General features: G+C 41.6%; 5 protein-coding genes across 13 annotated transcripts; 2 read left to right on the top strand and 3 right to left on the bottom strand.

Annotated features, from left to right (window-relative positions):
* The first annotated feature begins 17799 nt into the window (after positions 1-17799).
* On the top strand, positions 17800-36745 carry TRAT1 (T cell receptor associated transmembrane adaptor 1). Of its 2 annotated transcripts, XR_012664539.1 has the most exons (7): positions 17800-17956; positions 26039-26152; positions 27827-27863; positions 29230-29288; positions 31328-31386; positions 32753-33158; positions 34965-36745. XR_012664539.1 is itself a non-coding variant. In XM_048835713.2 (6 exons), exons 2-6 carry the CDS (start codon positions 26041-26043, stop codon positions 33002-33004), a joined length of 519 nt encoding a protein of 172 aa, XP_048691670.1. In that variant the 5' UTR covers positions 17800-17956; positions 26039-26040; the 3' UTR covers positions 33005-36745. The 2 variants fall into 2 exon arrangements, 1 of the variants encoding a protein (XP_048691670.1); XM_048835713.2 differs by having other exon boundaries at positions 32753-36745.
* An 8940-nt stretch (positions 36746-45685) lies between these two features.
* On the bottom strand, positions 45686-86507 carry HJURP (Holliday junction recognition protein). 8 transcript variants are annotated; one of them, XM_048870629.2, is made up of 13 exons: positions 85802-86215; positions 85176-85242; positions 83666-83730; positions 82379-82406; positions 72761-72816; positions 69649-69706; positions 66645-66706; positions 63126-63236; positions 61785-61866; positions 58668-60166; positions 58073-58136; positions 49286-49373; positions 46272-46407 (listed from the first exon to the last, which is right to left on the bottom strand). In XM_048870629.2, exons 1-12 carry the CDS (start codon positions 85928-85930, stop codon positions 49291-49293), a joined length of 2304 nt encoding a protein of 767 aa, XP_048726586.2. In that variant the 5' UTR covers positions 85931-86215; the 3' UTR covers positions 46272-46407; positions 49286-49290. The 8 variants fall into 8 exon arrangements, with proteins under 8 accessions (XP_048726596.2, XP_048726564.2, XP_048726574.2 ...); XM_048870639.2 differs by lacking the exons at positions 49286-49373; positions 85802-86215 and adding an exon at positions 86412-86507 and having other exon boundaries at positions 45686-46407; XM_048870607.2 differs by lacking the exon at positions 49286-49373 and having other exon boundaries at positions 45686-46407.
* A 25602-nt stretch (positions 86508-112109) lies between these two features.
* Positions 112110-154591, bottom strand: GUCA1C (guanylate cyclase activator 1C). The gene is made up of 4 exons (XM_048835700.2): positions 154388-154591; positions 123998-124147; positions 120677-120764; positions 112110-115416 (listed from the first exon to the last, which is right to left on the bottom strand). Exons 1-4 carry the CDS (start codon positions 154589-154591, stop codon positions 115286-115288), a joined length of 573 nt encoding a protein of 190 aa, XP_048691657.1. The 3' UTR covers positions 112110-115285.
* Positions 154592-157570: 2979 nt separating this feature from the next.
* On the bottom strand, positions 157571-253967 carry MORC1 (MORC family CW-type zinc finger 1). The gene is made up of 28 exons (XM_048839400.2): positions 253897-253967; positions 250586-250639; positions 245232-245266; positions 242619-242687; positions 239278-239368; positions 238081-238189; positions 234887-235046; positions 233841-233946; positions 230803-230928; positions 220024-220103; positions 218623-218696; positions 217325-217398; positions 213937-214080; positions 213155-213309; positions 208509-208637; positions 205815-205920; positions 204151-204289; positions 197170-197238; positions 196566-196796; positions 194254-194340; positions 182273-182345; positions 181794-181905; positions 179343-179486; positions 174474-174564; positions 169335-169385; positions 161421-161606; positions 159802-159867; positions 157571-158091 (listed from the first exon to the last, which is right to left on the bottom strand). Exons 1-28 carry the CDS (start codon positions 253965-253967, stop codon positions 157921-157923), a joined length of 3003 nt encoding a protein of 1000 aa, XP_048695357.2. The 3' UTR covers positions 157571-157920.
* Positions 253968-265321: 11354 nt separating this feature from the next.
* C1H3orf85 (chromosome 1 C3orf85 homolog) lies at positions 265322-280230 on the top strand. The gene is made up of 4 exons (XM_048870594.1): positions 265322-265430; positions 274736-274872; positions 275960-276045; positions 279032-280230. Exons 1-4 carry the CDS (start codon positions 265361-265363, stop codon positions 279072-279074), a joined length of 336 nt encoding a protein of 111 aa, XP_048726551.1. The 5' UTR covers positions 265322-265360; the 3' UTR covers positions 279075-280230.
* The last annotated feature ends 1696 nt before the right edge of the window (positions 280231-281926 follow it).

Here is a 281926-nt window from a genome sequence, read left to right as displayed (position 1 = left end):
ACAGTAAGATATTTAGGCCCCAATCCTAATATTTATGAGCATTGTTGACTTTACAAGTAATCCCACTGAACTCAGGGCTCATTCTGAACCAGGTCTGTGATTATGGAACCCTCTACCACTGGAGAGCAGCCTGAAATCATGGGACAACTCCTGTGTTTAAAATTAAACATATGCATAAGTTTGGAGGATCAAGGCCCTAGTTTCTAAACCTCAACTCTGGAGATAAACAGTTTGCTGTCTTGCAAAGTCATGAAGCTGGTGGGCTTCCCATTCCTCTTTCCCCCTCCCCCAATTTTAATATGCCCATCACTGCAGTAGAAAGGTACCAAATGCAATGAATTAGCAAGAAAGAGTTATCACGGGCAAATGATGAACCATCTTTCTTCCTTCTTGGCTACTTGTTAATCATTAAGAGATGTCTTGTACTGTGCTGTCAAGGAAGCGAGACACAAACTCAGCCGGATTTCCGGTGCTAGGGAGCTTCACAGCCACAGCTCTTCTACTCCAGAAGCCCCGTCTCTGACTCTCAAGATTTTTCACTGGGCTCCATCAACTCTCCCGTTCTTGTTGCTCGGAGTATTTGCAGGGTGGTGCGGAAGAACAGCTGTTCCCTGACACATACAGGGTCTCTACCAATGAGGCTTTTGAAGACAGACACCACACCAGCACTACATATAGGCTGTCCAAACATAATTTTTTTTTGGTTTGCCATACAAACTACACTTTGCCTTTCCTGAGCACGTGACCTAGTATGGGAGAGTTTTCTCTCACTGTGTCCTCTGGACTTGACTTTCTTTTTGGCTAAAACGAGTAAACAAGCATTATCGCTTTGTCACTGGATCAAAAGCAGCCACCGCCAAGCACCTGCAAACGAGAGGAAATAAATTGCCTGTAGAAAATGATAGTAATGTCTCAATCTTGTATCTGAAATGTCATCTTTAAACACGCAAGGGAGCATTGTTCTCAACTGGTATTTTCTTGCAAAGCTAAGAATTCTTGCAGGTTTTGTTTACATTTGGGACAGGCTGAGGTGAGGCAGAACACAGTAGTCAGGAAACAGATAAAGATCCATTCATTTCAAAGTCATCTTTTCAAATCTGTTATGTTTCTCCATATGCAGAGGGCAAGCATTCTGTCTGGAAGACTTAATTCAGACAAAGTATTTGTTTGCCTTTTGTGTATGGAGAAACAGAACAGATTTATAAAGATTAAAAATGTGTGATTTGAAAATATTTCTTGTAACCATCAGCACTAAATTGAAGGACAAAAATGATGGTCCCTCTATTCAGGAGAGTTCACAGAGACTTAAAGGTGCGATATACAGAGTCCTAAAGTACATAGCATCATCCCAAATGTATAGTGCCTGAAGTTCAGCAATTGCTGTGAAATGAATCTTAGTCCAGTTTCCAATGACTTAAATGTGCGCTTCACAAACATACCACTACCATTGGCATTCTTGTTACCTGTTGTAGAGAGTGAAAGGACTGAAAGAATGCAAATAATGAAATACTCATCCACTCCTTAGGGGTGCTGTATTATTTTTGATTGAATATATGAGCCTAGTGTCTCAAAAATGTTAACATGACCCTATCACTGTCCAACATTAAACAGTTTTAAACAAGTTTTGGGTTTGGTATACAGAAACCTCAGGTTGCTTAGTACCATGGCAAACATGATTAAAAATCTTGTTGACCTTTTATTAAAAATAAAAGAGAAGGAGAAACAGTTAAGCATTTGAAATTTAAAGTATTAAGTAAAGCTTTCATTTTAACATTCCTTTTTCCCTTTAGCTGTAAGGAGTCTTTATAAGGGTGAAAAAGCTCTTATTTGACAAGCTTTTAGATAGTATTAAAAGTAATAACTATCCTCTCTTTGAGGAAAAGAAAAAAATGTTAGTTGAGAGGAGCTGGAGCTGCTATTGTTAAAGACAAAAGGGAAGAGAAAAGAAGAGCAAAGACAAAAATACAGCTTCTGTCTTTGCTGCTGAGTTATACGCTAGAAAAGACACAGGTACAGCACACGGTCTTATCAGCCACTCTGAGACCTAGAAAACTTGTACCAGCATCAGGCTAATTAGGACATTGCTTTTTGGTCACAGGCTAAAGCAGTGTTGCAAAATATGCAGCCTAGGGCAGCTAAGCCAGAGTCTTCTTAGACAGAAGGCAAAAGGAGAGGATAGAAGAGAGAAGAAATAAGGTGGGGAAGAAAAAGGATACACAGGGGAAAAGGAGATGAAAGTCTCACATCCAAGGTGGGTTTGAAATTTAGCCAGAGCTGGTGGAGATGGTGATGTCATCTGGGTCCCCATCTTTGGCCTGGTTTGGACATCTTTCAGGCTCAGGACAGTGAAGTACAGTGGTATCATTATGGAAATGGTAAGGATGGCAGCCATGATGATGATGCTAATTTCTTCCTGTTCTTTCACCTTTCAGTCAGCCAGCATCTGTGTCTACCAATTTTCTTCCCAAAGTCTGTTGTTTTTTTTAATTGAGGACCCCAACAGGGAAGTGATAAGTGGACTAGCTCATCCCCTCATCATTTTGTCCATCAAATAGGATGAATTTCCAATACCAAATTTGATCCATTGATTTCCAGTCCCATACTTGTCCTATTTTCTGGGCATGATCTTAACACAGTCTTTGACGCCTTTTTGTTTAGGCAATTCAGTCTGTCTCTCTTTTGCACCTTTTCTCATCATGAGTTATTGTTATAAGTTAGTGACTTAACTTTTATCCAGTCTCTCAGAGTTAGACTAACCGTTGGGGTAAGTCTAGTAGGCCTCAAGTACAGGGGATCCCTCTGTGTCAACTTGAGGTATACTCAAAACTTCAATTTCATCTTGAAATCAAATATGGTCTTGTTTAAGACTGTTCTTCTGTTGGTGGCCTCAGGTCTGTTTATCACTACACTACGTGGTGCTGGTGCACAGAGGAAGAGAGAGAGGGAGCTTTGTGGTCAGACTTCTTGCTTTGTGCTGCAGTAAAATAGGAAGCAGGTGAAGCAATGTTCATTCATAACACTGCAACATTAACAGACATGAAAGACTACAGCCTAGATTGTGTTCTAGGAGTGGGAAATTCACCCCCAAAGGATTCAGAGTAACAGCCGTGTTAGTCTGTATTTGCAAAAAGAAAAGGAGGACTTGTGGCACCTTAGAGACTAACCAATTTATTTGAGCATGAGCTTTCATGAGCTACAGCTCACTTCATCGGATGCATACCGTGGAAACTGCAGCAGACTTTATATACACACAGAGATCATGAAACAATACCTCCTCCCACCCCACTGTCCTGCTGGTAATAGCTTATCTAAAGTGATCATCAAGTTGGGCCATTTCCAGCACAAATCCAGGTTTTCTCACCCTCCGCGCCCCCCCCCCCCCCCCCCCCACAAACTCACTCTCCTGCTGGTAATAGCCCATCCAAAGTGACAACTCTCTACACAATGTGCATGATAATCAAGGTGGGCCATGTCCAGCACAAATCCAGGCTCTCACCCCCCTCCCCTTTTCCCGGGGACACACACACACACAAACTCACTCTCCTGCTGGTAATAGCTCATCCAAACTGACCACTCTCCAAGTTTAAATCCAAGTTTAACCAGAACGTCTGGGGGGGGGGTAGGAAAAAACAAGGGGAAATAGGCTACCTTGCATAATGACTTAGCCACTCCCAGTCTCTATTTAAGCCTAAATTAACAGTATCCAATTTGCAAATGAATTCCAATTCAGCAGTTTCTCACTGGAGTCTGGATTTGAAGTTTTTTTGTTTTAAGATAGCCACCTTCATGTCTGTGATTGCGTGACCAGAGAGATTGAAGTGTTCTCCGACTGGTTTATGAATGTTGTAATTCTTGACATCTGATTTGTGTCCATTTATTCTTTTACATAGAGACTGTCCAGTTTGACCAATGTACATGGCCGAGGGGCATTGCTGGCACATGATGGCATATATCACATTGGTAGATGTGCAGGTGAACGAGCCTCTGATAGTGTGGCTGATGTTATTAGGCCCTGTGATGGTGTCCCCTGAATAGATATGTGGGCACAGTGGGCAACGGGCTTTGTTGCAAGGATAAGTTCCTGGGTTAGTGGTTCTGTTGCGTGGTATGTGGTTGTTGGTGAGTATTTGCTTCAGGTTGCGGGGCTGTCTGTGGGCAAGGACTGGCCTGTCTCCCAAGATTTGTGAGAGTGTTGGGTCATCCTTTAGGATAGGTTGTAGATCCTTAATAATGCGTTGGAGGGGTTTTAGTTGGGGGCTGAAGGTTGTATTTTGAAATCATGGTATAATTCAACAACTTCCATCCCACCATCAACCTCAGCCTGGTCCAGTCCACACAAGAGATCCACTTCCTGGACACTACAGTGCTAATAAACAATGGTCACATAAACACCACCCTATATCGGAAACCTACTGACTGCTATTCCTACCTACATGCCTCCAGCTTTCACCCTGACCACACCACACGATCCATCGTCTACAGCCAAGCTCTGCGATACAACCGCATTTGCTCCAACCCCTCAGACAGAGACAAACACCTACAAGATCTCCATCAAGCTTTCTTACAACTACAATACCCACCTGCGGAAGTGAAGAAACAGATTGATAGAGCCAGAAGAGTTCCCAGAAGTTACCTACTACAGGACAGGCCCAACAAAGAAAATAACAGAACGCCACTAGCCGTCACCTTCAGCCCCCAACTAAAGCCCGTTGCCAACTGTGCCCACATATCTATTCAGGGGACACCATCACAGGGCCTAATAACATCAGCCACACTATCAGAGGCTCGTTCACCTGCACATCTACCAATGTGATATATGCCATCATGTGCCAGCAATGCTCCTCTGCCATTTACATTGGTCAAACTGGACAGTCTCTACGTAAAAGAATAAATGGACACAAATCAGATGTCAAGAATTACAACATTCATAAACCAGTCGGAGAACACTTCAATCTCTCTGGTCACGCAATCACAGACATGAAGGTCGCTATCTTAAAACAAAAAAACTTCAAATCCAGACTCCAGCGAGAAACTGCTGAATTGGAATTCATTTTCAAATTGGATACTGTTAATTTAGGCTTAAATAGAGACTGGGAGTGGCTAAGTCATTATGCAAGGTAGCCTATTTCCACTTGTTTCTTCCTACCCCCCCCCCCCCAGACGTTCTGGTTAAACTTGGATTTAAACTTGAAGAGTGGTCAGTTTGGATGAGCTATTGCCAGCAGGAGAGTGAGTTTGTGTGTGTGTGTGTCCCCGGGAAAAGGGGAGGGGGTGAGAAAGCCTGGATTTGTGCTGGAAATGGCCCACCTTGATTACCATGCACATTGTAGGGAGAGTAGTCACTTTGGATGAGCTATTACCAGCAGGAGAGTGAATTTGTGTGTGTGTTTTTTGGAGGGGGGTGAGGGGGTGAGAGAACCTGGATTTGTGCAGGAAATGGTCCACCTTGATTATTATGCACATTGTGTAGAGAGTTGTCACTTTGGATGGGCTATTACCAGCAGGAGAGTGAGTTTGTGTGGGGGGGGGCGGAGGGTGAGAACCTGGATTTGTGCTGGAAATGGCCCAACTTGATGATCACTTTAGATAAGCTATTACCAGCAGGACAGTGGGGTGGGAGGAGGTATTGTTTCATGATCTCTGTGTGTATATAAAGTCTGCTGCAGTTTCCACGGTATGCATCCGATGAAGTGAGCTGTAGCTCATGAAAGCTCATGCTCAAATAAATTGGTTAGTCTCTAAGGTGCCACAAGTACTCCTTTTCTTTTCACCCCCAAAGGAGAGAGCCAGCATAAGGCTATGAATTAATTTAGGCTGGAAATTAGAAGGTATCTACCAGGAGTGAGGTTCTGGAAGAAGCCTTCTAATAGGGCAAACAACGTAACTAATTTTAAGATATCACTTGATGGGGGGAGAGATAGCTCAGTGATTTGAGCATTGGCCTGCTAAACCCAGGGTTGAGAGCTCAATCCTTGAGGGGGCCATTTAGGGACCTGGGGCAAAAATTGAGGATTGGTCCTGCTTTGAGCAGGGGGTTGGACTAGATGACCTCCTGAGGTCCCTTCCAACCCTGATATTCTGTGATAAATTTACAAATGGGATTGCCTGCAGACTGGACTTGATGACCCAGAAGGTCCCTTCCAGTCCTACGTTCCTGTGTATAAATTATACAGGCTTAAGTGATGCATAGGACTTGTGCTGTGCCTCTGCACAGGGGGCATTTCACCCAATCAGCAGGTTTTTGGATCAGCGTGGGTTAAAAGCAATGGAATGGTACAACATCCATTTAAACATGGAAAATTTCTTAGAACATGGTTAATATACTCTCCCTTTAAAGAAGCCCAGGGAAATAAATTCTGAATGAATCGGTGGACATTGGAGGGCCTAGTCTGGCACTGGGAGAAGAGCCCCAGTGGTGGAAAAATCAGTCAGGGGCTCAAGCTGCAATATTGGAAAGTGACCATGAAGTCCTCTATGTGGGGAGGGATTGACCCTAAGGTGATATTGGACAATCTATGGTTTGGCGTAAGCTAGAATGCTAAGCATACATATAGAAATAATGAAAGTTATTGAAGATGTAAAAGCAAATAGAAGAATCTAAATATATGTATTAAAATAGACTTGGCTGTAGGGCTTAAGCATTAAGTGTGAAGGGCTTAGAGTAAGGCCTGGTAAAAGTTGGCAGTTCGTAGCATGTTGGCTAGCATGAGTATTATGTGCTTGACCAAAAGTTATGAAGTGATACGTACTTGACCTAAGGTTATAACTTTTACCAATACATAACTTGTGATAGTTCAGTAATGCATTATGTGATAAATAGGTAAATCACAAAACAATTAAATCAAATATGGTCCTGGACATGTGTGGGTGGAATAGGAAAAGGTGCATAAAAGGTGTGGTTATCCATCCTATTGTTGGGACACTCGGGGATGACCTGGGACATCCAGATAGGAAGCCTAGCCCAGCCCCATCTTTGTTTCTAATGGTCTCCATCACGTAAGTATGAACAATGCAGGAAACCACTTTACTGTACCTATTTTAATTGTATAGGTATTTCAATTATATTTGTCTGTGTGATGTTTCCCTGGTGTTATCTGAACCAGTGATCTGCTAGGCCACTCCAATCCTCAACTCTGGGGGCCAGCCTTACCCTGCTGTGCTGTGAGAACCCCCACTCCTGGGCTGTTCACACACAGCCTCTCGCATGTAAGCTGCTTGGATTGTGCAACTGAATGACGCTAGCCAATATCTCCAGTCCCAGACACAGCTACAGAGAACAAAAGTGGACAGTTGCCATCCCAAAAGAGTGTCACAACAAAAGTGATGTGGCATTTATTAATGCTAGCAGCACTAGATTGGCACGGCCTTGATCATGGAGACATTCTTCCCAAGATAAATTTGGTACGCGCACACAAACTTTGAGCTTTTGTTATTACAGAGCGTCCCAGTCTGTATCTCAGGGGAAAACCCTGCACCCCCATGTTATCCTTATAATATGATTACATTGTTATAGTAATGTTATAGGTTGTAACCTCATGTATATAGTTATGAGGCTGAAAATGTGTCCTCATGGCTTAAAACAAGCCCAGGCAAAACTCTCTCCAGGAACAGAGGGGCAGTTTACCCATCATCAGGGCATGTATGGGACAAACTCAGCCCAGCCTCACAGGAACAAAGGATTGGTTGGACTCTTGAGTGAATCACCCCCCTTCCCTTGGTCAGTTGGAACTATGATGAGGTAATATTTACCTGACCCTGGGGGGGGGGAGGCAAAGCCAAGAGGGAAGAAAGAACATGATAAAAGGGAGAGACCTTTGCCATGCTCTTCCTCTCTCTTCCACCCCCATCTACAGACACCACCACCAAGTGACTGAAGCACTGATGAAAGGGGAGAGCCTGGCTGAAGGGCAACCAGCCAGCCTGTAGTGAGAAGCATCTAAGTTTTGTAAGGGCACTGAAAGTGTTAAGAGCAGCTTAGAATGCATTTTGCTTTTGTTTCATTTGACCAAATCCAACTTCTTGTGCTTAGATTTTAAGTGATTATAAGTCAGTCTTTTGTAGTTAATAAATTTTGTTTATTGTACCTGAAGCAGTGCGTTTTTGGTTTGAAGTGTGTCAGACTCCCCTTGGAATATCAAGCCTGATCCATATCAATTTCTTTGTTAAATTGATGAACTCATAAGCTTGCAGCATCCAGCGGACATAACTGGACACTGCAAGATGGTCATTGGCATCACAGTTAGCACCCACTGAAATGAACAGGACAATACATACTTCAGAGCTATTGTGTCAGGCTCTCTGAAAACCCAGGGAAACATTACGGCATCTGTGATACTCAGGGTCATAGACATACTTCCTAAAGTGACCCAACTGCTAGAGGCTAACTGAAAAAAAAAAAAGGAAAAGGAAGGAAAATGAAGGAGAACAACAGGGTATATATCTGTACCCCTGGAAGTGGATAAATGGAAAATGCTGCAGTAGGCCCATCTCCTCCATATTTGTGCACGTAGCTTTAGCCCTGTGAACAGATCAACTGATGACAGTTGGACTACTCGTATTCAAATGAAGCATGCGCTAAAGAGTTTGCATGATCAGGGCCTCAATTAGTAGTAAACCAGATTCCAAGTAGGTTGCTAGTGGGCACTGTGCTTCTGACTGTGTGCTCTTTCAGATGAAATATAAAGAAGATTCGGGGCACTTTTGGAACAGTAATTAAAGATCCCATACCACCTCCTTTAGAAGAATAGGGAAATTAACTCCAGCATCCTGGCCAAATTCCAAGTTGCCTAATTACATTCTGCTTGGTAGAATTCTCCCTGTATTTTTCATTAGGCAGCATTCTTCCATTCCTGCCTTAAACAGTGTGTAGAGTTACTGCTGAATGGGTGCTATGTTTTACATCAAAACTGGCTGCAATTCAATCTTGAATGAAATGATCCTGGTGAATAATAATATGTATCATTTATTGAGTTTAATTTGGAAAACATTTGAGAGGTTTCAAACATGCAAAACAGGATTTCCATGTAAGTCCTTTATAACAAATCTTCAAATCAGACTTTAATCCCAAAATCTAATCCACACTGGCATGCAGGAATGAGTTTTACCCACGCTGACAGAAGATGGCATATTAAAATAGTGCCTGTCTTGTCAACTCACTATTTTAACACATGAATCTTGCATCCAAGTATACATACTTGACAGACATAAGCACCACAGAAAATGTTATTAAACATAGAATCTGTTGTGCTACAAATCTGTCAGATGGTTCTTCTCTCTTGCCCTAAATAAGAGATTAGGAAACTTCTTTAAAGGAAGATCTTTAGAGGAAAGAAAAAAAAGCAAAGAAAAGGAGGTGGCATCCTTTCCTAGATACGATCATTTATAACTGCAGAGAGAAAGGGATTCCTGGGCTTGTAGTTACAAATGAAATATTGCACAGTTGTGTATACATTTATCAGCCCCATCACCAGGTATATACAGGGAATTGGCCAAAAGTCCCTCTCACCCTCATTTTTGGGCCAAATTCAGTTCATTTACAGCTATTTAATCCTCATTAAATTCTGATGCAGTGTAGTACCTGACTCCAAGAAGGTTTCACTCATGTAATGAAGGGCAGAACCTGGGCTTCTGGGTCTACCAGTATTAACAATGCAGAATTACATGGTGAAAAAAGTTATCAGTTGCATAGTCTCAAGAATGATGACCCAACTTTGCTCTGTTGGGTCCTTGACTATGAACTAAACCTCAAAGACTTTGATTCTTTATTTTCTTATAAATGATTAATGTCTGGCTACGTTTTCTACAGCGAGTATCTTGAGAAAGGGAGCTGGTGACGCCTGCCAGAACATCCGTAAAAGTCACAGAACAGACATTTAAAAAGGAAGAACAAAAGGGCTTGCAAAAAAGGGAAAAAACCCACAAACCAACATGGTCAGCCTTGACCACATAGCTTTTTACAAAGGCTGTAACACCTGTGTTGTTTGAGTACTGAGCACTAACCTTCTGAGGATTATTACACAACAGTTTTATAATCTCTCCATTTATTTTTTAAAACTACAGGTGTCAAACAGTTTCCACACAGGTTCTTCCCTACTCTTACAGTAACATTTCATGGTTTACTAAATGGTTTATGTATGAAAAAGTCACTTGGGCTAGGGTGAACATGAATGCATTTTCCATCATAGTTTCACCTGGAAGCAAAGCTGAGTGTTTTAAACTGTACCTTGAAGTCAGCAAACGACTCCATACAGACTCCAGTAGTGGGACCATTGCATGTTACACTCACTTGCTTTTAATTTAAATCGTAACCACTATGGGGCAGGGCCCATCCTTCATGTTGTGTCTATCGAAAGTAGCCTCATGGGTCCAGTCTTCTAAATCTACTGTAACATTATTAATACTAATATTCTGCTTTGTCACTGGAGAAAGTGAATTAACATCAGAGCAAACATTTCACTTAGGGCTCTCACTGTCTAGCCTGCATTAAGGAACTGGCAGCTTCTGACTGCCGGCTAAAGAGCTTCCCTTTGAATTCGTTATTTTGAAATGTGCCTTTCCGGTTACTTTTCAAGCCTCATGGTTGGCTTCTTCAGGAACCTTCCTAAAACAGTGTGAAGGATGACTCATCGGGAAAGACGGATATTCCATTTCTCTCAGCAGTGCCTGTCTATTTAGTATTATTAGATGCTCGGCCTGCCTTGTATTGACAGCCATACAGCAGTGTGCCATACTACAGTTCGGCAATGTGTACAGACTCAGGCATTTTAAGTTGTCAGTCAAATCAGGCTCTGAATTGAAGTCTCCCAGCAGCTGCCAGCTAATGTCAACAGCTGTGTCTTATTTTTTAAATGCCATTATATAGATTTGCTTATTTTTATGAAAAGACAAGAAATCCACAACTGAACCCCTCTGACCAATATTAAAAACACAACAAATCACTGAAAGTGGCCCAGTGCAGATCACACATCATCTACTAATGATACGGCCTTGACTCTGATGGCCTTGAGTTTTTTTGAAGCCCTAAATTCACTTACAATGGTGGGGAAAAGAAAGTCACAAGAGACTTAAAGTATTTCCTTGTCATATTTGCCTTTTCATAGAATCATAGAAATGTAGGGCTGGAAGGGACCTTGAGAGGTCATCTATTTCAGCCCCCTGTGCTCAGCCAGGACCAAGTAAATCTAGACCTACCCTGACAGTTGCTCATCTAATTGGTTTTTGAAAGCCTCCAATGATGAGGATTCCAGAGCCTCCTTCAGAAGCTTTATTCCAATGCTTGGCTGCTCTTATAATTGGAAAGTTTTTCCTGATATTTAATCTAAATCCCACTTGCTGCAGATTAAGCCCATTACTTCTTGTCCTACCTTCAGTGGACATGGAGAACAATTGATCACTGTCCTCTTTATAAGACAGGATTTTAGCATACAACAGGAATGACAGGTTTCAGAGTAACAGCCGTGTTAGTCGGTATTCGCAAAAAGAAAAGGAGTACTTGTGGCACCTTAGAGACTAACCAATTTATTTGAGCATGAGCTTTCATGAGCTACAGCTGTACAGCATAAAGCTTATGCTCAAATAAATTGGTTAGTCTCTAAGGTGCCACAAGTACTCCTTTTCTTTTTAGGAATGACAGTGGTATTCTTTAGACCCAAGTACGCCAATAACCTCCAAATACAAATTTGGAAAATAGGGCTTTAGGAAGTAGAAGGTAAGGAGAGTTTGTCTGAGATAGGAAACATTACAAAAGGCATTAAAAAATTGGATATCACAGATAGGGGTCTCACTAATTTACACAAGTCTTCTGGACTAGCAACAGAGCTCTTCCCCACTGCACGTGTAGGCACACACTGACTGTTGTATTACAAAGAAGTTGGTGCACATTTTTCTTAACCCACATATTCTGTTGAAAAGGAAACAGCACAAGAACAATGCTCAAGCGGTATAGTGGAGAATGTGGCGAGACATCACTATTTTTACCTATCAGATATTTCTTTAAATAGCCAGCCACAAAACATGGCTGAGCTGAAAAACAGCTTGGTTATCCAGCCTATTAGCTACTGCAATACAGTACACCACTTCTTTTACTTTCTAAGGCACTGGTAGCACTCAAAGATCTAAGCAGGAAACAAAGTTACACAAGCTGACAACATAATAATGACAATAATACTTTGAGATCTATTGAAAAGCACTATGTAAATGCAAAGGGAATTAGAACGAAGGGTTTATACAATACCACCACCACGTGTATACATGAGTCTCAGACACTCAATGGGTAAAAATTTTCTAAAGTCCCATTTTCAAAAAAGTGACAGCTGCTCGGCAGCTTATATCTCACTGATAGTCAACGGGCTCCTAATTGTATTCAGTGTTGTAGCCGTGTTGATTCCAGTATATTAAAGACACAAGGGGGCTGAGATAATATCTTTTATTGGATCAACTTCTATTGGTGGGAGAGACAAGCTTCCAAGCTCTTCTTCAGGCCTCTGTGTAGCTTGAAAGCTTGTCTCTCTCACCTCCCCCACCTTGTCTCGCTAACGGGCTCCTCAGTCACTTTTAAAAATGGGACTGATGCACAGTTTGAAAGTATTACCCATAGTGTTAGGAATTCACCTCACACTTTGGTGCAAATCAGAGAATAGAAGTTCACAGAGCTGGGAGGGGGTAAAGTCAGCAAGAGAGAGGAGAACCAGGCTCCTTGAGTTCTGTGGGGCAACTCATGTTAGTAGAGGCTGCAGCAGGATCAGACTTGTACTTACAAAGGGGAAAACTAAGCAACGTGTTTTTTAACTAAAAGTTAACAGTGTCAAGGGAGATTATAACTATCAAAAATCTACTCCTAAGTAGAATATATAAAAACATTCCTCCAATGGAAAAGTCCCTCTTTGCCAGTGGCTCTTTTGATAGCCACTGTAGAGGGGGATGACTTCTCTCTCTTCCCCTCCCCCCGTAGCAGCTCTCCCGAGCCTGAACTAAAGCTCACTGAAGTTAATGAAAAGACTGCTAGTGATTTTAATGGGTTCTGGACAATGGGCTCTGCCTATTCCACTTGGGTCCAAAACCCACTCAACTTTCTCATGCAAGTAATCCCAAAATATTGCAAGAGTAAGGTGGGTTCTCTCTCTCTCTCAATGGAAATTTTGACACCGATTGCCACAAAGATAAGAGGTTTTTCTGCAGGTTCAGTTTAGTGTCAGAGTCCTTGAGAATAAGGTTGTGCAGATATCGGAAAAAAGCCGTGGTTTCCCCACAGGAAATCTGTGATACAGGTTGTAATAAAAGCCATCATCTGCTCAAGCGAGTGGGCTAAAAATAGCAGCATGGCTGTGGCAGCGATCAGGCTAGTCGCCCAGCTACATACACGGGGGTCAGGCAGGATTGCACTCAGGTGGCTAGACCCAGCTGCAGCCAGTGGCCATGAGAGCACCAGTTGCAGCTGAAGCAACGCTAGTGCGGGTCTGTCCATGCGCACTGCCAGCTGCTGTGAAGCCATACCCTTTCAAGTCAATCTGTTCTGGAGCACTGGGGAAAGACAACTATAGCTGAAATACACCCACATTTTTGAGGGGGCCTGTGCATGGCACTGCAGAAGTGGAATCCACGCTGGCCGCAGTTCGGCACTGAATGCACAGAGACGACTCAACACATCTGAGCCCCAAGTCCTGCTTATGGGCCTGTTTCTGATTACATGGTGGTGTAAGCCAGGAGTAATGCTACTGACATTACACTGGAGTAAAATGGCTGTAAAAAACAAAAACAGAATCAAGCCTTTGGAGGGGGACTTAAGTGGTGCAGACCTAGCACATTTCTGACCACGTGCGCTGGGGAAGCGCCTTCTCAGCTGCTGTGTGCCCTAAGACAGAAGCTCTCAACCTTTCCAGATGACTGTACCCCTTTCAGGAGTCTGATGTCTTGTGTACCCCAAGTTTCCCCTCACTTCAAAACTACTTGCTTACAAAATCAGACAAAAATACAGGCGTAAAAATAAAGCACATTACTGAGCAATTGCTTTGTCTCATTTTTACCATATAAATTATAAAAAAATAGGAATATTGTACTTACATTTCAGTGTATAGTATCTAGAGCAGTATGAACAAGTCATTGTATGAAATTGTAGTTTGTATTGACTTTGCTAGTGCTCTTTATGTAGCCTGTTGTAAAACTAGGCAAATATCTAGATGAATGGACGTACCCCTGGAAGACCTTTGTGTACCTCAGGGGTACGCATACCCCTGGTTGAGAACCACTGCCCTAAGATGCACACTGTAAGCAGAATTACTATCTGCACATTGTAGTAGCACTGAAACTATTCAGGACTTTCACTGTACACAAAATCACTCTCTGTTTACCAGTGCATTCCATTGTCAGCCATGATGCCACTTATTATGTGGAGGGCTATTTTTCAGTGGTTGTGATTCAGGGAATCATTATCCTTTAGGAAGCTGGATCATACACAAAGTAGACATGAAGGGCCAAACTCTGCTGTCAGTTATGCTACTAATTTCTGTAGGAGTTATGTGGGCATAAACACACTTGATGATTTAGCCCAGTTCCAGAAAGTTATATTACCAATGCTTATTGAGGCTGATAAAATGACTCTCAGTCTTAAACCTCTACAGCAATATGTGCAAATTGCGAATTTGCAAATATGGAATACAATTTATGAAGCTATGTTACCCTATTACTTGAAAGAGATGGTTCTCTCCACTCTAATCAAGTATACCCGAGCCTTGTATCAGCTGTCTAGACTGTCATTCCTTTGATTTATGTATGTGGTTTTTTTAGTTGATTTGTTTTACACCAATTTTTGAAAACCAATTTTTTTTTTTTTAAAGAAACTGCTGAGGCTTCGCATCCAGTGTTTGCACTATAAAACAGACCATGTAAAGCAACAACATTTTAGCAGGGAAACTATTCAAGGGAGTGACAAATCTCACTTGTTTGACAGCATTAGAAATTAGTTCCCATTAGAAGAGGGAAAATAGCAGCGTGGTGGGGGCAAGCATTTAGACATTTTTTACAAATCCTGAAATTCCTTTTAATTTGAACCTGTTTTTGTCTGAGATGTCCAGTGAAACCGTGCAGGTTTGGATTAGAACGACGCAAAGCAAGTAAGGTAAGGATGGGCTTTTTGACAAAAAGTTTTGCTCGAAGATAGTCATCTTTTCAGGCAGCTTGGTGCCCCAGCCAACAACTCATTCCTGCAAGGTGTGAAATACACTGCTCAGAATCAGAAATATACCGAGACACACATAACTGGATCTTATTCAATGGCCACTGCCTCAATTTCCCACTCCTTTCACTACAACTGGTGCTTTGTAATTATTCTCCCCTTATGGGGTCTGGTTTAACAGTACAGCTGAAACCTAGAAATCCATAGCCTTATTCTCCAGGCTCTCCAATTCATTATGTCTGGGCTCCACATTTTATTTTCCTCCTGCCCCTCACTGCCAGTAGCTCCAGCCAGGCCTTTCCCCCCAGCTGACAGATATTTCATTCTGAATCTCTTAACCCCCAGGCAGAGGGCCTGAGGAACAAGTAGAGTGTCTCTAGGTATGTCTATGCTGCTATTAGACACCCACAGCCAGCCTGTGCCTGCTGACCTGAGCTTAGAGGCTGTTAACTGCATTGTAGGCATTTGTGCTCGGGTTGTAGCTCAACCTCTGGGACCCTCCCACCTTGCAGGGTCCTAGAGCCCAATTGTCTACACCACAATTGAAGAGACCCTTAGCCCTAGGACCCTAAATCAGCTGGCATGGGCCATCTGCAGGTTTATAACTGCAGTGTAGACATCCCCTCTGTATAGAGCAGCTCACAAAGCCCTCCTGTACCTTTGAACTTCTCCCCAAACTCAGCAGTCTCACTGAACTTAAGCCCTTTATACCTCCCAGCAGCCCTACTGCATCATGTGACCCCTGGAATCAATCCTTCACTTGGTGAGTGGGCTAAGCCTGCAAAGGTGGAGCTGAGTCCCAACCCCTTTAAAAGGTCAACTCCTCCTAACACAACATGATTAATGTTAAGCATGTGAATAGCTCCGCGGAAGTCAATAGGACTGCTTCCCTGCGGGATGTGTCGAAGTGCTTTGGTGAATCTGGGCAAGGGTATGCAGCATGTAGGGGGACTGAGCCCCATTTTGTCTTTTCACGTTCAGCAAAGTTTGATATAATGGCTATTTTTGGATAAAAATTCACATCACACATTTCAAATCTCAAATATAATAGCTTGGTAAAGGTCAAAGCTACCTTTCACTCAGAAATGGAGCCTTTTTCATACGAACATTTATCAAAGGAGCCTAATTTCATGTGTGTAATGAAGTACAAAAAACATTTACTGTTTTCAGTATTTTTACCCTTAATTGTTCCTAATTTAGGAAACCTAGAGGTCTATCAACCTTGGATAATCACAGGTTCCATTTGGCTTTGAGGCAAAACAGCTGAATAGTCTTATGTTATCAGAACTAGGTTGTTTACTCATTCATCCCTAGGTAAGATACGGGTGTCGTAAATGCATTTTCTAAATATTGATCTAAGAAATTAATATATAAAAATTATCCTTAAGGAATAGTTTGAGTAGGAGAGGCATGGAAAAGAGCAGGATATTTTCCTCCTACAGTATATTTTCCACTGGGACTGGAATCAGCATGATTCCATAAAAAAATTCCATAAAAAATTCCACATAAAAATATAATGCATACATGAAATTATAACTCTTCTAGCCTGCAGAGACCAGCAGGGTCATTTTACTTAGGTTTATTCTCAGAAAAAAAGAAGATCTAGTCAAAATGATTTTTTTTTTAATGCAAAAACAAAGAGTATACTTAGGTTTAACCTAAAATAAGGCATTTTAGTCTGAGGAAAACAAAAATAAAAGGCTTGTCTCCATGAGCGCGCACGTCTCCTTGACAGCAAGCTATAGCTGCTCTAAGAACAAAATAGCTTCAGTATCTGACCACCAGACAGATTCCACAAAAATGTAAAGATACAGCACACTATGACCTGGCCTCTGCTCCAGGTCTTGTGCTTGTTATACTTGTAAATCTGCATATTGCAAGAACCTAGATAATAGATTTTAAGCTGTGATGGGGGTCATACTATGGTCTTCTAGTTTGACCTCCTGCATAACACAGACCATAGAATGTCACTTAGTGATTTCTACAACAAGCCTGTAAACTCTGGTTGAGCTAGAGTATCTTTTAAAAAGACATCTAAACTTGATTTAAAGCCTTCAAGTGACAAAGAACCCACCACAATCCTAAATAAGACTTTCCAGTGGTTAATTTCCCTGACTTAAAATGGTTGTACCTTATTTGCTGTGTGGAACCACGGGCAGGCCTGAATTCAACACTACTCTGGTATCATTCATACACATCCAGTTTCCCCACAAAACGGAACAGAGTTTGAATCTGGCTTCCAAAGGATATAGATCCATTTTATTAAGATGTCACTCCACAGCATACATGACTGTGCTGCAATCATACTATTGAGGTGATTGAATACACTTGGGCAGCGGCCTGGTTTGTCACTCAAGCATACAAACCGCACCATTGAATTTAATGGAATTATTCATGTAAGTACTGCTTAATATGAGCAGATTGCAGAATCCAGCTCATCACATGAGAATTTTAAGTCTCACAGTCTCATGCTGTGTATGTGGCAGGACAGATAGATAATACCAAATACAAATGATCACACATGTATGTTTTCACTTCTTTTTGAGGAAAACAATGCAGGAGATCACCAATTTGATATGAGGTAAAAGCGGCCTCCACCACATTTCCTGTTCATAAGTGAACAAGGAACAGATGTTAAGACTTAAGATCGAATAGAAATCTTCAGGTACATACTCAAATTGCAACGCCAGAGCAGAACAGCACATCGACGTCTGCCAACGTTTTAAAACCAAGTTTTGTTTGAGATAAAGGGGGAGGATTTTCTACAAAACAACCATATATGAACAGGTATGTCTTTTCTTCCTAATCTCTTGTTTCTGGGTGTATTGTACAGAAAAAGTGTTTAAATAGATTACATATCTCCTGAGTACGTTGCTTAGAGACTCAAAGGCTGAATATTAATAATAAATAATAATGAGTCATCATCATAAATCTTAGTTAATCTCCAGCGGAGTGGGCCAAAGTGCACGAAGATTTGTTAAAGAAGAAACATGAGCATCATTTTTAGGCTTAAAATTTTTGCCTGCACAGGGGGAATCTGATTTTACTGTGCGCTTTTTCCCTTCTCAAGTATGAAGTTTATATCTTAAAACGCAATTAGCCACGCTCTAATTAACTGCAGGTTAAGGACTCCTTTCCAGGGAATCAATCCTGTCTTTAAAGTTCACAGCTGAGGAAGCTTTATTAATGTTAATTTAACATTCAGTCACTTAATGGATTTTTGGATAAGGGTCATTACTACAGAACATTATCTTACTGTTTAATTGGAAAGAATATTTTCTTTCCATAGACTGTCAGAATTTAGTCTGCACGGAGAAAAAGAAGGGCCAATGGAAGCGACAAAATCCACTGCCTTTTTTCCTTCAAATCACCCCTTAAAATCTGGATCACATTGGTAGTGCCCAAAAGTAATTCAGTACATTTCCCTCTGTGATACAAGGTGTTGGAACTGGATTCGCCACATCCTCTAAGTGGACAGATGTCCGTTTCCATGAGAAATCAGGATTAACTGGGAGGTGGTGAACTGACCGCTTTGGGGGCAATCATTTATTGTCCTCTGAATAGCTATAGCTTGGGCTGCTGCAATGACAAGCTCCCCCACATTGCTTCTGTACCTGACTTAAAGAAGCCTTCGTAGCAGTCTCAGCTGAAAGAACTGAACAGAGAATGAACTATCTGATCCCGCTTAGTGATGGCTTCTCGAAGTCAGGTACAGGAGCAACGTGGGGGAGCTTGGCACTGCAGCAGCCCAAGCTATTCAGAGGACAAATAAATGATTGATTGCCCCCAAAAGCAGTCAGTTCACCACCTTTCACCAGCACCCAATTAATTTGGTAAGAGAAGCCTTGCTGTCTCCCCTCCCCGCACGGTTCAGATTATATCAGAGCTGACGAGCAGGAGTTCAGACAATAGATTTTTGATTGCAATTCTACCAGAGTCCTCTGCAAACAGGACAAGATATTTACAAGATGTCTGAAGAGGGGAATTAGAAAAGGGTAAAAAGCAATTGCATTGCCAGGAAAATATTTTAAAAGAATCTTAAACATTTTATTAGCACTACACTAATTTTATTTTTACGCTACAAACATTTTATTAGCACTACTATTAATGTACAAAGCAATGTACAATATTCTAAAACCAAGGGCAGACTCTGCCCTGAAGATCAGCAGCCCCCTCCCCCTCCAAAAAAGGGCACAGGCATTCCAGTTGTTGAAATTTACAAGCTAAAGGGACCAGAGGAAGGTATGTGTTTCATTTAGTCTCACCTCTCAATTTGACCCTTTGTTTGCAAACCAGTAATCCCTTGACTGGGGGAAAACAATAGAGTAGCACAAGAAGTGGCATAAATTCAGAAGCAACCCAAATGCAAAATGTTTTTAATGTACAACCATGTAATGTATTAAATATATCCCCCAACAAGGTACAAAAACTGAAACTAGAATTCCTGGTGCTCATGAGTTGTTTTATGAAGCTCTTTGGGCCGAATTGTGACCCTCTTCCACACAGAGAGGAGCATGTTGCTCGAAAAGCAGCCAGGTTGACTTTGATAAGATTTGTACCTGGAGCAAGCTGCTCTTGAGAGCAAGTAAATTATTGGAATCTAGCCCTTTATGTTTCTTTGTCAGAGTCTGAAAATGATCCTAGAAGCCCTTGATGAAATTGCAGATTTATTATAGTCAAGCTACAGTTATTATTCCTACAGATCTTCTTTGTTCTGAAGCATTATTTAAAAAAAACAAACTCAATTGTTTCAATTTTTATCTTGTTTTTTAAAAGAGGGTCAGTTTGATCACACTTATTTACATATAAATGGAGAATGCAACCAAATGTGCTGATAAAGATCTTTAAAAACAATCTCTCTCGCCTACACAAAATGTATTGTTTTTGCAATATAACAGCAGATTATGTGGATGAGAATTAAAATTAGAGAAATTAATCCATAGAGCAATCCAAATGATGATGAGAGAGTGAATATTCTGACTTTTCTTTCCATTTTTCTCACTTTTTTTGGTCCCCCTCAGTTTTATTTTTTGGACATCTTTTGCACAGCAGGTCAGTTTTTGCAGGTTACACCTGCTAGCACATAGAGAGAGAGAGCGCACTTCAATTATCTGCAGGGACATTCTTTTCTGTGCAGAGCTATTGGGTTTCCCCACCACTGCCGCAAAAGTTGTAGATATTGAAATAATTCATTTAGCATAGTAAATATGGGTAGGAGTCTATTGCAAGCATGCAGGTGATAAAGGAACAGATGGAGAAGAGAAGGGGAACATATCTATAAAGCTAGGAATATGGAAATACAAGATTTTGCTCATTTTCTGTTTAGATAGTGAAATTAGCTTGAAATTTACATTTAAAAGGGTCGGCCACACGGAGAGGCATTCTTAGGGCTTTATGGATATTTTAAGACTCATTGTTCATGAAATATAAGAAAAATGTTGGCTGACAAGCAGATCAAATATGTGTTCACTTATATAAGAACGATTAAAGATTCAGAACAGAAATGGGATGTGTGTGTATTTATATTTCCAACTTAAATAAAAGCCAATAAAAGAATGTTTGAATGAGGGCTTTGGAAAATAATTTTAAGATTTAAATGTAAAGTGACCTTCTGAGGAGAAAGCTCAATTGGGTGTGTGCCTCCTCGCAGCCCTTTTAAATATTTCTTAATGAAGTTAAAAAAAACAAAAACAAAAAAACCCCATGCACTTGTATAGTTGTGGGGTTTGTTTTTAATTGTCTGGTTGTCTTTTTACATTAGAAATTCAGATCTTGCATCTCCTGGTTTTGCTAGGAGATACTAAGACGTAGGAGGCTTGTGACATCTTAAAATACCAAGGAAGTTAAACCTGATTATCTGAGAAGTAAGTTTTATCTAGACTGAAATATTGGTTAGTTATTAATGCCAAATTAAATCAAATGCCCCCAAAACTGCTGGGAGAACTGCTCATTTTAGAGGTTCAGTAACCCCTGCCTCTTCAGTTAGGGGCTGAGAGCTCTCAGTTCACACCTCAGACTGCTATTCCTGCTCCAGCAAAATCAGGGAGGATTAAAATTCACAATATTCCTTAAGTAAAAGGACAAACTGGATTTTTGTTTTAAATTTCAGGCCTTCTCTACTTCAGAAAGGGGCACCATCTCAGCTGTTTTATTATTATTATTATTATTAATTTGCAAACCACCTTAAAAACTCACTTTTTGGGAGACTCTCTCTTCTACAAAACTTTCTAATCCAGTGAAGGCAGAAGTGACATTTTTATGCTACTAGTTTCCATTACAGCTCCTTATACTTTCCTCCCTCTCAGGCCACATCATTTCCTTCTCTCCCCCATGCCTGGCAATAAAATGAAAAGCAAAAGAGGTTGGGGAGGGGAGAAGGGTAATAAATATCTTCAGAAGGAGTGAGAAAGCAACACAAGGAACGACGGTTTTGGGATTAAGGTCCTGGACTGTGACTCAGGCGATCAGAGTTCAATTCCTGGCTCTTCCAAAAGACTTCTTATGTGACCCTGGGCAAGTTTGGGGGAGATTTCCAGGAAATGCAAAGGGCTTTGGATCTCCTGAAAATCTCCCCTAAGAGGAGATCCCTTTGTTCCTCATTTCCTCCTAGGGAAGAAAGGGGAGTAATGCATACAGACTTTATATCTCTATGAAATATAAGTTCTTAAAGCCAGTTACAAGCATTCATGATCCTCAAACAGCAGGCACTTCTAAACATACAAGGTGTTACTGGTGCTCAGACAGCATAGCGAAGGAGAGCCTAGAAATACCTTAGGCAGGCAGAACTGGTCTCAGAAAGCAGAGGCTTGAAGGAGGTCTCAGACCCATTGCAAAATAATGGGAGAAGTCTCACAGGTGGCAACAGCTGTGATTGGACTGCAGCAGCGTGTCTTCTGGGAGAAGGAGAAAAAAATTAGGGCTTCTTGAAACCAGCACGACACTTGCCAAGAAAATATATTTTTCTTAATATTTAAGAAAATGCACGAAGAAGGTTTCATGACCCATGTGAGAGAATGCTAGCATTAGAGAGAGAGATTGATTGAATCATACGAAGCAATGTAGTTATAGTGCTCAAAATATTCCACACATTATTGAACCCGGGGAACTACAGCCTCACCTCAGTCCCTGAAAAAAAAATCATGGAGCAGGTCCTCAAGGAATCCATTTTGGAAGCACTTGGAGGTGATCAGGAACAGTCAACATGGATTCACCAAGGGCAAGTCATGCCTGACCAACCCGATTGTCTTCTATGAGAGATAACTGGCTCTGTGGATATGGGGAAAGCAGTGGATGTGATATATCTTGACTTTAGCAAAGCTTTTGATATGGTCTCCCACAGTATTTTTGCCAGCAAGTTAAAAAAGTATGGATTGGATGAATGGACTATAAAGTGAATAGAAAGCTGGCTAGATCGTCGGGCTCAATGGGTAGTGAGCAACAGCTTGATGTCTAGTTGGCAGCCAGTATCAAGCGGAGGGGTAGGTCCTGGGGCTGGTTTTGTTCAACATCTTCGTTAAGGATCTGGATGATGGGATGGATTTCACTCTCAGCAAGTGTCATCCGCGAACCAAGTGTGTGGAGAAGTAGATAAGCTGGAGGGTAGGGATAGGGTCCAGAGTGACCTAGACAATTTGGAGGATTGAGCCAAAAGAAATCTGATGAGGTTAAACAAGGACAAGTGCAGAGTCCTACACTTAGGATAGAAGGATTCCATGCACCACTACAGACTGGGGACCAACTGGCTAGGCAGCAGCTCTGCAAGAAAGGACCCGGGGATTACAGTGGATGAGGAGCTGGACAAGAGAGTCAGCAGTGTGCCCTTGTTACCAAGGAGGCTAATGGCATATTGGGCTGCATTAGTAGGAGCATTGCCAGCAGATTGAGGGAAGTGATTGTTCCCCTCTATTCGGCACTGGTGAGGCCACACCTGGAGTATTGCGTCCAGTTTTGGGCCTCCCACTACAGAAAGTGTGGACAAATTGGAGAGAGTCCAGCGGAGGGCAATGAAAATGATCAGGGGCTGGGGCACATGACTTACGAGGAGAGGCTACGGGAACTGGACTTGTTTAGTCTGCAGAAGAGTAGAGTGAGGGGGGATTTGATAGCATCCTTCAACTACCTGAAGGGGGGTTCCAAAGAGGATGGAGCTAGGCTGTTCTCAGTGGTGGCAGATGACAGAACAAGGAGCAATGGTCTCAAGTTGCAGTGGGGGAGGTCTAGGTTGGATATTAAGAAACACTATTTCACTAGGAGGGTGGTGAAGCACTGGAATGAGTTACCTAGGGAGGTGAGGGAATCTCCATCCTTAAGAGGTTTTTAAGGATTGTGATTTAGTTGGGGATTGGTCCTGCTTTGAGCAGGGGGTTTGACTAGATGACCTCCCAAGGACTCTTCCAACCCTAATCTTCTATGATTCTATGACTAAGTAACCCCACTTAGCCCCTGTTGCTGGCAGATCTCTGTACCTGTGAAGCCCCATTGACTTCCCTGGGACTCAGGAAAGACACAGAGGTCCCGGTATGCCATTCTCTTTGCAGTACCAGGGCCTTAACCCTTAAATGAGAGAACTACTTGCAGCCTGGGTATCAAGTTGATTACAAGTCAGATGGCTGTCAGTGAAGAAGCAGCCATGTCAGCTAGTGGTTTCAGCAAAGAGCTGGGAAGCAGGGAGTTCTAAGAGAGGCTATGCCATAAACTCACTGTGCCACTGTATTCTGACAAGTTGTTGGACCTCCTTGTTGCGTCCGGGCAAATCACCCTAAAAACCAGAGGCAAGAACCGAGCTGCAGTGACTGAGGTCAACAGGACACAATGAGAAACACATTGTTGGTGATCTACAGATAAAATCATCATACTACTATACAAACGAATACCAAGGGGGTGAAGCTGAAAAGGCTATTAAAAAAAGGGCAAGGGAATGGAAATTTGATGACTTAGTTAAAAATGCTTCAAAAAGTGGCTGTGGGTGGATAGTGTGTACCAACCAACAACATTCTTTCAGAGAGAAAATTATGGTTAAAGCAATTCTACAAAGAAGAGGGATTTGTGGGGGAAGGAATCAGAGACCTGTGCAATTCGTGATGGGAGCAATTTTACTACAAAGTCCCATCTCCTGGCTCTTCTAGTGCATTTCTAGCTCCGGCTGCTGAGCAGTTGTCCTGTACAGACACAGGGCAATAATTGTGAGCCTTACATTGCTCCCGCTGAAATCAATGGAAGCTTTGTCATTGGCCTCAATGGTAGCAAAATTGAATTCGAAGAGCATGATCCAATGCCCTTACAAGTCATTTGGGATTTTTCCATTGACTTTAATGACCAATGGATTGGACCTTATGAAAAGGACATTTTACACAGAAGCAACTGCTGCTTGGACTTTTTTTTTGAAAAAGCAGCTCTTGCAGTATGTACCTCATTAGGGAATAAAAAGTGCTGCAACCAGGGGGAGCAATGCTCCAGGTGAGCAGCAGCTAATGAACTGAGCAGCAGCTAACAAGCAGCAACTAATGAGCTGAGCTGTGTCTTCTCAACAGGAGTGAAAGCCCTGGCCCTTCCTGCAAGGAAAACAATTTTCCCCCTTTAGACCATATATATATATATATATATATAGGCAAAGGAGGTTCAAGGACGTCACATGAAAATGACGATCAGCAGGCCTGATCTGACTCTTAACATTCACTCCAATTGCCACCCCCCTCCCCAGCGGCCCCTATTCCAGCTCAGTCCTTTCCTGCAGATTACTGGAGTTCAAGTGCTTTAACACCCCCCCCCCCCCCACGGGATCCATTTCAAGTGCTCTGATACTGCCATGATGGGAGACACAAGAACCTACAGAGAAGCAGATGTAGATTCAGGTTGTCTCTACTCATACAGTTGAGTATCTCTCTCTGGGAATAGTTCCCCCATTACTTGGCAGATAAGAGTAATCAGACGCATGACACTCTGCCCAGTTTTTGGCTACGTCAGAGCAGGAGGTTGCAAACACACTATGGTCTACTCACCCAGGCTTGATGGTGGAGAATTTGGATGAGCTAAGTTAGCATCACAAGAGGAACCACTGTGAAAAATGAGGAAGGCATTTAGTGAGGTGGGTTCCTGCCTTGGGCAACAAGGAGAGAATGACATGGGATAGAGGGACCCCAAGCTGCCCCCAAATCCCCCCACTATATGCACAATTAACACTGGCTGACTATTACTTTAGGGTTCCTCTGAAGCTATTGCTCTTGCTAAGATCTGCCTCTGAAACCCTTTGGAGGTCCATGGACTCCCAGCTGCTTATATTCTTACAGCGCTGGGTCCTCAATTTCTCTCCCCTATCTTGTTGCTGGGGCAGAAAGACTTCCCTCCAGTAGCCCAGCTGGTCAGGAGGAGAAAATGGGAGGTTTTGGTAGGGGAAGAGGGAGAAACAGGGTCAACAGATTTTTCACAGAAAAGGAGACGTGGAAAAGGAGCAGAAAATATGAAGATGCAAGAATAGACCAACCTTTGAGGTTCCTTTGGAAAAAAGTCCTAATATACAGCCAAATAATGAAGTCCTTAGTCTTTAAGGAGGCAAACTCTCACTGAAGCCAATAGTTTTGCCTGAATAGAGAATAAGGTCTTGCCTACCACGGGCGTTATTTTAGAACACCTATTTCTAATTAACTCCGTGCGTGAATGCTCATATTCTAGAATTAGTTTAAACTAGTTTGGAATAAGGCACTCAATCTGGAATAAAGTACAGTGTGAATTGAATGCAGATTAACTATTCCTCATTAACTCCATGTGTGGACACACTTATTGTAGAATTATTTTCATATAAAAGCTTGTCTACAACTTCAGAATTTGGCTCACCAACCGATGTAATATGCAGGGATTTGCTTTCTGTTACAGAAATGGAGTTTGCATGCCACTTTTCAATCTGGGGACTTCTAGCCTTTATGACTATGGCTCTGATTGTTTCGCTGGTCATAAATATTTCATACTGCATAGCAAACAAGCAAAAAGGTAAGAAATGACGTGCGTGCATGCGCATGCAAAAGATTGTGTTTGAGTATTTGAGAGAGACTACAAACAAATTCATCACCACCGGGAATTTTCTGGCAAGCAGACCGAATGTTTTATAATGAACTTTTTCCTAAAAATTTATTCTAATACTAATGCATTTTTAACTTGCAAGGCATGGATACCTGATGTCACATGGTATGTCAACTAAAAACAAAAGCTTTCAAAACATCAGTATGACTCAATTTAAAAAAAAAAAATCTAAAAACAATCCCCCAACCTACTCTCCCCAAATGAGCCAGCCAGACATGAGCAAGGGACAGAATTTAATTCAGATAATGTTTTCAACATTTTTCATGTAGACAATTTCCCTCATCTGTAAGTTTTAGCTACCTGAATTTCAGACACAACAGCACTTTAAGTACACATTAATACAAGCTATGAATCTAGGTGGCAATATTTTCTCCCCCCTGAATTTAGGAATGCTTATTTGAATTTCAGATTTCATCCAAATTCTATTTTTTCCCTGGCCTCCTGACTCCCTGATTAACCTGCCCACCCTATCAATCAGGCTGACCTGGAGCATTGGCCTCTCCCCATTGTTCCTGGGGACTGTCAGTCTCAGGGTTCTGATTTCCCAACAACCTTTCCCCTTTCTTTTGGTACTGGGAGCTAGCCAAACGAAAACCACCACTGAGTTTTAGTAAGGGTTGGCCCCTTACACATATATAAATTCTGCTGCCAGTGCTTCTGGGCTGATAAAAATCAAGCAAAGAGTCAGGGGGTAGACTGAAATAGATGGATAGATACCCACCCACCTCAGAGAGATTTGAGCTCCTTGGGGCAGAGTATTAGATACTAGTAAATAATAAGGTGCACAAGTTTACCTGCATGTTTGTCTGAAAAGGTGCCCTGTAATGGTTTATGAATGTAGGTCTCCTATGCAATCAGAATCATATACTTCCTCACACCATCCTCTCAAGTGAATTTGTAAAGGGATGAAGTTGTGAACCTGAATATGGGTTCCAGTAATCACTAACTCAGGGGTCCCTACCTCAGGCTACAACCAGCTGCTAACTGGGAAGGGAAATTGTTTTGGTACCTGCTGAGAAGCCTTCTATTTGAACAGTAATAGCTCCGAGCCAGGCCATCAAGTTAATTGGGGGAACTGGCTGATGGTGTCTTACATGTACACTGATGAATTCTGACCTTTTACTGCAGTGACACTCTGGCTTTCTGTGTCTGAGTCAAGATGAGCTCTCTTGTGATTGGGGCTGAGCTACTGTGATGAGTTTTATTCTTGTTAAATACAATATTTGTTAATTGGTAAAGACATGTCTGTTGCAGTGTCGCTCCCACCCAGAGAAGGAAGCAGCAGGGCCAGAGCGAGGCAGAGGTTCTCATTTTTAAAAAGTGTTTTGACACTTCTGATGTCATCTTCCTTACGGGCCATTTAATGACTGCCGTTTCAATTCCTGATGGAGCCAGTGAAGGGATGGCTGCATTGGAGTGAGCCCCCCACCAGCCTCATGTCCCGTCTCTTAAAACAGACAGGAATTAGCCTTTGGTTTTTAAAATATTTTTGCCAGACAGTTTCTTGTATTGTACTGCTCAACAATTACACAATTCATATTTTCCTTTCTGCTTAAACTACTTGTGTTTTAAAATATTTTCCAGGTTACACGTACAGAGACTATCAAGAATATAGTCCAAGGTATGTTGAAGATTTTAACCTTTTAAAATCAGACATAATACTCAAATTAAGTTACAATGGCTGGATTTGAAGGAATGGGCCAGAGGACATATGAAAGGTCTTGTTTGATCTACATGGAAACATTTTTACAGTTAAAAGGGGTACTTAAGGAATGAAGGGAAGAATGCAACTTGTAATGGGACATACTACACTCACTTCATTAAGCAGGTGGAGGGAGTTCATTTAGTAATAGGAGAAGCATGATAGAGTTAATCAGTTTAGGATAGCAAGCTAAATGGGTATTTATTATTGCTTGGCCTCAGAGAGAATGAAAATGGGCCCTCCAAACTCACTGCTAACTGCTCAGATTAATTACTGCTCCATAATCTCTCAGTATTTGTATTTATATTTTACAGAATAGGGTTTTTTTCTTTTAAAAAAACTGGCTCTGGATGATCCAACTCATGTTTTTCAGAAAACAGACATTTACAAAGCTCTTCTCCACCCCAAAACAAACACAAAAAACCTTAATACAAAAATGCTGTACCCCAACAATACCCTACCATTGATTTGTCTGAAGTTAGCATGCAGACAGCCATAACTCCTCAAACAATGAAAAATACCCTTTGAAAAACTATATACCACTGACCAGGCAAAGAATAAGCTGCACAGCTAGGAATGTGTCAAACAAAACATCTTTCAACATGCAGAAGCCTGCATGCACAATTTCCATGTTTTGGGCACACACCATTTTAAAACATTTAGCCTTTAAGTTATACCATTCATTGAGGATAGGATGCTCTTGAGCACCAAGACCAGGAGGATTCTGGATGTTCTATAATGCCAGCTGGGGATTGCACTTGCCAGTGATTTCTTTTTCCTTCTTCAGATCTGCTTTTCTCCTCTACACTATCACCATCTTCAGTTTGTAGAGCTTTGAAGGTCAGAAAATATTTGGGCTAAGTGTGGTTTTTACAAAACTGATTACAAGCATATTAAATTCTTCAAGTGGACCACAAGGATGATCTTACGATTAAGATCCTGGACTTGGACTCAAAACATCTGGGTTCAACTCCTGGCTGTTCCACAGACTCCTTGCCCCAGTTCCCCAGCTGTAAAACAATACTTGCTGTCTCCCACTCTTCACCAGTCTTGTCTATTGGGACTGTAATCTCTTCTAAGGCTCATACTGATTTTTGTTGTTAATTATCTATACGTAGGTCTATATGAAAAGTGCTCAGCGCAATGGGCTCCTAACCTTGATTAGGGGCCTCTGGGCACCCCTGTTATTTACATAAAAAAGGATCAGGTTTGATCTGTGCAGCAGAAGATATTTCAATGCACAATTACAGAGTGAATTACAATTATTTCTGATTCCCCATTATAGCGATGATGATTATACTGAAGAATGCCCAGTTTATGGCAACCTCAATCAGGAGATTTTAGGTAAGATATCTTATCCTAAGAACTTATTAAAATGAGCATACAATAATAGACACAGAATGCTTAACATCCTTTATGAAAGGTCTCCTAAAACATGAATTTCTGAAGCACTATCTGTTGATAAAATGGATAAGCACTTGTTCCAGTTACAGGGGAAAGAAGCAGCGAACCTCCAGTTGCTCATTTTAAAACCAAAATGTGTTAATTCCCATAATATTAACCTAGATCTTGGGATAGTGCTGTGACAGTGGATTGACTAGCACAAACTGAGTTTGATTTTTTACTCTCCAGACATTAAGATATGTGAATGAAGAGGGCTTTTTAAAAGTTCTCAAAAGCACATAAGGGCTAATCTACATGCAGAATTGCACCAATTTAACTAAAGGCGCAATGTTAAACCAGTACAAAAGGCTGCGTGGTCACTTATTTCAGGTTCAACTAGGCTTATTTTGGTTTGCCTTAGAGAGATTAGCAACAGGTTTAAACTAAACTCAAAAGATGACAGTGTTCACAAGGGAGTTTGCACCAGTCTAACTAGAACCAGTGCAAATTTGTGTTCACACCCTCCCCCTCAAAACGCCTCTATGAGGGAAGGAGATGTCCATTTTACCAGGGCATAAAATGGAGGCATGAAGAGAAAAGGTAACTTGGCCCAAGTTTGTTGTACCAATAAAATAAAAACCAGCAGGATCTTATTAAAGGGGAAAAAGGCAAAATGCCACATTTATTGTGAATACAGAAAGAATCATAGTAAGCAGTTATAGCTATAACATTCCATTCAATTTCATATTTATTCACACATTCATTCATACACACAGGTTCTGCAAGGTTGTTATCATGGTTACCAGCCTTAGAGTTGCTCATGCCAAGCCACTGGCCAGGTGGCCTGGACATGAGGAGGGAGCAGGACCTTGTCAGACGCTCATCTGATGCTCCTGGAAGTTGGTTTGCAGAATCAGACCCCAAAGTTCTCACTTTCTAGAGTCCATTTTTATAGGAATTTCTTCCTGTGCCAGTCTATGGGAATTGCTTCATCATGCTGTTGCTGAATCAATCAGCAGACAGCACATTCCTGACGGCTCCGTGCTGCCAGATGTTATCTTGTTCTTTGGTTCTCCCATTCTTGAGGCTGTTGGGTGGATTCCAGTCTGCCATCTGGGGGTCCTCTGGTTATTTCCACTTGACGCCTTCTTCAGCCGATGGACACTGGATTCTTAGGCTGGCACCTCCCTGATCATTCAGTTATTATCCACACACATCCTCCATCTCTATTTTAATCACAATTGTTAACAAAGTGAGATGAATACAGGAAAAGGGTGGAGAGTCTCTGGGTGCTGTTTCTGTTGTTACAGAGTATTGCTTTGAGTCTCTCTGTGTGAGTAGTTGTTGTTACAAAGAATTGCTTTGAGAACAGACTCTGTCATAGAATGTACTAACACAATTAGCAGCTTGCAAGTTTCACACAGAGGGAGAGAAATGGTACCAAAATCCAAGAGACCTCTTAATTAGTAATACCCTGGAATTTAAACTATGGGGAATCAAACTCATTTGTGATTTTAATACAGAAGTTCTTTAGTATGATCCAACAAGTTCATAGAAAGTTAGTGGCAAAGCAAGGAATAGAACCTTATCATTTTGCCCTGCCCCGCCATTACTCTAACCCTGACTCCGGGTATTTCTCTTACCCATATACTGTCCCTTCTCAGCTATATTTAGCTTGTAAGACCTGTCAAATCACATGGCGACTGACACTATCAAGTCTGTCAATGTTTTAAGTTGCCCCATAATTGTAAGACTTTTGCTGGACAACCTAATACACTGTCCAATAATATGATACTGTGAAAATAAAAAGCTAGGAAATCCCTGGGTAGAGTTTATTTCCTAGCAGCTTGGAGAGTGAGGGAGGGAATATAGTTTAGAACCTGAACTTCCACTAATGTAGGTATGGAGAATTGAGTTCTATAACAGGGTGTCTGTTCACTCTTTAATCACAGGCAGAATCTTCTAACCACTATTAAATATTTTCATTTCTAATAATCTAGATGAATGTTGCTATGAACAAATGAAGGCCCAGCCTCGGAGACGCGCTAATGAAGTAAAGGTATCCTTATTTATATTCTTGCTCTTAGCCTTCTGCATTAAGGAAGGCACTTTGCCTCAAAGCTCCTCACATGTATCCAATGGCAGAATATACCCCAAGAATTCAGTCTTCTTCTTACAAAAATGGACATACCAATTCAGCAGAGCACTTAAGCATGTATGTAGGTGTTTTGCTCCATCAGGGCCTTAATTGAGGAAGTCTGAGGATTGCAAGCAGCTAAGTACCAGCCAGATGTGTCAATTGTGTCAAACTTGTCAATTCAGCCATTAGTCAGATGAAAGATTACATGTTGAAGGCATTTTACTATTTTGATTACCAATGTTTTATAATGTGTTCAGCCCTGTAGTATTGGTATACTACAATAAAAACTAGAAAACCAGAATTTTTGGTTAAGTGGAAGAGATATTATCCACTATTGTAAATTAAGCAATGGCCTGAAATTAAAAATGTTGCTATCAATTGCTAATGAGAAGTTGCAAGCTGAAAAACCTAGTAATCATGAATTCATTAGGGATATAGTTCTATATTTGATTATCTCCAACATGCCCAGTACAAGGTAAGTACCCAAAAAACGTAAGGCCCAGAGTCAATACCACACCCTGTGGCCAAGACCATATATCCTCCCTACCCCCCGGGGCAAAACCAGTGTAGGTTTTCACACACCCTGCAAAAAACCTGGCATCTGAGTTAACTCTTTACTAAATACCAGGATAGGAGAAGAAGAAATGGGGTTGGGAAACCATCTAGTGATGCCTCTGAGCCCAAAAATTTGGGGTTGCCTTATACCAGTAGCTCCCAAAGTGGGGTTCCCACACCCCTCAGTTATGCAGGGGTCTGTCCCTTGAGCGTTCTGCCACTTTTGCCGCACGGAGAACAGGGCTGGCTCTAGGTTTTTTGCCACCCCAAACAAAACATTTGCTGCCCCAAGCTCCAAGAGTGCAACTGCCCAAGCAAAAAAAAAAAAGGGGGGTCCGGAATGCTGCCCCTGGAATTGTGCCGCCCCACGCACGTGCTTGCTTTGCTGGTGCCTAGAGCTGGTCCTGACGGAGAACAAAATGGCATCCTCTGCACAGCAGGACCTTGCGTATGCTGTGAGTGAGGTCAAATTGGCAGATATGTTCCAATAGTACCAGAAATGAAAGGAGTCCAGGACATAGAGTCAGATGCCAAAGGGGTCCTTGACAGAAAGGACCCCTTGAGAACCAGACTTATACAGTACATCCCTCACCCTTCAAAACCGAAATGTCTCACAAGAACACTATGCTGAAGGTTCCAGACTGGTGGGTTGTCTTAAGAAGCTGAAAGTCTTAAAAGGTGTAGTGATTAAGGAAAGGATTAAACTGAACAAAAATGATTTTCCTCTCAGGTGGAGGTTGAAACTCAGATGTGCTATGCCTCCCTCGATCACAGCATCAAGGAAAAAAACAGGAAGCCTAGGAAAAAGAAAGCTCCTCCATTAGAAGTGAATGAAGAAGAGATGCCATCTAAAAACAGCACCCTGGCTTCCCAAACTAGCATTTATCTCAACAGTGACCAGCTGGCAGCTGAAAATAAACCAACAGAGGAAGCCATTCATGACGACCCTATCAGGCTGTTTGGCTTGATTCATGCAACATAGGACAAAACATCTACAGAGGACCCCTGACTCAACTGACAGATCACACAAGATGAAGTAGATCTTTCACTTGTTTATGTTGTGGGAAAAAGACTGAACAAATAGTATCCTGAATTTGGAAGAATAGCTTGGTAAATGAAACCAATGGTATAAATGGGTAAGTGATTCATTCAAATTGTCTGCTGGGCATAACTGCCAACTAATTTAGGTCAGCAGGTAGCAGGATTTTAGACACAGAATGCTAATTTTTAAAGCAACCCAAAGAGCTGGCCACCTTCATAGTTATCTATTTTGTAAAGCAGTTACAGGAGCCAAGGACCTCTCAGAATTTGGCCCCAAATTAGCAATTATCCTGTATGCTTTATAGCAGGACTTACTTCTTCATTTCAGTTGCCCATGGATCCCACCTCAAGGGATCTAAAAATGGGCCACATGATCCTCTGTAGAAAGCTAGCATATTTTGCCTGTTATTCTATGTTGTTTCAAGAGTAGTTTGGGAAATCAAAGGCACTTTAAGACTGGCATATTTAATAGTTAAAACTTGTCCCGCTATTCAATATTTAATACTGTCCTACTGTGACCTGCAGTAATATTTAAGGTTAATTAGAAAATAATATAACCGCTTCAGTTCATTTAATTAGTGCTTTGTATACCCAGCAAACGTAATGCTATTCGAATATACTCTTAGCTTTCTATGGCGAACAGTACCAGAATCTCAAATCTCTACTTCTGTACCAGTAACATTTTCTCGGTCTAGTCAACAATCTGTAAAAGAAAGTGGCAAATGATCTGTGAAAATAAGGTTCCTGAGGAGGACAAAATGATTTCTACTGGGTTTCACATTGTCACTTTAAAAACTATTTTAGGAAGATAGGAAAAGTCTTTTTACTCCCCAAACAATTCAGTAACTGTATGCATAGGTCATACTTAAAAATGTACAGCACAATTTTATCTTGAAAGCTCTTTGGGGGGCAAAGACTAATTTTATGTATGGCACATTTTGGGTGCTACGTGAATAGGAATAGTAGCAAACACCAACACACCACTGCTATAATGCTGCCGCATCTGGGTGCCAGGGCAAAGGGGTAGATTTTTCCCATATGAAAAGCATAAAGAAAAACAGAAAGAACTTGATTGCTCAAGGTCCTATTTAAAAGCAACACACAAATTGACGTGCTCTCCTAGAAACTATTTCATTCTAAGTGAGATGTAGACAACTAATGTTGCAGAGGCAGAAATAATGCTAGTAGGAAATCAACAGAAAATACATGAGGCATTATAAAAAAACAATTCCCCAGACTAATACCTCCCTGCCCCCTAAACCTGAAGCTAAACACAAGGACATCAGAACAAGAAATGCTATCTTAATCTGGTTGCCCTAATTACCATAGTTGAGTGAGACTGAAACAAAGTAAAAAGACTTAGCTGCATATCAACAAGCTCTTGGCTCCATGAGCCAAAAAAGTTTTGAACAGCATCTCTGTTAATGGTGAGATGTAAAATAAGTATTTCAACTAAGCTGACACACCAAACAGATCTAGTACCAAGCCCCTTCAAGGTGATTAAAAATAAGGCTTATCTAACTAATTAGGCAAGCAAACAGCCCCCAGGACAAGCATTCATGTTGTCACATGTTTGTGTTATACAGAGAATCAAAATAAGGAATATAGTATTCTCAGTTAATACAATTTATGAAGACTTTTATCTAAATAAAGATTGGCTAAGGTCCATTACTTCCTATATGTCTCTCACTTTTTCAAAGGGCACTCCTACCCCACAGTACCCACTTGCTGGCTAGATAGCTCTGCTGAGGCCTGCCTTAGTTTCCCTTTAACTCAGTCTCCCTTAAAAAGTCCACACAGGCCAGATATTCAGAACATTCCCCCCTCCTGGGGTCCAGTTTATTAAGACCTGCAGAAAGTCTTTCAAAAGAAAACTCAGACTTACAATCTCTTCATCCCAGTTTCCTCTAGGACCAGTCCCTCCTCCCTGAGGCTCTGTCTTCCCTACAGACTTCCAGTACTGTTCACCTCCAGTTCCAAACTAAGCACAGCCAGCCTTCCTGGAGGCCTGAGGTATAGCCTTTTCCATTACTACCTTCCTCCTCCTGATTCACAGCCCAGCCAGGGCCTTCTTATGCCTTACAGCACCTGTGAGTAACTGCTAACAACCTGCAGCTGTCTAGCCCTTTGTAAGGCCCAGGTGCCTTCTCTGAAGCACAACTAGGCAGCAGGTAATCAGTCCAGGTGCACTGGACCTCACACTCCCTCTCAAAGGGGCCAGTGACATTGTAATACACTGTTTGTACTCTGTATCTTTGGCTTCCCTGCCTCACACTGAAAATCCCACATCTCTGATAATCAAGGTTCAGAGAACTTTACCAAAGCCCCAATTCCACAAAGCACTTATGCTTAAGGCCCATTCAAGTCAGTGGGATTTAAGCACTTGCTTCACTTAAGGGCATGTACTTAAAGTCATTTACTGAGTTGGTGCCCAAGTCAGTACACTTGGTTCCCTCTGTGGCATTGTCAGTCTTCACTGATTTCAGTCAAGCTATGACAATTTACACCAACATAGGGCGTACAATATTCCTTATACTTGTCCCTTGGTGGTTTGTTGGGAGAAGTGAAGATGGAAGTTATCAGCAGTTCTCTCCCACACTCAGCTTTCCCTCCCTGGCTGATCACTGCAATGGTTAAGAACATAAGAATGGCCACACTGGGTCAGACCAAAGGTTCATCCAAACCAGTATCCTGTCTACCGATGGTGGCCAATGCCAGGTGCCCCAGAGGGAGTGAACCTAACAGGTAAGGATCAAGTGATCTCTCTCCTGCCATCCATCTCCACCCTCTGACAAACAGAGGCTAGGGACACCATTCCTTACCCATCCTGGCTAATAGCCATTAATGGACATAACCTCCATGAATTTATCCAGTTCTCTTTTAAACCCTGTTATAGTCCTAGACTTCACAGACAAGGAGTTCCACAGGTTGACTGTGTGCTGAGTGAAGAACTTCCTTTTATCTGTTTTAAACGTGCTACCCATTAATTTCATTTGGTGGCCCCTAGTTCTTATATTATGGGAACAAGTAAATAACTTTTCCCTATTCACTTTCTCCACATCACTCATAATTTTATACACCTCTCTCATATCCCCCCTTAGACTCCTCTTTTCCAAGCTGAAAAGTCCTAGCCTCTTTAATCTCTCCTCATATGGGACCCATTCCAAACCCCTAATCATTTTAGTGGCCCATTTTAGTTACATTATCTACCGCTGTCACCACAGCCTCCATTTTAGGATAAATAACCATAATGTTCATGTCAGTTATATATTGAGACACTTCTACTGTTGCTCTGTGAGATAGAGGTTTTTTCCTCCCCAGACTGCAGATATCTATATAATGAAGCAATTCTCTGGCTCTTTGGTCTCAGGTTCACTTTTTAACCTGGACTAAGCCTGTTGCATTGAGGCACTACATCCCTGAAAGCCATAACCTGTCCCAGCAATAGCCTTTATTTATTTATTTATTTTTTTGCCATAATGGCTTTTAGGGGGTTGCTAAATGTCTCTTAAAAACAAGTTGTCTGACAGCGAACATTCTTCCCTGCTCTTTAGGCAACATATCACCTAGTGGACCTGATGTAATTTTTGGTGTTATTGATTAAATGTTATATAAGTACAATGACATAAAGTGAATTTATTAGGATGACGTTAAGAATAAACATCTGCATTATTTAAATATTTTACTATGTTAATGACAATTTTTTTTAAAATGATACAGTACAGTCTGAAACCACCTTCATCATATCAAAAGCATTTTTGATATTTATTCACTACTTTACATTAGAATAAAGTCAAAAGAAAAAGAAACAAAGAGGAAAAAGAACAAAGCCATAGTGAACAGGGGAAAGATGACAAAGGGCTTGGCTACCCTTGCAAGTCAGAGCGCATTAAAGCAGCATCGGGCACCCCAGCTCACCACCCGTCCACACTGGCAAGGCACATAGAACGCTCTGACTTCACGGCTAGAGCACAGCTGGTACTCCACCTCGGCAAGAAGACTAACGCTTGTTGCGTAGTGGCTGAAACGCCCGAGCATCAGCGTGAATGAGGTGTTGCATTACTGCGCTCCGATCAGCCTCCGGAAACGTCCCATAATCCCCTTGAGTCAAGTGGCCACTCTTCTCTTTGTTTTGAACTTGCCCAGGAATGCGGATATGCCCTTTGAAAGCTCTGTTTCTTACAGCTGCTCCAAGACAAAGCAAGCTGTTACTGTGGAATGCTGTGTGAGAGAGAGGGGCGGGGGGGGGGGGGGGAAGAGGGGGTCTGTTGCTGTCTGAACTTACAAGACAACATGCTGACATGCTCTCAGCCCCTCCAAAACCCACTCTCTCCCCCCACATACACACAACACACTTCCTGTCACACTCCATCCCACCCCTGCATTTGAAAAGCACGTTGCAGTCAATTGCATGCTGGGATAGCTGCCCATAATGCACCGCTCCTAATACTGCTGCAAGTGCTGCAAACGTGGCCACGCCAGTGTGCTTAAAATTGTCAGTATGGACAGACTGCGGCGCTTTCCCTACTGCTGGTTTAACTCAAAGCGCTCTACAGCTGCAAGTGTAGCCAGACCCTCAGACAAGACCTGGTAGACCAGACAGAAAAGGTAACATGTAGAACCAAGATGATGTCATACACATCACATCAGTCTATACGTTTTTCAACAGTGTCAGCTGGCACATCAATTGAGTTCCCTGGATACATCACCATTTCTTAGGGTATGTCTACACTACGAAATAAGGTCGAATTTATAGAAGTCGGTTTTTTAGAAATCGGTTTTATATATTCGAGTGTGTGTGTCCCCACAGAAAACGCTCTAAGTGCATTAAGTGCATTAACTCGGCGGAGTGCTTCCACAGTACCGAGGCAAGCGTCAGAGCGTTGCACTGTGGGTAGCTATCCCACAGTTCTCGCAGTCTCTGCTGCCCATTGGAATTCTGGGTTGAGATCCCAATGCCTGATGGGGCTAAAACATTGTCGCGGGTGGTTCTGGGTACATATCGTCAGGCCCCCGTTCCCTCGCTCCCTCCGTGAAAGCAAGGGCAGACAATCGTTTCACGCCTTTTTTCCTGAGTTACCTGTGCAGACGCCATACCACGGCAAGCATGGAGCCCGCTCAGCTCACTGTCACCGTATGTCTCCTGGGTGCTGGCAGACGCGGTACTGCATTGCTACACAGCAGCAGCAACCCATTGCCTTGTGGCAGCAGACAGTGCAATAGGACTGGTAGCCGTCATCGTCATGTCCGAGGTGCTCCTGGTCGCCTGTGTGAGGTCGATCTGGAGCGCCTGGACAGACATGGGCTCAGGGACTAAATTTGGAGTGACTTGATCAAGTCATTCTCTTTAGTCCTGCAGTCAGTCCTATTGAACCGTCTTATGGTGAACAGGCAGGCGATACGGATTGCTAGCAGTCGTACTGTACCATCTTCTGCCGGGCAGGTAAGAGATGAGGATGGCTAGCAGTCGTATTGCACCATCTTCTGCCGAGCAGCCATGAGATGTGGATGGCTTGCAGTCCTTCTGCACCGTCTGCTGCCAGCCAAAGATGTAAAAGATAGATGGAGTGGATCAAAACAAGAAATAGACCAGATTTGTTTTGTACTCATTTGCTTCCCCCGCTCCCCTGTCTAGGGGACTCATTCCTCTAGGTCACACTGCAGTCACTCACAGAGAAGGTGCAGCGAGGTAAATCTAGCCATGTATCAATCAGAGGCCAGACTAACCTCCTTGTTCCAATAAGAACAATAACTTAGGTGCACCATTTCTTATTGGAACCCTCCGTGAAGTCCTGCCTGAAATACTCCTTGATGTAAAGCCACCCCCTTTGTTGATTTTAGCTCCCTGAAGCCAACCCTGTAAGCCCTGTCGTCAGTCGCTCCTCCCTCCATCAGAGCAACGGCAGACAATCGTTCCGCGCCTTTTTTCTGTGCGGACGCCATACCAAGGCAAGCATGGAGGCCGCTCAGCTCACTTTGGCAATTAGGAGCACATTAAACACCACATGCATTATCCAGCAGTATATGCAGCACCAGAACCTGGCAGAGCGATACCGGGCGAGGAGGCGACATCAGCGCGGTCACATGAGTGATCAAGACCTGGACACAGATTTCTCTGAAAGCATGGGCCCTGCCAATGCATGCATCATGGTGCTAATGGGGCAGGTTCATGCTGTGGAACGCCGATTCTGGGCTCGGGAAACAAGCACAGACTGGTGGGACTGCATAGTGTTGCAGGTCTGGGACGATTCCCAGTGACTGCGAAACTTTTGCATGCGTAAGGGCACTTTCATGGAACTTTGTGACTTGCTTTCCCCTGCCCTGAAGCGCATGAATACCAAGATGAGAGCAGCCCTCACAGTTGAGAAGCAAGTGGCGATAGCCCTGTGGAATCTTGCAACGCCAGACAGCTACCAGTCAGTTGGGAATCAATTTGGAGTGGGCAAATCTGTTGGGGCTGCTGTGATACACGTAGCCCACGCAATCAAAGATCTGCTGATATCAAGGGTAGTGACCCTGGGAAATGTGCAGGTCATAGTGGATGGCTTTGCTGCAATGGGATTCCCTAACTGTGGTGGGGCCATAGACGGAACCCATATCCCTATCTTGGCACTGGAGCACCAAGCTGGCGAGTATGTAAACTGCAAGGAGTACTTTTCAATAGTGCTGCAAGCTCTGGTGGATCACAAGGGACGTTTCACCAACATCAACATGGGATGGCCGGGAAAGGTACATGATGCTCGCATCTTCAGGAACTCTGGTCTGTTTCAAAAGCTGCAGGAAGGGACTTTATTGCCAGACCAGAATATAACTGTTGGGGACGTTGAAATGCCTATATGTATCCTTGGGGACCTAGCCTACCCCTTAATGCCCTGGCTCATGAAGCCGTACACAGGCAGCCTGGACATTAGTCAGGAGCTGTTCAACTACAGGCTGAGCAAGTGCAGAATGGTGGTAGAATGTGCATTTGGATGTTTAAAGGCGCGCTGGCGCAGTTTACTGACTCTCTTAGACCTCAGTGAAACCAATATTCCCACTGTTATTACTGCTTGCTGTGTGCTCCACAATATCTGTGAGAGTAAGGGGGAGACGTTTATGGCGGGGTGGGAGGTTGAGGCAAATTGCTTGGCTGCTGGTTACGCACAGCAAGACACCAGGGTGGTTAGAAGAGCACAGGAGAAACGGTACGCATCAGAGAAGCTTTGAAAACCAGTTTCATGACTGGCCAGGCTACGGTGTGAAAGTTCTGTTTGTTTCTCCTTGATGAAACACTTCCCTGTAAGCTAACCACCTGCCCCTCCTCCCTTCAATCACCGCTTGCAGAGGCAATAAAGTCATTGTTGCTTCCCATTCATGCATTCTTTATTCATTCATCACACAAATAGGGGGATGACTACCAAGGTAGCCCAGGAGGGGTGGTGGAGGAGGGAAGGAAAATGCCACACAGCACTTTAAAAGTTTACAACTTTAAAATTTATTGAATGACAGCCTTCTTTTTTTTGGGCAATCCTCTGTGGTGGAGTGGCTGGTTGGCTGGTGCCCCCCCCCCCCCCACGTTCTTGGGCGTCTGGGTGTGGAGGCTATGGAAATTGGGGAGGAGGGCGGTTGGTTACACAGGGGCTGTAGTGGCAGTCTGTGCTCCAGCTGCCTTTGCTGCAGCTCAACCATACACTGGAGCATACTGGTTTGGTCCTCCAGCAGCCTCAGCATTGAATCCTGCCTCCTCTCATCACGCTGCCGCCACATTTGAGCTTCAGCCCTGTCTTCAGCCCACCACTTACTCTCTTCAGCCTGCCACCTCTCCTCCCGGTCATTTTGTGCTTTCCTGCACTCTGACATTATTTGCCTCCATGCATTCGTCTGTGCTCTGTCAGTGCGGGAGGACAGCATGAGCTCGGAGAACGTTTCATCTTGAGTGCGTTTTTTTTTTTCTTTCTAATCTTCACTAGCCTCTGGGAAGGAGAAGATCCTGTGATCATTGAAACACATGCAGCTGGTGGAGAAAAAAAAAGGGACAGCGGTATTTAAAAAGACACATTTTATAAAACAGTGGCTACCCTCTTTCAGGGTAAACCTTGCTGTTAACATTACATACATAGCACATGTGCTTTCGTTACAAGGTCGCATTTTGCCTCCCCCCACCGCGTGGCTACCCCCTCAACCCTTCCCGTGGCTAACAGCGGGGAACATTTCTGTTCAGCCGCAGGCAAACAGCTCAGAAGGAACGGGCTCCTCTGACTGTCCCCTGAAGAAAAGCACCCTATTTCAACCAGGAGACCATGAATGATACATCACTCTCCTGAGGATAACACAGAGAGATAAAGAACGGATGTTGTTTGAACGCCAGCAAACATACACTGCAATGCTTTGTTGTACAATGATTCCCAAGTACATGTTACTGGCCTGGAGTGGTAAAGTGTCCTACCATGAAGGATGCAATAAGGCTGCCCTCCCCAGAAACCTTTTGCAAAGGCTTTGGGAGTACATCCAGGAGAGCCGCGAATGCCAGGGCAAAGTAATCCTTTCACATGCTTGCTTTTAAACCATGTATAGTATTTTAAAAGGTACACTCACCGGAGGTCCCTTCTGCGCCTGCCGGGTCCAGGAGGCAGCCTTGGGTGGGTTCGGGGGGTACTGGCTCCAGGTCCAGGGTGAGAAACAGTTCCTGGCTGTCGGGAAAACCGGTTTCTCCGCTTGCTTGCTGTGAGCTATTTACAACCTCCTCCTCTTCTTCGTCCCCAAAACCTGCTTCCGTGTTGCCTCCATCTCCATTGAAGGAGTCAAACAATACGGCTGGGGTAGTGGTGGCTGAACCCCCTAAAATGGCATGCAGCTCATCATAGAAGCAGCATGTTTGGGGCTCTGACCCGGAGCGGCCGTTCGCCCCTCTGGTTTTCTGGTAGGCTTGCCTCAGCTCCTTAAGTTTCACGCAACACTGCTACGGATCCCTGTTATGGTCTCTGTCCTTCATGCCCTGGGAGATTTTGACAAAGGTTTTGGCATTTCGAAAACTGGAACGGAGTTCTGATAGCACGGATTCCTCTCCCCATACAGCGATCAAATCCCATACCTCCCGTTCGGTCCATGCTGGAGCTCTTTTGCGATTCTGGGACTCCATTATGGTCACCTCTGCTGATGAGCTCTGCATGGTCACCTGCAGCTTGCCACGCTGGCCAAACAGGAAATGAGATTCAAAAGTTCGCGGTTCTTTTCCTGTCTACCTGGCCAGTGCATCTGAGTTGAGAGTGCTGTCCACAGCGGTCACAATGGAGCACTCTGGGATAGCTCCCGGAGGCCAATACCATCGAATTGTGTCCACAGTACCCCAAATTCGAGCCAGCAAGGCCGATTTAAGCGCTAATCCACTTGTCAGGGGTGGAGTATGGAAATCTATTTTAAGAGACCTTTAAATCGAAGTAAAGGGCTTCATCGTGTGGATGGGTGCAGGTTTACATCGATTTAACGCTGCTAAATTCGACCTAAAGTCCTAGTGTAGACCAGGGCTTAGATAGTGGATAGAACTAAATATTGAAAAATAAATGACAACAAAAATTGTGGAATTCTTTCTTATGCGCTACTCTCAGCATTTCTCAATCGAGAACTGTTAGCATCTCTCACTTACAGAAATTAATATCAGATACAGGATCAAACTCAAATGCCTCTTGAGGTTTTTCCTGGACCACTTCTCTAGAATTCTTCTAGTCTGTTGGGACAAGTAGATTGGAATTGTGTACTTAATCTCAATCTCTAAATAATTTCTATTATATCTTAACTGAGTAAGAATTGTACAATACTTCTAGGCAGGAATGAACCTCACCTTCTATCACCAGTATTGGGAATATTACCCCTAGAACAGCCAAGGCCTGTCCAAGGAACATATTCAAATATACTTTAAAGATGTTCTGGAACAGTTAAAACAAAAGAAGATAAATTATGCATGCAATATTTGAAGGATGGAGAAGATTTGGGAGATCATTGAGTGGGGAAGAATTTTATTTCAAAAGATCCATTGGAAATGGCATTTCCAGAGCACATCACCTACTATTCATGTGTGTTTGAAACGGGAAGAAACAGAAGCCAACAAAAACAATATATAAGAAAGAATTGTTTGTGTTTATTGTTACAAGGCAGACATCATCCCAAGGAAGAATCCAGTGTTCAGAAAGTCAAAAAAACCACGCAGTGAAAGGAATCTTATAACTGATTTACGTTCCTTTGCTACACCCACCAGGATAGGTGATATGGCACAAACAAAAAGAGCGCTTGAGGTTGTGATGAAGGACTTCTAAAACTATGTGCACGAGAGCCTTTTCTACTACTAAGATTAGTGACAACCTAGCAATGCTTTCTGTAATATTCAGGAGAGGTTTTGCCAACCTTTCACTCGATTATTTTCCCAATAAAGTTATCTTTTAAGTCAATTTGAATTGGGCATCTGAACTATTAGGTGGGGATAGTTGTTGCCCTTAGACAAGAGTTTTCTGGTTTCTCAAAGAAAAAGGAGAAGTCTCTCATCTTACCCTGAGATTGAAAGCTCTTTTGGTTTAGGACCATCTTTTTGTACTGGGGCTCCTAAGAACTACAGTAATACATACATGCAACCAACCAACCAACCAGATGACTGCCTCGGTACAAAGTCACATACATAGGGATCACTGGTTTCCCTTCCTAAGGAGTGTAACAGGGGCCAGTTAGGGTCATTGTGGACACAGAATGCATGTGCCCTAATGGGCATCGTAAAATGATTCCTCTAACTTTTAGGAAGCAGCATCAAACCTCCCAGGACTTGTTAGGCAATGGAAGCATGCTCCTGTGACCTGAAAGAAGTCTGTAATAAAGCGGCTCTGTGCTTGCAGCAGTTATACTAGCAGTTACATTAGAACAATCTCCTTGTCAAGAAAGAACAGGAGGTGGGGCCATGAAAAACAAAACAAACAGAACCCACAGCACAATGATCACCTGAAATGTTTGCAGATTACCCAGGAATGGGAGTTAGGCCAGAACGTGAACCAGCTGAAGTGATGCGCTCTGTAAATCTGGTAGAGCATTTGCCCTTGAAGTACCAAACATGCAGTAGGCAGACAAATTTGTCATATACACTCCTGTAACAAGGGTTGAACAGCTGGAAAATATATTCTATCTTCCCCAAGAATAACAGCCTGAATACATTCTGGTGCTTCTGATAGGTTATTGCATATACACTGGCCTAACTGGCATGTTGGTTTTTTTGTGCTTTAGAGTATGTGATCCCTTATTACATTACATTATCATGATGAAATTATCATTGGTAAGACTGGGAACGATGAAATTGCTACACCAAGTTTATATTTAGTAGTGCTGTCGATTAATCACAGTTAACTCACACGATTAACTCAAAAAAGTTAATCGCGATTAAAAAAATTAATAATGATTAATTGCAGTTTAATCGCACTGTTAAACAATAGAATGCCAATTGAAATTTATTACATTTTTTGGAATGTTTTCTATATTTTCAAATCTATTGATTTCAATTATGACACAGAATACAAAGTGTACACTGCTCACTTGATTTTTATTACAAATATGTGCACTGTAAAAATCATAAAAGAAATTTTTCAGTTCACCTCAGACAAGTCCTGTAGTGCAATCTCTTTATTATGAAAACACAACTTATAAAGGTAAATTTTGATTACATAACTGCATTCAAAAACAAAACAATGCAAAACTTCAGAGCCTACAAGTCCACTCAGCCCTATTTCTTGTTCAGCCAATTGCTGAGACAAACAAGTTTGTTTACATTTATGGGAGATAATGCTGCCTACTTCTTATTTACAATGTCACCTGAAAGTGAGAACAGCCATTCGCATGGCACTTTTGTAGCTGGCATTGGAAGGTATTTACATGCCAGATACGCTAACCATTCGTATGCCCCTTCATGCTTCGGCCACCGTTCCAGAGGACATGATTCCATGCTGATGACGCTCATTAAAAAAATAATGTGCTAATTAAATTTGTGAATGAACTCCTCAGGGGGAGAATTGTATGTCTCCTGCTGTGTGTTACCCGCATTCTGCCATATATTTTGTTATAGCAGTCTCGGATGATGACCCAGCACATGTTGTTCATTTTAAGAACACTTTCACTGCAGATTTCACAAGACATAAAGAAGGTACCAATGTGAGATTTCTAAAGATAGCTAGAGCATTCGACCCAAGGTTTAAGAATCTGAAGTGCCTTCCAAAATCTGAGAGGGACGAGGTGTGCAGCATGCTTTCAGAAGTCTTAAAAGAGCAACACTCCATTGCAGAAACGACAGAGCTGAACCACCAAAAAAGAAAAATTAACCTTTTGCTGGTGGCATCTGACTCAGATGATGAAAATGAACATGTGTCAGTCTGCTCTGCTTTAGATTGTTATTGAGCAGTGTACACTTTGTATACTGTGTTGTAATTGAAATCAACATATTTAAAAATGTAGAAAACATCCAAAAATATTTAAATAAATGGTATTCTATTATTAACAGTGCAATTGATTTTTTCAATGAAGTGATTAATCGTGATTAAGTTTTTTAATCGCTTGACAGCCCAAAAATTAGTAAAACATTTATCATCTATTAAATTTTATAAAAAACTGCCAAATCCAATAATGTATAAAAAATTTATTAAGCAATTAAGATTTATGATGAAGTACATTGAAAATTAAACATTAAAACCTCAAATCTGATATTACAGCCACATTACAAAGTCATAATACATTATACTGCATTTGAACCTTCCAGACCAGTGTTTCTAGGAGCCTAATAACGTGCATATATAAAGCAGGGGTGGACAGGAGAGGCTAGGAATTCTGGTCGAATACAAAGCCAAGGTAAATTATTATTAGCATATTAAAATCCATGTCTATAAGGAAACAGAAAAAAATGCAAATCACAAGCATCTATTACGACGAACACTACTAAATATAAAAGTTAAACAAATAACTCAGACCAAAGAAGGAATCTTGATTCCCTCCAGTGGACTTCTGGGGCCAAATGAATGACTCCTCATTAAGGAAAGGTGCCCTGCCCACCTTGGCTGAAGGCAAAGCTGGTCTCCAAGGAATTATTTTGGATGAGAGGGAAAGTACATAGCAGGACTAACTATATACTAGAGCACTATTCCTCAGCTCCCTCCCTATCAATAAATGCAATTTTCAGATTGCAATGGTTAATTAAAATGTCTTTGATGTCTTTACAAATTTATAAAATAATATTTTCTCTGTAGCCTTCCAGAAATGCTCCTTGCGTATCTTTAGCGATGAAGTCTTCCCAAAAGAACGCCTGAGCTTTTCTCTCTCCCATTATTGTAGCTGAGTTTTCTGGATACCCTGGAAAAGGATTTTAGATCATAAGTTACTGGTAATTAAAAGGTTTCAGAGCAACAGCCGTGTTAGTCTGTATTCACAAAAAGAAAAGGAGTACTTGTGGCACCTTAGAGACTAACCAATTTATTTGAGCATGAGCTTTCGTGAGCTACAGCTCACTTCATCGGATGCATACCGTGGAAACTGCAGCAGACTTTATATATACACAGAGAATATGAAACAATACCTCCTCCCACCCCACTGTCCTGCTGGTAATAGCTTATCTAAAGTGATCATCAGGTGGGCCATTTCCAGCACAAATCCAGGTTTTCTCACCCTCCACCCCCCCACACAAATTCACTCTCCTGCTGGTGATAGCCCATTGTCACTTTGGATGGGCTATCACCAGCAGGAGAGTGAATTTGTGTGGGGGGGTGGAGGGTGAGAAAACCTGGATTTGTGCTGGAAATGGCCCACCTGATGATCACTTTAGATAAGCTATTACCAGCAGGACAGTGGGGTGGGAGGAGGTATTGTTTCATATTCTCTGTGTATATATAAAGTCTGCTGCAGTTTCCACGGTATGCATCCGATGAAGTGAGCTGTAGCTCACGAAAGCTCATGCTCAAATAAATTGGTTAGTCTCTAAGGTGCCACAAGTACTCCTTTTCTTTTTGGTAATTAAAAAGCATCCATGCTAGCTGAATCTCCAACAGAACAGAACAGAACAGAAGTTGAATGCCAAAGCAGAGAATCTAGTCACCTTAAAATATTAATGGCAAAATGCAATAGGCCTAATACAGGAATTCCCACATCCACCCAACTGTCGAAAATCCTTTATTTTTTCATTATATTAATGCCTAAATAATATGAATAAATTAAATGAAATCTATTTTAACCTAATCTACTGCATGTGTACAAACATAAATGTAAAGTTTTGCTCCACTGAAGCAAATACATCTATACAGAATTCATCTACTGCTCTACTTTTCATTTTCCCCCTCAGGAACTGAAGGATTGGCAGCTTGTTATTTAGATTTGTTGTAAACTAATCTGCTCTGTGATCACACCCTCAAGTGGTCCATCCCAATACAGTGTGAGGCAACAATTCATAACAGATCTATAATAAATCTGTTTTTGACCTTTCCTTCTCTGAAATTCATCTTTTATAATTAGCTTCTTGCTAGAAGTTGCCAAATCCAAAGTCGTTACAGACACAAGAGGACTTAGCTGGTTCTTTCCCAGCTGTTCATTAGAACATACAGCAGCTTCACTATCTACTCGACTAAGATTTCTGAAGACTTCAAAACCACTCAGCACAAGTTCCATTTTCAGGATGTTTACTGCAGTCATCTCTTGGACCTCTAAAGCTATCATAGTGCTAGACTGAGCAAACTCTCCAGCTGAGTCTTAATTCAGGTTACACAAATGCATAATCACTGATTTGCAATTAAGGAACACATTTTCTATTCCAGATAAGTTAGCAATCGAACACTCACTAATGCTTTTCACATGAAGCCTGTTACCTGTATGCACGAAGAAAAAAAAGTTTCTGGCTGGAAACAACTTGCCCATATCATAGGGAGAGGTTTCCATTTATAGCAGAGGGAAGAAAAAAGCATGAATTAAGAAACTGAGTAAAGATGTAATAAAAAATATTTACAGGAGCAAGCTCAAGCAAAGCTCACAGAAAGTTCACCTACCCATTAGCTTGCTCAAGATCATCCACTAAATCAACTATTTTTTAATCTCATATAGAAATGAAAGGCCTTAACCAGAGAGAGATTCCATACTTTAATTAAAAAAGAAAATGAAAAGAGCAAACAACTTAAGCAGGAGTGGAGATGAAACTGCAGAAACACACACACACATGACCAGCCTACTACATTTTCTGTACACATCATGTGTTAGAGAAATTGTTTTTGAAATTATACTACTGTATAATTTTTTTGAAAAATTATACTACTGTATTGTTTTCAGAGTAGCAGCCGTGTTAGTCTGTATCCGCAAAAAGAAAAGGAGTACTTGTGGCACCTTAGAGACGAACAAATTTATTGTATTATCTATTCTGTTGCCTATAAAGCTGGATTAGTTATGAGTCTACAAGAACAAGACTCTGAGGGAGCTGAAGTTTCAGAAATCTGGTAGCTTAATATTTTCTTTCTAAACAAAAATCACAAATTAAAAATATTTGTCCACTGGAAAGCTGGAAGTCTCCCATTTCCAATGGTAGATAACATCATACCTGTTTCTAGCCTTAGTGCGCCACAAGATATCCAAACCTGAACCTGTCAATGTACTAAAGTTATTAATCCTGGGTCTCAGAAAAGTAATTTTTTTGGGAGGGAGGATAGGATTTAGGGAAGGACACGTGATGAGAAGAGAAGCAAATTTTGTGGTATGTTTAAAAATACTTGTGGATGTCAAGTCAATCTGTAGATTGTAACGTTAGTGCTCTTTCTATATATGGATAAGGCAGAAGAGATGGTCTGTTATGTTTCATACTTTATTACATATTCTATACATGTGCACATATATTTAAATAATGTATTCCTCTATCATGTATACAGACTAACTACAGCCTTTAAAAACTTAATGTAAAAAAGTCCCATGATATGATATATTACAAAAAGTCTGCGACACATGGATCCTAAAAATATAGGTTTTTACGAAGAGTAATGTAGTGTTATCAATTCAGTGATTAACTGCAGTCATTTTTTGTTGAAAGTCCATAACCTATATGAAGGCCCCCACAGTCCCCCAAATCACCACATGAAGAAAATTAAAAATAAGGAGTACAGCACATTTGTAAACCTTTTCTTAAAAAAAAAAAAAAAAAGGAAAAAGGAAAAAAAACAACTTATTTTGCTGCTATTTTTGTAACTACTGAAAAGTCACTTGCCTTTGTTAATATTTTTGTGCACTTCTGGATGAGCCATTATTTTGCAATGTCCTAGGGATACTTGCATAGATATTTGCAATCCTGGATTCTGGTGATAAAATTAATGGGGTCATAAGGTTAAGTACCACAGTGAGCACTCTATCCAGTACTGTATGTTAAAATATTGGACTATTCTGACCTTAGGAGCAAGCTCAGAGCAGCAGTTCTAAGTATTAAAAGAAAGCAACAACTTACTTCCATCTGTGAAGTATAATGAACGTTCTTTACGTGAAAGCCTCTGGCCAAATTTAATTTCAAATACAATTTGTACTTTATAACAGTGAACTTACTTAAGTGTATAACTAATTTCCTTTGAAGACCTTATAATTTATCAGCATTAGAAAAGGATGGAAATATCTTGCAATTAGATTTAGGATCACAGAAAGGCATTGTAGGGAGCTGTGAATATCAGTTAAGAGAAATAATACAGAGGGATATAAGAGGTTAACAACTCAGAGCAAACAATAAAATGAGACTCATCTTGGAAAAATGAGACCTAAAAGAAATAGCGAACATGAAAAAAGCCTTATTTCTGAAGAATCTGTATCTACTATACTTACCAGAAACAGAGATTATTAAAACTGTAAGGCATTAACAAAAAAGTGTATTTTTTCCAGTCTGTTAACTATTGCATTTGAGATTGTTTTATGTAGTCTGTCACCATTTCCCCTGCATATTGAGTTAGTTCTTCCCTTGCTGAAAAGATCCTAGTGTAACAGAAAAACTAACTTTTAAAAATGAAGTTAAATTTGACAGTGTCCATTCATATATCTGGGGAAAATAATTCAGAACACAAATGTTCAGTGAGAGTGAGAAACTTATCAAACAGAAACACTGAAACTGATGACAGTAGATAAATTAGATACACGTTTGCAATGCTACCTTGTAGGAAAAAAAGCTAGTGCAATTTCCTTACATAGAAACATCACATCAGAGTAGAAAGTTAACAGTCCCTCTTCCATATCGCTTGTATGTCATCAGACGTGGAATACTGCACTCGATTCTGGGTCTCATTAATTAGAGCACTGTGCAAATGCAAAATTTGGATTCGCATCTATCTGCGATCTGTAAAAATGGTCCACGTATATGGATATTAAGCGGATATCTGCAGATTTGAAGGGCTCTACTCATTACTAGACCTATACTAACTGGACAGAACTTAAGGAACAGCAACAAGAAACGACTGGGGGGCGACTGTGATTGATTTATAAAGAATGATTAAGACAGTTCAATACTTATAGTTTGGCAGTGACTCTTTAATTAGGTATGGACTGGAACATAGTAGTGAGCGACTAAATATTTAAATAGTATAAACATACCACAGATACAGGGGAGTATCTATAACAAAGACAGTATATAATAAAAATGTCAACATTTTGGTTGAATATCAGAGGGAAACAACCTTCCTGACAACAAAAGCTATTTAGATTGAAGAATCCTGACCCACAGAGGTGGTGGAAGCTCCATCACCTGGGAGATGCAAGGACTAACTATGCTAAACAACAGAAGTGCATAACAGGAAATAAAACTCTGCAGTGGCATGGAGATAGGCTAGATAAGTTTACAGAAAGTAGAGATGAAACTTTCCTGTGAGGTTATCTGATACTGTCACTTTTAACAAGCAGATCAGGGTGACAACTTTAAAGAAAAGAAAGTCAAGTCTGTTTACATATTATTTTCCACTTTTCCTCTTATATGATTGAAATTATTCATCCCTATATATCAAGTGCATCATTTTTTGGGAACCCCAGAATGGATCCTCCTTGGAGAGGATATTTATGTAAACACGTAGTTCAGAAATCACAGAAGGTAGATCTGAGTAACCAAAAAGTTATCTCTAGGAGATTCCAGGGATGTAAGGCAAGGATGACAAGAGAGAAGTGATAGCAGAGGTAAATGACACGTCCTTTGAGACCAGAGGCTGGATCTCCGTCAAGCTTTTTGCCAAAGGGTAAGCTCTGGAAAAAGATGTATTCCCCAAAAGTGTGAAATTTTATTATTCTAATTATGTTGATCATACCAATCTAGGTGAGCAGTTGTACAGATTTAGCTTACTCTAAACCTAGGAGAGCTTTGCTGGTATCAGTGTACCTAGTGGCAAAGCATGCCTAGTACAGATTCAGTTTATACTGGCAAAACTGAGCTTTTGCCAATATAGTTAATACATTATGGATAACCTGAAAAATTTTGCTTGACTAAATTTGAGCAAGAAAGACTGACCAGAAAATTCTTTCCCCTTACAATGGCTTCTTTAAAAGTCTTAAGGGCTTTCCCCAACCCCTGCTGATGTTTATAAAGGTCTTCATCAAAGGAGAAGGCCAGCACCCCCATTAAATGTGTTTGGGTCTGCCCATTTCCCACCTGTCTCTTGCTTTTGTTTACACTACTGACAGCGTGCCAGCTTCAGCAGCACTGAAGCAAGACCTCCCAACCTCTGAACTCTAGAGAAGTCCCAAAGAGTAAAAAAATCCCTCTCCTAGCTCCCACTGCTCCCTTCTCTATACTATAGTTTGGGAAAGGAAGAACAACTTTCCTGTCTGCACCCCCAGCCACATACAAAATGGTCTGCGAAGGGAAGGAGGAGGTCCCCCTGGCTATCCCTTTTTGCCTCTTGCCTACACAGGGCTCCCAGGGAACAGGTATACTCTCCTGGCACCAAACTTAGAAACAGCAGAAGCTCTTCTCTTGTGTTTCTGGTAAAAAGTAAATGCCCCCTTACAGGCACTAAGGAGAGGCATACATGTTCCCCACAAGAGCAATGCAAAAGTGATGACATGCTAATGACAACTCACCAATAACAGAACCAAGAAAGTGAATAAACACAGTGCTGTCAAAATGCACAAAGTAAAAAAAGCTGAGGAAACAGAAAAAAAAAATCTTGAATCACTTTCAGCTTCTCTTATGTACTTCTTGCCACAAGTGGATGTATAACACCTCCAAAGAGTAATGAGATTTTTCAAGTTTACTGTGTCCCCATAAGCTTCAGCATGGAGATTTTATGGCCAATTTAGATGGACCTGAAAATAATGTATTAAATTGGAAACACTGACAACTTTAACTATGAGAACTCCTGAGCAGGTGCTGCTGTATCTGAAGTAGCTTATTTTAAATATCAAGCTTCAGATTTACAATTCTCTGTAACTCTTTATGATGGTAACTACAAAGATTAGGAATTTTATAGGCCCTGGGAGTTTGTGCCTATCTAATCTCAAACCAGTTTAATTTTTCAAATTCAGAACTTGAGCAAATCCTCTTGCTGACTTAGTGGCAGCACTTGAATTTAGCTTAAGTCCTCCCAAGGAAGATCTACACTTACAATGCACCGATGCAACTGCACCGCTTAAGGAAAGATGCTCCTATGCTGTTGGGAGAGCTTCTCTCATCCCCATTATAAATACACCTCTGTGAGAGACAGTGTCTATGTCAATAGGACAGGCTCTCTGCTGACATAGCGCTGTCTACACTGAAGGTTAGGTTGATATAACTACGTCGTCCAGGACTGTGGATTTTTACATCCCTGAGAGATATAGTTATACCAATATAAGTCTGTACTGTAGACCTGACCTAGGACATATTTGTAATCTTGTTACTGTGTAACCACAAGTTTTGTAGAGCTGGAAGCAGGAACTCCCCAAGAGTGGTGGTAAAAACTTTTAGTTCTTGAAAACATGATTAACTAATCAGCAACTTCTCTACTACACATTAACGGATATTAGCTATGTATGGTATTAGCAATACAGCAGAGAAGGGGAGCAGGAAAAAAGACGGTTACTCACCTTTGTAATTGTTGTTCTTCGAGAGGTGTTGCTCATTCGTTCCAATTAGGTGTGTGCGCGCCGTGTGCACGGCCAGAGAATTTTTACCCTAGCACCTCCTGGCGGGTCAGCCGTGGAGCCCCCTAGAGTGGCGCCTTCACAGTGCTAGATATATACCCCAGCCGATCCAACGCCCCCTCAGCTCCTTCTTGCCGGCTACTCCGATGGAGGGGAAGGAGGGCGGGTTTGGAATAGATATGGGCAACACATCTCGAAGAACAACGGTTAAAAAAAATGAGTAACTGTCTTCTTTTCGAGTGCTTGCTCATATTGATTCCAATTAGGTGACTCCCAAGCCTTACCTAGGCGGTGGGGTCGGAGTGAAGTACTGTGGATTGTAGGACTGCTCTACCAAACGTCGCATCGTCTCTGGCTTTTCAGACGATGACATAGTGAGTGGTAAAAGTATATACCGAAGACCATGTAACAGCTCTGCAGATCTCCTGGATTGGGACCTGGGCCAGGAAAGTTGCCGCTGAGGCCTGAGCCCTTGTAGAGTGAGCGGTGAGTGGCAGGGTCAAAACACCAGCCAGATCGTAGCAAGCACGGACACAGGAAGTGATCCAAGAGGAGATCCGCTGGGAGGAGACCGGGAGGCCCTTCATCCATTCCACCACTGCGACGAAGAGCTGGGTCGTTTTCCTGAACGGCTTTGTACACTCAGTGTAGAAGGCCAGGGCCCTACGAACATCTAGGGGATGTAGCCGTTGTTCCTGAAGAGAAGCGTGCGTTTTGGGTAAAAAACTGGGAGGAAAAATGTCCTTGTTGATATGAAAGGTGGATACCACCTTGGGAAGAAAGGCCAGGTGAGATCATAGCTGCACCTTGTGGAAGATCGTGTATGGTGGTTCTGAGGTAAGAGCCCTGAGCTCAGATACACGCCTTACTGATGTGATAGCGACGAGGAAAGCCGTTTTCCAAGAGAGGTACAGGAGGGAACAGGTGGCCAACGGCTCGAACCGGGTCCCAATTGAGCCTGGAGAAGACCAGATTCAGGTCCTGGGGACTGGCTGTCATACCTGTGAGTAGAGACGGTCCAGGCCCTCAAGGCACATACTGACCGTGGAATTGGCAAAGACAGATCGGCCATTCGCTCCCGGGTGGAAAGCTGAAATGGCCGCCAGGTGGACACTAATGGATGATATCGCCAGGCCCTGCTGTTTCAGGCTCAGGAGACAGTCCAAAATGAGAGGCATGGACGCCTGGGGAGGGGAGGAGGGGGGTGTGCTGTGGTGAGTGCACCAGCATGAGAATCGTTTCCATTTAGCCATATATGAGGCCCGAGTGGAAGGTTTCCTGCTACCCATCCTGCTGTACTAAATGAGAGCAGAGTAGCTCAGAGTGGCTCAGCCATGCAGCATCCATGCCGTGAGGTGGAGGGATTGTTAGTTGGGGTGACAGAGGCAGCCGTGATCCTGAGTGATCAGGTCCGGAAAAAAAGACAGCAGAACTGAGGCGTCCACCGAAATCTCCAACAGTGTGGTGTACCAATGCTGCCTGGGCCACGCCCGGGCAACCAGAATCAGTCATGATCTGTCCCTGCACACCTTGAGCAAGACCTTGTGTACAAGGGGAAACAGCGGGAAGGCGTAAAACAACCTGCTAGTCTACAGGAGTAGGAAGGCATCTGTGAGAGAGCCCGGGGAGCGGCCGTGAAGGGAGCAAAATGCCAGGCATTTCTGGTTGCTGCATGAGGCAAACAGGTCAGCCTGGGGAAACCCCCACTTTAGGAAGATGGAGTGGATGACACTGGGGTGGAGTGACCAGTCGTGGGATTGGAAGGACCTGCTGAGGTGGTCCGCCAACATGTTCTGGACCCCTGGGAGAAACGACGCCATCAGGTGAATGGAGTGGGCTATGCAGAATTTCCACAGTCGAATGGCCCCTTGACAGAGGGGGAAGAAATGAGGCTCCCCCGCCCAACTTGTTGATGTAGAATATGGCCATGGTGTTGTCTGTGACGAACGCCATGCAACAACCATGCAACTGCTCCCAAAAGGCTTGGCACGCAAGACACACCGCCATCAGCTCCCGTACGTTGATATGAAGAGAGAGATCGGACGGGGCCCATAGACCTTGCGTCTGGAGGTCCCCGAGGCGGGCGCCCCATCCCAGGACTGACGCGTCCGTGATGAGGGACAAGGAAGGCTGAGTGTCGAAGGGGCCTCCTCCGCCGACTGCCCTTGGGTCTAGCCACCACTGGAAGGAGGCCAGGACCCCCTCCGGAATGGTGACCACCAGGTTCAGGCTGTCTCGACCTGGGCGGTAGACTGATGCCATCCAGACTTGAAGAGGGCATCGAGGTTGGGAAGATCTGAAGGCTCCTGATGAGGCCTGACAAGGCTTGGAAGCGAGCATCTGGAAGGAGGGCTCAAGCCCGCATGGAGTCGAGGACCGCCCCGATAAATTCTATCCTCTGGGTCAGTTCTAGTGTTGACTTCGCCACGTTAAGCAGAAGGCCTAACTGTTGCAACGTGTCTGTGACGAATTGAAGGTGAGCCTGCACCTGCTCTTTGCTGTGCCCTTGGATGAGCCTCTGCGGACAAAATGTCAACCACAGGGTCCTCCACCTCAACCACCTCCTGTGCTTGCAGGTTAATGTTCCGCGCCACCCTGTGCAAGAGTTCCTGGTGGGCGCGGAGGTCTATCGGGGAAGGATGGGGGGGCTGACTCCATTATAGCAGTCCTCGCCACAGCCTCATCGGGTGAAGATGAGGAGGATGCCACAGAAGGGACAGGATCATCCAGAGCCTCTTGCTGAGCTGTGCCCCACTGCTCCGGACCCGCAAACTCAGTGTTCAGGCCGGGAGCTGGAGTACGAGGAACTGGTGCCTGTAAGGGCAATGCCACCGTCTCCATGCCTCTAGGAGCAGGACAGCTGGCAGAGGCCTCAGGCACTCGCGGCTCAGACAGGGCCGAGTGAGAGCCTCAGAGGGAGCACCCTGGGCCTGGTGGTACACCCAAGGTGTCCAAAAGGGCTACTGGGTGGACCCTTGAGTGGGGCCCTGTTCTTGCGCCTGCCACTGATCTGCCCGAGCCCAGGCGGCTGTGATCCAAGTGGTGGCAGTCTGAGAAGCGTGACCCTGCCTCAGACCCTGATGAGTGAGAGGTGGAACACAATGGTCATGGTGGTGCCGAGTGGGTCTGTGCTGAATCATGTTGACGAGACGAAACTGATCTCCAGCTTCGCTGTACCAATCGGTGCCGAGATGGAGAAGAACGGTGCCACGACACTGGGGAGCGGCGTCTGGACCTAGATCAGTATCAGGACCTGGACCGGCGCCTGGATCTGGACCTGGGTCTCGACGATGATGACAGCCATCAGGAACGGTATCTACTCCTGTGTCGAGACCGGTGCCAGGAGTCGGAGCAGTGCAGCGAGTACAACCAACGCCGCGATGGAGAGTGGTGCCGGGACTGCGAACAGCGCTGGGAGCAGGAACGGCGCCAAGAGTGGAAACAGTACTGAGGCTCAACCGATGGTGCTGGCAGGTGAATAAGAGTCTGTTTGCCCCTAGATGGTGTCATGCGGACAGGTGGCGGTGCCTTGGCCAGTTGAAGGGATGTTGACACAGTCAAGGCAATCAGATCCGTTGCCGCCACAAAGGTATCTGGTGTAGATGGCAACTGGACCTCAACCATGCTGCGAGTCGGGGAGTCCAGTCACACTGGACTCAACTGCTTCGTTTTCGGTGCCGGAGTCAACAGTGCCGAGGCCGTCACTTGTGTCCCTGGGCGCTCTGCTGTGGAACGAGGTTCTGGCCAGGCGAGTGAGAGCAGTGCTGGACTAAAGACGTTGGTTGCGGTGCCGGGGAACTTCGGTGCTGTGGCTCTCTATCAGCGTCTGACTGCGGTACCGTTCCTGTAACTAAAGCCGGGGCGCTGCGTACTGAAGTGCTCGGCACCGGGTCATGTCACGCTGCTGGAGGCTGAGTACTAAGAGCCTCCTCCATAAGGAGCTGTCTCAAACGAAAGTCCCGCTCCTTCTTAGTCCGGGGACGAAAGCTCTTGCAAATCCTGCACCTCTCCGCCTGATGAGATTCCCTCAGGCACTTCAGACAAGAGTCGTGGGAGTCGCCCGTTGGCATGGGCTTGGAGCAGGATCTGCAGGGCTTAAAGCCCGGAGCTTTGGGCATGAGCCCAATCAAGTACGGGAAGGAGGGGAAAACCCCTTCTCCCCCACTAATACAAACTACTATACTATAACTAGAACTACAAATGAATGCATCCAATGAAGTGAGCTGTAGCTCACGAAAGCTTATGCTCAAATAAATTTGTTAGTCTCTAAGGTGCCACAAGTACTCCTTTTCCTTTTGCGAATGCAGACTAACACGGCTGCTACTCTGAAACCTAGAACTACAGCTGTTAAACAATACTATAACAACAAACTATGAACAAACTGTAGGGTGAATGCTAGGGAGAGTGGAGAGTAGCAAAGCCAAGCTCCACAGTTCCAACGACCGTCACGGGCGGTAAGAAGGAACTGAGGGGGCACTGGGTTGCCAGGGGTATATATCCAGCGCCATGAAGGCGCCACTCCAGGGGGTTCCACAGCCGACCCACCGGGTGTTACTAGGGTAAAAATTCTCCGATGGCTGTGCATGCGGCGTGCGCACATCTAATTGGAATTGATATGAGCAAGCACTTGAAGAAACACCAGTATTTATTAAATGAAACTTTAAGAAGAAAATTCAGATCTTATCCAAAGAAAAAAAGTAAAACACTCCAAAAACTCTCAAGCTGTGGTCCAGGAAGCCCTTCTTGGTGATCTCTGGAAAGACACATTTTGAGACATAGCCAAGGACTGTTGGGAGAAAATGGGTGTCACTTAGGAAGAGGTCTGCAGAATTTAAGAGTTGGAGATCTACTGGCTTCCCCTTAAGAGAAGCCCTCCTAATTGATAAACTAATTCAAAATGCTTTTTGAAACTTACCTTGCACAAAAATACTTGGACTAACCGGAAAAGTGTGATTTGAAGACGTATGAAACCCAGAATCCTGAAAATGAAGCACTGAGAAATTAAATCAATCAAAGTAAACACAAGTGTGTTACAGTTAACAGCCTGGGTCAGATCAAGGAAATGGGAATCCTGCACTAAGGGTCTGATTTAAAACCCACTGAAGTTAATAGGACTCTAATGGTTCCAGGCCATTAGCTTGTCCGGCTCAATTTCCCTGCCTGCCTCTCTCACACAGGGCTGTGAAGATGATTTAACAATGCTCATAGTTTGAGATTTTATTCCTTTTAAACTCAATTGCAATGAACTAAGATTAAACTAATAATTTTGTTGAATATTTTTAGGGGCCATATTCCCTAAAATGGGGAAATGGGATTAGGGGGCCCATGAGCTTAACAACACTTTAAGCATTTCAACCATACTGGTCAAAAAACTGAAGCAGAAATTTTAGATTGACTTAGTCCAAGAGAAGCTTTAAGTCAATCTTTTTCAAAATGACTGTAGTAAAAGTTACAATTTTTTAGCCTTCTGCACATTATCAACCAAAATAGTAGAGTAAAAGTCTCCTTACAAAGTTTTCAGATGACTGACTTTGACAATTAGGGCCATCAAATATGCCAGGAACAATCCCATCCATCACACTTGAGAAATCCAGGCCAGTTGTCTGAGGATTAATATTTTTTCGATGAGGAGACTGATTACTGGCTCTAGGAAAAAAATCTTCAGGTATATTTTTCAGTCTCTTTACAGGTGAAGACAAAAGATCTTCACTGTGGAAATCTGCTACTCTTTTAATTCTGGTAACTGCAGGTAACGTTCGTATGGGTGAGTTAATTAAAGCATTTACAGTTTCTGACATCTGTATGCCTTCATATTTCCGTAAGTTCGAAGCTCTGAGAAACGTGGGCAGTTTTGGAAACCCTTCGGAACACAATCTCTGATAAACCTCGTCAAATGCACTATCATATTTTTTATGAGACTTTACAGAATTACAGAAGTAGGACTTGATTAGTCTCTCTTTTTCTTTAGGGTTTGAAGGAGGCTTTCTAATCTTAAGAGGTTTCTGAAGTTCTTTGGGGCACAGCTTCTGGTAAAGTTTTTCAAATTCTTCTTCACATTTCTGGCGAGTCTTGACTGGACTTTGATTCACAGGAAGTGAGGAAAAAGAATGACTGCGCTGCAGTGAAACACCTCCCCTGAAAGTTTTTATTTCAGGATTTCTGATTAATGCATTTGATGTTCTTACTAGAGAATAGCTGTTAAGTGGTGGAAAGGTATTAGCATCACCATTCAAGTTGCAAGTGGACAAGTGGAACCCTGATGTACCATCGAAAGCTATATTGTCAATTTTGCCATTCTTGCTCTCTTTCACGAGACAAGGAGATGTTGTGCAAGTTACAGAAGAGCATCCCAGAGAAAGTACTTCAGGCAGCTTCCCATTTGGGCTGCCTTTTGAGTCATGTAATGTCATGGTGTTCTGAGATGGACCCTCAGTTAAAAATGTTTCTTCTGTTCTAGCAGTAACATTTGGAAAAACAGAATCTGAGATGTTTTGGTCTATTCTTTGAATGTATGAATTATCTTCTAAATTTTGAGGCCAATCTATTTCCATTTCAGTCGTATTAACATGTGGGTAAGATACCACACCAGATTCACCATTAGTCACACACTGTGTCGGACATTTGCCATCCTGAAAAAGCTGGTTACTTTCATTTAAATTATTTCGAACAGGCAATTTATGATCATTACTATTTGTGTTAGGCAGCATAGGCTTCAATTTAGATGTCCTGAACCTTCTTATTCTTTCTATGGTGACATTAAGCTTTGATTTTCTAGGAGGCCATCCTCTGTATTTGTAGTGTCTGATTATGGAATCAGCTGCTTTTTTCTGAGAGTGTTTGTTCATCAACTTGCTAAGTGTCTCCACCATTCCTGGATACAAATCTGCAAGTGTGACGTTGTTCCAGGAACATTCTTCATTTGCAGACTGGTACTCTTCCATGAAGCTATCATAGCCCGTTTCATTTTTTTCCAGAAAAGGTATATGTCTGGGTACAGTTATCTTATCTGCTGAAAGAAGAAAACACAGAAACACATAGTATGAGAGACCTGGATGCAGGAGGTGCATTTCTAGATGCTGCTCTCCTTCTAAAACCATTAGCTTGGTTGTGTATTAGGCCAAATAAAGTTATATACAACAGTGATTAGAACCTTTCAAAAATGTATTATTACATAGCATAAATCTAATTTTAAATATTAGAAGGTGTACAAATATTCTTGCAGTGTTGATCTTCATATGCTGTTAATAAAGCCTTGTAAAATTCTAGATTGTTTTCTTTTTTCATGAGTGAAATCTCTAGCGTTTTTCATCACGATTCCCATCAGGTTACAGGATTGTTGCTGGACAAATATGTTTTAGTAAATTTTCATCAAAGTTTGTACAAGGCTATATTAACAGACTGCAGAAAATGGATACCAAGTATCTTGGAGTACAAACTATTTTAAAGTTCTTCCGAGGCATAAGTGGGAGTTGTCCTAAAAGGACTTCTTGCAACAAGAGTATGTACAACACTCAGTGGTGAATGCATTTTAGTGCAAAATACTTTCACTGCCAAGACAAAGAGAGCCTCTCCTCTTATCAAATCTGCAATAATGACTGGGAAGCAAATGAGAATTTCTTAGCAAGCAAAGACAAAAGTGTCATAAAATTCACTATGTTCATTTGACGATTGTAATGTTGTCTTAAAGTTATAATGAGTAACTTACTAAGTTACAAAGTGCTCTAAAGTATTTACTGTAAAAGTAACAAAGATTCATAAATGGCAGCACTTCACTCCTAAGTCATTGTGAAACAGGAAGAGACTACTGATTTTGGGGTAAATCATCATCTGCATATAAGCAAATGTGTAAATTAACAAGGTTCAATTGAATAATGAAACATAGCGCATAGCCTTATGTAGAGTTTTGGTCAAAGTAATACAATGATTCTCCCTAAAAGCCAAGTTTTTACCCAAGACTTTTATTGTCCCACCTTTAGTAACTGAAGCCCATTAAGTCCAAAAATGTAGAAGGATCAAGAGGACTTTCTGTAATCCCAGGGTACTATGTACTGAAAGGAAATGTTTTCAAAAGGCACAAAAGGCAATTAGGTGCCCACTAACCGCTATGTCTTAAATGCTAGGGACCAGTATGCTTGGTTGGGTATCTGATAGCAACTGTTAGGATGTGAAAACAACATGGAAGAAGTAAACCCTTCTGCAAAAGGGCCCCAGACTTCAACGCAAGTTTTTCCCTACCTAAAGACTGCAAAAATCAGGCCCATTATCTTCACGCTGCTCCTGCACAAGCAGTTACTTGCAAATACAAGACTCCCATGAGACTGTGTTGTGCTACCAGCTAAACAAAGCACGCACAAAAACATGTAATAACTTGACCATGTTTAAATTCTTTATTACGGTGGGTTTTTAAATGTATCTTTTTCTCTGACTATTTTAGAAGAGCTGAGTTCATTTATAAGAGATAACCCCTTTTCAAAAAATGTTTAAAATATGCCTCTGGTAAAACATTAACAATGGGCCTATATACATCCTCAAGAATTCAAACTGTTGTATCTTTATGTTCAGGTGACCACACTTTTCTGCATTTTCAACAAATATGTTAAATAACTACAGTTCAGTGTCATACTCACCAACTGGAGATTTAGTCATACCCATCAAGTCTTGCCATGGAGATGTTACGTGGAGACGCTTTGATTTTTCTTCAGGTGCAACCTGAAAAACCCACAGAACTTATTTAGTAATTTATGTTTATATTACAGCAACAATCATGCCCCATTCAGGATTGTGGTCCCATTGTGCTAGGCACTGTACAAAAGACATGAACCATACCCTGAAGAGCTCAGTAAAACAGGGAGGAAAAAGTTCTATTTAAGATTTGCTTTTGCTTCAGTTACAGTTGCAGTATGATTTATTTGACAAAGCAACAGATAAGAACTTGAGAAAAAGGATATTTGGCAAAATATTCAAAATCTTACATGACATTTATAATTTCTAAATTAAGCATAAAGTTTGCATTTTTTTCCTAAATATTTAAATTTACTTCCATTTATAAAACAAGGAACACATATCTGAACACTTTAGGCACCTCTGACAAATACAATAAATTAAAAAAACAGCAGCCCCATTACATAAAACATTACTACATAACCATACAGCTCCCCACTTCCTCCAATTTCTTATTTTCCGTGAACATCAAGCCCAAAAATAATAGACTTTCTGAAGAAGCAAATAACATTTGTAAGTAATGACAGGAAAATAATGTATAATGGGAAAGAGAGTTAAATGATGTTTGTTCAGTTTCTTTGAATCATCCCACAATGTTTCAAAGCTATCAGAGCAATACTTTCCATAATGGGCAAAAGCCAGCACTCCCTGCCCCACCAGAAAAAGCAATAAAAATTCAAGTGAGAGGCAGCAAAGGAAAGTATTTTGGTGGTCTTCGTGATGTAATTCTAATAAAAAGCCCACTATAATTGCATATTGGTGACTGTAACCTATGTTGAAAGAAAAAGAAATCAGGGATACTGAAGACAATATTTGAGAGTTTGAAGGAATGTTACACAAATGAGCTAGTTCAGTGATGAATGTACCTGGCATATACTGAGACTGTGCCTTTGTTCAGCAGCCAAAAATAGGGCTTAATAAACCGAGATAGCCAATTCTAGGGACATATCACTGGTCTCCAACCCAATAAGAAAGAAACAAATTGGAATATGACGACACTGACAAACTCATACTGGTATACGGACTCACAAGTTTGCTTTAAACTGACGAACTGTATATTGATTCAAATTTTTATAAGTGAATAAGATGTTCCATCTTCAAGAAACTCAGCCTATTTTTCACAAAGAAGTTCTCACAGATTTGGATTGCCCCTAGCCAAGGCACACCAAGCAATAGTTTGGCTAGCAGTTTAAAGATTCCAGTTTTAAGTAGTGAATTAATTCTACCAAACCAAGCAGATGCATTACCATAATCCATTTAGGGATGTTTCTTTCATCATCTTGTACTATCACATCCACACGAACTCTGACTTTCTCTCTCATTTCCAGCTCAGAAGGGTTTAGAAGTCGAATGTCCTCCTTTTATTCACAGAAACAAAAACATGTCAAATGCAACATCCAAACAAAAAATGTTTACACAGTAACAAGTTAGTAATAGAAAACTTCACAAAACATATTCAAATCATAGGGATTTCAAACTTGAAAAAACAACAACAGAACAATATAAATATTGACCAATAAAGACAAGACCAATCAGGTCACTGCATTTCAAGTAAATGCTGTTTATATTGGAAGTCAGAGAGAGTAGTATAAAATGTTCAGTAACTGTAATCTAACTTTTCAATTATATATATTCTCTGGTTTAAGAAAAAATATGAAATAGTGTTTACATTAGATGCATGTATAAATAGCAATATGAAACAAGAAATTCACAGTCACCTCCTAAGTCCTTTGGAACCACGTGTACTTGTGAGATGTGAATAGCCTAACTAGAAGCCAATACCACTCCAACTACTTTCCATCTGAAGTATTCCAGCAGACTTTCTTCACCTTTAATTTATTTATTTTAAATAGGAAAAGTTTGATAATGATTTATGGAAAGATACTGTCTTCTCATAGCTATACATCACTGACAAGTTGGGTGATCCTAGGCAAGTCAACCTCTGTGCCTCAGAGTGCCCATCTGTAAAAAAGGTTAATAATACTTCAAAATATTCTGAGACAAAATTTTGTAAAGTACTGAGATCCTTGGATGCAAATAACAAAAATGCTAAATATTGTATACTAATAAATGAGATACAAATTATAATCCATACTCCTACATAAAAGGGAGATTTGTCTCCATTCTTAACCTCTACTTAACTCTAGATTCTCTGGCCTTCTCAGTGTTAATACGGGCCTTTACCAAAAACATAGGAATTGCCATACTGGATCAGACATGAGATCCACCTAGTCCAGTTTCCTGTCTTTGACAGTTACCAACACTAGATGTATCACAGGAAAGTGTCAGAACCCCACAGTTGGCATGCAGAGCAAAGTAGAGCAATCTGGACCCCTGCATTAAGTCTTAGAATCACTGAACTGGAAGGGACCTCGAGAGGTCATCTAGTTCAGTCCCCTGCACTCAAGGCAGGACTATCTGTGACAGGCATTTGTCCAACCTGCTCTTAAAAATCCCCAGTGATGGAGATTCCACAACCTCCCTAGGCAATTTATCCAGTGCTTAACCACTCTGACAGTGGAAGTTTTTCCTAACATCCAACCTAAACTGCCCTTGCTGCAATTTAAGCCCGTTGCTTCTTGTCCTATCCTCAGAGGTTAAGGACAATAATTTTCTCCCTCCTCCTTGTAACAACCTTTTATGTACTTGTAAAAACAGTTATGTCCCCTCTCTGTCTTCTCCTCTGCAGACTAAACAAACCCAGTTTTTTCAATCTTCTCTCATAGGTCATGTTTTCTAGACCTTTAATCATTTTTGTCGCTCTTCTCTGGATTTTCTCCAGTTTGTCCACATCTTTCCTGAAATGTGGCACCCAGAACTGGACACAATACTCCAGTTGAGGTCTGATCACCACAGAGTAGAGCGGAAGAATTACTTCTCATGTCTTGCTTACAATACTCCTGCTGATACATCCCAGAATGATGTTTGATTTTTTTGCAACAGCGTTACACTGTTGATTCATATTTAACCTGTGATCCACTATGACCCCCAGATACCTTTCCACAGTACTCCTTCCTAGGCAGTCATTTCCCATTTTGTATGTGCGCAACTGATTGTTCCTTCCTAAGTGGAGTATTTCGCATTTATCCTTCTTGAATTTCATCCTATTTACTTCAGATCATTTTGAATTTAAATCCTATCCTCCAAAGCACTTGCAACCCCTCTCAGCATGGTGTCATCCACAAACTTTATCAGTGTATTCTCTATGCCATTATCTAAATCATTGATGAAGATATTGAACAGAACCAGACCCAGAACTGATCCCTGAAGGACGCCACTCGTTATGTCCTTCCAGCATGACTGTGAACCACTGATAGCTACTCTCTTATAGTAGCTCCATCTGGGTTTTATTTCCCTAGTTTGTTTATGAGAAGGTCATGCAAGACAGAAACAAAAGCCTTACTAAGGTCAAGATATACCACATCTACCGCTTCCCCCACGTCCACAAGGCTTGTTACCCTGTCAAAGAAAGCTATCAGGTTGGTTTGACACAATTTGTTCTTGACAAACCCATGCTGACAGTTATTTATCTTCTAGGTGTTTGCAAATTGATTGCTTAATTATTTGCTCCATTATCTTTCCAGGTACAGAAGTTAAGCTGACTGGTCTGTAATTCCCTGGGTTGTCCTTATTTCCCTTTTTATAGATGGGCACTATATTTGCCTCTTTCCAGTCTTCTGGAATGTCTCCTGTCTGGAATGTCTTATTGTGGTTTCTAACAGTTAAAGATTGGCTTATGCATTGAGGCATATATTTTAACGTGCCTTCAAACTCTGATTTTTAAAACAACTCCAGATTGCATATGGATATCAAAACTCTCTTTTTGATTTTGCTAAATTCTTGGCCTCAACCCTGTGAGGCAAGGTGTTTCAGTCTAATTACACATTGTATTGATTTTGAATTTGCCACCAAATATCACGAAATGGCCCTTTGTTCTTTTGTTAAGAGACAAGGAAAACTAATTCATGATCTATTGCTTCTTTACAATTCATTATTTTATATATTTTTATCACACCCACCTCCTCTTATTTAACTCCTTTCTAACATGAACAATCCCCATCTGTTTAATCTCAGATGAGGACACACCATTTATTTATACTCTCCATCACACTCCCTATGTATCTTAACATCATTTGCAATTTTGACTGCTCTGTGCATTGACCTGAGGTCTTCACTGAGCTGTCTAAAACTCCTGTCCCTTTCCTGAGTCAACATTAACTTCAGAAACCTGTAAAATGTTTTCAATAGTTCAATTTTTTCCCCAATCCAATGTATGTTACTTTATATTTATCAACATTGAACTTAATTTGCCATCATATTGCTTGTTTAGGGGTCTCTGAAATTCTTCGCTGTCTTCTCTGGGTCTAGAAACTCCAAACAGCTTATATGAAATGGCTTTGTTTGTGTCAGTCCAGATCACAAATGCACTGAAAGCGTTTAATAATATTAATCAATAACCTTGTATTGTAAGCAATCTCAGGTCTGAACAAGGATGGAAAATGAATCTCCCTCCCACATCTACAGTTGGTCACTCGCACCAAAGAAGCATATAGGCAACGTAATGGAGAAAAGGAGAAGAAAGTTGTATTAGTATAGTGCTTGCTGTTGGCCACGCTGTAATTGACCTGTGGATGAACAGGAATTAAGTTTGTGGCTGTCAGTCCAGAACTTGTCACCTACACAAAATCCCCATGAAAATATTTTAAATTAAAAAAATCCAACCCCTTAAAGCATATGCAAAAGGTATAAAGCAGAACTGTTTTTACCTTCAGGTTAACATTTTCAAATTTTCTTCTAATCGAAACCAAATCAGCTTCGCTTTCGGTATCTACAATTTGAAGTTAAACACTAAGTAAATTCCAATTCATCCAAAACCAATGCAATATATTTGTATTTCTGGGAATGATTTTAAACTGACACTGTGAAGACCAAACTCGCCAAAAAATTACATCTTGAAAAAAATACATTTTTACAAAATCCTTAAAAATATAGTACAGGAACATATTTCTTAACTTCAATCTCATTGAAAGTCAGTGGAACTTGGGATCCGAAGCGCCTAAGTCACTTTTGAAAAATGGCATAACCAGAGCTCTTTGAGATGGACTATGTATATTCACACTCATGGAATGCGCTGGACAGTGTAACTCAAATGGTTGAAATGTCTCACAGGAGTGACTGTTAGAGAGCTCACATGCCCCTCCACCCCACCGTCCATTCCCAAGTGTTCCAAGGGCAAGGCTATTAAAGGGAGCATGGTGCCCTCTGCAACCTTAATTCCTTCCACGGTTTTCTCAGTCAGCATTTCATTAGGACTCTGAAGAGGACAGGAAGGTTGGCAAGGAGTGTGAATATGCAGAGTCCATCTCAAACAACTCTGGTCAGAGGTAAGTAAACTCTGTTTTTCTTCCTTCAAATGTCCTCTGCATATTCCCACTCATGGGCACTCAATACCCTATTCAGTGTTCAGAGAACACCAAACGAGTCTTCTAACCTTGCTTTCTCAGGTGGAGAGTTATAAGAAGCGTAAGAGTTTTTTTCCCCCACTTCCCTTATAGGCAATGTATCTTGCAGATCTGGTAAATGATCTGACTGTGAACTTGTGTGATGCACTTCATCTAAAACCATGACAGAAGGAGCTGAAAGTACTGGTGACAAGGTTATCACCAGTTGCGGAACCAAAGGCTATCACCAGTTGCAGAACCAAAGTCTCTATGAAGTTCACTAAGAACAAAACTTTCCTTAAATCACAAACTTAGCCAAGACTAACACCAACTATAAAGCAGGAAACCACACTAAGCTAAAGCACTATAATAATCTAAGTGAAGGATCTAGATTAATGGAGGTTTACATCTATCTGATCCTGCAGTTGGAAGGAACTGAGTCTGCAGAGGGTGCCATGCCCCCTTTTAAAGCCTTGCTCTCAGACCATTAGAGAACGCAGACAAGTAGGAGGCGGCATGCATGCTTTAACAGATATAGGAAGTTGCAATAAGAAGTTGCCACCATCTGGGCTACAGCAGCCATAACATCCCAGGAGTACAAATATGCTGAGGAGATAGATAGAGACATTTAAAAAGCTAATGCGACTGTCCTTTTAATTGTCAGAAATGTCACATCTTGAAATGGTTGTTTTCCATTGATAGATAAATGCAGAGGGGCATTTTAAGAGATATACTATGACATTCTTATGGACAGGGCCCTACCAAATTCACAGACATGAAAAAAAGCATCGTGGACCGTGAATTCTGGTCTTATGTGTGCTTTTACCCTATACTATATAGATTTCACAGGGGAGTTCACGTTTCTCAAATTGGGGGTCCTGACTCAAAAGGTTGTGCAGCGGGGATCGCAAGGTTATTTTACAAGGGAAGGGTGGCGCGGTTTTGCCACCTTTACTTCTGTGCTGCTGTCAGAGCTGGGTGGCTGGAGAGCGGCAGCTGGTGGCCAGGCGCCCAGTTCTGAAGGTGGTGCCCCGCCAGCAGCAGCAGCACAGAAGTAAGGATGGTAATACCATACCAAGCCACCCTTACTTCTGCGCTGCTGCCTTCAGAGCTGGGTGGCCCGAGAGTAGCAGCTGCTGACTGAGGGCCCAGCTCTGTAGGCCGTAGCAGCTGTGCAGCTCTGAAGGCAGCACCACCACCAGCAGCAATGCAGAAATAAGGGTAGCAGTACCACAACTCTCCCTACAATAACCTTGCAACCCCCTCACCACACACAACTACTTTTTGGGTCAGGACCCTAAAATTACAACACTGTGAAATTTCAGATTTGAATAACTGAAATAATTAAATGTATGATTTTTAAAAACCTCTGACCATGAAACTGAAAATAAAAGGACCATGAATTTGGTCGGACCCTACTTATGGAGAAGTTTCATTTTCAATAATTATACCAAAGAGATTATGTACCAATTAATTAGACTGCTCAACTGTGATATGAGTTATAAGTAGAACATTACCAACCATTACCCTACTCAAAAGCACAAGTCTTGCTCTTACAGATAGAAAAAGTCTCATCTGAAATACACATGTTGTGTGATGTCATTCAGAACACAGCTATTTGAAGACAACAGTATTAATACAAGTGTCATGACCAACTAATAAGTCAGTCAGGAACACAAAACATTTTCAAAAGTTTGAAATGGAGACTGACAATCATTGCAGGAGTCCTGGTCTCTCTTGCAGACACATCATGATGGCTCAGTTCAATGACTCACTTGCATGTCCATTAAAATTACTCCCCATGCCTTTCTGGTACAAACCTCTTAGGCACTATGGTGATACACACAAACCAACCAAACCAAAAAATAATAATAAACCACTCATTTCTATTTTGCAGTATGAGTTTTCATTCTCTCTCCCCCTTTTGATTTATGAAATGGCAGACAGATGCAAAGGAACCTATTTCATACTTAGAGAGACAAGGTGGGGGAGGTAATATCTTTTATTGGACCAACTTCTGTTGGTGAGAGAGACAGAGAGAGAGAGAGACAGACAAGCTTTTGAGTTTACACAGACTCTTCTTGGATGCCATACCAGTCACTTCTGTGCTGGGGTCTAATCAAGGACACGAATGTTGCACTGGTCAACAATATGGTCTCATACAGTCCCTACTCAATACTTCAGCTACAACATATTAGGAGTGTAAAAAGCAGACACAGATTAACCCACCATTTTAATTATTTTGGAAAAATCACAACGAGCAGGACTTTCATGCATTTTAAATTAATAAATACTAATGGCAAGATTAATAACTTTTTTGAAATCTTACCTGTGTCAGCAACTTGAATCTCTTCATAGGAGTCTATAAAGGATTTCCTAGCAGGTTCCTTGAAATAAAAATACACATGAACAAAGTCACAGGAACTAGTAGCAGTTTAGCTCTAATAATCTGGACTACTCGAATTCCCTTCGCCATTAGTTCCACTGTCACTGCTGAAAGCCCAATTCTCTTGTGAAAATGACTATGTCAAAAAGGCATCTAAAACAAAACTGCTCCTAAAACCTATTCTTGACTCTCAGCTGAATACTCAATTTTTTACCACTTTTTCCTCCATTTATTCCCAGAGAACCAACATAAAAGTGAGAGGAAACTAGTGTGTACTCGGTTACACATTATAATATAACAGCTCAACAATGATATAGTGATGGGGCTCAGATAGATTGGTTTAACAGCTAAAAGAATTTTAATTATTATTAATGTATCTTTACTGTCGGTAATCTATGAGCCAAAAAGAATCCAGTTTGCACTTCAGAATCCATGTTGAGTTTGTAGACCTGGCAATTAGGGGAAAAAAGCATACTTATAAACTGAGTACATTTCATCTGGTGTCATGCAGAGCCACTAAATCTTCAACACCACAATGCTATTCTTGGAGTAGAATCAAGAGCAGAACCACCTAGTTTCAAAGTAGTACCACACTTGAGTTACTTAACTGCTATATGAAGGCTGCCTTGCAAAATGGTCATGGAACTTTACCAGCTGAGAAAAAAGTTTACTCTCTCATCCTCTATTATGAGATGGATACTGAAAAGAACAGAGATCTTATTTGCCTGTCAATTACAGTTGCTTGCCACAGGAGAACAGAAATTTGCAAGAGCGATTGACTTACTTTACTGTCGATACCATTACATTATAGAGAGAGTCAAATGAAGTTCTCTACTTCATCAAAAAAAGAGACTGGTTATTTGCAACTGGTTTTCTTAAAACTATATTAATATTCCCCAGAATATGGGGGTTTGATCCTGCACCCAAAGAAATAACTGGAGTCAACAGGGAAAAAAAAAAGTCACAATGTATGCAGATTAGGCTCTTAACAGTTTACTTAAAAGGTTTCAGTAGAGAAAATTTCAGAGTCAATATTTTTAGGAACTTTTTACATTCCAATGCAAAAGATACTCATACAGACAAATAGCTTTTTTTACATGTTTTCAATTGACATCTTACCAGAGTTCTTGAAGAACCTCGTTGCAAAACAAATCTAAACAGTATTTTTCTATCTAATCCAAAAATGCACTTTGGACTGAAGACAACAGCAAAATGCAGACAGACAAAAAACTTTCATGAACTTGAGACAGATAACTAGAAAAACAATGTCATTACTTAAAGGGGGCAACAAACCCAAGAAGCCTGCCATACTGAATTTCAGGTACTGTTTCACATTTGATCCTGAGAAGGAGCAAGTCCCAAAAGCAGCTAACCCTTAAAGAGCCTGTAGAGTTTACAATTGACACATTAAACATCAGTAAGGTTAAAAAAACCAAAACCAAACCTATCTTCAATTGAAAAACAAAACAAAACCCCATCTGGTAGGTGTTAAAGCCCACAAGAAATAGCTCTTTCACTTCAGATTAATTTAAAACAGAGGCTGGGATTCAGCGAATGTTCATATATTCACAGCACAGGAGGGAGGAGATAATCACACGAGGGGCAAAGAGTTATAGAAGACATAATACAAAAGACTATTTCTATATGGCCTTCATATAAACAACATGCATTCCTTGATAAAAAGTGAAATAAAAAATACAACTATGTGTGCAATACAAGAGGAAAGAATATTGTAGTACACTTTAAAAACAGTAAGAACATGCTTAAAAACCTCCCCCGCAACTTTAGAACAATGGTGACTAATACCAGGGTCCAAATATAATTTTCCAATATTGTTGAGAGCTATAACCAGAGAAAAAAAAACAATAATTGCTCTATGGACCATACTGCTCACTGGCTTTCCAGCTTCACCCAACCCATAAAAGCCTCTAGACCCAGATGACTTAAGCTTAGCAGGATTCATTTTAAATCAGCAGTCATTAGTGTAAACTGATGCCACCTGACACACAGAAATGGATGAACAACATATCCATCCATTGCAGTTAGCAAATGAAGTCTCCCCCACACCTTATGTGCACAGGGTCCAGTATCCCAGCCTTGCAGGAAGGTCTCTGTTACAGTCCCACTCACTCATTCACCAGTTGGGAGTGTGGGGGCCATTCCTGGGGAGAAGCTGTTCAGCAGCAGGTTGGCCTCCTTTCAGCCAGGAGCTAGCTCTCCTTCTTGTGGTCTTGGGGATCTCTGTGCAATCCCCACCAAGACCACAGCCTTCCCTGCAACTTGTGCCTGTAGTGTCATTGGCCCTGCAGCTGTGCAGGGAGCCTCCTGCAATCTTTCTGTTAAGCTGTGAAAATGTACTAAAAAACTTGAGGTCCAATTACATCAGGGTTAGACAACTAAGCAGTACAGTTTAGTTGAACTTCTGTATGATCTGGGGTGCACCAAATCCAAGGGCATATTAGATCCAGGTTTGACATGGTCTGAACTCTGTTGCACCAAGTAATACAATTAGAAACCATTGTGCCTCAGTGCACATAAAATGAGGCCTCAAACTCATCTTGTAGATGGGGGATACAGCTGATAAGGTTATGGTGAGGTACAAAACCCATAACAACTGCAGGCCACCTCCAGTTGCTCCATTGCTTTAAAGATAGAAAATGTAAATTAGATGATCTCAGTAACTATGAGAATAAATTTTGTTTCAAACCATGCACATACTAACAGTAAGAGCTCTTCTAAAAGGATGCAACTGGCCATAAAGGAGGCATGTGCATTCAACAGCTGGGGAACTATATGGGCAATTCTTGAAGGAGATGCACTGCTGCAATACCGTAGTAAACAAGGAAGAAAAATTCCTCATTTTTTCAAAAAGATTGTATCTGTATTAGACAGCATGGTAATTTAATTCAATAATTCACACACTTATTTTAAATTAGGCTATCATAAAAATCATACAGAATCCTGCATGAAGAAAAACATAGTAATTATATTTACAGAGTCATACATTCATATCTAACACATTCACATTTGCCAGAAAACCTTATGGTGTCCATACCTGATGTACTTTTAAATCTTCATCTTCAAAATCAGAGATCCATTGCTTTCGTGATTCTTAATTAGAAAGTTTGAAAAAAGAAATCTATGTTAGAATGCGACATATTGCAAACAAGTGCTACATTTGCATCCAAAAACTGATTTAACTAATTTCTCATTTAGACATAAATATTTATGATTAAAGTATTTTCTAAATAAGTAAACTCCGGAAAGGTTTAACAAATTCAGAACACAGACAAAGAAATGAAAGAAAGGAAGAAAGACACAGTCAGATTTTCACCCAACATAAATTGGCATAGTATCACAGAAGTCAATGAAGCTATGTTCATTAGATCAGCTACAGATCTCACCCAATGCTTTTAGACAGATACTCAAAAGCCTCTCTAGTAGACAACCACAAACTATTTGTAAAACACCGCTAATCTCTAGGGATCCAATATTACAATACTTAAGCAACTGTCTAACTTTCTTTATGTGGGTAAGTTCTACTAACCTCATTGGGACTACACGTAAGTCACGTTATACACACACACACACTTAAGTGTTTGCAGGATCAGAGCCTATTTCTCTACAGTACAGGTAATATTCACCTTTAAAATATACAAGTTGCCCAAAACCAATTATTAACATTCTCAAATGTTATGGGGGAGAGATTTTCAGGGGAACAAGTATAGTTGGGTGCCAAACTTCCTTTTGTACCTCTAGAAGTCATCCCTCTACTTCTGGACTTTTGCATATTCCCTTCTAGCTATGAAGCTTTTCCATAAGCATTGGTTCCTGGATATTTTTACTCAACTTTTTAAAGTTGTACACATGAAAAAAAAATCAGGCTGTAGATACTGGAAATTACATTCAAAGCACAAGACTTTCTCTTTTAAACAAAAAGATTTACAAGGTTTACACTACAGTCATTAATTTACTCTTTTAGGTAGATAAATATTTATACTACTTATAACTAATAATTACTGATTACGAGTTGCAAATACTATTAAAACCATTTATAATGTTCTAATGAGATACAGCACGCCTTCTTCTGTGTTCTTTGCGTGATTATTTACATAGTGCCTAAAAATGTGCTAGAAAACAAGGAAGGAGACGATTTAGAGCTAATTTTTTTTACCAATATATAAGGAAAAATAGAGTATCATAAATATACATTTGTCTAGTTTCAAGTACCCTTTTTATTTTGCCTGCTCCAGATACCGGCCTCAAACACAGCACTGCATTAAATGAACACTATTTACACAAAATAATTCTGCTGGTGTTCCCAGATCCAAGCCTTCCTGCACTACTTCACCAATACCATCTTGCAACTGTCAGATGTGCCATGACTGAACCAGGGAGCGACACCTCCATGTGCACACATCAGTTTGAGCTGCTATACCAGGGGTGGGCAAACTTTTTGGTCCGAGGGCCACATCGGGGTGTGAAACTGTATGGAGGACCAGGTAGGGAAGGCTGTGCCCCCCAAATAGCCTGGCCCCCACCCCCTATTCACCCTGTCCCACTTCCTGTCCCCTGACTGCCCCCTTCTGGGACCCCCCACCCCAAACCGCCCCCCGCCAGGATCCCAACCCCCTATCCAACCCCTCCTGCTCCCTGTACCCTCACTGCCCCGACCTATCCACACCCCCACCCCCCGACAGGCCCCCCGGGACTCCCACACCCTATCCAACCCCCCCGTTCCCTGACAACTCCAGAACATCTGCCTCTGGGACACCCCGCCCCTAACCACCCCCTGCTCCCTGTCTGCCCCCCGGGACCTGCTACCCAACCCACCCGCCGCCGCCATGCACTGCCACCACCGCCCCCTTACATGCCGCTCAGAGCGGCAGGAGCTTGCAGCCCCACTGCTGGCGAGGCTGTGGGGGAGGGAGAACAGCAGGGGAGGGACTGGGGCTAGCCTCCCTGGCCAGGAGCTCAGGGGCCAGGCAGGACGGTCCCGCGGGCCAGATGTGGCTCGTGGGCCGTAGTTTGCCCACCTCTGTGCTATACCTTTCCCGCTTGCTCCCTGAAGTGACACCAGAAAGTGGATATTCCTCTGCCTACATTTCCTGGTACTGTCTTTGAGAGTCACGAGAGAAGAGAAAGAGGGGAGGCAGTTTTCTGTGTATTTTGAAGGGATATCAGGGAGGTTTGGGTTTTTTCCACCTGCTACTTCAGGAGCTGCTTTATGTGCTTCATATCTTTCTGGTATATTTTGGGCAGCCCATCTTAGAACAGTTTCTTCCATTACAAATTGTGCTTCCCCTCCTTGGCTTAAGGGGGATCTTGTCTCCATCCCTATATTTTAAATTTTTTTTTTCCCCACAAGAAGCAAGACAAATGTAAAGACCATAACAGCATCTGTTGTTATAAAAAGAGTCTAAAACATGTTCCATGCTTTTTTCTCCTTTAAGAATCCAGTGAAAGAGTCTACTTTGTGCTTCAGTCCCCACCATCTTCTCCCTTAGCTTATTAGTACACCAGAAGCACTCAGCCTGACTGATTAAAAAAAACAATCAAATTTCCTTAAAACCGGTGATTATATCGGATGCCAACTTTATTTAATTTGTATTTACAGCTGCGAATACTCTTGAAGGGTAATTTGATTCTTGATGCTAAACTAGATACTGTCCTTAATAAAATGTCTCAGATGGAAAACTGATTTGAAGTAGTTGAGAAGAAACCTGAAAATATGAAGAAAAAGCCTTTGGCTCTGGAAACAGAACTAAATAGGTATCTTAAACAAGGATAACTCCTTGTTATATTGGAAAACAGGATCTAGTTTCTCAATAGTAGTACAGCTTCTAATATCCATACATGGGACATGCTTTTGATGTGCACCAGAGGCAGGGGAAAAAGAGTAATTAACTCAGTCTGATATTACATTATTAGCAAGAATTTGATTCTCCTCTCTAGAATGAAGGATACCTAATAAAAGTTCTGTACCTAAATCTTCCTAATCTGCTGGTACTAAAACTGTAGTGCTTATGTCTTCTCATGACAGAGCGCATGTGATGCAATTGGTCTGCAAAACATGGAAACATTATGTATAATAAAAATATATGTATAACCAAATAGTCTAAAGCTACCCATCCATGTCTGACGTGGAAAAAAAAAAGTTCCTGCTGAAGGCAAAATTTGTTGTTTTTGCTTTAACTCAGAGGTGGGCAAACTATGGCCCACGGGCCAGACCGTCCTGCCTGGCCCTTGAGCTCCTGGCCAGGGATGCTAGCCCCCAGCCTCTCCCCTGCTGTCCCCCCACTCCTGCACAGACTCAGCTCACCATGCCGCCAGTGCTCTGGGTGGCAGGGCTGCGAGCTCCTGCTGGGCAGTGCGACTGTGAGAGCCACTGGCATGCCCCGGTGCTCTAGACTGTGAGGTGGTGTGGTTGGCTCCAGCCGGGAGGCATGGCTGCCAGTCCTGGTGCTCTGAGTAGCATGGCAATGGGGCAGGGAGCAGGAGGGCTGGATAGGCGTGAGTGTCCCGGGGTGGCCTATCAGGGGGCTGGGGTGTGGACAGGGGTCAGGGCAGTCAGGGGACGGGGAGGGTTGAATAGGGCGTGGTGTCCGGGGACAAGGAGCAGGCAGGGTTGGATGGATCAGGGGTTCTGAGGGAGGCAGTCAGGGGGCGGGAAATGGGAGGGGGCAGATAGGCGGCCAGGGCCAGGCTGTTTGGGGAGGCACAGCCTTCCCTACCTGGCCCTCTATACAGTTTTGGAACCCCAATGGGCCCTCAGGCCTAAAAGTTTGCCCACCCCTGCTTAACTGCTTCAAGTCTGTTCCTAGATAAACTGACGTTAGTCAAAGATCAAAGTGTTATTTATTTTTATTATGATAGGGAAAAACCTTTTGGCTTCTTAAATTAGGCACATGGGGATCCTGCAAATATTTGTTCATTGTGCTCAATTTTACAGATACAAGTATTCGCACTGAAGTCAATGGGACAAATTTCATGCCTAGCAGTTTGCAGGATGAAGTCTTCGAGAAATGCATATGGAATTATAAGGGGAGGAGGACCAAACAAGACTATGATGGGATTACTCGCATGCATAAAGTTAAGCACCTGAGTTTATGCTATTTGCAGGATCAGGGCCTTAGCTTGTAACTCTTAGGATCACAGGGATCCATCTTGCTCACTTTGTGAACACGACGTACATCTACAGTGCATTGAAAATATCTTTTAGCAATATATTTTATTTTTAAAATGCTGATTCAGGGTTACATTACTCCCAACTTAACTGTGCTACTGAGAAGCAATAAGGGTAGTCATATCAACCAAATTTCTGTTTTTGTCCCTAGAGAGCAAAATCTATTAAACATCACAGAGGGATTTTTTGTTTGTCTGAAACTGGAACAAACATCCCCTTTATTTAGGTAAGGAAAAATTTGGCCTGTATGTTAAACACCACAGAAATATCATTCTGCCAGGAGTTTAACACATTTCTTCCTTGGTCCTCCTACCCGCACTGTACACTTTGTATTCTGTGTTAAAATTGAAATTAATATATTTGAAAATGTAAAAACATCCAAAAATATTTAAGTAAATGGCATTCTATTATTGTTTAACAGTGTGATTAATTACGATTATTTTTTTCCAACTACTGATGCTTGTCTTTGCAACCTGAATGTTCTTTGAACATAGGGGTGGTTTTGGTTTGGTTTTTCTTTGTTAATATATTGTTAGACTGGGTTAAAGGTGGACTCTTGGATAGGGAATGAATGTAGATAGCACAACAAAAGGATGTTAGGGTTAACTATCCTTTAGGGGGTTCAGCTGATGTAATTACATTCAAATGATGGGGGAAGAGAGTTAAAAAAGTGTATTGTTTATATGGGTCAGGTGTGAGCACAAGAGCAGTATTCATAAATCAAATGGTGTAATAGAAATTCTCCCCGAAAAAAGGTTTCTAGTATATGTTAACTGTAGGCTTTCTCCAAAGGCCACTGAAGTCATATGATCACACCTCTTAACTTTCTAATATTATAATAGTATGTGTATATGCTGACAGGGGTGGGGGGAGAATGGTAATTAAAACATATTCTTAGGTAGTGGAATGAAATTGAGACAGTGGAACAGCTTGCAATGGAGACTTCAAAAGACAGCGTTTGATGTCTCTGCACTGGGAATTCTTTGCATTAAGCTCCGGATTTGACCCTAGCCCTGCTATGTGCTAATGGCATTGAGATTAATGCCAAAGAAATGTATTTGTTCGGTTGGGGGGGGGAGGGAAGGGGGGCATTTGTTTTGTTTTTTAGTTCTAAAGGCTTGATTTGAACTACTTTTAAATCTCATCATCTTTATTGTATGCAAGGCCATGTAGAAGAAAAAACACTTCACACCTTCTGTTTCCCCCCCCCCCCCCTTTTTGAACTTAGTTATGCTAGTCTTAAGTCCTCCTAAGCAAGAAATACTTTACACTTGTTACCAAAAATGGATGGACAGCATGGATGTTTCTCTGCTTTTGTTCTGAGGCAAAAAAATAAATTTTCCAGTTTTTCTTTTTGTTTACGTATTTGTATTAGGCCTGTCAAGTGATTAAAAAAATTAATTGTGATTAATTGTACGATTAAAAAAAAGCAATTGCATGACTAATCGCACTGTTAAATAATAACAGAATACCATTTATTTAAAGATTTTTGGATGTTTTCTACATTTTCAAATATATTAATTTCAATTTCAACACAGAATACAACACATTTCCCCTCCCCCCCACCAAATTTGACCCCTTCTGCCTTATCCCCTCCAGACTGGCTATTCCAGCCCTGTCTCTTCCCCACCTGTGGCTCCTTGTTCCAGGCCCTTTCTCCTTGCCTATCCAGTCCAAGTCTCCACCCCTCAGAATTCACATCCTAGTCCCACTCTTCTTGCCCAATCACCGTCCTAGTCACCCTCCTCAGGCTCCTCATACAATCTAAATCTCTCTTCCCACCACACCCCTATGCTCTTCCCCCACTGTTTCTTAGTGACTCCTAGACCAACCTGTCCCAGTGTCCCCACTCCCCTTCAGCTTCTCATCCAATCTCAGTGACCCCATCCGCACCACCAACCAGTTCCCAGAAGCCCATCCCCCACCACCTCTCAGTCTAAATCTCCATGCCCAATCAGTCCCAGTCTCCATTACCCCTGCTATCCTCAATCCCAGCTTCTCTCCCTCACTCCTTCCAGTCCCAGTTTTACCAAACAATTTGTCCCAATTTACTCCTTACCTTCCCCCCTGTACAGCTTTTGTTCTCTCTGCATTCAAATCAGGCTGCTTCCTCCTCCACGCTGTCTGGGTGCTAACTGGGGGGACGGGTCCCTATGAGCACAGGAGAGACAAGCTTCCTGCTCTGATTTTCAGTGTCCAGCAGCACCTAGGCCCAGAGCAGCCATTAGAGGGAGTACCCTGCTTAGCCTGCATAGCCCTGGGCTGGAACGTGCTCAGTCACTCTGAAAGGATGACTAGGGCCCAACCAAAGTCATGGCCATGAAAAACACTTCACGGACTCTGAAATCGGGTCTCCCCCATGAAATCTGGTCTTTTGTGTGCTTTTACCCTATACCGTACAGATTCACAGGGAGACCAGCGTTTCTCTATTGGGGGTCCTGACCCAAAAATGAGTTGCGGGGTGGGGTAGGGGTGTCGCAGTATTGCCACCCTTACTTCTGCACTGTCTTCATTGCTGAGCGGCCAGAGAGCGGTGACTGGTGGCCAGGTGCCCAGCTCTGAAGGCAGCACCCTGCCAGCAGCAGCACAGAAGTTAGGGTGGCAAGACCATACCGTGCCTTCCTTACTTCTGAGCTGCTGCTGCTGGTGGCTCTGCCTTCAGCACTGGGCTCCCGGCCAGCAGCCACCGCTCTCCGTCCGCCCAGTTCTGACAGCAGTGCCACCGCCACAGCAGTGCAGAAGTAAGGGTAGCTGTATCACAACTCCCCCCGCCCCCCCCAACTCCTTTTTGGATCAGGATCCCTACAAATACAACACCGCGAAATTTCAGAATTAAATAGCTGAAATCATGAAATTTACGATTTTTAAAATCCTATGACCATGAAATTGACCAAAATGGACCATGAATTTGGTAGGGCCTTCAAGGATGACAAATGCACATTCCTGTCACCTACAGTAGTCTTGAGGAGATGGAGAATGTTTAGTCACTCTGTGAGGACTGGTACCTGCGCTAGGAGCTGAGAGAGGCTCAAACATGCTCAGTGAGGATGGAATCTTCTGGGATTTTAGCTGCTAATATCAAACTACTGAGCATGGGAGAGTTGCTATTTTCCAAAGGCTTATAACTTGACCAAATGTAGTTAGATTTTCACAAGGATGGCAAATCCACAACCCTAGCAAAAAACCCCATCCTCTCCAGCCCAATTTCAAGTCCCTGCTCCAAAGCCTGAAGGCGCTAGAGCTTTTCAAAGAACAGGTCACCAGAATATAATGGGGTAAAAAACCCTTATTTTAACCTAGACTGGTTCAGCCATTTTTGAGAATAATTCGGCTGAAATTTTCCAAAACTCAGCCTGAGGCAAACATCCAGCATGGAAAATTTCAGCTTGAAAGATTTGGTTGCTAGAAGTAACTGAAAACAGGGTCTTATAATAGGAAGTGTTGGGCAATCTTAATAAGCAATGATACCAACCACACCTACTGGGTAAGCACTCATCTCAAGCTTTTTTTAAATCCATATTTCAGAACCTTTTGGAGCATTCATCTGACCTCCCTTCACTAACAATTTGCACTTTGAAGAGTTCAGATTTAAAAACAGGACTTTTAAAAAATATCCCATAGTAAAAATGTATATGATAATTAGGGCTGTAGGTTAATCGCAGTTAACTCACACGATTAACTCAAAAAAATTAATCGCAGTTTTAATCGCATTGTTAAACAATAGAATACCAATTGAAATTTACTAAATATTCTGGATGTTTTACTACATTTTCATATATATTGTATTCTGTGTTGTAATTGAAATCGAAGTGTATATTATTTTTATTATAAATATTTGCACTGTGAAAATGATAAACAAAAGAAATAGTATTTTTCAATTCACCTCATAGAAGTACCATAGTGCAATCTCTGTGAAAGCACAACTTATAAATGTAGATTTTTTTGTTGTTCCATAACTGCACGCAAAAGCAAAACAATGCAAAACCTTAGAGCCTACAAGTCCCACCCAGTCTACTTCTTGTTCAACCAATCGCTAAGACAAAGAAGTCTGTTTACATTTACAGGAGATAATGGGGCCCTCTTCTTATTTACAAGGTCACCCAGAAAGTGAGAAAAGGCATTTGCATGGCACTTTTCTAGCTGGCATTGCAAGGTATTTACGTGCCAGATATGCTAAACATTCGTATACCCCTTCATGCTTCGGCCACCATTCCAGAGGACATACTTCCATGCTGATGATGCTCGTTAAAAAAAAATAACGCATTAATTTAATTTGTGACTGAACTCCTTGTGGGAGAATTGTATGTACCCTGCTCTGTTTTACCCATATTCTGCCATATATTTCATGTTATAGGAGTCTCGTATGATGACCCAGCACATGTTGATCATTTTAAGAACACTTTCTCTGCAGATATGACAAAACGCAAAGAAGGTACCAGTGCTGCAGCTACCCTTAGAAATCTCACACTCGACCCAAGGTTTAAGAATCTGAAGTGCTTTCCAAAATATGAGCAGGACGATGTGTGGAGCATGCTTTCAGAGAGCAACATTTCAATGTGGAAACTACAAAATCCGAACTATCGAAAAAGAAAATCAACCTTCCTCTGGTGGCATCTGACTCAGATAATGAAAATGAACATGCATCGGTCTGCACTGCTTTAGATTGTTATCAAGCAGAACCTGTCATCAGCATGGACGCATGACCCCTGGAATGGTGGTTGAAGCATGAAGGGACAGATGAATCTTTAGCATATCTGGCATGTAAATGTTGCCAGCTACAACAGAGCCATGAGAATGCCTGTTCTCACTTTTAGGTGACATTGTAAACAAGAAGTGGGCAGCATTATCTTCTGCAAATGTAAACAAACTCATTTGTCTGAGCGATTGGCTGAACAAGAAGTAGGAATGAGTGGACTTGCAGGCTCTAAAATTTTACACTGTTTTATTTTTGAATGCAGCTTTTTTATACATAATTCTATATTTGTAGATTCAACTTTCATGATTAAGAGATTGCACTACAGTACTTGTATTACGTGAATTGAAAAATACTATTTCTTATTTTTACAGTGTAAATACTTGTAATGAAAAATATACAGTGAGCACTGTACACTTTGTAGTGTTGTAATTGAAATCAGTGTATTTGAAAATGTAGCAAAAAAATCCAAAAATATTTAAATAAATGGTGTTCTATTATTAACAGTGCAATTAATTGAGATTAATTTTTTTAATCGCTTGACAGTCCTAATGATAATCTTAAAAAAAATAAATCACGCTTTTTATAAAGGCATACTAACATGTCCAGTAGTGCCACTGTAAAAATATTTTCTGGGGTTGAAGATATCTGAGGTCTTTAGTCTTATACTGCCTAGTATATTAAAAGCAAATGTATATTTCTAAAACAACACATACAGTGATATGGCATTTTTATTTTGCTTTTGAAGAGATTAAATATAGTACATGCTGAAATATGTAAAACTTTTCCTTTACCTGTGATTTTTTGACATTGTGTGGCCCTCTGCAATTAAAAACAAAAAAGAGAAGAGTCAGAACAATCTTAGAACAGTGTAAGTTATTTTGCAAGACACTTATTTACTTTGCTTATTTATTTATAAGGGCCCTGATTCTGTAAAGTACTATTCAACCTCAATTCCCAACAGCTTTTGGTTGCAGTCTAAGAGGTTATTGACCTACAAAGCACTGAATATCCCTAGGATCATCTTACCTGAAGCACCACCTTGCTTTCTCATACCATACTGCTACTGTTAAAATCAAAGACACACAAACTGCAGATACCTTGGTATATGAGAGAGCTAAGGAGAGAGCATTCTCCTTTGGGTCCCCTTGAGACTAAAAATTCACTCTTCTTTCCTTTAATCTGCCCAGTTCAAAAAAATCCAGATTTGTTGACCTTCAAGACACTCCACACAGCCCACCTTTTAGAACAGGCATTTGGGAGAAGACTGAAGGTTTGGTTTCTTACAAATGTTTGTAATATACATTTGCTGAGAAGGCCAATATTTGTTTTTTGGAGTGACGCAGGAAGAGAGGGAAAAAGGAAACACATAAAATATAATTTCCACAACAATAAGGGAGGAAGAGAGTTGAGCTTGGCATGCGCACACTTACGCTATGTCTACGTGAGACATCTTACAGCAGCAGAGCTATACTGATGTAGCTGCGCCGCTGTAAGACTTCGTGTAGCTGCTCTAGGCCGGTGGGAGAGAGTTCTCTCGTCGGCATAATTAAACCATGTCCAATGAGCGGCAGTAGCTATGTCAGCGGGAGAAGTTCTCCCACCAACATAGTGCTGTTCACGCTACCACTTATGCCAGCGAAACTTATGTCACTCCAGGTGTTTTTTCACACCCCTGAAGGACATAAGCTTTGCAGACGTAAGTGGTAGTATAGACATGGCCTTAGAGACAATTCAGATTGCTAAAACATTGTCATTACTTTAGTTCAATCTCTACAAAACAATGCATGTAAATAATAGTGGAGGTGGGACCATTGGAGGCCCCAGGGCAGAACTTAGCCAACTGCTGTCATTTTACCTCAAGTATATTTTAAAGTCAACCGTGATATGCTGAAGAGGTACAAGAGTATTGTTAAAAGACCTTCAAGCTGTATTCTCTCAGCAATATTTTTTTTGGCCGCTGAGCTTATTAGCGCTATGAAATGGAGAACTATTTCTCTTTGATTGTATCCCACAAATATTCTTTGGAACAGCAAGGTTAAATTAAGGAAATCATACCATGCAAGAGAGTTATTAAATACCTTATGTAGTTTTTTCTTCCATTCATTAATGTTTTTTTCTGACATATCACCCCATAGCTGTGGTCCTAGATATAACAAAACAGAAATTACAACAAACATTTTGCATGCATTATAGTATATGTTTATGTTGAATAACCTCTCTGTATTTAGGGAGTGTGTTAGGCAGTGAAAATGTCATCAAAACCAAACTACACCTGCAGGGCATTTACGTTGTGTGTTGGCCAGCAATTTATATGAAAATGACTTCTTTAATGCAGTTCTATGTTTGAGATGAAACTGAATAAAGTCCATAAATTCAAAGTTAGTTTCCTTAATGACATAACTCAGCTCCATTGCATGTTATGGCCCTGAACCTACCAAGACCTAAGCAAGCAGCTAACTTTGTATGTGAGTAGTCCCATTAAATGCACCAAGCCTATGTGGAGTGTACAGCAGTTCACATGTGTAAGTCTTTGCAGTAATGGGACCTATATGTAGTATTTCATATAAGGTGTAAACAGATGTTACAAAAAGCAGACACATTACACCAGACACAGCCATTGCAAATTCACACATTCCAAGCAGCAAAAATGCAAACACAAAAAAATCCGACTTTAATCCTTAACTCCTGAAAATATATTTAATTATATTAAGATTGTAAAAGCCTTTAAAAACACAGCCTAAATTCTGAACCTAGGACTACTTAATAGTTGGTATTTTTGTAGCATTTTACATATGCCTACAATAGTTAAGTTAACCCTGGTAAGGCACTTAGGTATCCATCCTCATTTGACAGGTAGGAAGCTATAGCAGAGCAGTTCTTGACTCCAAGTAACATATTCAAACCATTAAACCACATTGCCTATTACATTGCAGACCATACAACATTTTAGACAGATCTCAGCCTTTTGTGTTCGAATCTCCTCATATACATACAACCCTTCTGATGGATGACAACTTTTATGAAACTTTGGAAAAACATGACTTCCCCCAATCTCAGTACAGTAACAAAATTAACCATGTGCTCTCACAGTGAAGAAAAAGCCTTCTTCAGATAATAATCTATTCCATCCAATGAGATGCTGCAAAACATTCACATCACAACAGCTTTTACATAACAGCTTCTGAGTTCTCCCCTTCATTCTCTTTTCTCACTTACATTCTTTCCTTTAAACTCCTCTTCTACCCTAATGTTTGTTCCTTACAACTCACTATAGTAGAGCCCCAATACCTTTTTTTGTCTAAATAATGACTAAAATTGTAACTTGCTTTTACCCTTCACCCATTGCTACATATGGACATAGACCCAGAGCCTGTAAAAATTATCCATGCGTTGCATTTTACATATGGCTTTGCTGGGACTACTCCCATGGGTAAACTACAGCAGATACTGAAGTTTTTTTTAGGATCTGGGCCACAGAGTGAATTATTTTTGCCAGACATTATCCAGTCCTATTTGTGTAAATCTGTACACCGTAGTAGGTCTGAAAAAAAAAAAAATGAAAACACCGTTATTTTAAGGAATTCTTACCAATGGGTGTATCATAAGTCAATGATTCCATAGAGACAAGTATATCATCTTCAAAAGGATAATTGTACTATTAAAAAAAAAAAAACACCATCGTAACAGTTAGAAATGATTGGTTAAATTTTTAACAGCAGAGGTTTTCCATAAAGTTCAACGATTTTCATAAGCTTGGTTTAGACTGAAAAACACACACACACAGACTTTTACTTTCAAATATTTTAAAGTCTGCAATCTGACAATACCCTCTTTTACATGAGATGAAATACGTTTTTAAAGGATAGAAATACTGCTGTCCCAGAGCATAAACCGAACACTAACTGAAAGGTGTTTAGAGGTAAATGTCCACCATGGACAAGATATCCCGTAACTGTCCCTTACAGGGCTTCTTCCACTTTCCTCTGATGTAACTGGTTTTGGCCACTGATAGACTGGGAATCTGATCAGAGGGACGGCTGGTCTGATCCCGTAAGGCAATACAGTCTAGAGGGGACTGGCAAGATGAGAAAGAGGCATTTACCACCATCACTGTCTAAACGCGATCACCAAGAAAATCAAGGGTATTTAAAAAAAATACACCGCATACGTCTTTTTAAAGTTTATAGATAAATATGGAGACCAAACAAAAATACTTGGGGAACTTCCGTCTCCCGGGCGCTGGAGCCACCCCCTTCCCGGGCAGCAGCGTGGGCGCGGCAGTAACTGGCTTGTGACCGGCGACGTCGCTGCCGCACACAACGCCCCCGGGACGGAGCCACCATCTTCCCAACACTCCCAGCCCGGAGCAAAAGGCCCCCGATGTCCCCGGGCGGGGGCGCCGCTGGGGGCGCAGCAGCGCCTTTGCAAAGTGACCCCAGTCCCGGGCTACTGAAGTGACGGGCGACAGCTCACGGTGCGCACCGTCCGCGCGGGAAAGCGGCGCCTGAAAGGTCTGAGGCGAGTGAGCGCCCGGCCCGCCAAACGCCGCCAGCCCGGGCGGCTGGTTGCGGTTGCAGGGAGGGCAGCGGGGCCTCCGGACTGTGCCCGCGCGGGGAGCCGCGTCAGCGGCCGGGCCGCCCTGAGCAGCCACGGGCGGCGCGTCGGAGCCCTGCGACCCCCGCGCGAGCTGCGCGTAGCGCCGCCCCGGGGGCCTGGGCCGCGCGACTCCCGGCCGGGCCGTTACCGGAGCCGGGGGGCGGAGTCACCCCGGCATAACGACCGGGGGGGGGGGGTACGGTGACGAAGCCCCGCCCCCAGCCTCACCTTCTCGATGATCCGCTGCAGGGAGTCCACGAAGCGCGCGTTGCTGCGGCGCAGCCTCTCTTCCAGCTCCTCCATGACAAGACGCCCCCGCCCCGCTCCCCCGGTGTGTGTTCGTCGCCCCCTCTCGCCGATTCAAACTTCGCGCCGCCTTCCGCAGCCCCGGACAACCCGATTGGAGCTGGGCCGTGTCACTTTATTCGGAACAGCCAATCAGTGTTCCCAGTTCCTTTCGATTGGCTATCGTGTTCGGAATGCCTGCCCTTTTTCTTATTTTGTCCCGCCCATCTCCTTTTCAGAGTTTTCTAAGTGGACGCTGGGCTCGGAAAAGCTGAGGATTGGGAAAAAGGTCTCTATTCTACCTAGCAACACCGGCCCATCGTTAGCCCCTATTGGAGGCAGCATTCGGGTGGCCTCCTATTGGTCACTGCGACCCTGAATTATTATTATTATTATTTTTTTTAAACTCTAGGGCTTCCTGGACCCAGGAAGAGAAAATGCTGGAGAGAAGGGGAGGGGTAGTTCCTCTGCCTGCTCCAGGGAGGGTCTGCTCCAGCCTCTTCATGCCCAAAATCACTTTTTGAATTTAAGGGCAACCCAGGATATATCCCGCCCCTTCCCCAAAGAGTCAGAGGTGTGGGGGTTGAGCACCCACCGGCACCAGGAGAAGGTGGTGCCTATGGGTCCAAGCTCTGGGAGGAAGTTTTGGGGCAGGAGGGGGTCCGGGCTGGGGCAGAGTGTTGGGGTGCAGGAGGGGGTACAGGATGCTGGCTCTGGGAGTGGGATCAGGGTTGGGTCAGGGCACTGGGGTGCAGGAGGGGGTATGGGGTGCTGGCTCAGGGAGGGAGGTCAGGCTGGGGCTTGAGGTGCAGGAGTGGGTTCAGGGTGCTGGCTCCAGGAGGGGGCTCAGGGCTGGGGGTTGGGCTATTTTTTCACACAAGGCACAGTCAGTCTGTGGAACTCTTTGGCAGAGGATGTTGTGAAGGCCAAGACGATAACAGTGTTCAAAAAAGAGCTAGATAAATTCATGGACGATAGGTCTATCAGTGGCTATTAGCCAGGATAGGCAGGGATAGTGTCCCTAGCCTCTGTTTGCCAGAAGCTGGGAATGGACAATAGGATGGATCACTTGATGATTACCTGTTCTGTTCATTCCCTCTGAAGCACCTGGCATTGGCCACTGTCGGAAGACAGGATACTGGGCTAGATGGACTTTTGGTCTGACTCAGTATGGCCGTTCTTATATCAAGTATAAAAATGCCAAGAACTCTGAAAAAAAAAATCAAGATCTACATATCTTAAGCTGGGCTTCTAAAATTAGTAGATACCTGACAGTTGTGGCCTTAGTCTCTCTGACCTTCAGTTTCCCATAAGTAAAATGGGAATAGTAATACCACTTATACTCACTGGAGTGTTGTGAAGATTAATTAACGTTTGTGAAGCCTTCAGATACTCAAGAGGAAATTAACAGTTTTATATTTAGAGCAGGCTTTGGATGATGTGTTTTAAACAACATCTCAGGACACACACTGAATGAGAAGAGAAAAGGAGGAATATTTAATAACTAATCAAGTTTCTGAATGAGGCAGGGGTCTTATGGAAAAAAATAGCATGGGATCATGTGACTATGGACTATCATACAGCATAAGCACAAGGAGGCTGAATTAAGGCTGCACAGGCAGTCTTATTTGTGGAATTTCTGAACTTTTAAGTGCTTGACTTTGCAACATTAATATTTGTTTGACTTTTTTTTTTAAATAATTTTGTATTCGGAGTGAGCACTAACCTAGAAAAATAGAGTATGCTCTTGTCATTCTAGTATCGTCAATAGAAGATCAGCCATCCAGCGCAGTGTAGCTGGTGGTTAACTTTGGCTGTTTTGAATTCATGGTATATTTCACAGGAATGACAGGAGCACTCAATTTCAAAGGAATTATTCTACAAACCGTGTGAAAGAATGAGGGCTGCATTGTGCAGTTACGCACAGAGCTGTTGTATGCCAGAAGTCACCTGTTTAATTATACGTAACCAAAACTTCCAACCTCAGTGACCTTAGGATTCATGAAGTCAGCAAACATCAGGTAATGCATGTTCTCTGTCTTGTGCCCAGAGAATGTGCCTGTGGAGACTGCAAAGTAAGGTAGTGCTGTTGTGGGAATCAAATGAGAAAAAGGAAAGAAACCTTTAATTTTTGTATAATTTTTCTATTTCCAAAGAAAACGCAAGCAGTATGATGAGGTTGGATAAAGCAGTTCTGTAGAATTCTGGGATGATATACTCACAGAGCTTAATATCCCCCTTCTGGTGCTCAGCCACAGGCTGAGAAAAACGTTACTTATGTCAGAGAGATATTTCCTATGGAATTAAAATAGCCAATATCCTCTTAATCCTATATGGAATGTCATTAACCATTTAGTGCCTTCAGATATAAATAAAATGTTATTTAATATGAAGCATAGACATTCCAAAGGACAAAACCTATTTGGTCCTAGTACTGGATTGCTTTAGAACCTTTTCTGTCCAATCAAGGTTTTAAAATTCTTATAGCATGGGATTGCCACTGTTTCTCTTGGAAGTCTATTTAACAGATCTGGGCAGAAAAGTTTCTCCCAATATTCAACCTAAACTTTCCCTTAATTAATTTGATTTCAGTAGTGTTCTGCATGCAGCATAGCTTATGGGATCAGGCCTTATGTCTAGGCTTGGAAAGATTAAATTTTTGTTGGTAAATACTGATTTCACCATACTCACACAAAATGATGAAAAAAATATTTCCATTAGTAATAATCAAAATTTATAGAGAGGCAAGGCAAAGGAAGTAAAATGTTGCTTGAGAACTTATTGGAATTTGATTTAAGGATATTTGTGTGTTTTGACATATGAGGTTGATATTGTGTGTTTTAACTGTTATAAAGTTTTAACTTTATGAATCTCAATGTCTGCTACTAAATAACTGATCACCCTACCCCCATAATTTCCTGCAACTGTGAAAATCTAAATTTAAACATATGTAAATCAATAAGAATGGTTAAAGCTTATAATGTTGTGCAACTGTGACAATCTAAATTGATAAAAATTGAAAAAAAGTTTAAAAATAAACATTGCTATTTCCTGTCAAAATTATATAAAAACATGCAAATCAAATTCTGCCAAGTGTACTTATGTCTCATTACTCCTAATTTTGTCCCTGTCTGTAATTTCTCTTTCTTCCTAGTATTTACTTCCTTCATATACTTGTAGAAATTATTGTGGTCTCCCTAAATCATCAGTTAGCCAAGCCTCATACCATATATTTTTCTTTTAATCTTTCCTTATACATCAGTCCTTCTGAGCCCACTAATCATTTTTGCGACTCTTCTCTGAACTTCCTCCAATTGATCAATATCTTTTACTATTTACACATTGATGAACAAGATATGTTGGAGTAGAGTCAACATGGCTTTTGTAAAGGGAAATCATGCCTCACCAATCTATTAGAATTCTTTGAGAACAACAACAAACGTGGACAAGGGTGATCCTGCTTATATAGTATACTTGGACTTTCAGAAAACCTTTGACAAGGTCCCACACCAAAGGCTTTTAAGCAAAGTAAGCAGTCATGGAATAAGAGGGAAGGTCCTGTCATGGAGCAGTAACTGGTTAAATGCTAGGAAAGGGTAGGAATAAATGGTCAGTTTTCACAGTGGAGAGAGGTAAATAGCAGGGTCTGTACTGGGACCTGTGATGTTCAGCATATTCATATCTGTAAAAAGGGGTAAACAATGAGATGGCAAAGTTTGCATATGCTACAAGAGAGTTAAGTCCAAAGCTGACTGTGAAGAGTTACAAAGGAATCTCACAAAACTGGGCGACTGGGCAACACAATGCCAGATGTAATTCAATGTTAATAAGTACAAAGTAATGCATATTGGAAAACATAATCCCAAATATACATACAAATGATGTGGTCTACATTAGCTGTTACCACTCAAAAAAGAGATCTTGGAGTCATTGTGGATAGTTCTTTAAAAACATTTGTTCATTGTGCAGTAACAGTAAAAAAACCTAACATGTAACCATTAGGAAAGGGATAGATAAGAAGACAGAAAATATACTAATGCCACTATATAAATCCATGGTACGCTCTCAGCTTGAATACTGCATGTCATTCTGGTTGTCTCATCCCCAAAAAAGAGATATTAGAATTGGAAAAGGTACAAAGAATGGCAACAAAATTGATAAGGAGTATGCAGCAACTTCCATAAAGGGGAGATTAAAAAAGACTGGGACTGTTCAGCTTCCAAAAGAGACAACTAAGGGGCGATATTAGAGGTCTATAAAATCATGAATGGTGTGGAGAAATGGAATCAGAAAGTGTTATTTACCCCTTCATATACCACAAGAACAGGGGTCACCCAATGAAATTAATAGGCAGCAGGTTTAAAACAAACAGAAGGAAGTACTTCTTCACACAATGCACAGTCAACCTGTAGAACTCATTGCCAGGGGGATATTGTGAAGGCCAAAATTATAACTGAATTTAAAAAAAGAATTTTATAAGTTCCTGGAGGATAGATAGGTCCATCAATGACTCAAAGTCAAGATGGTTAGGGAAGCAACCCCATACTCTGGGTGTCTGTAAACATCTGACTACTAGAAACTAGGACTGGACAACAGCACTATATCACTCTCTAATTGCTCTGTTATGTTAATTCCCTCTGAAGCATTTGTCACTGGCCACTGTTAGAAGACAGGATACTGGGCTAGATGGACCACTGGTCTGACTGAGTATGGCCATTCTTATATTGTCATTTAGGTGTTCATAACTGTAAATAATTTAGGAGCAGCTTCTGCACAGCCACATAAAAAGGGATTTTCACATGTGTACTCTCTAAACCTCTCTCTCTCTCTCTCCATATGCAGCCCAAATCACACTGTCAGGTTACAGAGTAGCAGCCGTGTTAGTCTGTAGCTGCAAAAAGAAAAGGAGTACTTGTGGCACCTTAGAGATTAACAAATTTATTTGAGCATAAGCTTTCCATCTTTATGTGGAATGCTGATGTAGAGGGCTTCTACATCCATAGTGGCTAGGGTGGTGTTTTCAGGAAGATCACCGATGGATTGTAGTTTCCTCAGGAAGTCAGTGGTGTCTCTAAGATAGCTAGGAGTGCTGATAACGTAGGGCCTGAGGAGGGAGTCTACATAGCCTTGTTTTCCAAGTGGAAAGTCAGGGTGCCAATGCCTGAGATGATGGGGCATCCAGGATTTCCAGGTTTATGGATCTTGGGTAGCAGGTAGAATACCCCTGGTCGGGGCTCTAGGGGTGTGTCTGTGCGGATTTGTTCTTGTGCTTTTAAAGGGAGTCTCTTGAGCAGATGGTGTCGTTTCTTTCGGTAACCCTCAGTGGGATCAGAGAGTAATGGCTCGTAGAATGTGGTGTTGGAGAGCTGCCTAGCAGCCTCTTGTTCATATTCCAACCTATTCATGGTGACGACAGCACCTCCATTGTCAGCCTTTTTGATTATGATGTCAGAGTTGTTTCTGAGGCTGTGGATGGCATTGTGTTCTGCACGGCTGAGGTTATGGGGCAAGTGATGCTGCTTTTCCACAATTTCAGCCTGTGCACGTTGGCAGAAGCACTCTATGTAGAAGTCCAGTCTGTTGTTTCGGCCTTCAGGAGGAGTCCACCCAGAATCCTTCCTTTTGTAGTGTTGGTAGGAAGGTCTCTGTGGGTTAGTATGCTGTTCAGAGGTGTGTTGGAAATATTCCTTGAGTTGGAGACGTTGAAAATAGGATTCTAGCTCACCACAGAACTGTATCATGTCCGTGGGAGTGGCGGGGCAGAAGGAGAGGCCCCGAGATAGGACAGATTCTTCTGCTGGGCTAAGAGTATAGCTGGATAGATTAACAATATTGTTGGGTGGGTTAGGGAACCACTGTTGTGGCTCCTTGTGGCATGTAGTAGTGTAGATAGTTTAGTGTCCTTTTTCTTTTGTCACATAAACACCACACTATACCAGAAACCTACTGACCGCTATACTTACCTACATGCCTCCAGCTTTCATCCAGACCACACCACATGATCCATTGTCTACAGCCAAGCTCTATGATACAACCACATTTGCTCCAACCCCTCAGACAGAGACAAACACCTACAAGATCTCTATCAAGCGTTCTTACAACTACACTACCCCCACCTGCTGAACTGAAGAAACAGATTGACAGAGCCAGAAGAGTACCCAGAAGTTACCTACTACAGGACAGGCCCAACAAAGAAAATAACAGAACGCCACTAGCCATCACCCCTTCAGCCCCCAACTAAAACCTCTCCAGCGCATCATCAAGGACCTACAACCTATCCTGAAGGACAACCCATCACTCTCACAGATCTTGGGAGACAGGCCAGTCCTTGCTTACAGACAGCCCCCTAACCTGAAGCAAATACTCACCAGCAACCACACAACAAAAACACTAACCCAGGAACCTATCCTTGCAACAAAGCCCGTTGCCAACTGTGTCCACATATCTATTCAGGGGACACCATCATAGGGCCTAATCATATCAGCCACACTATCAGAGGCTCGTTCACCTGCACATCTACCAATGTGAAATATGCCATCATGTGCCAGCAATGCCCCTCTGCCATTTACATTGGTCAAACTGGACAGTCTCTACGTAAAAGAATAAATGGACACAAATCAGATGTCAAGAATTACAACATTCATAAACCAGTCGGAGAACACTTCAATCTCTCTGGTCACGCAATCACAGACATGAAGGTCGCTATCTTAAAACAAAAAAACTTCAAAAACAGACTCCAACGAGAGACTGCTGAATTGGAATTAATATGCAAACTGGACACCATTACATTAGGCTTGAATAAAGACTGGGAGTGGATGTGTCATTACACAAAGTAAAACTATTTCTCCATGTTTATTCCAACCCCCCCCCCTCCCCCACTGTTCCTCACAGGATCTTGTCAACTGCTGGAAATGGCCCACCTTGATTATCACTACAAAAGGTTTTTTTTCTCTCCTTTGCTAGTAATAGCTCAACTTACCTGATCACTCTTGTTACAGTGTGTATGGTAACACATTGTTTCATGTTCTCTGTGTATAGAAAATCTCCCCACTGTATTTTCCACTGCATGCATCGGATGAAGTGATCTGTAGCTCACGAAAGCTTATGCTCAAATAAATTTGTTAGTCTCTAAGGTGCCACAAGTACTCCTTTTCTTTTTACTGTCAGTTTAAGCTGCCATACTGTGATGCAAACTCATGTCTACACTTTAGGACGAGATAGTTCTCTTTGTTTGGCCACACGGCGAGTTTGGTCACCCTGCTTTTCCACAAGCCTTCGCATGGCCCACCTTGGTTTAAGTCTATGTATATTACACCCCTGAGTACTTGGGCAGGACACAGAGAACTTTACCTGGCTGTACCTTTTGTGAGCATCTGGGTAGGGAGTGGATGTAGCCACAGAGCAGTATTTGCTGGCTATGGGAGTATACTGAAAAAGGTGTAGTAAATTATTTTCCACAATGCAAGAGAGGAACCATGACAGCCACAGAGCCCCAGTACTGCCTCTCTGAGGCACAGTGTGGAAGCTATACTGCACTGTACCTTACCTACAGTCACAATTCCTATAGAATGAACATCCTAATATCTTTGCATATATTGAAACATAAGTCTGGTTACTAACATTATCACAAACTAAACCCATCCAAGCCTTTCTCAGCCCTATTCACACATGAGATTAAAAGCCTTTTGGTTACAGGCCCAAATTAAGTAAAAAATCAGGGTGAACAATGTCTTGCACTGTTCCTTAGAACCCCCCAATCTTGGGCTTTGCTGAATTCCAGTCACTAAACCGCTGTGAGTTCAGTCCTGAGGACAGACAGCAGAAGTATTCTAGCTGATCACAATTGCCATGACAGGGCATAGATGGAGAGGCAATTACTAGGAAAGCCAGGTGCCCATTATTCAGAGACGTATTGCTCAGAGACACAATACCTTCCCTTACATCTTGAAGTGGCAGACTGAAATCATAAAAAGCACTTTGGGCCACTTTTCTCATCTTGGAATTCGAGAGCAGGAGCAGATCCAATAAAACCCTACTATTGCAAGCCATCAGGACAAAGAGAAGGAATACCCTCTCAATTGATCTCAGGATCAATTACAGCCCCTTTCAATGCCACAATGTACTTTCCCCAATCCACCAGGATCAGCTCAGACTTGTCTGGATTGACTTTCATCTAATCCCTAAATTCAGACGGCCACTTGGAAAACAAGGATACTATAGAACCTGGATTTATTGGAGGGATGTGCTACTGCATATCATCAGCATATTAATAGTATTAATAATACTTAGCAGTTGCATGGCACTTCTCATCCATAGATCTCCAATTGCTTCACTAAGGAGGGCAAGTATCATTATCCCTGACTGATAGACAGGAAACCCAAATTCTTTATTGCTATTCCTTCGTGATTTAATTTACACTGGAGTGGGTGATAGGATGGACGTCTACAGGTCCCCCCTCCATATGGTAGCCCTGGTGAAGAATGAGTAATTATCTGCAAGGAACAAAAAGAACCATTCTAAAGTCATCCCAGACATTCCTGCCAGGTTGCACAGATGAATGATCATGATCAGCTGTATCAAAGCCTGTAACAAAGCATATCGACTGCAGGGCTGGCCTTACCATGAGGCGAACTGAGGTGGGGTGCCACTATGACCCAGAGTGTAGAAAATTGTGTCTGCTGCTGGTGCATATGTATTCTCTCTGCTCTAGATGCACAGAGATGGTGGAGTGCTGTGCTGGAGGAAGGAGGGCACAAGAGACATAAGAGGCGGGCAGGAGAAAAGGTGAGAGGGAATAACAGAAAGCAGCAGGACCTGCAGGGAGAGAGAGGAGGAGGAGGCTCTTATATACCTCTCTAGCACCCAAAGGACTGATTAACACCAGCTTCTCAGGGAGCTTCCTGTTTCCTGCTGCTTCCCTGAACCCACTTGAGGAGAACAAGCAGTCAACTGAAGTAGTAGGAGCCAGTTAGGCCCTTAAGACGCTGATATCTTCCCTCACTCAGGCCCTGCTACCAGCCTGCTTATTTGTCCCCTTCAATTGAGTGTTGAGAGCCACTATACTTGGCACTGAACAGCAGTCATGAGTGAAAGAAGAAAACGCCCCTCTGGGGCAGCATTCAGAAAAAGAAAGAAAGCAAAGGAAGCTTTTCTATCTAAGCAGGAATGTTGACGGTGAGCCTTCCGGCCACAGTGAGAATGTGAGTGGTGAGGAGATGCCTGACCTTCCAGTTAGTCAGAGTGCCGGTAACCTGGCAGCTATTGCAGCAGCCATATCTCCATCTCAAATGGATGTAACCATACACATTCCTAAAGAAAAGTGTAGATCAGAGAAGAGTGTGGTGGAAGCGCAAGAAACAGCTGCTGCTGAGTTTAGTTCCTTAAGTCTAGATGATCCAAGACTGTGGACCCACTTGAGCAGTAGCCTGAGGGACTTCCTTGTACTGCACAAGCCACAGCAAGTGAAAAACGTCATGTTCCCCAAAGACAATGAAAATATAAGTTTCCATCCAATACATGACTGGCATGAAATCCCCAATGGTGACAAAGTAGAGAGGCTATGGCTTATGTACCCAAAAACCCAGAATGCTGCATACTGTTTTTGTTGCAAACTCTTCCAGTCTAATGTTCCAGCCACACTGGGTTCTACAGGAACAAAGGACTGGAAAAATATGGCTGGAAATCTAGCATGCCATGAGAAGGCAGCAAATCACCAGAGAGCATTCCATAGGTGGAAAGAGCTTGAGATGAGACTAAGGTTAAAGGCCAGCCTAGATGATCAGCATCAAGAGAAGACTGCATCAGAGTCTCTTTACTGGCAAAATGTTCTGAAAAGGCTCATTGCCATTGTGAGAATGCTTGCTACCCAAAACCTAGCACTGCGTGGCACTTCAGATCAGCTGTATGTGCTGAACAGTGGAAACTTCCTTAAAATTGTGGAGCTGATGGCTGAGTTTGATGCTGTACTCCAGGAGCATCTCAGAAGAGTCACCACCCAAGAAACGTACACACACCACTACCTTGGAAAAACAATTCAAAATGAGATCATACAGTTACTGGCAACAAAAGTTAAACAGAAGATTGTGGCAGATCTGAAGTCAGCAAGATATTACTCTGTTATTCTGGACTGCACACCTGACATCAGCTATAGGGAACAAATGACTTTAATGGTGCGTTTTGTAACAACAACAGAACCTTGTGAAAATGTCCCTGCCGTGGTGACTGTCAGAAAGCATTTTCTAGAATGTATTGACATTGATGATACAACAGGAGCTGGTATGACAAATGTGCTTCTTAAAAAGCTGGAAGATACAGGAATTGCAATAGCTGACCTGAGAGGTCAGGGCTACGATAATGGTGCCAACATGAGAGGAAAGAACAGAGGAGTGCAAACACGGATCCGAGAGTTAAACCTTTGAGCTCTTTTTGTCCCATGCAGTTCTCATTCATTGAACTCGGTGGTCAGCGATGTAGCATCAGCTTCTAGTGAGGCTGCTGAATTTTTTAATGTAATTCAAAGCATCTATGTATTTTTCTCTGCATCAACTCATCGATGGCAAATTTTAAAGCAACATCTGGGAACATCCTCTCTGACCCTGAAACCACTGAGTGCCACGCAATGGGAAAGTCGAGTGGAGGCGATAAAGCCTCTCAAACACCAAATTGGGAAGAGAGATGTTCCCATTATGGAGGATAATGCTATGACAGGAACTGTTCATGGGAGAACAGTGGCAGAGGGAAATGGAATCACCAGAAACATACATAACTTCAAATTTCTGTGTGGCTTAGTGTTGTGGCATGACATACTGTTTGAAATAAATGTTGTAAGCAAGAGACTCCAAGGTGTTGACCTTGATATATCTGGAGCAATGGAACAACTGGACAAAGCGAAGTCATACCTACAGTCTTACCAGTCAGATGAGGGATTTCAAAACGTTCTGAAGAGTGCACTGAAGTTGGCAGAGGAACTTCACACTGAAGCTATTTTCCCACCCATTCAAGAATACAAGAGTCACCGAAGAAGACATTTTAATTACGAGGCATGGGATAATCCAATAAGAGACCCCAAACAACAATTCAAAGTTGAATACTTTAACCAGGTGCTAGATTGTGCAATTCAGTCAGTTGAAGAACGTTTCATGCAGCTCGAGGAACACAGCAGTATAGTTGGGATGTTGTATGATATTCCAAAACTCCTCACTATACCTGAAGAAGACCGACACCAGCAATGCAGGGCACTAGAGACAATGTTGACACATGATGACATGCATGATATTGATGCGAGTGATTTAGGTGATGAACTGAAAGCCCTTTCAAGATACATTTCAGCGGGATCAACTCCAAAGGCTGTTCTGGAATATATGTTCACAAATAAGATGACCACCTTCTTTCCAAATGCTTTTGTTGCTCTGCACATACTTCTAACACTTCCTATAACAGTTGCCAGTGGAGAATACAGCTTCTCCAAGCTGAAGTTAATAAAAACACATCTATGCTCCACAATGACACAGGAGAGGCTGGTCGGCCTTGCAATCATCTCAATAGAGCATGAGCTGGCCCAGACTGTGGACCTTCAGGAAGCAGTTCAAATCTTTGCAACCAAGAAGGCACGGAAAGCAACACTTTGATCATTCAAACAGATTAAAAATGCCAGTGTTTACTATGCAGACAAGAAAAGTTACATTTGCTATTCAGGCATTTGAAAGTTAAGTGTTACTTAAAATTTTTGAACAAGGCATTTTAAGTTCTCCTTTATTGGGGTAGGTAGCAGAGCAGTACCATGAGAGGAGTAGAACAGGAAGAAGGCAGAACTGAAACCTTTCAAAGTTTTGGCCCAAGCGAAGAGGCATGGGGGCATCATTTGAGCTCTCCGCCTCAGGTGCCAAAGTGTTGTGGGCCGGCCCTGATTGGCTGTATCAAAGGCTGCTGAAAGATCTAATAAAATCAGCATGGATCCCTAGCCTTGCTCCTGAACAAGGAGATCAAATTGTTTAAAAAAGCTGAACCCAGTGCCCAATGTAATCAGTGTTACCCATTGCTAAGATCAACCAGAATGAAGAATACTCATTGAACAGCAAATATTGGTGGTGTTTCTAAAACAGTCCAAGTGTTTGTTGAAAAGAATATTGGTTGAGCCAAGAAAACAGCAAGTAGTTATAAATGTTTAATCACATTCTCATTCAAGCCTTCCTTCAGTGCCAGAAATTAACATTTTTGTGTCTCATGAGGACTGAAGATACATTTCCATAATGTTCTGTAAATTCAGAAGCTCTGCATCTGTATAGAATGGTAAAATTATTCATTGCAAATGATTCATCTGAGCAATGTAGCTCTTCTTGTGCACAAATTATCTGTGAACAGGTTATGATTTTTATGAATTTGTTCCTTATTTGCAATTGTTTAACAAATAATGGGACAAACCAGTTTTAGCCTCGGAGTTATTCTTGAACTGGTCACTATAAACATTGCTATTCATATTGCCATATGACCAATCACTTAGACCACATGGCATTGTTCCCATTCCCTAATTGGATCATGTGACTTTTATTAAAACAATGTGTCCAGCTCCCTGTTAGCAAGTTACTTATGAACATTTGCTTTCATGTTTGAGTAATCTATTGTATAAATAATGAAAGGAAATTTGCAAAATGGCCACAGGAGCACTTCTAGCATGAATACTCTAGGCATGATGAGATGTAGAAGCACTATGCAGCTGGAGAGCAGGGAAATAGTTAATGCTGACCAAGAGAAGACAGGAAATAGATCAGCTGGGGACAGTTATTAAGATCAGCCCCACAAGTGGGAAGATGAAAACCCAAGGGATCATTGCTGCAGGAGGCAGAAAGAAAGGAGTGCTATATCTGTGGCATCATTCCTTCTTTCTCCCATTCCTATGGCAGACCCTCCATTGGAGCGCCACTATCTCCAACACTGGGGAGGGGGAGGATGCTATCTGATTACTGGACTCCTTCTCCCCTCCCACCTCCCACTACCAAGCTCATGTTAAATCATAGCAACCAACTCTCTCAATATGCTGGAATAGTCAAATTTTACAAACCTGGTTAGAGTCCTGGCCTGTGGGGCAGAGTTTGCTGCACTGCCGGCCTCTGACCACTAGGCGCTACTGTGCACAGCAAGGAGCTCCAGCCTGTTGTTTGGCTTGTTGCTGATGCCAGGATTTAAACTAAATAAGTAAACCTGTGCTTCCTAAGCCTGGGGGGAGGCCTCCCAATGGTTAATGTCACTCAGTGGAAAGACAAATGAGTTGGCAGAGTCCTGAGACATTGATTTCTGTTCCCTCTCCGTATAGGCCCGTCCTGGCCAGCATGGGGATATTAGAGAAGGTGATGTGTGCTTTCTGTGCAGCAGCAGTATTATCTCTTTAGGGAAGCCAGAGGATGCCTGTAACACAGGGAAACAGTAGAGTTAGCTGAGGCTTGCAGGAACTAGGAGGGAGGGTTGGGCAGACAAAGTGAGAAGACAGATTTTGTTTTGGAGGCATGGCAGTAATGGGGTTGATGTTTTGGAAAGTGAAGAGTTATTCTGGGGGAAGAATTGATTTTTCTTGGATGTGGAACACATGGGCGAAGGGCTGGGAAGCACAAAGGGGGTGCCATAAGGAATGGAGGAAACTTGAAAATCTCCCCAACTCCTACCAGAGAGACAAATAGGAGATACCTGGAAACCTCCCTTTAAGAAAGGAGAAGACACACCACACAATCGCAGTCAAGAATGAATGTAGGAAAACTCCCCTGAAGACCCCACAGGGTGGAATGGGCCTGCTACTTCTCCCTGAAGGTACTGGCAAAGGAGTGAGGCTCCAGAGCCTCTCATCAGGAAGACAACTGCACACTGGGGCCTGCTTGATACGGATGGGGGGGAGAGAAGTTGGTTTTTGATATATAATAGAGCCTCTGTGGCTTAGCTGAACCCCCTCAAGCGTCATAAGGCCCTAAGACTTCAGATTTTCAATTAGAAATCACCTAAACTCCCTAGGATGCTCACACAGGGGTCTAGCTTCTTTGCACACTTATTCCAAGTACTTTTATTTTTAATGTTGGCAACTACGGTATAAATTTCTGACTCTGTTCATACTGCATGAGGTAACATTCACTTAGAGATTTCCTTGCTCTTTAAGAGTTTCTGAGACATTATCTAGCAGGGGACTGGATTCCATGCTGTCCTGGGGCTAGAAGAGGGTCACAGTGAGGAGAGAAACAGTCAAACAAATTACATTAATTACATCATATGAAGGCAGACATATAAATATTGACAAATTTTATAAATGCTTGCATACAAATGAAAGAAGTCTAAACACTGAAATGGGTGAACATGAGAGCCTGCTATTTAATGAGGATACTGACATACTAGCATCACAACAACTTGGAATGATGGTAATACGAGGGCACAAAATATATAGGAATGACAGTGCACTGCTGGAGAAGTGGCAGTATATGTGAAAGAAAGTCTTAAATGAATAAAACAGTACCGCAGAATGCTTGAATAGTAAAGAGTTCAGCAGTAGGAATATACTACCAAACATCTGACCAGGCTCAATGAGGCTACAAAAACAGAGAGGCTACAAAAACAGAAAATGCAGTAATGATGGGGGATTTTAACTATCCCCATATTGACTTGGTACATGTCACCTCCGGACAGGATGCAGAGATAATATTTCTAGACACCATTAATGACTGCTTCTTTCAACAGCTAGTCCTGGAACCCACAAGGGGAGAGGCAATTCTTGATTTAGTCCTCAGTGGCACACTTGATCTGGTCCTATAGGGGAATATAGTTAAAACACTTTTGGTAATAGCAACCGTAATGTAATTAAATATAATATAAATATAAATAATTAAATTTTTCCCCTTGTAGGGGAGAAAATACCAAAGAAACCCACCACAGTAGCATTTAACTTCCAAAAAGGGAACTACACAAAAATGAGGAGGCTACTTAGAAATTAAAAGGAGCAGTCACAAGAGTGAAATACCTGCAAGCTGCATGGAAACTTTTTAAAAACACTGTAATAAAGGCTTGAAATTTATGCATACTCCAAATTAAAAAAAACAGCAAAACAGTAAAAAGACCTTTCACCCCCAAAATGATTAGTTGCATCACTCTTCACTGCAGAGTGTGTGAAGGAGATTCCCACACCTGTGCCATTCTTTTCAGGTGACAAATCTGAGGAACTGCCCAGACTGAGGTGTCACTAGAGGAGGTTTAGGAATAGACTGTTACATTAAACTGTAATAAGTCACCAGGACCAAATGGTATTCACCCAAAGTTCTGAAGGAATTCAAATATGAAATTGCAGAACTACTAACTGTGGTATGTAACCAATCCTTTAAATTGGCCTCTGTACCAGATGACTGGTGGATAGCTAATGTAATGCCAATTTTTCAAAAAAGATCCTGGCAATTACAGTACCTGGCAAATTAGTTGAAACTATAGTAAAGAACAGAATTACCAGACACATAGATGAACACAATATGTTGGGGAAGAGTCAACATGGCTTTTGTAATAGGAAATCATGCCTTACCAATCTGTCAGAATTCTTTGAAGGTATTCACAAACATGTGGACAAGGCTGATCCAGGGGATATAGTGTGCTTGGACTTTCAGAAAGCCTCTGACAAGGTCCCTCATGAAAGGCTCTTAAGGATAGTAGGCAGTCATGGGACACCAGGGAAGGTCTTCTCATGGATCAGTAACTGGTTAAAAGATAGGAAATAAAGGGTAGGAATAAATGGACAATTTTCACAGTGGAGAGATGTAAATAGCGGGGTCCCCCAAGGATCTATCCTGGGACCTGTGCAGTTCAATGTATTCATAAATGATCTGGAAAAAGGGGTAAATAGCGAGGTGACAAAGTTTGCAGACAATACAAAATTACTCAAAATAGTTAGGTCCAAAGCTGACTGTGAAGATTTACAAAGGGATCACACAAAACTGGGTGACTGGGCAACCAAATGGCAGATGAAATTCAATTTTGCCCCAATCCCAACATAGATATATTAGCACTAGAAAAAGTACAGAGGAGGGCAACAAAAATAATTAGGGATTTGGAACAGCTTCCATATGAGGAGAGATTAAAAAGACGGGGACTGTTCAGCTTAGAAAAGAGGGGATGTGATGGAGGTCTATAAAATCATGAAAGGTGTAGAGGATAAGTGTTATTTACCCCTTCACACAACACAAGAACCAGGAGTCACCCAATGAAATTAATAGGCAGCAGGTTTAAAACAAACAGAAGGAAGTACTTTACACAATGCAGTCAACCTGTGGAACTCATTTCCAGAGGATATTGTGAAGGCCAAAATTATAACTGAGTTCAGAAAAGAATTTGATAAGTTCATGGAGAATAGGTCCATCAATGGCTGTTAGCCACCACAGACACAGCCCCATGGCCTGGATATCGCTAAGCTTCCAACTGCCAGAAGCTGGCCTTGACAGGGGTATATCACTTGATAACTGCCTTGGTCTGTTCATTGCTTCTGAAGCACCTGGAATTGGCCACTGTTGGAAGACAGGATACTGGGCTAGATGGGCCATTGGTCTGACTCACTATGGCCATTCTTATGTATGTTCTGAGAAAAAGACTGAGGGAACTGCTTCTTTTAGGGACCAAATCCCTCACTTATTTTTGGGGGAACCTCTTGTAGTGTCTTATATGAGGGACTCTATGACCCATAAAGATCAGGCTTCATTTACTTATAGATTTAGGTTTAGCCTGGGGGGCGGGGGTGGGTGGGAATTAGAGGTGGATTTAAATGTGCTCTGTTTAGTACTTATACAGCTAAATGGCTTGCAATGAAATAGATTCTAAATAAAGTACCAAGGTAATCAGTTTAGTAACATGTGCCACATGCAGCTAATTCAGGCGATGAGAGCTCAGAGAGGTACGGGGAAGGATCCTTAGCCACAAATACCAGCACCATCTGTGACAACATTTTAAAGGAAATCATTACATATTAAGTGGTCCATTTAGCTTGATAAACACAGCTCTGCTATGAGGGGGAGGCAAAGTACAACATTGCCTCCGAGGAAGCTGTAGGAGGGGTTTCACTTCACAGTGCTTTCCAGTATGTGTGTGAGCACCTCAGGCACCATCCTAAATGATGGAGGAGCTAATTCACCTTTCTGCAGACATCCAGCTCTGCAATATGGTAGAGAGAATGGGCTCTGCTTTCACCTCCTCCCCTCCACACTTTGGCCTGTGTTAAGGTAGGAAGGTGCAGTTTCTGTGCATACATGAAGAACTGTGTTTATCCCAGAAAAAGGCTTCTTGCTCTCTTCTCCCATTTGGTGCCCATATCGTGCTCAAGCAGCATCTGCCCTAGTCATATTTCTGAAGAGCGTATACTGGGTGTGTAGAGCAGTCACATTCTAAAACTGAATGGCAAGGGACCACAATTAATCCTCCTCCCACAGAAAATACAATGTAGGATTTTTAAGTGCACTTTTTATTTTAAATTAACTGGTCATTGGTAAACTAGTCCCATTTCAGATCCCCTTTTGTCCCCCACAGAAGCTTGACAGAAAGCCGCTTACATTTTTTTTTAATGTATAGAGCTAGCTCACAGTCAGTTCTATGCCCTGCCGGGCAGGGAAGGTGGGTTTGACCTGCTGTTGCACGAGGCCCATAAGGGAAGAACTTACTGCCTGTGGAGTAGTACCCTGTGAGGGTGGTAGGATGAAAGCAACACTCGGCCGGTGCACTTGGATGGATTCATCGCTTCCGCCCCGGGTCCCGCACCTCCTTAGGGATGGCCCTGACTAACTGGAACTTCTAAAGCTGCATGCCAGAGGAAATGCCTCCAAGGCAAAAGACTATCACTTCTATTGCTGGGGGGTGTGGGATGGAGATAGAAGAAATGTGGGAATGGATGCAGAAAATGAAACCCTAATGCCTAAAATCTGAAAGGAATTTAGTTTTTCTGAACACTCAAAACCATGCCAATGCTGGTCATGAATGTCATTGCTTTTAAAAGGAATGTGTCATTGCTGCCATCATTTTAGTGTTCTGAAAACTTTTCTTTCTGCATTTTTCCTTCCACCTGAGCCTGCAGAAATGCAACGCTGCATAAAAGGTTAATAAGATGCTGAATAAATCAGGGGCTTGACATATACTTCAGATGTTAGCATGGAGAGATCCTGTTCCCCCTTGAAATCAATGGCAGAACTCCCACTAATTTAAGTAGGCTCAGGAAGGGATTCCTATATACAGAAATATTTATCATTCTAAGTTTACATCATGATTTCCAAGAAAATAATTTTAAAAAAAACTGTAATCAGTTTGTATATTCAAAGAAGAGCTGGAAGGTTAGATGGCTCTGGGGGATTGGGAAATCAATGCCACATATTTCCGCCTTAGATCAATTGCCCCAATCCAGTCTAAATAGACTGGTGGCCAATGTAAAATGCATTTGGTGGTGTCTGTTCAGTCCCAAGTGGAGAGTTCTCCTCATCACTAAAATCCCTGCCACAATTAGAACTAGCACGCTCTTAGCAGCTTAAGAGGCAGAGTCTTCACTGTGTGCTGAGACTGAGCTACGTGGGACATTGGAGGGGAAGTTTGTTTTGCTGCTGTTGTACCCTGATCTGTCAATCGATAGAGGACTTCAATCTCCAGCACTGCCAGTTTAGCAATGCTCATGAGAAATCAGTTCTTTGTCTGGCTATGCCGGAAGAAGGTCAGGAGATACAGGACGTGGTTTAATTAGTTGGCAACTTCATTTCTAAATGTGTGGGAGTACTTGGCAGATAAAATTGAACAGTGCAGGTAATTCCATAATCATTTATTTATACCCAGGGGGTTGCTGGCAGCCCTCCTTCTTACTCATCCTGGTCCACAAACAACCCACTGCTATGACCTCACCTTTGCCCCAAACCCTGCTGTTCAAATGGGGGGGGGGAGCTAAAAAGGAGGGAGAGTTGACTCCCTACCATACCAGTAATAGGAGCCCCAAACCTTCCCTATTTCAGTTCTGTGACAGGGCTCTGCTCACCACACTGGCACCTCCTGCTGGCTGTTTTGGGGATTAGCTCCTCAGGTTGGTATGCCCTCTCCCGATGGTGCCTTACCCACCATCATGTCTGCTCTCTGACCTGCATCATTCCAGAGACCACAGTGCCCTCTTCATGACACAGCCCTTCGGCTGTCCCCGCAAGCGTGCTTCCCCCTTCTAGGGTTTAGTACGTTCATCCAGCTGTCCAGCCACTTCCCCAGTGGCGAGTTGGGGGTCTGGGTCCCAACCCAGTGAACTTCTGAACCGCAGTCACTTACTGTGTTCCTTTTCCTCGACTACCGCTGCATTTCTCTAGGCCACTTCCCTGCAGCCACAGCACCCTACTCAGTTCCAGCAGCTCCTTCTCTATTCCTGGGCTCCCCACCTGCACTGATCTATCCAAGGTGCTATAGGGTTGCAGCCTACTAGGAATACAGTGTTCTCTCCTCAACCTCCAGGCAGCTACTGACTCTGCTCTGCCCTGCGGCCCTTCTTAAATGTGTCTGCTGGGCCCCAACTGGCTGCTGCTTACAGCCTCTCTCCTATTGGCCACTTCCCCACACAGCCACCTCAGGGCTCTATTAACCCCATACATGCCAGTGTGGGGTGAATGCCCTATCACAAGCTCCTTTAAAGAATACCTCGTTTAAATCCTTTCCCAATCCATTTTTTTCTGATCGCCTTCATTCCCTATGAAGCACCTGCACTGGACATCTGCCGCAAAGAGGCAACAGCAATTAGCTTGGCTGGCTCCCCCTCATACCCAGTCAGGTTCCCAGATGTCTTCTGATGCTTTTTTAAATATAGGCTAAAAACGTATCAGCTCCCAAGTCTGACAGGTGGACCCCATCCTCCCTAAATAATTCTGGTGCCCCATATGCTATGCCAAGATGAGAAATTACCACCCCCCGTGCCTCCTCTGATTTGGCCACCTCAGTGTTCATGTACCTCCTAGCCTTGTCAATGCATGGGAGGTTAACAGCTCCGCGTCACACTCTGCATTGCAACATGTCCGATCAAATAATTTTTATTCCTGGGAAAAGTTCCAGGATCTGCCCCAAGTCCCTCTTAGTTTTCATCATTAAATCCGTACTGTTACACAGTCCCAAGCCATTTTCCTCAAGGTGAACCACAATCATATCTGGTGCCTGATTACAGGCCACCACAGTGTACAGAAGGGGTATCAGCTAGTCCCATAACATGCCCCTCCTCCATGCCAGCTCAGGACTGCTTCACCACCAAGGCCCAGCTGTGAACCTCCAAACAACTTGGAAGCCTGCCTATACGCCCAGTGAACAACACTGTGCCAGCAGATCCACACCTCCCGTATGCAAGCATCCGGATGCAAGCACAAAGAAAAATTAACACCGATTCCCTTCCTGGGGTGTCACATATGTTTTGTATGCTTCAGAATGCCAGCGCCTGAATTTCCCTGGCCCTTAGACCCAGCTGGGCCAGTGCTGTTTCCTCCCTGATCCTGAATGAGTGGAAACTAAATTCACGTGCTGGAAGCTCCAAACTAATTAGTCCCCATCTTAAAATTGTAACAAACTGGTATGTTGTGAGGGGATTCCTGTCACTGTGAATAAAGAGGGGCTCATACCTCCGTGGTCTTATTGCCATGTTTGCCCTCACAGCCTCCACAGGGCAGATCTGGGCTTTCCACCCTCCTGTAAAATAATGGATTTACCTCAGACTGCTTGATCCATCTTTGACATCCTCAAGGTTAATATCATCGATCACCCCTCCCAACGTACATCCCTCAATTCCGAAGCCCCTCTGGAAGAATCCCTATAGGACCCAGGTACTAGCTCACTGATCCTAAAAGGTCCAAAAATCATGACCAGAAAAGCTACCCTGAATAAGGCTCCTTTGTTTTCTACAACAACATATGGACTCTAGGCTTCACACCAGATCCCTAAGCATATTGACAGCAACGGGATGCCATGTATCCTGCCTAGGGTTGGTGCTTCAAGACCACTTTGCTAGAAACCTATGAACTGAAAACCTGCTACAAGGATCTGGGTCACCATTCAGCCTACTGACAAACATAAGGTCTGATAGGTGAGTGGAGACGATTGATGACACCCGTTGCCAGGTTGCTAATGATACCATGTACTGCAGCACCCAGTCCTCTGTAACCGCAATATCCGTGACAGGCCCTCCAGCTTCTAAAATTGAACAAAATCACTAAAACTTCTCTCATAGAGCCACCAATCTCTGTGCCAAACTGACAGCCATCTTACGCCAAGTTCCACACTGCTAGCGGCATCTATTCGGCTTCCTTGTTGGCTCTTGTCACCAGTGCCCAAAATCTGTCCATCTGAAAATAAGACAATGCATCTGCTATGCCATTATCAACCCCAGGCACATATTTGGAAGAGAAACAGATGTTAAAGCGTAAATGTTTTTGTACAAATACCCTTATCACCCTCCTAGTTCTGTGTGATCTGGAGGACTAGGACTGATAAGAGGTACCAACTGCCATGATGTCACACCAGAAACACACCCTTTCATTTGCACAAGGAGTGGCTGTCAGCCTAAGCATGCCTTAGTCCTAAAGCATATGGCCCCACTCTTCCAGGGGCCTTGCACAACCAAACACACCCTTCATTCATAAGCCAGAGTTTTGATTCCCCACTCAGTGGTCCCAACAACAGAAAGAATTCCCTAACTGTCCATTTCCCCAGACACCATTTGTGGCACCTTTCTTGGCTTCGTAGGTCACCAGAAGCTGCCAGACCTTGAAAGTCTGGCAAAGATGACATGGCTTGGCTAGGCCATGGAAAGAAGTGCCTAGTCCCAAGGGGAGATAGGCCCTCCCATTTGTTAGTTTGCATAGGGCCCGCTCAGAATCTCACCTCTACTAGGCTTATCAATGTAGACTTTTAAAGCCATATTCATGCTAGGACTGTTTTCCAATGAGAGATGATCAGTGGCCTTTTCTGAAAATGATTTTGTTTGTTTTTCATGGAAAAACGTAGTGTTTTTATTTTTGGAAAGCTTTTTTCATCAAAAATATTGCTGCAATGGTTTTAGAAAATTTTAGGTGACCAAAACCTGGATTTCATTAACCATTCTGGTAAAAATTTAAGACATTTTACATTTTAAAATAGTTCCATTTCAAACACTTTAAAATGAATAACTTCAAAATTATTGCAAATATATTTATTTTTAATTTTGTGACCAGCTTTATTTCTAATACAGTTTTACCAGACATTGTGAGCTAGGACAATCATTATTAGAACAGTGTCCAATCTATGTTGTAGCCTTGACTCTTCCTAGCTGGTGCTCTCCTGCTAAAACAGTTTTTGAACACTATCTTGACATGATTAGTGTCATGCTATATGGAGTGGCTCAGGTCCATGAGTGCCTACCTCAGAGCAGACTGTCCAAACTGGACACATACCCCAAATTGGTAGTGTGTTCTATGCTTACAGGTCACCAAGCTAGTAACAAACGTGAACTCCTGAATCACTATGACAGTTTTACCATATAGTCACAGACAGTCACCCTTCGAGCCTCCAGACTATCTTGCCACCCAGACAAACTGGACTGAGTGATAAATGGTCACTTGTACCAAAAATTACACAATATTCAGGTTTCTTCAAGTCTCAAGAGACCAGTCACTTCCCCCAGATCAATTGGTACCCTAGATCAGTGGTTTTCAACCTGGGTTCACAAGCTCAGAACAAACATTTTCAAAGTTATAAAGCAAAACTTACATATTTCCTTATAGCACGGAATACAGACATTACAAGTGAAATTAATGCATGCTGCAACTTACAAACATTTAATAGATCTAAACACTAACTATATTCTTATAAGACTAATACCTATTTTGAACTATGAGTTTGTCAGTTCTTAGCTAATGCCTACAGCCTTGGCCAGAGCTGGCATTTGGTTTACCAGCATCACAGTTAGGTCCCATCTACATTAGGTAGCCAAGCTCAGCACGAGATACGTTTGAGTGATGTTTGATTTTCAAATGCTTCTGTAGATGGTGTTAGAGAGCATGATTCTGGTTTGTTTCTCTGAATAAGGGCATGCAAGAACAAACTTTTTATTTTTAATTAAAATGGATCTGCAAGTTGATGAAGTGGATCAGCTGGCTTAGTTTAAAAAAAAGTCATTCAGCAAATTTCTTCCTTCAGGTTATGTTTTTGAGGTTTGTGGAGTGCATTGATTATAGCTTGAAAAACAAAACCAATGTTTTACACAGCTGAACGGCATACTGAGAAATCCTGTCTTGGGTTTTAATTCAGCCCTGTTACACAGTCAGTTCTGCAGGCTCAGGGCTGGTGTCTCACCCCTGAGAACATAGCTATGCTGACCTACCTCCCAGAGTAGATGGTGCTAAATCGACAGAAGAATTCTTCAGTCCACCTAGCTACCACCTCTCGGGGAGGTGGATTAACTACAGTGATAGGAAAACACCCTGTTGATATAGTGTCTATGCTGAAGCACTACACTGGTACAGCTGGAGCATTTTAAGTGTAAACATATCCTCAGAGACCCTTCCTCTTTCTGGCAAGTAGCAGTTATTGTAGAGGTTCCTTTAGTTCCTCAGAACCAGATTAGGCTTTCAATGCCACAAACTGGTACACGTATGCAAAGTTTAAGCATGACATTAATTCCCAGCTTTCTGGAAAGCAAGCAGAGCTTCTGTTCCCCGTCATGGGATATTTCTAGATAATCCAGTTAGTTTAAAAATTTACCATGTATTCCTTAGCTCATGTTCCTTAAATTGCAAGCACTCAAAAATATAGATCAAAAAGAAGCAAATATTTACCTGACACCACCATCCCCTATCACTCTTGACCTTTGATAGCCTGGATAGAATAGAATTCAAATCTGAATCATCCCTGTGTGTGTTTGTTTTTTGTATAAGAGAAAGTCAATAGAGCATTTGTAAAAACAAGATCTGGCATGCTTGGTTCAACTCTTCTGAAATATACTTCAAAGCTGACAATTTATACTGTGCAAACTACTCACATCCTATAGTGCATAACAAGTTACTTTCTGGCTCTCTTTTTCTGATAATTCAATTGTCTTTTAAACCTTTCCACTTGGTCAGTCCAGGGCCAATTCTATGAGCTTCTGCTTCCTTAAGCATATCAACAAATTTCCACTGGTTTTGTGTGGGTGCATGCAGTCACCCACACAAAAAGTTTTTAACATTTAGCTGCTAGTTGACCTGTATGATAGAACCCATCATGCATCAGGTCAAAAATGAAATGGAGCAGTTACATCTCTTGCACATAACATCAAACTTCCTTCCTACCTCTTTGGGGATGTGTGGATTTACCATCAGGTGTAGGAATGCCACTTTAATGAACATGCAAATGCTTAACTCTAGAAAAAGGCAATTTCATTGTAGCCTTGCTTCCTAGACTCTCAGAGGCAAAATTAGCTGTTAGGTTCTCACTAAATTTAGTTATTGTGAGAAGAACATTTTAAAAGTTAGTAATTGACAGGATTTATAAATTAGTTAAGAAAGGGGGATTGTAACACTGATTACTTTGGTTGTTCCCCAAATGGAATAAGAAGAGCATATACACATGAAAGCATTTTAACACTAAAAAAGCTCATTTGCAGAGAGCAAAGCTACCCAAAAAGCCACAGTTATACTGTCTGCTCAGTGAAGGCTTAGAAGCATAGGTGGAGTTTGCCAATCCCTAGAAAATATATCTAGGGCTTAGTCATGCAATTGCTTCATGCACATGGAACCCTCACCTCTGAGTTGGGCATACAAGCTGGAGACACATGGTTACACGGCTGGTTGTACCTCTGTTCCCTCTCAGGTCTCATATCTACCTATTTCAGAGAGAAATTGTGCAATTGTCCCACTCTAAGTGCTACACAGTTTTATCGACAAAAATCAGCTTTTGTTGACAAAACAGTGGAACTGCACACACTGAAATGCTTCTCCTGCTGATGTAACTCCCCTGCTATGCTGACATAATAAAACTACCTCAAGGAGAGGTGCAGCTCTTATGTCGATGTAGTTAAGGCAATGCAGTGTCTGTGTAGACACTGTGTTCCTTACATCCGCTGTTGACTGTCATGCTTGTCAATTTCATGGCTCTGGCGCTTGGCTGCCACCCAGGCTCCCAGTGTGGGCTGCTGTCTGGGCTCCCCACTCCCCGTCGGGAGCCCCGCTGCCCCATGCGATCCCGGTTTACCATTGGCAGCACAGTAGGTGACCAGACTCCAGGTATGGATCTCCACGCCGGCTGTGAGAAGCCCTAGGCGGCTGCCCCAGGCTGGAGCAGGAAGGTGAAAAGCCCCAGGGGACAGCTGGGCTCCCGGCGTGGAGCTGCATGGAGCTTAGAGTCCTGGTTCTCAGCCCCCCACAATGCCTCTTTTCAGTCAGTGGAAGCACACCACCGACAGAAAGAGGGGAGCGTGGACATCAGCTACCACAGTAATTAATGCGGTGGCTGTAAGTTGACCTAACATAGGTAGTGTAGACAGTCTCAGACAGCGTCCTGGGCTTCATCACCTTGTGTAGCAACTGTGTTTACCAACAGGTACGACTGGGTTTGGCACATGCAATTCTTCCCTGCAGGAGTATATGGCCAGTGATGAATAGTTACCAGACAGCTGTCTTAAACCAAAGTATTGTTTATTTTAACAATAGGAAAACTCAAAAAGAGCAAAAGGATTTAAAAACTACAAATAGTCTATACACACATCTATCTTACCCAAGTCCCTACCATACTCTGATGGTTACATAGATAGGCCTCATTTTTTCAGATGTCCCCTGCAGGTGTCAGTCTTTGCCTGGTTCCCCCCCAAAATTTCCCCCTCTCTTGAAGAGGGTATTCCTTTATAAACTGCTATAATCCTTTTGTGCTTCTGTGTAGTGAGGAGTTGGGACAAAATCAGTCTGGTAGGCTCAGCAGGAGATCGACCCAAATGCCTCTGACATGGTCCTGTAACAACTCTCAAGCGTTTGCTGAGAGGTGGCTTACCTTGAGCTATACATTGGCTTCCTGCTAGTTTTTCCTTGCATTGCTCCTTTGATGAAACCATTATATCCATACTGTAAACATTCCAATAACCAGGTCAACATACGCGATTCATAGATTATTACAGTACAGCTCCACATCCATTACAGGTGGGTCCGAGGGTCTTGACCTGTTGTTGTAATTTGGCTCTGAGCAAACCTTTAGGCTGTCAAAATTGACACACTTTCCAGATGTCACCCAATTTCATTGCAAATGCTAGATGAGCAGGTGACGAATTCAAAGGGGTGGAATCAATGGTAAACCTGTAGCCATAATGCATTTGTTTCATAGTGCACCTGTACATCAAATTGTCTCCTCAGATAGCTAAAGGAAATATATCTTAAGCAACTAAGAAAAATTTATATATATGTATATACATAAAAACCCTTGTACATGACCAAACATATGAAGAACTAATGCAGAGACCAATGATGAGCAAAATTTTGAGATGGCAAATGTGCTGCAATATTGAGGCACAGCAGAAAGAGACTAATTGTTTCTTAATGACCTGGGTTTCTGCTAAACAGTCCTTTAGTATTTATACAGCACCTAATACAATGGGGTTCTGGCTCGGGCTCCGAGATGTTACAGTAATACAAATATAAAAATAGTAATAATCTTAATGTATGATATTTTGGCATTTCAGTTCCTCCTTTAAGTATTAGGCCTGGTTTAGACAGGGAAATTAGATTGGTATAACTACTTCACCCAAGCGTGTAAAAAATCCATACCCTTGAGCAATGCAATTAAACCCACCAACCTCCTAGTGTGGACAGTGTTATGGCAAGGGGAGGACTTTTCCTTTCAACACAGATACCGCCTCACGGGGAAGTAGAGTACTGACACCAACAGGAGAAGGCCTCCCATCAATATAAGTATCAACTCCACTGAAGTGCTACAGTGGCATAGCTGCAGCGTCTAAGGCCATGTCTACACTAGCACTTATGTCGGCAAAACTTTGTTCACTCAGGGGTGTGAAAAATCAGTACAGCTGTGCCACTGTAAGCTTGAAAGTGTAGACATGGCCTAAGAGTAGATCTGCCCATAGTTTAACAAAGAGTCAACAAAGATTTCTCATGTTCATTATTCCTTTCATAGACCATAACACTCCTTGTGACCTGGTCATTTCTATCATGTCATTACAGTTAGATACAATAGTTAGGCAATTAAAAAAAACATCTCTGCATAGTAAAAACCCCTTATGAAAAAAGTCATAATAGATGTCTAGTGATCAGTTTTAAAAAATAATTAGTTCACTTGTTTAATAGGCTAAAACCTAACAATTTCATTGTACTAAAATTGACTAAATAACACTATTAACACTGAACTTTGTGTGTTAAATCAAAGCCCATTTTGAATTATAAATGCCCACAAAAGAGTCTAAAACAGAAGTATTCCTTATCATTTTTTTCAAGCTCACTCTTAGTCCTTAAGTTGGAAAAAAAATGATACTGATGTTGACATAGTAATGTGTCAATAATGAATAAATAGAAGATTTTAAAGTTCTAACCCACCAGCAGTCTCATTTATCATTCCATTTTTTGGAAGGGAAATAAAAGATTTAAATGTCAAAGCTATAATGTCAGGACTGTTTATAATGTCAAGTGTTGCTGGTTGTCTGCTTTATTGATCAAACCAGCAACTGGTATAATAATTACAGATGATGTGGCACATATCATGTGCAATTGGACACAGATTTGAAGTGAATTTGGGAGAAAAACACTTTCATTTTCAAGTCTTAATAATTTTTATTCATCTATGTGGTGCAATAGCCCATGCAAGCATTAATGTGCATGAAGCTGGTGCTTTCAAAAGCATCTAGCACCAGTGTGATCATACCCTATGGTATGATCAGCCAATGAGAATTTATTCTTATAATATAATGCTTGTAATTTGATAACCTGTTGCAGATTTGAGAGAGACTCAATCCTCAATGGAGCCAGAGAGAACTATAATTCTCCCTCTGCAGTCTGCTCATGAAGTTTCTTTTCAGCTCAGGCAACTAATCTTATTATTTATAAAGTAAAATTGTGGGTTTTTTTAAACTGTCTTCTGGACTTTTTAATAATTACTCCATAAAGAGCCGTGTAACTCAACAGTTCCAAAGGCTAATGAATTGATTAATGGTTGCATTAAGATTAAGGTGAGAAGAAAACTAGGTTTAATAAGCCCCCCATTGAATATCAAAGCATTAAGTCATTTTAATTTACAGATGTAAAAAACCGAGAACAGCTTTTCCAAATGGATGTTTATCTCGGGCACAGTAAGCTGATTGAGGTGTTTTGCGGATAATCCACTCCTATTTTAAGCACTGATTAGTGCAAATGTTAAGTTAGTACAAACCATGCTTCATTCTTGATTGATCCAGATAAAGCCAATCCTATCTAATGGTTTATCACCACATTGTAAATTGCAGGTTAAACAACCTGTACTTAAAAGAAGCAATACATTAGCTCAAGGTCTTCTGCAAAGGTTAATTTTTGTACTGTTGTCAGTGCTGATCCATTATTCAGAATGGTGTTGATAGTGATCAGAGAGGCTGGTAGTACTGCAACAAATAGATTTACTATTGTGTGTGGATAAAGTTTCATGTTCAGTGGCTGCTACATCCATTGACAAGAAAGAAAGAAAGGTATGGAGTCAAGGGTGAAATCTCTGAAGTGACAATTATTTCTGGAGTTTGACGACGATGACTGTCTATGCAAAGCTTGGAAGATTTAAAGCTCTGTGAAAGTACTAAATATTATCTTCCCTGCAATATCCATGGTATCACATACCCCACTCAGGGTCAGAAAACCTCAGATGCTATGCCGCCTCCCACTTTGTATGACCTTAAGTACATTGGAAAGGTCAAAACTTTTTGAAATCAGTTCCAAGAGGCTCGCGTCGCTTTCCACACCATTGATAAACTCTTCTAACGTCAGTTCCCCTAAAATGAAATAAAATACAGTTTAGAAACTGGAGGCCAGAGGTTATTAGATCCCTCTTAGCCCTGTTGTAATAATTGGGCTTACAAATTTACCCCACTTATGAGCATCACTGTGGAAAAATGGATTAAAGTTTATAAAATGTCACAATAACCTATAACAATAAATGTTGATGGGAAAAGGTGCAAAAGGGAAACAGAAAGATGGAATTAGTCCAAACAAAAAGGCCTACTGATATAACAAGGAATGTGTCAAGATCATGCCTGGTAAACAAGAGAAATGTGGGACTGGAAATCAGTGAATCAAAACCGATGTGTCAGAAATTAGGCCTGATTGGTGGACAAAATAACGAGAGGATGAGCTATTCTGTCCATCAATCCCTTTTGGGAGCCTTAAAAGAAAAGACTTTTGGAGGTAAATTAGGAGAGAAGCAGAAAAGAAGCTGTCTACTGACAACCTCTGCAGTGAGCTTACCCATCATGGCTAACACTCCCACCATCTCCAGGGACCCCGGGATCTACTGTAATACTATTGGGCATTTGTCAACCTGATCCAGAGAAATGTCTCGACCAGACCGGGCCTTCAGAGAAAATAAGATGACATCACCACCTCCACTGACTCTGGTCAAATCCCAAACACCTGGACTGTGAAAGACTGTCACTTTCCCTCCTCCCCAGTCCCCTTGTTTATCCTTTTCCTGCGACACCTTATTTCTTCTCTTTCCTATCCTTCTCCTTTTTCCTTCTCTCTAATAAGAGTCTGGCTTAGCTGGCCATTTTGCAATACCGCTGTAAACCTGTGACCAGAAAGGCAGCTAAAAGCAATGCCCTAGCATCCTGATACAGGTACTGGTTTGCCAGGTCTTGGAGTGGCTCAACAGACCATGTGCCATGCCTGTGTTTTTCCAGAAGTGAGGTTGCAAGTGAAAGTCAACACCAGAGATAAAAGCTGCATTTTCTATCTTTGCTGTTCTTTTCTCTCCCCTCTAGCGTGTTTGTCTATCAGGAAATGGGATCCAACTTCACAACGGCAACTCCAGTCGATTTCAACTAACTTCTCTTTTCCCCAAAAAGGGCAGTTGTTACCATCTTTAATACCATCTAAAAGACTGTCAAACAAAGGGTTTTCTTTTAAAAGCTTTCTATAGCTAAAGGGAAAGGGAACAAGGGATGTTGTTGAAATGAAAGCCTTACTTAATATCTCACACTTCAAAGGCTTGGACTGTTTTTCCTTTTTTTCCTGTATCTTTAATAAATGTTAAACGATTGTTAATGATGTGTTTACCATGGCACTAGGCAAGCTGAGGTGCCTGTATACCAAACCCCGAATCTTGTTTAACATGGTTTAATGTTGGGCAGTGACTGGGATATGTTAACTCCTTTGACTCTTTGGATCCATAGAGTCCATCTAAATTAACACCCAAGGGATGGCTATTTTCTGTGAGCTGGGTCCCTTGTTATTTTCCGGTTCTGTCTCACTCAAGATCTGAACAAAGATCACTGGGAGTATGGAACTGGCATTGCCTACCCTGCCTGTTTTATTTCAAACTCTGAAAATCAGATCATAGGTAGTTTTTGTCTGTTAACAGAGGAGCTAATCAACCATAACTCTCACTGAAGTCAACGGCAGCTGTGAATGCTCTGCATTTCCTGGGTGGAAAAAGGCCACTAGCGAAAGCTGCATAAAGGCGAAACTTAACCGCATAGCCCTATAAAGGAAATAATAACACTTATGCAGGCAAGCTCCTCCAAACTATGGTGTTTACAGTTAGCCGGCTGCACAGCGACATCTATTTTCAGCTGTAGTAATTAGTCCTGATGTATTTGAAGCCTGTGTTGTAACTGGATACTCAGAGCACAAATGCTGATTAGATAATGACAGACTCATGTGAAGTGCTCCAGATTTCCAGAGTCTGTGCTGAACACCAGAATTACTTAAAGACAGTGTTGAGATGCAACTATCAGAACGCAGAAGAAACAGTTTACTTTTAGTCTGATTGTCTATCAGCAGAAACACTGGAGCACCTCCTCCAAAATACTAGGCTCGAATCCTGGTATGGTTTCAATGTTATTTACAGATTCTTTTTGCTATGGGTTACTGATTACAGTCCAATTGGTACATAAATCAGTTTCATTAACAACAGAAATATAGGAATGAATTTTAAGAATTCAGTGTAGGATTTTCCCAGTGATTTGGGACCACAAGTTTCACTGACTTTCAATGGGACCCGTGCTCCTAACACTTAGGCTTTTTTGAAAATTCCATGATTACACTTCATTTACTCTCCCTAGCCCTACTGTTGAAAATTGACCAGTTGGCATTAGATTTTAAAGCAACAGAATCCTGAATTATGCTGTCCATTGTGTTATAACTCTTACTGTGTATTCAGATAGCCACACTAGAGTGAACCCACTGCATTATCATGTGCAGTAAAAGAACCCAGTGGTGCTTAGTGATCTCATCAGGAAAATCCTTATAAGCAACAGAAGTGGTCATTTGGAGCTCTGCTGTTTGGGGGACCCCATAATCCTATAAAGCCTTGGAAGTTAAAACACATCTTTGAAAACCAATGTACACCTTCTACCAGGAACAGGAGAAACATCAAATTTCCCCTCATAGCCTTCCGCAACAAAGTCAAAGGCCAGTCTCAGGTGTGTTGATGCAGTTTAGTTAGTCAGTGTCTGCTCTAGAACCGTATATAAAGGTAAATATTCAGTATACTACAGTCTGCAAAGAGCATTTCCACCCTTGACTTACATGAATAGTCTACATTGTATTACTGGGTAGCCTCATGAATAAGCTGATGATCAAGTGAAAAGGCCCCCATTGGCAGAACATGGTCTGGCAGGCTGCAGAAACTGCCATTCAGGGGGCCTCACACTAGAAGGGGGCCTTTCAGGGAGGCAGAGGGTTGGAGTCCTGTGCATGGTCTTCACTCCTCCTCCGTACATCACAACATCATTATATATTCAATGTGTGAAATGGGAGCTGAGCCAGTATCCTGGGCTTCTTTCATGCTGCCCCACTTCCTCTGGGTTGATCCCCTTTTCAGTCCCAGACACTTCTGCTACCTCTCATCCCCTTGCCTGTAGCCTGCCCTTGGCTTGGGTATTCTACAAGGTGGGACCCTTTGGCTGTTGCCTTTTCACACTACCTGCTACATCTTTTCCCCTCTTTCTGCACTTCCCATCCTTCATACTGGCCTGCTCAAATCAATCCTCTCTCTGCCCCCAACCAGTTTGCCCTGAACTACCTCCTCCCCACCGCCAGGCAACCTGTCCAAGTTTATAACAGTTGTATGAACACTCAACTATTTGAAGGTGAGAATATTTTAATTATAAGTAGGAGGGAGGAAGGGAATAGGGGGTTACATCAAGAGATCCCCACTGGTTGGGACTCCAGAGGGCCAGTCAGTCCAGGCAATCATACGCTTAACTCTCACTGAACTCAATAGGAATTTTGCCTGCATAAGAACTGCTTTCATTATCAACCCACAACCATGGATTATTCCTATTTTAATATGAGGAAAGGCATCATTCAACATTTCTCTGTGTCCTACAGGGATTAAATGCAGGGAGAGCACAGCTTCCCTTCTTGGCTAAAATCGGGGGGTGGGAAGGGCGGGAAAGAGATGGCTCCTCTTCTCAAGCTGGGGGAACCCTGTTCCCTTACAGCTTATTCATTGTCACTGTCTGAGAAGGGACTAACGTTGGAGGGAACATGGGGGCATCATGAGGAGCGGTTGCCTGAGAACACATTCGAATTCACATCATGCCACCTGACTGATAGAAACAGGCTAGGGATATTATATTTTTAGTTGCAGGTCTAGCTCAAATACATATTTTTTGTAATGAATAGACATTCAAAACAGAAACAAAATTAAGCATAACAATATGATTGATTGTAGAGTCCAGAACATTGACATTTGGAGCCTGGAATCTGAGTTCTGACAAAAGATGAGCCAAGTGACAGGAAAAGTGCATCCAAGGGGATACTATTTATGATCGTATATACTGCACACAGGTTATTTTAGAAAGTAAACGTTAGGTACCAATAGCTATACAATAAAAACCTGATAAGGCATGACTTTGCTATACAGTATTTTCCTAATATTGCTGATTTGTAAGCAATTGTGGTAATAGTCACACAGATGTTATGTGATTGCGAATGGGAGGGAGATGTGGTCTTCATGATCACCACTGGCAGGAGATGTGACTACAAGACACTATTAAGATGTGGCCCAGATAATGAAGAGGTTTGACAACTTCATATTATAAACATTTGCCCCAACTCCAAATGGTGGATCAAGATTTTAGTTTCCAAATGCATTTTTAATTCCATGTTGTCCTGTGATGCACAGCATTTTAGAAAAAAACAATATGGGGACCCTACAGCCATTACTTCCATGAAAGTCAATGGGCCTGATGATACTCTAGTTGATACAACAGTTTAAATCATGCATGTAAATGAGAGAAGAATCAGGCCTACTACTACTCATCACTTCAATATTTTTGTACATATTGTGACAAAGTTCCTCCTCTATCTTGGTGGGTCTTGCGCTTATTGGCGGATTTGCTCGCCTTGGAGCTTCACGGCAGCCCTCAGCTAGGCCGTTTTTCTGAACTCATAGTCCAGGTCGACTCCTCCTGTGTCTGACCAGGAGTTGGGAGGTTTGGGGGGAACCCAGGCCCGCCCTCTACTCCGGGTTCCAGCCCAGGGCCCTGTGAAATGCAGCTGTCTAGAGTGCCTCCTGGAACAGCTGTGTGACAGCTACAACTCCCTGGGCTACTTCCCCATGGCCTCCTCCCAACACCTTCTTTATTCTCACCATAGGACCTACCTCCTGGTGTCTGATAATGCTTGTACTCCTCAGTCCTCCAACAGTCCGTGTTCTCACTCTCAGCTCCTAGTGCCTCTTACTCCCAGCTCCTCACAGGCACCACAAACTGAAGTGAGCTCCTTTTTAAACCCAGGTGCCCTGATTAGCCTGCCTTAATTGATTCTAACAGCTTCTTGATTGGCTGCAGGTGTTCTAATCAGCCTGTCTTAATTGTCTCCAGAAGGTTCCTGATTGTTCTGGAACCTTCCCTGTTACCTTACCCAGGGAAAAGGGACCTACTTAACCTGGGGCTAATATATCTGCCTTCTATTACTCTCCTGTAGCTATCTGGCCCGACTCTGTCACAATATATATTCAATATTCCCCATATTTCTCCCAGAAAAAACAATGACAAAGTCAAGTGAAGAGGTACAGACTCTTACCATCATTGTTTACATCTATCTTCTGAAATACCATGTTTGTGAACTCTTCAGGAGTCATACTCTGGTTGCCATTAATAGCCTGGATAGCCTGAAAACACAAATAAAGGAAGCGTTTTCAGGGTTTGCTCCCTCAAACTAAGAAACGGCGTGGCAGCAACTAAGGCACTTGGCTGTGACATATCAGCACACCAATCCACTTGAGCCACTAAAAGAAACAGCTATGAATTCAAGTAAATCTTCAGTCATGAGGATAGGAAATTTAATTATCATAACAGAGCCTGAAGGATTATAGACTTAATTTACATACCATTAAAAAGGTCTTCTCAAACCATGTGACACCTCAGTTCTGAAACACACTTTAGATTCTACAGCAGCACATGTATCCTGCCCTAGAGAATTCTATGGGTTTGGACGATGCATACTGTTCCGTGCAATTTTAAAAACAACTATTTTTTACACAGTGGAATGAACATGGTGAGAAAATGTATGTAACTTTTCTGTTGAAAAAAATGTATTTTTTTCAGTAATCACAAATAAATGTCAGACTGGATATTGAAGGCCTTTACTTATCCTCTGGCTGAGTTAAACAGACGCTTCTCTACCACTTTCTTGTTGGTGGAGGGACTTACCTCTAGGAGTGAAAATGCAAATTGGTGTCCCATTCGGTCACAGTCTTCTCCGCTAAGATTGTCATTTAGTGCCAGTTGTGACGTGATGTAGAAGTACTGCCGACTAATAATGCTTAAGACTCCAGTTCCACAATGCACTTAGCAAATGCATAAGGGATCTGCTGAATCAGGCCTTAAAGTTACTACTGTAGCTGTTGATCCACTGGTAGAAGAGAACTGAGGCTATGATTTTAGCCGTTTTTTTCTGTTCCTAAATAGGGTGACCAGCTGGCACATATGAAAAATAGGGGTGGGGTGAGGTGAGAGGTAATAGGCGCTAATATAAGACAAAGCCCCAAATATTGGGACTGTCCCTATACAACTGGGACTTCTGGTCATCCTAAATCATCTCCAAAGAGATTTTGTTGAACATTTTAACCCAATTGACTCCTGCAAATTTATAAATAATAATAAAATCTAAAAATCCCAAGCATTGTATCTGAACATATTTCAGTGTATGGGTTATTTGTAACAATTAGCTATTATCATTTGTTTGTGATTGGTCATGTACATCTCTTCACTGACTGGATGGCACTTATGAAGAGGCAAAGAGGACTCAGGCATTTCAAAATGCCCATAAATTTGCATGCAGTCACAGGAGTATGTGTGAGACTTGTTTTCTATGAATATTTTTGCAAACAAAAAAAAAAGTAATTGGACAAATATTTGCTGATCATGAAGTAGAAAGATTAGTGTTCCTCTCTAATCACTGCCACCCAAGATTCAATCCAGCAACAGAGATGACAAGTCAACACCTCAGGCTAAGTAAAATGCTATCAATCAAAAAGGTGGGCCTCTGTATCAAGGGGCTAAAGCCACCAAGTATGGATCAGGAAGCCTATCTTTCATTGTAAAGGATGCCAACAGACTCATTAAATATATATGCTCAACAAATTAGCTGTGTGATATAACCAGCTATGGATATATATATTGCCACACTCCTAATGGTACAGAAAAATCAGGAGTTTATTATTACTTTTATCTTAATATGTAAAATTTAAAGTGTATCGTATCCAGCATCTGCTGTGGGAATCTGACCATGACTGTCCTTGCCTTGAGCTATTTTATGGGCAATACTTCAATTAATAGCCAGTCTTTAAGAATAGCTACATGAGTTAGTCTGCGTTCATCTGATCTTACTCCAAATTACATCCATTTTTAGCATTCTACATGAACCTACTGAAGCTTTGGGTAGAAAGTAGTACACCCTATCACAGTTAAGTGTGGTTTAGTGGTTACAGCAAGGGAGCAGGACTTTATCAGTTTACATTCACATCTTAGGTTTACACTGGCTCGGCTTTTCTGTGTAACGAAGACTTTGGTTATTGTTGCACAAAGTGAGTGGTATCGTTAAGCTGTCCACATACTGGTTTGCATCAATCTTATTTGGCATAAGTGATTTATTTTGGTTTATGTTACATCAATTGGCAACTGGATTGTTAAGCTAAAGTAAGACATTCAAACTGAAATAAGAATGTCCACACCTGGGGCTGCGCTGTCTTTAACTCTCAGTTTAAAAATGAGTTTAATTTAAACCATTGCAATTTCCCTGGTTAGATAAAGGCCAACTCACAGAGTCTGCACCTTAGTTTCCCCAGCACACAAGAGGTGTAACACCTCTATTAGAGAAGCGTAAGGTTCAACATGGAACCAGTGAGTAATCTGGGCCTGCCAGCCTCTCCTCTCCCTCTCTTCAGAGCAGCTTAGAAGTATGAGCTCCAGCAAGTTTCATCTTGCCAACATATGGCTAACCGAGCTACCACATCTCCCCTTTCTGGTAGTAGCCCTTAAAAGAGTCTCAGCTCTTCTGAAAGATACCAGCCACTAAGTGGCAGCACCAATGAATCAGGAGAAGACTCATGTTGAGTCTTCATTTATATGGTATGCTCTTTGGAGCAAGAAACTTGTCCTACCTGTTTGTAAAGAGTGCTCCTATACTTTTGATTTGTTTTTAAGACAGTTCCATAAGTTTTCAAAGCACCTTCAGGCATTTTAATTGAAAGGAACTATTTAAATGCAAATTATTATGAATCAGAGTTGGTTGAATGGGGAAATGATTTTGCAAATAATTTTGAAATTGTTTGGTTCCATGAAATTTTCTGAATTTTTATTAAAATATCACAATAGTTTTGAGATTCTTCCACAAAATGTCATTAAATTTACCAAAACTGGATTTGCTTACCGATAATTGGGTTTTTAAACCAATGTAACGGTTTTGAATATTATTTCAATAAAAGTTGATATTGTGGAAAATTTAACAAAAATTGGGAAATTGCGATAGCATCATTTTTTGTGTGTAAAAAGTTTAGCTTGAGAAGAGGCCATTGTTCTATGAAAATGTTGATGAGCTCTATTCATTATGCTGGTACAGGTCTGTTCTTCTGTATAGTGTAGTTTACCAAAATAATCTCTCCACAGTAAGTAACTGATTTATAGTATTTCTCTTTGACTCAAGCGATACACCTGTACGATGAGGCTTGAAATAAAATACTCAGATACATGTACCTCAACAAGTATAAACAATGGCGAGAACATTTCCAACCAGAAACATTTGGTAAACGGTAGTTGAATCATTTATGCTACAGGGCAAATCACTCCACCAAAGGCAATTTGCTATGTTAAATGAACTTGCTACTATATATAACTTGCTTACCATGAATATGCTTAGGAGTTCTTTTTTGTCAATGGTTCCGTTGCCATCAGCATCATACAGCTTAAAATACCATTTCAGTTTTTGGTCGATTTTCCCTCGTATAACCAAATTTATTGCAGCTATAAACTCCAAAAAGTCTATAAATCCATCCTAAAGAAGATTTAAAAAAATGGTGTTTAACAAGTAAAGTCTGCTTTCATTCTGGCAGCAATCTGGCATAAGCAGGTCATCTAATACAATATAATATAAGCTCATTTATAAAGCACCTTGCTGTGAAAATCTTCCATGGCATTTAAAAAGGATAATACATTAGCTCCGTCTAAAGCAATATGGAAAAGAGCCTTAGCACATATCATAACCTCCCATGTGAGCCATGGGGAAGCTCTGTGCTAAGCAGCTGATATTGACATTGTCTGGAATGGAATACAGAAAATGGCTTCTCAGTATACTTCCATGCCCCAAAGAGGGATTCCAGCAGCATGTCTGGTACTAATGATCCAAAATGGCGCTCATTAAAATGTGTATCTGCTTTGAAAAAGTGACTGAAAAATGACATCTTCATACCCAGCAGACCTGCCCCTGTGGTGTTCGTGTGGTAAAGTCCACCAGCAAAACAGCGTTGGGGCAGGTATCTTCCCTTCTCCCCCTCAATGAATTATTAAAAAGAACATAAGTAAATAAAACTTTGTCCCACCATCCTGCTGTTTACCTGCTGTGGCACCACTCAAGTCCCCCAGAGATCCAGAACCCGTTCGTTTTCTGACTGCTGCCTACTTATAAAGGAACAGTAGTCATGACACAACACAGAAGGCTTTGAGTATTGCCCCAGCAGCGAATGACAGGACTAGAGCCTGCCAGAGTGCATAAACACCTCCACTGCCATGTAGGCTAGCAATTGCAAGATTTTGGAGCTCTGGGGACACAAGTGGAGATTGAGAGGCAATTTCACTTTGGGGGCGGGGAAAAAGGGCAGGGACTTGATCTCTTGGTGGGAGGTCATTGTTACAGGACATTGGGGCCAAGACTTTAGCTTAACTATAATGCTGGATATTGTTTATCCATATAAAAGTGTCCAATCTCTCTTCGACTCCAGCTAACAAATTTTGGAACGGCTATAAAAACCTCATGCTTCAGAATTTAAACCAGTCTCTTCTTATTAGGGATTAGGAGGAAACCTTCCTGGGAGACAATAGCCAACATCCGCCTTGTGACGCTGACAGACTATGCCAATGGCCCAGGCCTCACTGAACACTAACAAGTGCATAGCTGGAAACCAGTCTGGCTTACCTGTGGGTTAGTATAGTTCAAATAGATATTAGTGTAAAAAGAATGTGTGAAGTGTTTAGACTTTACGAAATGCTTGTAGGATGCTGCATGTATTAATCCTACTTACTACATCTGTAGCCCATGCTATACAAGGTGATACTTCAGTCTTTGCTCCATAACTGTAAAATGTTTGTTCTGAACCTATGTTAACTAACTAAATAGAAAAAAAACTTCACCTAATGCAAAACACTGGTTTTTCAGAGGAGGTACTATCTCCTGGCTATCAGGAAGGACCATTGTTCCACAACGGCCCACTGTGGAACAAAGACTTTGTTGATTCTCCCCCACCACCCACCCATGTGCCGAAGTGATTGTCCTATCAGCTTGGGCTCTATGGAGGTGGAGATAATAAATCCCTGAGGTGACCAGAAGACATTAGGGTCTCTTTATGCTGTCTGGACTCTGAGGGACAAAGATTCGTAAACATTAGCAAGAGATCCCCAAGCTGCTTGGCTTGGGTTAGCCCCAAACGACCTAAAAGCTTGCTTATTATAGAAGCTTCTGTTAACTTTTGAATTTAAGATTGTGTCTCATTTGCGTGTGTATGCTTACCTGCTTTAACCTTGTAAATAACTCTCACTTCTTTTTCCTAGTTAACAAACCTTTAGTTAGCTTGTTACAGGATTGGCTACAAGCCATGTCTTTGGTGTGAGATCTAGGGTGCAAATTGACCTGGGGTAAGTGACTGGTCCTTTGGGACTGGGAGTAACCTGAATATTTTGTGATCTTTTGTGTAAAAGAGACAATCTATCACAGAGTTAAGCTTGCCTGGGTGGCAAGATAGATCAGAATGCCCAAGGGGACTGTCTGTGGCTCTAAGTTAAGACTGTATAGTGCCTGAGGAGTTTACACTTGTTACTTGGTTGTGAAATCAAATGATAGAACTCACAATCGGTGTGGGATTTGTGCCCTGGTTTGTAATGATCTGCCCTGAGGTTGGTATTCTTGCTCACTCCAGACAGTATGGCACACCTACTGCACCAGTTTTTGCTCCTCCTCTGCAGCATGGAATGTTGGCCACTTTCAGAGATGGGACACAAGATTGGTCAACAGATCTGAGCCAGTTTGGTAGTTTCTATGATATGGAGTAGTGCTGAAGATGGAGAAAGTGAAGCAGAATTTGAAGGAGAATTTACTCCAGTCATATCTCAATCACATATCAAAAATTCACAGTTGGGTAATTTTCTTGTGACCTTCCTCTAGGGTCTGAATCATGTCCCTTTGAAGGGTCTGGCCGATATTCATGTTAATAATAAAAGAGAGACAGTATTGTAAGGACTGCCTGGGTATTTAAGAGGTTATCATCTGTACCTTATAGTTATTGCCAGAACATTAAGAGGCATTTGAACTGTTGAGGACTTTGCAATTAATAGATGCTAAAACCCTTATTTAGTGCTCACATGAAACAATAATGTTCATGAATAATAACTCTTTAAAAAGACTGTACAAAGGGAGAAAATAGAGGACAATGTTCAAGTGTTTAAAGAGAACAATCCTTGCTTGAAAGTTTTAAATGATAGAAATTGTTCTTGTAGGTGGTGGCTCTCAGTTCTTATGGTCTATTAAAATCCTTTCCTGTTCCTTCTCCAAAAAGAAACAAATATATAAAATGTGAGAGGCAAGCACACCAAGAGTTGTGAAAATGTACCTTCTGTCTCTGGGCTGTAATTCAGCTGCTTGAAGACAGATAACACATGAGTCAATTAAGACGTCTGGGAATCACAGCTAACTATTAATGAGATCAAGGTGCTCAGAAATTTTTTTTTAACCTTGCCAAGCTGGCCACAGCCAAGGGTTGCAAGATTAGATCTGTCCTGACTGGCTAAGCCAGACCCTTACTCCAATATGGTGTGAATTCTCTTCTGGTCCAGGAAGAGGCAAGCCCAAAAGGTGCGACTGAGCTACCTGGATCTGTGTCTTGTAGTGGTAGGGGCTTTTCCATTAACTCAGTGGAATTATTTTTACTGGTGTAATATAGATAAGAATATGGTGCTTAGCACTTACACCCTTCCAATAATCATATAAAGATAGATTCTTCATTCATTGTTAGGGGATAAACAGATTGTCAGTGAAATTTGCCAGCCATTGCATGAAGGTGTTAAGACCAAGCCTGATACCAAACCTAACAATATGACATTGGACACCTCTCCAGAATTTGATATGTCAGATAGCAAAACCTCTTGTATGAGATTCTTTGGACAATGACCAGTCTCCATGGCAGTATCCTGTTCACACCAGTTTGAATTTTGATTTTTCAAGTGTGATTTCATGAAACAATTTATAAAATGCTTTACTGAAACCCAGATTTATTATACTGAGTGCATGACCTTTTTCCTCTAATTGTATAATTCTGTTAAGAAAGTGATCCGATGTGTCTGGCACTGTTGTTTTTTGAGAAGTTCATGCTGCTTATTTCTCATAGAACTACAGATAAACTTTAGGCTTACTCAGCAGTTATTACCAGGATCTACTTTCTTCCCTCTCTCCAAAAACCAAAATAAAAGAGAGAGAGAGAGAGAGAGAGAGAGAGAGAGAGAATGGTATCACATCTGTGTCTTTCCTGTATTCTGGTTCCATGGGTGTTTCTCTGACTTTTTTTTGAAGTGTCAACAGTTGAGAAAGTTTATTAGCTAATCTGTTAGCATGCTGGGCTAGAGGATGCTGATATAGAATGTGCTGATTTGTCATGTGCACATCCACCCACTCCCCAAGTAATGATGGGCTGTCAGGCCAAGATGAAAAGGTTGGCTAACCGTGAGACTGAAACCAATGTAGCTAATCATGCCTGACCAGCAAAAACTAAAAGACCTGCAAAGACCTTCAGCCACATCTTAGCCTGAGCAGCAAGTGTACCAGAGGAAGGGAGGGATAGAGATGCTTTTGTCAGGGATAGCCTTAAGTAAATGAGCATTTCTTGAGTATCTATCCCTTAAGCATCATCCCATGGTAGTATTTATATCAGCGCCTATTACCTCTCACCTCACCCCACCCCTATTTTTAGTATTTAGTATTTATCCGTCTCCCTGGGGAGAGCCCTCAGAACAGTTGCTACATGCTTTAGACAGTCCTCCCAGTGGCGACTTTATACCACAACGTCGTCGAGATAAGTGGTGGCATACTCAGTGTGGGGCTGGAGTAGGCGACCCATTAGTCGCTGGAAGGTTTCAGGGGTGCCATGAAGGCCAAAGGGCATCAAGATGAATTGATAGAGTCTGCTTGAGGTGACAAAGGCTCTTTTTTCCCTTGATCCTGGATCAAGCGGGATTTGCCAATAACTCTTGATGAGATCGAGGGTGTACTGGGCCTCTCTTAGTCAATTGAGCAGCTTGTCAATCTGGGGCATTGGGTAGGCATCGAATTTGAAAAAGGCATTGACCTTCTGAAAATTGATGCAGAAGCAAAGGGTCCTTTCCAGCTTTGGGACGAGCACTAGGGGGTTGTGCCACTTGCTCTGTGAACGTTCAATAACCCTTAGGTCCACAATCACCTGGACCTCCTTCTCTAGCACCTCCCACATTCAACGCGGGAGGGGTCACATCACCTCGTGGATTACCTCTGCTGGTTTTGTCAGGATGGTGTGCCCGACGAGGGTGGTTTGGCCTGGTAAAGCCGTGAAGGTCCTGGGAAATGCCTTCAACAGGCATAGGGCCTGCTTTTGCTGCTCCTATGTGAGGGTGTCTCTGAGTAGGGGCTTTTTGGAATCAGCGGTCCCAGGGACCTGGGGACCCAGGTCCGGTTTGGGAGGTATGGGGCAATCAGTAGCCTTTCCCATTCGCACCACAGCTTCAGGAGATTGACATGTTATAGCTATCACTTCGTCCATCGGTCAGGTTGCCGGATTTCATAGGTGACCGATCCCATCTGGCGAATTACCTCATATGGCCCCTGCTATTGGGCTAGGAGTTTTGACTCCTCCAAGGGAAGTAAAAGGAGAACCCAATCACTGGGTTCAAAGGCCTGTGTCCAGGCTCCCTTGTTGTATGTTCTCACCTGTGTCCCCCTGGGCAGCCTGGAAGCTCTCCCTTGCCAGGTCTCTGGCACGAGCCAGGCATCCTGTAACTGTAGCATATATTGTAGAAGGCCCTAGGCCTGCGACAGTGTCTGTTCCGAGGTTTCCCACATTAGGTTGAGCAGATCCAGGGGCTAGCAACCATACAGCAGTTCGAAGGGTGAGAACTTTGTGGAGGATTATGGCACCTCCCTCATGGTGAGCTGCAAAGGTGGGATTAATTGGTCCCACTGGTGCAGGCCCCTGGGTAGAAACTTGCAGAGCATGTCCTTCAGCATTCTGTTGAACTGCTCGACCAGCCCATCAGTTTGGGGGTGATAGACCAAAGTCTGCAGCTTCTTGATTCCAGGAGCCTGCAGACCTGGTGGAGTTGCTGGGATGAAAAATTTGCTCCCTGGTCAGTAAGCATCTCTCGGGGCAAGCCCACCCAGATGAAGATCTTCAAAACTTCCACCACGATAGTTTGAGTGGTGGCGTTCCTTAGCGGGATGGGCTTGGGGAAGCGGGTGACATAATCCATAATCACTAGAATATAGCAGAACCTGGAGATGCTCTTGGCGAGGGGTCCCACCAGGTCCACTGCAACCCTCTCAAAGGGGATCCTGACCACTGGTAGGGGGACCAGAGAAGCCTTCCACACATCCCAAAAGGTCTCTGTGGTAATGTCCAAGGTATCGAGTATGGCCACCTTTACTCACCCATAGTTTCAGGCCTTGTCATTTGGTAGCCCATGATAGGCTGCCTGGGCTGTCCCTCACTGGTAGGGGGCTAAGAGGGTGGCCCCCTGGTCTGGGTTCCACCTGGGTGCTGAGGCAACCTATTCTAAAGTCACCAAGAAGGCTTCTGGGTAATCCTCGGGCCTCATCTTCTTGAGCAGCACAGGCATCGCTGGGGCATCCGGGGTTGTTACTTCTCCAGGAGGGGAGCCAGTGGGATTGGGCAGCAGGGCTGCAAGGTGCTGGAAGCACTGCAGCTGCTGTTCTTGCTGTTGGGCCCCCAGCCCCTCGGCCACCAGCTGCTGCTTGCTCCCAATTGCTGCACTAGCTGCTGCTTTGTTGGAATCATAGAAGATTAGGGTTGGAGGAGACCTCAGGAGGTCATCTAGTCCAACCCTCTGCTCAAAGCAGGACAAACCCCAACTAAATCATCCCAGCCAGGGCTTTATCAAGCTGGGCCTTAAAAACCTCTAAGGATGGAGATTCCATCACCTCCCTAGGTAACCCATTCCAGTGTTTCACCACCCTCCTAGTGAAATAGTTTTTCCTAATATCCAACTTAGACCTCCCCAACTGCAACTTGGGACCATTGCTCCTTGTTCTATCATCTGCCACCACTGAGAACAGCCTAGCTCTTTCCTCTTTGGAACCCCCCTTCAGGTAGTTGAAGGCTGCTATCAAATCCCCCCTTACTCTTCTATTCTGCAGACTAAAGAAGTCCCGTTCCCTCAGCTTGTCCTTGTAAGTCATGTGCCTCCCCCCCTCCCCGATCATTTTCTTTGCCCTCCACTGGACTCTCTCCAATTTTTCCACATCCTTTCTGTCGTGAGGGTCCCAAAACCAGACGCAGTACTCTAGCTGGGCTGCCTGCTGCTGCCTCTCTGTCCACCACTTCATCAGGTTGTCTACCTCCATTCTGTCATTTTGAGCTCATCATGGGTTGGTAGCACAGCAAAACCCCTTACTTCAGGGGTCGGGGAGCTATTCATGTTCTCCGTCAAGTGTAGAGGTCCGTGGACATTCCTCCCCATCAGTTTCAGAGAGAGGACATGCCACCTCACTACGTTGTGCCTATAAGTGCAATGCTCAACAGGGGAATTAACAGTCTAAAGGCTCTGGGCCCTTGGGCAGGGCAAAGTAATAAGCAGTCTAAGGGCTCTGTGAGTAGGACTGCGGGCCTTGGGTGAGTAGGCTGCCAGCCCCCAAAAGAGGGGGCCTGGAAGAGAGGTAGGAGGACACAGGCCTGCTTTACTCAATCAGGTGACCCAGACCAGGGCCCTGACAGCAGCGGAGGGTTCTGCCACTGGGTCAGCGAGAATCCCTCCAAAACACGCTGACCTAGACTCTGGCAACACAACTGGACTGTCTGGTGTCCCTGGACTACTTCCTACTATCCCTTCAAAGTGTACATGTGTCTCCCGGGGTTCCTCTGTCTCCCTGGGGTCCATGGCCAGCAGCAGTCCCAGTAGCTCCTCTAGGTACTGGTCAGCCAGTAGTCCCGGCACCTTCTCTGAGTCCTTGGTGCTATAGAGCTCGGCCTCCAGCAGAGAGCTCGACAGCGGGTGAGGGACATCTGCTCCCTCTTCTGGCTCGCTCACAACTGAGCTGTAGGCCCACCTTTTAAACTTCCTGTCCTGCCCCTCTGATTCTGGTGCAGGGGCATGGTTTGCCTGGCTCCGCCCACCAGGGGTGAAGAGTGGTTCCTCCCCATTAGTCTCCGAGGGAGGGTACACCACCTCACTACAGTTCAGCAGCCACAATCTTCAGCCATCACTTTAAATATACACAGCTTCCCTCGTTAAAGGGTACTTTCTATTCTATTCTACTCCTAATAGGTTCGTATACCATGCTCAACACCACAATATCCGACCGCCTGGCAGTTGTACATTAAGGAATGGTAACACCAGATATGCAGTGGTGACATATGCTGAATCAGACAGTTCTGTGGGTATTGCATGCACACTGCGTTATGTGTGTGTGTGTTTTTTAAATATAGCTAATCAAAACTCCTTTGCTGCCCTAGAGCCGTTCAAGTTACTGCCCAAATGCTTGCGTGATGTACCTCTTCAAAGTCTATGCAACTTTCACATGGTACAGTAGGCACTCTGTGAATATCTGTGGCCCAGCACACAGTAGGTGGTAAAGGGTTTATATATTAGGTGAATTAGAGCCAATTGTGATTCACTAATGCTCCTAGTAATGCACTTCTGGTGCATTTAAAAGAAAAAAAACCCTGAAGTTATTCCTAAATTCTGATTCTTAACAGTTTGCTAAGTGAACTCAGTGTTGGTGAAAGTTGCCTGCTTGAGAGCCTGGGAGATGGATGGTATATTTAAATAGAGCGAAGGCCCCCTCCCTACTTCAGATACTATGTTACAGTGGACAGACAGACAGACACACACACACACACAGGTCTCAGAGCAAGCATATACTAATGCACAATAAAAGGTCATTCTAACAAAGCATATACAGAATTGCTTTTTTGTATATTGAAAACAGCTGGAGTATTGATCTCTGGAACAGATACAAGGAAGAAAGTAGCAATACAAAATTTCCCCCCAAGTCCTAAACCCTGTCCATATTTAGTGGGTTCCTTGACAGGAATTTGGCAATGTGGGGATCTGCCCACTAGGACCTGGGCTGAGAATACATTTTACACAGATCACCGAACCTAACAGTCTCTCAAAAGATAGATTTTGTCTCTACCAGTCTGGTCTGGTGACTGAGAGGCAGTGTGAGCGTTTTCTGTATATTTACTATATTGCAGGCTTGGGGTATTTTGTTTTTGTTTGAGGTTTTTTAAAGTATCAGGGCTTGATTAACAAAAAATAGAACTGTTCTGACGAGACTCCAAACAGGAGTGGGGATTCGGTACTTATATAAAATTAACTTGCTGTGCTAACTCTGAGGCTCCATGGGAAAGAGTTAAGCTGTTTTTTCTATTTAGGACATGGGCAACAGGGAGCCCATTATCACTCACTAACCACTGGGACTTTTTTTTTTTTTTTTTGACTACTCTGGTCACAGCTCTAAGCATGGGTACAACTTTAGGAAAGAGCACTAGAAAATTAGGCAAAAATCCTACAATGATTATAATTTGTTTCCAGTTAACTTCTTGGGAGGCCATGGGCCCAGGCCTGTATAAATGCAGAGAAGTAGTGGAGAGAAGAAAAAAAAATTCGTAGGAGCTGTGCACCAGCCTCTCTGTAACCCAAGAACCTCTTAATGCCAACTGGCAAGGGGGTTCAGAGGAGTTACAAAGATCTCTTGGGTCTGACATCTACAGTCTAGTTCCCCAATGTGTGTCATGTGAGATCTCAAAAGCTGGTGTCACACTGGTCGTCAATACCATCGCAGAACGCATTTACGAATGTTGTGTAAGGAATTAAATAGATATCCTGAAAATATGATCTTTCTTACAGCTTGTTTCTCAGGACCGGTCACCAGCAAAGACGAAAAACAGGGTTTCTGTCAGACAAGAGGTGTTCAGCCGTCTGTTTACATGTACACTGAGTATTGTCTCTTTCACAATGGGCAACTATTAGCATTTTCTGTTAAATGCTACTGAAGAGCTGATGGGAACTTCAGAAAGACACTAACAGGAAGAGAGAAACAGCAGGAGAGGGGGATCCCTGTCTGGGGGTGCAGATCAAAGGCTTACTCTACTATATTTTGGGGCAAAAAAGGTACCAAAGGCTCCCTTCACTTAGGAAGTAAAAGGACAGTGAGTTTGCTTGATGGAAATAGGGATCTCAGCCAGGCTTGGTTGAAGATGGCAAGAACTTCGGGTGAGATAAGCTTCTTTAAGTGGGAGGTTAACCTGTTAGTTAAGTTTAGTCTCTAGAAAGTGTGTTATTATTTTGTTTTACATGTAACCATTTGTTTCCAAATTTCTTACTCACTAGCACTTGGGTCTTTGTTCTTTGATTATGAATTTATTCTTGTTTTCAAGACAAATATGTCTAGGTGCTGTGGTGTTAAGCACAGTGATGGTCCTGAGTTGAATCTTACAAGCTGGTGTGTACTGTTCCCTTGGGAATTGCAGGTCACTTAATTCTGTAAGTGTTCTGTGGATAAGGGGCTGGACACTGCAGGGTTGGTGTGTGCCTATCATTACCAATACAGAGAGAACTGGCGGTTTCAGGGAGCTGATCCAGGACAGGCACAGAGAAGACTTCATCATGCTAAAGGCAGGAGGTGGTGAGGTGCCTCGCAAACCTGGCAACCCACGGAGAGCATCACACTCCTTTAAGGTGACAAAGAGGCAGCTCTACTGTGCTAAACCGGAACATCAGCATAGCTACTTTCATGAACACTGAACTCTAGAGATAATGAAGACCAAACCCCTTTATTTAAGACAGCTGCACAAAATAAACATGGGAATTCAGATAAAATGGATCCCTGACCTAAAACACCCAGCTTCTCCCTTCCCCACCCACAAAAAAACTAACCAATAAAACAGACAGAACAAAACAAAACAAAACCAGCAACATCTAGTTCTAGTACAGATGAGCAACTTCACATACCAAAAACTTATTTCTTGGGTCCAGTTTTTACTGTTCAGTTCCTATGCAATTTTTCTCAATGCACTGTCACAACATAGACCCTACAATAACACCAGAAGCTTGCATTTGAATAAAACTTAAAAAAAATGTGGACTTGCTAGCACTGTAACTAGTCCAGTGAAACTGGTCTAAGCGGTTACCCTTATTAGGCAACTTCCTGATTTTTATTAAATATCCCTATACTGAGCAGAGTTCTGTTCCACTGCTCCACATACATCACCTCCTTTAAGCAACCTTTGCCTCTTAGAGCAGGTTTCAACATGCGTTGTGCTGCCATGCTAGAGAAGGAGCTTTCATTCCCAGGCCCAGTCCCTTACTCACTATAATAACAGGGTTAAAAGCCCCACAGAGACGGTCAACAGATCATGTGTTGAGGGAGTTCCTCAAGTGAGTCAGTGGAGACTCCTCAATGTGTGTGGCATTAGTGGTGGACATTTTCCCCTGCTCCCCCGAGAACTGTTCAGCTCTAAACAGCATTGAAGAAAGCAGACATTAAAACTGGAGACGGGGGAGTTATGTTTTGAGTTGGCTTTCAAATATCTTTAAAAACTCCCAGCAAAATTAAATTGAAGTGACCAAATTCGGCATGTTTTGGGTTGGAAACCACAAAAAAAAAATTGGGTGGAGAGAAGGAAATTAAATAATTAGTTACTAAACAAAGGTTAATACTGAAAGGCTAAATAGGAGCACTATTTACTTCCAGTTAATTATCTTAGTTGAATTATATGGTGGTTCTGCTGAAGGGAATGATACACAATCTTTCAGGATTTTGTGTGGCATCTGTATCAAAACCAGATTATGTGAGGCATTTCTATGCACATAATTTGACAGATTAATCACACTAAATGCAAAAGGAAAAGCTCTTGCTCTGGATGTAATGAGAAGACATTAGTGTGCAGCTGGCAAGGCTGATGAGGTATTTAAATGGGGTTTGTTCAGTAGTAGTTGCATCTCATAAGGAACGGGGCAATTTATTTTCATCCTTTTATGACAGGATATTGCTTTAGAATGTCAGCTGTGTGCAGTTGCTGGCGGCTGTTCTCGTTAGTCACTCACCAGAGCTCGGTGGCCTGGACAAAAAAAATGGGGCACTAAAGGAATTATGACATTATGAAACGATAATTAGGTAATATTCTAGCACCAGGAGTTTAACAAGAACATTATCCTTTTGTATCTAGAATAGTGTTGAGAATCCTCAGAATTAGTTTAAAAGCTCTAAACGTTGCCCTCCCAATGGCCATTCAAACAATTCTTTCTAATTTATTTATTTGCAAGTACTTTAAACAGTCATTCCGATGTTGCGAATGCACAACTGATTTTAACAGGGCTGAGACTCAGGTTTGCACTGAATCGGAATGAACATAAAGCAGGTTAGATGTGAGGGCTGATGTTTCTATTCGACCAGTACTATCAAAGCTGTGTACATCAGTAATAATTTGAGAATTAGAATAGTGCCTTCTATCCCAAAGCAGTTTATTAACCACGTAAAAGCAGTGCCACTGAAATGCAGACAACTGAGGGGGGGGGGGGGCAACCAATTAGCACAAAGCACACTGCTTAATAGCAGTGGCAGAACTAACAGGGATGGCGACTGTCCCACCGCCTTCCAGGCCTGGTGTGGTTAGGTGTATGTGTGGTGCACGGGTGAAAGTAACCGAGGCCACTTACCAGTACGGGGCGGGGTGGCTCTGGCCCCTGGAAGGGGCGTCAGCATCCCCTAGCCACAGTCTGGCTGGCCCACGCCATTCGGGGCTCTTGTGTTGATTTAAAGGGCCCGGGGCTCCGGATGCCATTGCTGCTGTAGCGGCAGCGGCGTCCGGAGCCCCAGGCCCTTTTAAATCGCCGGCCCCAGGGCAGCTGCTCTCTTTGCCCCCCCCCCCCCCCCGGCCCGCCGGGGGGCCTAAAGGGGCAGGAACGTTAAAGGGCTGCAGGGTCCTTTGCCGCAGCAGCACTTTAACGTCGCTGCTCCCCCTCCCCCGGGCGGTGGCCCAGCCGGTACGGACCCCACCAGCACGGGCACCGACAGGGCAGGCCCCGGCAACGCTTCCAAGTGGGCTGGTGCGGGTTCTTACCAGTAGGCAGTACCGGCCCCTACCGGCTCACTTTCACCCCGGTGTGGGGCCTCTTCAAACCTATTACGCAATTGACAGGAGGGGCAGCCTAGGGTGACCAGGTGTCCTGTTTTTAAAGGGACAGTCCAGTTTTTGGGGACTTTTTCTTATACAAGCGCCTGTTACCCCCCACCCCCTGTCCCGTTTTTTCAGTTTCGATTTGGTAACCCCATGCAGCCAGGGTATGAATTTTCAAACAGACTGGTGAGCGAGCCTGCCCCACGGGGCTGGGCCCCGCCTCCCACTCTGGGCAGGGCAATGGGGCCCACCGCAGGCACGGTGCTGTGACCTCATGCACAGTGCTGTGACCTCATGCACGGTGCTGTGACCTCATGCACTATGTCACAACAGCACTCACTTTGGTCTGGCTGCCCCTGTGTCATGATACAGGGGCAGCCGGGCCAAACCTGAAGGGTGCTATAACCCTACGGGTTAGGTCACAACACACAGAATAGGGAGCTGGGGCCAGTGCCATGAGACAGGAGCCACCCCGTGGGGTGAACGTGGGGCACGTTTGCTTCTCCCTTACTCTCCCTTCTCTCCCCTCCCCCTGGGAGGTTATGGCAGCGGAGTACACCCATTGGATAGGCAAGCACTACCAATGACCCCTTACTTCCCCCTTGACCCCAGTTGCACTCTGCCACTGCTTAGCAATGCGGGGAGGGGAAATTTTGGCAAGGAACACTAATGGTGAACCCTCACTCTTAGCAAGAGTACCATGGGCTCGTTAAGGGGCTATGCAGAACAAACAGGATCTTGCTTTTAAGTTTGAATCTGAAGGATTCCTATACAGTAAACTGCACAGAACTCTAATTAGCTACAGCAGAAGGGTTGAGTTGACTCTACCAGGCTGATAAACTTGTAAATCTAGAGGGTCTAGGGATTTCAAATCCAAGGCTTAGACTACTAACACACCCCACCCCCGTGCCTTTTTAACCACTTATTAAGAAACCTCATAAAATAGAAGGAAGAGGTTAAATATTTGCTCTGGCCAAGTATCAGATTCTGATAACTTAGACTAACTGTCTGAGGTTTACAGCTAATCTGGGGGTCATGAAGCAAGTTGCCTGTAATAGAAAGAACATCTGAATGAATAGAGAAATGCCAAAGTTATTACAATTCATAAATATGGTAAGAGACACCCATCCAACTGGGCCGCCAGCAAGTTTGTAATACTGTTATATAATAAATGATCTATAATCAGTAATTGGAGAATTAAGGACTGTGTAGTAGCAAGCTATATTTAGTGGCATTCCAGCTCTTCTAAAAATCCAACAGAGATGGCAAAAACTTTTCTGATGCGTTTCAAGCATTCACAGGGGCTACCAGTCTGCCTGTGATACCCTGCAGGGGTACCCAGGGTTGTGAGACACATCACTACTGCCTGCCCCTAGTGCAAGGAAACCTTGTCTGTGCCCACTGTGGGTCAGCTCCTCAACTCCACTGGCTACAGGCAACACAAGCAGTCCCTTCCTAGGCCTTGCAAGCCCTGCTGTTACTCTACAGGTAACAGGCTCCCTTGAGTCCTCCAAGCATCTCCTTGAAGTGTCCAGCCACTGGACACTCACAGTATTCACAGATTTGCTGTTCCCAAAGAAGCAATACACCCCAGCTTACCAGTTACACCTCCGATCACTGCTATGCTCAATACACAGCACTTAGATATATTTGATCTCACTATAAACACAAGTTTATTTAACAAAGCCTAGAGATTTAAGTAATAGCAAGTATTGGAAACCCATGATTATATATAAAATAAAAGCATAACACTCATTCTAGAGCTTCGACTTAATTAACAAGATACTCATCTGTCTTGTATCATAATGCTCACCCAAAATCCTTACACCACTTTATAGCCAGGGTTGCCTGTGATCCTCCTTTCATGAAAAAGCATGCTGTCAGCTTGCCTCCTAGGTGAAGATACTAGTGTGTTCCTTTGCACATCAAGATAAAATAGAACAATCCTTGGTCTTTATTCATAAACAGGGGACTCCGCTCCCTGCTTTTTTTTTTTCCCATTCTGTAGATTTCCTCTTTTATCAATTTCACAATCTCTTATTTAGTCCTTGGCTAAGTAGGCAAATAGTGTGCGGAATAAAATACCCAATACACAAGAGGCCTGACAGGGAGATAGGTGTCTGTTACCTCTTGCCTGAAAGAAACATGTCCGAGGTATGTCACCTCTCAGTGACTTGCCTTAACTCCCGGACCTTAAAAATATATAGATTTCAGTATAGATACATAGCTTCTTAAATACTACCCATACATACATTTCACAATTATTGTGGCAACCAGGGAGCAACTGGCTCTCTGTAGTGACCCTCACATGCCACCCTTCCATGAACTATTATGCAGATATCCAACCCCAGGTCCCTGTAAAACCCTGTGCACCCCATGTCCTCTGCCAGTTGCACCAAGGGAGTCCCTGAGTTACACTGAGCCACCATAGTCAAAAGAAAGCACTGAACCACTCTCACTTAGACTGGAAGGAGTGAAGCATGCTTGACAAAGGCAGGGTGGTTCTCTAGGGATGAGTGGGAATCATACTCTAGAGTTTTGAGTGGGAGTAGATTTAAAGCTTGACAATTCTAACAAATATGATTTTGTTCCCCAGATGGGAGAAAAAAGAGCAACTGTGTTGTGGTGCTCAGAATTTATTTTTAGAATGGTGGTGCAGTCAGTCAGGCAAATTTTTAGTACTTACACACTGCCATGAAGTGAACCTTGGGCAAAAATGCCTGCCTTAGGGAGCTCCAACAGTGCCAGTGACAATACACAAAGACTATATTGGAAAAAATTACAAAAAAATGAAAGATTTTTCATTACATTTGACATTGTCCCATTTCATTTTGGTAGTGAAAAGCATGATAAAAAAGGGTTTTCCTGGAATAAGGTAAGGGGTAAAGTAAAAACACACACACTTTCCCCACTTATTTCCTTTCACTTTTTAAAAAACCTGTTTCCCAGTGAAAAAAATTGGGAAAAGTTAAAAAAACTGGGATGTTTGCACATTTTCAAAATGATAATTTTCAACCAACTTTGAATTGGTAAAACTTTGTTTTGAAATTAAAAATGGAAACATTAGAAATTTTTCCCCGCAAAATGCTTGTCGTCAAAACCACATCTCTCAATACCAAAAATATCTCTCTCTCTCTCTCTCTCACACACACACACACACACATTATATATATAAATAAAATTGGACCAGCTTTCATTTTTACAGTGCCTAAATAAATGGGGTCCAATCTTGGTTGAGCCTTCTAGGAAATATTGTTATATAAATTTACAAATAATTAATAATAGATTAGAACAGCCCACAATCTGAATCTGATCACTCCCTTTATTGCTACAAAGATGGAAACAAACTTTGTGTTGAGTTTCAGGAGCTGAACACGAAAACAGGGATTAAAAAAGGAAGATTTCCACTTTTTCCACAAAAAACAAACAACTTATGGAGAAGACAGGAGCTGTTTTTTTCTTTCCTTCCAGAAACTGGATGTCTTGACAAAACAACTTTTTCTGGGACACAAAGCAGCAAGATTTGTTTTTTCAATGCATTTTGACAGTTACTGCCTTTTTGACATTGCCTTTTAGAATACATTGAGCACTGGATCTTGGGAGTGAAAGTGTATATTGATAACTGGATGTAGAAGAGCACTGCTCTTGAATATTAACTGCAGAAAGTACTGAAAATTGCAAGAAGCAGCAACCTTAACCTGAATAAATCCAAGAGTCGATTTCTAATAATTGAAAGAAATTGAGAGAAATTGGTCACACAGGGAATACATTTCACTATTTTACGAGTCAGATGATTTTGAACATACAGACACCTGAAGATAAAGGAAATTCAGGCTCAGATTAACAAACAGAGTAATCCATTTGTAGGTGCCCAATTTGACATTTGAAAAGGGCCTGATTTTCAGTGCTGAACATGCACCCTGGTCCCAGCCAGGACATCACCCATTAACAACAGATGTGCTGTCAAGAGTGCATGCTTTGTTTGATGACACAACCAGGCATTGGCACCAGAAGGATTGCAAGAAGTATGTATGGGGAGGATAATATGGTGGGGGGGGGGCAGAAGCAACCCCGACAGGCCAAATTTGAGTGGTGTTGCAACCCCGTGCACCAGGAAGGAGCAACCTGGCCAATTCTGAGAGAATGGTGCTACAACCTGGGCACAGGGTCGCAACGCCATTCATATTTGGCCTAGTCACCCCTCATCATGCAAACAGGGAAGGGGTTCCACCATTATGCCACCCCTTCATTGTGCCAAGTTAAGGTGCTCAAAAGTCGGGGGCAAAGTGGGCAATGGTATCTCCAGGGCACATGCTACCAGATTATCTGGCACACACACTAATAACGTGAGACTATGGAAAAAACATCATGTGTTAGATCATCAGGAATACGGTATGAAATGGAAGGAGAAATAACCAAAGATGACATGTTTCAAGCAATAATACAAGCTACAATTAATGGATGGAGAAGTTAACCCTTCTCACCTGCATTTTAATAGTATAAAAGAGCTGCTTATGACTTTGGGAGCACTAGTATTGAAAAACCACAGGAACAAGAAGTCAGGTGTGGAAAGGATAAATGCAAAGTGCCTTCAAATGATTACAGCAGAAAGTCAGAGAAATCATTCTGGCCACAGATGAAAGAGGAAGCAAGTGAAGAGACTTCCTGAGATACAGAGAAGCTCAGTGGAAAGAACCCATGCCCTTGGGAGTCCTCACTGATGTTGGGAACACAGCCACATGATCATTCATAATGGACTGTTCCCACAACTTCTCAGAAGTAGTGACGCTGGAAGATTCCACAGTTTCATATGTGACAATGTTAAATCTCAGTTCCTGGACTTTTATGATAATATTCATAACTTTCAGCAGACATGCAGCCCTAGATACACCTAGAAATGAACAGATTAGAAGTACATACACTGAGGGACTTGATCAAAAAGCAATTTACTTAAGAGAACATCAATACTTCGCTCTTCTCAACAGACCAACATTGCTGCAATGTGAAAAGTCACCAGCAAAATTTCTAGTAGACTTAAAATAATCAAAAGTTTCAGAGTAGCAGCTGTGTTAGTCTGTATTGGCAAAAAGAAAAGGAGTACTTGTGGCACCTTAGAGACTAACCAATTTATTTGAGCATAAGCTTTCGTGAGCTACAGCATCCGATGAAGTGAGCTGTAGCTCATGAAAGCTTATGCTCAAATAAATTGATTAGTCTCTAAGGTGCCACAAGTACTCCTTTTCTTTTTGCATAATCAAAGGGTAACACAACTTGTTTTTGAGACAGGTAACAGACATCTCCAAACACTGAACAAAGTCACAACAGATGCACAAGATGTTTACCACATTTTAAAAAAAGATATCTAGAATATGACAGGAAGGTTGTGTGTGTGTGTTATAAGATGAATTCTAGGTTATTTTTCTCACCTTAACAAGAAAATAGCTAAAGTTCACCAGAAAGCATATTTGCCTCTGGAGCCTGGGGACCTAGCTGACAGTACAATGATATAACCAGCCAGAGAGTGTGCTTAGCCAAACCATTATACAATACGATTACAAAGAAATCTTCTAAAGCTTCGGTCTGTACCTGCTGTTATGGGGAAATCTGTTACAGATTGAGATAGTTTTTTTTAAACCATCCTGAAGAGTGTAATAGAAAAATCTGATTATACAATTCTTTAGGAAGTTGAAATCTATGGAAATCTTTAATAGAGTTTATAGGTTATTAGAGTAGTTACTATAGAATCCAATTAAATATTTGTAGAACATAGACTGGTTTAATTTCTATTGCATTCCACAGGATTTTCTATAAAGATGAACTAAATGTTAAGGATCCTTTGAATATGGGGCTGAAACAATGTAACCAGTCCCTTCAAAACTGACAATTCATAATTTACTAATAAGCTGCCTTGTAATAACCAAGTGTTGCAGACCAAAGATGTGAGTTACTTTACATACAAGATAAGTTTATGTAGCATCACTTGGGCACAATAAACTGATTCGAGGGGGGAGTGTGGGGTGGGGGAGGAATGATTTTTGTTGGTTTGTGTCTCAGCCTAGCAGAGATTGTGTGTATATAGATACACAGACATACACTTTGTCTCTCTCTATTTTAAATATGAGAGTGAATGGTGGTGTTATTGCCAGCTGCAGTAAGAAAGATGATGGTCAGTGTTGCTCCTATATATTTCTCTTCTCCCTCTAGATTTTTGTATAAAATCTGCTTAATTTATTGATACAAAAGCTTTTATTACTGCTTTACCATGCAAACAACATGGCTATGGGAGAGCAAGATCTGTTTTTTTCATGAAACAAAAAAAAAGTCAAATTTTTAATATCAGAAACTTCATACACACGTTTCTCAACTTCAGTGGCTTGCACCCAACTAGAATTCAAACACAAGCCTTGCCCCTAAAGAGCTAACGTAAACATCTTATGAAACAGAGATAATACAAGCCAGTTAAAAATATAACTTAAGTGAGATTACCTTCAATACAGAGTTTTAAACCAGAAAGGTTTTGTAACATGTTTAAGTCAAAGCTAATAGGGATACTTAAAAGATTGTTTCTTCAAACTCCCAAGGATGTGATTCTATCCAGTAGGTTTTTTCCACTGATAGCTAAGGCAACTACTCGCAAAAATATGTTAGCATATCCTCAAACTGGTTGTCTTTAAACTGTATGGTAACTATTAATGACACACAAAAGTCTAATCCCTAAATGGTTGTAACTAATGGTTACAGTGCATATTGTAACTGAGAAGGAAAACGTCAGGAATTAATGGGCACGTGTGATGTGAGGAAGAGCTCAGACATCAAAGCTGTGGGTGAGTGGAGCCTTTTCTAAACCAAAGTTCTGTTGGACTCCCTCCTGATGTGCTTCCTGAATAGTGCTCAGAACCCAATTTCTTTGACTTTTAGTCTTCTAACACTGATGGATTTAAATAAATCCAACGCTCTGCCCTGGTTTTATTCCAGGTCTCAGACATACAGTGGTGCTTATATGTTACCTCCATCACAACTTGCATATACAGCTTTGTATAGGACATACACAAAAAGTGCTACATCATTTAAAGGGATCCCGAAACATATATTAAATTGTACTGGAATGGTATTTCATCTACTTAGCAATAGCTAAAAAGCCTGGAAACAGCAGCTAAAATATATGGGGAAAATGGATTTTGTAGTTCAATAAAGGACTGTCCCACCCCTATGGAGAGACTGCAACAGTATACAATAGCTGATAGTATAACTGATGGGAAAAGGTCGTGGTTTTATGGAATGCAATGGAGGCTAAAATTTATAATTTTCTGTAGTTTAACAGCTTCTATTAAACCCATAAAGCATTCACTGAGACTGAAGCAATTCTACAAAAATCACTTATCCCCAACGCCACTGGTGATAGCACATTACTGCTTTTATACACAGGAAAAAAAATACAAAATAATTTAAAAAATTAACTCCTGACTGTGTGGCTGGATTAAGGAAGTATAAGAGAACACTGCCAGTTTTGAGAAAGTTTAAATAATGATCAGGTTGAAATCAGGTTGTGTACAAGAAGGATGTGGATAAATTGGAAAGAGTCCAGCGAAGGGCAACAAAAATGATTAGGGGACTGGAACACACGACTTATGAGGAGAGGCTGAGGGAACTGGGATTGTTTAGTCTGCGGAAGAGAAGAATGAGGGGGGATTTGATAGCTGCTTTCAACTACCTGAGAGGTGGTTCCAGAGAGGATGGTTCTAGACTATTCTCAGTGGTGGAAGAGGACAGGACAAGGAGTAATGGTCTCAAGTTGCAGTGGGGGAGGTTTAGGTTGGATATTAGGAAAAACTTTTTCACTAGGAGGGTGGTGAAACACTGGAATGCGTTGCCTAGGGAGGTGGTGGAATCTCCTTCCTTAGAAGTTTTTAAGGTCAGGCTTGACAAAGCCCTGGCTGGGATGATTTAATTGGGGATGGGTCCTGCTTTTGAGCAGGGGGTTGGACTAGATGACCTCCTGAGGTCCCTTCCAACCCCGATATTCTATGATTCTATGATAAACAAAATGAAACAATCCAAAAACTGCCATCACCAGAGGCTGATGTGGCCCTAAAACGAGCATTAGAAATTGCTGGATCAGTGGTGACAGCTAAAGATTAATAGATTCAGATTCCAAGGCCACAATGGACCATTGTGCTCATCTAGTCTGACCTCCTGTGTAACACAGACCATTAAACTTCCCCAAATTCACAGAACAAAATCTTTAAAAAATAATCCAAACTTGATTTAAAAATTGCCAGAGATGGGAATCGACCCTGACCCTCAGTAAATTGTTCCAATCGCTAATTACTCTCAGTTAAAAAATTACATCTTGTTTCCAGTCTGAATTTGTCTAGCTTCCACTTCCAGCTATTGGATCATGTTGCACCTTTCCCTGCTAGACTGAAGAGCTCATTATCAAATATTTGTTCCTCACAGAGATACTTATAAACTGTAATCAAGTCACCCCGTAACCATCGCTTTGTTAAACTAAACATATTGAGCACCTTGAGTCTATCGCTATGAGGCAGGTTTTCTAATCCTTTAACCATTCTCATGTCTCTTTTCTCTGAACCCTCTGCCATTTATCAACATCCTTCTTAAATTGTGGGCACCAGAACTGGACACATTGTTCCAGCAGTGCTAAAACTTCTCTACTCCTACTCAAGATCTGTTAATCAAGTATTTGTATTGCAAAGTTCCTTCTGATTTTGATCATTCTTCTGGATGAGTGGGGGGAAAATTCCCATGCCAGGGTTCACAAGTTTAGAGCAAACATTTTCAAAGTTATAAAGCAAAACTGAGGCATTTTCTTATAGCATGGAATACTGGCATTGCAAGTGAGATTGATGCATGCGGCAACTTAGAAGCATTTCATAGAGTCTAAACACTAAATACATTTTTATAAGGCTAATGCCTATTTGGAGCAAAACTAACATACAGGTGAACTGATCTGGTCTCCTGCTATGATTTTGCCAGCTATATTTCTGATTGGAAGGGGTGGATCTGAGCTGATGTTGCCTGCTTCTTTCAGTGACTGCTTGGACAACAAAAGTGTTTGGCGAGAAGTGTGAATAAAAATTCTGTTCCCTACACTGGCACAAACTATTTCTTTCCTGTCCTCTTTGGAGTGGGGGGTGCATGAGGCTGGGGTATGCCAGACCACCTTGGCAAGTTTTAAGATGACTTCATTAATGGGGAGTGGCACCTTGCTAGACTCAATGCTCTGCAAAATGTTGAGGAGTTTATAGTGCATAGCAACCCTTCTTACTAGGTCTTGGAATTGCAAAACACACAAAAAAATCCCCAATCCTCCACCCTACCCTCCACAGATTTGACACCTCAGAATGCAACAATTTGGTGACTCCTAATGTTGGTGTCAGGGCAGCCATCCGGATCGCCCATCACTAGGGTTGGCCCTTGTGACGGGCCAATTAGCTCTACTCCAGTAGCCTGAAGCTCTTTCTTCAGATAATGTAGACTTATAACTGGACCTGTTCTCTAGATTCTCACCCTAAAATAGGAAACTCTCCAAATTCATAACACAAAGGTCAGATACTTTCCGCAGAGCTGTAATGTTAGTGTGCCTAACAAAACACACTGGGAGGGACAAGCTTGTGAACAATCACATGATTGTTCTCCCAAAGACCCTTTCCTTGGTTTACAAATGTAGCTTTTCCAAGAAAAGAAACCAATTAAAGAAAGACAGGTTTAACAATGGCAGGCTAATGTTCAATACTAGAACCAATGTAATACTTAGAAGGCTGTGGTACTTATCTTCCTGAAAAAAATGCCGAAGCAATCTGCACCCCAAATGCAAACTGTACACAGATCACGTCATCCACTACGGAGATGTAGCCACCTCTATTGTAAAATATGGCAGCTTTGTAACAGGGCACAGTAACAGTGTATAACAACTCTTCGGGTAGAAAACTAGGGGAGTTGTTCAGGAGGCAGAATTCATCACCTGACCTTAAAATTGAGCCAGAATACCACTTATAAGTACTCTATGCAGAAGTACAGGCCCGGGGATCTTTAATAACCTCAAGTCATTAGGGCATCAGTTTTAGGTCTCCTCCGAAAATACTCTATAGCCCAAGAGTAGAGTTTCTTTCCTGGCTGCAGTAATAGACCGAGAATGAGAGCACAAGAAGATGCACTTTCTGCCGATTGCTTTTTTTCTTCTCATTCAGCTGAACAGTAAGCGATAAGATTGTAAACACCAATTTCCTGAGCTGCAGACTCTGGGCATCTCCATCACTGCAGACCTTTAAGGGCACTGCAATCTTTTGTATATGCTTTAGATTAAGAAGGGGGAAAAAAAAAAAAAGAGCGTGAGCTGTACAATGCTGAGAGTTAAGGCTCCGATGTTGCAAGGGGCTGACCAACTTCCACGAGGCGCTGAGTGCCCTTAAATCTACAGGGCCGCAAGCTATTTTGTCAGTGAAAGTCAGTCACGCTGTCCAGAAGTGGATTAAATGCCAACATTTTAATAATGCAAGTTAATGAATTATGGGCATTGACTAGAACTGTGGACCTGCAACTTTTAACCTGTGATTGAATTGGAAATTTAACTGCTGTGCAGCTTGTGAGAAAAGTAACCTGAACAGCAATGAATCTAGATACTCTTGAAGACCTATGAAACTATTCAGAGAGCTATGAAGCCTCAAGATGTTTCTTTAAGAGCGTTCACAAATGACCTATAGACGGCTGGCAGCTTTCTCCTTAGAATATCCCCCTGAGAGCAGGTGTTTATTCTGCTGAGAAAGAATTAAGAGGTTTCTGCCAACCAAGGCAGGTAGGAGGCTTGTTAATCCATCTCGACAGAAGGGAGATATAAAGAGGACCTGGAGCGTGCGCTGAACAGTGATGAAGTAGGATCCTTTGGATCAGCTAATCACCGGGAAAAGACTTGAGTTGAACTTGGTTCATTTTTTGTTAGTCAAACAAAACTCCAGAAAGCAAACACATTGTGATTGTATGGTGTGTGGACTTGGCTTTAGAAAGTATTTGGAAAGGTACCTAACTCACATAACCCTTATACATTTAAGAATTTCTTCCCTGTTTGAAGTCACTAGATTCAGACTGTCCCTGGATTTCAGGACTTGGGATAAAAGGGGGCTAGTTGGTGAAAAACTAGGCTTAATTTCTCATCTCTGGATAGCAAGAAGATGCTCTACCATACAGTCAGAGGTGAAAGTAAGCCGGTACGCCCCGGTACGGCATACCAGTAAGAGCCGGTGTGCCGTACTGGAGTGGATCGGCTTCCCCAGGCACAATTTAAAGGGCCTGCGGCTCCCATCAGTGGCTGGAGCCCCCGGCCCTTTAATTTGCTGCCAGAGCCCCACTGCCGGAGCCCTGGGGTAGCGGTGGGGCCGGGACAGCGATTTAAAGGGCCTGGGGCGGTAGCGGCGGCTGAGCCCTGGGCCTTTTAAATCATCCCCGGAGCCCCGCTGCCACTTCCCCAGGGCTCCGGCAGGCTCCGGGGACGATTTAAAGGGCCCGGGGCGGTAGTGGCGGCTGGAGTCCCGTCCCCGGAACCCTGCTGCCAGAGTCCTGGGGAAGTGGCTGCGGGGCTCCAGGGACGATTTAAAGGGCCCAGGGCTCCGGCCGCTGTTACCACTCAGGGCCCTTAAACCGCTGCCAGAGGCCCTGGCTGCCGCTGTTACCCTGGGGAGGGGGAAGGAGGCACTTGCCAGTACAGGGTGGGCAGGGTTTCAGAAATACCAAAAAACTTTCACACCCATGTTTTGGTGTTTCCAAAATGAAATATTGCAGATTTCCACTTCCATGAAGTTATTAGAGTTTTTGGATTTTCATTCTGTTTCAGGGTGAACCCCCCCCCCCCAAAAATTTCAATTCTTTTTCATAGAAATTGGCAGCCCATTTTCTGGTTACTATGAAATACCTTAACATGCCAAACTTTTAGAAATTCCTATTATAATTCAGGATCTTCTTACTATGCAGCCTTGGGATGCATCAGGCGAGGTATTTCCAGTAGAGGTAAGGAGGTTTTAGTACATTTATACAAGGCACTGGTGAGACCTCATCTGGAATACTGTGTGCAGTTCTGGTCTCCCATGTTGAAGAAGGATGAATTCAAACTGGAACAGGTACAGAGAAGGGCTACTAGGATGATCCGAGGAATGGAAAACCTGTCTTATGAAAGGAGACTCAAGGAGCTTGGCTTGTTTAGACTAACCAAAAGAGGGTGAGGGGAGATATGATTGCTCTCTATAAATATATCAGAGGGATAAATACCAGAGAGGGAGAGGAATTATTTAAGCTCAGTACCAATGTGGACACAAGAACAAATGGATATAAACTGGCCATTGGGAACTTTAGACTTGAAATTAGACTAAGGTTTCTAACCATCAGAGGAGTGAAGTTCTGGAATAGCCTTCCAAGGGAAGCAGTGGGGGCAAAAGACCTATCTGGCTTTAAGATTAAACTCGATAAGTTTATGGAGGAGATGGTATGATGGGATAACATGATTTTGGCAATTAATTGATCTTTAACTATTCATGGTAAATAGGCCCAATGGCCTGTGATGGGATGTTAGATGGGGTGGGATCTGAGTTACTACAGAGAATTCTTTTCTGGGTATCTGGCTGGTGAATCTTGCCCACATGCTCAAGGTTCAGCTGACCGCCATATTTGGGGTCGGGAAGGAATTTTCCTCCAGGGCAGATTGAAAGAGGCCCTAGAGTTTTTTCGCCGTCCTCTGTAGCATGGGTCACTTGCTGGAGGATTCTCTGCTCCCTGAAGTCTTTAAACCATGGTTTGCGGACTTCAATAGCTCAGACATCGGTGAGAGGTTTATCGCAGGAGAGGGTGGGTGAGATTCTGTGGCCTGCCTTGTGCAGGAGGTCAGACTAGATGATCATAATGGTCCCTTCTGACCTTAATATCTATGAATCTGTGTAAAGGCCCAAGCCTTTTTTGAATATTGGTAATCCCTTGGCTGAATTATTTCTGGTTGCAATGAGTTTCACAGGCACATTGGGTTTGGTATACGTGTTCATTCTATCAATTTCAAATTTTTGGCCTTTGTATTTTATTGTAAAGGAGAGAAGATATTCCTGATACAATCACACTATTAAGATATGGACTACACCAATAAAATTGAAGAAACTCTGCTTTATTATACCCTCTCTGAAAAGAAATATATAAAAATCTCAAAATAAAGCCTTATAGATTTTTAAACTTCTTCAATAATCTGAAAAAAAAATCGGTCATATACTGGTTTTAGTTAATGTCAAAAATGGCTAAAAAATCCTTACAATGGAATTATATGCATTACTGTAACTTGAGAATATAAATTCAAACAGTCTGCTTAATCATCTCATCAGATATCTTCAAAACCTGTGTGACAGTGAAGTTGTGTCTTTAAAATATCCTTACCTTTAGATAAAGCAAACGTAGTTCTTTGATATTCTATATAAACTGCTCAAATATGACCCACAGAAGACTGAAAAGAGTTAGTGCAGTAGACAGATGTTACCCTTAAACTATAAAAATTGTAAGTGGAACTTCTTTGACTTTTTCCTCTATGCTTTGAAGAAATTCCAAACACAAAACATTGTGTATGGCAGTATTTTTATACTATACCATTTTGCTACTTAGAACTTTAAGAAAGTTTACAACACATCGCTTCTGGATCAAAGACACTATTCTAGCGCTTATGTATCAGTGACAATACATACAAGACAACCCCTGCTGTCTACAAACGGAGTTATAAATTCTCCTTTCAACATTTTGGGCCAAATCCTGAGCAGGTATAAATTGGCTTAGCTCTTTCGAAATAAATGGAGTTATATTTATTCACCTCGCTGAGGATGTGGCCTTCACTTGCTAAGAGAGAGGCATATTTGTGCCACTGGAGATAAAAAATGGATATTCTCTTCAGCTATGAAGGTTAAATATCAAGGTTGAAGTCTTCTTGCCTTTGCACCACATGAAAAGGTTTTTAGTACAAGGTGAAGTTTAAGCACCTTCACCTGGTTGTAAATATTTCAGGGTAAAAGCACTCCTTTTCTTTGAGGGTGTATTTTCCCGAGACTTATCTGACTGAATTTGCCCTTAGTGAGAGAATATGTGCTATGAGCTTATTTTCACAGGCTTTACTTTGATATACTCTTCACAGGCAGAAGGCACTTACTGTACTCTCTCTCTCTCTCTTTGGCAGCTACAGTTGTCTGCTTCTCTCATGAATTACTGCATTGCTAAGTTATTACTTTTGTCACAAGTTGCCAATACATTCTGGATGATCAAGTACACAGTGATTATAGAGCTACTGAGAAAATCTGAACCAGGCCATAAAAACCCAGCACATCTCACTGTAGAATGGCTCAACTGCTAACACATAATTTGTTTTGTCTAAATTAAGTTTATTTCCGGATACCAGACTGCAAGCCTGGCTCAGCAGATAACATATTTTACCACAAGAAAGTTATATATTTCACATCAGAGCAAAACAGAAATGGGTTGAACCTCAAGTTGAGAACTTCCATGACCCCCAAGCATGGGGCCCTGAGTTGCCACAGACCCTCTCTCCATATTCGAAGCAGTCAACTCTCAATCCCTCCCCTGAACTAAAAGGGAGGGAAACTGAGCTGTAGTTAACTCCTTGTTCAGAGATCAGGTAATATACCTAGATTCTGTAACCCTAAATATATGTATTTATTTAAAGAGATAGACTACATTTTATCTTCTGTAGAATCTCTCTATTCCATCTTGCTTTGAGTAAAACACACCAGTTCACTCACTCGATTGTAACAGATGTTCAGTTTTTTTCAGCCAAAAATTCTACAAAAAGAGCAAGCAAAGGGAAAGGATAAAAGTCTTTTATCTTAAGGTAGATGCCACCCTATTTATATGTATTGGCTGTAAAAGGTATAGAATGTAAGTCTTAAGCATACCCCTGATTTTAAGAGAAAAATATTACAGGTGCTAACCAGTTTCTTGCCCTTTCAATAACTTTTCCCACATCTGCTGCTGTGACAACCCTCCTAGGAGAAAGACTCTCGTCTTTTAGATTACAAAAGCCTACAGATGAGCATTATACAACATCCCAATATCTTGCAGAATGGGAAAGCAGCATCAGTTCAAATCCATAATTTAACATTAAGTTAAAAGTCTGGGACAAGTAGCTTTATGGTGGATTTTATGAAATCTTAAAACAGACGAGTTGTCTAACTTCTCTGAAATGGGGAAGGTTCCCTAACCAGATGAAATGAGAAGCATGTTTTTTTTTCTCTAATGTAGAATTTAACTCATAAAGATATGGTTAGATACTATTTTGATAACAGTTTTCCTTTTCTAGATTATTTATTGATCTAAGTATACAGATCTTTGTAGAAATATTTTTAAAAAACTTCATTAATTTCTGGAGGATGCATATTTCCAAAACTTTGAGCCACCTTTTTTAGTTGGCTGCCAAAACTAGAAATTTCAGTAATGCAGGACCATAGTTTAATAGATAACATTTTAAATGTATGCATGAGGTGGAAGAATTTTATGCTATGTTCAACCTGATAAATATAAGGGATAAATCCCAATAGAAATCAGAGAAGTCAGTGCATTAGACATCAGAAAATAATCTTGCAGGTATCATAATGTATAAGTCTGTATCAAAACAGCAGACATTTTCAAATATCTAAGCCAACGTTTTGGCAAGTGACGAGCAATTCTGGGTGCTTCCATTTGTGGGTGCTCAACTTGACACCTTAAAGACTCTGATTCCCAGGAAGTATTCAGGTCCCATCCTTGGTTTCTGGAAATCTAACCTCAGATGTTTTATGAGGCCCTGATTTGCTGAGGCACCCATAAAATACTAGACCGTTATCAAAATATTGGTCTAAAATAAAATTTCTGAATTAAAATTAACAGCACTTAGATATCTGGCTCTGTGAACCATAGATTACATATAGGGGAGTTGAGAGAAGTTCTTGGAGAAAACTAACATATGGCCAAGAAATTCTGTAGCAGCTAAAAAGAGTTTCTAAAATGTTGTTAAAGCTATATTTGAAGTGTAACCATTAGCACATTATTTGTAAGTGATTAAGAGAGAAAAAAATTGGTATCTTTCCTTCAAATCAGATTTCATTTTAATGGATTCAGAGTTTGCTAGCTGGCCAACCGTACTGCTACACTCCTTGAATTAGTTGATTCTGATTAACCAATTACCAGTCAGTCCCTCCATGTAGTTGTCTAGCGACCTCCAATGACAAATGAACGTAATATAAATAGCAAATGTCCATACTACTTAGTTCATTTGTGACAAAGCAAAATATTCTATTATATACCCCAGAGTCTTGTGTTATAGCAACCAGCAGTACTCAGAATACATAAACATAGATTAAAGCACAGTAATTTCTCAATATTAAAAAAACCTAAACAACTGTTAAAGCAAATTAATATTAATGTTACCAGTATACGATTTTATCACATGACTAGCTAAAACTTAGCATTAGCTCTCTAGTAATCCCTGGGCCATTAGGCGCAATGTAACATCACACACATCACATGCACAAACACCCCAAATCTCTATTATTTTAAAAATGCTCTTACACTAAATTTAACTTATATTCATAATGAAGTATGTTAGAGAAAGGGATTTTCTAAAGTTTAAACCAAGATGGGATTAATGCTCCTTGTCTGGACCTTGGATCACCAAATGTAATCCCTGCTGGAATCCCTGATACGAAGCACTAATGCATTTTGCTTTACTAGTAAAGCAGTCATTACAACCTCACTGGGTTCACTGGGACAGAAAGAGAATGTCCGAATGCTTTTTCCAGGGGTGTGTGAGCATGGACGAGCCCACTGAATCTTTCTGCTGAAGAGTGCCTTTGAATTCATTATGTGAAGTTGCTAGTTGGAGCCCAAGCCTGCTCTCATTTCAGTCAACGGCCAAAACCCGAGTGACTTCAGTGGGAGTAGGGTTAGGCAATATTTCAAGGTGCTTCCTAGACCCAGGAGAAAATTAAGAAGGTGAGCTCTTTTGGATGTGGATCCTATGATAAGAGGGAACCTGTATGAAGCACAGAATTAACAAGAGCAGCAGGCAGTGATGCAGGTAACATCTGCTGTACAACCACACTGCAATATCAAACATTGAGGAGTTGGGGGAAAAATAAAAGTCCTTAAGGGCAGCTGGAGCCATCTCTGGAGAAGGCCCATTTGATTCATTTCAAACTAAAACTTACAACACACTCAGCATCGTGAAGAAATGTTTCATTCAATGAACAGCATATTTAATAGTTCTTCATAAGCTCTGACATATGTGGACGGAGACAAACAATTACTCTTTTTCAAGTAGATTTATGGGGAAAAAATCTCCACTGTCTAACACACTCTAAAACAGACTTAGAAATTCAGTCTTCAGTGACTAGATTTGATTCAGAAAGTACTATAAGGATTGTACACAGACATTTTTCAAAAAGACAAACTCATGAAAGTTCAGGGTTAGCTTCTGGCTACTTAAATATACCCACATGGAGTTTCTTGCTATCTCTGAACCACAGGTCTAAATAACCAGTGTGACCAGAACATTGAGCTATACCATTCGATGCAGCAAGTTACACGGCTTTAACCAAGCTAGGTAGTTAAGTGGAAAGCCTTACCTTATTCATGTCAAAAGTGTGAAATACTTGTTCAACGTACTTGTTTGCATCTTGAGTAAGACCTTGCAGACCTAGAACATGTTTAAATTCATGAAGACAAAGCTGTCCAGATGGGCACTCCTTCATAAATTTTGTGTACCAGTGATGGATTTCCATGGCGTTAATATCATCCGCTGATGCACTGGCTCCCATAGTGTCAAACATTCCAAGTACCCTTTTTCAGTACTTATTCATCCAAATGCTTATGCTGCTTAGCTCTTGTAGCTTGCCGACAATGATCATTTAGACACTAACTCGGCATCTAGGAGCTACTGTAAACCTCTTACAGGTCTCCACAGATATAAGTTAAGTAAATATAGCATCCTAGTGAGATTACCTCCAGTGCCCAGCTTAAATGCAGAAGGGTTTTATCAGTCGATGATACTCTTTCCTCCCACTCAATGCTCATGGTGCTGGGACATACTGTACAATGAGGAGAGACTGGCCAGATTTTGATTTCACATCAAGGTTTATGGAGTTAAACCAATGTAAAAAGGGTGTGTATGAGGTGAGATTCAGGCATTTTGAAAAAGTTGTAGAACAGTTGTTTCAATATTTCACAGGAATAGGGGTGTGTCAGGCATAGTTTCTCACTAAACTCTGGGGCCCAGCTGTCCTGTTGCATACACAGGGGCTTTGCATTGAGGAAATGGCATAAGTTGGTTCACTTACCATTTACTGTCAGCTTATACCATCTTGTTGACCATAAGAACACAAGACTGGCCATACTAGGTCAGACCAATAGTCTACCTAGCCCAGTATCCTGTCTTCTGACAGTGGCCAATGCCAGATGCCCCAGAGGGAATAAACAGAACAGGCAATCATCAAGTGATCCATCCCCTGTTGTTCTGGCAAACAGAGGCTAGGGATACCATCCCTGCCCATCCTGGCTAATAGCCATTGATGGACCTAACCTCCATGAACTTATCTGGTTCTCTCCCTGTTATGGTCTTGGCCTTCATAACATCCTCTGGCAAAGAGTTCCACAGGTTGACTGTGGGTTGTGTGAAGAAATACTTCCTTTCATTTGTTTTAAATCTGCTTCCTATTAATTTCATTTGGTGACCCCCTAGTTCTTGGGTTATGAGGAGTAAATAACACTTCCTTATTTACTTTCTCCATACCAGTCTTGATTTTATAGACTTCTATCATATCCTACCCTTTGTTGTCTCTTTTCCAAGCTGAAAAGTCCCACTCTTATTAATCTCTCCTGTTCCATACCCCTAATAATTTTCCTTGCCCTTTTCTCTACCTTTTCCAATTCCAATATATCTTTTTTGAGATAGGGAGACCATATGTGCACACAGTATTCAAGATGTGGACGTACCATGGATTTATACAGAGGCAATATGATATTTTCTGTCATATTATTTATCCCTTTCCTAATGATTCCCAAGATTCTGTTAGATGTTTTGACTGCACATTGAGTGGATGTTTTCAGATAACTATCCAACACTGCAGCATACTATTGCCCCTTATGTTAGTGCTGAGCTGTATCCCCTTTCACTTCCCACTATGCGCTACACAGAGACAAGGCCACACAGGAAAAGACCTATCACTGAACATGTTGAAGCATCAAGAGCTGCTCCTCTGGATCTCCCTGCATGGGACTTGGACTGTAACAGCAAGTACCAGGCTTTTAAATATATATACTACAAGAGTGAAATGAATAGTTTGCACTTAAATAGCAACTTCCATTGAAGCATCTGAACCCACTTATTGTACCCACTCTTGGATATCTGAAAACACTTTGGACAACTACCTCCAACACATATACTTGTTCACTGCTTTCTTTCTTTTTAAATCTCTCTTACCCATGCGGCTCTTTACATAATTTTGGTGAGCAGTTATAGACTAAACCTGTTATACGAGATGACTTTTAAGACAAACTCTGACAAAGAACAAACAGCAATTGTACGCTACGCACAAAGACCTAAATGGTCATTTACGTTTGTAGTACTTGTTATGTGGTAGTAGTTAATGGTTTAACGTCACAGCAGCCAAAACTGATTAATATAGTTTAGCTATTTAGGCATGACCTATATAGTAACTCTCAAAGGTAATTCAAAAAGTGTGTCAAAATGGAGGGAACAGAGTAGTGCAAGAGAAAAAGGTGGTGTATCCGTCTCATTCTGCAGGGCTGAACACAAATGCAGATGTCCTTCAAATTCCTGTACAACTGCACAAACTATACAGGCCTAATTTTCAAGAGGGCTCAGGCCCAGCCTCCTTTCGCAGATGGCTATATTTTCTAGCACATGATGTACCCATACGAAACAAGGTTGCTCTTTCAAAAATTTGGCCTCAAGCCTGCAAAGGAATTGCACTCTACTGTATAGGTGATGTGACCATATCTGACCCTAAGTTTATAAAACAGATTAAAAGGAGAACATACTTAATCTCTGCAGAAGTGAGGAGGGACAAGTGGGTAGGCGTACAATTTAAAGCAAACTGGACTAATTGTAGTTAATTTTTTTTTGAAGAACAAGGACGTGCCAGTGTAGACTGGAAAATTCTTCCTCAGTAGTACGTTTGCCATAGTGTCCAAAATTAATGCTGAGTATTAAGATATGAGACATTGTTATTATTTAACTCTGTGGACTCTATGCTTGGTTTTGTAACACTCTGAGCTTTTCATTTAAGTTCCATAAGACAAATAAAGTGCTGGAGCATTATAACTAAGTAAAAACCAGAAGTCCAAGCATATCTCAGAAGCCAAATGTTTCTTGAAAGTATGTGCTAGTCTGGTTTGTGTAAGATGTACAGACAAGACTTCAAAAACAAGTTCCATTACAAACTAGCTTTCATTAAAAACATTTTTCAAATAATCCCAATAGATCAAATGCTGAACTCTTTTCTTGGGCTCCATTCCTTCAATAGGACTCTATATGGGTTCAGCAGTCTACCAATATGCTATCAGATGCAGGGTTGAGGCTGGAGTTTGCAACTCAAGCAAGCTCCCATTGACTTCTGTACTAAGGAGTTTCTCTGTGTAATGCCTGAAAAAAGTAGACTAAATACTGAACAGCCAGAAACATTCCCTTCGTAAATATAAATAAATTAGCCAAAGGTTTGCAAGCTCTCTAGAACAACTGTATTTGTCACATCCAATAATCGGAAACATGTAACAAAGATACTGTAAAATAACATTTTTAAAGTCTTTTATCTTCATTGACTAAATGGAAATCTTCAATAATATCTATTACTATGAAGTACTAACATATGATACACAGGTCGGTCTGTATCTATGAAGTTACTACATCAAACAAATGGAAGTAGTGTTTATAGCTCAAAGGTAAAACAAAACATCTTCTCAAGAGCATAATGCACAAAAATTCAAAGGAGAAGCTGACCGGGTCAATTTCTCAAAAGCATAAGCCATGATAATTTTCTTTGTTAACAGTTTACATTCATATTATGTTAAGATTAATTTTCCAATGTATTTCTAAAAGTTGTGATAGTATAAATATATGAGCAGTGGAGACCAAGCCACCTCAGTTCTTGAAAACATCCACAATTTCTTCATATGGCACGACAGGTTCTCCTAACTCTGCTGTGTTTGTATTTACAATGGGTAAACTTACAATGCCAGATTGGCACATGTCTTGTTTAAGGAGCTCTTCGAGATAGCCATCAATTTGTTTTAAGTCATCTACATGGTCACCCTAAAAAACAAACATGCATGGATCTATAAGCACTTAGTATCCTTGTAAATATTATTTTAAAGTATTGCAAACAAATATAGCTATGTTTACCCAGACCTAAGAGCACACAATCTAAAATAGATAACGCAAACTGAAAAAAACCAAACAAAAAAAACCACAGCTGAGGAGATGGAGTGTGCGTGGCAATTAGTGACTGGAAGGGAGGAGGGATTGCTTGTAGAAGCAGGTAAGCAAGGATCTGGGAGAAAAGACAGCCTTGTAAAAGTAATTAGTCTGTTCTAGATTTATAGGCAATGTAATAAAAGGAACAAAACTGGTGGCAAAGCATGACAAAGCATGGAGCAGAGAGAAAAGAAAGCAGAGATACAGACAGAGGGGTAGGGGTGTGATTATATAGAACTCTGTAGAAGAGAACGAGAAGCTTGCATCTGATGCAATAAAAGACAGGACCACTGAAGGGAATCAAAGGGGATAGCATGGCCACTGAAGAAGATGGATGGGCGTTAGCAATGGTGTTTGGACGGACTGGAGAGGGAGAGATGAAAGGCAGTGAGGGGAAGATAGGAGTATTTTTACAACGGTGTGTTATACCATAAGGGCATTTACATTAACAGTCTTAAAACCAGTGTTAAAGGAATCTAGGCAACTTTTTCACTGAAAACCTATTTAATAGCAAAACTTAAGCATTAGCTCAGAATTTAATTAATTACAGTCTCACTAAATTCCTAAAATAAAAAATACATAAACGATTTATGAGAACCAGTTGCTCATTTACAGTCTTATCTTGCAAAGTGCTGAGTGTCTGTCAGTTCCGGACACAGGATTTAGAGAGGGAGCCAGGACTGAAAAAAATAATGTCCTTTAGCCTTTTTTTTTTTTCTCTTTTTCATAAGATAAAGCAACTGACTGCTCCAACCTAAACATCTCCAGTCCTGAAAAAAATTTACTATTGGGTCCAGATTTTTGCAGTCCTCAATATTTTGATGTTCTTTAATTTCAAGAGACACAGTGATTGTATGAGTCAGGATGAAGCATTTTTGCTTGAAACAGATAAAGGAAAAAAAGGAAGAGTGCTCTGGTACAACAATAGAGGCAAAATGTATTTCCAATGAGCTCCACACCACTAGCAAAAAGCCTTCCTACATAAAAGTTTGAGCTAAAAATTGCAGTCTGGTTAGTGATTTCACAAGATGACTGAGCTGTAGCTGGTTTCCATTGAACCTGGAAAAAAGTCACCTCTCATGGCGCCTGAGAGGTACATACCAGATGGCAACTCGACTCAAGCACTGATGATGTCAGGCCCTTCCTTGGAAGTAACCCTAGGTGAACTCACGTGGCAGAGAAAATGGACACAATTCATAACAACATTAAGAGCCTTTATAAGGTTTCAAAACCTCCTTTCATGACATTGTGTAACACCCAGGTAAGCATAATGGAGAGCTTCAGAACTAGAAGACTGTAGGCATGGAAAGACTGGTTAAATATTTATCATGGAGTATCCAAGGGACCAAGGACCGTAATCCCAGCTTTTTCACACCAATCTTTCCGATGTTTTAAAAACATAAAGCAACATTAGCCTCTGCAATGGAAGGGAACGTGAGGCTGTGAATTTATGGGCATATATACCACCTAGAATGTTTAGCTGGCTCATTTACTCAGTGACCAAGAGACAATCTTAACTGTAGCCAGGAAAATGACCAGGTCACCTACCTCAAGAGAAAGGTCATGTTTTTTTTTTACTGACTGGCAATGCTTCCTGAGTTCTATCAACAACTCCTGTAAAGTAAAGTAAGATTGATCAGAAGAAAATTTGCTTTGCTTTTTCTTTATCCTATACGGTTTCTGGTTTCTCCAAGATAGAAGTAGCAACACTTTGGACTAAAAAGACCTCAACTGTTACTGAAGATGACCATGTTTCAGGCTGATGCCTGGAGAGAGCCCAGAGCAAATTCAGTTTATTTCCAATCACCACGAGTGCCTTGCAAACTTTACTTTTTAGATTTCTTATTTGTACCTTAGCTTTGTTTTCTCACATATCCTTTTAGCGCTTCCAGATCTGGCTACTTCCCATGTTAAATTCATCTGTTAGAATCTGCTATCATTCTTTGAAGCCTTATAATTTCTTTACACATGAAGACATGTAGGCCTTATTGGCAAGCTATAAGTCTGTAATTTAGTATACAGCACATGAGCAAGTTACTATTTCTTCTCTCCAAGAGCACAATTCACACCAGTGCACAAGAACCTACCCGCCAATTAATACATGATGCATTGAGGGCCAAATTCTGGTTCCATTTAAGTCAATTGTAGGACTACCACTGATTTCAACAGAGCTAAGCTGATTTACATCAGATGAGGATATGGCCAACAGTATATATACAGAAGATGGAGTAGTGTTCTGAGTTAATTATAATCTTCATCACTGTAATATTAATTAGAAAGTGTCTAACCAGAAGGCCATTTAAATGATCTGTCGCACTTCAATATTTATATTTACATTTAGAAATATTCCAGCATCTTCAGCTGCTGTAACTGTCACAGCTCCAATGGTTTCGATGAAGCTATGACAATTCACACCAAGGACTTGAGTAAGTGGTATGCTGTTTTCCAATTTGTCAGATGGATTATTTAGGTGCTATTTTAGTTCTAGTAAAACCCTATATATAAGCATTTGGGTGACACTGTTGCCTTCATTATGGGATTGGCTCAAACATTACAGACAAAACATCACTTCACCTAAAAAATAGGGGTAAAAGAAATGATACTTCACAAATGAGAATATTAAGAAATTACTAAATTACTTCCTTATAGCCTTTTGGTTAATGTTACAGAAAATTAAATACACTTGACATTACACAAATTAAAGTTAAATAACATGAACTGAGTGTTCAGCAGCACTACACTTCAAAGAAAATCTTATGTTTAACATACAATCATTTGTTTGGTATAATAGAAATAGGTATGTCAATAAACAGTCTGCCAACCCACCTCAGTTGTAGGAGTGTGTCTGTGCTCTGCTGTAAGCCATATTAGAGTAGTTTTTCAGATTGTATGTTAATGATTCTAGAACAAAAACTGCTCAGTTTACAAGTAAAAAGGTATTATTTTAAACTGCCCTATTGCCAACTGAACTTGGGATCTGAATAATGCTAGATTGTTTCCAGTCTGTGCAACACCATTCATTTTAAAAATCTATGTGCACAGACACTTATTCTGACAGAGAGACACTGTAGTCTGAAACAGATAATCCAGGACAAGTTGTATTTTTTTCCTTATGAAAAATACCAAAAGCTCATTAATAATAAATATTTGAATTAAATACCACTCACTGGGTGAATTCGCTCTGATATCTTCTCCCGAAGGGTCTTTAGTTTTTCTTGAGTAGCTTTTATTTGTATCTCACAGCGTCTCTGTTGCAGTTCACTAACATATGCTACTTCACAGGAATGGTGAGTTAGGGACTGAATGTTTCTTAGTATTTTACTCTCATGCTGAACAAAATAGTCTTTCATGACCTGGTGATACAGGTGCACAGCAAAACCAATTCAGATATATTTGTATTAAGAAATACAATAAATATACATTTATAATTGCTTTTAGAAGGGAGAAATGATTCACTACTAATTCATCAAACTGACCAACATGGAGGATATGAAACAAGATGCCCAGACAGGCAGGAATGGTGGAACTTTAAGAGACAGCTGATGGTGCAGGAAGGATTTAGATTCAATTTATTGTAATATTTAAAGTCACTAGTCAGGGAAAATTTAATGTTTATCTAGCTGCATCTCTTAAATTAGAGTCCATTTGCCAATAGTGATTTGAAGAGAAATAGGAGAAAATAATGATTTGGCTCTAGAAGGATTCTGGGAGGTTTAATCTCACAGAACATAGCTATCTAGCATAAGAAACAGATGTTGAGTGTGCAGTATGTGAAATCAGCCAGGTTCCACTCAGCTATTTTACTACTGTGTTGGGAGAAGGGAATCCTCAGTATATCCTCCAGACTCACTAAATGGCTTTTTAAGAACTAAAAAAACCCCTTCCCAACCAACCAACCCTCTCTAGCCCCATTTTTATTCACTTAGAACTGATACTTGAATTGATAGCTTGGGAAAGAGAAAAGGGCCTGGGGACATAGGAGGATATTAAGAAATTAGTTTAATCCCTTGCAGATCTCACGGTTAGTGTCTATTTACAGCTGAAACCAGCATGAAGATTACATTTACAATCCTCAACTCTCATTAATGAGAACAGATAATGGACATATTAGGATTGTATAACGCACTAAGGATATGAAACTGCATTCCCTTACTTACATGACAAGCCCTTGTTCCTGTAAATAATCCCCACTGAAATTAATGAACTACCCTTGTCAATAAGAATGATCAGCATGAGCCTATACAATTGAACTTTAATGCACTAATTCTGCCTTTATTATAGTTCTTATATCATTTAACTGCTCTAGTTTGTAAAAAATGGATTGATCCTTACAGCTGTGCTTCTGCATAACAATTCTTATTAGACACATTAAACATAATTCATGGAATAGTTCTCTGAGTAAATGTCTGGTTCCAAAAAGATCGGCATCCCTTATTTTACAGTTAGGGCACTGGCAGTCACAGTGCTTACTGTATTTTAAAAATTTACTTCTTTGAAAAGAGGCAATCTAGAATAAGTTTGCCAGGAGAAAAAAACCACCTACCTGTACTGTAACTGTTGTTCTCCGAGATGTGAGTGCAGATGTGTATTCCACTAAGGCATGCGCACACCCAGCACGCTGAAGCCAGAGGACTTTGCTTAGCAGTACCTATCGAGCTCATGCCCTCGGGCCCCTGGCAGTCCTTCCCAGGGCTCTTGAAGGCAGTGCTGCCCTGACACTCCCTTAGGTCCTTTGCATTGGAATCCAAGGCTGAAGAGACTGATGCAGAGAGGATGGAGGGTGGGGCATGGAATACACATCTGCACCCACATCTTGAACAACAACCGTTAGAGTACAGGCAGGTAACCGTTTTTTCTTCGAGTGGTTGCAGTCATGTATTCCGTTCAGGTGACCCATAAGCAGTACTCGTAGGAGAGGGGGCTCAGAATCTATTGAAACAATGACTGCAATCAGCTTTCCGAAGTTTGCCTCTGATCTAGATACAGCTGAAATAGCATAATGCTTGGTAAAAATCTGTACGAAAGATCAGGAAGCGCCCCTGCAAATTTACAATATAGAAATGTCACTGAGAAACAAAACTGAAGTCTTTTGGGCCCTCATTGAATGAGCCAATCACCTCTTTGGAAGTGTGACTTGAGCTACCCCATATCCTCTTGTAGTGCAGGAAGTAATCCATCCGGAAATCACCTGACCCTTCATCCGATTCACACATGAGATAAAAAGTTGAGGTGATGCATGGAACAGTCTAGTCCTTTCTACACAGAACGCCAAGGACTGTCTCACATCCAAGGACAGAAAGTGCTCCTCTTGTCCACATTTGAGTGAGTCTTAGGAAAAAATTCCGGCAAGTATATTGTTTGGTTAAGGTGAAAATATGAAAACTCTGTTAGACAAAAACATAGGGTGTGGCCTCAAGACCACCTTGCCTTTGAAAAACTGTAACTAGAGGCTTCGCCATTAGGGTCTGCAGCTCACTAACTCTCCTCATGGAAGTTCTGGGAATAAAAAAAGCTGTCTTTTGGCAAAGGAAAGATGGGAAAGATTGCTAGGGGCTCAAACAGAGGACTTATTAGGGGAGCCAGTATTAGGGGAGCCAGACTGAAGTCCCCAAAGGGAATAATTTCTTTTATAGGAAAAAAGAGGTGGACAACATATTTTAGAAATCTAACTACCATGGAACTGGATAATACCAACTTCCCTTGGATTGGAAGATGAAATGCTAAAATTGCCACTAAGTGGACCCTCAACCAGCTGAGTAACAGACCTGGGGACTTAAGATATACCAGGTAATCCAAAATGTCCTGAATATGTGCAAGCACTGGCCATATTCCCCGAGCCAATGACCAAACTGAAAAACTTTTCCACTCAGCCAAATAGGTAAACTTAGTAGAAGGTAGGACTCGCTGTACTGTTTCTGAACATCATTCTTCCCCTTCACCTAAGCATGGAGTATCCAGGCTGTTAGGTGCAGACTGCTCAACACCGGATGCCATATCTGACTGTGGTGTCGTGTCAGCAGGGAATGAGGAGAAGAGTTCTGGGAAGTCACACAGATAGACCATGAAGTTTGGAGAACTACATTTTCTTGGCTAAGCTGACACAATGAGTATCAGTTTGGCATGATCTACCTTCAGTTTTGTATAACCTGAGGGATAAGCGGGGCTGGGGAGAAAGCGCACATCAGTGCTGATCTCCAATTCAACTGGAAGTCATCAATTAATGAGCCTGGATCAAGTCCAGCTCCAGAGCAAAACTGACTGAAGTTCTTGTCTTTTATTACAAAGAAGTCCATTGTCTGAAAGCCCAATTCTTTGAAAATAGACTGCAGCAGAGTGCTCTTCATGGACCATTTATGATTTGGGAGAAATTCCTTCTGAGGTGACCAGCTAACTGATTCTGAACATCCGACAAGTGTGCAGCTATGGGAATGAGTCTTCCTTGCTAGAAAAAAATGCCAAAACTGTTTTGCTCCCTGACAGAGCTGGTTAGAGTGGGCTCCTCCTTGATTGCCCACATAATATAATACAGTGGTATTGTTGGTAAGCATATGAACTGCTGTCCCTTTGATCTGAGCCCGAAAGGCCTGGTATGTATCGTAAACCTCTTGAAGTTCCAGGACATTGACATGAAGGGAAGCTTCTTGTCCTACCAACAAACCCTGAACTTTCAATGTCCCTAGACACATCCCCCTACCTATTGTGGAGGCTTCGGTAACTATAGTCCGGGTCGGTGGAGGATGGGCAAAGGGAACACCCTTGCACACATTGCTCCGATATGCCTAACATTCTAGGTACTCAGGATCACCAGTGGCACTTGGACAAGCCTGTCCAATGGCTGAAGATGGGTGATAGATCAACTTAAACCATGATTTAAGAGGACGAAGGCACAAACTTGCATGCTGGACTGTGTAGGTGCATGCAGCCACATAACTTAGTAACTTCAGGCATAAGCATGCCATATTTGAAGGGTGAAACTGGAAGGACAGACAAAGATGAAGTATTATTTGAAATTGTTCATCGGGCAGAAAGCCCTGGAACTTGTAGAGTCTAGTAGGGCCACAATGAACTTGATTCTTTGTATCAGAATTAATACTGATTTTCCTTAGCTCAAAATCAGCCCCAGTTGATCAACGAGACATAGTATGAACTGGATGTGATGGAGGACATGTGCATCAGACTTGTGCTTTGGACTTCCCCTTCAGTAACCAAATCATCCAAGCAAGGGAAGACTTGAATTCCGATTCTCCTGATAGGCGATCACTACTGCCGGAAGGAGCAGTGACTCACGAGACAAGTCCCCAAAAAGGGATGGGCCATGGGAGTGAGAAGGGGGAACTGTGTGGCATAACCCGATCTCACAGAACTCAGGACCATTTGCCTGGGGTTGTTTCTTCATAAGCACTGTAGAAGCAGGGCAGTCTGTCCCCAAATGGCGGGGAATTGGTCTGGAAGTTGACAACTGGTAAGCTGCCCTTGGTAGTAGAGTTAAAATGACTGATAGAGGATGAGCTGGTTGGTTCTAGTTGGAACTGGAAAGCCTTCGCCTGTGCAAACTGTCTCTCTTTCTGGAGAAATCATGCTGTCTCGCAAGATAAGCCAACTCCTGAAATACATCTGGGAATACTGACAGTATCGCTGCTGCTGACCTCCATAATGAGGCCTCTCAATCACTGGGTTATAAACCCCCAATGAAAGTAGCTCAACAGTTCTTAAAAGAAGGTAGCATCTCATCAGTCTTTTCAGAAAACAGAAACTGACCATCAAAAGGTAGGTCCTCTATGCCCTGCTGGACCTCCGGAGCTGTGTCAGAGTTCTGTAACAAGGCTCTTCTCATTGTTACAGCAGAGGACATAATCTTGGAGGAGGCGTCTGCTACATGCAGTGCTCACTGCAGCAACGTCTTTGACACTAGACAACCTTCCACAATGAAAGCCTTAAAAAACTCTTCCCTGGAGGACTCTGGCAATTAGTCTAAATTTGGACGTAGCTTTCTAATTTACAAGTTTATATTTTGATAACAGTGCCTGCAGATTAGCAGCGCACATTTGTAAAGACAAGGTTGAATGCATTTTTCGTCCCATTACATCCAATCTTTTAGACTCTATCTTTAGGCATTGACTTAAATCCCCTCATGTTTCACTCTCTCATTTGCAGCTGTTACAACAAGCAAGTTAGAGGCTGGGTATGAATAGAAGCACTCAAAACTCTGCATAGGGACATAATACCATTTTCCAAAAGTGCTTCATTTATAGGTAGAGCTACCCTCCCTGGAACTGATGACTGGAGAATGTGCACCAACTTATGGGTATTCTCCTGAATGAACTCGGCCTGAATGCCAAGGCTGTAGGCATTCCCCTAAGGAGATCTTGATAAGGCAAAGTCTTTAGGCACAGAAGATGAATCTGGTATAGTGCAATCGCCTGGTGAGGAAGATGAAGAAGGAAGTAGGCCCAAAGTGACCCCGTTTGCTCCTGCAATAAAGGCTTAGGCTGTACCAGCTCAGAAGGAGCAACCTCAGTATGAGTCTCCAGCCTAGTTGCCTCAGGAAGTGAGACAGCAGGAGGGTTTGGCAACATTCTCTGGAATCAGAAGAGGATCGAACCCTGAAGATTGAGGGACATCCCAAAAGTTCCATAAAGGCCACAGAGGGAAGTGATATAGACTCAGACTTATAGATATCATTGGGCCTATTTACCATGAATAGTTAAAGATCAATTCATTGTCAAAATCATGTTATCCCATCATACCATCTCCCCATAAACTTATCGAGTTTAATCTTAAAGCCAGATAGGTCTTTTGCCCCCACTGCTTCCCTTGGAAGGCTATTCCAGAACGTCACTCCTCTGATGGTTAGAAACCTTTGTCTAATTTCAAGTCTAAACTTCCCGATGGCCAGTTTATATCCATTTGTTCTTGTGTCCACTAAGCTTAAATAATTCCTCTCCCTCTCTGGTATTTATCCCTCTGATATATTTAGAGAGAGCAATCATATCTCCCCTCAACCGTCTTTTGGTTAGCTAAACAAGCCAAGCTCCTTGAGTCTCCTTTCATAAGACAGGTTTTCCATTCCTCGGATCATCCTAGTAGCCCTTCTCTGTACCTGTTCCAGTTTGAATTCATCCTTCTTAAACATGGGAGACCAGAACTACACACAGTATTCCAGATGAGGTCTCACCAGTGCCTTGTATAAGTGTACTAAAACCTCCTTATCTCTACTCAAACTACCTTGCCTGATGCATCCCAAGACCACATTTGCTTTTTTCACAGCCAGGGCACTGGTGGCTAGCAGGAACCAGGCCAAAAACTGCCGTCTCTACTGCGAGAATGGTACTGATCTCAGTGCTGATAGGGACTCCCTGGTGCTCTCAAAACTTTTGAGCTTGGTGCCTGGACAGAAAAACAGAAGCAGAAGATGACTCTGAACTCAAATGCGAGGAATCTTCCAAATAGTCTGAAGGGAACGGAGGAGCCACCCCTGGTGGAGCCATCACGTGCCCGGACGTGTCTCAAGCCCTGGGCCACATTGGTTCCGATGAAGGCACAGAAGCCAGAGCCTGGAGAACTGGCGGTGTCACTGAGGCAACACGAACACTCAGTACTGGAAAGGATATCAGTATTGAAGTACAGGCCAGTACCGAATCTGTAGCTCCTGCCTGTACAAGCTGAAATGGTCTCCAGAGCCAATAATGGAACTGATACTGACAATGGATCTCTGTGTTGTTATGAAAGCTGATCTTGTCTTTGCAGTCTGATTTTTAAACAGCATCGGAGATGATCATAGCAACAACCCGTATTCTGATGCAATCAAATCTGATAGTCCCAGGACTGCAGAAGACACCACACAGCTGAGGACTCCTGTATCACAGGTGAGTCTAGCATAGAGAGACAAAGTAAATATGAGGCTGCTTGATAAGCCTGTGGGGTTGATAGGGTCGGTGCTGAGACTGATGTTGTCAGTACCGGACTCAACAGCCACCCCATGGACTGTACTGGAGTCTATGGTACAGTGCTAGAATGATATCGTCTTGGTACTGGAGAGTGGGAAGACAGCCCAGCTCTATTCTGAGTACTAGAAGAATCCTGATGTTTGCCAACACCCCTCTTAGAAGAGGAGGAAGAATCTCCCTGAGCCTTGGAGTGACTACGGTCAGTTTTCTGAGCCTTCTTTCTCGGGTGGACAGGAAGGAGAACAATCTCTTCTTCCCTTTGGAGAAGAATCAGAGTCTTGCGGTGGCATCAAAGCCTGCTGAGGGGTCGGGCAATCTGAGGAGGATCCCAACACCAAAGTAGGCCTCATGGCTTGCTCCACAGGGTGCTGAGCCAGGCATAAGTCTCTAGACACCAGTATCCTCTTTTTGAAGGATCTGCAAATGGAGCACTTTCCTCTTAGGCACAATAACCACTGAGCATGGAAATTACTCTTGAGGATAGCTACTCTACATGAGGGACAGTGCTTGAAACCTAGCAAAGGCTTTGCACCAGGTAAAATCCAACTATTACACTAAGTAATCTAACAGTAGTAGTAAGGGTACTACTACTAACTATATACAAACTATCGAGAGTAAACTCTCTGAGTGAACAACTGAAGTGTGAGCTAAGATACCACACAGAACACTCCAACTCAAACTGTGGGCAGTAAGAAAGTACTGAGGAGAGTTGGAGCAGTGCAGGACTCAAGTAGTCCTGGCTGGGTGTGAGCACTGCCCCAATGGGTACTGCTAAATGAATCTCTCTAGTTTTGGTGAGCTGGGCCTGCATCCACTCAAAGAAGAAGTGGGCTAAATTCTAAGCCTATTCATGCCAATAAGCACCTCTGACTGCAATAACTTCAAAAGTACTGCAAGGGCATAATTGAAGGCAAAATGTAAACCCCATTTTACTAACCTAAATTTAACCTTTTCTATGCACTGTATACCAGCAGTACATAATACCCAAGAGAGACATTCTCCTCAAATGGTAATTAATTCAAGACCATATTTGAAAGAATGCTCTTTTCCTTGGAAACTGACACACAAAAAAGATTACTCTATCTGATGCAACATCAGTTTAGAATACAAATGAATTACATAAAATAGTTTTACCTGGCTGCAGCACAATGCTGGCTTCTTCAGTTGTTCTGAAGTCCCCTCTGGCTATTTTTATAAATAAAGCAGAATTAATATTTATAGTGAGGATATTAAGCTTATGCATGAGCTTAGCAGGAGTGAAGAAATATTTGTGTAATAATAAGCAGCTAAATACAAACAGATACAGAAACTAGGAAAAAGGAGGACAAGGATCAGAGTAAGACAGCCAGCCAGCTCAGGAGGACCTGGGAGAAGAGAAATGCAGGTTTCCGAGAGTTGTTGCAAGAGCTCCGAAGAGGCAAAGCAAATCTTTAGTGCCCACTGGAGGATAGTGAAACTTTTCTCACAATTGAGTTATTCCTACATCTTTAAGGTAAGGTTGAGGTGTAAAAACTCTATAAAGGTGCAAAAAACAGTGATGGGATGAGTCACACACACCTGATGAACGTTCCATCCTCTAGTACTAAGAAGATAGGTCTTTATCACTTGATCAAAGGAGAACTCCTCTAGCCAGCTATAATAATAGGTCTTCTTATCTTCTCTATAGTCTAATTGCCAGAGAGCAACATCACACGTTGTATTGCAGAGTTCCTTTGTGTCAAATGTTAGAAAATTCTACCTATACGTAAATGGACTTAACATAACCAACTGCTGACTTTTCTCCCAATATGCTGTCCCTAGTGGTAGGCACATCTAGCTGGCAATGCCAAAAAACTTTACCAATATGCAGAAGGCATTTTCTCAGAAACTTTTTGTATTTATTTTTAAAGCTCAATTAGTTGTCAGGGGCAAGTGATCCAAACACTGAAAGCAAGCGGTATTTGATCCTGGATTGCCATTTTAAAGCTGCAGGTAAGCAACCCAACTGTGGAAGAAGTCATTCCACTCCAAACCTAATTACCTATTTTTAGAAGTCAGGGGTAATCTTTAATTATATGGGACAGCATGAGGTTGAACTACCACTTCTCTGAATGGTACCTGTTCTCTCTGATAAATTTCCTATTGTCATGCAAAGTAACTTCAGAAACACATAGATGAGAAATTGACTATGGGAGGAGAGCAAGAAGTCATCTTATGGAAACCAGTCTGGACAGAAACATTGCAAGCTTAGGGTCTGATTCTACCTAACAGCTACTCCCCGTGCACGTATTTTACTCCACACCTTAATCTCCCTTTGTTTTCAAAGGAACTAAGGGTGGGAGTAAAGGTATATTTTCTCTTCCTAAAAATAGGAGAGACCAATGGTGTCTTTTACAGACCTAGTTTGTGGGACCAGGTCAATATGCACTATTAAGTCAATTTTATTTAGTCCTCAACAGGTCTGCCCCAGAGCCCACTGAAGTCAATGGGAGTTTTCTGCTGACTTCAGTGGATGCAGGACCTGGCTCCTAGCAGTATGTGGTGGCAACTGGCTTAGGCACTGCTTCACAGAAAAAAACAAATCCTGACCTGAAGGAGAGCTCTGTGTAAGCTCGAAAGCTTGTCTCTGTCACCAACAGAAGTTGGTCCAATAAAGATATTACCTCATCCATCTTGTCTCTCTAACATCCTGGGAAAAACATGGCTAAAACAACATTGTATAAAACAAACCCTTCATATTTAAGAGATTGTGCAAACCATTATTACATATTACTTCAAACTGCAATATTTTTTCTCTGGAAACTAAAATTTATATTCAAAATTGCTGTATAGGAAAAAAAAATACCTAAAATACATCACACTAAGCTTGTAAGACTTTGCTAACCCCTACAATTCTGTCCCAATTCTTAACCACAAGATACCTGGATGCATTAAAATCAGTGTATTTAAGAAGAGTCTTCTTCCCTGGTCCCCAGTTTTTAAATATTATATGAGCAGCAACAGGAGGAGTGATTGTATGATGTGGACATCTATTCACTGAAGAACACCTAATTTCACATGATTCCATACAACAGCTGTCAGGTTATTTGCGATTATTATCGATCTGGCAGATTCAAACTAGTGACCTTAGAAAAGAAAGGCTCCACACAGTGGTCACTATGAAAATTTACAAACATTTATCATGAAGTAAAAAGAAAAGGAGTACTTGTGGCACCTTAGAGACTAACCAATTTATTTGAGCATGAGCTTTCGTGAGCTACAGCTCACTTCATCGGATGCATACCGTGGAAACTGCAGAAGACATTATATACACACAGAGACTATGAAACAATACCTCCTCCCACCCCACTGTCCTGCTGGTAATAGTTTATCTAAAGTGATCATCAAGTTGGGCCATTTCCAGCACAAATCCAGGTTTTCTCACCCTCCGCCCCCCCCCCCAACTCACTCTCCTGCTGGTAATAGCCCATCCAAAGTGACCACTCTCCCTACAATGTGCATGGTAATCAAGGTGGGCCATTTCCAGCACAAATCCAGGCTCTCTCACCCCCCCACCCCCATACACACACAAACTCACTCTCCTGCTGGCAATAGTTCATCCAAACTGACCACTCTCCATGTTTAAATCCAAGTTTAACCAGAACGTCTGGGGGGGGGGTGTAGGAAAAAACAAGGGGAAATAGGCTACCTTGCATAATGACTTAGCCACTCCCAGTCTCTATTTAAGCCTAAATTAATAGTATCCAATTTGCAAATGAATTCCAATTCAGCAGTTTCTCGCTGGAGTCTGGATTTGAAGTTTTTTTGTTGTAAGATAGCGACCTTCATGTCTGTGATTGCGTGACCAGAGAGATTGAAGTGTTCTCCGACTGGTTTATGAATGTTATAATTCTTGACATCTGATTTGTGTCCATTTATTCTTTTACGTAGAGACTGTCCAGTTTGACCAATGTACATGGCAGAGGGGCATTGCTGGCACATGATGGCATATATCACATTGGTGGATGTGCAGGTGAACGAGCCTCTGATAGCGTGGCTGATGTTATTAGGCCCTGTGATGGTGTCTTCTGAATAGATATGTGGGCACAGTTGGCAACGGGCTTTGTTGCAAGGGTAGGTTCCTGGGTTAGTGGTTCTGTTGTGTGGTATGTGGTTGTTGGTGAGTATTTGCTTCAGGTTGCGGGGCTGTCTGTAGGCAAGGACTGGCCTGTCTCCCAAGATTTGTGAGAGTGTTGGGTCATCCTTTAGGATAGGTTGTAGATCCTTAATAATGCGTTGGAGGGGTTTTAGTTGGGGGCTGAAGGTGACCGCTAGTGGCGTTCTGTTATTTTCTTTGTTGGGCCTGTCCTGTAGTAGGTGACTTCTGGGAACTCTTCTGGCTCTATCAATCTGTTTCTTCACTTCCGCAGGTGGGTATTGTAGTTGTAAGAAAGCTTGACAGAGATCTTGTAGGTGTTTGTCTCTGTCTGAGGTGTTGGAGCAAATGCGGTTGTATCGCAGAGCTTGGCTGTAGACGATGGATCGTGTGGTGTGGTCAGGGTGAAAGCTGGAGGCATGTAGGTAGGAATAGTGGTCAGTAGGTTTCCGGTATAGGGTGGTGTTTATGTGACCATTGTTTATTAGCACTGTAGTGTCCAGGAAGTGGATCTCTTGTGTGGACTGGACCAGGCTGAGGTTGATGGTGGGATGGAAATTGTTGAAATCATGGTGGAATTCCTCAAGAGCTTTTTTTCCATGGGTCCAGATGATGAAGATGTCATCAATATAGCGCAAATAGAGTAGGGGCTTTAGGGGACGAGAGCTGAGGAAGCGTTCTAAATCAGCCATAAAAATGTTGGCATACTGTGGGGCCATGCGGGTACCCATAGCAGTGCCGCTGATCTGAAGGTATACATTGTCCCCAAATGTAAAATAGTTATGGGTAAGGACAAAGTCACAAAGTTCAGCCACCAGATTAGCCGTGACATTATCAGGGATAGTGTTCTTGACGGCTTGTAGTCCATCTTTGTGTGGAATGTTGGTATAGAGGGCTTCTACATCCATAATGGCCAGGATGGTGTTATCAGGAAGATCGCCGATGGATTGAAGTTTCCTCAGGAAGTCAGTGGTGTCTCGAAGGTAGCTGGGAGTGCTGGTAGCGGAGGGCCTGAGGAGGGAGTCTACATAGCCAGACAATCCTTCTGTCAGGGTGCCAATGCCTGAGATGATGGGGAGCACAGGATTTCCAGGTTTATGGATCTTGGGTAGTAGATAGAATATTGCAGGTCGGGGTTCCAGGGGTGTGTCTGTGAGGATTTGATCTTGTGCTTTTTCAGGAAGTTTCTTGAGCAAATGCTGTAGTTGCTTTTGGTAACTCTCAGTGGGATCATAGGGTAATGGCTTGTAGAAAGTGGTGTTGGAGAGCTGCCGAGCAGCCTCTTGTTCATATTCCGACCTATTCATGATGACAACAGCACCTCCTTTGTCAGCCTTTTTGATTATGGATGTCAGTTTGGATGAACTATTGCCAGCAGGAGAGTGAGTTTGTGTGTGTTTCGGGGGGGAGGGGTGAGAAAGCCTGGATTTGTGCTGGAAATGGCCCACCTTGATCACCATGCACATTGTGCTGGAAATGGCCCACCTTGATCACCATGCACATTGTAGGGAGAGTGGTCACTTTGGATAAGCTATTACCAGCAGGAGAGTGAGTTTGTGTGTGTGGTTTTTAGAGGGGGGTGAGGGAGTGAGAGAACCTGGATTTGTGCTGGAAATGGCCCACCTTGATTATCATACACATTGTGAAGAGAGTGGTCACTTTGGATGGGCTATTACCAGCAGGAGAGTGAGTTGGGGGGGGGGGGGGGAGGGCGGAGGGTGAGAAAACCTGAATTTGTGCTGGAAATGGCCCAACTTGATGATCACTTTAGATAAACTATTACCAGCAGGACAGTGGGGTGGGAGGAGGTATTGTTTCATGGTCTCTGTGTGTATATAATGTCTTCTGCAGTTTCCACGGTATGCATCCGATGAAGTGAGCTGTAGCTCACGAAAGCTCATGCTCAAATAAATTGGTTAGTCTCTAAGGTGCCACAAGTACTCCTTTTCTTTTTGCGAAGACAGACTAACACGGCTGTTACTCTGAAACCTGTTATCATGAAGTAGTATTTAAGAAATCAGGTATGTTCCCCATCCTGGGATTCAGAAAGGCTGTGTTCTTAGCTACTGTGGTGTGGAACACAAGTGTGAACTTTTTAAACTGTAACCACCCTATTACCCATTAGAACACACTCAGACTTAAACTACAAGTTCACGTACCTTAAACATAGATACAAGATCCTCAGAAGACATGCAATTAAGCTGTTCTCTTGACAATTTGCAGTCTGGCAAAAAATACAGCAGGACTTCTCTAAAAAATTTCAACAAAATGTACTGTGTGTCAATATCCAAGATTTCTTTAACCTCAAGTCTTGTACTGTGGAGACTAGGGGACCCAGTTAGAATGCTTCTTATTAAGACACCTAACAGAAACTTGCCCCTCTTACTCAGATACCCTGGATTGGACAGTATGGAACAAACCAGACTGTGCTTTAGATATGCCAGCACAAAGCTTATAGCACTATAATGCTTCGCACTCAGTACAAAAGATATTATTTGTGGAGAAAGATTAAAACTATACATCCAAAGACTGCTTGAAAGCGTAACACAGTATATTAAGGCTAGTGGAAATTTTGCAAAGTTGGCAATTTTGATTTAAAATACAGTTTTTATGACCACCACCGAGCTGGGAAAAATAATATCCTGTTTTTCAACTAGCTATATACAATAATAAACAATATTAATTTCTCTGGCAGCCACAGAGAATCCATTGTGGAATCCACTGTTTCTAAAATTAAGGACCTGGACCTGAGGCCTGGATATAATTTTTGGAAATTCTGGTGCAGTTCTCAATTCAGGTCTTCCATACTATGTCAACAAAGGGCTGGAATAGTATTTTACACTAAGAGATACCCTTTTAACCAAGGATACCCAAAGATTTTAAAGAGGTGTCATCCCTATTTTTCAGAGAGGCAGACTGAGGTAGAGAGAGGTTAAGTGTCTTTAATAATCACAGTGAATAAGAGGGAGAGGACAAGAACAGCACTAAGGTTCTGACTCCAGGCCCTGATCTAGAAAGCCACAGAATAAAATCCCTCCCAGCCAATTCACTCATCCCAAGGAAGTGGCGAAGCTGTGTTCTATGCCCTTGGGATAGTGTGACTTGCCCAAACTAAGCAGTAACCTTTGTGGAACTTGTGACTTGGCTCCAAAGTCAATTCAGTCCACTGACTGAATGGATAGTGGTTGCCCTTTACAGACATGGGGGTAAAGGAGGTAGCTGAAACAGGGAGAATGGATGGGGGTGAAAGTGTTACTTGATAACTGTGTTATTTACATGGCTTAACCACAAGCCCAGTAATCTTTGTTTTGGAGCATTTGATTCTTGAATAGTTCAATATTTCCTATGCAGTATTTGTTTCCTACATTTTAAATTCTCTACTGTTAGCGCCAGCAACTGAATTATATGCATGATCAAAGACAGAAGTCCAGCATTCATGCCAGCTCCATTGTGCGCTCTTGTAAGATCCCATTTTACGCAGTCAATTACTATGCAACAAATGAGGAAGGGAAATGGGTTTCCTACAAGTTTCATTTTATCTGCAGAATACCTGGCCATAAAATCTGATGTTGACAGCATTTCAGAAGTCTACCCAGACAATTACTTTTGATACAAACACATTAAGTCAACCACTTTCCTACAAAACTATGCTGAAAGGATGGCTTTATTGCATTTTTTATGATTGGCAGAGCTGTCACCTGAAGAAATAATTAGTACTCTGGGTGATTTTAGTGGACTTCTGGTCAATTTCAGCCATATGATAATTATAAGGCTGTTTTATCCTTTTGATTTACTTCTGATCTACAAGTTTCAGAGTACCAGAGGAACAGCCGTGTTAGTCTGTATTCGCAAAAAGAAAAGGAGTACTTGTGGCACCTTAGAGACTAACCAATTTATTTGAGCATGAGCTTTCGTGAGCCACAGCTCACTTCATCAGATGTGCTCACGAAAGCTCATGCTCAAATAAATTGGTTAGTCTCTAAGGTGCCACAAGTACTCCTTTTCTTTTTGCGAAGTTTCAGAGTAGCAGCTGCGTTAGCCTGTATCCGCAAAAAGAACAGGAGTACTTGTGGCACCTTAGAGACTAACAAATTTATTAGAGCATAAGCTTTCGTGGGCTCAAGCCCACTTCATCGGATGCATAGAATGGAACATACGCTAAGAAGATATAGATATTACATACATACATACATACACACACACACACACACAGAGAAGGTGGAAGTTGCCATACAAACTGTAAGAGGCTAATTAATTAAGATGAGCTATTATCAGCAGGAGCAAAAAAAACTTTTGGTGTGATAATCAAGATGGCCCATTTAGACAGTTGACAAGAAGGTGTGAGGATACTTAACTTAGAGAAATAAATTCAATATGTGTAATGACCCAGCCACTCCCAGTCACTATTCAAACCCAAGTTAATGGTATCTAGTTTGCACATTAATTCAAACTCAGCAGTTTCTCGTTGGAGTCTGTTTTTGAAGCTTTTCTGTTGCAAAATTGCCACCTTAAGTCTTTTACTGAGTGGCCAGGGAGGTTGAAGTGTTCTTCTACCGGTTTTTGAATGTTATGATTCCCGATGTCAGATTTGTGTCCATTTATTCTTTTGAATAGAGACTGTCCGGTTTGGCGAATGCACATGGCAGAGGGGCATTGCTGGCACATGATGGCATATATCATATTGGTAGACATGCAGGTGAACAAGCCCCTGATGGCGTGGCTAATGTGATTAAGTCCTATGATGGTGTCACTTGAATAAATATGTGGACAGAGTTGGCATCAGGCTTTGTTGCAAGGATAGGTTCCTGGGTTAGTGTTTTTGTTGTGTGGTGTGTGGTTGCTGGAGAGTATTTGCTTCAGGCTGGGGGGCTGTCTGTAAGCGAGGACTGGTCTGTCTCCCAAGATCTGTGAGAGTGAGAGATCATTTTTCAGGATAGGTTGTAGATCCTTGATGATGCGCTGGACAGGTTTTAGTTGGGGGCTGAATGTGACAGCTAGTGGGGTTCTGTTATTTTCTTTGTTGGTCCTGTCCTGTAGTAGGTGACTTCCGGATACTTTTCTGGCTCTGCCAATCTGTTTTTGAATCTATTTCCCCATGTTAAGTATCCTCACACCTTCTTGTCAACCGTCTAAATGGGCCATCTTGATTATCACTATAACAGTTTTTTTTCCTCTTGCTGATAATAGCTCATCTTAATTAATTAGCCTCTTACAGGTTGTTTGGCAACTTCAACCTTCTCTGTATGTGTGTGTGTGTATATCTATCTTCCTACTATATGTTCGATTTTATGCATCCGATGAAGTGGGCTGTAGCCCACGAAAGCTTATGCTCTAATAAATTTGTTAGTCTCTAAGGTGCCACAAGTACTTCTGTTCTTTTTTCTGATCTACAACTTTACTAGATGGTTTAATGTACGAAGCTAAAATCTCACCTAGTTCTACTGCAGCAACTATTTGTCCACTAAATTCTAACTTTAATTTGTCATGTTTCTGTTTGCCTTGTGCCCTTGGTTGAGAACTACTAGCATTTGTATCTCTGGGGGTACGGAGAGGTCTTCCAGGGGGTACATCAACTCATCTTGATATTTACCTAGTTTTACAACAGGCTACATAAAAAGTACTAGCGAAGTTAGTACAAACTAATGTTTCACACAGAGAAACTGAGAAAGTAAGCAATTTCTCACTAATAGTGTGCTGAGACACTGGTGTATTTTTATGTCTGATTTTGTAAGCAAATAATTTTGAAGTGAGGTGAAACCTGGGTTACACAAGACAAATCAGACTCCTGAAAGGGGCGCAGTAATCTGGAAAGGTTGAGAGCCACTGGCTTATGTATACTTAACATTGTTCTTGTTTAGGTGGAATATATTTTAAGGGATTTAGCTGTGTGCTTACACCCCCTCTCTTCTTTTACATAATATTTCTTCCACAAATAACAAAAGTAGTAACAATTAGCAATCTTTCCTCTGAAGATGGTTAAAGCACATTCAACTGTTTTCGAATGTTTGTTCTGCTTAGCTGGGAAAGATTCCTCACTTTCTCAAAGTGGGTTATATAATACGTGCACTCACAACCTTAAAGATACAGCTGGCAACTGTTATTGAATAGACGCAAAAAGAAATAATTTCATAGTTTTGCTAATCCAAATCTCTGAAGTTTTTTCACATACACTACTTTATCATTTTGCTAAGTGTTATGTAGACAATTGGCGTAATAACGTCCCCAGTCACTAAGATCCATTTCTTCAGCAGCAGGCATCTTATCTGGTCCCACTTGACACCTTCACATATGATCCAACCCACTATCCACAAGAAGGTACACAATCAGTCTTTCACTTCCTGGTGGCTTGTGAAATAGTCCATAGTCAGCCAACGGGACTATGGCCAACAATGATTATCTCTCACGCCTTGTTTCAAAGGCAGATAAGTGCAACCCTCATTTCACTCTGTTAAATCTGGCATTATTATCACACACTGAGGCTGTGTGACAGGAAGAGCTAACATCCTGGAAACTAGGATTATAGTTACACAAAAACCAAAAGCCAGGAACTCAACTGGTTAAAAGAGGAATATATTTCATTCTGAGTAAATTCATGTTCTTGTTAAAAGCTTTGCTAGTGCATGGTACATAGCATTTACTGAACTTAATTTTTCTAAATTTTCTACCAACTGCATTGTGAAATAAAGTTAATGGACCAGATATTCAAAACTGAGCCTAACTTATCCAAAAGTCTTATTATGTACACCCAGATTTCCATACTGTACGTGCATCTGAGAACAAATATCTATGTAAGATGGGCACACTGAAGTGCATTGCATACACTTTTGAAGATCTGATCCAATTTTGTAATATTTTGGGCAGTCTACATAGCATTCAGATTCTATTTGGATTTCCTTCTGAGCCTTTGAAATAGAGACTTAAATTATGGCACTGCTCAGAGAAGGCCAGATCAATAACTGCAATTGCTCTGACACAGTGAGAGTATTCAAACTGTTCAAGTTAAGACATTAAGCCAGCGAAACACTCACCTTAAAAGAGAGGTTAATGTTTCTATGGTTTTCTTTGCAGACATACACTGGGAAGACTCTTCTATGTGTGCCACAGCACCCATCTCCTGCATTGGGACTTGGACTTTTCCTTCAGCCCATCCTTTTGGATCTTCAGCCAATGCACTAGATATAAAGTGGACAAAAGATCATTTTAAAGTATGACACCAAAAGAAGTCAGAAACATACTTTCTGTCATCTTATTTATCAACCCCCACTGAGTTCCTAGAGGGAGCAAGGAAGTAAGCTACAAATAAAAGAGATAGCATGGAATCCTGATTTTCCAAAGGATTTAGGAAGAACATAAAATATGTTGAGGAAACTGCCCCAGCAGGCTTGAAAATGATGTGCATTCTACACTACTCTAATCCTAAAGTGCAGACTCTTACAAATCGTGACTGATTCCTCTGATTTTAGGGAATGATGGATGGCTTGCTCCAGGCCATTCATCCAGGGGGGAGGTGTCTGCTTAACAGAAAAAAGCTTGCACTACAGGTTGTAGGAGCAGGAGTAAAAGGATGACTGGCTAATTGGGCCTCCTTAATATACTTGCAGCAAAGCACTGAGGACCTGATATGCACAATTTAACACAGAAAACTTCAATGAACAGGAATTTTGGAAGCCAGAATTCAGTAATATCAAGTTGTGCTGCATTGATGATCCTTTTATATCCATGTGGGCATCAATAAGGTAACTCATAATTTTACACTAAAGAGCAAGTATTAAGCACAGAGCTGGATTTAACTAGCCCCTAGTACTATTAAACTGGCACTGCAGATTCAAAAGTATCAACAAAATAGCTGAATAGCTTAATTTGTGTTGCAGCAGCAGCGTGGGCAACAGATTAAATAGTTTGCTAAATAATTAAGACAACATATTTTGGCCTTTTTTCTTTATTTGTATGTATCAAGATATTTTATTGCTTTCAGTACAATATAGGCTGAGTAGATTATATCAACATCATATATTTTACTTGTATTTGAGAAAAGACATTAAAAACGGAGTCTGCTTTATATGCCACCCAGAGTGCTTCTTCTAGTTGAGATTTTTAGGACAAATATACCAGGAAATTCCCACAACTCTGCTACATGGCATCAAGCATAGAAATTAACCCAGCAGTAAAAGATACAATGTAGGCAATAAAGGGTTGAGTTTGTTATTGTAGAAAAATATTTATCTGTTTAAAATAATGCTATAGCAGGTTGAGATGGTAAAGTCGGTATTTAGGCTACTCAGATTTATTTCTGTCTACTTTGCAATGAGCTTACATAATTGTGTTAGGTTACTTACGTTTTGAACAGAAAAACTTTGTAGCTCTTTCATCCACTCACCCAGTGAAGTTAAGGATTGTGGCAAAAGCTCCACTGCATTTGGTCATCATGACTATGGGCCCCTTCTTGCCAAGTGGGGAAGTCAATGAGAGCAGAGACTGCTGATCACCTCATAGGAGGTGCTCAACTCCTTGCAGAGAGTCATGCCTTTATACGTATGCATATTTGAGTGAAAATCTAGTTACATGTAGCATCACAGTTATGTATCTTACTATAGCTGCATAAGGTATTATTGGGTTTCATTTCACACAAAAGACACTGGTTGCTGAAGATAATGTAACTTGATTAGGGAATCTGAAGTCTTGGAAGAGAACTTGGCTTTTATATAGAGAGTGAACACCTCACAGCAGGTTATTTTATTAGCCCCTTCCACTTGGTAGTAGTGTGCTGTGTTTTTAAGCCGCTGCCTCTCTCTTGAAAGGAATGGGAGCTGTGTGTGCAACAAGAATGCCGGATTTGGCCCAGAGTTTTTATTACTAGAATTATCATCAATCAAGTTATTAGGAAATGAAGGGAATTTTGAAGCAGCATAATGTGGATATAGTTTATTTCAGAGGACACTGACTTAGAACAAAAATGTTAAGAGCAGGTAAAATACAATTATGCATTAGCAACTTTTCAAAATTAAACAGAATTACCACTTTACTTTAAATAAGAGCTAAAGAACAGTCAGTATTAAGGAGCAATCCTTATTTTCAGTCTAATTTTACATTTACATAACTGCACTGACTGCAATGAAGTTTGTGCCAATTTACACTGATGACTGGATTAGGCCTTAAGTCTGAAAGTTAGTCTTTTGAAATTAACACTTTTTAGCCACGATACAAGTAAGATCAGTAAAAATGTTTTTAATATATATATATACACACTGCAAAAGCCACTACAAACGTAGTATAAATGGAAGACATAAAACGCTAAAACGTTCTTAACTGCACATTGAAGCTGATAGTTACCACTATAACCAGTAAGATCATTACTGTATTCCTAACTCACTGTTTTGAGCATATTCAGTGTTTGCAATACATTTGGTATCATTAGCTACAGCACCATTACAAAATATTTTGGAATAGACACTTGGCATTTTGGTAATATGACTTCTCACCTTTCCCATTTTGAAGAAGGCAAATTATTTCCCTTTATTTTTGTAGCATCCTTCTGATCAAAACAAATATACCTTTGTAAGTCGCACTGTTTCTGTCTTCCTCCAAATGAACCTAAACATTTAGCAAAACACATTAGATGAAGGGGAAAAAAAAAGTGTTGACTTTAGAAACCACTTTGAAGTAATTTCTTTAAAGAATGCTTTAACACTAGCTTATGTTGAAAAAGAAAGCTATCATTTTAAAGATAGTCATTTACAATCGTCCCTTGAAACGGAAATCTGTCCTCCAAGTGAATATTCAATTCCCTGGCCTAAGCATACAAAGATTTTGCTTCCAATTAACTAATTTCCCAATAGTCACATGATAGTGAGACTAGTGTCAGTTGCAAGTCCGTCTTATGTACATTGTTGTTTTAAATACTCACAGCAATTCTCTAAACATAGTCTAGATTGAAAGTACAAGCACTTTTTGATTTTACCTTTGTTCAACCAAAGAACTTCTTTACTTTCCCCACACTTAGACAAATCTTCAGTCTCATCCTCATCCATTACCTAAAATTCATAAAGTTTAGTTTATTATCTTTCTATAGCTTAAGGAACTGTCTTCTCCTAAAAAGCCATGGATCTACATAGCAAAGTTAAATCACAATATAATACATGTTAATTGTAGGTTAACTCCAGGTTAAATTCAATTTGGGTTTGATTTTGATCTTGCTTCCACAGGCATAAGTCAGAAGTGACCCCACCAAGTCAATAGAATCATACTGGAAGAATTAGGCCTTACAAATATCGAGGAAACGTCTTTTCAGCTTAATGTTGTACTTGTTCAGTTTTACAGATCAACTCTCCATTGTTTTTAACCAGATGTAAATAAAAAGTGGGAAAATATGGACAAACAACATGTGTTTTGTAGACCTGGTGAAAAAGATTATGCTGCTTAGCAAGCAGTTTGATATTTTAAAAATGTTCTAAATATGGCCTTATTCTGGCCCTTATTCAGGAAAGTAAACTCATGAACAGTCCCACTAAATACAGGGGGGTCTATCTCTGTGCTTTGTTAGGCACGGGTTTAAGAAAGTTTCATAGCAGCAACTATGAAAGGAACTCGGTAGTGGCCTAAAGATAACTCATTTTCAGCATGCTATCATATGATCTGATTAGCTTTCTCATGTTATAAACAAGAGAGAAAAGTCTAAAGTATTCTGATTGCCAGTTTGAAGCCCACCATAAAGTGATAATTTTCTGGTTAGTGGCCTTTCATGTAATCTATTGTTCAGATTTTTGTTCAGCATGACATTCCCAATCCAAATGTCTTGCAGGGATAGGAGGGATCTTTTCAGTACTACGCAGTTTCATCCAATGCCCCATTTGCTTTGAATGTGCAAACTAAGCCCTTGGGACTCTAACCTTGGTAGAAAATGAGTGGCCACTGTCTGAGAACAGATCTGGCACAGTTCCCCTTCAATGCTGTGAGAAATCTGTCTCACAAACAAAGCAGTATTTGTTTTCTGCCTGGTGTCCCCTAGGATGCTTTGCCATGAGAGGGCAGGGTGGGGACAACAGGGAGGCACTGCCATTTTAAAACAGAGGACAAAAGCCTTAGTGCACCAATGGCTCCTAGAGAAGAGGTAGTGGTAGAGATGCACAGGAAGAGCTCACTGCTGCCTGGAAAAGAGAAATAAAAGGCTAAAAATAAAGAGGGAGGGAAATTAGCTGCCAACTCATTTTGCCATTGTAGGCAGAACTTCTAGCAGGAGGAAGCAAAAGGAAGACTGTAGTTAATGTACTCAGCCGGGATTCAGGATGTCTGGCAGAGATGGGAATTGAACCCTGATCTAACGCATCTTTGCCTGGTCATTTAACTTGTGCCTCAGTTCCTCATATGGAAAAAAGGAATAACATTTCCTTCTTCTACCCTTCGTCTGCCTTGTCCAGTTAGACTGTAAACACTTCAGGGCAGGGGCTGCGTATGTACATGTGCAGTCCCTAACACAATGGGTCTCTAGGACAGTGCATTAATGTGATTAATACAATTAGTTAATAAGGGGCACAATCTCTTCCCATAGTCACCTAGCAACAGCACTAAGCTACCTCCAGTATCCTCTAAGACAAGGCACAGTACATCCCTCACAGATTACTGTAGGCCTTAGTGTCCAGAAACAGAAGCATTAGCAGCTAATTAAGGGTTTGTCTATATTGGGGGGTTTAACTGAAGTTACTCAAACTAGTTTGGAGGGAAAACGCCTGAGCACACAAGACAGAATTCATTAGAGTGCAGTAACCCCTTGTTTACCGTGAATTGTGTAATACTCTTTCAGAATATATTCCTGAGCTTTATAAGCCTGTGGAACCGTGCCTCATGCATGGCAGCACACATCTGCATTACAATGGCCCCAACAGTGGATCTCCTGACACGGAACTGGTTTACTATGGACGGGTAGCATTGCAGAGTGGCCCGCTTTCCCAGTGGGAATTGCGACCTGCTTGTCCATGCGTGTGGGACACTGCAGGTTGGTATGCTGCTGCTAGCTCAGCACAGATCTCAGAAAAAGCCACCTTCACCATCCTGAAATTCTCTCACCACTGCTGGTCATCCCAGGTCTGCCTAGTGATCCTTTCCCGCCAATCCACACTGGTTTTCTAAGTCCAGGAACAGCACTGGAATGTGTGAAGTTGCTCCAAGAGCAGCTCCTGTAGTAGCAGTTGCTTGGGATCAACCTCGTCTTGGTCTTCCTTCCTCCCCCGCTGCTGAAGCTGCTGCTGCCACATTATGTGCTTGGTGGTGAGGCAGACATAGTCCAAAACGCAAAGATGCCTGAAATACAGCCTAGGTAGGCTGTGTGTGTTCGCGGTTGTCCGCACAGCAGCATGGAAGACAGTTGGGTCCGTGCTGGCTGACAGCAATTTCAAAATGGTGCTAGCCCACCCAGAAGGAGAGGAAGCATTGGACAGAGAGAGTGGAATCATGGGATTTTTTAAAAAAAACAACTTTGACTCCAAGTTCCAGAATTCCATTGGCTTCCTCTACTCATCCCACAATGTACAGCGAGAGAAATCCCAGGACGCCCACTGCTCAGAAGCAAAGCTAAGGACCATGGAATACCCTTTGAGAATGCCACACACTTAACACGCAGCAAGCCCCTGCCCTGTGCATACAATGAGAACTGAAAGAAAGCACGTGCCCACTATTAACTGCAGCTTGTGTACAGCGTGTTAACTAACACTCATCAACTAACTGTGGATTAACCCCCCGTTCATGAAGACAAGTCCTATGTTTAACTTGGATTTCAGCTTTCCTAGTGGGAAAGTGAGTGAGGAAGACCATCACTGTATAACTCACACTTTCCACATGAAAATTAGGCAATATTGCTTAGCACTTCAATAGCATTTAGAATCCAGAGATGTCACAGTACTTCATGAAGCTGGGTAAAGCAGTAATCTTTCCGAGTCTCTGTTTCCCTATCTGTAAGACAGCTAAGTGACTTGCCTGAGGTAATGCGGTCAAATCAGCGGCAAAGAATCAAACATAAAATCTCCTCTGCTGACTCAGAGCCCAGTTAATAGGTGCCTTGGCTGCTGCCACATCTGTGATATAGTTTCTTTTGTTCAAGAGTTTGTTCATTGTTTGAAGGGAGAAAGAATACTAAAAAAAGATCCCATAAATAACGAGTTGGCATATTACTATGTTTTCAGAGCCGGCAATAATGAAAAAGATATTCAGCCAAGAAAGAACTAACCAGTTAAAGCTAATGACAATCCTAATAGATTGTCCTTCAGCAATTACTTCTGCTGATCCCCACATTTGGGAGCAAGCTTCCCAGAGCAGCAGGTCTGAGCCATCTAAAACCCAAGGACAATCCTAAGAACAACTGCCCAGAGCACTGGGGAGAGATTCCCTACTTCATCACGTAGATACTCCGTTACTTAAAGTGGGATGCTCCAAATTTTAACATCTCTAAGAAACAGTATATAAACTGCCTACATTCCTCATAGTGTGTGAAACCTTTCACACTCTTATCAGAAGCCACCCCTCCCAGGTATCTAACTGGTTTCATTTTGTTGATATTTGCACCTCCAAATCAGTCCTCTCCAAATCCATCACTATTTTCAATCACCTGTTTCAATTTCACCTAACCCTCCTGAATGGCCTACTCAGGAACTATTCCAGATACAAGATCTCCACCTCACTTCTGTTGGTTCCATTTGATCCACTTCTTGCTTAGGACAAACATACGATGTTCTTTATTCTGTCCTGCCATTTTTTCAATAGAATATATGTCATATACAGCATACTACTGCTGGAGCTGCCAAGTTTTATTACCTATTAAAAAGCATCTGGATAATTTCACATCATTCCTAGACATTAAGTGTCATAAACCAAGTTTTAGCCTGGAGCGAGGTTTTACAGCCATTACAAATGCTAAAAAACAGAGATTTATAATGGAACAGATGGCAGGGCTTCATTTATAGTGAGAATAGTGAGCACTGTTTTGACAACAGTAGAGTCTGAAATACAGAACAACAACTGCTTTTACACAGACACTGAGGGTATGTCTACACTACGGAATAAGGTCGAATTTATAGAAGTCTTTTTTTAGAAATCGGTTTTATATATTTGAGAGTGTGTGTCCCCACAGAAAATGCTTTAAGTGCATTAAGTGCATTAACTCGGCGGAGTGCTTCCACAGTACCGAGGCAAGCATCGACTTCTGGAGCGTTGCACTGTGGGTAGCTATCCCACAGTTCCCGCAGTCTCCGCTGCCCATTGGAATTCTGGGTTGAGATCCCAATGCCTGATGGGGCTAAAACATTGTCGCGGGTGGTTCTAGGTACATATCGTCAGGCCCCCGTTCCCTCCCTCCCTCCGTGAAAGCAAGGGCAGACAATCGTTTCGCGCCTTTTTTCCTGAGTTACCTGTGCAGACGCCATACCACGGCAAGCATGAAGCCCGCTCAGCTCACTGTCACCGTATGTCTCCTGGGTGCTGGCAGACGCGGTACTGCATTGCTACACAGCAGCTGCAACCCATTGCCTTGTGGCAGCAGACGGTGCAATAGGACTGGTAGCTGTCATTGGCATGTCCGAGGTGCTCCTGGTCGCCTGTGTGAGGTCGATCAGGAGCGCCTGGGCAGACATGGGCGCAGGGACTAAATTTGGAGTGACTTGATCAAGTCATTCTCTTTAGTCCTGCAGTCAGTCCTATTGAACCATCTTATGGTGGAGCAGGCAGGCGATACGGATTGCTAGCAGTCCTATTGCATCATCTTCTGCTGGGCAGGCAAGAGATGAGGATGGCTAGCAGTCCTATTGTACCGTCTGCTGCCAGCCAAAGATGTAAAAGATAGATGGAGTGTATCAAAACAAGAAATAGACTACATTTGTTTTGTACTCATTTGCAAAACCCTCTCCCCCCGTCTAGGGGACTCATTCCTCTAGGTCACACTGCAGTCACTCACAGAGAAGGTGCAGCGAGGTAAATCTAGCCATATATCAATCGGAGGCCAGACTAACCTCCTTGTTCCAATAAGAACAATAACTTAGGTGCACCATTTCTTATTGGAACCCTCCGTGAAGTCCTGCCTGAAATACTCCTTGATGTAAAGCCACCCCCTTTGTTGATTTTAGCTCCCTGAAGCCAACCCGGTAAGCCGTGTCGTCAGTCGCCCCTCCCTCCGTCAGAGCAACGGCAGACAATCGTTCCGCGCCTTTTTTCTGTGCGGACGCCATACCAAGGCAAGCATGGAGGCCGCTCAGCTCACTTTGGCAGTTAGGAGCACATTAAACACCACACGCATTATCCAGCAGTATATGCGGCACCAGAACCTGGCAGAGCGATACCGGGCGAGGAGGCGACGTCAGCGCGGTCACATGAGTGATCAGGACCTGGACACAGATTTCTCTGAAAGCATGGGCCCTGCCAATGCATGCATCATGGTGCTAATGGGGCAGGTTCATGCTGTGGAACGCCGATTCTGGGCTCGGGAAACAAGCACAGACTGGTGGGACCGCATAGTGTTGCAGGTCTGGGACGATTCCCAGTGACTGCGAAACGTTCGCATGCGTAAGGGCACTTTCATGGAACTTTGTGACTTGCTTTCCCCTGCCCTGAAGTGCATGAATACCAAGATGAGAGCAGCCCTCACAGTTGAGAAGCAAGTGGCGATAGCCCTGTGGAATCTTGCAATGCCAGACAGCTACTGGTCAGTTGGGAATCAATTTGGAGTGGGCAAATCTGTTGGGGCTGCTGTGATACACGTAGCCCACGCAATCAAAGATCTGCTGATATCAAGGGTAGTGACCCTGGGAAATGTGCAGGTCATAGTGGATGGCTTTGCTGCAATGGGATTCCCTAACTGTGGTGGGGCCATAGACGGAACCCATATCCCTATCTTGGCACCGGAGCACCAAGCTGGCGAGTACGTAAACCGCAAATTGCAGCGAGGTAAATCTAGCCATGTATCAATCAGAGGCTAGACTAACCTCCTTGTTCCAATAAGAACAACAGCTTAGGTGCACCATTTCTTATTGGAACCCTCCGTGAAGTCCTGCCTGAAATACTCCTTGATGTAAAGCCACCCCCTTTGTTGATTTTAGCTCCCTGTAAGCCAACCCTGTAAGCCGTGTCATCAGTCGCCCCTCCCTGCGTCAGAGCGACGGCAAACAATCGTGCATCTGAGTTGAGAGTGCTGTCCAGAGCAGTCACAATGGAGCACTCTGGGATAGCTCCCGGAGGCCAATACCATCGAATTGTGTCCACAGTACCCCAAATTCGACCTGGCAAGGCCGATTTAAGCGCTAATCCACTTGTCAGGGGTGGAGTAAGGAAATCGATTTTAAGAGCCCTTTAAGTCGAAATAAAGGGCTTCATTGTGTGGACAGGTGCAGGTTTACATCGATTTAACACTGCTAAATTTGACCTAAAGTCCTAGTGTAGACCAGGGCTGATTCTTCTCCATCCAGGTGCACCATTAGGTTTATCTGCACAGAAGCTAGCAAGGCTGACTTTTTGAAGGGCCTGTGTACAGTACATTAATAGAGTCTGCAGTAAAGGCAAATTGATCATCAGCTACAAATAAATCAGGTTGTCAAAAAAATTAAACCAAGATTGAGACATTAGATGCAGATACAAGTGATGGGAAGCCAAGTAGTCTATTGGAAGAGAATTAATATCTCACCAATCTAAAGCATATAGGCATGCTTAAAGCAAGTCAATAATATATAGGAATGTTAAAAAGGAAGTAGCAAGAACAAAAAGTTGCCTCACCATAAATCAATACTGCTGTCCTGGCTCATGTATCTAGGATGTTATGTGCAATATGGCAAAATGCCAAGGAATTACATCTTATGAATATAATTAGAAGTTTAGAGAAGCATTTACTATACTGTAAATTCAGTATTAGAGAAGCATTTACTATACCGCCTCTGTTAGGTGAGTTATACATAATAATGACTAATTAGCCCAGGGCAAACAGATAAATGAAGACACAAGCAAAGGTGACAGCACCATTTTTGTCTACAAAACAAGTGATATACAAAGATAGTTATTACAGGAGAATATACTCCATACCTTAGAAGTGGGATATTGCCTCAGGCATGAAAAAAAGTGGTGAAGATAACGGGCTACTGTGAAGGGATCTACCCTCCACAGGTGCCGCCTAGTGGTCAGCGAGGGTGTGACAGGTGCTCTTCTGTCTTGGCACCCCCTGTTGATAGCCTGTGGTGATCTGTCCTCTGCTATGGCTTAGCCCTCTGGCTGGGCCACAAGTTGTGTCCACCTGTTCCAAAGTATGTCAAGATTCCAACAAAGAGCTAGTTCTTCTGCCCAGCAAGGGGCTTCAGGCTTCACCTGGCCAAAGGTGAAGCCTGAAGTTGGGACTCTCTGAGATATGGAGTTGGGACACTCTGAGATATGGAGTCTTCCCAGTCCTGAGTCTCCAGCCCCATCAGGACGTGGGTAAGGGAAGCTGGGCCTACCCCTCTCCACTAGGTTCCAATCCAGAGCCCAAAGGCAGGCAGCTGAACCCAATACCCTGAAGTGCCAGGCCTCCTAGATCACTTCCTACTGGCCTCCCCATTCAAGAGGGAAACGCAAAAGCTTGTAAACAAAATAAGTCAAAGAAGTCTCCAGCCTTGCAGAGGTCCAGAGCCCTTTTCCCTCAGCAGGTCGGACAGGCCATCAACAGTCAGGGGCCCCAGCAGGGCTCTTTTTGGAGAGTTTCAGAGTGTTGGTCTGCTCACCTCCACTGACTGCCTGCAAGCAAGCTACGCCACTCCCCTTTTCAGCTCCTCCTCCAGCCTGTGTATGCACTGCAGGTTTAGCAAGGCGGAGCTGCCTGGACCCAGAGTAGCTCCTTAACCCCTTCCACTTCAGTGTGGGGGCTGTACAGCCCATCACATCTACCCGTTCTATACCCATTTGGTATAGAAGATAGCATGAAGCATGATCATCAGATATTCCACGTCACCCAGGACACTGATACGAACATGTTTACCTGTACTTTGTAAGAGTCATCTACATTCATATACCAGAGCCATTTTGATGTACTTCATTTGACAAATCAAGGACCAGATCCGCAGTCAGTGTGAACTGGCATAGCTTCATTGACTTACAAGGAGCTATCCCAGTTACACGAGCTAAGAGTCTGAGCCAAGATATTTAGTGAGAATATGTTTTGCCAGGGCAACCTGGGTCTATATGGCAAGACACACAAGTATCTGCATACAGCCATTTTATGGCAAGCAGGGGAGGGGTTAAGATGAACTAAAGCAGGCCAATAACTGTCTGGTTTAATATAACGAAAGCTGCCAAGGCAGTAAAAGGCAATTAATTCCTAATTTAATTCTTGCAGCTACAGCATAACGGAAAAGCAATGATATATCTACAGATAGTAGGTATTTGTCTAACTTAATTAACCACCAACAGCCTGAGATTAGATTGCCAGGTGTGATCACACAAATATACTTGGAGCAAGTAATAAATGACAAACATGATGTTTCCTTAAAACAAATAAAAACTGGTATATGTGAGCTAAGGAAAACCTTCCAAGAACCGGCAAAATGACTGAGTAAAGGGGGTGCTCCATGCCAAGGGAGATGCAAACCTTAAGTGTGAAGCACTGTTTGAAGTGGAGAGTCACATTGCCACTTGGCAGGGAAAAAGCAGTATCATTTGTCAAGAATGTTATAGGCATTTTTATGGTAACTCATAATACAGTATTTAAGCACTGTTTGAAAACAGATGTAGGTTAGATTATACATGACACTTGTGCCACTGTGGAGTATAAGGCATACTGCCACTTTTTCTGTTTCCTGCACAAAGGTTGGACACAGTAATAGTTCTTCCAATTGAGGAAATACTGGAACTATTCTCTCTTAGCACTCACTGGTTCATCTCTCCTCAAAACTGAGAAGAGGAATGGCCATATACACACTCTCTGCTGTATGCCAAGAAGCTCAGACATAGACTAACTTCTGGATGGGATAGCATCTTAGAGCCCCCATAACTCCACACTGCCTCAGTTTGGGCTAGAAATGTAGTGATAAAATCGGTCTCAATCTGTGGATGGTAAAAGCAGCTGGTGCTGGGCCTTTGTTCCTAACCTGTGTACTATGTCATTTCAGCAGTCATGTCCCACTTTACTGTTTGATTCCAAGTGCAGTTCCATCCTTATCTTAAGGCAATCTATATTCTGTACTACTACTTACTCAATCATACGTTACACTTTCCCTGTTCTAGCTATCTCATTGACAGTATGAGTATGTGTAGGTGGGCTGGAGCAGGAAATGAAGGGACAGCTGGCCCAACGTAAGCCCTGGTTTGATGTTGTTATAATAACTGCTTGGAAGGTAGAATGCAGATTAGTAAAACAGAAGCCAAATAGTTACACTTGATATAAGCAGCTACGTGGTCCAGGTGACATCTGATCTGCCAGTACTTCACTTGCAAGTGAAACTTGAGTTACTTTAGAAATAACAAGATCTGAAATGGTTTGAAAAGTATCTAGTAGAGCGAGCGATAAAGAACTATTCCATACTTGCACTCCAAACAATCCCAGTCCATTTGAGTAGTTTTTTCCCCAGGTTCATACTTTCAGTTTTTGGCGATACTGTAAGTAAAAGTGCCAGAATACCACAAGCAATGTGATTCACATATCATTTATGACCAACTCTGAAAGAGTAAGTACCGGACAATGAGAAAGCCTATTCTCCTGATGAGAGTGGCTTCAACAAGTTCTGCCCAAGTCACAACTTTTATTTTTATTGTTCGTATGGCAGTAGCATAGGTCCTGTTTTAGAGATGGGAAAACTGATGTCAGGTAAGTCACTTACAGTGTGTGCATCAGTGAGTCAGTGGCACATGTAGGAACACAAACCAGGTGTCCCAACTCCTACTTCTCATCTCTATTAGACCACTATTTGCATGTTGCTAGACATTTCTATAAAGGAAATACACACTGGACCTAGGACTTACAACTATTATAATTAATCTTGGTCATCACACTTGATCACAGAATTGTAGGGCTGGAAGGGACCTCACAAAGTCATCAAATCCAGCCCCCTGCACTGAGCCAGGACCAAGTTCGCAGGTGCACCTTTAATATTATCTCCTTGAGAAACTGCCAGCTCTCCTGAACTCCTTTTTGCCTTAGATTGTCTTCCCATGGGATCTTACCTACCAGTTATCTAAGTCTTCTGAAGTCCTTTGTCCTTATTCTGCTGCTCTCACTCCTTCCTTTCCCTAGAATCATAAAATCTATCATTTCATGATCACTTTGACCCAAATTGCCTTCCACCTTCAGACTCACTACCAACTTTTCCCTGTTGGTCAGAATCAAGTTTGAAATGGCTGTCCCCTGGTTACTTCCTCCACATTCTGAAACAAAAGCTGTTCCCGATGCACTCTTATGGGAAATTTGGTGTTTTTTTTCATATTACTTTTCCAGCAGATGCTTGATTGTTATCTATTGCCACAAACAACAATGGATTGTTATCTATAACAATTTCCTGGGTTAACATCCCCATCTGGAAGTGAGTTATGAGCTATTGGTACTCAAACCTTCACTGATGTTTCTTTTGACTTCAAGGAAATTATTTTGCTTTCACTTCAGGAGTTCAGCCGGACATTTTTCTTATATCAACAGCTACGTTTTAATGTATGCCTGCAATTAGTCCATGCTGCATCACAACAACTTCTGCTTTATTTTCAGGTTTTCCCCTTTATCCATTTCATGTGTCGTTAAGTCCAGTGTCAATTTCTTGTGTCACACTCCTCATATATTAAAGGGGCTTCACTCGACCACAGCACGGCCACAGATTGATTTAGTAACTTGATACTACCCTCTATACCTTTCTATGGCCTAGCTCCCTCTTATGTTTCACTGCCTTGATTCTAAGATAGTTACTTGTGCTGCTTTCAGGAAGCGATTTTCCATTACTTTTTCTTTGCAATTTTGCTCTATGTGCATCTTGCTATCACCAGACTCCCAGAGTTATTGTTAAAATTAATATCTAACAACTATGCTAGTTTCATCTAGCTTGTTGATGGTCTTTTTGTTATGGACAAAACACCTTGACTTGATGAAGGCTGCTATTTGCAGAGTTTCTGTGCTATTCTGAATAAATTATGCTCCTAAAATTAACTAAGTATGTGCTAATTGCATGGACATAGCAGGTTTACAGTTTCATGGACTGATTTTCACTGCATTAGAAACACTACCTTTTCAAGTTTCAGAGTAACAGCCGTGTTAGTCTGTATTCGCAAAAAGAAAAGGAGTACTTGTGGCACCTTAGAGACTAACCAATTTATTTGAGCAAGGAGGTATTGTTTCATATTCTCTGTGTGTATATAAAGTCTGCTGCAGTTTCCACGGTATGTTATTTGAGCAAGGAGGTATTGTTTCATATTCTCTGTGTGTATATAAAGTCTGCTGCAGTTTCCACGGTATGCATCCGATGAAGTGAGCTGTAGCTCACGAAAGCTCATGCTCAAATAAATTGGTTAGTCTCTAAGGTGCCACAAGTACTCCTTTTCTTTTTACCTTTTCAAGCTTCATGACAAAGCAGCATTTTAGAGCAGATGATCCACAAGTAATTAAGGCAAGTAGCATTTCTACTCAGGGGTTTAGAAAGCTCAAAGCCAGTAATACTCTCAGTTGATTGGCTTTAAGTCATTTAGGCTTCTATCATGCTACATCTTTCTGCCACGTAAAAATCCATTTTTTTTTAATCAGGCAATGTGGACAGTAAAACGTTTTGTTAAGATAGTCTTTTAAAATCTGATTAGACAAAATTATTCCACATCCTCAGTGCTGGCACAATGGTGCTAGCAGCTATTTCTAAAAATGGTTTTCTAATAGGAAAAATAGAGGTATAAATGCACTCAGACTTCACTCTGGATTGACTACAGCTTATTTTACACAGTACTTATGGGTTAAAAACAAAGGTAAAAAAGGCTTCTTACACAGATGATTTCTAGGTCACTGTCTTCTTTTTTAATTTTGGCAATTTCAGATTTCTCCAGAAACATTTGTTGGCTCTCATGAGGCACCTGCAATAAGGTATTAGAATTGGAATCAACAAGTTTAGAATTAGTTTTAGCATGCCAACAGCAGAGATGTTGAAGCACACCACATCACTCAGGATTAAGAGTAAAATAATGCTCCAGGATGTTACATCTATTCTAACAGTGTGGCAACCTGCACATTTCTGAAATCTTAGCATTATTTAATAACTGGGCATTACTGCTTTTGCCTTCTGCTTTTTAGGTAAAAATACCCAGAACATGCATTTTTTTTTATTTCTACATTTCCGTGAGATGCACCAAAGGGCTGAACTATCCACAGTTCAAATCTGGTTCTGTTTCTAGGGGCAAATTTTCAAGAGGGCAGTGTCCATTTTGCAGGTGCCATTTCCACTTGTAAAATTTGTACTTGTGACTGAATTGTGTGCGCAAATCTGGATACTTGCACCCTTACCTACCCAGCTGCAAGTTGAAATACACATTTGCACCTGCCATTCATTGTGTGCTATTTGCACCTGTCAAAAAGTATGCCAGTCATCAGTCTTCTGAATATTTGCCCCTGAATTTAATCCTGGCATTAAAATTACAGTGTACAATATTCAAATCAGCATACACGAGCCAGCTGTCTTTTCACACTCAGTTTATGACCAGGAGACATTTAGCACCAAGAATGATCATACCACATTAAACCAATAATCCACCTAAAAGTGTATGCCAGCCTCAACAGTCATTTCTGCCAGAGGAAGGCAAACAATACTGGGCCCTAATGGTCAAATGAGCAATACTACCCTATTGGGTGTGATTGGAATAGAGGGAGGGGACGTGGGGAAAGTGACTTTTTCCTGACCTTTGCAAGTGTTCAGTTTATGCCCTGAAGTATGAGGGCTGATCGCACAAGTGCATTTTTATTCTATCCAGTTTAACTGCTGATGTTATTATTAGTCTTACTTACTGCTTTTAGATGTTTTATTTCTTCCAGTTGCTACAAAGAAATACCAGGCAAGCTGAACTGTAACAGGTGTTACCACTATACTATTTTCAAAGCTGCATAAACCTTTCCATTCTAATCCCTCATTTTCAGTCACTTAATTGTCCCAAATATTCACCTTTTGGAATGAGATTCTACAGGGTCAGTCTCTGTGCAAAGGGGGGTGGAGGGGGTTGTGTGTGTGTCTGTGGGGAGTTCTAGTCTGAGCAAAAATAATACAAACATTTTGCATTTTTCAGGAGATAGAAAAGACTGTCCCATTTTAAACAATTCTTGTGATTTTTGAAAAAAATCAAGTGTAAAAGTGCTAAGGGATAGCAAGCTGAAATTTGGTATAGAGGCAGCCCCAACTGAGAACGAGAAAAACAACAACTAATAGAACTTTATGGGAACAAGATAATTAGTAATCTCTCCTCAAAGGCAAGACTTATAATATCAAGGTAAGAGGCTATAACCAGACCCAAGAAACAAGATTCCTGAGTTCACTGCCAGGCTCAGATCACTTACATGTTAGTACAATGAATAAATACAAAATACTCGTACTTCATCATCATCTATGAACGGAGAGATGACAAGAAATGCTTACATGTTACAGCATACGATATCCTTCTGCTAAATCTAAGTATTTTATGTACGCTCTCCTTCAACATATTAGGCACAGTCCCTGCCCTCAAGAGTTTCTATTGTAACTCATATTTAAAGCAAGCATGGTTTAGTACTTTTTGGGGTTCCATTTCACATTCCCTAGTGCTAGATGTTATTATACCTGCTCTTTGACAGTCTCTCTACTTAATCCTTAATTGTTTACAAAGTAAGATCTTTGGGGAAGGAACTGTCTACTTTTGTGTTTGTACAATGTCCAATACAATGGGGCCCTATCCTGGGTTGGTTCCCTAGGCACTCAACACAATTGGCAATAATGCTTAATAACAGTACGTAGAACTTTTAAGGTAGTCTATAAACACAGAGGCAGATGTACTTTCATGTGGTCATTGCACCATTCCTTTCCATGCGTTCTTGCAAACTAAACTTATGCCTCACTGGTCACGGAAAGCCAGTTAACAAGGGCTGCAATTCTCAAAGCAACTGCAAAGATTTTAATGAAAGTTCATGAATTTTTTTTTAAATAGTATTCGCCCTTTCTTAATTTTTTTCTTATTGGAACTGCACCTTCCAAGTTGATAAATACGCAGTATAAATCAAACTAATAAGCAAACTACTTTAGGAAGGAGATCAGAAACAAAGAAATAAAGTGGTACTAAACCAGTGAAACTTGGTGATGCTTCTCCAATAGGGAAACAGGAGGTATGTGTCGTTCTTGAGGTCTTGCTTTCTTCTGGGAAGTAGCCCTGTGCTCTGAAATATCCCGTCTTTTAGGACCTCTTTTTTGCACGTGTTGTTTTCTGCTACAGTTATCCAAACATGAAGATGACGGAGCTGGCTCTCTATGGAAAGCATTTCTTTGACTCACTGTTTTCTGAACATTTTCATTTTTCTTAAAGAAAGGAAACTGTCAGTTATGTCAAAGTAACCACTTCTCTTTTGGTTGGGTCATTTAACAAGAACGCTCAAACTATTTTACCTCATAACTCTTGAATTTCCACAAAGTTTGACCTTACTAAAAGCCTGATCCAGAAACCACAGAAGCCAATGGAAAAATTCCCATTAACTTCAAATGGGCTTTGGATCAGACTCTTCATGTGTTAGCAGACTTCTTCTGCAAGATGAAACACCACTTCATTTGAAGGACAAAATTCTGACATGTACTGGTCTGAAGTAAATTAGTGTGTGTGGACTATCTTTAATTCCTTTCCTGCCTCTGCTAGCTCACAATGGAAAATAGTTATCCAAAGAGTTTAGTTACTCACATCTATTAAGAGTGTTCCACTGCTGTCTCCACACTGAGCAACTGTGTGTGGTTGGATTAAACGAGATTCCTATAAAAATAAATGTAAACACATGAAATTCAGACGTTTACAGTAACTTATGCCTGTCACAAAATCAGTAAAGACTCACTAATGGACTGTTCTTACCAGCTTACATGTTCACTGTGAACGCTTGAGTTTAATATCTTTAATACTCCCACTACTGTAGTAGCGGGAAGCATTCACCACAGAAATAAGTCATAAATAACCTCTTTAAATACTTCTTCCTCTCCCAACCTTATGAAAGTCAACTCACCTTCTGGCATCTGCTCTATGTAGAATGAAGATTTCTGGGGCATCTTTAGCTAAGGAGTTTTATAGAAATCTGATTCTGTTATGTTTCAGGAAGGTAGCAGAGGCTTTTGAAGAGGTGTGTTTATTTAGAAAAAAAGGGAGGGGGATTAAGCATCGTTAACTCCCAATTCCATTCCCCAACACCAAGTCACCACAGCACACTGAAATAAAGCAAGTCTTTATAAAGGTCTGGTTTATTGGTTAGAAATTCCCACCACAGAACCTAGTGGTCAGAATTCAAATTCAAAAACCCCCAACACCTCTGTGCTAGCTAGCCAAATGGACCAAAAAATGAATATAACTTCTATTTTCAGGGGCTACCCAAGTAGACTCCTCAAGTTTCTTGAGCAAAATGGAGAGCCGTTCCCCAAGCAGCCCCTGTTCTTCACAGGCTGATCAGTTATGCAGTGAATTTCCTCTCTAATCAGATACAACAGAATACCAAGAAACAGGCTCAGAATGCTATGTACTCCACAGTAAGCCTGACTTGACTTCAGTGGCCAGGCGCTTCACTAACCGTACTCTGGCGGAAATTCTATAAGCATCACAGCAGATTCAGATAAATAAAAAAAATGAGGAGTGAGGCAGCAGGGAATTGTGCAATAAGTCTATTTGCCGGTGGTTGTTATTTTTAGGGCAGTCAATTAATCGCAGTTAAATCACGTGATTAACTCAAAAAATTAATTGTGATTACAAAAATTAATTGCGATTAACGACAGTTTTAATCGCACTGTTAGACAGAATACCAACTAAAACTTATTAAATATTTTTGATGTTTTTCTACATTTTCCTGTATATTGTATTCTGTGTTGTAATTGAAATCAAAGTGTATATTATTTTTATTACAAATATTTGCACTATAAAAATGATAAACAAAAGAAATGGTATTTTTCAATTCACCTCAAACAAGTACTGTAATGCAATCTCTTTGTTGTGAAAGCGCAACTTACAAATATAGATTTTTTTTTTGTTACATAACTTCACTCAAAAACAAAACAATATAAGGTATTGACATGCCAGATATGCTAAACATTCATATGCCCCTTCATGCTTCGGCCACCATTCCAGAGGACATGTTTCCATGCTGATGACGCTCATTAAAAAAATAATGCATTAATTAAATTTGTGGCTGAACTCCTTGGGGGAGAATTGTATGTCCCCTGCTCTGTTTTACCCGCATTCTGCCATATATTTCATGTTATAGCAGCCTTGGATGATGACCCAGCACGTTGTTCATTTTAAGAACACTTTTACTGCAGATTTGACAAAACGCAAAGAAGGTACCAATGTGAGATTTCTAAAGATAGCTACAGCACTCGACCCAAGGTTTAAGAATCTGAAGTACCTTCCAAAATCTGAGAGGGACAAGGTGTGGAGCATGCTTTCAGAAGTCTTAAAAGAGCAACACTCCAATGCAGAAACTACAGAACCTGAACCACCAAAAAAGAAAATCAACGTTATTCTGGTGTCATCTGACTCAGATAATGAAAATGAACATGTGTCGGTCTGCACTTTGGATCATTATCGTTGCTTTGGATCGTTATCGAGCAGAACCTGTCATCAGCATGGACGCATGTCAGGAATGGTGGTTGAAGCATGAAGGGACAGATGAATCTTCAGCACATGTGGCATATAAATATCTTGTGACACCGGCTACAACAGTGCCATGAGAACACCTGTTCTCACTTTCAGGTGACACTGTAAACAAGAAGCGGGCAGTATTATCTCCTGCAAATGTAAACAAACTTGTTTGCCTGAGCAGTTGGCTGAACAAGAAGTAGAACAGAACGGACTTGCAAGCTCTAAAATTTTACATTGTTTTATTTTTGAGTGCAGGTTTTTTTGTACATAATTCTACATTTGTAAGTTCAACTTTCATGATAAAGAGACTGCACTACAGTACTTGTACTAGGTGAATTGAAAAATACTATTTCTTTTGTTTTTTTACAGTGCAAATACTTGTAAACAAAAATAAATAAAGTGAGAACTGTATACTTTGTATTCTGTGTTGTAATTGAAATCAATATATTTGAAAATGTAGAAAACACCCAAAATATTTAAATAAATGGTATTCTAGTATTAACAGTGCGATTAATTGTGATTATTTTTTTTGAATCGCACGATTAAATTTTTTAATCATTTGACTGCCTTAGTTATTTTGTTTAAGTTACCAGCAGGTAGCTAGTTAAGAATGAGGAGGTTTATATTGCCATCCTCAAATTAGAGTTAGTGGATGAAAGGGGCATTTATATTGCCATCCTCAAATTAGACCTACTACATACCACTTAGATCAGGGGTTCACAAACTTGGTTTGCGGATTGTTCTGGGTAAGCCACTGGCAGGCCGCGAGATGCTTTGTTTGCCTGAGCATCTGCAGGTATGGCCACTCGCAGCTCCCAGTGGCCACGGTTAGCCGTTCCTGGCCAATGGGAGCTGCGGAAAGCGGCGCAGGCCGGGCCACTGCTTCCCACAGCTCCCATTGGCCGGGAACAGCTAACCGCGGCCACTGGGACCTGCGGGTGACTGTACCTGCAGATGCTCAGGCAAACAAAGCATCTTGCGGCCTGCCAGTGGCTTACCCAGAACAAGCCACGAACTAAGTTTGGGAACCCCTGACTTAGATGAAAGAGGCATTTCACACCTCTCAGAGCAATTGTTTCAGATTGACTGCACACTCAGAGCACGACTGATTTCCACTCGGTTAATATTTAAGTCCTTTTGTGCCCCCACTGAACACAGAAATATATTTGAATGTAAGCTTAGATTATGTAGCACAGTTTGGCAGCTGGGGTGAATTCAGCAGCCACAGTTTGGTAGTAACTTATCTTGTGCCTCTTTGAGAACTAGTAGACAGTTAAGTACATATATTACTGTACAATATGCTATGCAACCTTGAGAAATTTAGTAAAGCACTGGTGACAAATATTTCAATCCCCTGCAATGTCTTTGGGGAATCACTGTTTGAAATTTATGAATGGTTTCATGTATGACAGTTCTACTCCCTAGGGGAGGGTTACCACAGCTTCTCCAGGGAGAAGGAAGAGGAGCAGGAGGGAGAGAGTATGAGTGTGAGTATGTGTGTAGAGGGCAGGGGGTTACTCATCCTGGGACTGAAGACAACTCCCGAGAAGTTCCACTCCCTGGGGTGTCTTGCATGTACTCATTCAAACTGGATTTTCCAAAGACCAAAAGACAAAGAAAGGGCTTTGGGTATAAAAGGCTGAGCCTAACCTGACTCAGGGCCTTCTTTTTGACTCAGTAGATGAACAGGACCTTTGGTTCTAAGGGTACTCCCACCCTTGCTGAAGGTTTGGAAGGGATGTTTCCTACCAGACACCCCATGTGAAGATGGGGGATTTTTGGTATGTTAACTAAATATGTAGGAACTTTCTTTAACCAATTTTGTGTGTGTGTGTGTGTGTGTGTGTGGTGCTTTTTGCTCTCATAATAAATGAGTTTTATTAGAAGAGCTGTGTGGTCAAAGGTAAAAACATTGTGCTTGGAGAGAAAACAACACACAGATGCTGGCCTTGAGGCAGACTTCCTTGCTGGGGACATCACAATGCATGGCAGGGGGCTGTACAGCCTTAAAATCCCTTGTCAGCAGGAAGGGAGATGTGAGTCGCCACCCAAGAGAAGTGCTGGCTGGGAGCCCGCAAGGGACCACAGAGGAAAAATACAGGTGCAGTTACTCTGAAACTGTGACAGCAATATTGCACAAAGAGTACATGTTGGCATACAAATGGTTCACCAGTACATGCTTCAATTACAGATGTAACGTAACAGCAGTCTGAATAGACAAATCCTTCCTCTTCTTTCAATACGGGGCAATTTGGGGCAGCGATACATCTCATTTAATATTCTGCATTTAAGTATCTAGGTCCACATTTCTGTCCTCAGTACCACTGGCATAAAACTGGAGCAACTCCATTAAAATCAATGGACTGATCCTGGATTCTCATTGCTGTAGCTAAACAATAATATCCAACCCATGGAACTTAAGAATACTGAAAAATAACGACTGTAGCCGTGAGGCATTTTAATTGGTTATAAAGCAGTGATTTTCACAAAATGTACTTTGACCAAAATATTTTGTAACTTTCTTGATAGACTGTAGATATGCCTTCTTACATAAACTTGTCACCTGGAGGAGTATGGCCTGAAATTCATGTGTGTTTAGTTAAGCAACAACAGTTTTAAAAATGATTCAAAATTGATTTCCAATGCTAAACAAATTTAGTATCACATAAGACAACAACACTACAGCATGCAAAGATTAGCTATTTTGTCGTTAAAATGTTCTGTTTCCTTCAGTACAAAAGTTACCATTACACTCTGGAAACATTAAAGGTTTGGCAAGTTCTCTTGTCCACCTTCCTGAAACCTAAGTGTAAGACTAAATGCTTTATTTTGTTTGGAAAGGTCCTTAAGTTCAGCACATGCACAATGAATGCTGGCTCCTGTCTGCCTGCTGAGAGTCCCCAAAGATGCTACTCCCTCTGTAACAGCTCAGAGAAAGGAAAAAAAAACACGGGACTCAATATTTATGCTGATCCTTACCAGCACTTACAATTTTTTCAAGAAAAATGATAGCATTAAGTTGTCACAATAAAATGTATGCACCTTTTTGTAAAACGTGCAGGATGTATGCACAGCTAGAGCGATAGACAATATGCATTCAGGTAGGGAAGAGAATGTTTTACTGACCTGCTGGAGTTCTTTGAAGGTATTACCACCAAGATAAAGGCAAATTCAGTGGATGTACTTACACTTAGATTTTCAAAAGGCATTTGACAAGGGATAGCAATCAAAGATAAGGAAAGAAAAACAGGAGGTACAATACAGTGCTGGATCAAAAACGCTGTCTGAAGAAGAGGAGAAAAAACACATAGCTGGAAGCTTTTCAATTTGGCAAGACACGAGTCAAGCTCCCCCTTACTCACGAGCCTCTGCAGGGTCAGTTCTAAGAACTGATGAAAGTCTGTCCACATACAAGAGACCAGTAGTTCACCGTAAGAGCACTGACATTTAGCATTTTACTGTAATTAGCGTTACCATAGTATAGCGAATACTTGTATTACTGCAATAACACTAGTTACATTCCAATGCTAAACCTCAGCATTTCTATGGCAGCCTGTGCATACCATCAATTAACTGGATAATTGTCCTGGAAACAAGTTCTCTAGGTTTGCAGAAGATACTAAAAATAAGAGCAAATTGTAACCAATCAAAGCTAATTATTGTGGAAAAATTATTGAAATCTCTTAGCATACAGCAGTGGTTTCAGAGGCAAGCAAGGTGTTAAATGGTGTTCTGTCCCTTTGCTACTACAAAGCAAGCAACAACATTGCCTATATATGAGACAGTTTTACTTCATCTTTGATCATTACAGGTAATCTTACATAGGATCTTTCTTGAAGAAGGTGTGGAAAAATTCAGTTTTGGAGTAGAAGACAGCAGGGAAAAAGGAAACTGGGCTGACCTAACTACAGGTGTTCTAAGATATCAAAAGTAATGGTGGAAGATTTCTGAAATCAAATTGTGGAGTATGTTCTCACTGCATGGAATCACTTCAGCAGAATCAGGCAAACTTATGAATGAGTAACTAGGGACAAAAACTACAGCGATGATAATAAATGAATTTCAGAGGCATTTAGGATTCATTTCTAGAGTATAGGACTAAGATATAAAAGACTCGGTGCTCAAAAATATGGTGAGCAAGCTGAGAAATGGCTGTTAGTTGTCTGAATAGGGTTATTTTTTGGAAAAGTTATTGCTAACATCAAGAGTTTGCTTTCTGCCTTCAGAAACACCCAACTCAAAATGAGTTGTTCCCTTGGAGCCAGGCATTGGTGTTTGGCTGTATTCCCAAATGAAGGATTTGTCTGCATGCTGATTGTGACCAGCTCTGTTCAACAACTGATGTAGGTAGTGTAAAACAAGCTAGTCACACTATGAAAATATTTTGACCATACTCCACTGATTTCGCCTCCTACAGGAAACAAACAAGTCCCCAATATTTACTAGCACCTTAAAAAGGACAACAATGTTTATATACACTCCAATTTGAGAGGCTTATTTTTTAATCTGGAAATCAAGCTATTTATCCTTTTAGTACCCAGTAAATATTAAGTCTACCAAAAGGTACCAGTATTTCTGGAGTTTATGGACTGTGGATATTTAAATTCCCAGACAGAACTTGGTAATGAAGATTGCAGCAGCATCCTAATGTCTATTAGAAAATAAATGATAAAGCAAAACAAATTATGCAATTCTCACCTCTGAAGACAATATCAATTACATATCACTTTGCTTACCGACTAATAGAATTTAATTTCACTTCATGTGATGTATTTCAGAAAAAACAAAATTCAACTCACAATTTGATAGTTACTAAACCAAAGTTAATCAAAATGGTTTTCACTTAATTAATAATTCCAACTATCACTGAAAAATACTGCCATGGAACATGTTCTTTCTGCTTTTCTCCTCATTCTTTCAAAAAACAAAAAACATAACACACCAAGAATGTTTAATTTTTAGATTCATATTGAGTTAGATGGAACTTTCCCTAAGACAAACCCCAGACAGTTCAGAAGAAAACAGTATAAGCTTCAGGTAACAGCTCACCTGGGACTGCAAGTTTTCCAGCTTCCTTTGATGTCGCTGAATTGAATCTATGAGGAGTTTTTCTTTGTCATTTGGTGACAGTGATAGTCTGTTCAAAGTGCCCAAAGGTATGGAGGGTAAACGTTCTGGTCTATTACACCTACAATATGGTTTCAATCGATATAAGAGAAAAATGAGTGAAAAGGAATACGTGCTCTGTCATCTTGTATTGTCTTGAATTCTCTTCAGTGGTTCAAAATACAGTACTGCCCTCCAAAGTGACTAAAAGAGGCATCATCTTACAGAATAGAATTGTTCTCTGAATATATGCCACATCATTTCTGTCAATTTCAGTGAAAAGATTAGCTTTACTCCTTTTGACTCTCGTTAGTTCTGGGGTGCAAACACCGATTAAAGGAAGAAACTGGTTTCTATTCCTTCTTGTGCACCAGAATTACTTATGACTCAGTCAGATATGCCTGTGCAATGTGCTAATTGCACAGGGGCCACCAAGGCCTGCTCTACACCCGTGGTTCTCAAGTAGGAGTCCGGAGCCTCCTGGGGGCAGAATTCAGGGGGGCTGCCAAACAGGGCCAGTTTTAGACTTGCTGGGGCCCATGGCAGAAAGCTGAAGCCCCGCTGTGTGGGGCTGAAGCCGCAGGGTTCTAAGCCCTGCCAGCTAGGGCTGAAGTCGAAGCCTGAGCAACTTAGTTTTTCGGGGACCCTGTGGCGTGGGGCCCCGGGAAATTGCTCTGCGTTTATGCTGGCCCTGGCTTTTATGTGCAGAAAAACAGTGTTGTGGCACTGGTGGGTCATGGAGTTTTTATAGCATGTTGGGCGGGTTCTCAAAGGAAAGGGTTGAGAACCCCTGCTCTGAACTACACAGTTAAGTCGACGTAAGCTGCCTTGCATCAAACCAGCTGTAGATGCGTCTTCACTTAAATCGGACTCCCACCCATGTAAGTGCCGCATGTAATTAGACTGATGCAGCATCAGTGTAGACACTGCATTACTTACATTGACTGTCACTGGCTTTCAGGGGTCGTCGCACAGTGCCCCTCACTGATGACACAATCAATGCAAGCATTCCTGGTGAGGACGCGCATTGCTGACCCAAGGAGCAAAGCGTGTGCACATGCACAAGTGATTTAATAACTGCGGTGGCTGTATGCCGACAAAAGTTAGGTCGACATAATTCTGTAGTGTAGACATGGCCTGAGAGCCCAGTTTTGCCCACAGAACCTTGACAGTGTGATAAAGATGGAACCAAGCTTGACTGTGTGGAGTGTGCCAGACAGACTCTGATTTAGATTAGATGCGAGTGACCCCAAAATGTCCCTTCTCCCAATGACTGAATTCATCATTAAAGCAGGGATAGGTGTAGAGAAGGAGTGTGCCTTCAGTGGCAAGTGTCTGAAGTAGCAGAGCTGATATACATACTACCTGCCACTTACTGCAGTTAACAAGGTTAGATACACCCCCATTATTCTGCCTGTCTTCTCTAATATAATGATCACAAAAGTAAAGTTTCACATGGTATTTGCTTTTGCAAATATTTCTATAGCATGTATGCTTTACTTTTTGCATTTGTTTTATTACTCTGGCTTCAAGGGAGATGCCTAATAAATGGTAATTCATTATTAATATGCTGATCAGTGATATAGTATTGCTAATCAAAAGCTTACTTGTTTTCCAGAGGGCCTGGGATCATTTCACAGGTCCAGATTCCACGGTGGTCTTTGTTTTCGATATCAGTGGATGATGACAGAACCCGCCATTTAAGGCAGATATCTAATTAAGTAGTTAGAAGAACATTACTACATCACAGCAAGTATAAAAATAACCCTTCCCCCCTCCCCCATTTATTGTGCTAATGTGATTAATGGGATTCAACATGCAGCTTTGACAGTCTCATTTTCCCTCTGTCTACTAAAGGCTCTCTGAAGCTGTCAGAATTTTGACAGATTAAGAGAAATTCCAGCAAATGGCAGCCACAAAAAAAAAAAAAAAAAAAAAAAAAAAGGCAACATGCAACACAAATGTTGCCTTTCCCTATTCCTCCAAAGTTCAGCTGCCCCAAGTTTCAGGACAGGCAGTGTACAGTTCTGAACATCATGACCCATCAAAGATAGAAATGGGTGATTCTACCAACCCGAACCTCTATTAGAAAGTCGGGAACCAAGCTCACATTCTATGGCACAATGTTTCTAACCCCACTAAAACAGAAGATACAGGCCTTGAAATAACTTTCAGAGGCTTCTAAGATGAATTAGTTATAATTCCTCTCCCTCTGAGGGCAACCCAGTTAGTTGGACTCGTGTTAGCAAAGGAATCACCATGTATAATTTCACTTTTTACATACAGTTTGGCAGATACTCTGCTTACTACTGTAACTTTAGATCATTAGTGAACACTGTCCAACACTGTCATTTATTTTGGTGTTATTTCTACCCCGGGAACACTTGTTTTTGAACACTTTCCAAAAGGTAGCTCATCATACTGCAGTAGGCATTTGGAAAATATGAAGTGCTGCAATACCTGTTGGAGAAGACCTAATCTAATTTGGGTTTGAAAGCCTTATTATTAGGATTAAGTACTAAGAAAAGGTGAGGAGTATATTTTCTGAATAGTGGTAGTTATTGTGCCAACTATATTAGAGCAACTAAAGTTTCACTGATTTCTAGACCAGGATCAGCATTTTGAAATATTTACGGATCAGTTAACCAGTACAAATGCTTTCAAGATGTCACACTATATCTAACAATGACAAGTCATGAAATATTATATGTTAAATAAGTTACTGCTGTCTTGCTCGCCCCATCCCTGCTCTTACCTTGCCTCTCTCTTCTATTCTGACATGAATTTAGCAAGCAGATCTGACAAATTTGCTAAATGCTTTGTGTGTCTAAGTAATAAACTCCAGACTGCTTTGAAATGCAGTGGGCTTCTCCCAAAACGGTGGATTACAACTGTATTGAAGTGGGACGGGAAGACAAGATTGATGTGATTTCCAACAAGCAGCATGCATTGACACGGCTGGAAATGAATACTGTATATAGTACTGGAAAGTTGAACTTTCCAGCTGTCCAGTGATCAATGGCAAGTGTTAGTGAGTCCTGATGATTCAAAGTATATCACAAGTTCTTCTGTGTGTGTGTGTGGGGGGGGGGGGGATGTTTTTTGTCACTGAGCCAGGACTAAACAGCAAATCCTGGACTTCATACTGGTTCAAGTTTTTGTTACACTAGAATAGCTTCAGAATCTTAAATGTACAGAAGTACCCTAATGGGTAATTTAAAAACAATGTTTTCCATCCATGTTTTTTACTTGACATTAAAGTTTTAACTGGTGTTTCTGAAATAAATTTTAAATTTTTCTCATATGCTATAAATTCAAGAGCCAATTTAAATGTCATATTCTGTGCTCACAGTGTTATGACTAGCAGTTTCCTTTCTGGGAGCAGACAACTTAATGTAGGGAACACTTTATTTCTGTGACACTGATGTGGGAGAATTTACTTACTGGGCTTTTTCATGAAAAGGCCTTTTATTAAACTTCTGACTCAGAACTGCAGGAACAGGAGCTCAAAGCTACTTAGTAGGATAACAAAGCACTGTAATATTTAATTATACTGTGATCAATTGAAACGCGAGATCAATTTCATACTAGGATACTACAGGCATAGAAAGCCATCTGTAAACTCAAATTTTGCCATAGGAAGTGGGAAGCTCAGAATATAATTCAAAAGTTAAAAAAGCAAGGTCTCTCTACAAAGATAATGTTGGTAAAAAGCAAGGAACAAATTAACAAACTGAAAAAACATCAAATTAAAACTGCCAAGGTTGAGGTTTGATCTTGTCCTGATGCAGAGCAATAAAGAACCCAACCTTGCATTGGAGACAGGTGCATAGCTGGGAAACACTGAAACAGCTTCACACAAAAACATGTTATGTAAAGACAATTTGTAAAAGGAGTTTGGCAAATTAATTTTAAACAATGGTTAACTAATCAATTAAAAGCCAAAGCTGTGCTCCACTTCTGCAGTCCTTTACCAATAATCTTTTCACTCTGCAGCATATCAAACCATTCAGTAGTTTGCTGGCAGCCTTTAAATAGGATGTGATGAAACATACAGAAAGTGGAACATGCACAGTTATAAAAAAAAGATGTGAATGAATTTTGTTAAGGGAGAGATGGAAAATGAAAAACAGGGGCTATAAGGGGATCTTCTGAAGAAAGAAGCACATGAAAGCATAGCAGTATAGTGTCAAATGCCGGGGAAAGCTGGGATTAAGGTGTTTCAATTTAAAGGCCTTTTTATTATCCTATTAAATACTCTCCTTATTTCTCCTTTTATGTATTCAATTATATAAACTTACCACACTGAACCAGGGCAGGAATTTCCACTGCACGTCTTCTCTTATACTGAATTGCATCTGAGGGTTTCTCCAACCATTTGTCACTTAGATATCCAAACTCATTCCAGAATGAAGTTACTCCTTTCTGACCTAAAGAAGTTTTTATATAATTTTCAGTGGCAGAAGAATGAGTTTAAATGTAAACTACAAAATTAGTTAAAGAATGTGCTTTGCTAATACTGGGGGACCAGTAGCTTTTAAGAGAAGTTGCAAGCAGGTATGAAGGTAGTACAAGATGTGGCCTGGAAACAGGACTGAGAGATGGGATCCTAAGCGTTCATGTGGGTTTGGAAATGGACACTCCCATGGCCTTGGAATAAGCCACATCCCCTTCTGTGTCCCTATCAGTCAAATATTTACTTACATTATATGAGGGGTGGGGACGATTAGTCCATGTTTGTGAAGTACTTTGAAGATACATGCCACTATGTAAATATTACAGTTCCTATACAGAATGAGGTAGTAATACAGAGAGACCGCTGGGTCACCTTTAAATGCCATTCTATCAGCTCAAATCCAGTATCAGCTAAAGACTACTGTGAAATTCCAATTCACAAACATTTGAGAAAAAGGCTAGGTATGTTTGTAGTTATCCAATACATTGCAATGATAAGCAGTACTTTTCAATCTTCAACTTTTTAACAGTGATCTGCTCCACAAAGGAAGCTCTGTCCTCACACATTTTTAAGCTGAAAAAAAAAAAAAAAAGAAAAAAAAACTCTGAAGACAAAAAAGAATCAACATTAACATATATTTGTGAAGCACTCCCCTTTCACTAAAAGCTCCCAGTCACATGGGAAGTATTTTCTAATATATTTTAGTTAAACTATTGCAAGACCTCCGAGGCAGAACATATTCCGATCCTCAACTTAGATAGGACAATGAAGGCACAGAGGCCAAAGATTTTTTAAAACATGGGTGCCTAAACTATTAGACTCCTAAATCTGTATTTAAGCCTTCCATGTACAATTGAAGAGAGTGCTTAAATGAATTTCAGGCAGTGTCACCATTTAAAGTTAATGGTATTTATGCTTATAAGTCACTTAGGTACTTCTGTAAATTCTACTTTGAAGGCCTAAAGACAGATTTAGGAGCTTAATTTAAGGCAAATTAATTTAAGGAAAATTTTGTCCCAAGTTTCAGTGACTTACTTCAGATCACATGAAGTCAGTAGCAGACCAGAAACAGAATCCAGAAGTGTTCAATCACTGTTTTCTCATCCAAGAAGTGGGGCTCACTTCTGCTTTATGTCTTATATTCCTAAAAGCTTAAACTCCAGGGCTTCAGCCAGCCACTGGCAGCAGTCAGGAAGGGATGTACCCCCTGCAGTGTATTCTCTTTTGTTTTTTTCTCTCCTTCCTCTGAGGTGTCAGAGATGGGCATGGCTGGAGATGGGACATTGGATCGGGAGAGCCAAGGCTCTGAGAGGGCTCTTTCAGGTACTTGGCTAATTGGTTCTTGCTCACATGCTCAGGGTCTAACTGATCGCCATATGAGGGGGAAGGAATTTTCCCCCAGGTCAGACTTGCAGTAACCATGGGAGGGTTTTGCCTTCCTCTGCAGCATGTGGGTGGGGGTCACTTGACAGGATTATCTAGGAATATCACACAGGAGATCAGACTAGATGATCTTGTAGTCCCGGCCTAAACTCTATGACTCTACGTACAGACTCACTGGAAAGAACAATTATTTTGCTCATAAACACCTGGCAGAAAAGCTGTGTGAATTGCTGTAATTTTTTTATTTTGATCAGTTATTTTGGTAAACTTATTCTGTCAGATACATTATTCTTTGTGGACCTTGCTTATTACATTGAGGTTCATATGGTGTGCCCCTTATTCCCACATTTATTTCAATAAAACTAAGAGTGTAATTGAAAAATTAGGCTCTAAAGGATTAAACTTTAAGAATCTATCTTATAAACAGCAAAAAATATTGGATCAAAGCCACCTGCTCATTTAAGCACATAAATACAGTCAACAGAGTTAATCAGTTTCAGTCTCTCATGGTAAACGCAGCATCCAAGAGCAGGGCAATAATTACTTGGTATTTCTTTCAAAACATTTCTAGCTCTAGGAAGTTGACAAAGCCAAAACTTCACTTGGGTTCCATAGGCAGAGTGCTTGGAGCGGGAAGAATGGTTAAAGTCAATAAAAACATGTGCAGCTGAGTGCTGGCGAAAGTTGTCGGAGAAAGTATGAAGGAAAGGTCATGGATTGCACCCCTCTGCCTTAAGTCAGTCTGCTATAAAGAAGGCCCCACTTGGGCCTTCTGATCTTCCAATTCTGCTTCAATTCATGCCTCCCTTAGTTTCCTTTTCCCTCAAACATCTCCATGGGCAGCTTCAGAAATCTTGTACTGAGAGCTTTGCACTCTCTCTCTCCTCCTTCAAATACCTTCAGAGGCTGGGACTCTGTTTTGTCTTATATTTGACAGAGCCCAACTGATAGAAACAAACACTATTCCATCCCCTCCATATGCATTCACCAAATGTGTCCCAATGCTAACTTTCTAATATCAGCTTACTAAAAAAACCCCAAAACACGTTAGTGGTTTGCAAAACAAGCCACCTCTATCTTGTTCTCTGTAAGATTTTTCTCCTTCTCTGCTCCATGTCATTTATCCTGCTGCCATAACATGTCTTTTTATATGCCTGTATTCTCCATCAAGTGCCATGCACCCCTGTGCTATCCACCAATATTAAATAATAGTGATCCTGACCAATTGGATGGCTGATTTTCAGACCTGCACTCAAAGAAAGGACTCTATGCACAGACATCCTGAGGTGGATTGGTTGAATACGTCAGAGAGACGCATTTGGAGCCAGGGTCTGAAAAGCCAAAGTTGCTCTAAAGTTAAAACGGGTAGTTTACTAACTTCTAAACAACTTCTCCTACATTAAAGCCAATTGGAAGCAGAGCATCAATATAGCTTATGGTGCATAAGGATATGCAGCACTACAGGAAACCCTGCTCCCATCCATGAAAGCGTATAATTGTTCACTTCAACTAACTTCTCCTTCTCACTAGCCATCTTCAAAAGTAAGTAAGGAACTACATAAATATCCCTTTTAAGGTTTCAGGAGCAGTTGCTCATACACTGGAGTTTAAAAGCACTCCATCACTTTTTTTCTAGGAAGAGAGAAAAGACCCTCTATTAACTGCCTGTGTAGATGTAAGTGTTTCTTGTGCTTTCTTTCATACAGAGCAATACTGGCAGATCGATCATGTATAAAGGAAGGACACTTGTCCAAGGCTGCACTGAGGCTACACTTGTCCCAAAGGAACCAGATATTTGGGGACCCAATGCTACTGGTACACATCTATTGGTTAACTGGCATACTTGCAACAGGCAGGGGCTTTTACAGATACGTACACTGGCCAAAAAGTACTTGAATACTTCAGGAGGAAGTATTTTACAGAACATGTCCACATCAACTGTTCTGTTTTAAATTTTTATATTACAACAAAGAAACAAAAAAGCACAAACCCCACAGTGACAGCCTAAATTTTGCATATGGGGACAGTGTGGGGTGGGGAACTGGGCTTGGAAATAAGTGTAGCCAGGTGAAACTGGACATCTTGAGCTACCAAACTTCTCTGCATTAGATAGAAATGCACATTATTTGTGAAGGGACGAAATCACGCTTAGATTTTTTTAAAAGACCATAATTTCATTCAAACTAGAGCACGATTATTCCAAGTACTACTATGGATCTGAATTAAACAAATAGTGATATTGCATCTTTTATTTATAAGACAAGAAAGCTACCCAAAATTATCTGTTTATTTTCAAAACCAAGATGTGATGCAGGAGCTCTGTGCATTTTTCACACTATAGAAGTTTTCTAGTGCACACTGAAATTAATGAATAAGTTATACAAAAAGCAGATTACAGCATTCGTTAAAACAACATTGCTTGAACTGGGACACAGCAAGGGTCACATCAAATTTGTAAATACATGTAGAATCAATTTATCTAAAAAAATGAATAGATGTAACATTTGGTTGTATTTCCAATTCCTTACTAGATGAACCAAAATGCTTGCCTGATTTCACTACTAATAAAATTTGCACCTGGTTTCCTTTGTCTTCATCCTGTGGCTACTGGGAAAGAGCAAATTCAGGTTGCATTTTAGGATTCCTCCAGCTGTACTTTTGATTCTTACAGCTGGACACCCATTTGGGTCCACACTTTGTCATCCTGGCTCTACACAAATTGAACTCAACTGGTTGACCAACATAGGCTCACCACCAGATCCCAGGATTAGCATTTGAAAAGGCAGCATGCATGGTTATAGCACCTTCATCTCAACTCCATATCTAAGTACTTTACATGCAACCTCTGCTCCCGTGTGTGCTCCCAGAGGCAGCAACAGTTGAATAGTGAGTAATCTCTTTGCCTCTATTTTCTGCGCACAGCATGCCTCTAGGAATTGCAACTGGTACAGTGTCTGGTACACACTGACTCCCTCAGGTGGCTGTTCTTAAAAGCTACAATCGGATCCAACTTCCGATTTATCTGATGCATTTGATGAATTAACAGTTTGACACAGATTTTTTTTAATAGCTATATAAAATAAGCCAGGCTAAACAATAAAGATTTACTTATTCCAATGTCCTTCCAGTACTGGATCAGATAATGCTCCATGGATGTCAGCAAGTGGTTATATTCTTTAACGTTGACAAAGGCCTGTTTATTGTGTGTTGGCTCCAGGGCTTCTAAGGGCATATCCACCATTCCAACTGCACCACCGCTGAAACTGAAATAACATCACTTCAAAGCATTTTGGTCCAAGTTCAAAGAACAAGTTCATCTGTTTAGTTTGCGCTGCCCTTGACTCACTTTAGAAACAGGTATTTCAAATTAAGGAATATTTTTCTAATAGAAAACTGAGACTAGTATCCTGTCTGATCAAAGTCATGTGCAGAATTATATTTAAGTTACTTCATTTCAAATGAGTACAGGAAATAAACCTCAAAAATATTACTTTCTAAAATGTGAGAACATGTCAGAAGTGGCAGGACAGGGAAAGGAACAGACACCAGGATTTGAAGAATATAGAAAGAGAAATACTTACATGCAGGTAAAAGCTCAGAGAAACTGAGAACTCAAGAACTCCCAAGTTGCAATAAGAAATTCAACAATAGTGAGTTACTCTAAAAATTACTTTGAGAACTGCTCTATTCTTTACTTTATTCTTCCCTTAACACATGTACATAACTCTCAAAAATATATAAATAATCTATGTTGTGCATATGCTTGAAAAGGAAATAACTTCTTTCAGGTGGGATCATGGATTTTAGACTCCTGCTAGTATTCAAAATACCTGTATTTTAAAACAAAATTTTAAACCTGATCAACAAACAAACAAACAAACAAAGCTTACCGAGACCCCTGTTTAAGATGTGGTCCCACTTTCTCATACATTCTGACCAAGCGACCGTTGTTATAGATGAACATTCCATCATGACTTCTGTTCTCGATGTTTATTCCAAACATTAAATAGAGCTTCTTTGGCCTCCTCAATTCTCTGAGCAGTGTAAAATCAACAAGCAGTTTTCTTTTATAAATTTCCTTTTAAAGTTTTTAATTTAATTTAATTTTACTTACTGTTACCAGTTTAATAGCCACCGTTAATCTGGTTTAGGAGATACAGAGATTGGACAGTTCACTTTCACCAGAAATATAAATGATAAAAATGTAATATCAACCACAAAAACATCCAAACTTTGAAAGGCTAACATGCTTCTTGGGTTTTCAAACTGATGGGACAGACGTCTGTATACTGGAAATGGATGAGAGGCAGATCACATTCACCCATTTTTGAAAACAGAAAATTCCTGCTTAAAATCAAACACAAACCAAGTAGCACTTTGGCAGCTTGACATTAATGAAGACAGTGTTAGCTGTTAGCCTCCAAATTAAGACTGAAAGCCATTGCTATGAAGATGTTCATGTTTATCACCATGAGAACAGCTAAAGACATTCTTTCATTGCATTTGTAGAGGGAAAAATGCCTTACTAAATTGGCACTTGTTTTCATTTCAAAAAGTTTCTGGTTTATGGATTTTTTTTTTTAAACTAGGCATACTGTAACCATCATCCATTAGTAAGCAACAGAAAATTAGCCAGTTTTGTTCTCAGAGTTGACTTGTATCATTCCATACACTTCATGTTTCCTCCCATTCAATTACTGGAGAATGGAGGGTTAAAGTGCCCTTTGGCTTTGTAGAACTTTCTGCAAGGAGCTACCACAGTCAAAGAAACTAATCATGAACAAGGAGCTTCAACTAACATAAACCACATTCTGTGGGGGTAGGCCTGAGGAATGGAAAGTATTAAAATTGGTATGAGAACTCCAAGGTAAGCACCACCATGTAATCACTACTTGTATGCTGCATCTGCCAGTAACATTAGAAAATGTAACATTATCCAGTTAAAGAACTACACAAAGGCCATGTACTACAGGTGACCTTCAGATTCCAGGAAGTGAGGATTTTACTTTCGGTAAATGACAGTTGTGGCCTTACTTGAAGTGAGGCATCACAGAAGCAAGAATGTGTTCACTATTATTTAAAGAGGCAACTCTACACAGGACTCCCCAATAGCTAAAGATTGGATGTTTTTTCTGAAAGATATGCGCTAGTTCAAACAGAAATGATTTTGCAGAAGTTCTGTGGCCTGTCATAGAAGAGGTCAGACTAGATGATCACAATGGTCCTTTGTGGTCTTGGAACCTACAAACCTATAAACGTTTTGTTTCAGAGCTGCTATCCATTCCAAAATTCTTGGGTCATTCCCAGGAAGTCTTAAAATAACCCTGCGCATCACATCATTGTGATGCAGTGTTCAGAGGCGGTATTACCAAACTGAGGTTTAAAGCCATGAAGCAAAGAGGCAAATGTGATAGAATTACTTGTCCTGCAGGAAAAAAGCAAAGTAACCAAAGACATTTTCTGCTGCATTGACTGAAGTAGTGTGTTCTTTGCAATAGCTGCTCTCCCCTGAAACTCCATTAAAAGTTTCTGTTGACAGAGTGCACAGAGTGAAACTGTCTAGTTATACAGTGAAAGGTTTTGTGGGGAGCAAAGGAATGAAAACCCAGTGAAATAGGAATCTACCCACTGTTTGTTATTGTCCCTACACACCAGACAATCCATCTGCCAGAGATTACTCTTCTGAGCAAGGTTTGAACCCAATTTCACCACTTTATAGATTATATATGGACATATCCATGGGTCATTAGATAGTTGGTATGGATTGCCACACCCAAGAAGATTTTACCATCTCATATTAATTAGTCTCAGCCCACAAGTTGCTCTTGCAAAATCCGGGCATCTGATTAGCACTCCATTTGTTCTGCCCGTGCTAGGTAATAAGCACAGAGTCTAATAAGGAAAAAACAAAAGACAGGTAGGTGTAATCACATCATACTCTTCAAGCAGGAGTAAAAAGGGGAAGATCTGCATCTTTGATAGTAGCTGGGTAAGAATAGAGAGGGCAAATAATTTCCCAAAAGCCAGGAGGGAAGACAATGAAGAAGGAAAACTTCCTCCTTTCTAGCAGTCAGGGTATGGGGAAATGGGTGAGATATCCACTTCACCTAATATCAATCCATTGTGTTAACTAGCGTTATAATGCAGCAACATGCTTATGTAAGTGGCTCCAAGACCAGACAAAACCCCAGTTAAGTGCAAGTATGTGTTTCTCAGATCCGGTAAAGAGGGGAATGCCTTCAGTTGACTGCTTGAATGTCTGACCTTATGAATATCAGCCTGAAGATGGACATTACTTTATATCTTTCAACCTGGGTAATACAGGCCTATAATCTCCAGCTTCTTTGGACACTGAAGTAAATCTCTGTTTCCTTCTGTTGTACTCCTGGTCTGACAAATTTGCCTGTATGTGGAGGAAATGTCCTACATTCTGTTCAATTGCAATCTGCAAGTCATAAAAATAGAGACAAGAGCTACTGCATGCTCTAAAGAAGATTCTATGCTGTAGCCTTGTTGAGGAGGAGACTGAAAATGTCAACCTGTAGGATACAAAATAATAATTTCCTCATGGAAAAATTTTGGGCACCCTTTGGACCCATGGTGAAGATGATCTGGTAAACAAAATATAATCTAGCCTCTGGGCTTCCCTCTGGCTGCCCAAAAGGACCCACACCGAGGGACTACAAATCTCACTTTTTCCCTGAAGAGCGGATATTTGATCTGAACTGCTGTTTGTGGATATTAACTAGAAAAGGAAGCAGTTGACTCTAATCTAGGCAACAGATAGGTGTTATAGGCTCAAGCACACCCTAAAATACTGTCAGGGTTTGACAGAAGCAGACTCCTAAAAATACTTGTTTTTATGCAGGATCAATGGCCATAGGTCTCTAGCATGCTCCTATTCCTATTCTCCAACGTCTCAACGTAAGAGAGCCAACATTTGAGCTTCTTCCAAATTTTTGTAGCCATATTATAAATATTAAACAATATTTGTTTCATCTGATGTATGGGAGGAAACATAACCCAAGTGTCTAAATAGATAAAAGGAATTTCATTCTAAAAGATTTTAACCAAAAAATTACAAGGATTAAAAAAATTTCCAGAAAAGGGGAAAGGATTGGAGCATCCAAAATAATTGAAAAGCACCTTGAAATGATGAACAGTTGCAACTTGAGAAAGCACTATTTAAGTATCAGACTCTGGATCAAATCACCATTTACAACATACAGTACACAACCACTTTTTCTGAAACACTGATTAAATAGTCTCACATCTTGCCTTTGTTTCTCCCGCAGCTTCTCACGCTTTCTTTTTGCGTTTTCTAGAGCATCCTGTAATGCAAGCTGAGCAGACTTTTCCATTTAGGGGAAAGAGCAGTAAAACAAGTTATTTTAGCATCGATTAATACCCTATGGTTTTTTTTCAAGCTGCTTCCCATTCTGAGAAAGTGAATATTCTAGAGCCCACCCTACTTCAAAGCTTGTCACTACAGTCTGCTAACAACCCTGATGCTTCCAGACACAGTTAGTGTACTGGAGATTAAATCAGGATATATTAGAATCAGTGTTAAATATTCACTCTGCTGCTCACAGCACAATACCCCAAGGAGTGGAGCAGAAGGCAGTAGGTTTTAATTAACTCTATTCCTCCATTTATATACATCTGAGGCCACAGAATGAAACTTCAATGTTTCTGGTCTGTTTGACTTTGCACCCAAACACCAGTGGCATGGAGTGTAAGTTAGAGCAGTCAATTATCTACAACGGCAGGGTAACACACAAGAGAAAAACTATCGGTGATTCTGGCCAGTCAAAAAAGAACAAACACCAATTTCAGTGACACTCTATAAGAGAAAGAAACAATCATTACAATATTTTGGAATGGAAAGATGAAGTTACGCTGTAGGTGATGGACCCTTAAAATAGATTTTGAGAATTAATCACCACACTTGCTCCTCCTTCCATCTCCCACAATTTCACGTTTTGCAAGTGACATATGCCCTTCTGCTGACACCAAGCCTTGTCTTGAATTTTTCATGATTTGCCAGTGAAATGCTGAAGTCTACATGCATGCATGGGGACAGAAGGCTGGAGGACCAATGAAGGGGGTGGGTGGGGGGGGAGCAATATTATTACATAGAATTAGTTCTATGAATACAATATCTCCATACATAAGCATTATAATTATCACATTTAAAAGCAACCAATAGGCAGAAGTTTCTTAAAATATTTACTTGGAAATGTAACTGAATCCAAGACCAGTGCAACTAGGCACTTTATCATTGTAAAACTCCTCAATAATAGGACATACGTAATTGACAGAAAAGTAGTTCTGGGTATCCTCCCTGGTGTTTAATATTACTTGTAAGCTAAATTTCAAAAGCCTTTCATTACAGTTGTTTCTAGCCTATCTTTTTGAAAAATTACATTCCGAAGAAATTAGGTACCTTTCCAAAAAAAGCTACTACTGTTCATTTTCCACACTGACACCTGTGGCCAGTAAACATGGGCTACTGCAGAGCGATAACAAGCAATATTTCTAAATATGCATAAGAAATACTATCATTGCTATAGTACCTTACTGACTTCATGCAGAAGAGATCCTTCTAAATGCTTTAACTGGCACTTAGCTTCTTCTACAGCTTGTTCAGCTAGAAAACATAAGCAAAACAAAGCAATTACTTAAAGTATAGCTTAGAGACATAAAATACTGGCTCTACAGGAAAAGAAAACGTTTACTGGGTAAACACCATGACAACTTGGTACTGTTAAATGTTTTAAATCTCAGATTATGAATTTGTGAGGTGCTGAGCATCCTCTGTCTTACTGAAATCTCTGGGAATAAAGGGCACTTAGTGAATGACGGAGACTGCACCACGTGAGCACCTCCTGAGGTACTAACATACTTAGTCACTAAATTAGATTTACAGACAATTCATAGATTCCAAGGCCAGAAGGGACCAGTCTGATCATCTAGACTGACCTCCTGAAGAACACAGACCAGAGAACCTCACCAAAATAATTTCTAAAGCATATCTTCTAGAAAAATCATCCAGTCTTGATTTAAAAATTCTCAGCGATGGAGAATTCACCATGACCTTTGGTAAACTGTTCTGATGGTTAATTACACTCACTGATCAAAATGTATGCCTTATTTCCAATCTGAATTTGTCTAGTTTCAATTTCCAGCTGTCAGCTTGTGTTATATCTTTCCCTGCTAGACAGAAGAGCCCATTATTAAATATTTGCTCCCCTTTTAGGTACTTATAGACTGTAATCCATTCACTTTTTAACCTTCTCTTTGTTACGCTAAAATAGATTGAGCTCCTTGAGTTTATCACTATAACGTAGATTATTTAATCCTTTAATCATTCTCATGGCTGCACTCTGAACCCTCTCCAATTTATCAACATCCTTCTTGAATTGTGGGCATCAGAACTGGACACAGTATTCCAACAGCAGTGACACCAGTGCCAAACACAGAGGTAAAATAACCTCTGTACTCCCCCTTGAGATTCCCCTCTTTATGAGTTCAAGGCCTTCATTAACACTTCTGGCCATAGCGTTGCACTGGGAGCTCATATTCAGCCGATTGTCCCTCATGACTCCCAAAATCATTTTCACAGTCACTGCTTCCCAAGATAGAGTCCCCCCCACCAGGTCGGTATGACCTTGGATTTAGGAGGAGGATCACTACTTTTCTTTAGATGCCTTGCTTTCTTTAATTAAAGCTCCCCATCCTACCTTGCAAAGAAATTTGTGACTATGCTTTTTCTCTGTATTTTATATTTTAAGCCACAACAGAGCAGTTGTGGGAGTTTCGCTAATATTTGTGAGCATATAAAAATATGAAGTGCTACAAAAGCGTTATTGATTTCTATTCACAAGAGTTTTACTACTAACATAATTAAGCCACAGATTCTGAAATAAAAAGCAAAGTTATAGCACTAAAAATGGTTAGTTCAGGATATTACAAACCAATCTTCACATCCACTTCTGCCTTCTTTATTTCTCCCATTGCAGTGCCTTTGGACGATGATGTGATGTACGGGTACAGTCTGTTACGACAGAACGGTAAAATCATTATGACCTGCATTTTCAACACACATCAGAGCAGTCACAGGAGCAAACAAATGTTATAATGCACATTACCTTCGGATTAATTTACCTTCTCAGAGGCCAATGCCAACAAGGTCTGCCACAAAACTGCCACTTTGTATATGCTAATAAGTGCTAAAGAAGTTGTAGATAGACTACCTCCCAGAAGCAATTTAGAACCTTTAACTTCATCTCACCTCCGTAATATTATTTTTGAAACAAAGATTGATTGATGCACTTTTGAAATTCATGGCACTAAAGGGAAATGTTTGCATCCAGAATACATGCATCACAATGTTTGTATCCAGAATACCTATGATGTCTTTATGTGACTGTAGGGGATGTGTCTACACTGCAGTTAGACACCTGGGGCTGGCCTGTGCCAGCTGACTTGGGCTCGCAGGGCTTGGGCTGCGGGGCTGTTTAACTGCAGTGTAGATTTCTGGGCTCAGGCCTGAGCCTGGGGTCTGGGACCCTGTGAGGTGGAAGTTTCTCACAGGTCAGGCTGCAGACTGAGCCTGGAAGTCTGAACCACAAGTAAACAGCCCTGCAGTTCCAGCTCCTTGAGCCTGAGTCAGCTGGCACGAGCCAGCCGAGGGTTTTAATTGCAACGTAGACATACCCTAAGCAGGGGCGGCAAGTTATATGGGCCGCATGGTGCCCGGGCTCCAGCAATATTCAGGGCCCTGGGGCCCGGCTCCACCAATGTTTGGGGTCCAGTCTCTCCCCCGACCCCACCAGCTGCCCCTCCACCTCCCCAGAGGGTCTCCCAGCCCCCATTTGCTGCCCCTGCGCACCTTCCCCAGGCTCCCCCCAGCATCCCTGCCTCTCCCCTGCAGCTCCACGCTGGGTGCTTCCACTCTGCTGGCTCTGGGCATCAACTGCTGCTGCAGGGTCCTAGTGCCCCCCATCCCCTAGTGGCAGGGCAGGCTAACCCTGACCCTGCCCTTCTGCCTCAGACCCTTCCCTTTTCCGGTGGGACCCTCCACCAGCACAGGGCCCCCTCACCTGCAGTCACCTCTCCTGCCCCATGCTGGGCAAGGGGCAGCCCCATCCCTCACCCCCAGTGAAGCTACAGTGAGGGGCAGCAGCAGGGGAGGAAGCACACACGTGATGGCAGCCCTCCCCCGGCACCCACCACAGGGGAGGTGACGGGGCTTCCCGGGCCTGAGAGGGGCCCTAGGAGCACATGCAGTGACTGTGATGCGGGGTGAGCGTGCTGCTGGGGGGTGGGGGGGGGGGGGGGAGAGGCCCTCCCCAAGAGCTCACTGCTGCTGGGAGGGAGAGGGCTGAGGGGAGTCCTCCTCTCTGGCCCCAGCCCTGGGGAAGCCTGATTGCACCCCAAACTCATCCCCAGCCCTGCCCCATCCCACCCCAGAGCCCGCACCCCCAGTCAGAGCCCTCACACCCCCGCACCGCAACCCTCTGCCCTAGCCCTGAGCCCCTCCCACGCCCCAAACCCCTCATTCCCAGCCCCAGCCAGAGCCCTCATCCCCCGCAGCCTAACCCTCTGCCCCAGCCCTGAGCCCCCTCCTGCATCATTAACCTCTCATCCCCAGTCCCAGCCCCACCCCACATCCCCAGGCCCCACCCCTGCACCCCCTCCCTCCGCACCCCTTCCCACCCCCAAACTCTGTCCCAGAGCCTGCCCCCCACCCCTTCCCACACACTCTCTCCTGCCCACAAACTCCCTCCCAGAGCCTGCACCCCCCACCCCTTGCCCCAGCCCACAGCCTGCACTCAAACTCCATCCCAGAGCCTGCACCTGCTCTCCCACCCGCTGCCCCAGCACGGAGCCCCCTCCTGCACCCCAACTCCATCCCAGAGCCCAATCTCTCAGCCCTTCTGCACCCAAACTCCCTCCCAGAGCCTGCACCCTGCCCCCCAATCCCCTGCCCCAGCCCAGGGCCGGCACCCCAGACCTCCTCCCACCCCCCAAACTCCACCCCCCACCTGCCTAAGGCTCTGGGAGGGAGTTTGGGGGGGGCGGGTTCTGGGCACCACCAAAATGCCTACAAACCTGCCACCTCTGACCCTAAGAGCCCTTAAAGCACAGTGGCTTTGGATACATTGTCTCTCATCAGACCCAAATAACTCACCACACCCAACACTCTGTTGACATGGTATTTATCCAAAAGGTAATGTGTAAGGTATTATATGAAAACTAATAACACACTAGTTATTAATATCATTGTAAAATGCACGTGTGTGTTATTATATGTAAAGTTATGAATTGCCACTGTATGATGTTACTAGAACATATTTAAGACCAGACAGCTAAGCCTCTGTAAAGGTGATAAACAGGTTTGTTCTAGACAAAGGAATGTGGGTTTACTTCAATTTACATATTAGCAGTAAACAAAGATTTAAAGCTGCATCAGCAGGGGTTGTCCTGATCCTGAACTCTAGACACAGAGAATTAATGTGGCTCCTGCATCCCAGTGAAACAGTGGAGACTGAATCCAGAGGAGTCCTTCCCGACTTATAAGACAAAGAAAATCCCTTTGGGGATTGCAGCGGGGCAGTCACCCTGCTCTGGCCCTGAAAGGGTTAAAAGCCAGCCCTTGGAGAGGACTGGGGCTGAGAGACAATAAGAAAAGGCTGGGAGGCAGCCAATCAGGGCCCGGCTGGGCCCTATAAAAGAGCTGCCGGGCCAGAAGGCAAACAGTCTCTCTCTCGCTTTGGAGAGAGAAGGACCTAGTTGCCTGGGAGCACAGGGTACCTTGGGCAGAGCAGTGCTAGGGAAGGGCAAGAGGAGCTGGGGAGCTCCAGCCTGACAACTCCCCAGACTGAGGCCTTGTTAAAGGCCAGGGGAGGTACTGGGGCTGCCGGGAAAGGCTGCAGGTCCATCCCCCTTGCCAATGATGAGTGGCCATTACAGACTGCAGTTTGCCCCATGAGAGGGGGCTAGATGATGACTGGCAGTAGCCACTGAGGCAAGGTAGGCATAGGGTGAGGGGGGTCTCCTGGGAGGGGAGACACAGAGTGTGGGGGTACTGCTGCAGGGCAGAACCCCAGGTAAATGGAACTGGGGTCCAGGAGGGACACGGGGCCTGAGGCAGGAGAGATGGAGGCTGGCAGAGAGTGCTCCGAGAGCTGGAATTGAGCTAATTCCCGAGGCAACACACCAGTGAGTCTGTGGTCTGCTACACGGATAAAAGGAACAGAAAGAGACTAAGGAAGCAAGCAATTTGATCTCTGTGATGGCTCCTGGCCAGCAAAATCTGGAATGGAGACTGTATCTTTCTAGATTGTTTAGTTTTTAAGATGTGCGCTTTCACTTTTATTTGCTACCTTTATCCCTTTTACTTGGTATCACTTAATCCATGTTCTTTTGTTAATAAAGTCATTTTGCTTTCACTAAAAACAATCAGAGCTGTATAAGGTCAGTAAAGTGTGTGCTTCTAGAAAGCTGACAGGCTGGAGTGTTTCATGGTCTCTCAGAGGCAGCAAACTTAACACTTTCTCTATGGGAGTCCAGGGAAAGGCACTGGTCCCAGCAGTAGGGCGAGGCTTGTGGGCTGCTACCAGCCTGTTGGTGTGAGAGCTCTGAACCAACACTGCGTAACCACAAGATACCTAGGGTTACAAAACAGATGGTGACCCAACCCCGTACTGACCTGGGTGAATTCCAAAATGTCATAGTTTAACACATACCAACACAACTATTTCAAGCCACTGGAGCAATTAACTGCTCACCTTACTCATGCACATAGCATCACTCACGTTAACTGTACTAACCAACCAGCAGGATTTGACATTATCTGCTTATCATCATCCATAAAAGGAATTTGTACTTCAAGTGAAAAGTATTCCACATGCAACTGTGTATATATAAAGTATCAGATTTTAAAGAGTCAGGGGACAACTTTTATAACAGCATATTTAAAGTCAATTACTTTTTATACTGTCACCTATTTACATGTGTGTTTTTACTATCCTAAGGAAAATCACTCTAATGACTCTAATTTCAATTAAAGAATGGCCTTTAACCAAAAGTGTACAAACAAGTTTGTAAATGTTTACGATGCAGATTAATATTTTAGTGCCTTGCAGTCCTTTTTATTGCAGCCAAACTGCTCAATGGAGGAAACTAAGGTGAAAAGAGATGTCATTATGACAACTTTGCATATAAGAGATGGAACTAGAGTTGTTTTGTATTTTTTTTAAAAAATGCAGCAATACAGTATTGTGATCTCAAGCATTAGTTTGAAATTTGGATAGACTACTAATTGCTAATACAGGAAGCATTTTTTTCCAGATAAAACTGAAATGGAAAAGGGTTCTTAGACATTAAAAACGATTTAACATGCTGGGATACACTCAAACAACGCTGCCAACATCTGAAAAGTGAATTAGTCTCATTACTAAGGTCTGGTGTACACTTAAAATTTAGGTTGAATAGCTAGGGGGGTTTGAGGTGTGACAATCCACGTTGTAGCTATGCTGACCTACCGCTCTCCCTCAGTGTAGGCACAGCTAGGTCAATGGAAGAATGCTTCTGTCAACCTAACTATCCTTGTTCGGGGAGGTGGACAAGTTACAGCAATGGAAAAATCCTTTGTGTTACTGTAGAAAATGTCTACATTATGGTGCCACTCCACTGTAGCCATGCCACTGGAGTGCCCATAGTGTAGACAAGCCCGTGGTTGTCTTTAACTAATGATTCTGTGAAAATAACCAGAAGAGTGTATTTATGTAACAGCACTCTCTAGTCTGTCAATTTATGCTATTTAAAAAACAAAGTAAAGCTACCTATGAATATGGAAACCAGTAACTGTCAATGGATTTGTTGTTATATTGAAGTACAAAAAATAATTGGAGGGTGGATTTCATGAATTCCTAATTACCTTGAAGAATCTGATCTAAACTGTAAGCATTTAAATGAAAATCTAGCTACACAATGAAAATTAGTAAACTGAATGTTGTTTCATTTGAACACTTCTTCCTAATACCAAGTTTGAAGTTAAGTATTCATGTGATTTGGAACGGATCTGAGATCTGTGGATGAAAAGTACTATTTAAGAATAATAATATAAAACAGTCTTGCAAACATTTATCTTGTATTTAGTGTGGTATCAGAGAGATACACCAAGAGGTTACCTAGTCTAGTGTGTTCGGGAGAGAAGTCATCTAATAACACAGTATCTAGGTTTTCGAAGTTAGAAACAGAAAGAAACCAATTGGTTTTTCCAATTAATAGACTGACCAAAGGACTTGAGATTTCTACGGAAATGCCTTGGAAAAACAATGAGAAGTTTCCAGACTGGAAAAAAACAAATTATGTTATAAGTTACTTGGTACTTAATGTTGCACTAGTAAGCTTAACATAATATATTGTTCAATGCTTCTCATCATTTGTACACAATCCGTGGTGAAGCGTCCTCAAAATAATACACGTAGCCCTTTTACTATTGTTTGAAGAGGTCCATGGCCAGCCCAGCCAGAAAGTCTGTTAACTATCCTTTCACAGGTATGATAATGAGAAACCATAATGATATATTACATACTGAAGACATTTAAAACTAATAGAGGCACAGTCAGCTTCCAGTATAAATATATGCATTAACATTAATATTAACTTTAAGATGTTAGTAAGCTAAAATATAGGATGGACCATAAACCTCCAGTTCCAAGGGAGAAAATTATTAAGTATTGTATTTAAAGAGCCAAGGTGGGCGAGGTAATATCTTTTATTGGACCAACTTCTGTTGGTGAGAGAGACAAGCTTTTGAGCTACACAGAGCTCTTCTTTATACTTCTTTGTGTCTGTTATACTTCTTCCTCTTAGCTCTTGTACAAGGGAAAATTAGATGGTATAGCTCCATCTACTGAAACAAGGAGGAAGCAAAAAATCACAAGGGACATAACTAGTCCCCATAACTTATTTCCTAATGAAAAAAAATTAGCAGAAAATCTGAGTGGACTGAGGAACGAGCAACAGAAAATATTGTTACATAATTGGTTTTGTCAGTTCTCACTCTCCTACACAGGAACATCCTGAACTACTATCAAATGTACCAACCAGTATTAATAGGGGTGGTGAACTTACCATATTAATGTAGTAACCTGTGGGTGCCCACATGGCAAAGTTATAAATGAATACAGATATGTTTCTGGCAGTATGACCTCTAACAGAGACTGTTAGTTGCTCTGAAAGCCAAGTTTTGAATGCACAGTGTTCAATTCAGCATGATATTTTAGCTGTTGTGGTTTTGATGGAGCAGTTTCAAAGGTCTTGATGCAAACTGACAATTTGCACCCCCTTATTGTCATCATCTGTGATTTCATGACACAGGCTGAAGAAGAAAGGTTAGTTAATATGAAGTTCACTGAAAACTGTAGGAATATCTGAGAGGTAAATGGAAACAATCTTGTACAGAAAAAATAAATGCATAGCCAGGAGTATCAGCAAACCAAGAGGTTACATGGCTGGGGGTGTGGGGGGGAATATGGTTACTGAAGTGGAAGTTTTCATAAGCTCATGGAAGTCAAGGAGACAAAATATGAGCCAATGATTAACTGTCAGACGAACCTGTGCCCTTGTCTGACCTGGCTTTCCTTCAAGAGTTCTGTGGATCAAATGAAAGCAAGGGATCAGATGTGTAAACTGTCAGCCCATGACATAAAAATGCATGTGTCCCACCAGCTACAGGATTCATTACTGTACTGTAGAACACCAGCAATTCTCTCCATGAAAGCCCTAAGAATCAGGGAATTTAAAACACAGGAAGTGTGGGTGGGTTTTAATAATGACTGGCAGGAAGCAGAAGTTACCAGGCAGAAATGCATGAGGGGAAAATGAACTATATAGGGTGTGATCCCATACAACGCACCCAAAAGCGAGAAAATTACAAAAGCCACTTCTCATTGGCAGAAAACAAAAACCCTTACACAGAAAACACAAAGATGAAAAGTGGCCACAGCTATTCCCCACACAAGTTTGTGAGGTCACAGAGCTGGCCTTACCAAAAGCCTGTCCTCCCAGATTGTTGGTTGATAGATGAAATGCCGTAGAAAGAAATGAGTCATGCTGGAGAGCACAAGAAGGTGTCAGAACATAGTTCTGAGCTACAGTGGAGCAACAGCTCCTTCCAAGGAACCTCATCAGAATGGAAAGTCACACATTGGGTGTCCACATTTGGGGAAAGCCGACTGGCAATGAGGCAGCCTGAAAAGAAGTGATGTCTACCTCAGTAGAGGGGTGAGCCCAAACGTCTGGACCACTTACATTCTGGTCTCTCCCACCCATAGCACTTCTGTAGCACTTTATTTTTGTTCTCTCTAAGTTGAGCACTCAGTATAAAGCAACAAGGAATTAGCAGCAGAGGACTAAGGCAAGGCCTCCATAGCTTCCAGACTGGACTAAGGCTCCATTTGTACCACTCCAAGCTGGCCAATGTGAGTGATATGCTTGCTCCCTCTCCATCTCCACTATTGAGAAAGGATATAGGACCAATATATGGACTACAGAGCCAGCATTTTCTGGAATTACCCAAGCAGCTTTCCTTGACTTCTACTTAAAACCAGTCATAAACTGAGGAAGCAAAAATGATTTTGGGAAGGGAGAGGGGAAACTGGTGGCAGAGACTAATTTTGTAGTTTTGGGGAGGGGCTCCTTGTTGAAAGATGGCTTTATAATAAGGAATCCCGAAGAACTCATTACATTCTAGCATCAAGTTCTCAGTTTGGAACAAATTGTTAAAATATGATAGGATTCTCATTTCACTGGAAAAGTGAGCAAAACCAGATACAATATGTTAAAGGAAACTGACACTTTGTACTTAATATAGAACAAAGTCTCAAAACACTCCATTAAAAATAACTGAGAACCAGGATAACAGGCTCAATATTCAAAAGTGATCAGACAAAGAGGGTCACGCAAATTGAACGAGCAAAATACATAGGACATTAAAATAGAACAGACACTGAAAGTGATTGAAAGAGTGAATATTTCACCTAGAGAGCACATTTCTACAATTATTGGGATATTCACAGCAGTTATTTTCAGAAGGAATGATATTTTTGGTGCTGCAAAATTGATTTTAACGCTTAGCTTGAAATGAGGGCTATTACACTACGGCAAGAACATGAACACTGAAGTTATGCTAAGCTTCAGTCAGAAAGTGGCATACACTGAGATATGCCAGCAGGATTCTGACAAGCAGTCTCTCCCCCTTGAGCACTAATGTTGGGGGGTGAAGGGGGAGGGGGGGCAAGTTATAGAACAATAGTTTGCTTATCTACACTGGGGTATCTGCTGCTACAAGTTACATCCAGGCCCATGGATTAGTGACTTTACAATGCTATATTCACTTTTAACCCAGAGTATTTTCCAATTTAACCTGATAAACTACACAAAAGGATTATTTGACACGCCACTTAACAGGCAGCCACCTCTCAGACGTAATGTGGCAATTATGAAAGACCACACAGCAACACTACATAACTGTTTAGGATAGAAACTCAATGATTCCACTGCGTTATATGCCAGCTTGTTTCTTACTATTCCCTATTAATACTTTGGTCTACATTCATCCCAAGCGACTCATCTTCGCACCCCTTTGGTATCCTTCTCTAACTTACTAAATACTTTTACAAGATGCCCATTGCACTCTCCCCTTTCAATTGTGCCTCATTCAAATCCTTCCATTTGCTGCTTTTCCATGAAACTCTGTGATCCACCAACATATACAGTATCTAACCCAGTTTAATTTTTTTTTTACAAACACATTCCCAGCTATTTGGAGGTGTAATTCATTTGATTGTATTGGGTGACTGAACTGTTTCTACCCTAGACTTGCACTCTCTGCAGTGCAGGCTCCATCTCTCCTCTATTGTTAAGCTATTAAGCAAAAAATAAAGTTCACAATTAGAAGGAGCTGTTCTCAGTATTTGGATAAGAGCTAGTGGCTTTGGAACCGAGAACAATTGCCATAAATCCAAGTCCCTCAACAATGTTAAGAAAGGTCAGCTGCTCCAGAAAAGCCCTATGGCAGGCCCAACATGGTGATAAAACAGAGATGGGTAAAACTAGAGTGATCTTCGACTGAGGAAGAGCTAGGGCATTAAGGAATCTTTAAGTCAGCTATAGTCAATGGAGAAAAGCCAAGAGTTTATGATCTGTAATTTGAGAAGCTAGTGTCACTGATTTGGCATTTTCCTTTTGATCAGTGGTCAGAAGTCCATTTAACTATCCAGGAGATACGTGGTGCTCTCGAGTTTGGATTGCTATATGTAAGTTACATGTATGTATTTACATAGCATGATATACAATATGTTCCAAAAGTGATATGCAACTTTCATAAAATCCAGTTGTGTGATGCAAAATAGAATACATGATGACTCCCACTGAAGTGATCAATTTATTAGTAAATAAATTGATTATCCTAGGGTAGTTGACAACAATATGTAGAGTGCGATTAAAAAAAAATAAATCACTCCATGTTGGCCAAACTCTGTTCTCTTTTAAGAAAATTTCATACTTCAATAGGAACAAAGTTAGATCAACACTGAGCTCTTTTGTAAAAATTCTATTGGGCACCAAGTATTAACCTACATATTTTAGTTCCAAGTTCTAAAATATGCCTCTAATCTGTCTTCCTGTTCACAACATTTGCCTCTTAGTTTAAATTCGGTGAAACTATTGGACTGTGCTTTCAGCTATAAGTTTTCCTTGTCTCAGCCCACCATGGTAGTTGCAGGATGAAGACGAAGTGCTTCGGTAGAGGAATACACTCTAGGGGGTAGGATTTCTAAAGCACACTAACATTTTGCACATTAATTGGTCCACGTAGACCCTGCTGGTACACACCAAAGGCTCCCTCATGAGCCTTTAATACAGTACTGTTTCAAACAGTACTACTTTAAAGATCACCAACAGAGTCCCCATGGACCAATTAATGTGCAACACATTAGTGCACTTTAGAAATCACACCGTGGGATACTAGAGAACCCCAAGATTTGTGTATACTAATCTTTAAAGTGCTTGGAAACCCTATGCACCTGGTACAAAAAAAATCTTATGTTAGATATTAAAATACAAGCTTGTTTTAAATAGGACTCCAGTATCTAAGCCCCCAACTACACTGTTATGCTTCTGCTAGTTTTTTATATTAGTATCTCTGTTGCACACTACACACCAGCTAACCAACCACACAGCTATACCCACAATGAAAGCCATTTTTCCCCTTCCAGAAGGAGTTGGGTCCCTAACTACAATGGGAATATGATCAGTGCACTACCTGGGCTCAGTAAGATTTACTTTAGGAGCAACCCCATACAAACTATAAACTAACAGGATTAGGGGGTCATTAAAAATAAACCACATAAGTGACCTATACTCTTATACTGCATCTTTCGTACAAGAACAGAAGCACCTTGGATGCATCCAAGTGAAAACAAAAATCCCTCTTTAGTTGATTATCTTATGTAGCATGTTCTTTGCCCTGGGTCATGGTAACTGCCAAGCATTTGTCACAGATGATTACACTTTAGCAGACCTGCCTGCCAATGCAATTTGAACTTTGCTTAAATTATAAGTCACATTGCCATCAAAATCAATTTCCCACCATGACAAAAAGGCTACTTAGGCTTTCAAGTGCACTGGTTTGAAAATTAAAATATTTAAGAGTGTAACAGCAATGAAAGCTTACTCACCTGGGTCTGTAAAAGCAGTAAGGCAGGCACTTAGTTTCTACTTTCTCAGCTTGAATGAATATCCTCATATGCGGGTCAAAATACAATACAGCTGTATAGGCTCTGAGTGACCATCGCTCTGGAAGGCTGAAATATCCAATATGTAAGCAAGACCACAAAGCGTGAACTCTACTACACGGAAAAATTAGATGCGTAATAACCTAAGACAACATGCCCACCCCCAGACTCATTAAACTAAAATGCGCTGGATTTCTGCAGTGCTCTCTGTAGGTATTAAAAGATTTTGGAAGGTTTTCTCCAGAGTAAGTTTGTAAGAACCTTGCAAATGAACTGCAATTTGTGCACTGGGCTTCAGCTGATGGCACTAAAAACTACAGTACAGTTCTTGATTTGGCTAGAAATTAGTTTTATAATGGGATGCTGTTGACCTATAGTATGAAAATCTCACTAACAGTGGGATTTAATGCCACACAGCTTCAGGCTGCAGACATTACCATGCAAGAAGTTAACTTACTCAACCCTGGGAATCTAGTTTTCCCACAGTATTATGCCACAAACATCTACGGTGCTTTACAGATGAGGAAGAGATATGAAAGTGTGAGACTGGAGTTCAATCTGACGAGCTGGGCTGGATAGCAGAGAGTCTTGCTGGATAGCCCTGTCGTTCCAACCCTGATTGCCTCTTTAGCTCTCCTTCCTTTCCTGGCTGAAGACTCTGGAGCACTCTCACCCTAGTGGGCTCTCTAGGCCCCCAGCCACCCTAAACTATAGAATGAACAAGAGACTTTCTAGCCAATATCTTTGAGTTCTATACCCAGGAGGCTCTGGGAAGAGGCCAGTCAGAAGACAAGCTCCCTGTCTTACCAAAGGGGAGGGGAAGTTGCAAGGCCCAAGTGGGTGTGGGGTGGGGAAGACATCATTAGTGAAGCAACCCAGGGACTAGGGAAGGATGACTTGTTCTGGTGATTTCTCTAGTAGAGCAAAACATATTTGTTTAAAGTACTAATGTGATTGAGGCAATGCCATATTTCAGCCAAAAGATGATGTTATAAGACCATAAGCATGCCCTGCACAGACCAGACAGCCTCCACCTCTCAACAGTGAGAAGTACCGCTGATATTTTTGGTTATCCTTCCCCACTTACAGAAAGTTCTACTTTAGGCCATAGATCCTGTTGGTTCATCAGCCCTGCACTTTGTGCTCTCTTAGGCTGACCAGATAGCAAGTGTCAAAAATCGGGACAGGAGGTGGGGGGTAATAGGTGCCTATGTGAGAAAAAGACCCAAAAATCGGGACTGTCCCTACAAAATCAGGACATCTGGTCACCCTATGCTCTCTACTGCTTGCAACCAAGTTCTGTCTGCTTCCTTCACACAGCATAGGGTGCTTGAGCAAACATGCTTAGGCAGCCATCATTCATCTATTTTGTTACTGGTACAGAACTCAGGGTTATCCACAGTAGCATTATGAAAGTGCTCAGATAATGGCACCAACTCAAACATTTTCCTTGAGACTTTTTTCACAACCTCTGTTCCTAACCCGTTTAGTTTTCCACATATTTCCTTTCCCTCCAGATCCCCTTTCTCTCTTCCTCAGCCTATTATTTCTCCCTCTCTTATCTAATTTTCTTGCTATTGTCCCTTCTCTTTACTGTCCCTTCTAAAAAATACATATTACATTAAATTGGTCATTTTAATTAAAATGTGCACTCAATTATCTTTACTACTACTTCCCCCTGTATACAATACATAGGAAGTCTCCCAGAACAATTTCCATTGTACTTGAGACACAAGTACAGAAAAGGTCTAATTTCAATTGTGAATAACTACCTTATAGTCAAGATTTAGTTCTGTGAACTCTTCTTGGATCTCTAAATTAAAAAATAAACCTCAAGTCTTGGAATTATTGCATTAATAATTTTAAATTAATTTAAAATGTGCTGCAGCAAGCAGCCTCAGAGAAGATGAAAATTGTGTCATAAGTAGACAGAATTTAACTAGCTGCATTTTAAGATCAAATATCTAAGTTACAGTTATCTGAATTATCAATTTTGTCTCTAGTGTATTAGAAATTATTACAGTGGTTTGCATAATCTTCGCTTTGAGATCTGTGGACAGCTGTTATTCAGAAACCCAAGTCTTATAGCCTTGGATTTTCAAAGAAGCAAGAGGGAATTAGGCACACAGGACCCAATGAAAATTCAATGAGAGGTGGGCTTTTAACTTGCTTAGGCTTCTTTACAACAGAATCCCATTACTATGAAGTTTTTACACTGGTATTTTCTAAGAATCTCTTTGGAGGGGTTGCCATAGGCCAGGTGGAAAGTGAAGGGGGTGGGGGAGCATGGGGAAGGGAAGAAAGAGAGGAACCAGAAAGTTTTATCATCCCTTTCTTAAAATGACAAGGGATGTGAGGAGTAACAGAGCCCTGTTGTGTTAGTGAGTCCCCTTCAGAAATAAACTGTGGCCACCTATCTGAGGGCCCACTACCCAGGATGCTTTGGAAAGATGATGTACTAAATCAAGTGTCATCTAAGTCCAATGGGTACATTATAGCTCTCATTTAAAGAATTGCACCCATTTTCTTACTTGCCCCTAATATTGGCTGGCAATCCCTCAATACTGATCACAATGGGACATCTGAGGTAGCAGAACATACAGTTCATTTGTTACAGACAGCACAGGGAGCAGAGAAATTGTACAACATAGAACATTCACATCTGCATTGTTTACTCAGTTTTATTAGAGAGTGAAAAAGCTTATTTGCACAACTGGGCAACTATGCCATATTTGCCTTTTGATCCTATGTTACCTCCCCCCAACCCCTTCATCCGCCAGTCAAAGAAAGGCATTTCTGCATTACTTTTCCTTGACACCCTGCTCTCATTTCTGAATGACAACATATCCATGCTGTTTTTCAGTTCCAAATCAATTGACAGTTCCCCAATAAAATACTTTTACTGGTGTATGTAACCATGTACTATTGATTACAGATATTCATCCAAACCTTTGCTCCAGTAATGTAATTATGCCACTCACTTATCAAGAAGACCAGCAATCAGAATATCCACACTGTCAGTTCTAATATCTAGCTCTGGCTCTCCACTGAGCATAAGCTTTAAGTTGTAAATAACAATGAAAGTGCCTGGGGACAGAAAAATATACATTTTTAAAGGTAACTATTTGAATATTTTAAAAGATCCTTTTCAAGTGCCTCTGTACTTTTTAATCTTGTCAGTCCAGCCTGTCTAAATAATATATACCGTATCCGAACTAGGGCTGCAATTTTTGTGGCCTGTTTAAAACAAATATGGAAATATGTATGTACAACTTATTGTATAGTGCCTGATACAAACTGAGTTTATGGACCCTGAGGGCTTGTCTAGATACAGTTAGTGCACAGCAAGCTGGGATATAAAAGTTTCAAACTGCAGAAGGTCAAAGCGCACTAGGGAATTTTAAGGCATACTGGCAGGCTCCACATGACCCTTCAGTGCACCATAGACTTTCACCCCAGCTACACACTAACTCTCCATCTAGACAAGGCCGAAAGAGTCATACAGCCAGAGTGATATAAGAGAGGGGGAGAATTCAGAGATAAGACTGAAGGAGAAAACAGACGTTCTTAGGAACTATGAAAGGAAATGGAGAGAGAGGCTCTTCCAGATGGAAGGTGATACAGAGGACAAGGCTCTTGCATTAAGCATTACACTGTGTGAAAAGACAGAGAAGAGGCCAGTAAATAAGAAGAACTAGCGGAGAGGAAATCTAAGTAGTCTGGACCAAAGTGCATGGAGAATTTCAGAATTCTTACTAGATTTTCTTTTCCCCCCATATAAACATTTCAATTTTGATATTCACGTAGGACAGACATTTTATTCTCTTTATAATAGCAGCCAGGGTGTAAGGTAAATACCCCAATCCTTTTATTTTCTTCTTATTAAAAAGGTCTGACCAAATAAGAATTTCAGTAATTGACCTTCTCCATAAGAGTTAAAAACACATTGCTTCTCTAATGATACTTCAGTACCACTGTATTTTAAATAATTGGTTACATTAAAATTGCATTGTTTGGTAAAGCTCACCACTTCTTCCATAGATCGCATCAAACTGCTGCAGCAATTCAGTTTCACTCTTAAAAGGGGAGTATTTAAAGATGATAGACGTCTGTATAGTGAATTTCTCAAGATCACCCATGACAGGTTTTCTAGTACTTCTTGACCATGAAGTTATTGGGACTATCATCTGTTAAAAAACAACAACAAAAAAAAATCACATTATGAAAAAAATAGTTCAGGAACAATTACATATTAAATATTCAAAGACCAAGGTGAAATTTTTGATTGTTGCTGTCCTTTTATTTTTAATTATTTTGTGGAGAAATTATAATCCTAAAGTTATTTTTAAGATAAACAGGTTTACACAGCTAAGCTACAGAAAGCTACTAATTTAAATCAATCTTTGCTACAAAAAACCAAAACCACAGAGGAAATCTGATGAAAATTTAGGCTTGATTCTTCATTTCCCAGACCTGGGATTTACAATCCCACAATGTATCATATGCCAACAATTTCTGCAGAGTAAATATTTGCAGGCCCTGGCAATAGGGATTATTTTAGAGGCAAACATCAATGCCTAGGCAAACGATTTATGGAAATCGGTCATAGAACCTGGAGATGAAGGACAGTATAGATTCTGGAAAACTGGGTTCAATTCTCTTCTCTTCCACAGAGTTCATGTGTGACCTTGGGCAGTAAACCAAGTCTCTGTGCATCAGATGCAGCTATTATAGTACCCTACCTTGCAGGGTGTGGAATGGACAAGAACGTTAATGACTGTGGAGTACTCAGACTCAGTACCCCATTACCGTACATCTAAAGATAGATCTAGAACACATGCAACAATGAAGTTGCCTTATAAGGCCAAAAAAAAAGTTGACTAAATAAACAGTCAGTGGAAAATCCAATTATTTCCTTCTAGTCAAGAATAGCCCATTTCTATTATGAGAAACTATACCATACTTGAAGTACAAAGATTAGCATACACCACAATCTCAAACATTCACATATCTTTTACCTCAAGTTTTGTTTAGTGTTCATCACCTTAGCAGCTAGTTGCTATTACAAATACTAATAAGGCAAAATTACACATATAGAGCCACCTCACTAGGGATCCCTGTCACTGCTATCCACGGTCATATTTACAGTAGCTCTTCATCTTCCTATACAGTACAGAGTGTGTGTCAATATAGAGTGGGACTGTTGAGGGTTTACATGATAGTTGTGCCAGACCCATGGGGATATTAAAAATCTCCTTTTGCAGAATTTTGAACTTCAAACATTTTCAGTTGAACGTTTCATTTTAAACGCAAAGGGAACCATTCTCAGCTAGCTAGGGACACAAAAATTCCCTGGGGCGCAAGAGAGCAGAGTTCTAATAAAGTATAAACCTGTTTTTTCCGTTTTGTTTTTTTTTGGGGGGGGGGGTGAGGACAGGAAAAGAGTGGCCCATTTATTATTTCCCCATTCTCATAAGCTCCGTGGTAAAGTCCAACTTAAGGGCAAGAAGGGTAATTTGTCAGTCATGACGAAAGTCAAGAGAAGATGGGTTACATTTTTAAAACAGAGCAGAAACTATTAGGATGACTGCCTTGCCAATAAATTCTGTCATCTGTGTCTCACTTTTTTTCTGGTGTCACATCCATCTCTATTCAATTCTAAAACTGAGTGTTCAAGTGAAAGTGCCCAGTTCTGTATTTGGTCATTCAGATGAGTTCTTGGGCCATGTGTACACTACACTCCTCTGCCAGCATAGCTTTGTTATTGAGGGTGCAAAGAGATGTGCTCCCCGAGAGTCATGATTATGCCAAAAGAAGCCCATAGTATAGATGCACTTATACTGGCAAAGCTGCGCTTTTACCAGCAAAGGCTGTTTCTCTCATGAGATGGTGATGGTTTCACTATACCGGTAGAAAACACAGCTTTGTCCCCATGAGTGGTGTTTTGCTGGTATAGTATACACCACCAGTAAGTGCCCCAAGTGTATACATGGCATTAGGCTTTGTCTACACTACAAGCCAGGGGTCTGATTCCCCTGTTCGCGTACACATACTCGTGCTAGGTTGAGGAGAGTTAGCGTGAGTATAAATAGCAGCGTAGCTGCGGCAGCACGGGTGGCAGCACCAGAGCTAGGCCATGATGAGTACATACTCCCCTGTTTCGGGCAGGTTTGTACTCAGCCATGCCCCGGCTGCCACTACCCATGCTATTATGGCTTCACTGCCATGAATACTCACAAAGCTAGCACACGCGCACACACGCACAAGCTAACAGGGAAATCACACCCATAGCTTGTAGCATAGCCGTAGCATTTATGGTCTCCAGGTGCTGTTTTACAAGCAGATGTCCTACTATGATACCATGTAGATAGTTCTTGCTGCATTTTCCATTTCTCATTCTTTTCTTTGACTGATCCCTCCTTTTTCTTATTCTCATTTCAGTCCTACCCCTGGCTCTTCCCTTGTTCCTTGCCCCACAAACCAACCAAGACTGAACCATTGGACTGCAACATCATACCTCCTTCTTAGTCACTCTAATTAGTAGTTTTTCCTTTAAAGTCGCTTTGCTGTACAAGCAGTTGGTCACTCACACTCCAGGAAGGAAGGCTACACATGGATCCTTCCAAATCCCACCTAGTCCATTTTGAGAGACAGAAAGGAGTTGCTAAAGAGAGAAGATTCTCCTAGGCCCTACCAGGTCACCATCTGACACAAGATCTCACAGAAGGGTCCAAAGAATATAATTTGTTGACTGTGATTAAGGTGAAACCAACAGATTGAAGTACTGTACCAGTTTTGATCTATACTTATCCTTCAGATGTCAGCAGAGCATAAAGCTCTGCTTCACCTTTTCTATAAAAAAAAAACGAAACAAAAAACAAAAAAAAACCCCACACTAAAACAAAAACCCAAAACGAAGCAGACTTGGACAACTTTTTCCCTACATTAACAGCCATCTCTGTATTTCATAAACAATATTTCTAATGAAAAATGAGAAGTTAAATTTATTTTTAATAAGCAATGCTTTACAGCACAATATATAACATTTGCAGCAACTGCAGAAGATGCTTTAGAAAGTACCACCCACTTTAGGAGGCTAAATTCCATTGAATTTCAATGGGACCTAAGCACTTCAAAGTCTTGCCTAGGGTCTATTTGAAACTATTTACAAACAAAGCAAAAAAAGATAAAATATATATATATACACACACACATACACACCTCATTAAGGCCTTCTGCCTCACAGAATGTTTGAGAGAAGATAACACATGTCATTGTATCTTCTTTCTTTGTGAATAGTATGAAGTCTTTCCCTATTCGCATAGATCCACTATAGTAAAGATACAGAAGATGTCAATTACTCTCAGATAGCTTGTTGTCAGGATGTTAATTTACTTTAAGTAATACAGACAGAACATTTCATTAATTGGCCTGATGGCCCTGTTCTAGCATGTTCAAATTAAATTTCTACTCCTGGCAAAGGGAGTTTGGAACAAAGGGAAAAGCAGCTCTTGGGAAGAGGGAGAGCCTAAACCTGAAGGGACTCCTTTCCTCATCAAACCCTCCTCAGCCAAAATGAGGTAACCACATGTCATGTTGAAAGTGTGCACAAAACTAACAGAAAACTGTGGTTTTAGGCTGTTGGTTGCAAAACACATACATAGAGTCACACAGCTATGAAGAGCCATGGACCAGCGAACAACATATTTTAAAGGATCCACAGCACTGCTTAATGTTCCATCAAAGCAGCTGTACAGAGAGAGAAAAATTCATACCAAGGTTTAAGCAATCCTAGATGTGGTGGCAGGTCTCCACCAGCTGCTTTCTGCTAAGGTCTTTCTGTCAGCCAGCTACACCAAAACTGGGCTTCAGTGCCAGAGTAGCAGGTGGAAGTGCTTATCCAGAATATCCCCCAGGTAGTTTATTTTGGTGGGGATCCTTCAGCAACAACTACTGCTGCCTTTGCCCAGTGGAACGAAGAGGTGGCAGTCTATCATCTGCCCTCCGTCAGAAGACTGATTCCTCCCTAGGACACGCAAGGCCAGGCTAGCACCAGGAGGTACCACTTTTGCCTCCTTGCACTAGCAAGAATCTGGCCTAAAAATGGCTGGAATTCCTCCTAAAACTCTCCCTCCCTTCATAGAAAAAGAGAAAGCAGAGGGAAATATGGTGAATATATTCACATTTGAAATATACATTAGAAATAACTGGACAACTAGAACCATCAGGAGCTTCAGTATGCGCTACTAGGAACAATACTGAATTAAATATTGAGATGTGTTAGATGACCAAATAGAACGTTGATTTGTTTAGGATTATAGTCCATTGTTCCATTTAGTTTTTGAGTTAAGGATCATACTTAAAAAAAATACTGAGGCAGAGACAATCAAGACACTAGGATTTAGAAAATACCCTTACGATTTAAGTCCATTGCCATAGTGTCCAATCATTCTTGAGAGAGATGTCCGCTTAGAAGACCTTCCAAAATAAATCAGATCAGTAGCTTCCTCTGCAATAGAATTTTATTGTTATTGTTAAAATATGCAAATAGGACACTTATTAGAAAACATCAGGACTTGAAAACTTAAAAAACCTGCATAGATTTTAAAATGAGATTCACTTGTTTTGTGCTAAAGCACAAGATTTGTTGAGACCTTATGATGTGGGTTATTAGCTGTGGAGCAAGATATAAATCAGACACAAGTTGTTTCCATGCTTGTCTGACTCAGTACAGAGGTAGTCAAACAAATGCTGTAATTGGATATCACTGCTGACAAAAAAGTAGCATACCAGATTCAGTGGACCAATGGTCTGATCATGTATAGCAAATCTTAATACTCCTTCCCTTCTTAACTCAAGAATGACAGTAGGTCTTGGAATTGTACATGCCACAATTAAATAATAAATATTGTGACAAAGCTCTGTCATTGCCTCCATGGGTCCCATGTTTCCTGGCGGATTTCGCTAGCCTCAGAGACTCACCGTGACCCTCCACGTAACCCTTCTCTCTCTAGAGACAAGGATCACAGTCTACTGAGCCATTTCCATCATAAGCCAGGGAGGGAGGTGAGGAGAAGTTATCCTTCCTTGCACAGTCTCTGTTGTCTCCCAGTCTCAGTGATTAATCAGGGGGTAAAAGTGGTGGTGGTGGGGGAACCTGGGTCCACCCTCTACTCCAGGCTCCAGCCCAGGGACCCTAATAGTATCAGCTATGGTAGCTGACCTTTTAGAAACATGACATGTGCAATTCCCTGGGCTACTTCCCCCACAGCAGCCCTCACTTCCTCAAGCTCCACTTCACTCTTACCTCAGGGCCTCCTTCCTTGTGCCTGATATGGTGCGTACTGCTCAGCCTCTCCAACAGCTCAATTTCCTCCCACAGCTCCTGACAGGCACACCCACCTGACTAACTGGGAGGCTTTTAACTAGTTTCAGCCAGCCCCTGATTGGCTTCAGGTATCCCAATCAACCTAGCATTCTCCCTGCCTTCTGGAAAGTTCTTAATTGGCACCAGGTGTCTTAATTGACCTGGAGCAGCTGCCATTTCACTTATCCTGGTACCGGGGATTTGTTTAGCCTGGAGCTAATATATCTATCTCCCACTACTTTTCTATAGCCATCTGGCCTTGCCCCATCACAATCTTAAATATTATTTTGTATTTGTAGCTCATTTGATTGGATGAGCTAAGCACTTTAAAAACCAAGCATGAGTTGATCCTCAGCACGAGGTAAGCACTGTGCTCATTTTAATAAGGAAACTGAAGTGCCAGAAGTTATGTGACTTGCCCAAAATGATAAGATCTCTGGCCCAAGTTACTGAAAGAGTAGCTAGGTTGTGATCCACATTCCTGTGCCACAAAATATTACCTCCCCATTTGCAGATGCTTTCTGCATAGTTTTTTTCTGCATAAGAAGGAAATCCACCAGTTGATAGCTGCAGTAGATATTGAATAGTTCTCTCCATTTGCAGTGAAAATTGGCATGCCAAATGCCTTTCAAAGAATTAACTAACAAGGATGACTTCCAAGAACATCTGACATAGTCATTCTGGGAACACTTTCTTTACAGCATGTATCAACCTAAGCTGCAAGATCAAGACTCTCAATTATCTACTTGGGAGCAGCATGAAACTGCCATAATATCAATGATCTAAAATAGCTTGGTCAATAGAAGCCTGTTTGGATACTTAAAGGAAAATAAATTCACTCTTAAAAGAAGCAGGAGCAACACACTAGAAACCAGGTTTTAAACTACTAAGGACTCCACCAATGGCAATGTTGGAACAATGTTATTTTACAATGGTACCACGTTATTTTATCTGAAAAGTCTTGAGCTGTGAGTAGCACCGTGTTGCACAGTACTATAGCATTACAATGCCCCCATGACTTTTGCAAAAATATGATGGCAAAACATACAGAATTACACCCAGCGCTCCTTAAACCCATGTAAGGCCTATCATAAAGATCCTTTGTTAGAGTTCTAGGGAAACTGTCTATTTGGGACCACACACAAAAAATCCATTGTATACTGAGGTGAACATCTACTGATCCTCTTCTTATAAGCAAAATGGCACCACTCAGATAAAGATTTATAATTAGGTAAAATAAATCATGTACACACTCATCTCTGCTGCTTCCTTTATCATTTCTGTTCTTCCAGCTGTGATATTCGCACTTGACAACTGATTGCACCAAGGGAACAACGTTATTTACAAGTTCAGAGCAACAAGTCCTATTTTTATTTTGATTGCTGCCTGTGATGTACACTGAAGTGTGCCTTAAGTCAGGGATTCTCAACCTTTTCCCTTCTGAGACCAACTTGCTATAAAAAACTGCAGGGCCCAACCAGGCTGTGCACTGGGCTTCAGCCCAGCCGGAGTGGAGGAGGAACCGGGCGGGGGCTCGCGAACCCCTTGAAACTGGCTTCATTAAGTGACCATCCTAGGGAACAGCAAAGTACACTACTTGTTGGCTGGAAATATGGTGATATGTGGGAATGATTCTGATGTTACATTTTCATTGTACCCTTTATTCTGAACAATCCCAGAGGGTTGTTTTATTATTTTTATTAAAAAAAAAAAAGATGTAGGAACTCCTGTAATAAGCAAGGAATGCATCATCGAACATGTAAATACAGCAGTCTGACAAAAAATAGCAACACTTAACAGTTTAGGGCACAATGGGAAAAATACCACGTCCAATGCAAGCTGGAGAGGAAGTTCAGGGAGGCAACAAGTAATTATAACATGGTTTTAAATTTGGCTAGGACATCAGTGTTAAACTCCATACTTTTATGGGAGAGATCCTAACAACAAATGAATGCTTCACTTTGGTTGTTTGTTTGCAATCAGTGAATTAACTGGTAATACTGTGCCTGGATCTCTGACCATTTTCTGATATGTGGTTGGTGCTATGCTTTAAAAGCAGGGCAATTATATTTCTGTAATAATCCATATATTTTACTTAAATATATGGATACTTTTAAAATATATTTTATTTTCTTCTCCAAGAAAACTTACAGTCACTTTATGCACAGCTTAAAAAAAAACAAAAAAACTCCAGGACTAATTTACTCTGCTAGCAAAAATACTAAAAAAAGTAAGTAAACCTGTATATTAAGTTTGTGTATATATATGTATACTCATACATACACACACACACGTATACAATTTTAAATAATGTCTCTATATACTTAGTATTTTATTTATTTGCAGAATATTCCCTTGAACAACCAGTTAAGCATCTTTACAATTAACTTACTAGGGGTCATGCCGCATCCGTCATCCAAAAAGCACAACATAAATCCCCCTGGCAGCTTGTCATTATCCACTGAAAAAAAGAGAAAAACCTGTTAGTAATAAATGTAGAAACTAATTTGCTGGTTAGGGGGATTGTGACCTAACAACCCCTCTAGTCACATCCTTCACACGACTGTAATAATCTTTGTACAATATACGTCTTGTGAGGTATCATATGAAAACTAATAACTGACTGATCATTAATATTCTTGTGTGCTGTATGCATGCGGTGTGTATTAAGAGTTATGGATATATGCTGGAATTATGACTAATGTGCATTTATGGCATGTCAGGGGGAATTGGTAAACAGATCTGCTCCAGACAAAGGAATATATATTTTATTCTCTGACTAGCCTGATTGTCAGGCAAAGATGACAAAGGTCCATTTTTATGTTTAGGTAAACAAAAATCTATTAAGATAACAAGTGGGGGAAGAAAGAGCATTGCGCTTCCTTCGCCACCAGACTCCATGTTGCCTTCCTCACAACTTGAATAAACTTTTGAGGGGTAACCCTCAGAAGAAATAATTTCAAATGTTCACTGGTGTATAAAGACATAGGGGTCTGAATCTAAACTGATAAGCGATTGAATCAACTGACTGTATACAATATTATTGTATTATAAAAAAGTATAAAGGGAGGTCTTTTCTGAAAGCTAATGACACCCTAGTAAGTAATATCATAGTGAAATGTATTATTATATGGGGAAATATGGATACTTCATAATATTATGCTTTAAAGTCTGTGGCCAAACAGGGAGAAGCAGGTTCCCTCCCAGACAGGAAAGAAGGCAGCTATTACCTATATCCTATGTAAATTAAGTATCGTGGGATCAAAATAATGGATGCCCCACTTCCATACAGGGAATGAAGCCCACAGGAAGGAAAACACAGTGTGAGGTGCTCCTGCCTCTTGAAACACTAACTCAACTTAAGCAAGGACAGAAGCCATCTTTGGCATTCATCACTGCACAGACAAGGGAATAGAGTGCTTACAAGCTGAGAAAGATGGGTCCTTCCACCAAAGAGGGGGGCGGGGAGCTTGAAGTCTCTGGAAACTGAATATAGGTGAGAAGCCATCTTGGAAGAAAGGTTGTACCTTGCTAGATTAAGATTTAAATGCATGTTTTCACTTTTATTTGCTCGTACCCTCTAACTTTATTCCTTTTACTTGGCATAACTTAACTCATGCCCTACTGTTAAGAAATTTGTTTTATTTTTACTATAAACTAACTCAGTGCTGTGTTTAAATGGAAGGGTGTATTTATCGCAGTTAAGTTTATAAACTGTGATGTGCTTTTGTGTTTTAGAGGAACAAAAAACCTTATTTCTTTGAACTATCCAGAAAAGGGCTGGACATTATAGAGTACATGGTTTCAGGAAAAATCAAGACTGGGAGTATGCTGGGGTCACCTTGCTGGCTGTGACCAAGGCTGGTGGAAGCCAGCATGAGGTACTGCTGACGTCAAAACTGCTGAATTAGGGCTGCCTATGACACGGACACTCAGGGTGTGACCTGCAGACTTGGAGGCTGGTTGTGAGTATCTCAGCTAGGAGCTATAGTAGCAAAGCATTGTAAGGCACAGGGTTGCAGGACAAGTGGTAACACAACCCCTCACTGGTCTGGATTGCCCGTCGATCCCCGTAACTGATACCCAAAGCTCACAAGTCATTTTTCAGTAAAGAAGAGAAATGATAAAATGACAAACTGTTGTTTTACTATACTTCTAATTTTCTGTAATTTAAACCCAGTGGTTGGTAAGTATTAATATATTTTATTCTTTGTGTTCTAAGTTCTGCAAAAAAGCAACTTGTCAAGACACCACTTTCCAACCTGACTTAACTAAAGAAAGAGACCTGTGCAAGTCTTGATGTCTGTTCAATATCTCAGCTGGAGGTCTCAGAGGCACGTAAAGTGAATGATGCAACTTGAAAAACAGGTAGAAACCAGCATGAGACATCTCAGCATCCCATAAGGGAAGCTATATGGTGGGCATCTGGCTAGCGTGAAGCTCTTTGGGGCAAAGGGATTAGGCCAGCTCTACTCCAGCTTTCAGTGGGATTAGCTGGCCAAACAATATAAATGTCAGTGAGAGTTCAGCTTTGCAAAATAGATGTTTCACCAGAATAAAATGAGAAAAAAAAGAGAGGAGAAACAGTGAATTTTTTTTTAGCTACTTCTATATCTCCATTGAACAGCCCTGCTGAAAATACTAAAACCTGATTTTACAAGAAAGATGAAATACTTTTGCATTCCTTTGTTCATTGATGCCGGCAACAATACTCTTATCCATGCAGAAGCATTATACATTCTGTACCCCAGCCATTGAAAGCAATAGTTAAAGACAGTTAAACAAGCCTCCTAAAAGGCAACATCCATTTATTTGTGGGATGATTGCCCAAGGAAAATGGAAACCCCCATCACCTGATATTTCCAAAGCCAAATTTTCAACTACCATGATAGCGTGCAGACAGACACCTGCAACTAAGGAATCAGATGCAGACCAATGCCCTCTTGATATGCCTCTTGCTGACAACTGGCATCACCCCCTTTAACAATTTGTTTATGGCACTTACCAGTAAATATGTCCAGTCTGGTGGCTCCTGCATCTCTGAAAACAAGAGTACAAAATTACCTTCCTCTGACCACAGAGGGGAAAAAAAGGAGAATACGTTTGACTAATAAAGCTGGACCAATTCTTCACCAGGCTCATATGCTTGTATGTTTCCCCATCCCCTACTCTTCTTCTATTTTGTCTTTAGATTGTAAGTTCTTACAGGGAAAGATGGTCTCTTTTCTACATGTGTATAGCAGCACCCTTTGGCTGTACCAACACCAGACGTCGAGTCATTGGAAAGACAGTAACAAGCCCTCTGCTAACAGTTACTGCTGAAGTATCTGAGACGTTACAGTAATCCATTACACTTAAAGCAATATTTATCTCATACTATACAGTGTGGCAACTTAGTAGAGGATAACATGTTACTGCCAGTGTTTGTAGACTTAAAATTATTAACTGGTAGTCAAGAAAATTATATCCATTTGAAACTGCAAATAAAAGTTAGATTCAAAGTGGAGAAAAGTCACTCCCCCCTTTAGAGCCGAATACTGCATTCTTTGCCTACCCAAATCATAGAATCATAGAATATCAGGGTTGGAAGGGACCCCAGAAGGTCATCTAGTCCAACCCCCTGCTCGAAGCAGGACCAATTCCCAGTTAAATCATCCCAGCCAGGGCTTTGTCAAGCCTGACCTTAAAAACCTCTAAGGAAGGAGATTCTACCACCTCCCTAGGTAACGCATTCCAGTGTTTCACCACCCTCTTAGTGAAAAAGTTTTTCCTAATATCCAATCTAAACCTCCCCCACTGCAACTTGAGACCATTACTCCTCGTTCTGTCATCTGCTACCATTGAGAACAGTCTAGAGCCATCCTCTTTGGAACCCCCTTTCAGGTAGTTGAAAGCAGCTATCAAATCCCCCCTCATTCTTCTCTTCTGCAGACTAAACAATCCCAGCTCCCTCAGCCTCTCCTCATAAGTCATGTGTTCTAGACCCCTAATCATTTTTGTTGCCCTTCCCTGGACTCTCTCCAATTTATCCACATCCTTCTTGAAGTGTGGGGCCCAAAACTGGACACAGTACTCCAGATGAGGCCACACCAATGTCGAATAGAGGGGAACAATCACGTCCCTCGATCTGCTCGCTATGCCCCTACTTATACATCCCAAAATGCCATTGGCCTTCTTGGCAACAAGGGCACACTGCTGACTCATATCCAGCTTCTCGTCCACTGTCACCCCTAGGTCCTTTTCCGCAGAACTGCTGCCTAGCCATTCGGCCCCTAGTCTGTAGCGGTGCATTGGATTCTTCCGTCCTAAGTGCAGGACCCTGCACTTATCCTTATTGAACCTCATCAGATTTCTTTTGGCCCAATCCTCCAATTTGTCTAGGTCCTTCTGTATCCTATCCCTCCCCTCCAGCGTATCTACCACTCCTCCCAGTTTAGTATCATCCGCAAATTTGCTGAGAGTGCAATCTACACCATCCTCCAGATCATTTATGAAGATATTGAACAAAACCGGCCCCAGGACCGACCCCTGGGGCACTCCACTTGACACCGGCTGCCAACTAGACATGGAGCCATTGATCACTACCCGTTGAGCCCGACAATCTAGCCAGCTTTCTACCCACCTTATAGTGCATTCATCCAGCCCATACTTCCTTAACTTGCTGACAAGAATACTGTGGGAGACCATGTCAAAAGCTTTGCTCAAGTCAAGAAACAATACATCTTTTGCCCCCAATGAGAGCTGAAGTAGTATAAGGAATCCAGAATTATGCCCTTACTTGCCTGCAAAGTTCCAGGAGCAGGTTGTTAGATTTCTCCTATAAAGAGAGATAGCTGTCTCCCCTGTCCCAGGTTACCATGCAAGACTGCAATGCTACTGACTCTTCCAAGGAAAACAAAGATCCCTGAACTCAAGCCTAAGCAAAAAGTTTTGGATTTCACTGTGAATAAGTCATCAACAAGACTGGGACAAAATCATTCCACAAAGAGATGTAATTTTAATTTCAAAGCCATTTGTATCCATTTGTAGCAAGCTACACGGATACTGAAGGGCCCACAACAGATGAAAATGGCCAAGAGCAACGACGCTCACGTGTCCTTCTCAAGCTTTATAGAATTCAGTTGTCTTTCAAAGTAAAAAAAAGCCTGAAGCAAGGCCTTAATGCAATATTTGTATTGTTTACTACAACCCTCCAGGAGACACGATGTTCCTTGGCCTTTACCCAAGCCATTTAGTTCACATACATATTGGAGAAAGCTGTCATGTCAGCAGCTGAGGTTGATACCAAAAGAGACAATAAGAGGATTAAGAAGTAGCAAGTTATAGACTGGAAGCTCTTCAAGAAGAAAGGAAGCCAAGAGTGCTAGTGAGGCATGGGGAAGGTCAGGAAGCTTAAACAAGTCAGGGACAGTTAAGAAAAAGCAATTAAATGTTCCTGATATTTATATACAACAATCATGATTCTCATATTACTATCCGTGATTTGTTTCAAACCCAAACACTCCAATGAAGGTAGGTCAGAGACTCAGAGCACCAGCTAATGGGATTCTTGGTGACATAACGTCTAGCATAGAAAAGAAGGCATGATCTGAAGATTAAGTGCCTTAAATGTTGATAGTTTGTCAGTTACTCACCTATTTCTATTAACACCTCAGAGGTACTGATCTGGAATAAATTCCACATTTCAGACCAAAATGGCTAATAATGGATTTTTAGAGAGAGTTAGTTTGGCATCAGAGTAACAGCCATGTTAGTCTGTATTCGCAAAAAGAAAAGGGAGTACTTGTGGCAGGAGAATGGGGTGGGAGGAGGTATTGTTTCATGGTCTCTGTGTATATAATGTCTTCTGCAGTTTCCACAGTATGCATCCGATGAAGTGAGCTGTAGCTCACGAAAGCTTATGCTCAAATAAATTGGTTAGTCTCTAAGGTGCCACAAGTACTCCTTTTCAGTTTGGCATCAAACACCCATTTCCTGTCAAAGTTACCTCCTCTTATCTGATCCTCTAATGAAGTGATACAGTTGAATTTGTCACAAATCTTTCGATAGCATCTCACTGATGGCAGAGATAAGATTCAAATTTCACTGCCGGGTCACATAGGAGAATTATGCCAGTAAGAAACCAACTTTACAGGGATCAGAAGTCTGCAGCAGCAAAGGGAACAGACAAATATTGGCCAATAACTTTTCTGTACTCTTCCCAATATTCAGGTGCAATCCCGCTTTAATTACTTCACTGTTCTTAGCAATTGTCCCACATATAATCTTCAAGAGACTAGATGCAATGCAAAATATCCATGGAAAGTTAGTTTTTCTACAAGTACAGGAGAACTTGATTAATCCTTCAACCCACATGCAAAATAAAATGGTCAACTCTATTTACTAGGAAGGATTTAATAGAGTTCCTAAGGCTTCATATTACTAAAAATACTAGAAACATTTATTAAATGCTATGGAGAATCATAAAGAACTAAAACTTACCTGCACTAGTCATGTCAATCAACCAAGCATATTTTGTGATGCGTCATTCCTTGCTTGTCATGTGCCTTTACCTAATGACTAGCTGGCAAAATTCATTCATCAGAAATATATCTCCCAAACTTTCATTTTAACTAGCAAAATTCTATTGCACAGTTTGAAAGGACATGTCAAGATTTTTCTGCCAGCCAAGATTTTTCTTTGTACTTCAAGAGTTATTCTTACTTGATTTAGCCTAATGAGTATAACCAAGCAGCTATCTTTTCTATTTTAAAAATGATTCATAACAGAAACAGGGTCTGACATTCTAGTTCTTGCCACGTGGAGATAATAGGAAAACTGTGCATTGAAAACTGGTAGTAGTTAAACAGAACTGAACCAGTAGCACACTGAAGACCTAGCGTTATCCTGGGAGCTATTTTATTTTTAGCTAAAATCAAAGTTACTAAATTAAAGAAAAGTTTAAAAATTCAATTTCTCCATGTTTGAGTATTTTGGCACAAACTACAAAAACCAGCTTTGCATTATGAAATACTTTCCCAGTTAGTGAGTCATGCACAGTGTGAATAATCATTTTGCGTATTTTGAAAGAGTTAGACATATTTAAAACAACTAAACTCTTAAAATGAAGCTGTATGTGTGCACAATAAAAATGTTTTAGTCAGCTGACACTTTGGGGTCCCTACAGCGAGCAAAACTACAGCCAATCACAAGTATCTCCTCAGAGTGTGTTGGACAGCCACTCCCAAGACCTGAGGTCAGTCAACATTAACTGGCAGATGTGCCCCAGGGGATAGGGCATATTGGAAACACTCTATATTATGAGAAGGGGGAGCACGAAGTAAAGAAAAAGGGGAAGCGGTACAAAGAAAGCAGATGAATGGGTACAGAAATGCCTGAAATGCCGCATCTGTGCCGCTGTCCACACTAGACATGCTCCAGTTGTGGTGCTGTCACGCTTCGGTGTAGACATTAACTGCAGTGACGGAAGGGACTCGCCCATCGGTCTCGTTAATCCACCACCCCAAAGGGGCGGTAGCTAGGTCAACAGGAGACTTCTTCCATCAAGCCTAGCACAGTCAACTCAAGGGGGTAAGCCGCTTAACTACATCATTCAGGGGTGTGGGTTTGTCACACCCCTGAGCGATACAGCTGTCAATTTAACTTTTGAGTATAGACCTGGCCTCAGCATATGTAACACCACCCCAGCATTAACCCACTTGAGAGAGAACACGTATGCAGTGAGGCCTACACAACAGGCCTGCAGTCAAATCCTCTTTAACACACCTAAGTCTGAATTTACTTGTTTTTGTCACCTTATATGCAGTCTTTGCACCCAAGCCGTCAAACATTGAGCATAGCGTTTGCTACTCTGAAGAGTAAGCATCACACTTAGTTTTCAGAATCAGGCCTTTTATGATTACATGCAATTATTAAAGTTACTACGATTTGCTAGTGAGACATACTGTAGGCCTGATATTTGAGGGACCAGCCTTACGAAATGCTCAGTGACCTCAAATTCCAGTGAGGGCACCCGGCCTCTCAGGATCAGTGCTTTAAAATGCTTCACAACTTCAATTAATGAAGAACAATTAAAACTGAAGTAGGACAAGTACTGTTTCACTGGGATCATGTTCCACGGTACACTTGTATGTAATTTAGGCCATGTCTACGATACAGCACTGACACTAGGAGGCTATTCTGAGATAGACATACTGGAAAAATATTTGTAGCATAGACAAGGTGTCAGGCAATCCTGAAAATGACTTTATCACTTCCACATGTGGAAACATTTTCCCACCTCTCACTGGCAGAGTCAGCCTTGCTAAACATTTAAACCCATAAATAATAGAACTTGGGTACTACAAGCATAATATTTACCGGGCGTTGTCAATCAGTTCAGCAATCGCTCCAAAGAGAAAGTCATGAGTGGTGCTAAAATAAAGGTAAAAGTTGGTTAAAACCTACAAGCAACTGGTAATACCAAATCAAGCATCTGTGTATTATGGAATCTACATAAGGAATACGTTCAGTTCCTGAAACACATGAAATTGTATGAAAGCAGATTTTAAGTTGAGATTCAAATACACACATACTATTGTGAAGGTTAGTGGTAAAGATTTCTAAAAACTGAATATGCAGGCAGAATGTGTTGGTCACTCTGCACTTTAACCTGTTATGTATATTGCATTCTCTAATTATGTGTGTTACATCATAACATTTTCACTACCCTAGTGGTGAAGCAGTTAAAAGAGCTTGTTTTCTGTTAGGATATAAGCAGGAAAAAAAAAAAAAAAGTACACTATTGATTTTTTTTAAAGTTGGTAGAAAAAGCTAATTTAATTTTGTGGCACTGGCAAGTAGCGATACAAGCTCCCTGGGATGCTATGACCTATTAAAACTATATAGACATCAATATTCTTGAGCCTAGTTCTGGTCTCACAACAGTGTCTCTCCATTTTCTATTCTATCTCCTCCAGGACTTAGGATTCAATTTCATATTTTCAGAGAGTTCAAGGTCAGCACAGACCACTAGATCATCTAGGCCAATGGATTTCAACCTATGGTCTGCAGACCCCTGCGGGTGGGGTGTAGACTATATCTAAGATTCCCAAAGGAGTCCGCACCTCCATTCAAAATTTTTTAGGGACCCACCAATGAAAAAAAGGATGAAAACACTGATTTACGCTGACTTCCTGTATATCACAGACCATTAAATTACACCACATATCCCACACTGAGCCCAATAACTTTAGTTAAACTAAGCACTTTAGTCCTCAAGCATCTGAACTGTTCTGTGCCATAAGTAGAGAACAGGAGAGACTGGGGCGCTACCTACGCCAAAGACCCCTGCAATGACAAGGAACTGATTAGATAAGATATGTCTAGATGATCCCAACAGCAATCTATTCCCCTTGCTGCGGAGGAAGGTGAAAACCTCCAAGGTCCTTACCAATGTGACCCATAGATAGCAATCCGTCAGACCCTGATCATGTGATCAAGATCCACCACCCAGACATCGAATACACAGGATTCCTTGTACCAGCTCAGGAGCACTAGACCCATTCATGGTCCTATCTCCAGCTGTGGCCAATCTGTGCGTCTGCCACCCCTCCTGCCCCAACAATACATCTGGCCAATTGTGCATCCGGGGATAAAAACGTGCACATAAGGATCAATTCATCCCATATTCAGCAACAGCAGGTGATTTAAGCTACAGAAGCTGGAGGATGGGAGCCAGATTAACAGAATGCCACCGCCTTTGATTAACTGACTCAAAGGCAAGTGGCATTCTCCACAGAATTAGGGATTTAGCTCAACTGTGTCAATTACAACTGTGCTGTAAATCACACCAACAGCTGATAATGCCCACTGCTGCCTACAAGAATACTAATGGTGCTGTTCATGGTGCTCTAGTAACAGAACTTGTCAGACTTTTCATTTTAACACTGTATTTTCAAGTTTTATTATAGGGAAATATATGTATAAGAGAGACATTTTAGGTTAAAGCTTGTCCTCAAAATTCTATACTCCCAATGAAGAACTTTTGGCAGAGCATTATTCTAACTTTAAAAGAGCATCTGAAATTCAAGTATTGTTTATTTGTACATCTCAAACTTCTGAGCTACAAAAATGAAACATGACAGCAACACCAGAAACTCTTGACAGAGGGTTTAAACTCTGCTCTTTCATGTAAGGAACAACACCCTTCAATTCCCACCCAAAAGGTTATTTAAGTGGTAATAAAAATAATTACTTCTTGTTCTAACTAAACTACTTTTACTTTGCACACATATTCCAGCAACTGTGCAGCCACACCAGTGCAAGCAGTAACGTAAGTGCTCAACTAGACAGAGCCCAAGCCCTTTTAGAAAGAGAGTTTTTTAAGCCACCTGAGCACTATGTACAACAGTGCTTATGTTATTGTTGGCACAAAGGCGGGAAAAATGTGTGTAGCATTTTCTAGTGAAGATGCAGCCTGGGACACCAATAGGCTACTCTTACTTAACCCATTCAAGAGTGTACTAGAAAAGACTAGCTGCCAGTGTGTAACACTGTTGCCTATGTCTCAGCAAGATTAGAAGACAATAGTTAAGACAACAGCAGCCAGTCTACACTAGTTCGTGACCTGTGCTGATTCCGTCTCCTGCAGGCAGCGGCGATGGCTGCAACTGCCACTAGAGCTGCAGTGGTGGTGCCGTCGTGGGAGACAAAATACGCAGGAAAAGAAAGCACCTCAGACAGGAACACATCACAGGCTTCTTAACATTTTCCAGATTTCTTCAGCTTTTTGTGCAAAGACCAGCTAACTTTTCCTCCTCACAACCAACTTTTATTGAACTCTGAAAGCTACAGCCAAATGGACTGAGCATAGCCCTGGGAGTCAGAGGGGTATAGTTCTGTTACTAATTTAACTATGAAATTGATGTATGCCCCTTGGACAAGTCATTCAATCCAAATTACCTTAAATGCTTGCTATTTGCGGGTGCTTAGATGCTGGCAACTCCCCTTGCCTTCAGCTACTGATGCTCGAAGCTTCAGGAAAAGAACAAACCTGCACCCCGGGGCAGAGAATTAAGTACCCAGAAGTAGCAAATGTTTTTGAAAATATACGCTTTAACCCTCGTGCCTCGGTTTCCCTACCTGAGAAATGACATACCTACCCTTTTAAAGCTCTTTGAGATCAAAAGATGCAAGCACTTTAAAAGCAGTCCTTAACAGACTTGGTGGAGCCAGTAGAGGTCTATTTTAAAAGACCTTCCCTATGTTGTTGAAAGGGAATTGCCAGCGCTTGGGTAGGAACTGTTTTTTTCAACCACAGATGGAAAGGTCCCCTTGGAAAGCGAGGTGGACCAGGTAAGGGGCTTGGGCCGGAGGGGGAGTGGGGCGGGTTGAGTATTATCCTGCTAAGGAGAATAGACCCTTTATTTGGGAGGGAAGCGTGTGTATGGCTCAGCAGCCCAAGCACACACCGAGGGGTCGCGGGGATACGGCCCCTTTCCGCTGCCTGAGCCTGGAAGCACAGGGCATATGCACCCACCCCGCTACCCAGCTGCTCGTGCCGTCTGCCACTGCTGCTGCCCCCAGCGCCGCGGTCTTCCCACCCGCAGTGCCCCACGCTGCGGTGACCAGGGCGGGGGCGGGCAGCAGGCACGGCGGGAGCCGCACACTCGCCGCGAAGAGCCACTCACGAGTTAGCGTGGAGATAGTCCAGCCTCAGCTCCGCCCTGCGCAGAGCCCCGTAGCGCCCACCCGCGGCCATCGCCGACCGAGCCCGCGCGGCTGGGACAGGCCGCCCCCCAGCGGCCGCACGGGGCTGGGAGCGGGCGCTCGGGGCGGTGCCTTTGGTGCGCGGGAGGCGGCCCCTGGCGGCGGCAGCGCGCAACGCAACGGCAGCGCCTGCGCGGGGGCGAAGGGAGCGGAGCGCTCTGCTCCCCTGGGGCAGGAGCCCGGGCCGAGCCGCGTTCTGCAAGCCAGAGACCGGCCAATTGCAATAGGAAAGGGGAAATCCCCTGCTAAAGAGAGAGGGCGGAGCTGAACTCCACTCACACGCTTAGGGAGAGTGGGGGAGCTAATAAGGGGCAGGGGGTGACCCAGGCAAACTGCCTCCCATGGGCACCTACAGAACCCCCACAGGACCCACTGCCTCATCCCCTTGCATCCCCCTAACCACCCAGAACCCTGCACGTCCCACCTCTCTCAGGCACCCACCAGCCTGCCTCCTGCAGCCCCAAACATCCTACAAAAGGCTTTTTTTCCCGCTCTCCTGGGCGTAAAAGCTCACCTTACATGATCACTCTGGTTACAGTGTGTATGGTAACACCCATTGTTTCATGTTCTCTGTGTATATAAATCTCCCCACTGTATTTTCCACTGAATGCATCTGATGAAGTGAGCTGTAGCTCACGAAAGCTTATGCTCAAATAAATTTGTTAGTCTCTAAATTGTCACAAGTCTTTCTCTTCTTCTCCCCTTAGTCCCTTGCATCCTTCCAGAACCCATCAGCCCTCCTCAGGCATTGATCACTCCCCGTCCTTTTACAGAGCCCCTGGCACCACCCATAACATAGTCTCCTACACAAAGCCTCTGGCCCATCCTTCAGTCATGCAGCACTCATAATGCTGCCACAGAACCTCTTTTTTCAGCCCCACTCGCAGTTAATCTAAAATGTTTCAGCCTTAAATCTTGTCACAGTATATTTAAAAGGAGGAATTGTTTGCAGTAGAACAGTTAGAATTGTCCTTGTAAATAAAAGGACCTATCTTTTCATCCATGCAGAAGGAAGAAAAACCCTGTATTTATTTTATTTAACATTCAATTTAATGTTTTTAAAATGCCAAGGAACGGCTTCAGTAGCTTTTCTAAGGTTTATCACATCTGTCAAAGTAATTTTTCTTTTTAGCTTTATATTTTTGGATTTTTATTTCAAATGGCATAACAACATTCAAAAGTAGGGCATTTAAAACAGATTTCACTACAATTTGAATAAAACCAATATTGAAGAATTCCGGGTCACAGTGGTGTAGTTCATATGTTACCCATGTGTTCCAAAAAATAAGAAAAAGAAACAAGGAGAGAGGAAGTCTTTCATTAAAACGTGTTCTTGCCAACAATTCTGTGAAGCTTTACCAAACAGTCTGTGAGGCTTTACCAAACATCAAAACAATGCAATCCAATGCACTTAAGATTTGTTGTTGATTATACTTCTGCTGTTTATGCAAATATGAAGGGACTACTCCTGTTGAAGTCAGTGACTTCAATAGCAGTGGAGTCATGCATAAAACCTAGAAAGTAGCATGGAGGTGGGGTGTCTTTGTACCAAGTGATGATGGTGAGCAACAGAAAACAAATCACCGAATTGACCACATGGGCTAAGTGATTTGTTTGTGCCATGGGGACTTATTTTGGCCACTGTTCTCTCTAAGCTGTGCGAGTGTGCGTGCATACACAGATCCTAAACCCCACACACACGGCGAAACACCGTGCACACAAAAATTTGCACAGAAGCACAATTTGCACAGAAGAAATTTTTTGCACACACGGCCTGTCAAAAATTAGAGGGAACATTGATCATGGCAATTGGCAATGCTGTTCAAGTATATTATGGCATTGACAAAAGGAGACATATTGCACAAATTTTCACATAGGGCTGAAGAGCGAGCCTGCCCTGCACTTACTCCACAGGGGAAGCTCCTGTCCTGTGGGGCTGGGCCCAGCTCCCCACTTTGCACATTTTGTCATGGCACAAGGGGTCATATGGCACTGTGACCCCATATGCCATGTTTCAATGCCACTCACTCAAATCTGGCCCAGGGAAGGACAGCCACACCACACCTGAAAGGTGCTGTGACCCCATGCACCAGGTTGCAACGCCCAGAGTGGGGAGATGGGCCCAGCTTCATGGGATAGGAGCCACGGCTGTGGGATAAGTGCAGGCTGGCCTCGCTCTCCAGCCCACCACCAGTCTCTCCCACTGCTTAGCTATACACAGAGCACAGGATATAACAGGGATCGGCAATCTTCGGCACACGGCCCACCAGGGTAAGCCCCCTGGCACGCCAGGCTGGTTTGTTTACCTGCTGCATCCGCAGGTTCGGCGGACTGTGGCTCCCATTGGCCGTGGTTCACCACTCCAGGCCAATGGGGGCTGCGGGAAGGGCGGCCAGCATATCCCTCAGCCCACGCCACTTCCCGCAGCCCCCATTGCCCTGGAGTAGCAAACCGCGGCCAGTGGGAGCTAAGATTAGCTGAACCTGCGGATGCAGCAGGTAAACAAACCGGCCCAGCCTGCCAGGGGGCTTACCCTGGCAGGCTGCATGCCAAAGGTTGCCGATCCCTGGGATCTAAGGTTGCTGCCCCAAGGATCTTACAATCTTGTGATCAGAAGAAAACAGAGACACATAAAGGGCAGCTGACTGTTACACCCCCACCCCTTCACCTCATTTGAAGAGGATTCATAAAAATGGAAAGCGCTGTGAGCACAGAAGAGGAAGCTCAAAGCATGGAGGTGATATAAGCATCTCAGGATAGCAAGAACTTTGAGCTGCGGTTTAGTGGGTGGAGCACTGTTGGCAAAAAACACAAAGCTCCTGCTGCCAACGACTTCAGTGTTTTTTAAATTGCTTTGAAGATGAAAATTGCTACTATAATATATATAAAACCCCAAGGATTATTAATGTACTTAATGTCAAGAACCTGTCTCACTTGAAATTCTATTTCTAGTCCAGCCTGAAGCAAGTCTACTTGACAAGATGTGAAAAAAATTCTGCCAGCACCCAACAACACATCCAGTGCTAAGGCTCTCAACGTTAACACCATTTCAATCAATCCGTTGTTAGTAATGTTGGAAATTTTTTTCACAGGTTTCCCTGGTGTAGACAAGGGATTCAAAGTGGAATTTGAAGATTCCAAGTGGAATCTACAGGTATCTCCAAGTTCAGGGCAAGATTCTGCAATGTGCTGGGTGCTCTGTTGGCACTGAATCCCCAATTGGTATCAACATGCTCCTTTTAAGTCAGTGGCAAAGCAGCACCCCACTTCAATTGTGCAGGAGGGCACACAACACGTCACAAGATCAAGCTCTCAAAACTAATTTTAAAAAAGGGTGGATAACTCTAACATTGCTGTAGTATGCTGCGAGCCCCACAATGTGGATTTTTATTTTATTCTCTTCTTGTACAATTTGATATTGGATCCTATTTATTTGAATGCTTAAACAGTGATTGGAAATGTGGGTTTGGTGAAAAAGGGGAAAATAAAACAAACAGGTCATAAGTGTGGGGCATTTATTGGGATTGCATATACCTGGCTGTTTACAGTACAAACTGGACAGTCTGACTGAGCCAAATGACTATTGATTTTCCTGTTGAGGCGCTCCAACTCTTCAATTCACAGCAGCAGAATCTGAACATGAAAACAAAAGATAAAGTCAATTTTCATTTGGAAGATGGATTAGCATCAAACATTCATTTTCATTCTTATGGGTCATGTTTTCCAAACATGCTCAGCGACTTGGGGTGTGTCAAATATTCAGTGCCCAAATGGGAACATCTTAAAAGTGCTAAAATTTAGGGTGTGGAGTGCCCACCCCAAGCAGGCCCTTTAAAGATTCAAGCTTTAACAACCCTTCCAATGCACTCACATAAAATAGTTATTTGATTTATTCCTTTTATGCACCATCCATATATTGCTTATTTTCCTGATGGTAAGCACCGATGGGTAGGGAGTGACTTATTTGTATTTGCACAGCGCTGCCCCCCACATCCAGTTTGGGGCCTCTGGTTGCTACTCTAACAAATCAACACAACATTACATGGTGCATTTTTACCCCCGCTATTCTCTTGGTGTTTCCTGGTTCCACAAATGAGTAAGTAGTGCCCTTTAATTAGTAGTTCATCCTCATGAGCACTGTTTGTTCTTTTTACATTTTAGTTTAATTTATAATAATTATAGTTGGTTTTAAATGCTAATAAGAACTGAACTTGATGTGCCTCTCTGGTTTCCACACTGCAGCAGTCTTTGTGCTGCGTCCCCTCCTTTCAACAATGAATGTGGGCTGCTGTAGTGTAGAAGATGGACAGAGTGTAAAATTAAGCTGATCTTAAAAGAACAGCTGTCTCCTCAGTGCATGTCTCTAGAGCCCTTAACTGCCGAAGGAAGACTAAGCTCCTCAGTTATAAGAAAAGGAGTACTTGTGGCACCTTAGAGACTAACCAATTTATTTGAGCATAAGCTTTCGTGAGCTACAGCTCACTTTATCGGATGCATACTGTGGAAAGTGTAGATCTTATTATATACACACAAAAAGCATGAAAAAATACCTCCTCCCACCCCACTTTCCTGCTGGTAATAGCTTATCTAAAGTGATCGCTCTCCTTACAATGTGTATGATAATCAAGGTGGGCCATTTCCAGCACAAATCCAGGTTTTCTCACCCCCCCAAACATTCATAAACCAGTCAGAGAACACTTCAATCTCTCTAGTCACGCGATTACAGACATGAAAGTCGCTATTTTACAACAAAAAAACTTCAAATCCAGACTCCAAACTGCTGAATTGGAATTCATTTGCAAATTGGATACTATTAACTTAGGCTTGACTAGAGACTGGGAGTGGCTTAGTCATTATGCAAGGTAGCCTATTTCCCCTTGTTTTTTCCTACCCCCCCCCCCAGATGTTCTTGTTAAACCCTGGATTTGTGCTGGAAATGGCCCACCTTGATTATCATACACAATGATAATCATGATGATAATGAGAGTGGTCACTTTGGATAAGCTATTACCAGCAGGAGAGTGAGTTTGTGTGTGTGTGGGGAAGGGGGGGCGGTGGTGAGAAAACCTGGATTTGTGCTGGAAATGGCCCACCTTGATTATCATACACATTGTAAGGAGAGTGATCACTTTAGATAAGCTATTACCAGCAGGAGAGTGGGGTGGGAGGAGGTATTTTTTCATGCTTTTTGTGTGTATATAAGATCTTCTACACTTTCCACAGTATGCATCCGATGAAGTGAGCTGTGGCTCACGAAAGCTTATGCTCAAATAAATTGGTTAGTCCCTAAGGTGCCACAAGTACTCCTTTTCTTTTTGCGAATACAGACTAACACGGCTGTTACTCTGAAACTCCTCAGTTATGAACATAGTGTGCCCATATGCCCATCTCTTCCCCAACACAGAGGGTTGCACTCATGGATCCTGACCAGAGCGACTTAGAACATGGTGGGAGAAGTGAAGATCTGCCTATGCCACATTTCCCTTTTCTGCGTGGCAGAAAACCTGCTACAGGGACATTATATCCAAGTTGAAAGGACATAGGGTTGGTCAGATTTTGGTAGCTGTCTCCCACCTCCCCACCCACCCACAGGCACAGAGAGTATACTCAAGCATTGAAAGCAGGAGCTGGGCTATCTAGCAAGCCCTGTGAGGGCAGCAGAGCTGATCTGTAATTTCAGGTTTAGAGGGGGAATGAAACAGTTTATTTTGATATTGTTTTAAACGTTAGAGTTGGGTTAAACATGCAGATGACTTAAAAACAGCCAGATTCAACCGGTCCTTTTCTCATCCCTCAGCTGAAGGCTGGGAAAGTTATGGATCCAGTGGCAGCCTATAACATATGTCTCTGCTCCAGTCTTCCAGCAAAAGATAATGAAGCCAAGACGCGAGTGGTCTGATTCTCTATTGCAAGCCACCGTGTGTCATTATGTATACCGGAGAAAAATGAGGGCAGAGTGACTATAAAAAACTACTAAACCAGCAAAGCAGTATTTATATTCACTTGGCATTGGTGAAAGTGACTGCAAAGTAATGCAGAAATAGGTCTGATATTTCCAATGGGAAAAAACAAGCAGATTTTTTTTTTGGAAGAGATCAACAATTTTGAGCCATAGTTATATATCATAAGAATTCAGTACAGGGCAAAAATAGTTTCTTTTGCAAGTCACCTTTAAGACTGCCATTTCTCCCAGGAAGATAGCAGAAAAAGGATGAGACAACTCTACAGTTAGTGTTGTTTATAGAACCTTAGCAAGACAATTACTTGATTTGGGTTCCACCCTCTGCCCAACACTCATTACAACTATGAGTGGTTTTTGCTTATGATACAGTATACATTTTCTAATCTTAATTCTTTAAGTTTTCCATTTAGGCCCAGAAGTTGGGGTGAAAATGCTGTTCTGACTGGGCAAATCAAAAACTATGACTACTCAAAGTAAGTGGGCTAACCTAAAATGTGACACTATTCTCAGTTCTAGAAGCTATAAAATGAAACCATGCACATAAATGGTTCAACCTCACCATGATAAACACTTAATGGTATGAAAATAGCTTCTTTCTGTGATGCACTTTAAAAGTGTCATGCTTTTCAAGCAGGAGCCAATGCTAGTCCTGTTAGCTATCATTCACAATAAACGATCACCGTAGCTCTTAATTTGATCCTAGGCATAGCATACACGCTCATCCATTTATACTGTCGCCTGAGAAAAATAGGGAATAATGAGCTCCCATGTTACGTGCTATAGGAGATCTTTGAAAGCAGATAAGCCATCAGTATGCATTTAAACATTCTAGACACACTGAGGGTTGCTTCTAAGGGCTTGTCTTCATTGCAGTGTTAGATCAAGATAGAACTTGAGTATTGGCCCCAGTCTGACTCCTGCCCACACATAAGAATCTCTAGCTTGAGTTAAGTGGTGCTTTAAGCTCATACTAGATGGCCCATCAGGGGGCTGTTGAAGCTCAAGTGCTGCTGAGTTAGTAAGCTACAGTCAACTTGAGTTCTGGAAGACTCCCAACACCTTCCCAAAATTCCCAATTCAAGGGTATTTGTTCTATTTTTCCCCTGCCTTAAAACTGGAAGTTCTCCACACAGTATCAATACCTGACTTCGATGGTTGGAGCCCATCTTGCACATGGTTGTCTGTCTCGTAGCATTTGTTCTAGCTCTGCTATTGCATTTGTTCAGTAAGATGGCAACTAGAAGGGGGGACACTTCTAGCCAGTGTGTGCTAGCTTGGGTCAGGCTGACGCTCAGCTGCTTGTTCAGTTTTGCCATGGCTGTTATGGTTAGGGGTGGGGGATATGACAAAAGAAGCTGGTCATTCCTCGTGTTGAACCAATCTGTACAAGGAAATGTGTGGGGGAGGTGGGCAAACTAAGACTACGATAGGCTTCATATTTGTGAATCACAGATGGAAATCAAGTACGTTGTCATGCAGATCATTTGCAGATGATATTGGATAGGGTCACAAATTACTGCTGGAGTCAATGAGGATGAAACTGAGAACAGCCGAAAAAAGTGCCAGGAACTAAGATCTATGACATGGACAAATTGAAAGAGCCAAGTAGTAGGAAAGAATAGAAAGAAGCCACAAAGAAAAACATCACTTCTTTGATGAAAGAAGACATGGACATAGAAGAGATATGAAATCATATAAAAATGGGATTATGAGAGTGGCTGAATAAGCAATGGAATGAATGTTTCGAAGAGCTGTACAACATGCAGAACACAAGTAGATGAAAAGAACCTGGAGAAGTTTTTCAGAACAAACAAGGGAGAGCCAGAATTCTTACAAGTAGTAAGAATCTCCATAGACAGTTTGAAAAAGAAAAAAGGCGCTGGGAAGTGAGAACATAACCACAAAGCTGCTGCAAGCAAGTGAGGAACACATGCTAAAGGTGATGCATGAGCTATTCAACAACATTTACAAACAAGAGCAAGGGCTTAGCAAATGGGGGAAAGCAATAATAGCACTAATCTTAGGGGAGAGGGGGAAATGAAGACAAGAGCAAGTGTAAAAACTACACTGGAATCACCTTATGGCATGTGCTGCGAAGAGCATTCATCAAGACATTGCAGAGGAGAAGGAAGAGGGATTTGGAAGCAGTGGCTGCAGAAGAACAGGCCAGATTTAGACTAGGACGAAATACAATAGATCAGCTATTTGTGATAAGACCGATCTTGGAGAAGTACACAGACTACAATCAAGCTTGCTAAAACAACTTTATAGACTTCAAACAACTTTTTGGTTGCATTGGGCAGAAAGGTTGTGGCAACTTTTGAGATTGTATGGCATCCTCAAGAAACTGATTAAACTAATAGAAAACATATACAGTATGCCAATGAGTGTGGTTAGAGTATACAGGAAGTTGATGAAAGGATGATGACTGTAGGAGTGAGACAAGGATGCATGCTAGCACCAGATTTGCTCAACTTTGTACTGGAAGTAGTAATGGCTAAAGCACTGAGAGATGAAATGAACATAAGAATATAAGAATGGCCCTACTGGGTCAGACCAGGGGTCCATCTAGCTCAGTATTTATCTAGTTCTTTTTTGAACCCTATTATGGTCTTAGCCTTCACAACATCCTTTGGCAAGGAGTTCCACAGGTTGACTGTGCATTGTGTGAAGAAATACTTCCTTTTATTTGTTTTAAACCTGCTACCTATTAATTCCATTTGGTGACTCCTAGTTCTTGTGTTATGAGAAGTAGTAAACAACACTTCCTTATCTACTTTCTCTATACCAGTCATGATTTTATAGATCTCAATCATATCTCCCCTTAGCCGTCTCTTTTCCAAGCTGAAAAGTCCCAGTCTTATTAATCTCTCCTCATATAGAAGCCGTTCCATACCCCTAATAATTTTTGTTGCCCTTTTGTGAATCTTTTCCAATTCTAATATATCTTTTTTGAGATGGGGTGACCACATCTGCACACAGTATTCAAGATGTGGGCATACCATGGATTTATATAGAGGCAACATGATATTTTCTGTCCTATTATCTATCCCTTTCTTAATTATTCCCAGTATTCTGTTCGCTTTTTTGACTGCCGCTGCACATTCAGTGGATGTTTTCAGAAAACTATCAATAATGACTCCAAGATCTCTTTCTTGAGTGGTAACAGCTAATTTAGACCCCATCATTTTATATGTATATAGTTGGGATTATAATAATAATCCCAACTATATACATATAGTAATGCTTTCTAATGTGCATTACTTTGCATTTGTCAACACTGAATTTCATCTGCCATTTTGTTGCCCAGTCACCCAGTTTTGAGAGATCCTTTTGTAACTCTTCACAGTCTGCCTGGGTCTTAACTATCTTTAGTTATTTTGTATCATCTGCAAATTTTGCCACCTCACTGTTTATCCCTTTTTCCAAATCATTTATGAATATGTTGAATAGGACTGGTCCTAGAACAGACCCCTGGGGGACACCACTATTTACCTCTCTCCACTCTGAAAACTGACCATTTATATCTACACTTTGTTTTGTATCTTTTAACCAGTTACCAATCCAAATGGAAGGAGTCATGCTATGTGGGAGGGCAGTGACTAACCATAGTTTCACAGATGATATTGACCTCTTAGCACTGACCAAAGAGGCTCCACAGAGAGTAACTAACAAGGAAAACCAGGAAGGCCACCCCAGTGGCTGGTCAGGGAACCAAGGCCTGTTCACTTCTTTGGGCTCCAGCCCACAGACCCTTAAACCAATGGCTAAGGTTTGCACAGTCCCACACCTTGCTGCTCTTTTGCTGGTCTGGTTCCTACATTGCCTCTGTCAGACTCCTTTGCCATACTCTTTTGGGCATGCCCTTCCTTCTGGGCCAAGCTCCCTTCTCTTTCCCTAGCCTCAGAGAGAGGGACTGCAGACTGCCTCACTGCAGCCCTCTCTGCCCTCAGCTACCTGGTTTTATACAAGCCCCACCTGTTCCTATCCAAGTGAGCCAATGCTAATTAACATTTTTATCAATGACCTAGAAAAGATAAGTTTCAGAGTAGCAGCTGTGTTAGTCTGTGTCCACAAAAAGAACAGGAGTACTTGTGGCACCTTAGAGACTAACCAATTTATTTGAGCATAAACTTTCGTGGGCTCCAGCCCACTTCATCGGATGCATAGAATGGAACGTATAGTAAGAATATATATATACTCATACAGAGAACATGAAAAGGTGGAAGTTGCCATACCAACTGAAAGAGGCTAATTAACAGTGAGTATTTTATCACTGCAAAAGTTTTATTTTCCTGCTGATAACAGCTCATCTTAATTAAAGTTTGCAGATGACACAAAAACTGCAGGAGTAGTAACTAATGAAAAGGACAGCTCACTGACACCTATATAGATCTGGACTGCTTGCTAAGTTGGGTGTAAGCGAACAATATGCATTTTAATATGGCAAAATGTTTACATCTAGGAACAAAGAATGGAGGCTATACTTACAGGATGGAGGACTGTATCCTGGACTGCAGTGACTCTGAAAAAGATTTGGGGGTTGTGGTGGATAATCAGCTGAACATGAGCGTTCAGTGTGCCACTGTGGCTAAAAGGGTTAATGCTATCCTTGGACTCATAAAGAGGGGAACAGAGTTATTTCACCTGTTTTTGGCACTGGTTCAGCTACTGCTGGAATACTGTGTCCAGTTCCGATGTCCACAGTTCATAAAGGATGTTGATAATTGGGAAGAGGGTTCAGAGAAGAGCAATGAGAGTGATTAAAGGATTAGAAAACATACCTTGTGATGGACTCAAGGAACTTAATCTCTTTAGCTTAACAAGGAGAATGTTAAGGGGTGACTTGATTACTGTCTGTAAGTACCTACCTGGGGACCAAATATTTAATCATGGGCTCTTCAGTCTAGCAGAGAAAGGTATAACTCCATCCCATGGCTGGAAGCTGAAGCTAAACAAATTCAGACTGGACATAAAGCATACATTTTAAACTATGATGGTAATTAATCAAGACTGGATGTTTTTCTAAAAGATCTTTACTTCTTTTGGGGAAGTTCTATGGTCTCTGTTATATAGGAAGTCAGACAGGATGATCACAATGGTTCCTTCTGGCCTTGAAATCTATGAAAATATGAGACTGAAGCACAGCCCCCTGCCATGTTCTACATTTACAGAAAGCCTGATGTGCTATTTCATGTTACCAAATTACATTTATGCGTACATGTAAAAAATAGCTATTGGGACATATTAGAAGCCCAGCTCACAAAGTCCAAAGGGTACGAAGAGACGCACGTAAGACAAATCTAAGCACTGTACCCTGCCCTCTGTCTGCACCGACTGCTTACACGTAGCTGGTGAATGATTTATAAACCTAAAGATAGCAAAGTACAAAGCTGCATGAATATCATAGTTAATCAAGAAGAATGCTTTCCAGACTGCACTTGATGTGTCTTAAAATGGTGCAAGTTGCTGTGTCCATTCTGCTGCTTACAGGTAAGCACTTGGTACTGTTATCCTGTCATGGTCTTATTTCAGACGAAGTAGTTAGCGAGGAGAAGTTGCACTGCAGGCATTATGTTCTAAAAGACTGGAGGGTACAGCAGAAAGAGCATGGGCTGGTGTTGAGCACAAGAGTAGGTAACAGGAACTCTGAGACAGAATCCTGACTGTGCTCTCTGTCTATGGCTTTAGGCAAATCATTTAGCCTCTCTCCGCTTTTCCATCTTTAAAACAGGGATAATATTGCTTACATAGCTGGAGGAGGTTTTCTGAGGATGAATGGGTGGTTTGTGAAATGCTAAATGCTTATTATTTTTTAAAATAATTCTGTAAACTTTATTCTTACCTTATTTTTTTTTACTAGTTATTGAGAAAACAAATAGCTCATATGCATACCTGGTCCAAATTGACATAAGTAGCTTGCGATTTTTGAAACAATTTAGGGCACCTAGTTTTCAGAGGGCTGATATTCACCACTTTCTGAATGTTAGACCCTTGAAAGGTATCTGGAACTGGGCACCCAAAGTCGCTAATCATTTTTTAAAATGTCAGAAGTTGAACTGTAGTTGCAGTGAAGTGTCACTATGGCTAAGATGATGCACTTTTCAGCTAAACCCAGGCTAGTACCATAAATATCATACATGCTTTAAGACTGGTGTGTTCCACAGTCAGTAACCAGATATAACAGTAGAGATTTATGATAATCCCTTACATAAAGAGATGTTCCCCTGCATGTGAATGTATTAACTGCCAACCCAAGTATTTTCGAAAGTCATTGATCCAGGAGCCCAATGCAACCAACTGTATCTAATGACAATAAAGAAACTGTGCCACTGGGACTTGTCTCAGCTTAACCAAAATGTAACACTTAGGAAACATGAACTAATTAACCATCTCATGATTCATGAACTAAATAACCTTACACAGATGGTGAAAACAGAAGCAGGTGTGACATCCCCCCAAGGTCACACAGGAATCTGTGTCAGAGCTGAGATTAGAACTCAGATTCTAATCAGAACTCAGGTCTGGGTTCAAGACCTGTGCTGAGACCAAATTTTCTTCTTGAAAGGCCTAGAGAGACATGCTGAACACCTGACAGAGGGGGAGCAATAATTTAAAACACTATTTGATTCTGTGGTGAAGGGGAAACCTGTTACAGAGTGAGACTATTTCTTAAGTCCTCCCACTGCTGTTTTGGCCAAGCTCCTTGTCCCTCCTACAAAGTCCCTTGGATGCATGGACTTACTGCAGCAGTGCTCCATAGGGAGGGGAATAGGAGGAATATCCTGCATGTGCCCCATCCCTACTGGATATGTTGGCAATGTTGCGCCTCTCTCTGCATGTGAGGTGTGGGGAGAGGCACCTAGAGTCCTTGCTTTCCAAGATTTGATAGGACCTCACCCATTCCACTGATCTGGTCTGCTCTGCACTTAGTACTCCTCTTAATCAAACTTTACAACAGATGTTGGTTAAGTAGGGGGCTTTAGACCTTTCATGGGTGCTATTCCTTCTACCTGCACTACACTTACCTACACATTAAAGCCCACCACAAAACCTACTTTCAGTTTAGCTCAAGATTATTGAGCAATAAAGCATTGTGATATTAATTTTTGAGAAATGCTGTTTCTCCCTTTCTCATTTTCCTTTCCATCTTTCACAACCCCCTTATTTGTGCTCTTTTCAGGCTTTCCTTACAACTAATTTTAGTAGGCTCTTACAGCCTCTTTTGATCACTGGTTATGTTCAGTTCAGCCATTCATTAGCTATGAAGGGTCTTTCAGTAAAAATCAAGGCAGTGGGGATTAAAACATGACCCACAGGGTTTGCTGATTAGAACCTTACACTTCACCATCCTTTCAAATGATTTCCAGCAGCACCCCCCCCCCCATTTTTGGGAAGTGTGTTATATAGTGATTGAAGCCTTGGGTCTAGGCTTGGTTCGACCACAGAGTTATTGTGTGACCTGATGCTGGAAAAATCAAGAATAGGACAAAAGTAAATGAGGCTGTCATAGTTAGAATTATGGCAAACAAGTAGGGCCAAACATCTGAAATTTGAGTGCCTCTATCCATGTTTAGGCACCTAAGAAGAATGGCCAGTATTTCAGAGCTGCCGAGTATCCACAGCTCCAAGTGAATTATTTTGGTTATTTTGGATTCTTCAATATTGATATAAGTGACTAACATTTTGGCCTATGTTTATATTTTGTGAGGTATATATTGCAAATGTTTACAAGTTACCAATTTTACAATAAGTCAGATCAAAACTTAGTTGTATATCTTGACACTTGATCAATGATCTCAAATCACAACGTATAACATAGGGTGCGTAATATGCAACTCACAGGCAGTCTGTGGAACCCTAAAATGCATCCTCTAGCAACCGCCTTCCTGTACCTGAAAAGGGTCATGTCCAATCAGCAAGTTTTGATCTCCATGAAGTTTCACATGATCGCTCATAGTTAATGTATGTAGCTGAGACAAACTCTTACCAAAGCAGCAATTTCTATATTTCTCCAAAGGGCTCAGGATACTGCTCCAAGCCCTCAGAAACTCTCAGAGGAATTGACAATGACTACAGATAAGAATCAAATCCAGATTTCTCTTGACTCTGGGAAGCATTATCAAACCCCATCTCATGTTTGTCATGAATGTATCTAGCACATAGTATGAAATTAATTATTCTGATTAGGACAACTGAAACGATTTCAAATCACAATGGGTTTGAAGTTGCAAAATTCTGGTCCACGTTCTTGAATCTTCAGTACATTTTGTGTGTGTGGCAATATTTGAAGCTGAGATTCTGATATGGTTTTGTCTCATTTCTAACTTTAGGGAACATCCCTAAACATTCAGTTTACCTTTTCAAAGTACTCAACACGTCAGCATCAGCAACGTTAACAGGACCAAAGGGTCAGAGGTTGAGAGTTCAGCTGTTGTAATCCAGGCAGTGCTAGCTGGAATATCTGATATCACAGACAAGTCTGCTTTTTGAATCTGACATTCTGACCAGGCACATTCAGAGCTGAGGGTTAAAAGAAATACTACACAAAAAGAGAAGGATTGGCTCCACAGCAACTGCTGGACATGACTACTGATGGGTTTTGAAATAATGGCAGACATGCAAAAACAAGAGCAAAATCAGAAAATAAGGGAAGAAAAAGTAGCTTTATTTGCTAATGTGCATGGAAACCAATTACTGAAACATTGGTACTCATTTCCACATTGTTTTAAAGATTAAAACATATGGGGTAAATATCAATGGTCAAAATAAATCCTTCACTTCAATGGAGTTCCACAAGGGATAGATGTAGTCCCAATTGTCAAAGCTTTCCCATTAGTAGTGAAATACTAGTGCTGACTTAAGATCTGGGGAGCTGCATCCTGTATAGTCAAGATTTTCAAGAGTGGGTAATGTTTGGATCCCAGGTCTATAATTAGACATAGATGGTGATTTTTCCATGAGTGTTAAGCACACAGCAGCTCCTATTGCTCAGCACTTCAGAAAAACCACACCATCTATATAGGTGTTAACAAGGCTCAGGAGTTGAACTTTAAGCACCTATTCTTAAGTCTTTCTTTATATTACTATAGTTGTACTGGGATCCTGGTAGCCTGGAGATCCACCAGCTGAACAAAAGGAACTCTCCTGTGTGCACTCCTGGGATTTGTGCTTAACTGGCAGTCATTATCTGAAATCTATTCTTGTGCAGCAGATTTAAAGTCCCACTCATGACTTGTGTTAAGGGTTTAAACACAAGTTAAACTAAGAGCTACACTCAAGTTAATTTTACCCTCTTTGCATATTTGACCTGCCTCACTGTACCAGTTGATTGCATCCTAGTAGTTGAATCCAATTAATTTTCCTTTCCACAGCCAAGTTTTTGACTTTCCAGGCTGGATTGAGTACACATTCACTGATTGAACAGAGATGACAAGAGTCAATCAGATTCTCTTGTGACAGACTGTACTATTGTGTTTACCACTTTTACAATGCTATGATACATTTTGTACAAAGTATGCCTTGTGAGGTATCGTTTGAAAACTCATCATTCATGATCGATATTGTCCTGGTAAAATATGTGTGACAACATTGTATGTAACAGTATACGATTCTACTTTATGATGTTACTAAGGCATATTCCAAATCTGGGAAAGCAGCCCAAACCAATTCCTCAGAGACAAAAGGAAAAGTGATGCCTTAGCAAGGTGTCAACAGAATCAAATGGATTATCACATAGGTAAGCAGCCATTGTTTGGCAGGAAGAATGGTATTAACCAGACATTTATATCTTGGCAAAGGAATAGCTGGGGGTTCCTGTGTGAACAGATTGGCTATCCCTGAACCCCAGCTGGAGATGATTCTCAAAGTGGAGGAAAAGAAATAAAAATGAGGAACAGAGGACACAAATCCTCTCTCTCCCCTCATCTCTACTCATGGCATCAACAACATTTGAGAGACAAAAGGAGCATCACTGAACCGGGGGTGGGGTCCTGGCTGACAGATCCAGCGAGACTGCTGTAAATATGTGGTGAAAGAAACCTTTTAGCTTTAAATTCACTTAGCTTGTTAAGTTAGATATTAGTTTGTGTTCTACCTTTTATTTCTTTGTAACCAATTCTGATTTTTATGGCTCATTATTTGTAATCACTTAAAATCCATCTTTCTATTGTTAGATAAACTTGGTTTATCTAAACCTGTGTGTGTTTGGAGTGAAGTGTTTGGGAACCTCCTCTTGAGATAACAGGATTTGTGCATATCATTTTTTATTAATGGACTTTCTATGAGCTTGTGTTGTCCAGAAGGAAAGAGCTGTACAAGGACTTATATTTCTGGAGACAAGTCTGAGACTGGAAATTTGTTGGTATCACTTTGGAATACAATTCAGGAGTGGCTGGCTAGAAGCACTCAAGTAACTCAGCTGGGAGTAATTTCCATGCTAGAGGCTGTGTGTGACAAAGGCCAGGAGTGGCAGCTCTCACAGCGAAGCAATGTAAAAGGCACCCCATGTTGGAGAACTGAGGGGACACAGCTCTTCGGCAGTCCAGATTGTACCCTGGGGAATGTCACATTTCTTCACGGTCAAATTTAATCTTGTGCCAGCTTTCACTAATCCACAATGAGATGCTCTGAAGACACTGGGACAATAGTGATAACTATTGTTTATATCTCCAGGGAAGACTAAACTCTCTGCCTCAGACCGTGATTATAAAAACTAAGCCACCAAGCATGACTTGGTGACTTTAAAAAGATTCATTTTAGGTGTAAGAATATTTACTGAAGTCTTCCAAAAATGTGAGCAATATATTCAGGGAATCAAACACTCCACCTGGTAACTAACAGCTGCTGTAATCCTCACAGCAGCTCACTCCTCAAAGATGTTCCTTTTATCTTCCCCTTCTGGCCATGACTCTATATTATTCTTATAATAATATTTTCATCCAGAGGGAAAAAAGAAACAGTAACAGAGTAAAAACGTACATATCTAACATTGTTTGACCTTCTTACCACTGACTTATCTTTGTTTCACTGGAACTTTCAATATTCAGTGTCCCTAAGGATACTATTATGCTTTGTGAGCAATTTCATTGACTCGTATCCATCACACTTGCTCTGGCTAACTATGTCCAGTCTTGCAGCTGGATGCTTCGACATTCTGCTCTTCTAATTTTGGTGCAAGGGTGCTGCTAGATGCGGAATTGCATACAGCAGAAAGTTCTTAGGTAAGCCGTGCATCTATAAAAAATTATTTGAAGATCTTAAATTCTTTTATAAACATTAAATCAAGCTGTTCAACAAGAAGAGAGGAATTACACCCATTTTACAGAAGCACAAATTGAGGCATAGGTTAGGGAACATGTCTTAAGATCATACAGGGTGTTAGGAGGCAGAATGTGTACGGAAACCAGATCTTCTGACTCCCAGTTCTGTGTCTGAGCCAAAAGACCATCTTTTCTCTTTGCTCTAAACAGCACTGTGTGCAGTTGCCTGTTTACAGACAGTCAAAAAATTCCTTTTGTGTATATAATTTCTCAATGAAGTGCCCCATTCATTCTTGCACAGGTTAATTCGGCATGAGGAAATAAGAATACATTTCTCATGGAATGGCATTTCCCATTGGCCAAGGGTGCAGTCTAGGAAGAATATGTATCCATTAAAAAATTAAGCTTATACCTTTAAAACATAGCACTTGCCACCAGCGGAGCCAAGCTAGAACCTCGCTGCCCCACAAAGTAGCTACTAGTGCTCATTCTTTGAAGAAAAAAATTACAGCTACTCTGTTTATGCTTTTTAGGGTAACTCACCAAGCAGTCACAAGGCCAAAGTACTCTTCGGCAACAAAACTTAAGCAACATCGGTGATCCCAACTAACTATATTTTTTCAATGAAAAAGGTTAAGTCTTATGCTAGCGGCAATGGACATTATGGCATTTATTTTTGACCAAAGTTCAAGCGTCTCACCACAGAATAGTAATGACGTTTGCAAAATATGTTCAATATAAAAAAAAAATAAAAATGAAAATATATGCCTCGGTAGAAGCTCATAGTAAGCTGACTAAGAAATATTACACTCTTGGTAAAATAGCCTTGTTTGAATTTCTTGAACTCTGGAACAGCCAAGTGTTACTTGCATGCACAGAGGCAGAACATATTTCTCTGTGGAATTTTTCTTGCTTTCAGAAACCCAGGAATAATTAGCTATTTCGTAGTCACCTAAGAAACAGCATTTTATGCTTAAAACGAAGACAATTTGCCATGGAATATGCATTAGTTCATCTGCACAGTTGGGTCAACTGAAGAGTAATTTTATTTGAAGATGACTGAATTTCTGCTTCCTGTTTCTAGTGTTTGAGCAAGCAAAGCATAAGAAGCATATCAAACGTTGGCGAGAAGACCTGTTAGGATATCTAGTCCATCTTTCTGGCAAAGCAAAATTGTTTGCTCTAGTATTATTACTATTTTACATGTATATTCCAATAGCTGAAGATCACAGCCAGATTGGGCCCCATTTTGCTAGCCTCTGTATGAACAATGACATTTTCTCTTCAATTTTCCGATCTAGTTTTCAAGTACTTTTTGGCTCTGAAAAGCAGCAGCATTGTAAATATAAGCAGCCGTTTTACTCCACAAATCTGTTCCCTGTACAAGGTCTTGATAGTGACAAATGAAGGTTTTCACTCTGGTTAACCCAGCAGAACTGACACTGCTGAGAAGGAGTGAGCTGGATTCTATCCATTATTGTGCATAATCAACACATGGGTTTACTAAGTTCAAATCAGTCTCCCTGTACAAACTCAGTGGAAGCCATGGGGGTGGATAGATGTCAGTGATTCCATAGTTTGGCCTGCGGAACTCCTATTACTGGATGCAATGTGCAAAGAGTACAGAACTCTGCTTGAATCTACAGTCTTGTGTACATGCAGAAGTTGTACCAGTTTAATATAAGGTGTTATTTTAAACCCCTTTAGCTAAATGGGGGCAATCCTGTGTATGGACACACTTATTTCAGTTTGAGTGATTTTTTTTTATTTCAGTTTTTAAACCAAGAGTGTTCAGACAAGTTTGCAGCAGTTTAAGTACAGTGGTTTAAAATAACACATTCAGTTAAACTCAACTTTTTTGTATACACAGGCCATAAGATCTGAAGTTAAGCTGGCAGAGGGAAAGGGAAAACCTAAGGGTATGTCTACACGACAGCAGCACAGCTACAACCCTGCAGCTATACCACTGTAGTATAGACACGTCCCACGTCGACGGAAAGGGTTTTCCCGTCTATGTAGTTAATACATCTCTTCAATAGATGGGAGCTAGTTCAGTGGAAGAATTCTTTCATTGACCTCTCTGCATCTACAGTGGGGGTTAGTGTCAGAAACTGATGGGGATGGTCAGAGCCATGGCAGCTGGGTCTATGGTTGGAACCAGGGTTTAGAGCCGGAATCAGAAGTACAGAGTGGGGCTGGAACAAGACCAGAGTAAGAACAAGGGTGGAACAGGCTAAAGCATGTGGAGTCTGTTACTACTATCAGGCAGGGGAGAGTTTGAAGCCTTGAAGTGACACTGACCAGACTGAGCTGCTCTTTCTCCTGTGAGGCTTATATACCCGCCCTGAGAGACACTAGACTGGCACCTGGCTTGTGGATTGGTTGGAGCCTACCACAAGAATGATTCATCAACACATGGGGTTTAAGCAGGTTCTAGTTCACAGATGACTCCATCACCTTACAGTTAGGATGACCTAACTCCATTGCACAGGGTAAAAATTTTTTCACAGCCCAGAGCAAAAGGTAGCTTGAGCTAATTTTTAGGTGTAGACCAGACCTAAGGTGGAAATAGTGAGACAAATTGAGAACCCCTCTTGTTGAGAGGCATTCTCATTTCACAGAGAAGATGGCCTGCATCAAGGAGGGACTGAAAAGTCGCCCCAGAACAAGCTGAGAGCAAGACCAGAAACACACCACCTCTCTGTCTATGAACTAGGCCCATTCACCAAGTAGCTTCCATAGAACCATCGATGGAGATCAGGGCCATCCCCTGTGACTGACCCCTGCCCATCCTAGATGGCAAGAGTAGAGAACACATGTATTTGCTATAGTACTAATAATTAGAGTAATAAGAGAAAGGATAGTAGAAGACACATGAAAAGGCAGAAGAGGGAAGGAAGGAGGGGCATGGAGGGAGAAGAAGAGTATTTTGTATTATCTGGTCTTGCAACTTGGACATGTTGTGACACTGTGTAATTTATTAGCTAGCCTGTGAAATGTGTGGTATTTGGAAACAAACAAACTTTAAATCATTTCTGGTTTTGTACTATTATTGTCTATTTTTTTATGAAAATCAACACAAAAATCACACACACACACACACACACCCCGAAAAGAAAAGGGATAGTAAAGTCTAGATTACTTTTTGCTAGCTATGTTTTATGTTTTGTATTTCTCTCAGAATTGATAATGATCAGTTTAAGCAATTCCCCTTTCTCATTTTCCCTGGTGGACTGTTTGTGTTACACGCACAATAAAGTGGAGTGATTCATTTTTAAATAACTTCTCCTATTTGGATTTCAATGAAAACTTGCAGAAACCCTTCTACAGGATGTAGGTTTGTAAAATCTTGTTTTTACAAAATCCTAAACTTGTGGCTTAATTTGGATTCAAATATTCCTTTTGAATGAGCTCTAATACTTTGGTTTAGGTTTAACATTGTTCTGTGAAGGAATGACACATGATTACAAATCTCTGTGAAGTGTAAGTTCTAAAATAACTGACAAACATTATGACATTGCAACACTTCCATTTCAGGTGTATTGGGAGCACCGTTTGTATCTGAAGAAGCAGCAAATGAGTTTATACAACTTAAAAGACAAACACGATATTCTCAGAATTATTGGGATCCAAGCAGCAGCCAGAATGCATGGGGTTACACTCTGGCTGAACAGGTATTTGTTTGATAACTTTGCACTAAGTATGTATGTTGCCATCTGATTGCCTGTTTGCAGATATGGTACTGGCTTTTAAAGGGACACCAAAATTCCATTGTTACTGAACTCATTCCTGGAAAAGTACTAGGATGAATAGTTCATGGTTACAATCTCTTATACTATAGTCAATAGCTTCCTTCTTCATGCCTCTAAGAATTGTAAAGTTGCTAGATAATGATCTGGCCAGTATAATCTTGCACAATTGATCTTGCAATAAAGGGTTTGTAAAGTGAAACTTCCCACCACCACTGCCACCTCGCCACACACTAATCTTGTTCTGGTAAACTTTGCTGGATTCAAAGCCTTGAAAACAGATGGCTTCTAGCCACAGCTATGGCACAGACAATGCTACTGCAAGCTTACATTCACCATCCACACCTTCCTTTCGATCTGGCTTCCAATCTCTGTTGACAATTCTCCTGTACTCCATCACCCAGGCTTGTAATACAGTTGATCTTCAAACTTTCTTTCCTTCTGCTCCGGGAGCCAAGCTGTTATCAAATCTCATCAGCACTGAGCCAACATTGCTAAAATCTATGACTTTCCTCTCCATCCTGACTTCTAGGTGATCACCCAGGCCTTACTCGTCTCATGCCTTGAGTACTGACCGCAATCTTCCCTTTCCCCCCGCCCTCCCAGGGGACTGTATATACAGGGGTCCTACAGGGGACTCTTATTTATGGTAGGGTGGAGGCAAAACTTAATTTAGTATGAAACTAGGAAGTTCGCTTCAGGATTGCATGTGATTTATTGTGTGTGAACTTGAAACAGCAAGCTATGCTACAGTTATATAATCGGATCCACTTCTGGTTACACAGCTTTCCCGTGGCTGTGGCTCATTACACTTTTAATGCATGATTTAAAATGTTCAGAACTAGGATCCATCTGAGTCCTCCTATATAATTATCTGAGCAACTTATGCCATGCTACAAAAGCTATTTGAACATGACTCTCATCTCAGGTTAGGTATGGTTCTACCAAAAGACCTGTAGTCTATTGAGGTTGTATCAAATCCAGTAACACCAGCCATTTTGTTCTACTTCAGGTTAGTGAATTATGGACGGCTTTGAGAACCACAACACAATACTACATGGACTTGGGATCTTTTGCTTTTGGTCCTGCCACTGCCCGGTGAGTTTTGTCTAAAGATAGTACCTACCTTAACAAAAGGATGTGTATAAATAATTGATGGAGGAGATAATAGCACTCACAAAAGGATCCTAATGGTATAATATTATCCTGTGCTGAGTTTCCCTGTGTTTTAATTGCAAGAGATGTGATTAGAAAATAACTCTTTTTTTGAAAATTGGAGTGAAAGGGGCTTTACTAATTTTACTGACTGTTTTGAATTTAAATATGATGAATCAATGCTGCTGGGTAGTTATAATGATATTGTTAGTCTAATAGAGTTTTAAAATGCATAGAGCTTTTTCTATGGGCTTTGTTTACATTTTGAGAAATAAAATAAACAAAGCACGCAGAAGTGACCTTTGACTTTGGATCCGACACACACCATTCAGACAATACTGATAGAAAGCAGCCCATTGTAGAAAATGAAAGGAGGGAGGAAGGAACAGTTTCTTCCTGTATAAATTTCAGTAGTGCGATTTCATACTCACAGCCATGTTAGTCTGTATCCACAAAAAGAAAAGGAGTATTTGTGGTACCTTAGAGACTAACAAATTTATTTGAGCATGAGCTTTCGTGAGCTACAGCTCACTTCATCGGGTGCAAGTAGTGCAGTTGTATTCAGTGTAGAATAAAAACATGATTGATTGAAATGGAGAAAAAGATAGACATGGAAGCATTTACAGATTGATAATTTCATGCAATAAGTCCATGTCTCAAATTGTCATGTGAAAATTTTGAGGAGAATGTTAAGGTGAACACTTCAGTTTTTTAGTGATTACAGTAAATGTAAGGAACAGTCTCTAAATAACAATGACATTTGACATGTATAGTACTACAAGAATAATAAATGCTTTACCTGTACAGATTGCTTTTCAAGGGTAGATGTCACAGACCTTTACAAAGGAGGTAATATTAATCCCATTTAGGAAAGTGGAGGCACTGAGAAGTGAAGTGATTTGCTCAAGGTCACTGATACAGGAGGGAATAGAATCCATGTCTCCAATTTAGTCGTATGGCCTATCTTCTAGACTTTTTAATATAAAAGACTACATGGGCAGATGTGTTATAGTGGTGGGAAATCAAAAATGGAAGGTGGGTGGGAATTCAATTGCTCTATTTCCAGTTCTGCCTCTATTTTGATGTATCTTCATATGTGTTTGTAACATGCCTAGCACAACTGGACCCCAAGCCCTGAATAAGGACAAGCGCTACAAGAAACAAAAACACTTTGATTTTTAATAAAAAGCTTAAACCCTCCAATATCAGGGCTCAAATCACTAGGAAGAAATCTACTCTGGGGCCAGGCTAATCATAACTAGAGCTGGCTGAAAAATGGAAATTCCTTCCTTTTTTACAATTTATTTATTTTGGAACAAAAAGTCAAAAAACATTTCACAAGAAGGGATTTCCAGAAAGTTCTGTTTAGGGAGAAACAAAACAGAATTTTTGAAGCTTCCCAGCTGCTTGGCAGAAAGGCTGTTTTCAATTTCACTTCTTTCCTGCAGGCAGAAAGAAAAATTGACCAGAGTCTTCCAGAGGGACAAGTGGGGCAGAGTCATTTCAATTTTCCTGATTTGGAAGAAAAAATCTGTTTTCCCCTGGAAAACTGAATGTGTGAAAAGGGCCTTTTCTGCTGGCAAACCATTCAGATGGAAAGTTCCTGACTAGTTCCAATCATAAGTGGGGCCCTACCAAATTCAGGGTCCATTTTGGTCAATTTCACTGTCACAGGATTTTAAAATTCATAAATTTCATGATTTCAGCTACTTAAATCTGAAATTTCAGGGTGTTATAATTGTAGGGGTCCTGACCCCAAAAAGAAGCGTGTGTGTGTGTGGGGGGGGGGGCGGGGTTGCAACATTATTGTAGGTAGGGTTTGCGGTACTACTACCCTTACTTCTGCACTGCTGCTGGCGGTGACGCTGCCTTCACAGCTGGCCAGCTGGAGAACGGTGGCTCCTGACCGGGAGCCGAGCTCTGAAGGCAGAGCTGTCACCAGCAGCAGCACAGAGGAAAGGATGGCACGGTATGGTCTTGCTACCCTTAGTTCTGCGCGGCTGCCTGCAGAGCTGGGCCCTTAGTCAGCAGCCGCCACGCTCCGGCTGCCCAGCTCTGCAGGCAGCAGCGCAGAAGTAAGGGTGGCATGGAATGGTATTGCCCCCCCTTAAACTGCACAGCTGGTGGCAGGGTTCTGCCTTCAGAACTGGGAGCTCAGCGAACAGACACCGCCCTGTGGCCACCCAGCTCTGAAGGCAGCGCAGAAGTAAGGGTGGCAACACCATGATGCCTCATAAAATAACTCTGTGATGCCCCTGCAACTCCCTATTGGGTCAGGACCCCCACTTTGAGAAACGTTGGTCTGCCCTGTGAAATCTGTATAGGATAGAGTAAAAGCACACACACAAAAAAAAAGGATTTCATTGGGGAAAGACCAAATTTCAGGATCCGTGACGAGTTTTTCGTGGCCATGAATTTGGTAGGGCCCTAATCATAAGTGTCTACTACTTGCACATGCCTTTGAAGCTTATGATACTGGCTGATGTTCAGCAAGTTACAGGACTAGGTATGCCACATGAGTCCAGTGGCATGGCAATTCCTATGAACCTCAAAAGACCCACTCTATACGAACAGACCAATACATTGATGGTTCTACGTTATGCACAGGCAGAACCCATATTTTCGATTGTAAACTCTTTTAAGCATGTTCTCACTGAACTCTTTCTAATGACTTCAATGGATGTTAGTTTTAAATTGTGATCTCTGTAGGGCAGGAATTTACCTTCATCTCTGTTTAATTGCCCAGTACACTGCAAATGCTACACAAATTAACCTCCAATGCTTTTAGGCATGCACATGAGAGAACAGATATTGAAATTTTGAAACTCGAGAATATCAATGTGTTCCCCACAGTTCCATATTAAATAAAAGACAGCTTTGAATTAATTCAGCAGAGCCTTCCTAATATCACTTATTTCTTCTTTTTTAGGGACCACATTAGGAATCTGGGGCTCACCTCCAGCAGCAGATAAGAAAACACAACTAAACCTAAGCAGTTTCACGTATCTGCCAATGTACTGTATGGGAGGATCTTTATCCAGGAGTTGCACTTTTAGCTATTTGCCACAGCCACATTTACTTTGTTCTGTACCTTATTAAGACATCTAAAGCTGAAACACACACAGTAGCCCCACAAAGTCATAGTTTGTATTCATCAAGTAAAAAATATAATGTTAAATCATGCTAAATTGAACGTAAACGGTGAAGATGACAAGGCATCCATAGTGTTTTAGTAGGACAGGTTAAAAATTGTTTTTTCTTTTCTTTTTTGACCAAATGGATTCCCCCTCTTCCCACTCCTACAAAATAGTCCATTTAAATAAATGTTGTCATTCTGGCAACTGAAAACTGGATGTTTTTCACTTCTTTAACTAAAGACTTTGACATTTTAGTTACTGAAAACTGAAATTTTGGTGTTCCATTTTTTTTGCTAAACCCAAATTTCAAAGGAAATTTTTAAAAAGAAATACTCCCTCCCTCCCCCTTTGGGTGTGTGTTTGAGGATAGTGAAAATCATGTCAGCTCTAGTTTTCACCATAGGAAGCAAGAACGTTTAATATTGTGACCAGTACATTAGGTGATTTAGAATACAGCTTCCACTTCACTACCTCCAAAACTCTGCTTTCAGCATTGAAAGTATTGGTCTTGAGCTCTAAAGTGCAAAATGGTTGAAGTCCGGATAACCTGAGCGAGCTGCTCTCTACTTACAGGACACCAATTGTCAACAGTGAAGACACTTATTTGCAGCACCCTGTTTAACATGGATGTGACTAGTGACAAGGCATTTTCCGTCACAGGTCTCAAATTCTCTCTTCAGTCCATCAGCCAAAACTACTTGACCATCAGGACATGTATTGTCTCAGGCTTTTTGGCCAAAAGAAGAATAGCATACGTGAAGGAGGGTGGTTTTACTGTGATAATTTAGTTTTCCTCCTTGGATTAATAAAGCAGATCATATGTATTGGGGATTTTCTTATAGGTACAAGGACCCAGAGCTACAGTGAAGTGACTGCAAACTCTAAAGGAAATAGTAAATCTTTTAAAGCTGAAAGACCGTTTTAACATTTCTGTGTTTTCTATTGCATTTTTTTAAATGTAAAATAATTATAAACTGCAACTGGTTTCCCACTGGAAGTTCTTGATCTTCTCAGTTAGACAGATTTTTATTAGACTGGGACTGAAAACACACATCTGATTCTTTTATCACTTACAATACCATGACTTCATTCACACTATTAATCATCAGTACAACATTTCATTCATTCTAAAGAAAAGGCCAAGAAATAAACACCAGTAGAGAAAAACCAAAGAACGATTACATTCATTAGTCTCTCATAGGAGATCTGGTTATTGTATGCTTTCTCTCTTGCCTCCTCCTCTTGGCCACCGATCTAGGCAGTAGCCCCTAGAACTGTTGACTTGATGGGCCAGTAGAGGTAACTATTTCAGCCCACTACCATCCATTCTTTCTTCAGTAACAAAGGTAGCCATTAAAACAACAACTGAAGTTCGCATTTAAGGCTCGGATAGTCACCTAGGGTTGGAAGGTGTTATGCGGCCACAACTATGAGGATATGTTGAAAAAAAAGTCTCTCCCATGCCATGCTAAGGCAGACATGCATAAATTCAATTTAATCACAAATGGAATTGATAGCTGAACGTGACTTTTTGCTTCTACCTGGTCATGAACTACATACAGCAGGGTTCATTTTGATGCATTTATTTTACATATACCATTTAGTGTCCCTATCTTGATCCAAAATGTCTGTGACAAGATACTCCTCTAAAGAATATATCTCATGCTATTAACTGCAATGACAGTGACAGCAAGAGTGAACTGTATTCAAAGCAATTTAGTAGTGGCTGGTTAAATATACCAGTCAGGGTATTGCCAGAACCATTCAAATTAGAGACAAAAAAAAGTTTAGCAATCTCATCACAAATTGGAAGTGTCTAGGCTGGTAGCTCAAATAAAAAGATGTAATTATCTACATTTGAAATATGGTCATCCATCATGAAGAGAAACTGGCATTTTTCATGTACAATTAGAATCTTGAAAAACAAATTACAGCAATTACTTCCCTCAGATTATTGAAGACATCTCTATTTCAACATACAGTGAAATAGAGAGTAGCTTCGATAGGGAGATCTCTCATGAAGAACTGGCTGGTGCAAAATGGGGTGTGGTGTGGGGATGCAATAGATGTCACTCTCCCTTTGGGTCAAGGCTAAATCCATGTCCCACCATGGTGTTAGAAGGACCCTGTGCTGCTAGACGAGCCATTTTTCAGATAATAGCAAAATATTTACTTAACTCGAACTTTTGCTTTGAATGTATTTCCTTTACAGATCCACACAAAGATTAGGTTTTATGTCAAGCAATTAGCTGGAGGAGGCGTCTGAATGTGCTCCTTATTCCAGCATTATAGAACCAAGGACATCAATGATTCCTTCCCTAACATGAACTACAAGAAACCCATCCTGGAGTCACACTTCCTATTCAGCCACTTACTTCCGGCTTGCAGACAAGATTTCATTGACGACCTCACTCCAGTTGCCAATAGTCCCTACTCCGACAGTCTCAGCAAGGGTTGAGTGAGCATGTGAGCTTTCCTCTCAAACCAGAGATCTGATCTCTCCAAGTCATGACTGACTTTGTGGACAGCCAATTAGTGGGATCTAGCACAAGGAAGGCTACAGTTGTGCTTGCTATTGCTGTCAATATTACAGTAACAACCAAAGCCTGATCTATTGCAATGCTTTGTACAGTGTAAGAGTCACACAGCTTAGAATATAATTTATAAAACATTACCCAAACATGTGT

The sequence above is a fragment of the Caretta caretta genome, chromosome 1 (genome assembly GCF_965140235.1).
Source record: "Caretta caretta isolate rCarCar2 chromosome 1, rCarCar1.hap1, whole genome shotgun sequence".
In the NCBI taxonomy this organism is placed as follows: Eukaryota; Metazoa; Chordata; order Testudines; family Cheloniidae; genus Caretta; species Caretta caretta.
This window is presented reverse-complemented; position numbering and strand designations above follow the sequence as displayed.

Excerpts from the sequence above, each read along its gene's own strand:
- TRAT1 (XM_048835713.2), top strand. The coding sequence starts at position 26,041 with ATGGAGTTTGCATGCCACTTTTCAATCTGGGGACTTCTAGCCTTTATG. Across the intron at positions 29,289-31,327 it reads CCTCAATCAGGAGATTTTAG|ATGAATGTTGCTATGAACAA; the intron begins GTAAGATATCTT and ends CTAATAATCTAG. Across the intron at positions 31,387-32,752 it reads GACGCGCTAATGAAGTAAAG|GTGGAGGTTGAAACTCAGAT; the intron begins GTATCCTTATTT and ends TTTTCCTCTCAG.
- MORC1 (XM_048839400.2), bottom strand. The coding sequence starts at position 253,967 with ATGGCCGCGGGTGGGCGCTACGGGGCTCTGCGCAGGGCGGAGCTGAGG. Across the intron at positions 208,638-213,154 it reads CTGGAAGGACATTGGAATAA|GTCAGAAAGGAGTAACTTCA; the intron begins GTAAATCTTTAT and ends AAACTTCTTTAG. Across the intron at positions 182,346-194,253 it reads GTGACCTAGAAATCATCTGT|GTAATGGATGAGGATGAGAC; the intron begins GTAAGAAGCCTT and ends TATGAATTTTAG.
- HJURP (XM_048870607.2), bottom strand. The coding sequence starts at position 85,930 with ATGGTGGCTCCGTCCCGGGGGCGTTGTGTGCGGCAGCGACGTCGCCGG. Across the intron at positions 85,243-85,801 it reads GGGAGACGGAAGTTCCCCAA|TACAATTATCCTTTTGAAGA; the intron begins GTATTTTTGTTT and ends TTTTTTTAATAG. Across the intron at positions 61,867-63,125 it reads ACATCCCTAAATGGATTATG|GTTGCACCTGAAGAAAAATC; the intron begins GTAATGCATCTG and ends TGGGTTTTTCAG.
- C1H3orf85 (XM_048870594.1), top strand. The coding sequence starts at position 265,361 with ATGCTTTCCAGACTGCACTTGATGTGTCTTAAAATGGTGCAAGTTGCT. Across the intron at positions 265,431-274,735 it reads GTCCATTCTGCTGCTTACAG|GTGTATTGGGAGCACCGTTT; the intron begins GTAAGCACTTGG and ends CTTCCATTTCAG. Across the intron at positions 276,046-279,031 it reads TTTGGTCCTGCCACTGCCCG|GGACCACATTAGGAATCTGG; the intron begins GTGAGTTTTGTC and ends CTTCTTTTTTAG.
- GUCA1C (XM_048835700.2), bottom strand. The coding sequence starts at position 154,591 with ATGTTTGACACTATGGGAGCCAGTGCATCAGCGGATGATATTAACGCC. Across the intron at positions 124,148-154,387 it reads ACACTTTTGACATGAATAAG|GATGGATTTATAGACTTTTT; the intron begins GTAAGGCTTTCC and ends AATCTTCTTTAG. Across the intron at positions 120,765-123,997 it reads AACTCCTAAGCATATTCATG|GCTATCCAGGCTATTAATGG; the intron begins GTAAGCAAGTTA and ends TTGTGTTTTCAG.